Source organism: Dermochelys coriacea, chromosome 9 (genome assembly GCF_009764565.3).
Source record: "Dermochelys coriacea isolate rDerCor1 chromosome 9, rDerCor1.pri.v4, whole genome shotgun sequence".
Taxonomy (NCBI): Eukaryota; Metazoa; Chordata; order Testudines; family Dermochelyidae; genus Dermochelys; species Dermochelys coriacea.
The window spans coordinates 59,772,731-60,017,092 of record NC_050076.1 but is presented as its reverse complement, the minus strand read 5'-3'; the positions used below and the strand labels follow the sequence as shown (position 1 = coordinate 60,017,092).

At 51.1% G+C, this 244,362-nt stretch overlaps 2 protein-coding genes across 3 annotated transcripts; one reads left to right on the top strand and one right to left on the bottom strand.

Annotated features, from left to right (window-relative positions):
* Positions 1–39,661: 39,661 nt before the first annotated feature.
* Positions 39,662–193,156, top strand: LOC119861064 (diacylglycerol kinase eta). Its single transcript, XM_038415530.2, is given in 34 exon segments — positions 39,662–39,840; positions 40,699–40,974; positions 125,659–125,769; positions 130,043–130,123; positions 132,206–132,310; positions 135,767–135,899; positions 136,533–136,639; positions 138,500–138,625; positions 139,381–139,483; positions 149,651–149,813; positions 150,903–150,946; positions 150,949–151,010; positions 151,520–151,567; positions 151,569–151,616; positions 151,619–151,662; positions 152,253–152,287; positions 152,290–152,330; positions 153,344–153,438; positions 154,273–154,372; positions 154,733–154,979; positions 164,710–164,811; positions 166,273–166,372; positions 168,154–168,261; positions 170,467–170,563; positions 171,495–171,602; positions 172,624–172,737; positions 174,087–174,221; positions 174,869–175,035; positions 175,555–175,672; positions 179,154–179,240; positions 182,084–182,203; positions 183,579–183,684; positions 186,141–186,271; positions 188,994–193,156. Coding segments are annotated over 33 exon segments (3,459 nt in total). The 5' UTR covers positions 39,662–39,840; positions 40,699–40,776; the 3' UTR covers positions 189,069–193,156.
* A 10,522-nt stretch (positions 193,157–203,678) lies between these two features.
* On the bottom strand, positions 203,679–222,439 carry CCNB3 (cyclin B3). 2 transcript variants are annotated; one of them, XM_038416373.2, is made up of 12 exons: positions 222,258–222,439; positions 216,483–216,588; positions 215,816–215,899; positions 213,917–214,035; positions 212,454–212,547; positions 211,681–211,779; positions 210,470–210,562; positions 209,613–209,750; positions 207,337–207,492; positions 206,095–206,244; positions 204,994–205,124; positions 203,679–203,976 (listed from the first exon to the last, which is right to left on the bottom strand). In XM_038416373.2, the coding sequence occupies exons 2-12, from the start codon at positions 216,570–216,572 to the stop codon at positions 203,907–203,909; spliced, it is 1,224 nt and encodes a 407-aa protein (XP_038272301.1). In that variant the 5' UTR covers positions 216,573–216,588; positions 222,258–222,439; the 3' UTR covers positions 203,679–203,906. The 2 variants fall into 2 exon arrangements, with proteins under 2 accessions (XP_038272301.1, XP_043348943.1); XM_043493008.1 differs by having other exon boundaries at positions 216,483–216,602; positions 222,258–222,438.
* Between the last annotated feature and the right edge of the window lie 21,923 nt (positions 222,440–244,362).

Below are 244,362 nucleotides of genomic sequence, written 5' to 3'. Positions count from 1 at the left end.
AGCATCCAGCCGGTGGCTCTTATTCTGCCTTTGTCTGAGAGAAATGAAAGAGCTGAAGCAGTAGCACTGGCCCCTGGGCGGGATGGTGGGAGCAGGACTCTGCTGTCTCGCATGACCACAGAACTTTTAGCTCAAGTCCCCAGGCAGAATCTTTACTCTCCAAAGCATCATGCCCATCTGTGGCACAACACCAATCCTGACACACAGCCTGGCCATGCGCAAGGCACAAGGAACCCAACTGCATTCTGATCCCAGGGTGCTTGTATAAAGCCCCCCTTTTTCCTTGTCGAGGGGCTGGCCTTGCTCTGGGGTCCGTGCAAGATGCCTCCCCCCAAAGCCCGAGTAGCTGTGCACAGCATAGCCACGTTGGTTGCTGGAAGTGTAACCCACACACCCCCTGGGTGTGGTGTTCTGTCCCAGCTAGTGGCACTGAGACCACTTATAGAGAGAGAAATTGAGTCTGCTCTACAGCCTTTGCTAACTGCTAGTTGGCTTTTCGCTCAGGGGGTAGAGGCTCATGTACTAAGCTCCAGAGGCCCCAGGTTCGATCCTGCCCGATAACTGGGGTCTGTCGGTGTTACAAAAGCACTGGTCACCCAATGGCAGATTAACCTGTTCTAAAGCATCAAAGCAGCTGCTACGCTGACTGGGCACAAGGTGCATCCCACTCCTGTCAAATCTGCTCTTGGAGACAGCAGCTCAGTAACAGCGACTGGTCTGCTGCGGCAGTGACTAAAGCCCATGTTGCAGCCACTAGATGGCATGCTCTGCCTGAGGCTGGACCCCGCTAGCAACATGAGCAGTGGCCCTTTTCTCTCTGCTACCCAAAGCCTGGCCTTGCCGAGTCCCAGGCTGAGCTGTGCTGGAGGCAGCAGTGGAATTGGTCTCTGGGCAGCTGTCTGTTTGACTGCTGGGTGTCCAGCCAGCCAGGTGCTGCCCCCACAGGCCCTTCCTTTGGAAGCTTTGTGTGGAGCTGAGATCTGTGCGTGAGGCTAGTTTCACCCCTTCTCCCTCTGCATGGTGCAGCCAGCCCTGCTCCTTTCTCTGCTATAAGTTACCCAGAATTAAACAGCCCAGCCTGGCTGTGGGACAAGCCGGAGAGATAGTGGCTGTATGACCATGTCACAGTTCAGGGCAATTGCACCTGTATTCCCCCTGCTAGGCCTGTGAGGGCACCCACACCGGTCTTGCGACTTCCCTGCAGCTGCCTCTCTTGGGCATAGGGTTGCCAACTTTCCAATTTCTTAAAACTGGAGACTACAGCCCCCCTCCCCTGTTCACTTGCTCCTCCCTCTTCCCCCTGGACTCACCAGCCACCTGCAGAGCTGGGGTGGGAGGTGAAGCGGCGCCTGCCCATGAGATGCAGGTAGGAGTCAGCCCTGGCTGAGAAGGGGCTGGCACAGGTTGATGGCCCAGCAGCGCTCCCAGTCCCCACAACCTGGGCCAGGCTGGCAGCAGCATTTGCAGGCAACAATCGTGGGGGGCGGGGGTGTTATCAGTCTGTCTATCTGTCTGGAAAAGCTGGGCTGGGCTGGGGGAAATATGCCCTTCCCTCCCCACGCTGTGTGTTTGAGCTGGAGGTCAGGCTCGCAATGAGCCATATGCCCTGGCCTTAAGGGCGCTGCTCCCCTACCCTCCCAGGCCGGGCTGAGCCCCCATCCAAGTGGCACTGGTGCTGCAAAGTTTCCTCTGTCCCGGGGAGAAGGGCTGCCCTGCATGGGATCCCCAGCTCAGGTTGCAGCTCGGTGCTGATCATGTGTGTCTCAGAGCCCCTGGAGTGGCTTCCCATGAAGATGGGGTGTTTCTGCAGCAGGCGGGGAGGGGCAGAGCTGGGGAGCAGAGAGGATCATGGAAAATAGGACAGGATCCAAACACAATCCCACAGCGTGGATTGGTACCCACCTGGCTCACAGCCGTGCTGCCCCCACTCTCTGCAAGTGCCCCGCTGCGGTCACACACGCTGCAGAGGGCGCTGCCTTGGCCCCCCCATTCTGGTGCCCCTGCGGGCAGTAATTGGAGTTTTGGTGTACAAGTCCCCTTTTGACTGGACTTTCTGGTCAAAAACTGGACATCTGGCAACCGTACTCAGGCTGCAACCTGCATCTCTCTCTCTCCTGAATGGGGGTTTTCCAGGCTGCACAGCTCCCTGCCAACCCAGTGAATTCCCCAGCAAAGTCAGGCTGCCTAAGCCACATGCATTATGTCTCTCCCTGAGACAGTCAACAGTGCATTGCCCCAGGTAAGCTACCACTCTACTCTTGCTAAGCAAGGACAGTTATTGGTAAGGTACAAAGCATCCCAGAGAACCCCACATACATGCTAAGAGCCTTACCAGAGCTCATCCGCCCAGCTCCACTGGGGCTGTCATGCCTTGCAACCCTTCCCTAAGGACTGGGGACCCACTGGCCAAAGGGGCCTGTCCATTTGCTGGATCTAAACAAAGGCACCAAGGCAGTTTGAACTCAGGCTATTTACCCAGAAGTCCTTTCTTTGGCTGTCAAGCTCTGGAGAATCCCATGTGACCCAGCAGGTGTGATCCTGGACAGGTGCTGGTACCTCCGTGGTTACAGCCTGAGTGAATGTGCCTAATCCCCTCTCACTGTTCCTAATTCCTGCAGGGCTGTGGGCCCTCTCCCCCATGGCAGACAGACCTTGGCCACAATGGTACAGAAACTTCTTTCAGTGAGATTTTGCCAGGCTATTGCAGGCAGTTCCCAACTCTGTCACACGTCATAAACAACACTATAGTTTTGCATGCACAGGAGGCAGAGCTAACGACACCAGATGTGCTGCATTTTACCTGTTGCAGCTCCCTCTAACGCAGGGGCATGTTCCATTTGAAATGCCCCTTGTGCCGTGGCTGGCTTGGCATTTGCAGCCGGTGCAGAGAACAGTGATCAGGTCCCACGCAGCTGTACTAAGCCAGCCATCACTCCCCAGGGCAGCCAGGGGCACCAGATGTCCATCCCGGTGAGGCTTAGGCTCCCATGATGATGCTCTTGGCATCAACCAGTGGTTTTCCTCTTGCTTCTCACGCCCAATGCAGGGACATTCGAAATGGGTTGGTAACGGGCACATCCAATGCTAGTGCTTTGTGCAGCAGCCTCCCGTGAGCCAGCAGCCTGCCCTACCCCAGGGCTGTGTAAACCTTACCCCGCAGACCTGCTCACATGGGTCAGGGGAGAAACAATGTGAGCATAATGACAGGTTTCAGAGTAGCAGCCGTGTTAGTCTGTATTCACAAAAAGAAAAGGAGTACTTGTGGCACCTTAGAGACTAACAAATTTATTAGAGCATAAGCTTTCGTGAGCTACAGCTCACTTCATCAGATGCATTTGGTGGTTTGCATCCTCTCTGTGGGACACCTGCAATGCGAGCAACACCCTGCACACCCTGGGGCTGCCTCCTTCAGTGAGCAGATGCTGCAGCAGCTCCCCCTGCTGGTGGCTGCTTCAGCCCTGAGCTCCTCTCCCAGCACTGTGCTTCCTGACTGCCTGAATTGCCAGCCTCTGTCCCTCAGATGCTGCCCTGCTCCCACAAAGCCCCAGCTCAGCCCCCAAACTGCAGGATGCTGCCATTCTCCACAGCCAAAGCTCAACTCTGCCACCCAGTGGCCTGGCCAGGTATAGCTAGGTTGTACCCAGGGTAGCACTTCCCTATGTGCCAAGTTAGCATCCTTGTCCCTCTCTGATGCCTAGCAGCTCTCCAGGTAAAATTCTGCTCTCTCTACCCCCACTTTCCTGCCTCCAAAGGGCCAGGAAATAAAGATGCATGAACTCCCATGTCTACACTACACCCAGGAGAGGGAGCAGGAATCATGCCTTGCTCTACACAGGGTTAGATGGTACAAACTGAGGCCAATGGAGCAGTGCTGATTGACAATAGCTGGGGAGCTTGTCCCAGTGATCCAGTGGAGAGCTGTTGATTTATAGTAGCGGGGGCGCTGGCCCATAGTCCTGCCCAATGACTTCTCTTTCCAGCCAGGGCACCCCGGGCTCCCTGCAGGCTGTAGCTCAGCAGGGAAGTCAGTGAGCTGGAGGCCAAGTGTAATTGTAACCTGCCCCCCAGGGCAGTCCCATGCTATGCTCCTGGCCCAGCTCCCAGGGACAGACTCATGGCACTTTCAGAGGGAGAGAGATTGGACTCTGAAACCAGGTGCCCTAGTAATGCTCATGTGGGGCTGCCTCAACCAAGTGCCCATAGAATCTGCCAGCTGCCACTCGGCGCAGCATGGCATGTCTTGGTGCAGATGGGTAAGTGTCAGCAGCGATGCAGGCACAAACTGGAATGGGGCCTCTGTCAGCAACACACAAATCCACAGGGGCTCTTGAGCCTGGCTAAAGGGGCCACTTGTGGGCATTTCTGGGCATGGGCTCCTTTCCCCCCAGAATGTACCAGAGCATGGACACGTTCTTCCAGAATTCCCCCCCGAGCATGGCTGTTTGCAGCAGTGTTGGTGTATCCCACGGGCAGCAGATGTCACTTGAGCCCCTCATTTCAGCCTCCAGCATTGGCCCACAGCTAGGATTCAAATTGCTGTAGGGGTTGGACACTTGGGATGGCTTCCTCTGCCCAAGTATGTAAGCCAGCCACAGTCAGTGTGTGATGGGTCCATCATCGGCCTGACCCATAGAGTCTGTGTGACAGTGCCCACGGGGGTGTTCTGCAGGTGGAGGCCCTACCCCATGCCAGCTGGCAGCCTCCACCCCCACAAACATGATACAGCTCTGTGGTAACCTAGAATCCTATTTTCGATGCCTCTGACTCAAGGAATATTTCCAACACACCTCTGAACAGCATACTAACCCACAGAGAGTTTCCTACCAAGACTACAAAAAGAAGGATTCTGGATGGACTCCTCCTGAAGGTTGAAACAACAGACTGGCCTTCTACATAGAGTGCTTCCGCCAATGTGCACAGGCTGAAACTGTGGAAAAGCAGCATCACTTGCCCCATAACCTCAGCCGTGCAGAACACAATGCCATCCACAGCCTCAGAAACAACTCTGACATCATAATCAAAAAGGCTAACAAAGGAGGTGCTGTCGTCATCATGAATAGGTCAGAATATGAACAAGAGGCTGCTAGGCAGCTCTCCAACACCACTTTCTACAAGCCATTACCCTCTGATCCCACTGAGGGTTACCAAAAGAAACTACAACATCTGCTCAAGAAACTCCCTGAAAAAGTACAAGAACAAATCCGCACAGACACATCCCTGGAACCCCAACCTGGGGTATTCTATCTGCTACCCAAGATCCATAAACCTGGAAATCCTGGATGCCCTATCATCTCAGGCATTGGCACCCTGACAGCAGGATTGTCCGGCTATGTAGACTTCCTCCTCAGGCCCTACACTACCTGCACTCCCAGCTATGACCACCACTGACTTCCTGAGGAAACTACAATCTATCGGTGATCTTCCTGAAAACACTCTCCTGGCCACTATTGATGTAGAAGCCTCTACACCAACATTCCACACAAAGATGGACTACAAGCCGTCAGGAACAGTATCCTCAATAATGTCATGGCAAACCTGGTGGCTGAACTTTGTGACTTTGTCCTCACCCATAACTATTTCACATTTGGGGACAACGTATACCTTCAAATCAGCGGCATTGCTATGGGTACCCGCATGGCCCCAAAGTATGCCAACATTTTTATGGCTGACTTAGAGCAACGCTTCCTCAGCTCTCGTCCCCTAATGCCCCTACTCTACTTGCACTACATTGATGACATCTTCATCATCTGGACCCATGGAAAAGAAGCCCTTGAGGAATTCCACCATGATTTCAACAATTTCCCTCCCACCATCCACCTCAGCTTGGACCGGTCCACATAAGAGATCCATTTCCTGGACACTAAGGTGCTAAGAAGCGATGGTCACATAAACACCACCCCATACTGGAAACCTACTGACCGCTATTCCTACCTACATTCCTCCAGCTGTCATCCAGATCACACCACACAATCCACTGTCTACAGCCAAGCTCTACGTTACAACCGCATTTGCTCCAACCCCTCAGACAGAGACAAACACCTACAAGATCTCTATCAAGCATTCTTACAACTATAATACCCACCTGTTAAAGTGAAGAAACAGACTGACAGAGCCAGAAGAGTACCCAGAAGTCACCTACTACAGGACAGGCCCAACAAAGAAAATAACAGAACGCCACTAGCCATCACCTTCAGCCCCTAACTAAAACCTCTCCAATGCATCATCAAGGATCTACAACCTATCCTGAAGGATGACCCATCACTCTCACAGATCTTGGGAGACAGGCCAGTCCTTGCTTACAGACAGCCCCCCAACCTGAAGCAAATACTCACGAGCAACCACACACCACACAACAGAACCACTAACCCAGGAACCTATCCTTTCAACAAAGCCCGTTGCCTACTCTGTCCACATATCTATTCAGGGGACACCATCATAGGGCCTAATCACATCAGCTACAATATCAGAGATTCATTCACCTGCACATCTACCAATGTGATATATGCCATCATGTGCCAGCATGCCCCTCTGCCACGTACATTGGTCAAACTGGACAGTCTCTACGTAAAAGAATAAATAGACACAAATCAGACGTCAAGAATTATAACAGTCAAAAACCAGTTGGAGAACACTTCAATATCTCTGGTCACTCGATTACAGACCTAAAAGTGGCAATACTTCAACAAAAAAACTTCAAAAACAGACTCCAAAGAGAGACTGCTGAATTGGAATTAATTTGCAAACTGTATACAATTAACTTAGGCTTGAATAGAGATTGGGAGTGGATGGGTCCTTACATAAATTAAAACTATTTCCCCAAGTTTCTCCCCCCCCTCACTGTTCCTCCGACGTTCTTGTCAACTGCTGGAAATGGCCCACCTTGATTATCACTACAAAAGGTTCCCCCGCCTCCCAGCTCTCCTCCTGGTAATAGCTCACCTTACCTCATCACCCTTGTTACAGTGTGTATGGTAACATCTATTGTTTCATGTTCTCTGTGTATATAAATCTCCCCACTGTATTTTCCACTGAATGCATCCGATGAAGTGAGCTGTAGCTCACGAAAGCTTATGCTCAAATAAATTTGTTAGTCTCTAAGGTGCCACAAGTACTCCTTTTCTTTTTTTGGTCAGTGTGTGGCTGTAGTGTAGGCAGATCCAGAGCATGAATTTCACCCCTGAGCAGGGTCCCACTTATGCCCCGAGAGCTCTTGCTGACTTTCTGAATGGGGTTAATTTCACACACAAGCCAGATGCTTCACACCGCGTGGGCTCTACCAGCCACTGGGTGGCGGTGCTGAGCCTCAGGAAAGAGAAAGGCGTTGCTGGGCATTTCCAGGCCCTTGTGAGCTTGACTGAGTTTTTACTGAAAGCAAATGTGATATTAGTAAATGCGCTGTGAGGAAGGTGTGAGACAGGGCCGGGGCTACGCAAGGGAGCTACACAGATCATCAGCAGGGCGGTGAACTGACAGGGGAAGGCAAAAGATAGGAACACCTGGAAGACAGACATAGGTGGGGGAGGCAGTGAAAATACAGCCCTTAACACCAGCCCCATAGCATGTCCCTCCCTTTCCTCCCACCAGCTCAAAGTGCTTTACAAAGGAGGTTAAGTAGCATAACCTCCATTTCACAGATAGGGAAACTGAGGCACAAAGCAACAAGCTGACTTGCCCAAAGTCACTCAGCAGGCCAGTGGCACAGCTAGGAATAGACCCCAGCTAGGAGGGCATCACAGCTAGGAGCAATTCCCAGCCTCATGCCTCCTGAGTAGATGTCCGCTCCACAGTGCTGGCCCATTGTCATGTAGAACACAAGACGGGCTGTCTCACTCGACACGAGCCCAAGCGAGATCAGTGGGACTCAGCTGTGCCCTAGCTGTGAGGCCGTAGAGCTGGGCCAGAGGCCCATGCTATGCTGAACAAAGAGCCCCTGCCTCCACTCCAGAATAAGTGACCGTGTAAAGGCTGAGGTCAGTGGCTGGATTCACGGCAGCGCGCTGCTGGGCCATAAGCGTGCTGTAGAGCCGAGCTGAGACAAGGCACCAATCTCAATGAGGGAGGCCCACAAGCCAGCATGGAGGTATCCAGCATCTGCCTGTCTGTGCTGGGGTTGGGATGGGACCCGAGGAGCTGCCTGACAGTCTGACAGGTGCTATAGAGTGCCTGGCCATGCCCTGCTCCCAGCACAGCTCCATGCCGCGTGGCTCCTCTGTGACTCAGCGCTGCCATGAAGCTCACATGGTCCATTAAACAGGAGTGCTGGGGCTGGAAGCACTGGGGACTCCATTAGCGAGCACAGTCCCCGAGCCGCAACCTCACTGCAGCGCTGGGACACTGCCCAATGCCTCCATGGCCCATCTAAGATCAGTGTGGTTTGCCATGGAGAAGCAGTTGGCACTGGCCTCTGGCTACGGCTAGCCCCTGCTCCTGGCACTCAAGGCTGCCTGAGGGGGCAGCATCTCTGGCCCCGCCCATGTTGGCTGCAGCACCAATGAGGTGCCAGAGGCACTCAGCACCCCAGGCTAAATGGCCCAGCGAGCTGGGAACCATGGATCCTGTGGGAGGGGCAGACTCTGTGCCCAGTGGGGCTCAGAGCCACTGACCCAGATGGAGGAGTCACTGCCCAAGTGGGCTAGCAGGGCTGATGAGGAGGAGCCATCACCTCTCGGTGGGGCTGGGTGTGATTGCTGTTGCGGGCAGGGGCAGCCCTGATCGGGCCTCAGATGTGGCTGTGGGGCTGACATGGCTCAGTGCTGGATGGGGTCTTTGCCCTGCAGTGGGACTGGGGGAGGAGCTGGCTCTATCTCTCTTGGCCATGCCCTGGCAGGTCTCCTAGCTGGGCACTGCTGAAACCAGTGGGGTAGGATTCAACATGCTGCTTCCCACTCCCACCACATGGGGGTGAGCTTGAGGCACTACGATTGTATCCTGCACAGGCTCTGTGCAGTGCTCTGTCCCCCATCTAGTGGTGGCTGGGCCACACACAGGTTGCTGAGCATTCCTGGCCTGCACAGCAGGCTTTAGCTCAGAGGCTGATGGTGTCAGATCTGATGATCGCAGGTTTGATCCCTGCTGCTGGTGACCCTCCCAGGGTTGCAGCATTACACAGCCATCTCAGCAGTAGTGCAGACCCCCTAGAAGCAGGGGCTGGACAAAGCCACGGCTCTCAGGGCACAGGGCAGGCCTAATGGAGAGCCAGCATCTGCCTTCCACTCCCAGTGCAAAGCCCAGCCCATGTCAGCAGTGCGGGGTGCCAAGGCTCACTCTTCCCAGCTTCCTGCTCATCAGCCATGCAGTTGCAGGGCAGGGCTGCCCCCAAGTCATGCTGATCCCCCACTTGTATCCTGCTGGCTGGGAGAGCTGCCTGTAGGAGCTCTGGGAAGAGAGGTGCTGCTGGCCTCTCACTTAGCAGAGTGTGGGAGCAGAAGGGGTTAATAGGGGACACAGGGAGGGTGGGGAAAGGCCCTGCCCCTTAAAGGGCACCTGCCCTGGCTCCTGTGGGCGCAGAGCTGCTCCCCTGCTGCACCACATGTAGCACCTGTGTGGAGCTGGCCATGAGGAGAAGCCACTAGGGTGGTTGGGAGCAAACAATTCTCCTGCTCTGGCTCCTGAAGCCACTGCCTTCTCTGTGACATCACCATTGTTGCCATGGCAACCAGTGGTGATGTCACACAGCAAGGGACTGGATTTGGGAGGCAGGAAAGCGGGTGTAGTCCTCAGCCATTCTATTTTACCGGTGGGGAAACTGAGGCACAGGACAATGGCTCACCCAATATTCCCCTGGGAGGCAGTGGCAGTGCGATGGCTAGATACTGGACCACCCCCCAGCCCTGCACTGGAGCCTCCTCTCCTTGTTCCTTCCTGCAGGGGAGTCAGGCAGATGCGGGCTATTGGGAACTTTGCAAAGTCCCAGATTTTCCATGCCAGGGGTAACTGGGTCCTTGCCGTCAGGGGAGAGGGTTCACAGGTTATGAATTTGCCAGCAACATTCACAGCCTTGCCACCTCTGTGAATAGTAACTGATCCCACTCACGCTGCCAGGCCTGCAGCACAGGCTGTGGGTACACCGATATATTAAGACTCTGAGCTATTTGATGGTTAAAAATACATTTGTGGAGGTTTAACTAGGGAATGTTGCCATAAATCTTGATCAAGAGACTTTTAACAACCGGCACAAGTCTCCCCTACTCCCCTGTCCCCTTGCTGAAGGGCAGCTTCAGTCTAGCCACAGATCTGTTAGGTCCTGAGCCTGCCCCATTGAAACTAGCTTCCACAATGGGAGCTAGATTGTGCCACAAGAACACTAGCAGTGGCAGAGCAAGCATCCTAGCACAGCTCCCACCAATGCCTCATCCCTGCCCTGGAGGGAGCCCCCCTCTACTCATAGGAAGGGAGCTAATTCAATGACCCATTCAGTCCTCCTCAGTTTCCCTGCTGAGACAGAAAAGAAGGGGGTCAAGTGTGATGGTGTTTTCAGTGCTTCAAAAGGCCAATTTTACAAAGCTGAAAACAATGATCAGCTGGGAGGACATATTTATACAGAAAAATGCAAATGATAATGAGAGACTGTTTAAGAATATTTTAATTAAGTGACCCAAAAGCCACACTCTCAGAATCAAGAAGAAAGGCTAAAAACAATCAACCTGGTTTAGAAAGGAAATGGAAGCAGCTGTAACTACCCCTCTCCACTTCATCCACCTCCCTGATATGTAACAAATAGTAAAAGGGGAAGTTGATGAAAATGAATAGAAATTGGAAGTTCAGTGTTGTAGAGAATTGATAAGGGAAGCAAAAGGACACAAGGAAAACTCTATGGCCAACAGACTTAAGGACAATAAGAAGGAGTTTTTTAAAGTAGGAAGTCCTAGCAATGGTACTGGTCCATTGCTAGATGGAAATGGTAGAATTGTCAATTATAATGCAGAAAAGGCAAAAGTGTTCGATAAATATTTCTATTTTGGGGAAAAAAGCAGGATGAGGTATTACTATATAATATAATGATGATTAAATACTTTCCATATAGAGTGTAACTCAGGTGGATGTTAACTAGCAGCCACTAAGTTAGACATTTTTAAATCAGCAGCTCTAGATAACTTGCCTCCAAGAACTTTCAAAAAGCTGGCTGAGGAGCTCTTAGACTCATTAATGTTTATTTTCAAGGTGTCTTTGAACACCAGGGTCATTCCCAAGGACTACAAGAAAGTTAATGTTGTGCCATTATTTAAAAAGAGTAAACAGGATGAATAAGTAAGAATAGATCTGTCAACCTGACATTGATCCCAGGTGAAATGATAGAATGGCTGATATGGGAGTCAATTAATAATTCATTGTGAATAGTATAATTAAAAACAACCACCATGAAAAATTATTCTTCTTTGAGTGCTGGTCCCTACGTGGATTCCAAACGCAGGTGTGCATGTGCTCCACGTGCTGGAGATGGAACTGTTCATAGATGACCCATGTGTGCATCGTGCATCAGCGACGTGGCATGTCTGAGGCTTTAAGACGTTGCATGGGTCGATGCCGCTCCAGTTCCCTCTTACCGCTGCATGGCCGGAGTCAGAACCCCTGTTCCTTGGTGTTCTTAGCAATCTAAGAGTACTGCAATCAAACCTTTCATAGTATATAGTTTTCTTATCTAATTAATTAGTTGTCCATTATTCACTGTAGTTAGGTTCTCTCCTTGGACTCCCCCTCTTGGGGACTTCTCCTCCCTTCCGGCCCAGGGACTATGCCCTGTCAAGCTGGCTTCAAAAATTGTGCCTTGTGCCCTTGCTCCTTCTCAGTGAGTGATGAGTACACCCATTGCCTGTATTGCCTGGGTAAAGCCCATATAGTTTCCTGCTGTTCCATCTGCTGCTCATTCCCATCACAGACCCGAGCAGGTTGTGAACTTCACCTCTGTAATTTTTTAATAGAGGAGACAATGCACCCGCGTGCACAACCAGACCCGGCTCCACTGGAACCACTGGAGCGGCACCCGTCACCAGTGGTGAGCACCTCACTGGGTCCCTCAAATGTGGCACCAGCGGCACCGTCATATCCACCTAAGCCCCACCGGGCACAAGAAGCACAGGCACGAAGGCAGCTCCCCAGTGGGGACTGCCTCAAAACACAGTCTTCCCTCCCCGGGCCGTGATAGTTAGGTGAGAAGTCATGTGTCACAGCAGAAGGTTCAGCTTCAACTCCGGCCCCAAAGAGAGCGTACCTGGGCACCTCTCCAAACACCGGCGCTCACCACCAACCCCACCTTCTAGCGCCCCAACACCTGGACCTTCTACTTCACTCCCGACACTGTTGACTCCACCAGGACCCTCATGCTTGATGCATCCGGTTCTGCACACTCCAGGCTGTTTATTGCCTCTCACATCGTTGGCAGAGCTTACATTGCCCTTTGTGAGCACCCCACAGTGCTCTGGACCTCCACCCAGCTCCAGACTCCCTTCTCTGGCAGACGAACCTCTTGTCCTCCATCATTCTCTGCTGGCTCCAGTGACAGACGAGCCCCTCTTGCTCGTCGACTGTCCTCCCGCTCGACACCTGGCACCGTCAGTTCCACCAGCGCTGACAGCTCCTCCTTTACTGGATCCTTCAGAGTCTAACTGGTCTTTCCATGTGGACATGGCCCTTTTTCCCGGCCCACCTACAGCTGGACCCTCAACACCAGTTTTACCCTCTGGACTATGGTCCTGCAGCTGACCCATGTTTCCGTACCCATCGGCACCACCAATGCATGGCAATGCATGGCAACCCCTACTCCTGGCTTTACTGGCCCCCATGGGTCCCCCTACCATCATGCAGTATGCATTACTCGCACCACTCATCTGCTGCACAAACTGCCACCCTCCAGGAAGAACCCCTGGATGCTCCATCTCCATCAGCACTGCTGGCCCCGGCCGCACCATCAGAACCACCCACCCCAATAGGCACTTTGTCATCACCAGACTATGCCCTTATGCCACCTTTCCTCTCACCACCAGATGACCTTGCACAGTACAAGTCCCCGCTCCATCACATGGCTACTGCTATCAATGGCCCAGTGCAAGATGTTCAGGTCTCCAGGACCAGTTCCTTCAACCTCCTGGATCCTCTCGTATGGCTTTATCCACCCATGCTGCCATAATACAACTGGCCCAGATGGTGTGGCACACACCAGCATTCTGCTCCCCTTACACCAAAAAGGGCAGAACGACGCTAATTCATTCCCTCAAAGGGCACCAACTTTCTTTTTACCCACCCATCACCTAATTCCCCAGTGGTCAATGCCACCACCGAACGTGTCCCTCAGCAACATTTGAAATCTACCCCCCCCCCCCGACCGTGCAATCAAGAAACTAGACTTGATGGGTCACAAGATTTCTTCATCAGCAGGGTTACAGTTCCACATTGCCAGATACCAGGTTATTCTTGCCAAATACAACTTCCTGTCCTATTCCAAGCTGGCAGACTCCCAAGACTCTCTTTCACCAGACCAACAGCAGGAGTTCCAACGCCTGCTAGACGTGGGGAAAATTTGTAGCCAAGGTTGCGCTCCAGGATGCGGTTGAAGCAGCAGACATTGCATCTTGCTGCTTGGCCTCTGCCACAACTCTTGGCTCCAGTCTAGCAGCTGCCCCAAAGAGATCCAGACGACCCTTGACGCCCTCCCTTTCGATAATAAGAAATTATTCAGTGACAAAACGGACTAGTCCCTTCACTCCCTCAAGGACTCCTGAGCTACCCTCTGTTCCCTGGGCATCTATACTGCAGCCCCCACCTGCCGACAGCAACAGCTATCCTTCTGCCCTCTGACCACTTACCAACTGAACGCCCAGCGACCACCTGACCCACCTCGCCACCGCCCTCACTCCCAGCGACCCCGACAGTCCTCTTCTGCCACCTCTGCTGCCTCCCCCTCTGACTGACCACCCAAACAACCATTTTGACTCTTCCCTTGAGACCCGCAAACTCTCCTTGGCCTTTCCAGTTATGCCACGAGTTGTCTTTGGGGGTCGTCTTGCCCACAACTGGGGCAGAATCACCTCCGACCATTGGGTGCTGGACATCATCCCTCAGGGTACCTTATTACATTTTTTTCCTTCCCTCCTCGCCACTCACCCAAGGGCCACCCTCTGAACCCTTCCCAATACTATCTTCTCCACCACACTCCTCCACAAAGGTGCCATAGAACCTGCTGCATGACGTTACCATGGCTGTGGCCTCTATTCCCCTGATTTCCTCATTCCAAAGAAAGGGGGTGGTCTTCGCTCCATCCTGGACCTCCGCTCCGCTCTCTGAACAAGTTTCCGGATGGCCACCCTCCCCTTCTTCATCTCGTCCCGTCCCCATGTATCTGGATTCACAGCTCTCAAGATGAAAGATGCATACTTTCACATAGACATCCACCCCATTCATCGCAAATTCCTTCACTTCATAGTGGGCAGTGCCCATTATCAGTTCTGTGTTCTTCCCTTCGGAATGGATCCCCCCCTCACGTCTTCATGAAGGTCTTCATGGTTATGGTGGCCCACATGTGCCGACTGGGCCATACCCTTTCCCTTACTGGATGACTGGCTTCTCGTGGCACCCTATTGCTCCCGCCTCCTGGCCACCGTATGGACTCCATGCTCCCTACTCCACAGTTTGAGCATTTACATCAGTGAGGAAAAGTTGATCCTTGTCCCCACCCACATGCTTACTGTTATAGGGGCACACCTGGACTCTCTTGCAGCCCAGGCCTTTCTCCCCAAGGACAGCTTCGCCGCCTTTGCGACGCTCCAGTGCCGTCCAGCACACGCGTCCCTCAGTCCTCTCCCTCCTTGGCCACATGGCGGCCTGCACTGCTGTTATGCCATATGCCCACCTCCATATGTCTTGCCTTCAACACTAGCTCTGCACTGTCTATGATCCGCAGTCAGACCGACTAAACAAACCACTCATCCTCCCTGCTTGTGTGTTAGCTTCCTTTGCCTGGTGGTACACCCCCACCCTTACCACAGATGCTTTCTTTGTGGGCTGGGGCACCCGTCTTGGGACCACATGGCACAAGGCCTTTTGTCACCATGAGAAGCATGGATGCACATCAACATCCTAGAGCTCCGGGCAAGCCGCCTTGCCTGTCAAGCTTCCCTCCACTCCCCCCACGTTCAAATACTGCCAGACAACATGATAACGGTCATAGACATCAACAAGCAAGGCAGTGCTAGGTCCCCTGCTCTTTGTACGGACAACTTTGGAATTGGTGCCTCTGACATGAGATCACCGTATATGTGGTGCACCTCCTAGGCAGACAGACTGAGTCAATCCTTCCCCACAAACCATGCATGTGAGCTCCACCACCCCATGCCCCAGTCCCTCTTTTGTGGGTGTGGCACGCCACGCTGGGATCTCTGTGCAACACCAATAAACTGCAAGCTTTGACTGTTCTACTCCTGAGGGGGCCTGGACCCAGGCTCTCAGGGCAACGCCCTTCTCATTCCCTGGACTTCAGATCTTCTTTACGCCTTCCCGCCACTTCTCCCCGAGGTCCTACGCAAGTTATGCAGGGATCAGGCAACAGTAATCCCATAGCTCCCTCCTGGCCTCACCAATACCGGTACACCGATCTTCTCCTCCTCTCTGCTCACCCCCCAATCCCCTCCCCACCATCCTGGATCTCCTGACACAAGACTACGGCCAACTGCGACACCCCAATCCCATGTCCTCTTCACCTCACAGCCTACTATTTGGTTGGGGATCACGTGTAGACCAGGCCTCCTCTGCGCCCGTCCACAGCATCCTCATTAACAGCAGGTGCCAAGCCACTCTCACGTCTTTTGCCGCTTCACTGCCTGGGCATGCCACCGTCACATCTCAACAGACTCTGTCTCCATTCCTACTCTCCTGGATTACCTCCTCCATCTCTGCCAATTGGGCCTAGTGCACGCCCCTGTCCATGTTCACCTAGCTGCGCTCAGTGCCTTCCTCCCTCCCATGGACGGCTTCTCTGTCTTTCCTCACCCGACCACCTCCCAAATCCTGCAAGGCCTTCTCAATGTTTTTCTCCCTGTACAAAGGCCCACCCTGCCTTGGGATCTCACTTTGGTCCTCTCTGCCCTCACCAAGCACCCTTTCGATCCATCACCTCCGCACACTGTGTCTGTGAACTGGTGGCCATAATGGCAGACACCCCATTTATCATCTTCCGTAAGGACAAAGGACATCTATACCCCAAGTTTCTGCCCAAGATGGCTTCCTCTTTCCATCTCAACCAAAGTATACACCTCCCGGTCTTGGCACTGGCGCTTTTGGAATTGTGTGTCCAGTTCTAGTGTCCACAGTTCAAGAAAGGTGTTGATCAGTTGGAGAGGGATCAGAGAAGATCCATGAGAATGATTAAAGGATTAAAAAATCTGCCTTACAGTGATAGACATAAGGAGCTCAGTCTGCATAGAGAAGACAAGGCTTGATTACAGTCTATACGTACCTATATGGGTGTGATGCTGTATGGAATCTGGGGAACACTTTAGGATATTATGAATACCAATATTTTAAAATGGCAATGTGTTGTGCCAGATATGCCGTGTAAGGTATCTGCAAAAAATGTTATAATTTGCCAGGTATGATAATCTCATTAACGTGTTTGTATCACCTTTGTATTGTAAATTATATGTATGGTATGTCAGTAGTTCCAAACTTGTGATGTGCATCTGGGTGACACTCTGAGACAGATTGGTATTAGCAGTGCCTAGCCTGCCTGATGGCCCATCAAGGGACATCAGCTCTACAATTGACCCATTGAGAGAAGGCAAGGAATACATCTTATGACTCAGCAAGGCATGCAGGGACATGCCTATGGACAGAACTCTCAGGCTTCCAGGCTATGTGCTGGGCAGCTTGTGTCTGGAACAAAGGAAGCGCAGGCCGCATGGCAAAAGACTATAAAAGGCAGCTGCATCTTTTCCATTTTGTCTTCATTCCTGCTTCTTGCCTCTGGAGGAACCTTGCTACAAACGAAGCTCTGAACAAAGGACTGAATGACCCATCCAAGCTGTTGATGTATTCCAGATGAACTTTCAAGCCAGCAAAATCATCAATACTGCTAGGAACCTCATGGACTTTGAATCTTTGTATGTATGTGACTGCTTTATCATTTAACAACTCTCTTCTTGTTTTTTCTTCTTTCTTTATAATAAACCTTTAGTTTTAGATACTACAGGATGGACTGGCAGTGTGGTATTTTGGGTAAGATCCAAACCTATACTGACCTGATAATGTGGCTGATCCTTTGGTGTCGGAAGAACATTTTGTATACTTGAGCAGAGTTTTAAAATAACTTCTCATGGTACTGGACCTAGGTGCTGATTGGGAGCCAGAGAACTGGAATGCAATAAGGGCGCTGTGTGATTTCTTTTTGCTTCTTGATAACCAGTGCGGGGATCGGAAACACAGTCTGTGACTGATTGGGGAGTTTAACTTCAGTGTTACCCACCAGTCTGGGGAGTACCTGCTCTCCCTTTTGCAGTCTGCCCAGATCTTGGCATTTCTAGTGAGGGCTGCCCTGGGCATCCCAGGTCACAATGGGGAACAGAAATTTGATAATAGAGGCCTCTTCAGTCTAGTAGAGGAAGGTCTAACATGATGCAATAGCTGGAAGTTGCTGTTAGACAATTTCAGACTGGAAATAAGGTGTACATTTCTAACAGTGAGAGTAATTAGCCATTGGAGCAATTTACTAGAGGTTGTGGTGGTGCAATCAAGATTGGAAGAATTTCTAAAAGATCTGCTGTAATTCAAACTGGAACCAACCCAGGGCCGTTCTCTGGCCTGTGCTCACTACAGGCCCCTCTGGTTTTGGACTCTGATGACAATTCTTTATTCTTTGTATTCTAGTAGTATGTAGGGGTCCAGCCATGCTCAGTGCCCATTGTTCTGAATGCTGCACACACAAGCCAGGCCTTGCCCCCAAGAGCTATGGTCTAAATAGATGCAACTGATAAAGGGAAACAGGCAGCACCAACCGTCCCAGGGTCACCCTGCAGCAGAGCTGGGGTCAGAGGACTTTACCAACCCTAGCTAAGCAGCTGCACAAATCCCAGGGAAGGCAGGTTAGTGCTGTTAACCTGATATACTTGGAGCTACTGGCTCAAGGAGACTGGCAGGACAAATCCACTGGAGATCCTGATGCCCAGCCCCTGAGCAGACCACACGGCCACTCCCATTCCTAGGAAAGCCTCTTTCTTCAGGGATGGACTTTCTAACTCAGTGTTCTACCCTGGGAGGAGGGTGGATTCAAGGAGCACTGATTGCCCCTTGTTAGCATCACTGATAATTGCATGGCTTTATTGAGTGCCGACAGACTGCTTGGTGCCACGCCGGCCACAGAGGAGCCCCAGGCCTGACCACAAACTGCTGCCCACCCTCAGGAGCTCAGTGAAGCCCTTGCAAGTGAGATCACTGCAATACCACCTCTCACCACTTGAGGGCAGTGAAACACACTCTGTCCAGTCATTCCAGCTGCAGAAACACCAGGCACTGTGCAGCTGGGCAGAGCCTGCTACCCAGGCCTTTGGGGCCAGAAATCCAGCCTGCTCAAGTGACAGGTACTCGCTGACAGAGCAGTGACTGGCTGATCCCCGACGGTCCCATGCTGGCCGCCTCTGCCCTGCCTCCGCGCTGTGCTGGCTGCATCTGGTGCTGCTGCTGAGCTGCACGATGCTTTGCCTGGGGCTAGTGCTAGAGTGTCATTAGCCTGCAAGACTCCTGGGGTCCAGTCCCAGCTCTGACTCATGAGGTGACCTGGGGTACGTCCATAATTCATTTCCTCCCACTTTTTTCAGAGCATCTGCTGCAAGTGGTTGTTACTGAAGTACTTTGGAATTGTTTGGAATTTCAACATTAGCCTTTATTTCTGGAACACTGAAGTCTTTGGCTAGGAGGTGCATCAAATGAGCACTGCAACTGTATGTTATTAGCTTGGGACTCTCTTCACTCTCCTCTAAATTTCTTCTCATCTTGGATACATTTGCAGCATTGTCTGTGACCAAGCTGCGCACTAGACATTCAAATTGTTTTTTACAGTTTGTTATAGCTTTTACTGCTACTTCTTGTAAGTATTCTGCTGTGTGTGCATTTCCTGGTGCATCAATTGTTTCTGTAAGGAAGACATTCCCCTCTTCTGTTGTCACACAAGCACATACAACAGGATCATTGTGGACATTGCTCCACCCATCAACCCTCAGGTTGACAATTTTACCCTCTAGACCTTTTGCACACTGCTCAATTTCTCTTTCCTCCACTTTATCCAGCAATTTGCCTGCAACATCTGCTCTGTTGGGTGGACTGTATCCTGGTCTCAATGACTGGACCATGTTAATGACGTGTGAGTTCTCAATCATATGGAAAGGAGAGTTTGTTGCATAAAAACCAGGCAATTTTTTCATCAATTACCTCTTTTTTGTAATCTGCTGGTTCTTATCACAAATTTATTTATGGTTAAAAAGAAAAGGAGTACTTGTGGCACCTTAGAGACTAACAAATTTATTAGAGCATAAGCTTTCGTGAGCTACAGCTCACTTCATCGGATGCATTTGGTGGAAAAAACAGAGTAGAGATTTATATACACACACACAGAGAACATGAAACAATGGGTTTATCATACACACTGTAAGGAGAGTGATCACTTAAGATAAGCCATCACCAACAGCAGGGGGGGGAAGGAGGAAAACCTTTCATGGTGACAAGCAGGTAGGCTAATTCCAGCAGTTAACAAGAATATCAGAGGAACAGTGGGGGGTGGGGTGGGAGGGAGAAATACCATGGGGAAATAGTTTTACTTTGTGTAATGACTCATCCATTCCCAGTCTCTATTCAAGCCTAAGTTAATTGTATCCAGTTTGCAAATTAATTCCAATTCAGCAGTCTCTCGTTGGAGTCTGTTTTTGAAGCTTTTTAGTTGAAGTATAGCCACTCTTAGGTCTGTGATCGAGTGACCAGAGAGATTGAAGTGTTCTCCAACTGGTTTTTGAATGTTATAATTCTTGACGTCTGATTTGTGTCCATTCATTCTTTTACGTAGAGACTGTCCAGTTTGGCCAATGTACATGGCAGAGGGGCATTGCTGGCACATGATGGCATATATCACATTGGTAGATGCGCAGGTGAAGGAGCCTCTGATAGTGTGGCTGATGTGATTAGGCCCTATGATGGTATCCCCTGAATAGATATGTGGACAGAGTTGGCAACGGGCTTTGTTGCAAGGATAGGTTCCTGGGTTAGTGGTTCTGTTGTGTGGTGTGTGGTTGCTGGTGAGTATTTGCTTCAGATTGGGGGGCTGTCTGTAAGCAAGGACTGGTCTATCTCCCAAGATCTGAGAGAGCGATGGCTCGTCCTTCAGGATAGGTTGTAGATCCTTGATGATGCGTTGGAGGGGTTTTAGTTGGGGGCTGAAGGTGATGGCTAGTGGCGTTCTGTTGTTTTCTTTGTTGGGCCTGTCCTGTAGTAGGTGACTTCTGGGTACTCTTCTGGCTCTGTCAATCTGTTTCTTCACTTCAGCAGGTGGGTACTGTAGTTGTAGGAATGCATGATAGAGATCTTGTAGGTGTTTGTCTCTGTCTGAGGGGTTGGAGCAAATGCGGTTATATCGTAGCGCTTGGCTGTAGACAATGGATCGAGTGGTATGATCTGGATGAAAGCTAGAGGCATGTAGGTAGGAATAGCGGTCAGTAGGTTTCCGATATAGGGTGGTGTTTATGTGACCATCGCTTATTAGCACCGTAGTGTCCAGGAAGTGGATCTCTTGTGTGGACTGGTCCAGGCTGAGGTTGATGGTGGGATGGAAATTGTTGAAATCATGGTGGAATTCCTCAAGAGCTTCTTTTCCATGGGTCCAGATGATGAAGATGTCATCAATGTAGCGCAAGTAGAGTAGGGGCATTAGGGAACGAGAGCTGAGGAAGCGTTGTTCTAAGTCAGCCATAAAAATGTTGGCATACTGTGGGGCCATGCGGGTACCCATCGCAGTGCCGCTGATTTGAAGGTATACATTGTCACCAAATGTGAAATAGTTATGGGTCAGGACAAAGTCACAAAGTTCTGCCACCAGGTTAGCCGTGACAGTATCGGGGATACTGTTCCTGACGGCTTGTAGTCCATCTTTGTGTGGAATATTGGTGTAGACAGACAGCCCCCCAATCTGAAGCAAATACTCACCAGCAACCACACACCACACAACAGAACCACTAACCCAGGAACCTATCCTTGCAACAAAGCCCGTTGCCAACTCTGTCCACATATCTATTCAGGGGATACCATCATAGGGCCTAATCACATCAGCCACACTATCAGAGGCTCCTTCACCTGCGCATCTACCAATGTGATATATGCCATCATGTGCCAGCAATGCCCCTCTGCCATGTACATTGGCCAAACTGGACAGTCTCTACGTAAAAGAATGAATGGACACAAATCAGACGTCAAGAATTATAACATTCAAAAACCAGTTGGAGAACACTTCAATCTCTCTGGTCACTCGATCACAGACCTAAGAGTGGCTATACTTCAACAAAAAAGCTTCAAAAACAGACTCCAACGAGAGACTGCTGAATTGGAATTAATTTGCAAACTGGATACAATTAACTTAGGCTTGAATAGAGACTGGGAATGGATGAGTCATTACACAAAGTAAAACTATTTCCCCATGGTATTTCTCCCTCCCACCCCACCCCCCACTGTTCCTCTGATATTCTTGTTAACTGCTGGAATTAGCCTACCTGCTTGTCACCATGAAAGGTTTTCCTCCTTCCCCCCCTGCTGTTGGTGATGGCTTATCTTAAGTGATCACTCTCCTTACAGTGTGTATGATAAACCCATTGTTTCATGTTCTCTGTGTGTGTGTATATAAATCTCTACTCTGTTTTTTCCACCAAATGCATCCGATGAAGTGAGCTGTAGCTCACGAAAGCTTATGCTCTAATAAATTTGTTAGTCTCTAAGGTGCCACAAGTACTCCTTTTCTTTTTGAGAATACAGACTAACACGGCTGCTACTCTGAAACCTGTTATTTATGGTTGTTTCTGGATGATGGAGATTTTTTTTCTTTTTGCTACAGGTGATATACTGTATTATACATGATGTGACTGAAACACTATCATTGGCAGATAACTCTGAAACTATAGAAAATGATGGTGATCTTGAAGGTGGATAGTCTTCAGAATCCTGTATGTTGAGAATGGATTCTCCTAAACAAAATAAGTCAATGCAGTTATATAATTATTATTACCATAGTGCTAATTTAGTATTACTCATTGCATTCACTAACACACAGTACTACTTTAAAGGTGAAATTGTAAAAGGAAGATCTGCCTATTTCAGCTATTTATTTTTGTATCACAACTGCATCTAAAATGATAGTACCATAGAGTAACAACTATATTTTTTGCTCAAACATGAGAATTCAAGGATAGTCCAGAAGGAAGAGAGGCAGTCCTTAAGAATCATAGAATCATAGAATATCAGGGTTGGAAGGGACCTCAGGAGGTCATCTAGTCAGTCCAGCCCCCTGCTCAAAGCAGGACCAATCCCCAACTAAATCATCCCAGCCAGGGCTTTGTCAAGCCTGATCTTAAAAACTTCTAAGGAAGGAGATTCCACCACCTCCCTAGGTAACGCATTCCAGTGCTTCACCACCCTCCTAGTGAAAAAGTTTTTCCTAATATCCAACCTAAACCTCCCCCACTGCAACTTGAGACCATTACTCCTCCTTCTGTCATCTGCTACCACTGAGAACAGTCTACCTCATCCTCTTTGGAGCCCCCTTTCAGGTAGTTGAAAGCAGCTATCAAATCCCCCCTCATTCTTCTCTTCCACAGACTAAACAATCCCAGTTCCCTCAGCCTCTCCTCATAAGTCATGTGTTCCAGTCCCCTAATCATTTTTGTTGCCCTCCGCTGGACTCTTTCCAATTTTTCCACATCCTTCTTGTAGTGTGGGGCCCAAAACTGGACACAGTACTCCAGATGAGGCCTCACCAATGTCGAATAGAGAGGAACAATCATGTCCCTCGATCTGTTGGCAATGCCCCTACTTATACATCCCAAAATGCCATTGGCCTTCTTGGCAACAAGGGCACACTGTTGACTCACATCCAGCTTCTCGTCCACTGTAACCCCTAGGTCCTTTTCTGCAGAACTGCTGGCTAGCCATTCGGTCCCTAGTCTGTAGCGGTGCATGGGATTCTTCCGTCCTAAGTGCAGGTCTCTGCACTTGTCCTTGTTGAACCTCATCAGATTTCCTTTTGCCCAATCCTCTAATTTGTCTAGGGCCCTCTGTATCCTATCCCTACCCTCCAGCGTATCTACCTCTCCTCCAAGTTTAGTATCATCTGCAAACTTGCTGAGGGTGCAATCCACACCATCCTCACACCAGAAAGAAGTATGAAATAAAAAAGTTACCTACCTGAAGATCCTGCATGTTCAGACATGTTCCTTTCATCATCTTCAATGCAGATTCCTCCTGAGAAGTAACACTTCTCATGATGTTGTTTGATTTGGGCAACAAGGCCTTGCATTTCTTTGTTGCACTGTTTGCATTTTGCATGCATGCCTGTCTTATGCACAGGTAGAGAAACTTTATTTAAAATATTCCCAAACTAGGTCTCTTTTATAGCCCGCTGCCATTATAGGTTTTCCCTTCTAGTGAGAGAATGGTATGGTAGATCTCAAATCAATGAAGGCTACATACAGAAATACCTCAAGACTTCTGGAATATGCTGCTCAAACAGTTTCACTTTTATTTCTACTGCCTGTCCCTTCCTTCTCATATTTATCTCCAGACTTCTTCTCCTTGTCCAGATCTATTCTGCCCCCAAGCATAAGAATAAGAACTTAAGAATGGCCCTACTTGGTCAGACCAAAGGTCCATCTAGCCCACTATCCTGTCTTCCAACAATGGCTAGTGCCAGGTGCCCCAGAGGAATGAACAGAACAGGAAATCATCAAGTGATCCATCCCCTGTCACTCATTCCCAACATCTGGCAAACAGAGGCTAGGGATACCATCCCTGCCCATCCTGACTAATAGCCATTGATAGACCTATCCTCCATGAATTTATCTAGTTCTTTTTTGAACCCTGTTATGGTCTTGGCCTTCACAACATCCTCTGGCGAAGCGTTCCACAGGTTGACTGTGCGTTGTGTGAAGAAATACTTATTTTATTTGTTTTAAACTTGCTGCCTATTAATTTCGTAATTTCATAATTAACAATCTTCTATTCATTGAACTTTTTGAAACTTTGCACTTTTAGAGAGAGGTAAGGGATTGACGCTGTGTACACAAATTTGCAAAGAGACAACAGGGTTGAGGTCTGTTATTTCTCACCTCTATATATTATTTATTTATTTAAAAACATTTTTGCTGTTAACAAGCATGTTATCTCTGGAGACACAAATCCACAGTTTGATAATGGCAAAACTAAGCATCTCTGATGGTATCTTCTAGACTGAGCACTGAGTTCCATTGGGTAGATAGAAAGATTAACCTAAAAAATCTATACAGAAGCTCCTGGAACCCCATAAGATTGGTTCCCTAATCCATGAACTATTGTAACTCATTTACAAACTTTTCTTAAACATTACATGACTATATTGTCTCTTACTATAGAATTAGAATTTATAATCCCTATTCCATGATGAGATATCTTTCAGCTATAATGTATCCTAATTAAAACTATCTTTAGATAGGTTTTTTCCTCAAAAAACATTTTATCAAAAAAATCTGATTTAAATTAAAAAAATCCAATGTTTTTGATTTTTTTTTAAAATGATTGATTTTATCCACCCTGGCAAATAGGGACACAGGCCTCTGCTCCTCTGCCCAGGCCAGCCCTGCTTCTCCCCCCGGCCTCCTCCCTGACTGCAACGCCACCATCCCTGTGGCCTGAGGTTGTGCCTGCCCATGAGGCTGCTGCACCCCTGCACCGCTCTCTGCTCCCGCCCACAGTGCAAGCTCTCTGGGCTGCGCCCTGGCTGGCAGCTGCCACTGCCTGCTACAGCCCAGCTTTCTAGCCTCTTCTCTGGCGGTCTCAGCCTGGAGGTCACAACTCCCCAGCCCTTGCTGTGTTGCTAGCTGGGAGGTGGATCCTGGCTGCATGGTGGTGGTGGGGGGCTCAGCACGGAGGAGGCAGGTCGCGATAGGGAAGGAGCAAGAATCCCTCTCCAGACCATGCGAACTGAGGCTTCTGTAAAGCCTCTGCCTGCCCCTCTGGTGCGATCACACTGCTCTCCCCCACCCCCACCCTAGAGCCAGGCACCAGCCTCTCAGCCCCACAAGTTCAAACCTCAGAACTCTGCTCGCTCCCCCCACATCTCTGGTCTCTTTTCCTCCTGCCTCTGCCTGGCCCAGCCTGTCGTTCCCGGCTCCCCCTCCAACACCTGCTTCCCCTCCCTTTCGCCTGGCAGCAACCTCCGCACAGCCCGCCCAGGCCTCCTCCTACCAGGGCCGTGGGAGCTAGCAACTCCAGTGGGATTTGGGCGTCTAACTCCTTTGGGCACCTGGGCCCCAATTAGCACTGCCCTGCCGCCTGCAATAGCACCCAGGGCTTGGTGGTACGTCTGCATAGACACCCACGGCTGGGTCGGGCCACTGATTCAGGCTCACAGGACTTGGGCTGCGGGGCTGTTTCATTGCAGTGCAGCCATTTGGGACCCTCCCTCCTGGCAGGGTCCTACAGTCAGAGCCAGTCGTGGGAGGGAGAGGAAGGAAAGCTCCATGCTGCCTGGAAAGAGCCATGACCTCTGGAGTGCTGGAGACCATTGTCATCCATCCAGGCACAGCACCAGAGTATGGAGCCCCTGGCAGAACAACTGTCCCCACTTCCTATGGGCGGGAGGGGGCCCCAGATCCCCCAAGGTGTTTTGGCACCTAATTCCCATTGACAACGCTGCTTGCATTGGGAGCCTCTGGCAGAGGTGACTTGTACCTGATCTCTGGAATCCTATGTCAACCCTGTCCCCACAGACTGCCCTGCCTGACACTTGACTCACAGCTCGGAGGCCCCCAGGGTGCCCCTGGCTCAGGCTGTGTGTGACCTGCAGGAGGGGAAGCACCTTGACCTGGCAGGAGACCTGGCTTGTCCCTCTGCTAACCCTGCCCAGGGCACAGCACTGGAGGGAGCTCAGACGGTTCTGTCCTGATTCCTAGTGGCAGGATGATGGACACAGACCTGGCCATGGGAACCCAGCTTTCTGCCAGGCTCCTACTGCTGAGCGCTCACCCTGGGGCTGACTACCATGGCTGCAACCCCTGTCCTGTGTCACAGCCTGTTTCTACCCAGCACCATGTCCCGTCTCTGAGCACCAACGCTGTCAGTGCAGGCATTGAGCCATCGGTGCGGGAGCTACTCCTCCTGAACAACTGATCGGCAGAGAGACCCACCATGCCCACCTGGTAGCCAGCCCCAGGAATGGCACCCACTGATGGGAGAAGGAGCAAGGCTGGGAGCACCATTGTTGTGATCTTGGTCTCCTACAGCTGTGGAGATTAAAAGGCTGAGTGAGAGAGAGCAGATGGTGGCTAGATTACACACAGCAAAGCGAGGAGTAGGGTAACTCTAGCTCAATGGGTGTGCAGAGTAGATATATAAATCAGAGCAATAGAATGGACACATGGAGAGGCTAGCTAGTAGGATCACTTAAACAAGGGCTGTTCTCTCTCTGGGACTGGAGCAGAGGAGAATTAACTATCCCCAGCCCCTCCTCAGCCCCATGCTCAGAGGTGCCATCAGAGCCCTTTCCTCCTTCCCTGCTGCCCTGGAGAATCATTGATCTGGGCCAAGAAATCCCCTGAAACAGATCCCCTCAGCCGCCATCTCCTGACAAGCTGCAAACCTGTCCATGTGCGTCACTGCCTGCCCGAGAGCAGCGTTCAGCCTTTAACCACTTTGTGCCTGTCTCGCTGGCTGGCGTGCGTGTGTCCTTCACACACAGTCATGGGGACATGAGAGGGGTGTTTGCAAACTGGGCCTGGAGTGGCCTGTGAGTGACCAGCCAGGTGTCGACCACAGCAATGACTCTGGCTGTCTGCACACGATGTGGAGGGCTGTGGCATGACGTGCAGAGTGGATAATCTCCCCACACCTTTGATTCGGCTTGCCTCTCTCTCTCCTTTCATTTTCTTCTCCTCTTTCCTTTTCTAGGCTGTCTCTCCTTTGCCCTTGCTTTTCTTTCCTTTTCTTCATTAATCTCATCCTCTTCCCTTGCTCCCAGTCACCACCCTCCCATTCTTTTCTTGTGTTCTCTCTCATCGCCTCCCTCCATCCAGCCAATAGCACAAGCCGACTCCTCTCCTGGGAGGAAAGTCAAAGATACTGGAGCTGCCCTCTCCTTCCCCCCCAACCCTCCTTCCTTCCCTCCCCTCCCCCCGTCATGCCAGTCTCTTGCTGAAGCTTAATATAGCTCGGAGGAAAATTAATTGCAGCACAGGCTTGAAGATTCCCCCAGCCCCAGTGGCAGAAAGGGATCAGAGGTAGCCAGCTCTGCAGCACTGATGATGGCAAGTAGCATCCTGGCTACACATGAGCCCGGCCCCAGCCTGCGGGGCCAGGAGATTCTCCACCATGGACTAGCAGTATGTGGGAAGCCGGCCGTGGCTGAAACCTGTCCCAGCAAGGGACTCCAGAGTTGAGTGAATGCCTCTTTTCTGAATACAAACTTGGAGGCCCAGGCAGAATCCGCTGCTGTCACCTCTTACTCCAGCGGCTCACTGGCTAAGGTAGAAGCTCAGGGAGGATTTCCATTCCAGAGCGCTCGACACACAGCAGCTCTGCACCCAGCTCTGAGAAGCGGCAGCAAAGAATAACATCTGGGAAACTCCCAGGGGAGTTGAGGGAGGCAGAATAGCATCCCCCAAGGGAGTATTCAGCCTGACTGCTAGAGCTAACAGACATGCTCATGTGGAAAGGGCCAAGAGATCTTCATGAGCACCGTGCTGTGAGGGCCCCATTGTGCTAGGCTCTGTCCACAGGCAGTGAGAGACAGTCCCGGCCTCAGAGAGCTTCCACTCTAAATAGTCGGGCCTGGTGAATGGTGGGAGGGGAGAGAGGGGAAGTAATTGATCCAAAGTCTCCTGACTGCCAGACCAGCGCCCTCGCCCCCCGGAGCACTAGCCTTCAAAGGGCAAACTCACATGCTCTTGGGAAAAGTGTCATGTGATCATCACTGACCACAACTAGCCAGTGCCTTGGCTCTGTGTCTTAAGGAGAGACAGCAGCTCCATGTCCCCAGACACCCAGCGGAGCCATGGCTCAGACTCACTCTGAGAGCCACTTCCAGCAGCAGCTGGTTTCAGTCATACACATTAGAGCTAGAAAAGCCCCATTAAAGGTGCCGTGGAATGGGTGCAGGACCCTTCCCCACCTCGCATACCCCAGACTTAGGCAGCAGGGGCTGTCCTTGAAAACAATCGAGCTTGTGTGGCTGCAAAAATAACCTTCCAAATGGGAGTCCATGCTGCACTGTATCCCGGGGCTGTGAGCATCCCCTCTCGATCTTCTGTGTGCAGCTGAGCATGGGAGCGCTGGGGCCAGGGCTCAGCTGCAATCAGCTGACACAACTTGTCCTTGGCTATACTGACCACAAAGCCATGCTCAGCACTGCGGCAGCTAGCTTGAGTGTGCCCAAGCAAACATGACAGAGACAGGCCCGCTTTCACAGCAGCATCTGCTGAAGATCTGGCCCTCAAAGTTGAGGGCAGGGATTCCTCCCTCTGCTATGGTCCTTGTACACTACTGAGCCCCTTCGCAGGCCGGGGAGAACTCCCATGGGGCAGGCACTGGGTAGGACAGCTATAGGCTGGCTTGCAATCGCCTCCTTGGGAACTTGTCTGCTGTCTCCAGTGCTGAGAACAGAGACGGGGATTGGAGGGGTGCCCTGGTGCCTGCGTGGTTGGTGCGGGTTCTGGGGCAGCCCACAGGCCGTCCAAAGGGGAAGCAGTATCAATTACAGTAGGTCCTGGGGCTGTGCTTGATATTGGGTGCAGTACCCCAGAATCAGACGGTCTTCCAGCCACCAATCAACCATAGAGGCTGCACCTGTAGGAGGAGCCAGGGAGCAAGGATTAATTAGTGATGAAGCTCAGCTGGAGAGGAACAGGAGGGGCCTGTATAAAGCCAGGTAGCTGAGCATAGAAGAGGGCTGCAGACACTTGCAGGGTGGGAGAAGGCAATGTAGGAAGTAGCCCAGGAATACAGCAGTAAAGATTAAGGCTGTGCAGACCTGGACTGCTTGTTGTAGGGTCCCTGGGCTGGAACCCAGGGTAGAGGCTGGGTCTGGGTTTCCCTACCAGCCACAGGAGTAGCTTTACTCAGGGGCAGTGAACTGGAAGGCTGCCTGAGATGGCAGTGAGACTGTGGTACACAAACCTCCCAGGAAGGGGAAACCTACAGTGACCTGGCTGAAGGGCCAAGCAACGAAGAGGAAGCAGTTGAGTAGCTGGAGGACTGTGTCCAATTTTGGTCACCAATGTATAGAATGGATGTAGCAAAACTGGAAAGGATTCAGAGGCGAGCAATTAAGATGATCAAAGGGATGGAAAAATTTGAGCCATGTGAGCAAAGGCTGAAGGAACTGGGTATGTTTAGTTTGGAAAAGAGGACATTAAGGGGAGACATGATAGTGGTCTTCAAATATTTGAAAGGTTGATGTAAAAAAGATGGAGAAAAGTTGCTCTCTCCTGCCACAGAGGGCAGGACAAGAGGCAAACTACAGCAGAGCAGATTTAGGCCTGGTTTAAACTGTGTGGGGGGGGATCAATCTAAGTTACGCAACTTCAGCTATGCGAATAACGTAGCTGAAGTCGACGTACTTAGAGCTATTCGCTGCGGTAAGTCAACAGCTGACGCTCTCCCATCAACTCCACCTGTGCCTCTTGCTCTGGTGGAGTACTGGAGTCAACGGGAGAGGGGTTGGCGGTCAATTTATCATGTCTGGACTAGAGGCAATAAATCGACTGCCGCTGGATTGATTGCTGCCCATCGATCCAGCAGGTAACGTATACAAGCTCTTCGATTAAATCTCAGGAGAAATTTCCTACCTGTAAGAACAGTAGGACAGTGGAATAGATGCCTAGGGATGTTGTGGAAACTCCTTCACTGGAGATCTTTCAAAAGGATTCTGGATAGCCATCTAACAGGCAGACCGTGGGCTAAATCTGGACCACCAAAATTCAGCTTTTGAACTGACCATGAAATCTTTTTATTTATTTGTTATTATCATTACTGTTGGGTGTTCTTAATTATTTTCTCTGGAGTCTGGACCTTGACTAGACCTTGACCAAGAAATTTGGACCTTGAGAAAAAACAATTGACTATCCCTGCGTTAGACACAACAAATCCTGCATCTTGGCAGGGGGTTGGACTAGCTGATCCTTGTGGTCCCTTCTAGCCTTATGTTCTCTGAGTCCCGAGAAGGAGTGAGCACTGGCAGGAAGGGGAGTCAGACAGACAGCTAATCCACAGGCAGGTGTAGGTGCCCCAGTGGTGAGTACAGCTTGGGGACATCTCTTCCTAGGAGAAAGTCTACTCAGGCAGAGATTGCTCAGGGCAGCATCTGTTTTGGCCTCAGACCATTCCTGGGGTTCTTCCCTGGATCTTCTGTGGGTGCTAAACTCGCACTAAACATGCTCAGAGCTGCTAGTCTCTTGGTGCCCGAAGCCCTCTCAGTCAACATCCATTGTGACTAGAACCACCCAGTCAGGGGCACTTTGAAATTGGAGCTCAGGCAAACCCCAAGTCTGTAGAACAGGGTGGCCTAGCCCTCGTGTATTAGCCTGTCCCTGCCACATCCCTGTGAGGGGTAGGGTGGAAGCTAGCAGGCAGGAGCTGGCTATGGAGAGCTCTTGAGCGGGGTTGAGGTGAGCCTGGGCACTGGCGCTAACTCTGGTGGTGGGCCCAGACACATGTGGTCTGGTTCCAGGAAGGCAGGCCTGGGGAGGACTGCAGGATCAGCAAGGTACTGAAGAGTGGGGGTTAATTTGGTTTGTAGCTTTGGGGTCTGTTGAGGAGTCTGGGGAGATGCCCTGGGACCTGGTCCTCTGCAAAGAATGGTTTCAGAATGGTAGCCGCATTAGTCTGTATCCGCAAAAAGAAAAGGAGGACTTGTGGCACCTTAGAGACTAACAAATTTATTTGAGCATAAGCTTTCATGAGCATCCGATGAAGTGAGCTGTAGCTTATGCTCAAATATATTTGTTAGTCTCGGAGGTGCCACAAGGTCTCCTTTTCTTTCTGCAAAGAATGTGATTCTGCTGAGTTCTGTTTGGCTTGGCAAGGCTTTACTGCTGGCTTGCTCGCGGGCACTGGGTGCAGAGATGCTGAAGAGGCCAGCTGGGAGAAGCCAGCTGGTATGACAGCTGGACTTGGACACACTGGAAGGGAACAGAAATCTGAAGTCCTCTTGCTGGAAGGCAAGGCCACGGAAGACCCAGGCAGAGGCATACTGTTGCAGGACCAAAGAGGGCAGAGGCGACCAGCAAGAGGTGATGATGACCAAAGGGAAGGCCCGGCAACAGTTGGGTGCCAACTAGTGAGTTGTTTTGGTGCTCTGGGGCTAGCCCTTATAACAGCTGTCTGTCCCATCTGGACAAAGAGCTCTTAAGAACCAGCCCAGCTTCCTTCCCTGCAATAAATCTCATGCATCTGCGCTCCCAAGAAAGGTGCTTCTCTCTTGAACCAAACCATCTAGCAAACCATGGCAATTAGAGACCAACAGGATCTTTCTAGTCCCTCCCCTGCCTGCCAGAGTAGGTTGTTTTCCATAGCATATTCCTCTGGGTTTTATCCAATCCAGTTGTAAATGTCCCATGGGATGTGGCTCCCACCACGGCCCTGGGAGACTATTCCATGGTCTAGTGCAGTGTTTCTCAACCTTTTTGATACCAGGGACCAGCTTGTTGCCTTCCTAGGCTGAATCTGGGAGATCTCAGGGATTGGCACCGGTACACAGACCAATCGTTAAGAAACACTGGTCGCAATGAACTGGCAGCTTGTGTGTGCACTGCTGCCGCCTACTGGCTGGGATCAGAACTGCTCAGTTATGTACCAGATATGCACTGCTAACATCTAAAGGTGATTCTATCTTTACCAAAGCAGTAGGATCCTCAGCACTCAAGGCGGGAGGCTGGGGATTTTGGTACTGTGAAGCGCCCAGCGGCCCCAGTCAGGGACTGAGTTTCTGGGTGGCCTCAGGTTTGTGATGCTATGAATAGATTTGTAACTTTGAAAGGGTTCTTTTCAATTTAAAAATCACATGCTGTCAGCACAGCTGCCCCTCTCTGACTCACCAGAGGTGGGATAGGTAAAAGTGAGCAACTTTTAACAATCCTGTTGCATTTTTCCCATTTCTTCTACCTGTTTCCAATTTGCATTTTTCTCTGTCTGGACAATGGAACACAATGGCATCAGATTCACTTTTGTTTAGGGTCAGTTTCACTCCTAACTTCTCAGTGCTGCAGAGTTGGCTGCTAATAACCTGGGAGAGGGGAGGAGAGGGGATGGCAGTTTCTCTCTGTTCTTTCTGTATTTCCAACTTTAAAACAAAACCCCCAAGAACCCGAGAAATACTGATTTTTGTGGTTCTTAAAGGTTTCACTAATTTCAATCTACATTTGGAGACAGTATCTAGATCCTCCTTCTATAACCATCATAGTAGTATCCAAGTCTCTCTAATTAACAGTTTCTCTTGCATGCATTTAGGATGTGATCCTACAAGCTGCTCCTTTTGGACAGGATCCACCCACACAACAGCTTTCAAGACCCAGGGCATTATTCTGTTACTGATCCGGGGTCTTACATCAAAAACAAATTTTCTTCAATTTCCTTTCTGACTCAGCAGCCCACAGCCTGGCGAGCAGTTGATGGATACAGCAGGACCGAGCTCCTAGTAAACACCAGGGTTGGCAGCTCCACACAGCTGGGATCAACTGCCTTATTGCACCCCCAGATCTGCTTTTAACAAACTGTCTCTTCAGAAGCCTTTCTGGGGTACAATTTGCTGAAGTTCGCAAGGCTCAGTTCCACCTGGTATCTTAGATGGAGCTGCTGGTGTTGGAGCTAGCACAATCAGTGCTGTCTTCTTGGAGCCCTGTTGGAAAGAAAATGGGGATCTCGTTTCCCGTCTTCCCCCAATACATGATCCCTAGGCCATCACCCCAGCAAATCCGACTTCCCATCCTGTTCTCATTTGCTGAGAGTTAGGCACAGCTTGGTTCAAACGCTAGTTCCTGCTGTTCTGGCACCTGTTAGTGGAAGAAATAACTGGCCAGGCTTTGAAAAACAAGGCCTGGGGAATTGCTGATTCTGAAGGCGCTGTCCCCACCTCACTACAGCCTGGGGTACAGGGGAGACTAGAGCTAGGATGACTCACCTTCCAATCAAAGTGCTTTGTAAAGTGACTAGAAATGCTTCTATCAGGCTCTGTGGCTGCAGATCAAATGTGCTCAGCATACAAGTTAGGGTGACCAGATGTCCCAAATTTATAGGGACAGTCCTGATTTGGGGGGCTTTTTCTTATATAGGCACCTATAAACCCCCACCCACGTCCTGATTTTTCACACTTGCCCTCTGGTCACCCTTATACAAGTAAAAGGATGGTTTTGTGAACTACCAGCTCTGCAAATGCCCCCTGTGCTCTGCAAGCAGAGCTGGATTATGTCTGCCTGGTGCATCACCACCAGTAGCAATAACTCTGTGAGCGGAATTAAATTCTTAGCTCCCTCTGTGCAGCAGGGGGTTCCACACTGGTAAATGAGGGTGGGATCTGTATGGGAGCCAGGCAATCAAAAATTTAGGCCTTTGGGTTCAGTAGTCTGCCCAGGGGAACATCTAGATTGAGGCCCTGGATAACAGACGTGTTGATGCACAAACCTGGGGATAATCTGGCTGGTGAATCTTGCCCATATGCTCAGGGTTCAGCTGATCACCATATTTGGGGTTGGGAAGGAATTTTCCTCCAGGGCAGATTGGAAGAGGTCCTGGAGGTTTTTCACCTTCCTCTGTAGCATGGGGCACGGGTAACTTGCTGGAGGATTCTCTGCTGCTTGAAGTCTTTAAACCACAATTTGAGGACTTCAATAGCTCAGACATAGGTGAGAGGTTTATCGCAGGAGTGGGTGGGTGAGATTCTGTGGCCTGAGTTGTGCAGGAGGTTGGCCTAGATCATAATGGTCCCTTCTGACCTTAATATCTATGAATCTATAATCCAGCTGCCTCTCACAGAGCAGTGTTGGCTCTGTGGGCTGACAGAAACATATGGGACAGGTAGGAATAGCTCATTTTGGACACTGAAGTGACCAGGCATGACTTTGAATAGACAGAGGGAGCAGATTCATTCACAAATGCAGTACAATCTGTGGTGGCATAGGACATCAAGCTGTATGTGTGCGTGTGCATGTGTCAAAAGGCCCCCTATGTTACAGTTGCAAAATTCAGCCCCCTTTTACATATGTATCACAATACCGGTTTTAATTCCATGATGACGTGCTCTTTCCACAGGCCCCCTGCCTCATTCAGCAGGGGTTGCTCTTCCTTTTTATCCTCCTCATTCAGTGTGTGGCCCCAGCCCTTATTTACCACCTATTTTTCCAAACCCTTTACTGCCTAAACAACTCTTAATTGCCTTCTGGGTGTTTCTGTGGTGCTCTCATCACAGTGCCTGAATGCTTCACAAATATGAATGAACTTATCTTCACATCACCCCGTGAACTGAGGTGGGGTTAGCCACAGTTTGCACAGGGGGAACTGAGCCACAGAGCAGGTAGAAGGGGGTGTGTGTGTATGAATGTGAATTTTGGGTGCCTAACTTGAGACACCTACAGCCTGGGTTTTTCCCCCAGAGAATTTAGTGTGTGATATGCTCAAAACACAGCTCCCATTGACTCAGCAGGCATCAGGGGTGCACTGCACAACTGGTGTCTCATATTGGGCACCAAGGAAATGAGGAACAGAGTCAGTAATCACCTGTACAAAGTCTGGGTTAAGTGACTTGCCCAGCACCAACTGGGAACTCTGTGCCAGAGGCAGGGCTAGACTCCAGTTCACAAGGCAATGCTTTAACCATGTGACCCTCCTGTCTCTGCCTGCAATACCCTCCCTTAGTCACTGCACAGCTTCCAACTTCTACACTAAATGAAGCAGGGATCCTACACACGACAGCCTCCTTTCCTACCCAGCCATGCTGAATGAGACCGAGTCCTGTGGGGAAAAATACTGTGATTGTGTAATTAATGACTGGAGCAGAATGTCTATCCATAAAAGATCCAAATTAAGGATGCCCGGGAAGCCTTAATTTTAGCACCTCCCAATTTTCCAGGGCTTGACTTTGCAACTTTAATGATGTAATTTGCAGCATGTGAAAGCATATTGATCCCCAGCTTGGGTCAGCTGCAGGGTTTGGCCTTTTTCCTCCTTGGCACAGACCTCTGCTACTTGAGCTAGTAGAGTAACCAACAGTAATAGCAGGCTGAGTATGTGGACCATGCATCAGAGGGGGACAAGACACACTCTTTAGTAGGTTTTACAGACATCTGCTGACAGCAGAGGACTGGAGAGACTCGGGTCTCCTGGGTTCAATTCCAGGTTCTAGAGGGAGTGTGCTCTCATGATGAGAGACTTCTGCCCCAGTCCCTGCACCAAGCCTGTCTGTGTCCCTCTCTTGCCCCCATCTGCTCCTGTCCTCCCTCCCATCCATACTTCTCTACCCCAGATGCCTGCCCTGCCTCTACTCCTATCCAGCTTCTCTGCCCCCAGCTCCTGTCTTCTACCACTTCCCACTTTCTGGCTACTGTTTCCCCCTCTCCCTATGCTTCTCCCAACTCTCAGGCTCCTCTAATCCCCCTTCCCATTCACAGGTGCTGAACCAAACTGTAAACCCTGTATATGATGGAAACTACTTTAAGCCAGAGGGTGCAACAGTACCACTAATTCCAGCACCTGTGTCCCCTTGGCCTCCACTCTCCTCCCTAATGCCTGAGCCCTCTGCATTCAGACTGTGCCCTCCTCCATGCTGCCTGGGTGCCAGCAGGGGGAACACTGAGCGCACAGCTGGCACAGCCTCCCTGCTCACAGATCTGGCACTACAGCTAGAAGGAGCAGCAATTGCAGGGAGAGTCCAGCTCAGCCCCTGGAGGTTGCAGCCCCATGCTCAGTCCCTGCAGGGGACGGTGCATGTGCAGTCCAGTCATATGGAGGAGCCATGAGGGGCTGGAGTGCAGATGCCATCTTCAGAGAATTTAGCTGTTCAACTCTAATAGGTTGTGCAAACTGCAGTTTATCCAAAGGCTCATAACTGGCCAAACTTGGAGAGATTTTACAGGAACTGCAAATGGCAGATCCCTAATACCAGGGCAACCCTCCTACCAATTTCCTGTCCCTGCTCCAAAGCATATGGGCACTGGAATGCCTCTGTGATAAATGAAGTGGGGAGGGGGAGTAGCTCCTTTTTATGGACACCCTGCCAGCCAGTGGCCACAAAATCCCTGTTAGTAGCTATTCTCTACTTGCTTGACCTGTAAAAGGTTAAAGTCCATAGGTAAAAGGAAGGGAGTGGGCACACGGCCATAAAAACCAATGGGAGGGGTAGAACTTTTTAAAATTGGGGAAAAAAAACTTTCCCTTTGTCTGTCTGTTGTTCTCTGGAGAGAGGTGACAGAGCAGAGACTGGGCTAGGACTATGCTGTAAGAAGCTTTAAGCCAGGTAGGAAAAACTATCAAATCATACCTAGAAACTACTTATTTAAAACCCCAGATACGTAAGTAGATCAGGAAATGTCTAGGAAGACACGATTAGGTTTATCTCTTTTATTTCTTTATGGTTTGTGGACTTCTCTGTGCTAACCCACAAATGCTTTTGTTTTGCTTGTAACCATTAAGTTGGACTTCAAGAAAACCATTCTTGATGCTTAATTATTATATTTGATCTTTTTAAATCTAGCAATAGCCTAAGTTCCAGATGTATTTTCTTTCTTTTTGTTTTTAATAAAATTTACCTTTTTAAAGAACATTGGATTTTTGTGTCCATTTGTTATTTAATTAGCTGGGGCAACAGCTGATTTCCTTTGTTTTCTTCCTCAGCTCTTCCCTTGAAGGGGGTGGTGGTGAAAGAGCTTGAGGGTACCCCACAGGGAGGAATTCCCAAGTGCGCCTTCCTGGGTCCCAAGGGGTTTTTTGCATTTGAGTGGTGGCAGCCGTGATGGGTTGGATCACAGAAACCCCCTTGGGGCTGCTAACTGATGTGCCAAGACTACTTCTGCCCCTGCTTTCCCTACCAGCTTGGGACTCCAGAACCCTGTCTTCCTGAGCCAGACATGCCTGTTTTCTCCAAGACAGATCCATGGTCTGAACCACGTGCCCCAAAGCTGCAGATGTAACTGAAAGCAACTTAAGAAGCGTTCCTGTCCTTAACACTCAGATGTCCAACTACCAATGGGATCCAAACCCCAAATAAATCAATTTTATCCTGTATAAAGCTTATACAGGGTAAACTCATAAATAGAGAGGTATGCACAGCTGTTTGCCCCACCCCCACCCCCGGTTTTAATATATACTCTGGGTTAATTAATAAGTAAAACATGATTTTATTAAATACAGAAAGTAGGATTTAAGTGGTTCCAAATAATAGCAGACAGAACAAAGTGAATTACCAAGCAAAATAAAATAAAACACACAAGTCTAAGTCTAGTACAGTAATAAAACTGAATACAGATAAAATCTCACCCTCAGAGATGTTTCAATAAGTTTCTTTCACAGACTGGACACCGTCCTAGACTGGGCACAATCCTTTCCCCGGTTCAGCCCTTGTTTCAGCTCAGGTGGTAGCTAGGGGATTTCTCATGAGGGCTCCCCCTTTGTTCTGTTCCACCCATTTATATATCTTTTGCATAAGGCGGGAATCCTTTGTCCCTCTGAGTTCCCACCCCTCCTTCTCCATGGAAAAGCACCAGGTTAAAGATGGATTCCAGTTCAGGTGACATGATCACATGTCACTGTAAGACTTCATTACTCCCTTGCCAGCCCACAGGTATACAGGAAGACTTACAAATAAAACAGAGCCATCTACAGGTAATTGTCCTGGTTAATGGGAGCCATTAAGATTCCAAACCACCATTAATGGCCCATATTTTGCATTATTACAATAGGCCCTCAGAGTTATAGTTCATATTTCTAGTTTCAGATACAAGAGTGATACATTTATACAAATAGGATGACCACACTCAGTAGATTATAAGCTTTGTAATGATACCTTACAAGAGACCTTTTGCGTGAAGCATATTCCAGTTACATTATATTCATACTCATTAGCATATTTTCATAAAATCATATAGAGTGCAACATCACAGCAGCACCTACCCATCCAAGGTCAGAGAGAAGATGTTTAATACAAACCTGGAGTGGCCAGTATTAATTTTTACAATTTTTGCGGGCCCCCACCTTCTGCATGCGAAGTGCCAGAGTGGGGAATCAGCCTTGACAGTCTCCAAAAAAAAAAAGGCTTTGTCCCTAATCTCCTGTGCAGAAACATGTCAGTCATTTTTGTTGAAACTCTCCAAAAATATTCAGCCTCAGACGTGTGCGGCATGGACAGTTTCAGCCAGAAGGCTTAAAGTTTGGCAAAAGTATCAGTAATTGAAAAAAGGGGCTTACAATGGGAGGTGTCAGACAACCTGAGCAGTAGGTGGTACTACCAGCATCCCCTGTAGGAAACAAATCTACACCTTTGGAACATTAGGAAATGTCAGGACTTGCTTTGAGAGATGCATTTCATTTGGTAACTAACATCCCCCTTCCTGCTTTGGGCCTGCTGGGGGAATTTGGTTCCTTCTCATCAAGGCCCTGCTGCTGGCACAGGACCCAGATCTCCAAGTGCCCCTTGCTGAGCAAGGGCTGCATAAGGTGGGGAACCAGGATGGGGTGGGTAAGTGACATGCCCAAGGTCCCAGGCTCTGGATTGACTTTAGGGTCAGGGAAGATAGAATGATAGAATATCAGGGTTGGAAGGGACCTCAGGAGGCATCTAGTCCAACCCCGGCTCAAAGCAGGACCAATCCCCAACTAAATCAGGGATCCAGGGCAGTGACCCGGTGACACAGCCAGCAATGGAATCTGGAGGCCCGTCAAGACTAATGCACCCGGCCAGGGAAGGGTTCAGTCCAGGAGGCTGAGAACCCTCCTCCTGTCACAAGCAGTAGAGGGACTGGGCCCCAAATATTCCCCCCACCCCCGCACTTCTCTCTGCGGGCCCCCAGGGCTGGGGCCTGCAGTTCCCCTGGGCCCCCGCAGCCTCCCAGCCAGCCGGGCTGTGTGAGCAGGAGCAGCCTTGCGAGCCGCAGACAGCAGGCTCGGGCTTGCGGCGCTGAGGGCAGAGACCGGGCCGGTTCGCACAAGCACACAGCTCCGCAGGGCTGTGGGAGGAGGGGAGGGTGAAGCGCACCCGAGCTCAGCCTGCATCAGGCCGGGGAAGGACGAGCCTCATTGCGCAGCTGGTGCCAGGGGCGGGCGGATCAGGCCCGGGGGGAGCGGCCCCGCGGCTGCAGCGGGCAGGGCAGGGCAGGGCGCGGGGCGGGGGGGGGCCGGGACTGCAGTGCCCGGGCGCCCGAGCTGACAGGCGCGCAGCGCCGGGGGCGGAGGCAGAGAAGCAACATGTGCCGCAGATCGCGGGGCTGCCAGTGAGCTGAGCCCGGCCGCGGAGCGATGCGGCGGGGGAGCCCCGCAGCCCAGCCCGCCCCCGCGGGGCTCGCTAGCGCCGGCTGAGCAGATCCCGCCGTGACCCTCTCTCCTGCCCGCGGAGGCTGAGCTGGTCACAGGCGCTCACGGCGGCAGCAGGGACGCGGGGGGCTGCAGGTAAGTGGCTGCTCCAGCCGGGATGGGGCTGCCTGGCACGGGAGGGACCTCTCCGCCCTGGGGGGCGCTCGGCGCGCCACCTGTCCTGGCCGTGGCGCGGTGCTTTGCATTGGTGTATTCCCACCCCGGCGCGCAGGGACCAGTCCATAAACCCAACCACCTGTTTGGGGCCCGGGTGCCTCCTCCAGCTGGTGGGCCCCTGTCCGTGGCAGAGACAGCCCCAGCCTCCTCTTCTTGGGCTTCATCACCTGCCTCCTTGGCTGCTGGGGAAGAGAGGCTTTCCAGTGAGAATCTCCTCTCCTCCCGCCCTCTCGCCCTCCCCCAGCAAACAGTAACCGGGGCAGGTGAGTGGAGGGGAGCATTTGGGACTGACGGGGTGGGGGATTTGCTGCGGGTCCCCCGAGGATAGGACAGAGTGGTTTTGTTACTGCCAAGGGGTGAGATGCCCTGGCTGGAACTGCACCCAGCAAGCCTTGCAGGCAGCAGCATGAAATAAAAAGCAGACCGAGAAGGAAGCTGGGCTTTGCACAATTGTTGTGATCAGAGGGTGAAAAAAGAGGAAGAGTTTGGGGGGAAAAAAAAAGTTTGACAGCAAAGCAGCTGTTTTGCGTTTTGACATCGAGGGTGAATTTCAGAGGTGAGGAAGTGCCTGAATTTAAAACTACAACCTCCCCAGAGCATCCAGTTACACACCTCCATGTGCTCCCACCCCCACTGGCTAGCCCTCCCCACCCCCCCATGATCTGAATGTCCCACGGGGACATGGGAGGGGGATTCCATGGTGGCAGGGGAGCTCTGCGAACTGGGGCCCAAGTGCTGAGTCTCTCACAGAGCATGTCGCCTTGTCCTTTTTTGAAGGGTTGTAGGAAGTGGAAGAGCCCTGAGCCCATCTGGGATCTGCACCTCAGTCACACGCCTCAGTGAGACGCTCTGGAGATGGCAGAGAAACTGGTCCCTGGGGACTTGTTTTTCAGGAAGGCTAGGGAGTCGGTGTCTTCCCTGGACTCGGACAAGCTGGCCCCAGCCTCCGCTGAAGGAGCTGGCGAGGAATCCTCTGACAGTGAGGGCGAGCAGGAGGGCAGCTCTCACAAGCTCATCAGGAAAGTGTCTACGTCGGGGCAGATGAGGAGCAAGGTAAGGGAGCTGGAGCCCATTGGTGGGGGCTGTGTCTCTGTGCTGTGGTGGGGATGACAGGATGTTTGTGGTGAGACCTCAGGGTGGAGGGAATTGCAGTGGCCAGGCCGTGAGGTGACAGCCAGGTTTATCAGCTCCTCGGCTGGGGGATGTCAGGGCAGCTCTCTTTCAGTCGGCACAGCTGCCTGATGAACACCAGGCAAGGATGTTGCCCAGCACATGTTTGTGTGAACAACAGCTCTTGTGTAACACAGGGCAGAAATGTTCTGCCGGGGCCAGACCCTGGGGAAGCAGCAAAGGAAGCTGCAACTGGGCCCAGTCTGCACCCAGAGTCCAGATGGTGACAGGTGTCTCCCTGCAGATACAGGGGCAGAGTGATGCCAGAACAACACAACTGAGGAGCTAGAGTGGGGTGGGTCATTGCTCCCAGGAAGCCAGGCTAGAGACTGGGGCTGATTCCCTTCTCACAGCTGCGTGAATCAGGAGGCTAGCGGGCTTAGGCGGGTATAAAACTGGTGTCAGGATATTCAGGATCAGTTCTACATCTACATATGTTGGGAAAGGGTGAAAAGGAACCCAGATCCCACCCCAGCTTTAGAGACCCAAGAGCTTTCCCCTTCAGAGGAAGGTGCGAGGTCCCCTGAAGCATCTGGTATTGGCACTAAATTATCTGTGGGTACTTGGCTCCCAGGTTTCATTTCAGCTCAGTGCAAAGATAGGAACATTTGGAAAAATGAAATCTGGGTTTGGATTTCAACACCCATATGATCTGGGGGCGTGAGAATCTGGGGATTTGATTGTCTCCTCAAAGAGCAGGGGTCTGTGATTCAATAAGGTCATTGCTCCTCCTAGCTAAAACTTTCTGTGTCCCAAAAGGAGAATTGGGTGCCTCACCTAGACAGAGAGACAGAGGGATGCGCATATGGGGACGGATAGAGGTGTGCGCATGTGGGGACGGATAGAGGGGTACGCATATGGGGATAGATAGATACCTGGTGGCAGAAATTGTAAGCAAGGATATGTAAACGTGTTCTGTATTCTTATTATTTATTTGTGTTGTTGTGATGCCTGGAGATCCCAACCATACATACATAATCTAACCTCTTGTAGCTCTGGTATATAGGCCATGTTGGATCCCCTATGGGCAGCCTCTCAGATACTTTAGCCCCTCAATTAAATTCTCCATAAACTTGTCCTGATCTCATCTGAGGAGAAAAACCTTCCAGATTTTACATACTGGCTGGTTGTTGTTGCCTGGGATTCAATGAGAGCTTGGGGAACAGAATAGCAATAAATGCCTTTTTGGTAGGACCTACAACAAACAGTGTTGTGAGTTAACCCTGCTGCCTCAGCAGCACAGCCAGTGGTCTGGTGATGCTGCAGCATAAATAGCAAGGGTAGCAATAAAAGTAGTTAGCTCTGTTTGGAACACAGATGAGAACAAAAGACTCCGTGTTGGACAAATGGCAAAAATAAACCAATTAGCAAGAGACATTTTATTTGATTTTTTTAAGAAGATCTTAGAAACAATAGATAAAAAAATCAATTATCAGCCATTTAAAAATTAGCTGATAAATGTTCTTTGAAATCCATCTCCAGACAGCACCCAGAGACAATGATTGTTACTGTAAAAGATTTAGATGTTTGTATGAGTCAAAACACCATCTGCAATTAAACTGGGGAAGAGTAAAAATGACAAGAACTACTAAACTTCATGCTGCAGGGCATAAACCGATTACCAGCTAGGGTGTCAGGAAGGAATTGTCCCTAAGGAATAGCACTGCACAATGCGGTGCATTAGGTTATACTCTGTCCTCCGAAGCATTTGGCAGTGGAGACAGGAGCCTGGGCTCCATGGACCTTTGGTTTGCTCTGGAATGGTAGTTCCTCAATTCTTATTAAAATGTGTTATTGGCAACACCGCTCATCGCAAATTGGCAGATGAGAAATGAAAGACAAGCCATTTCCAGAAGTGCTGCAAAGGGGAAAGCAAACATGGCGGATGTCAGGAAGGTGGGCCTGGAAAAGTGCTCAGGGAAGCAGAACATATTGTCTTGTTTATGTCTAATAGCATTTAAGATTTATCTTCTTTTCTTGCATGTGCATATAAGGTCAGATTCTGCTCTGCTACATCAGTGTAAATCTGGAGTGACTCCATTTAACTAAATAGAGAAACTCATTTTACACCAAATTAACTAAAATCATAATGTGGAAGCCACAGAATATGTCAGAAGAAAAATCAAAACAAGGAAAATTGCTTCATGCTAATGTGGCGCATCTACACTGGAGATTTGCATTGGTATAGCTACATCTCTGCAAAAATCCCTCCTGCTGAGAAGTCTTGAAACTAGCTGGGTCAGTTTCCCATTTGTTTCTAGTCAGTTTCACTCTCTGGTTCCCTGTCCCTAGCATAGACCCCTTGTGTTTGCAATTCCAGCATTGCAGGGAAAAGTTTCAATAATGCCTGTGTGAAAAAGATGGCACGCCCTCTCCCCATTCCCCCCTGTTTTTGGGACATTAACATGAGCCGCACAGGGAAATACTTTGTCATATCTGCCCTTGGTATGTTTTAAAAAAACAGAATCTAAATTTGGAGTTTAGAATGAGTTGTTAATAATGTTCCTGAGGGCTGCCACTCATCCTGAAGCTGGCAGCACTGTCTCCATGCTACCCACATCTTACAATGTTGCCACCTGAAAATGTATTGAGGGCGAGCAAAGTGCCCCCCCAGGATAGTGTGATGCCATCACATAAGTAAGTGAGGTGGCCCCTCTCCTCTGCGCTATGGGGTGGGCAGTGTTGACACTAAACTTTGAAGCAGGATTGTGCCGTTCAATGGAATTCTGTTGCCTGAGTGCTGGAGGAAACGAGGGTATCTAGTGTACTGGATAAGATCAGAGCAGGCTTGGGTGGTGCTCTAACAGGCAGATATTCTGGGCTACTGAGTCAGGAGCTGGGTTCTAGTAGCAGTGATCTCTGCCCAGGTGAACACCATATTGCTCATCTGTGCCACCAGTCTGCTCATCTGGACTGGCATCAGCTCAGCTTTGTGGGTAGCTCAGTCCAGTTCTTTGGGCTAGAGGACAAGCCCAGGTCCATGGGTGGGGGGGCATCTCAATACTGTGATATGGCACCTCCAGTAATGCATTTAATCACAAAGAAGAAAATAAGGCCTGTTGGCACAGGTTCACCGCTCTCTGGCCAGACTGCCTGGAAGGGCACCAGGCCTTGGAGAGGTTAGTGACTGCTCTAAGTACCAGATGATTGCCGCTGGGGGGGGGGACATGCTGTGGGAAGAGTGGTGGAGGATAGCTGGGAGATAGATGTGCATGGGCTACAAGGGCCAGGTTATGGCTGTGAGGAAACTATAGCTGGGACCAGGGGAGCTAAAATACAGCAGATCAAATGTTCTACATAAAATGTTCAGCAAGTGATTGAGAAGGGAGGGTTTTGCACAGGATCTGTCCATTGCCCGCGGGGTGGGGAAGCCATGTGTAATGGGTGTATTTGCTGGAGGGGGTGTCTTCCTAGGCCTTCCATCATGCAGTGTTTTTCAAAGGGACTGAGCCCTGATCAGACAAGCTCTGAGTGAGCCTCTCTGGGCTGTGGAATCAGTGACAGCAGCAGCAAGGCCTATTGTGTTAACATGCACGATTTCCCAGGATGAGTCACTGCTGCAGTCACCCACAATGAAACAAGCTCATTGCATGACCGTGTTGCTTGGCCGGGCTGGGATTCACATATGTCAGCGATAACCGAGTAACATGTGGAGGGCACCACTGAACTAAGTGAGCCTTCCGCTGTGTGTGGGCCGCTCTTCCCCTCCCCCCCCCCCCGCCTTGCACTGGAAGTGGTCATTTGCTCCTATGCAAAGCAGGTGGAGAGCTCTGATACAGGGGCATTTTGACCCACATGGCTTGGGAATAAATGACCATGCACAGCTGGTTGAGGGGGAATCTGTCCCAGGGCTTTTCCCTCTCCCAGTAAGTAGAGAAAAGAGCAGGCTCCCTGAGACACAAGCATCTCCTGGCTCCTTCCCTCCAGGTGCTGGGATGGTGCTGACACTAGTTAGAATAACACAAGCTGGTGATGGAAAACTGTAGTAGTTTGTCCTGAGCCCGCCGGAACAGAGCAGGCGTGCTCCTCCAGACTCTCCTCCAGGGCTCTGTGCAGTCTAGTTATAACTGGGATGCTTTTCCTCAGCCCAGTAGCTCTCTCTCCTAGGGGCTTTTCCTGATGCTCAGTCTAAATCAGGGGTGGGCAAACTGTTTGGCCCAAGGGCCACATCGGGGTGCAAAACTGTATGTACGGAGGGCCGGGTAGGGAAGGCTGTGCCTCCCCAAACAGCCTGGCCCCCACCCCATCCGCCCCCTCCTACTTCCCTGTCCCCTGACTGTTCCTCCCAGAACCTCTGCCCTATCCAACTGCCCCCTGATCCCTGTCCCATCACTGCCCCCCCAACCTCCGCCCCATCCAACCGCTCCCCGTCCCCTGACCGCCCCCCCAGAACCTCCGCCCCATCCAATCGCCCCCTGCTCCCTGTCTCCTGACTGTGCCCCGGGACCCCCTGGCCTCCTTACCATGCCACTCACAGCAGCAAGTCTGGCCGCCGCGCCGCCTGGCCGGAGCCAGACACACTGCCGCGCTGCCCTGCATGAGCATGCAGCCCCGCCACCCAAAGCGCTGCCCTCGCAGCTGTCGGCTGCAGGGGAGGGGGAGCAATGCTGGAGGGGCCAGGGGCTAGCCTCCTGGGCCAGGAGCTCAGGGGCTTGTCCTTTAGCCGGACGTGGCCCATGGGCTGTAGTTTGCCCACCTCTGGTCTAAATGCTGTGTTTAAGAACTGCATCACCGTTGAACTGTCCTCCCCGCGCTGGTGATATGGGGCTCAGGACTGAACAGTACTGTCCTGATTCCCCCACTGCCCTGCCTCTTGAGGCCCCCCGATTCCCTGCTGGCCCGCCCCTTGGGGGCCCCACTATCCTGCTCCTGGTGCAGTCATTTACCTCAGTGGAGAAAGCTGTGATGGCATTAATTCTGGAAATGTTCCATGGGTGAGAAAGCTAAACAACATCAATCGGGCTGGGAAAAAAAGATTTCATTTGCTGATGAGCCGGACAAACTCCCTACAGGGCTCCCTAGTGAGATGGAGGGGCAGAGGGAAAGTTCCAGTTGGGCAGCCATGTATGGCATGGGAATGAGCAAGCATCACTGTAGTGGTGAACTCATGGCCCCCAACACCCTGGCTGGGAAGGGAAGGGCAGGGCACTGGAGCTGGCATTGGCTGCTGTTCACTTGGAATTCCCATGCAGGGCAAGCACGCTGGTGGGTTGGCCCTAACTTTGCCTGACGGCTGGTCTAATCATCTGATGTTTGCTGACGCCTGCATGAAGGAAGTGCCTTATGGATCTCCCTGGCATGCTGCCATGTGGGTAGCTCTGATGCTGCCAGGACAGGCTGGGAACCTCTGCTAATCTGGGTGCATCCTTATGCAGGGAGAGACAGAGTCACCTGCCAGAAGCCCGAGAAAATCAGCAGAGTGTGGGGGTAACTCAGGGGCATCTGCCCCAGGACTGCTCAAGGGCCACGTTGGCCACTTGCTGATTGAGGCTATGGACTGGGGCATCTGCAGATCCCAGCATGCATTGCTGCATACCAGCAGGTGAAGCATTGCATGCTGGGCCCTGTGGCTCCGGGTGTATTAATGAGAGGTCTTGGGCCCATATTCATTATCCTTAAGGGAGTGGGGGCCTTTGCACCTCACCTGTGTGCCGCTCCTGGGGGCTGGTTTGAGCTGTGGCATGGGTTAGTGCAGTGTGATGGCTGTCGACAGCCCCAGCAGCTGGAGATCCAGGAAAGCCCCAACCATCCCCTCCTTCCCGTGACATGCTCCCTGCACCATGGGCTCCTGTGGGAGGTGGCGATGGCTCTTCTTCTCTCAGGACTCCCCCTATGCCCGGGGCATTTCTGTATAACCCCTTTGTGGCAGCTGGAATGACGGTGCCATCACAGCATGTGTCTGAGCTGGAGGGATGGGCCAGAAGGCTATCAGGCTAGTGACTGCAGGGAGCAATCCTGCATCAGCAAGAGGAAGTAGGAGTTAGATCAAGGAGCCTTCTCATATGGTTAGCGCTTGGGTCAAGGGAGTCAAGGTGACCTGGGTTCTAGTCCCAGCTCTGGTTGGAAGTATTGTCTAGTGGTTGGAGCAGGTGACAGGGATTCAGGATTCCTGGGTTCTACCCCCTCACTGACTTGCTGTGTGAAGTTGTGTAAATCATGCTTCAGTTTCCCCATCTATAAAATTGTCATTATCTACCTCTTCCCTCTATAAATTCCATGGTTCTGTTGCAAAGGCAGATATTGTTGCTAATTAGCAGTGAAGGATGAACTGCAAAGAGTTTGAGGTTCAATTCAGAAGAGCAGTTAAAAGCTTGGATGCTAAATCTAAAGGCTCTTGGGTTTGCTGAGCTGGGATCTGAAAACAGGCTCTCCTGAGACTTCCAGTCCCTCCTGCGATGAGCACTGTGAGATCGGGGAGTTTCGGTGCTTCTGTTCCTGGTGCAACCCTCGCCAAGCCGGAGGAGCATGAGAAGTGAATGAAAGCAACACCGTGTAACACTGAATTGAAGACCTCAAGCCAGGCTGAGCGCATGGAGAGTGTCTAGCCCTCCCCTGGCACATATTGAGCACAAATGGGCTGGCATGTCGGAGCTGGATGGCCGGCTGTGCACAAGGCACCCTGCCTAGAGTGTGTGTGGAGAGCTCGCCAGCTGAGACCCAGGCAGTGGAAGCTGCTTGTTAGTAACCTGAGCTCACCCTTTTGTCAATTCCAAGCTGTAAAGTCTCCTCTGACAAGAAACAGCTCCGCTGAGGGAGGGAATGTGTTCTAGTGGTTAGAGCAGGGGCCTGAGAAGCAGAACTCCTGAGCTCTGATAATGACTCAGTGTGCTCAGCTTTGGACAACTCACTTCCCCTCTCCATTCCCCATTGTAAATTGGGGATAACGAATTGGAAAGCTAAACGCCTTCCTGTCCCGAAGGAGCTGGGAGGGGCTTGGGGCAGCGGATGCCTCGTGGAGCCTGTGTGGGACCTTTCCAGCTATTTGTCTTTCTGGAGAGCAGAAGAGGAGGCCAGGTGCGGTGTGAGCAGAGGAGCAATCTTGCTCATAGGCAGAAATGGGCCCAAGCCAGGACTCTCCCAGGAGACACTCCCAAAAGCCCATCCTAGGGAAGTCTGGGTCTGGACCATGTGAGCAGAGGACTCAGTCCCAGTGGCATCCTGCAGATCACATGGATTGGCTCTCTCCAGCATGGCTGAGCGGGGAAGGACAGGAGAAAACTGAGCACCACCCTCAGGGAGCATGGGCACCAGCCGTAAGGGGCTGAAGACAGAATGTTCTGCTGCTGGCACAGGTGGGCCGGCAGGGGGATGCCCATTCAGTGTATCTGTCTCTGGCAGGTGGCCCTGTGGAGCTGTTCACGACACTCTCTCTGCATTTGCTCCCTTGATGAACTGCCTTATTTATCTGGTGCCTGCACCGGTCTTGTAAAGCAGACGCGCCACTGAGCCCCCACCCCATGGTCACAGCCTCCCCATGCCTTTGGTGCCACATCCGCAGGGGGCGTCAGCCCTTTCCTTCAGGCCGGCCCTGTTAATTGGGCGGTCAGAGTAGGTGGTGTTGTCACCCCCAAGCAGAGGAGATCTGGGATTTGCAGCAGCGTCAGGACTGGCAGCCTTGCCCCTGCCCTGCCCCTCACCAGGCTAATGGAGCTCGGGACTGGGGGCGGGGAAGCAGTGCTAGTGGCAGCAGCTCTTGTTGGTGGGGGTGGCAATGCCACTGCACATGAAACATTCCTTGTTCTGAGGCCAGGGAGTCATACTGACCTAGGGATGGCTGAGGGGGGCCACCCCACAGACCCTGCCTGGGCCGGGTGAGGGGGTTCCCATGGGCGATCAGCAAGTGTTAAGCTCTGCTGATGGGCTGGTGGGAGACTGCCAGAACTCAACTCACCTGCCCCTTACTTGGGATGTCAGAGAATCTGATTCCTCATGGGGCTCTGCTGGCTTTACTGGGCTGGTGCATTCACAGCTCTTGTGGCGGAGCGCTTGAAGCTCAGACTGGGAGGGAAGCACAGAGAGGCAGGGCTGGATTAACCTGTTATGGGCCCGGTGCCAAACATATTTGTGGGCCCCCATGGAGGCAGTGGAGCATGGCGTGGGGAGGTCAGTCCCCACAGCGAGGGGCCAGCCAGGGGCATTGGGGCATGGCATGGCAGGGGTGGCCCCGTTCTGCCCAGTTCAGTGCGAGGGCACTATTTACAAACTGGCAATTGCCAGATGCACAGTGGCCTGCCCAGCCCTGTGCTGCCAGCATGCTCCTTCCCCTCAGGGGTAGGCCCATGCTGTGCCACACCCCGCTGCCCAACACCAGAACATCCCTGATTTCCTATGGTCTGAGCCCCCCTGGACCCACTATGCCCAGCACCCCCCCTCACAAATGCACAGCGCCCTGCACAACACCACCTTTGCCCAGCGCCCCTATGCCCACAGCCCCACCACAACTGCCCAGCACCCCCCACAGAACCCCCACTCCCTAGTGCCCCAACACACACATCTTCCCTGCAACCTCATAGCCCAGCACTGCCCCGGAACCTCTCTAGGGTGACCAGACAGCAAGTGTGAAAAATCGGGACGGGGGTGGGGGGTAATAGGAGTCTATATAAGAAAAAGACCCAAAAATCAGGACTATGCCTATAAACTCAGGACAACTGGTCACCCTAAACCTCCCAGAGACCCCACTCCCCACCCCCTGCCTCCCGGCCACACTCACTGGCCCTGCTGGGAGGCGACTAGGCTGGGGGTTGGACTAGATGACCTTCTGGGGTCCCTTCCAACCCTGATATTCTATGATTCTATGATTCTATGACTGTGTCTGCTGGGCTGAGTCAGCAGCACAGCCAGAGCTGGTCCTGGGGCCGGGAATCACTCCAGCCCCGTGGGAGTGGCGTGATCAGCCAGCTGGGCTCTCTCAAGATGCACTTTCCTGCAGGAGCCCAGGCAAGCCCCCCACACTGTCACCCTCCCCCCACACCTGGCTGAGACTGGCCAGGCTTCTGCACCAGTTCCAGGCAGCTCAGCTCTAGGGAGACAGGTGGGGCCCCACAGGTGGTGGGAAGCAGAGACTGCCCAGAGCTGGAGGTGCACTGGGGTCCAGCCAGGAGGCTGAGAGGAGCACAGGAGTGGAGCCAGGGGGCAGAGAGGAGCCCTCGGTCTGAGGAGCAAGTGATGGGCGGCAGGGAGCCAGTGGGCTGGCGGGCTCTCAGGACGCAGTGCAAGTGGAGCAAGCTGGGGCCCCTTCTGAGCATGGGCCCGGTTCCATGGAGCCACTGGTGCCATTGTAAACCAGCACTGCAGGGAGGAATTAACCCTGCCCGACTTGTGCCCTCACTGCCCCTGCCCTGGGAGTTAACCTGGCCTCACTCATCCCCCTGACTGGGAATTAAGGTATGTTCTCTTCTAGGCTGGGACAGGATCAAGTAGCCCTTGGCCATCCATGGCAGGTGTTATGTCCCTAACCAGGGCTCTGGCCATGCAGACTCCAATCACTGCCTCGATGCCACAGCTGGTGGAAATTTCCTGATGGAAGAGTTTATGTCAGAAAATGCTGATTGCACAAAATCGAACAGTTTTTGCGGGATGGGGTCAATTTCAGCTACATTTCTGTGGCAAAATTGTTACCCTGTTTGGTTTGGATAAGGTCGAAGCTCTGCGTATGAACATCCCTGTGTTATGGCCCAGATGATAAAGTGGAGACGAGGTACATCAACCCCACTGAAGTGAAATGGGGCCATCAGGTCATTGATGGAATTCCTTTCCTGGGAAATTTTGCGATTTTGACTTTTTGCTGGGATTTGGGTTGGAGGCAAATTTGGAAATTCTGACAGGTTTCAGAGTAGCAGCCGTGTTAGTCTGTATTCTCAAAAAGAAAAGGAGTACTTGTGCACCTTAGAGACTAACAAATTTATTTGACAGGTTTCAGAGTAGCAGCCGTGTTAGTCTGTATTCGCAAAAAGAAAAGGAGTACTTGTGGCACCTTAGAGACTAACAAATTTATTAGAGCATAAGCTTTCGTGAGCTACAGCTCACTTCATCGATGAAGTGAGCTGTAGCTCACGAAAGCTTATGCTCTAATAAATTTGTTAGTCTCTAAGGTGCCACAAGTACTCCTTTTCTTTTTGCAAATTTATTTGAGCATAAGCTTTCGTGAGCTACAGTTAATGCATCAGTTAATGCATCCAATGAAGTGAGCTGTAGCTCACGAAAGCTTATGCTCAAATAAATTTTTTTAGTCTCTAAGGTGCCACAAGTACTCCTTTTCTTTTTGGAAATTCTGGCGTTTCCTGGGCAAAGGAAATCCTGAGTGTGGAGCAGCTCTAATAGAGTCAGAAATATTATGGGCATTTGACACCTAGCCTGACCGTCCGTACAGCTGCTCTGAGAGGGTTTCGAGCTGGAGCAGAGCCTTTAGAAAGACACCGAGGTTTGATTTAAAGACTCTGATGCAGTGTCTGAGGTGTGCCAGCACTCTTGGGGAGGGTAGGATTATCGAGAGGAAGGGGCTCAGGGCCCTGGGGTTGTGCATGAGTGGGAAGAAGTGCCATAGTACCTGGATGAACAGGGTGGTAAGTGGTTTACAGTGTCATTAAGGGTCAATCCATTTTCCAGTGGACAGGTGTCAGTGTGACAGATCTAATCCCTCCCCGACCAGCCCAGAGCACAATGCAGCATGGCAGGTTCTTAATCGGGAAAGGAGGCTAAGGAAGAAATTGCACCTGTCTGTGGGTAGCATGATCTTCACTGCCTCTCCAGTGCATGCACAGAGCTTGAAATGGGGAAGGGGAGGGAAAGATGTTTAAAAGAAAAGGTTCCTTTGATCTGGTTTGTTTAATCATATCCCGTCTTTGTGGCAGTCTCATGAGAGCACCCAGTGCAGAAGGTGGGAACGCTCTCTGCCCCTCTGGAAAGAGGAGGCCAGGTGCGGTGTGAGCAGAGGAGCAATCTTGCTGAGAGGCAGCAATGGGCCCAAGCCAGAGGACTCTCCCAGGAGACACTCCCAATAGCCCATCCTAGGGAAGTCTGGGTCTGGACCATGTGAGCAGAGGACTCAGTTCCCAGTGGCATCCTGCAGACCACATGGATTGGCTCTCTCCAGCATGGCTGAGCGGGGGAGCACAGGAGAAAACTGAGCACCACCCCCTGCCCCTCAGGGGAAAGGGGAGAGCTGTTGAACCTTTCACAAAGAGAGCTTTTGTCTCAACTGTTGTAGGGTGTTTGAGTTAAATTTGTATTCATAAATATAAACAGGGTGAATAAAACATAAGAATGACTTCCCCTGTCAACTAATCAGTTTTGTCACCACTCTGTGAGTTCTCCCATTGACCCTTGAGTTCTCTAGCAAAAATAGGTCAGAAAAGACCTGAATTTCTAAGGAGAAAACAAGCAGAAAAGCAACCTATTGTAATCTTCATTAAATTTTATTGGGTAAGGAGGAAACCGATCCAGATCTCACCTTTAGTCACAGCATTTAGCACTGGGAACAGCTGCCCACAAAGCTAGGAAAGGCAGTTGTTCCAAGATCTAGTGCAGTTGTTCCCAAATTTGTTCCACCACTTGTGCAGGGAAAGCCCCAGCGGGCCGGGCCGGTTTGTTTACCTACCGCGTCCACAGGTTCGGCCGATCGCGGCTCCCAGTGGCTGCGGTTCACTGCTCCAGGACAATGGGAGCTGCTGGAAGCGGTGCGGGCCGAGGAACGTACTGGCCGCCACTTCCAGCAGCTGCCACTGGCCTGGAGCAGCGAACCGCTGGCACTGGGACCCGCAATCGGCCGAACCTGCGAACGTGGCAGGTAAACAAACCGGCCTGGCCCGCCGGGGCTTTCCCTGCACAAGCAGCGGAACAAGTTTGGGAACCACTGATCTAGCACTTAGGTGAATACGGGGAGCATCAGTCTAATCGCAGGTTGGGTAGGAATTGGGAACCAACCAGGCCTTTAACTCAAATCCTCAAGCAGCTTTCTCTCCCCCGGGGTCTCTGTCTTGAGGAATAGAGATGCTGTTCCACTGCAGGGAATCAGAGGCCTCGTCTACACACGCATGTGACCTGGTGTATTAAACCAGTTTACTTAAACTGGTGCCAGTCCCTGTGTGAGTGCTCTTGTTCTGGTTTAGCTTAAACCTGTTCCTAATTGACTTAACCTCACCTGGAATAAGCCTGGTTTAAACCAACGTGAGTGTCCACATGTGTCAGTTTAACTCAATCGGTTTGAGTGTCCTTTGCTGTCAGTTTAACTCAATTGGTTTGAAATCACCCCTTGAGGAGAACCAGTGCAGTTCTGTATGCAGACAAGCCTGGAGGCTGAGCGCTCAGGTCTTCAACTCACCCACCAGAAGGGCCTGGGACTTTGCTGCGACTCCAGGCCATGGTGCTACCCAGACTCCTTAAATGCACTCTCTTTACCCACAGGGAAACTTCTCATCTGCCTGCCAGCCTGCTTAGGTACTTTTGTGTGCAGTGTTGTCTCTCTGCCTAGGTAGATTTGTGAGCCCTTTATTACAGCAGACTCTGTGCCCCAGGGGGTGGCGTGTGCAGTCTCTATGCTCCTGGGGCACATGTCCAGCATATTGTCCTCTGACATATGGCCCATTACATTTCACGGCTCACAGCATAAGTCCATTGGGGCAGCATGGGGGAAGTTTGCACTGCTGTCGCCCCAGCTATCCCTGGTTCTCTAGTCATGGAGAGGACACCAGCCTCCGGGGGTGTCAGTCTGGCACCAACACTGAAAAAAAGACAAGAAGTGTGTGCATGCGGGTGGGTATGAGTATATGAGCCTGTGAACGTGTGTGTGTGTGAGTATGCCCAGGTGTACATGTGCGAATGTGTGCACAGGAGTGTGAATGTGATGGCATGTGTGTTTGTGTGTGTGTGTGTGAATGTACATGTCTGTGCGTGTGTGCACATTTGTAAAGCAGGTAAAGAAGTGCCATTTAGCATCAGCACCATGTCAGTTCCCATCTCTTCTGAATGCCCAACTGCCTCCAAATTGGGCTCATCCTCCGGCCGGATTCTCACGTGCTCCTATGGCTTGTAATGTCACCACTGCCCTGCTAGGTTGTAACCCAGCTTGTGTCATGTGTCAGTGTAGCTGTATTGGTGTACTACGCTGGCAAAGCATTTCTAGTGTGGCTTGTACTGACATAGCTTATTCCGGTCCCCTGGGTGAAACAAGCTTCACCGGTGAAAGCACAGCTTTGCCAGTGTAACTGTGTCTGCACTAGGGGTGGTGTGGCACACTCCTGTCAGTCAGATCACACCTCTTCACATCCCTGTCTGACACTGCTAAGCTCTGTAGTGTAGACCTGGCCTGTTTCTGAACCTCCCAGGAGTCCCAGATCAGCAGGGGTGGTGTAGAGTGAATACCTGCCTCCTTTGTGGTGTATTTGTGAATCATGAAATCAATAGCTCCATCCCTGGCAGGATATGAGTAGGATGGAAAACGACCCACGGAGTTGACAGTGGTGGCTGAGAATTCAGGTCCCGGTGTGTGGGCAGCACACATTTGCTTTCTCTTACTGCTAATGTCTTTCTACCTGCTTCCATCTGGTGCTTGGCAGCCCAAGTCAGGAAACATGGAGCAAGTCACTGAGAGAAACCTGCTCTAATCTGCTTGCCCACAAGTTAAAGGCTCTAATAGAAAGCAGAGATCTTTCCTTAACCTCTTCCTTAGTCGCCCATTCGAGCAGCCTCACTGCTATCCAGGGGCAGGCAGTGGACTGAAGCCCCTTCTGGGAGTGGTGGAGAGCTGAAAGTGACATAGATGAGCATTAAAGACCATAACCTAGACGATATCAAAGGGCTGCATTGGCCCGGACAATGGGGTCCTTTAAATCTGTTCACTGTCCTTCTGCCAGGGCTGATGAAGCAGAGGCTTGGGGGAAAGCGGGGACTTCCCTTTGGTTTTCCCTTGCTAGAGGGGCCTGACCCCTTGTGATCGGGGGAGTGGGAGCCAGCAGCATCAGTAAAAGCCCTGTGTGTCTGAAGTGGCGCGGAATGGATACTGCCTGCCTGGCCAGCAGCATCCCTCTGGCTGCCTGCCCGGCCTTAATAAGCATTAGCCCAGGTGGAGCCCCCCAGCATATTGCTGCTTGAAAGCTAATCTGTCACACTCTCCAAGATGATGCTCACCAGCTGCCAGGCTTGATGAAGGGCCTCAGCTACCAGCTTCCTTCCCCACTGCCTTAGGTCACTGCTCCCCACTCCGCTCCTGCAGGAGTTCCTCTCCGTAGCCCACCAAGTTCCTGGTGATCAGTGCTGCAGCCGGTACCATGCTTTCCTGTGGCAGCCCAAGGACAAGCTGCATCGGAAAGGGCAGCTGCTAGGATCGCTGGCAGGCGAGTGGAAAGGACTTCGGAGCTCACAGAAAGGGGAAGGGAGGGGTCGGGGGAGAATAGTTGTCTTTCCCCGGTCAATAAGGCAGCAGGAGGACTTGGAATAGCGCCTGGAACTGAGTGGTGGGCTGGGGTTGTATGTGAGGCTGGGTCATCTGATCTTGAGCAGTGATTGCTGCTTGTGCAAAGGAAGATCTCAGCCAGGGTGCTGGCAGGGAGGTGTATCGGGAGGGCTCTGGGCACGCTGTTGGTCTGTAATGTAGCTCAGAATGTTTTGAGGTGGCAAGGGGGGCCTCTAGTGGTACTTCTAGGAATAATACTTCTTAGTACAGGAAGTACTGGTTGGACTACACTGGCTGGAATCCTGTACAGGAAGTTGTGTGTGCCAATGCTGGGAGAAGGGATTTGCTAAATACACATGCGCTGGAAGGATATATCAGGCAGGAGCTGCCTCCCAGGCTCACCTCTGGCTTCTCCCCAAACTTGGGGCATTGAGCAGTTGTTTGTGCTTATGTTTGGCATTGAATGTTTTGCTTGACCCTTAGTCACTGCCTTGGAAGGGTTCTTTGGAGACGTCCATTTAATACCGTCAGCCTTGTTAGCCTGCAGAACTCCCCGCTACACGGTGATACTGAGCCAAACTGCTGATATATCATAAAAGGATTATCTTCCATTGTTGTTTGCAGTGCTGTTGTAGCTGTGTTGGTCCCAGATAGTAGAGAGACAAGGAGGATGAGGTAATGTCTGTTATGGGACCAGCCTCTCTTGGTGAGAGAGTAGCTTGAAAGCTTGTCTATTTCACCAAGAGAAGTTGGTCCACTCCTAGATATTCCCTCGCCCACCTTGTCTCTAGAGAAGGATTAGGCACAGATATGGGAGAACCGCTCAGTGCCTGCAGGACACCCCTAGAACACAAGGATTTTCCTTGCTACAGGGCACGAGCAGGAAGAAATTTCCTCCCATGAGATACGAATAAACAATCAAGAGAGTTTGACACCTCCCAGTGCTTGGTGCTGGCTGTGCCAGGGTGAGGATGCTGCATCAGCTCATTGAGCAGTTCTGCCGTGGCAGCTCCTGCCTTCCTAGAGACCCTTATCAAGGCAAATTGCTCTGGCTAGCCTGTCAGCCATGTCAATGATATTTGTGTCATCTGCTTTAGCACAGGAGCCTTTGTCGCCCTCTAGTGGCTGGTGCACATAAGAGGTTAATGAGTCAGCTGCAGGTGCTAGCTAGGTGGCTTGGGCCTTTTGCTCAAGCAGCAGTGGATTGTGCTCTTAGTGCCTAAGTTCCTTAGTTCAAACCCTGGTGTTGGCCCAGGTGGGGTTGGTTACATTAGCTTGGGGGAAACGTGCAACGGGGTTTTTGTTTTGTTCCCTTCCTTAGCCATAGGGACTCCGTGTTCTCTCCTGTGGAATTCCTCTGAATGCTGCATCTCAGCTACTCTGTTCCATGCCCCAGATTCTGTACTCTCCCTTGAGGGGGAGGAGGGTCTCGCCTGCCCTCCCAGCCCCTGAATACATTCATTTGCAACCCTCCTGCATTCAGCCCAGCGGCATGCCAGGCTCATGGCCCCCCGGGGTGGGGTCTGTCAAGGGGCAGGTTGTGGCTGCTGTACTGTTTTAGCACATTCCCTTTGCTCCTCTGCTGCCAGGCTGATCTGGAACAGCCAGGACAGTTTATCACTGCTGCCACCCCTGGGTAGAGTTCCTCAGAGCATGCCTTACCTGGCTTCACCCCAGGAGCCTGCTGGGACTGGGACCCCAGTGGGGTTTTGCCTGTCTGGTGGGCCTGGGCTCCTGCCTGAAACTGTTCCAGTTTCCTCTATGGCTAAGATGAGGTGACCAGAGCTCATGTGTCAGGGGCTGATCAGGCGCAGGGTCAGCAAGGAAGAATCCCCTCTCCCTCCCCCTCCCCACCCTCAAGCGTTGTACAGTTGGGCACAGAGGGGGGAGCTCTGCTAAAGGGGAGCCAATGGGGGCTAGCGGATGGAGCACTGGACTGAGATTTAGGAGTTCCCCGCACTTCCCAGCTCTACCACTGGCCTACTGGATGACCTTGGGCAAGTCAGATCACTTTCCTGTGCCTCACTTTCACCATCTGTAAGATAGGTGCCGTGATGCTGTCCTGTGTTGTAAAGGGCATTCAGACCTCCTGATGGGCAGTGCCGTACGAGAGCTAAGGAATATTACCAATTAGCAGGAGCAGAGGGTCTATGACATACAGTTGGGCAGTTCTGATTCAGTCCAGTAGAAGACAGTACTATGCACACACAAACTCATGATGCTTTTAAAAGGCAGGGCTCTGACGTTCGCTCCCTCCACTGCACACAGTGGCCAGAGGAACGGAGCTTGGGAAAGGCTGTCATTTCCTTCGTGGGGAGCTAGCTGTTTCTGCTGTCTTCTCCCATGGGTTTTCTGGACATCACGGGAGGGCAAGAGCCAAGGGGCAGCATTAGTGTGCTCCAGTCACTAGTGTGAGGCCTGGGCAGTGGCTGAAATGCTGCTCACCATCCATGCCTGTGGGATCTGGCCCTGGAGGTGCGTGTCCAGGAGCGTCCACTGAGCGCCTGAGAATTCAGGGCCTGGAGAGGCTGCCAGAGCAGGGCTATTGTTTGCTTCCTTGTGCATGGACATTGTTGGTGATGTGCTCTGGAGAAGGGTGGATTTTAGCTCCCAACTGCAGCACAGGATAGAGGGGGAGCAAGGGTCCAGGAGAGGGTTTTTATATAGGTCCCACCAAAATAGAGCTGTCACTGGGTGACTGGGCCCAGTGCAACTGTGAGTGGCCAGCTGCCTACCTATTGGGGTTAAGAGAGCACGTGGGCCATATAAATGGGCTGACTGAGAACAGATAGGGAGGCAGAAAAGGGCAGGTGAGAACTACATGTGAAACCTCTCAAGTTACAGGAAGGCTGGTGCAGAGTCCCCTAGAGGAGCAGAGACAGCTTGGTCAGGAGGCCCATCGCTGTGCTACTGAGGCCAGCTGCATGCGGGCACTGGTGATGGGGCTTTGAGATGCCAAGTCCCATCCCAACAAGGAAGGCCAGCAGGCAGGGCATTGGGGGGCGCTGCCTCCCATCCCGGAGCATGCTCTATGTCAAGAACCTTTGTTAAAGTTTTCAAGGCAGCATGGCCAACTTCAAAACTCTGAAGATTCTTAATAAACTAACAACTCTGATTCTTTGCTGGCTGGTATGTCAGCCTTTAGGCTGCACTCAGGTGATGTTTTCAAGCTTTTCTGTGCTGAGGGGGCTGGGCACTTACTTTTTTAATATCGGAGGGGTAGCCATGTTAGTCTGGATCTGTAAAAGCGTCAGAGTCCTGTGGCACCTTATAGAATAACAGACGTTTTGGAGCATAAGCTTTTGTGGGTGAATACCCACTTCGTCGGATGCATGTAGTGGAAATTTCCAGAGGCAGGTATAAATATGCAAGCAAGAATCAGGCTAGGGATAACGAGGTTAGTTCAATCACGGAGGAAGAGGCCCTCACCTAGCAGTTGAGGTGTGAACACCAAGGGAGGAGAAACTGCTTTTGTAGTTGGCGAGACATTCACAGTCTTTCTTTAATCCTGAGCTGATGGTGTCAAATTTGCAAATTTGCAAATGAAGCTCAGCAGTTTCTCTTTGAAGTCTGGTCCTGAAGTTTTTTTGCTGCAGGATGGCTACCTTTAAATCTGCTCTTGTGTGTCCAGAGAGGTTGAAGTGTTCTCCTACAGGTTTTTGTATATTGCCATTCCTAATACTTGATTTGTGTCCATTTATCCTTTTACGTAGGGACTATGCAGTTTGGCCGATATACATAGCAGAGGGGCATTGCTGGCACATGATGGCGTATATTACATTGGTGGACGTGCAGGTGAATGAACTGGTGATGGTGTGGCTGATCTGGTTAGGTCCTGTGATGGTGTCGCTGGTGTAGCTAGGTGGGCAGAGTTGGCATCGAGGTTTGTTGCATGGATTGGTTCCTGAGTTAGAGTTACTATGGTGCGGTGTGTAGTTGCTGATGAGAATAGGCTTCAGGTTGGCGGGTTGTCTGTGGGCGAGGAATGGCCTGTCTCCTAATGCCTGTGAAAGTGAGGGATCATTGTCCAGGGTGGGTTATAGATCACTGATGGTGTGTTGGAGAGGTTTTAGCTGAGGACTATATGTGATGGCCAGTGGAGTTCTGTTGGTTTCTTTCTTGGGCTTGTCTGGCAGCAGGTGGCTTCTGGGTACACGTCTGGCTCTGTTGATCTGTTTCCTTATTTCCTCGTGTGGGTATCATAGTTTTGAGAATGCTTGGTGAAGATCTTGTAGGTGTTGGTCTCTGTCTGAGGGGTTGGAGCAAATGCAGTTGTACCTCAGCACTTCGCTGTAGACAATGGATCATGTGGTGTGTCCGGGATGGAAGCTGGAGGCATGAAGGTAGGCATAGTGGTCGGTGGGTTTTCGGTATAGGGTGGTGTTAACGTGACTGTCACTTATTTGCATCATGGTGTCTAGGAAGTGGATCTCCTGTGTAGATTGGTCCAGGCTGAGGTTGTTGGAGGGGTGGAAGCTATTGAAATCGTGGTGGAATTCTTCCAGGGTTTCCTTCCCATGGGTCCAGATGATGAAGATGTCATCAATGTAGCATAGGCAGAGAAGGGGCGTGAGTGGATGAGAGCTGAGGAAGCGTTGTTCCAGGTCACCCATAAAAATGTTGTCAAATTGTGGGGCCATGCGGGTGCCCATAGCGCTGTCACTGGTCTGGAGGTATATATTGTTACCAAATTTGAAATAATTGTGCATGAGGATAAAGTCACAGAGCTCAGCAACCAGTTGTGCTGTGGCATCATCAGGGATACTGTTCCTGACAGCTTGTGTTCCATCTGTGTGTGGAATGTTTGTGTAGAGAACCTCTACATCCATGGTGGCTAGGATGGTGTTTTCTGGAAGATCACCAATGCATTGTAGTTTTCTCAGGAAATCAATGGTGTCACAGAGATAGCTGGGAGTGCTGGTGGCATAGGGTCTGAGTAGAGAGTCCACATATCCAGACAGTCCTTCAGTGAGAGTGCCAATGCCTGAGATGATGGGGCGTCCAGGATTTCCGGGTTTGTGGATCTTGGGTAGTAGATAGAATAACCCCGGTTGGGACTCTAAGTGTAAGGGGACTGTTGCCTCCTTACTAACATTCAGTGGGGGTGTTTTAGTTGCTAGCTCCCAGTACTAAAAAGGGGGAAGGGTCGATGGGGAATCAGGACCCTGAGACTGACAGCCCCCAGGAACAATGGGGAGAGGCCAATGATCCAGGTCAGCCTGAATGACAGGGCAAGCAGGTTAATCAGGGAGTCAGGGGGCCAGGGAGGTCCCTTCCTCCGTGAGAGCTGGATTTGCCTGGGTCAGACAGAGTGGGGCCAAGCTAAGGAGAAAGCAGGGGCTCAAGCTGAGCTGGGGAGCAGAGCTGTGCCAGATCCAGAGGGACCAGAAAAGCAGCCCAGAGAGAGCAGACCCTGTCCTGGGAGGAGAGCTGCAGCAACCAGAGCCAGAGGGGCCAGAAAAGCAGCCCAGGAAGCAGGTCAGTGCTGGGAGCAGAGTCACAGAAGCAGCCTACAGAGCAGACCTGTCTTGGGAGCAGAGCTGTAGCAACCAAAGGCAGAGGGGCCAAAGAAGCAGCCCAGGGAGCTGGAAATAGAGGAGCAGCAGTGCTGAGACAGAGTTGTGCAGCTGGGGCTGGAGCAGTCTGGAGCTGGGTGCGGTGAGCAGCCGGGGAGAGCGAGGGGGACCTCGCAGCGGGCCCAGCACAGGGAGACGCCTCAGCCAAGAGGCTCTGCAGGCCAGACTTGGATCGTAACCCCGACTAGGCGGGGGCGACACTGGGAAGAAGGGTCCTACCACTTAGAGCCTGAGAGCGTGTGGCCACCACCAGAGCGAGTGTCCAACCCACAGCAACCCTGCAGCACAGCCAGGGCCTGAGAAGAAGGCCTGGGACTTACAAGGAACAGACTGTGAACTGCCCTGATGTTCCAGAGATACTGTTTGTGATGTTTCCTGCCACAGAGTGGGGTGATGTGTTTCCTTTAACCTTTCCCATTTTTCCTTATTCTTTTTAAAATTAATTGTTGATTAAATAACTTGCATTTGCTTTAACTTGTATGTAATGGTCAGTGGGTCAGAGAAGTGCCCAGTGCAGAGAGAGTACCCCGGAGTGGGGACAGCCTAGCCCCTGTCCTAGGTGACCACAGCAGGGTTGGGGGTCAAGCCCCCCAGGAATCCTGGGCCCAGCCTTGTTGGGGTTACGAGGACTCTGCCAGACAGGAGAGTGGAAGGGGAGTCCTCAAGGGCAGGGAGGCCACTGGGTAAAGGAAGTGGGAGCGAGGTCTCAGATCCTTTTGCTAGCCCACTTCACTGGGGTAGTGCAGAAGCCAGGAAAGTTCCCTACAATAGCGGGACTATTCCCCCACTTACATAAGGGTATGTTGATTTGTTCCTGTGTTAGCGTAGGGAGTGTCCTGAGTAGATGGTGCAGTTTCTTAGTGTATTCCTTAGTGGGATCTGAGTAAAGTGGCCTGTAGAATTTGGTATTGGAGAGTTGTCTGGCAGCCTTCTTTTAGTAGTCAGACCTGTTCATGATAACAACAGCACCTCCTTTATCAGCCTCTTTGATTATAATGTCAGGGTTGTTTCTGATGCTGTGGATGGTATTGCGTTCTGCACGACTTAGGTTATGAGGCAAGCGATGTTGTTTTTCCACAATTTCTCCCTGTGCACGTCGGTGGAAGTATCCTATGTATAGGTCCAGATTGTCATTTCGACCCTCAGGAGGAGTCCATGTGGAGTTCTTCTTCTTGTGCTGTTGGTGGGAGGGTATCTGTGTCAGTGTGCTGTTCAGTGTTATCTAAAACTGTTTTAGATAACTGAAGGTTTTCAGTGTTATCTAAAACCTCAGCTAAAACCTCTCCAACGCATCATCAGTGAACTACAACCCACCCTGGACAACAATCCCTCACTTTCACAGGCCTTGGGAGGCAGGCCAATCCTCGCCCACAGACAACCCGCCAACCTGAAGCATATTCTCACCAGCAACTACACATCGCACCATAGTAACTCTAACTCAGGAACCAATCCATGCAACAAACCTCGATGCCAACTCTGCCCACATAGCTACACCATCAGCGACACCATCACAGGACCTTACCAGATCAGCCACACCATCACCGGTTCATTCACCTGCACGTCCAACAATGTAATATACTCCATCATGTGCCAGCAATGCCCCTCTGTTATGTACATCGGCCAAACTGCACAGTCCCTACGTAAAAGGATAAATGGACACAAATCAGATATTAGGAATGGCAATATACAAAAACCTGTAGGAGAACTCTTCAACTTCCCCGGACACACAAGAGCAGACTTAAAGGTAGCCATCCTGCAGCAAAAAAACTTCAGGACCAGACTTCAAAGAGAAACTGCTGAGCTTCAGTTCATTTGCAAACATCAGCTCAGGATTAAAGAAAGACTGTGACTGGCTCGCCAGCTACAAAAGCAGTTTCTCTTCCCTTGGTGTTCATACCTCAACTGCTAGAAGAGGGCCTCATCCTCCTCGATTGAACTAACCTCATTATCCCTAGCCTGATTCTTGCTTGCATATTTATACCCGCCTCTGGAAATTTCCACTACATGCATCTGACGAAGTGAGTATTCATACACGAAAATTCATGCTCCAATATGTCTGTTAGTCTATAAGGTGCCACAGGACTCTTTGCTACTTTTTTTAATGGCAGCTGAGATTCCAGTGTCGTCCCATGACTCCAGGAGCTAGGGCTTTAAGAAAAATAGCAAATATCTGAGATGCAGGATAACATTATGAGAGTCGGTGATGCTGTATAACAGACGGTTGGCTTTGAAATTAATGTGTCTGTCTGCTTTCTGACTTCCCTAGAGAACATTCCCAGGCTAGATTATAACCATTTAAGTTGGGGCCTGCATTCCAAAGGATGGCCGAGGTGACCTGTCAAAGATTTGTTTTTAAATGGGCCATGTGCCCTTTTGCTGCTTCCTTATGTTGAATAAAAAGGGCCTGCCAGAATTGGGGTGGGGGTTGTCTTGTTTTTTACTTATAGAAATATCAAGAATGGTCTGGCTTTTGCTATCAGACCTCTGGATCTGAGCCTTCACGGCTGAAATTAAAGGTCTTGACTCTTTAACAGAAGCTTTCTTTCTCCAAAGTGTTCAATACTTGCTGAGATAGACAAACTGAAGAGTTTTGCACTGTCTGCCTGACAGTCCCTTCCCTGCTCAGCTACCATATCACTCAGCCTAGCTTTATCTGTGACTCTCTGACCACCTCCAGCTCTGCTCCTGGTTGAGACAGGGCCCAGGTGATAACCACAGTGTGCTCCTACCCAGGGTTAGCTGACATTGGGATGATACCACTGGCAGCTGGTCTCCAGTCCCTGCCATGGGAGCTGCTGCAGTAGGGCAATGGGAGACTTTTTGATCAGTGCCAGTGCGGCTGGGAGCATAGAGCAGGAGTGGGCAAACTTTTTGGGCCGAGAGCCACATCTGGGTGGATAAATTGCATGCAGGGCCATGAATGTAGGGGAACGGGGTTGTGGTGTGGGGGGGATGCGGAGTGCAGGATGGGGCTCAGGGCAGGGGGCTGGGTTGTAGGAGGGGGTGCGGAGTCTGGGAATGGGCTCAGGGCAGGGGTTCGGGGTGCAGGAGGGAGATCAGGTCAGGGGCTTGGGGTGCAGGAGGGGTGCAGGGTGTGGCAGTGGGCTCAGGGCAGGGGGTTGGGGTGCAGGAGGGGTTTGGGGTACGGGTTCTGGCTCAGCGCTGCTTACCTGGAGCAGCTCCAGGGTGGCAGCGGTGCTGCGCCACTAAGGCAGGCTCCCTGCCGGCCCTGCACCGTGCAGATCCTGGAAGGTGGCCAGCACCACGTCCCTGAGGCCCCTGAGGGAGGAGGGGCAGAGGGCTCCGTGTGCTGCCCTCATCTGTGGCTTCTACACCTGAAGCTCCCATTGGCCGGGAACAGGGTACCGCGGCCAGTGGGAGCTTCAGGTATGGAACCCACAGGTGAGGGCAGCGCATGGAGCCCTCTGCCCCCCCACCCCACCCCTAGGGGCCACAGGGATGCGGTGCCAGCTGCTTCTGGGAGCGGCTCGGGGCCCACGGTGCCATGGGGGTGGCAATCCCGCGTGCCAGTACCAAAGCCCTGAGGGGCCGGATCTGGCTCACAGGCAGTAGTTTGCCCAGCCGTGCCACAGAGCCTTCCGTGGCAGACAAGACTGGAATTTTTATCGTAAAAACCCAAGAAGATCCTTTTTTAATAAACAAGCAAAGCAGATCTCCTTTCAGCCCATTTTTCTCCAGCATCAATGGGCATGAGCTTCATGCTTGCCCTTTGCCGATCCCTGCACGATGCAGCATGTGGCAGGATTTGCGGGGAAGAAGGACAAAGCAGGCTGGGGCTGGGGAAGAACTGGGCCTCATCCTCCTGAACTGGGGAGGAATGGGAGTCTGGCTACTAATAGCTAATAGTGCAGTGTGGTGACTAGAGATTTCCTCTGCTTAATGAGCCCATTCCTGACCAACTGTGGCCTGGGCCTGGCAGAGCTGCTGCACCCCCCACATCTGTGCCTTGTAGGAGGAGAGGCGACCCAATTAACTGTCAGAAATCCTCAGGGTGAGGTGGGGGGCCCAATTAAGTGTTCTCCAATTAGTAGCTGCCAGTGCTCCCCCATGGCTGGAGCGGGTAGCTAATTAACAAACATTTAATAGGAGAAGCCCGAAAAGGGAGCTGCACACCTGCCTTTCTCCAGTTGACCATGTTCCAGGCAGTGAGCTGCTTTGCAAGCCAGAGCCTCCCTGCTTGTGCGCTGGGAGGTTAATTGGCATGACAGGAGGGGAGGAGCAGAATCCAGAGTGGCCTATTTCCCAGCCCCCATTTATCACTTGGCGTGTCTACCCTCATGGCAGAGAGCAGAGCCACCCAATGCCCTGGCTTTGAGAGCCACTTGTGTCTGATGGTAGGGCTGTTCTGGGCCCAGGTGGGTGCTGCAGGAGATGGTGATTGCTGGGTACAAGTGGTATGCCCGCTGCAGGGCATGGGCCAATTCATCTCTGTGTAGCTAACTGAATGCTGGGGGTTAGACCAGCGGAGAATATGGCCCATGGGGCTGAGGTGGGTCTTGACTCAGACTGAAGTCCATGGGGCTTGCCCATAGCTTTCTGCATTCTTCGCCTTGCCAGGCAGTATTTTTGTGATTCCTGGAGTGCGACGGGGCTGCTGTGGGCTCTGACGGGGACAGTGTTTGTCCTCTCCCAGTTCTTTCATTCAGGAGTCGTGTGATCACTTAAAAGGGACAGGGAACTGGGAGCCTCATAGGCCAGGGTGGAGTTCAGTCTCTCTATCATTTCTTTTGCCTGTGATTGGCGGACAGCCCTTCCCATTGAGGCAGAGCAGGTCTGCTAGATTGCACGTTTCACAACCCCATGTGGCTCTCATCTTGTGGTGATGTCAGTGGGTGCAGGACTCTAGTGTCTGATTTCAGAGTAGCAGCCGTGTTAGTCTGTATCTGCAAAAAGAAAAGGAGTACTTGTGGCACCTTAGAGACTAACAAATTTATTTGAGCATAAGCTTTCGTGAGCTACAGCTCACTTCATCGGATGCATGCAGTGGAAAATACAGTGGGGAGATTTTATATACACAGAGAACATGAAACAATGGGTGTTACCATACACACTGTAACAAGAGTGATCAGGTAAGGTGAGCTATTACCAGCAGGAGAGAAAAAAAACTTTTTGTAGTGATAATCAAGGTGGGCCATTTCCAGTGGTTGACAAGAATGTGTGAGGAACCGTGTGTGTGTGTGTGGGGGGGAATAAACATGGGGAAATAGTTTTACTTTGTGTAATGACCCATCCACTCCCAGTCTTTATTCAAGCCTAATTTAATGGTGTCCAGTTTGCAAATTAATTCCAATCCAGCAGTCTCTCATTGGAGTCTGTTTTTGAAGTTTTTTGTTGAAGAATTGCCACTTTTAGGTCTGTAATCGAGTGATCAGAGAGACTTAAGTGTTCTCCAACTGGTTTTTGAATGTTATAATTCTTGACATCTGATTTATGTCCATTTATTCTTTTATGTAGAGACTGTCCAGTTTGGCCAATGTATATGGCAGAGGGGCATTGCTGGTACATGATGGCATATATCACATTGGTAGATACGCAGGTGAACGAGCCTCTGATAGTGTGGCTGATGTGATTAGGCCCTATGATGGTGTCCCCTGAATAGATATGTGGACACAGTTGGCAACGGGCTTTGTTGCAAGGATAGGTTCCTAGGTTAGTGTTTTTGGTATGTGGTTGCTGGTGAGTATTTGCTTCAGATTGGGGGGCTGTCTGTAAGCAAGGACTGGTCTGTCTCCCAGAGTCTGTGAGAGCGGGGGATCGTCCTTCAGGATAGGTCCTTGATGATGCACTGGAGAGGTTTTAGTTGGGGGCTGAAGGTAATGGCTTGTGGCGTTCTGTTATTTTCTTTTTTGGGCCTGTCCTGTAGTAGATAACTTCTGGGTATTCTTCTGACTCTGTCAATCTGTTTCTTCACTTCAGCAGGTGGGTATTGTAGTTGTAAGAATGCTTGATAGAGATCTTGTAGGTGTTTGTCTCTGTCTGAGGGGTTGGAGCAAATGCGGTTGTATTGTAGAGCTTGGCTGTAGACAATGGATCATGTGGTGTGGTCTGGATGAAAGCTGGAGGCATGTAGGTAAGTATAGTGGTCAGTAGGTTTCCGGTATAGGGTGGTGTTTATGTGACCATCACCTATTAGCACTGTAGTGTCCAGGAAGTGGATCTTTTGTGTTGACTGGTCCAGGCTGAGGTTGATGGTGGGATGGAAATTGTTGAAATCATGGTGGAATTCCTTAAGGGCTTCTTTTCCATAGGTCCAGATGATGAAGATGTCATCAATGTAGTGCAAGTAGAGTAGGGGCATTAGGGGTGAGAGCTGAGGAAGCGTTGCTGTAAGTCAGCCATAAAAATATTGGCATACTGTGGGGTCATGTGGGTACCCATAGCAGTGCCGCTGATTTGAAGGTATACATTGTCCCCAAATGTGAAATATTTATGGGTGAGGACAAAGTCACAAAGTTCAGCCACTAGGTTTGCCGTGCCATTATCGGGGATACTGTTCCTGACAGCTTGTAGTCCATCTTTGTGTGGAATGTTGGTGTTAAGGGCTTCTACATCCATAGTGGCCAGGATGGTGTTTTCAGGAAGATCAGCGATGGATTGTAGTTTGCTCAGGAAGTCAGTGGTGTCTCGAAGAGTGCTGGTAGTGTAGGGCCTGAGGAGGGAGTCTACATAGCCAGACAATCCTGCTTTCAGGGTGCCAATGCCTGAGATGATGATAGTGACTGAGATATTTTGCTCCCACTGCTTTTCCAGTGGGTCAGCCCTCCACAGCTCTTCAGTATGTTTGCTAGGATAGCACTAAGCAATATCGTGAATAATCAAAACTCAACTGCAGTAGCTAAAACAAGCAAACAAGGCTGATCCCAGGTCACATTAACCTGGCTTTATTTTTGAGCTAAAAGCCTGGGTCCATGAGCCCAGTCCTGGGGGAGGTTCTGATCCAGATCTGAACTTAGCAGTTCTGGCCTACCTCTCTTTAATTTATCGTTGGGTCTGTGACACGCTTGTGAAGTTCATGGGGTCTGCTGGGCATTAGTGTAAAAGACGAAGGTTTTGTTGTATAGACAAGGAACGGGTCAAAGACTCCAGCCTGCAAGTCAGCACCTGAGAGGTGGTCCCAGATTGGTGGGGGTGTATCAGGTGACAAGTCCTAGGTGAGTGGGCCTAGATGAATGATGCTAACTGACTAAATTTGACCAGGCGGGCCTAGGGAAGTGAGGCTGCTCTTGGTTACACAGATGGAGTACACAGATGCCCTGGAGGCAGGCCTGGCTGATCGCTGGGGTAGTTCCCCAGCCGACAGTTCTGCTGGTACTTCCATCCTCCAGGGACTTTGCTCATCCTCAACCCTCCAACTTCAGTTTGTCCAAACTTTGGTGACTTCGCCCCTCCTCTCATCCCCACCAAAACAAGCCCCCCCCGCCCGCCTCCCGGCCCAATTCCCCCCGATGGGGGGAAGGTGAGAGAGTGACTGAGCCACAGACATTGGTCCTGTCACTTAATGCACACTAAAAGGTGCTCAGATCCTGTGGTGATTGTGAGGGAATCGACCAGACCTACCCTGGTTTCCTAGCCATTCCTGGCTCTCTCCAGAAGCCTCCAGGTCTCGTGCCCTATGTGCTCCATAAACATCAGGCTTCTCTCTGCCCTCCACCCCATCTCCCACACCTTCAGATTGCTTCTGCCTTCCAGAATAGCCTCCCTGCTTCTCTGATGTGATCCACTCCTTTTGTGATCTCCTGTACAAGACCTAGCTCTGCTCCCTGGTACCTTGACTCCTACCCTTCCTCCAGCTGCAGAACCATCAAATCCCCTTTCCCGAGTCTCTGTCAATCCCTGCAACTAGTCATTCTGTCTGGCCAGTGCGTACCCGCCCCCTGCATTGCCCCCGTCCTGCCGCCACGCTACATCTACAGATTCTACTTGTAACCCACATCATTTCTTTTTCTTTGCCTCTATGGCCTGTAATAGGTTGTGAACATCATGCTGCGCTGCTTTTGTCCGGGTGGTGCTTTAGGAAACGAAATGGCATTGTGCTAAGTGACAATGCTAGCTGCCATGTTCAGGTGCCTCTCGCTAGAATGAATGGATTCCTGATGGCTTGAAAACCGCGTCCCAGCCCCACCTCCTTATTGCTGCCTTTCATATTATTTACCAAATGCTCATGCACTCCAGGGCCCTGCAATTTCCCTGCTCTGGGAGGCCCATTGTGAGTCTCTTCTTAACAATTGCTCCCAAATTAGCTTCAGGAAAAAAAAGATAAAATTGCACTTTAGCGCTCTTTAAACTAAAAGTAGAAAAATCTCAGTTAAAAGCTCCTTATTATTTGGAGCCCTCATGAGCCAGTTAATCTAGTTTTTATGTCCTGACCTGACTCGCTGGGATGTTTTGCTTTGGTTGCTGCACTGGCCAAACGTTTGTGAAGGCTCTTGTCTACCAGCCAGGGCTCAGAAGATGTCATTGATTAATTTCTTGTGTATCTTGGCCAGTTAGACGATGTGCCCCTCCTGTTGGGTCAGTTTCCATATTGACACTCCTCTGGGACATGCTGTCTTTCCCCTGCAAGGCCTCAGTTTGCCTAATTTTGTGTGTATTGTAGAGCTTGTAAAAAGAGTTGTATGTAGAGAGTGGGCATTGCATTAGCAGAGATGTTACAGCCCAGGGTGTCCTGTGTAGTCACCTAATTCACGGGGAGCTGAAGACCCAATGGGAAATATTGGTCAGTTAGTCTGATCCCACAGGCAGCACCTGCCTGCATGGGAAACGGACAAGCCTGAGATTTCCCTAGGCCGATTCCCACTCACTTCTTGGTGCCATTGTGACTTGTGAGCTTGGACTCCCCTGTCTCTGGGGACCCAGCTTGAGACACTTGATTTTCAGACCCTGCTGAGCACTTGCCCTCTGAAAATCTGGCCTCTTTAGGGGGTTCCGGTTGGGCACCTGAACCCACTGTCACTTGTTTTTCAAAAATCGAAGCCGCATTTTCATTCCCAAAGGAGGCACTACCTCTTCCTTAGACCACAGCTTTGCAGCCTGCATGTGATGAGACTCAGGTCTGCTAATGTGTGTGACAAAAATCAGGCCGTGCTCCTGAGCCCTACAGAGCCAGCCCAGTTACAGGAGAGGGAGCTGGGTTTGATGCATTCTTGGGCAGCAGTCCAATCAGGGACACCTATGCAGCCCAGAGGGCATCACGGGGGCAGCACAGCTGTCACTGAGGTCAGGATATGGGCTGCGTAGTTTTGTTGCTGGTGATAATTTGTGAGATGGAAAGAAGCCAGCTTGGGTCTTGTGTCGCAAAGTGAGTTTGCAGGCCTGGGGTTCAGGTGCCATGAGAGCCTGGCAGGGGTGCAGTATGAGAACCTAGGCAGACACACAGCGAGAAAACAGCTTGCAAACGTTCTGAAGAACTAGCTTGTAACCTAAGCCAATGGACTGTGGAGTCAGTGCAACCTAATGAACACAGGGTCCCACAGAACCTTATCGGGTCTCTTTTCAGAGCAGTGCTGCATTGTAAATCAGGAGCAGGGAAAGCGGCTTTCGATCCCTGCTGTGATCCATGCTCATGACAGTGGGGCTCCAGAACTTACTTCATGGCCTGCCTGGACAGAATGTCCTTCCCCATTCACCCTTCTCGGTAGCCAGTGACATGCCCAGGTGTTTATGCTCCCAGTGAGGGAGGATGGTCTTGTGCTGAGGTAGTGGATGGAGACTGGGATCTGGGTGCGACTTCTGGCTGTGCCGCTGGCTGCCCTTGTGCCCTTGGGGCATGTCTGCACTGGGATAGGGCCTGGGCTTTCAATGAAGCCTAAAACCTTATGGTTTTAAATGCCACTGAGCATCTAGAGTTGCCATACACAGTCATGTTTGATGCCTGGGGTTAACCAGCTCACAGGATTTTAAACACTGCTGGGTGCTATGGGGTGGTTAAAAACAGGGCTCATCTGCCCAGTCTAGACAAACCTTTAACCTCTCTGGGCCTCTGTTCCACACCTTTTAAAGGGGGACAGTGACCCTTTCTTTCTCCCAGCCTGTGTCAGTCTTTTGCTTGTGTAGATGGTGAGCTCCATGTGGCGGGGGCTGTCTCCCCTGTGCCCAGCCCAATGAGGCCTGGCTAGCTACTTGAATGCCAGCAAACGCCTGTAGATATCTGGGGTGAGCAGGGTGGGCAGAGAAGACCTCCCCAGAGCCTGCATTCAGGCAGGTCTATGTCGAGCCCTGCTAGACAAAGCGCCCCCATGTAGTGCAGGATAGGGTAAGGCCAGGTGTCTGTGTCACCACTCACATGCTATGTGGTACTCGGTCAGTGGCTGGGCCATGTATCAGGTTGAGGAGCCTCTTGCAGCCTGGACTGTCAGAGCTCGTCTTCTAGCTCCAGCAATGGAAGGGTGTGGCTTTAGATCCCCAGGTTTGAACCCCCATGTTGACAACTCCCCCAGGGTGCATGTGGTGTTACAAGTGAGTGGTTGTGGGCGGGGCATGGTGGGTAGAGGGGATTTGGTGCCCACTCTGCTCCTCCAGAGCACTGGCAATTCGTGGTTGCCTTGAGTCACAGTGTTGTGGGAGGGGTCTGGGCTGTCGTCAGGTTCCTCAGCACATGACGCAAATCTTCTACCTGCTCTCATCTCTGAACCTGAACAAAGTTGGATCTTAGTGAGCTGCGGGCTGCCCACCCACTGCCGAATCTGGATTACACCCGCTTCCTGCTGAGGAGCTGAGCCGCCAGGGCACAGGGGACCTGAGAACCTTTGGCCGGAGTGCCTCCATCTCGTGCTAGTGGGCAAGTGCCAGGAAATGCTTTGGGGCCTGATCCTTCTGCCATCAAAGTCTGAGGCACAGCTCTCATGGAGCTCAGCAGCTGCAGGATGGGCCCGGCATGTGGGCACACAGCTTAGCTTGCATTGGCGCAGGTTGGTTTGCAATAATGAGGTCTAAGGGGCGGGTCTGGCGGTCCCAAGGTTTGTTATAACCTCAGGACATTGCAATTAGCAGGCAGTCGCAGGGCTTATCCTACAGTAATGGGGCTTATTGTACTGCTGGAAGGTTTGCTGGGCTGCAGTTTATTACGCAGGGGGAAGGTGAAGACTGAAGGAACAAGGCTGGTAATAAATAAGGTTTATTAGGCAGTAGGAACTTGACTGATTTGTGTGGGAGTGGTAATCTTGCTTCTTGGAACTAAGAGTTTCTCTGCAGGAGGAAATTGACCTGCATAGTTATAGAGGAAGAACTATTTAGCTGTAGATATCCCAGCATAAGTCCTCAGATGGGCACCCTGTTCTGGACTAGCAGTGACTTTGAAAGCAGAGTAAGCATTCCAGAATAAAGTCACTTTTATTCCAGCATGGCGTGTCCTGATGGCAAGTTATCCCAACATAGCCAGATCAGCATAGATATGGTCAATTTTACCCATTCCGACGAGCCCTTAGTTTTTTCAGCAGTGCCTAGAGGTCCCAGCTGAGATCCAGGCCGCGTTGGGCTGGGTGCTATGCAAACACATAGTGAGGCAGTCCCAGCCTTGAAGAGACAAAGGGAAGGCTGATGCTCATGCCTGGTCAGGAACCTAATATGGTCAAACCTCTCGACATGCCTCTGGGATGCGGTGCGTGACAAAGCGCCTGAATAAATGACACACAATAACCTTTCATGTAGCAAATGTAATGTAAGGATCTTTCTGGGACTCAGGGGCTGCTGTTCCAGCCAGGAACCATTTTTGACAGTCGAAGTGAGGTGGCCATAGCTATGTGTGGAATGTAGGTAATTTTGGGAGGATCAGGAGTGATGCCCGCCCGTCACAGTGACAGATGTTTCAGTGGGTTGAATGCACCCCTGACCCCACGGGACAGAAAGCTGCTTTCTGGGAGTAACTGGAGGAGACCAAAAATAAAGTGTTTCTTAGCCTCCTGGCAGAAAAGAGAGCCTGCTAACAACTGTCAGCTCTTTGGGGTAGGAACTGGTTCTGTTCCTTATGTACAGCACGCAGCACAATGGAGCCTAGTCTGTGCCTGGGTCTCCCAAAGTCTAACGCAATACAGAGCATCAAGGATTGTTAGTAATTAGTAATAATGTGAACAGCTGCAGCGATTGACTTATCAGTTCCACCCAGGCAATCGGTCCACTTCCAGTCCCTGTGCAAAGACTTGATGTATTTTTTACCTGCGAAACAATCATGTTTTTATTGACTAGATGTAAATCCTGACTTTGTTGGTGAACCTTAAAAGCCCCACGCATTATTAATGTCTTGTTGAGTTAACACAAGTGTCCTCCATGCTCTCACGTCTGAACCTGAACAAAGCTGGATCTTAGCGAGCCACGGGCTGCCGACCTGCTGTTGAATCCAGATCCCAGCCCTCCCTGACAGGGAGCCAAGCCATATCCCAGAATCCTGGGTATGGAGTCTTGGCAGAAAACAAAATATGGTATTGGGGGTCCTGGGTGGAAAAGGGGATAGTTATGGGTCACGGGAGGGACTAAACAGTGACCTGTACAGAACAACCCTGCCAGGATAATGAGAGTAGGTCTGTGCCCCTCTTAGTCCTCTGATTTTATGGGGAAAAGTGGGTGGTTTTGGAATTTCAGGTGGAAAAAAATTGTTTTTGAGATCTAGTTCCTAGATGGAATATATGGTATCACCAAGGGGCTAGACCTCACACATGGGAGGTCATCCCAGGGACTGGTACATAAAACCTTGAACGTCACTTCACCAGTAGGACAGTATATTGCAACTAAGCTAAAGGCAGCTGCATATGGATTGGACAAAGTGCTTCTGATGTCACCATCTCACCACTGAAGAATAACTGCACAATGAAAGTGTACTGTGAAAAATAACTAAAATCGGTTAAACAAAGAACCTTGCACATCCGTGGGGCTCCAGCCTGGAAGGTAATTGTCTGAGAAAGTTGAGAGGCTCTGCAAATGAAGAGCTTGCAATGAAAGTGCCATCTTACGAACAAGTGTAATAAGAGTGGCCAAAGAATAAGTGCATAATGGCAAGAGTGCCTGAATGTCTGGAAGCACAGTGTGGGCAGGGCAGGGGTCCCACTGTGCAAACCTCAAATGAAGGATTATCTCCATTCCAGTAAGAAATTGCACCCGGGCTCTCTGCATTCAGCAGCAATATGGCAATCAACCATGCTAAAGGGGAGCTGGCTTCAATAGGAGCATTGCTGGAAACCTCTAAAGCATTGGTCCCCAAACTTTTTGGCATCCCACCCCGTTTTTAATTTTTGAGAAACCCTCATGCCTCTCCTTTATCATCATCCAACCCCCCTTTTAAAAAATTCAACTAGTAATTTAAAATTAAAAATAAACATAAAAACTTGGTATAAAATTTTGGCGCCAAGCACAATATCAGCTGCTTTCAACAAGCAAGGCTTCACAAGAGTTTCTCCTATTATATGTGCTTTCTTGGCTTTAGTGATGAGCAATGACAGTTGATAAGATGCTTCTACCACTTTGGCCGATGCTTGATTCAAAGCTCCAGTAGTGTCCAGCTTCATGCATTTTAAATTTTGAAGTTTAGCAGCAAAAAACTCTTTTGGTTTGTCTTTCAAAGCGCTGTGGTTCTTTGTCAAATGTTGCTCAAGATGACTAGGACTCAAGGCATCATTGCTGAGAACTGCGTGGCATACTACGCATTGAGGATGATCGATCCTGGTTTTTTCCATGCTTTTTTTCATCTTACTTCCTTTTCTTAATCGCGGCCAGAATATACTAATACAAAAAAATCTATACAAATAATTTTCCTGATTTGTGAATAATAATGGACGCAAGTTAATTTGAGTTATCGCGAATGTTTATTTACTACTACTATTATGTACAGACGCGTGCTGCTCTATATATACCCCACTACCAGTCCAGCAAGTTGCGCGGTGAGTGATGAAGGTAACCACTCCCACGATAGAACAGTCTCGAACACTCTCGCGAGCGTTCTTCCTGTGTGACACTGGGCAAGTCACATAGCCTCCCTGGGCCTCAGTTTCCACCTGTAATGGGCTGTGATGGGGCGTGCCAGGCCTACATGGGCCAAAAGGATTAATGAGACCCCCACCCCACTATACCTGCAATAGGTGTTAAGTGGGAAGAAGAGTGGGACTCAGGTGAGGACTGGCCAGGATGGAGAGCAGCTTGGCTGTTACCAGGAGTGGAGCTGGACTGCTGGCAGACCGAGGCTCCCTGAAAGAAGGCAGAGAGCCCAAGGAAGGTGGGCAGGAAAGCTGGAGAAGGGTGGCCAGCTGCATGGAGAAGGAGGCTGCTGCTGGCTCAGGGTCTGCCCTGCCAGGAGAGCAGAGCGCTCTCCTCCTGCAGCAGAACCAGTGGGGGTAGGAAGTGCTATGAAGCTCTGCAGTGAGCTTGGAGAAGAAGCAGAGAGAGGTGCTGATGCCCTGAGCCTGGGAAAAGGGGTGTGGGAAAGGCCCAACACAGGACAAAGTAGGTTGTGGTCCAGGGTGGCATCCAGGAGTCTCTATAGGCAGGCCCTGGGCAGGAACCAGTTGGGGAAGGGCGAGCCTGGTTTCCCTGGCCAGCCCACTGGGGAAGGTGGAGTGTAAGCGCAGGTAGTAAGGGGTAAGGACGAGTGAGCCTGGAGCTGGATGAAGGCCCAGTGGGAAGGGGATGGGCTGTTGTTCGTTGGACTGTTGGGTTATCCTGAGAGCGATGGGACTGCATGTGACCTGGCTGGAGTGCCAGGATGCAAGGAGAAGCAGATCGCAGCGGGGGCAAGCTGAGCCTGCTATGCTGTGCACTGACACCAGGGGGGTGTGGTGATCAGGGCGGCACACCGATGGGGGGTGGCAGTACTGCCCTAACTCCAAGGGCCGTTGTGAGGAGAAACACACTGAAGACTGTGATGTGCTTTGAGATCTGTTGAGGACAAGTGCAGGGTAAGAGCTGGGGCTTGTTGCTGGTGTCAATGGAACGAGGCTGATCTACCTGGCCTGGGAGAATCTGCATGCCCCTTTCCCCCTGTCTCTGGGAGGGCTCATTCGGGTCCGTTTGTACCAACCCAGTCTCCATGTATCCAGCGACTGCCTCTCCAGTGGCAGCTGTCCATGCCCCCTAGTGCCAGGGCAGCTAACTACAGCCTGCATCTAGGGAAGAGAATGCAGAACGCTTTGCCTCTGTGGGGCGGGGAGAGCGCCGCAGGGCGATGCTGGGCTTGTTCTGCTCAGCAGTGACAGCCATAGGTGACCTGAGCAGGGTTTGTTCAGTTCTGTTTGTCTCCTTGGCTCGGGAGACTGCTCTGCAGTCCTAGTGCTTGCTGTGGTCAGCGTGCTGCCAGCCATTCCAGCAGTGCCCCAGAGAGGTAGGGGAGGAGAGAGGGCTGAATCCTACAGGTCTTGCCCAGCTTCTGCTTCACTTGAGTAGAAAGTCAGTCCCAGTCCCAGGACCTGGCCTGGAATAATTCTCCCCAGTTTTAAATAAGAAAACTCCGACCCGTGGCAGTGGAGCTATTGGCCCCAGTCACAGAGGCCGGTTGGTATCCAAGCTGGGAACAGAGTGTATCAGGCTCTGACTGCCAGCCCAGCTCCATACGCAGGCATCTCGCCAGATCCAGCGCTCCCTGGGCTGCTGTTGGGGCACTTCTGTGGCTCCGTTGCTGTAGTAGCTGAGTTCATCTCCCACACCCTGGGGACGGGTCAGGGCGATTATCTTAACTGACAGCTGGGGAAGCTGACACTCCAAGAGACTAAGGGACTTGCCCGAGGTCATCCAGGCAGTCTGGGGTGGAGCCCAGGGCCCAGGCTGGTGCCCTAACTGCTGGTCATTGCTTCCTCTCTTGCCCTTCAGAACCAGCTTAGCCTATGCTGCAGTATTGCGTATTCACTGGGAGAACCTGGCCCATCCCCACCTCTGAGCTCTTTGGCCCATGAAATGCAGGGGTCCTGGATGTGCTGTTGCCTGCACCCCTCATTAGATAGTGTATGGGGAATTTCTCTTCTCCGTTCTTTAGCTCTGGACTGGTTTGCAAACAGCGTCAGCCCTTCCCCAGCTCTTATCAGCTGCCTCCATTCCTGCCTAACTAACCCCACAGCTATTTCCGGCAGGGCTTTCACCACAGCTGGCGCTTCCTCCACGGGGGGCTGCTGCCCAGCCTTCACCCTCCCTTCTGCTTGCTTCCCTGGTGAGCTCCAGGGATGGTCTATGGGGCTGCTGCTTCTCTCTTTTCCATGGTTGCCTCACCTGCCTATGGACCACTGTAGCTTTCCCAGAGCCTTTGTTAGTATTTGCCTTGGGGCAGGAGCTGTCTTCTTGCTGTCGGTGTGTACAGTGCCTAGTGTGATGGGGCCCTGATTCAGGGTCCCAGGTAGGGACCAAAGCCCCAGCATGCTGGGTGACTATCCACATGCAGAAAGAAGACAGAGTTCATTCAAGGAACTCACAGTCTGCACAGAGAAGAACTGACATGTGGAGACAGACAGAGTGGATGATTCTGAACAGGTAACAAGCAATGGCCTCGGCACACCAGTGGCTTAGTGTTAGAGCTGAATCCAATGGGGGGTTGGGGGCGTTAGTGCACCCAGTTCTGGAGTTTTGATCATTGTACCAACTAGACTGCTCTGCACAGGGGTTAACCTGCAGGGGGGCTGTCTACACTAGCGCTTCCACTGATGCAATAGTGAGAAAGAAGGGAGAACATATCACGAGCCAGGCTGGGAGGGTGGAGCTGTGTTGCTTCAGATCCTTGGTCCCACAGCACGGCTGAGGTGCTGCTACCCACAAGCTGAGACTTCCTGCTGCACAGCGCCAGGCAGCCTCAACAATACAGGGAGCCTGCTCTCCGCACACCAGTCCAGGAGGTGTGGGTGGGGGACCGGGGTTATGGTGGCCTGAAAACTGAAGAGTCATTGCCTGAAAGGAAAGGAATAAATGCTCTTATTCTGGTTTCTCCACCTGGCAACAGAGCCTTGCCTGCCGTGTTTCACAGGTTACAGGGAGGCAGTAGGGAGCTCACCTTGCTAGGATCCTTTTTATCCTGGACATCTGGGGGAGCAGGCTCCTGTGTGCGGGGGACTTGTCTACACTAGAGCAATCAGTGAACTCGAGGTGGTTCACACATTTTTTAAGATTAGCATGGACATTCCCCACACAGTGTTCCAAGGTACAAGTGCCTGTGGTTTTGCCCTAAGCTGTTCCTAAGGAGATGTCTACACTCCAGTGGCACAGCTGCAGCACTGTTTACGCTTTCTCCATTGACAGAAGGGGTTTTCCAGGGATGTAGTTAATGCACTTCCAAGAGGTGGTAACAGTCGATGGAGTTAATACCTCGAGTTAACTGGCAATCACTCTTGCTCTGATTGAGCTAAAAATGGGGCTAGCCACTCTGAATAGGATCCTGTTAACACCATAGGCATGAACTCCGGGCCGCTTGTGCCACCACAGCTACACTGCTATCTGTAGTGCACTAGTTGGATCAGTGCCAGCGTGGGTATGTCTCCTTTTGCTGGAACTTCTACCTCCAGCTTGAAGCGTGGATGTGCCCTCCTAATGAAAATCCCTGTGAGGTCTGTGCTAATCAGTGTTTGATGAAAGCAGAAGTATCATAGACACTGCTCCCACATCGGCTCTCAGTCCTGGCCATTGGTTAAAGCTCCCTTTATCGTTTGCACAGCAGATTTGTTGGAAAACTGCAGATGGTCGTGGGTAGTTTGCAAACAGGAAACGTGTCTCCCCTGGGAATAAAGTTTCCAGGGTGCCCAGACAGGGAATAGAAGCAAGGTGTGATCAAACACGCAGAGCCCACAGCTGACTAGTAGATGCTCCCAGCAAACCACAGGCCAAAATTTGTTTGCTGAAATAAATTGCTAAACAATTGCAATAACACTCTGCTTCAGTGAATTCAGTAACATCAATGCTTCAGCGTATTGTAGAGCATTGGACTGATTCTAGGGTGAAACATAACTTGATTGTGGGGAGATGAGCTGCCATGCATGTCTTCACAGGTGCTTTGTGGGGTGAGGCATGAGAGTCATGTGCTTCGGCCATGAGACTCCCGAGTCTGCCAACTCCCTGGAGTGCATGCTGTGGGGTACTGCTGCAGAGCACGGCTGTGGATTTTCATTAGGAGTGGCGACAGAGAAGGGTTGAATTTTAAGCAGAAATTTGGGGTGTTGGACGAGGCTGGGATGGGGGAGGGGCTCCATGCAGAAGGGTCTGTATGGAAGAAGACACTGAGGCCTGGTCTACATTACAAAGCCAGCACAGTGTATCTACAACGTTCAGGGCTGTGAAAAATATCACGCCCTGTGTGATGTAGTTAAGCCGACCGAAGTCCTGGTGTAGACACTGCTAGGTCAGCAGAAGAATTTTTCTGCCAGCCTGGCTACTGCCTTAGCAATGCTGCTGGGAGAACCCTCCACTGGCTGCAGTAAGTGTCTACACAACAGCAGTGCAGCTGCAGCATTTCTAGTGCAGACACCCCAAGATGAGAGACATATGTGTCATGTGAGATACCCGTAAGCTCCTATAGCACCTTTATCCCCAAGGGTGGAGGGGAGGGGCTGCAGCATGACACCTGCATGGCATGGTAGTTTACTCTGAATGCTTTTCAGATGACATAAAATCCAGCCTGGGGTTGGTGGTGTCTGAGATTTCCCCAGGCGTGAGGGTCTGCACTAGCTGGTGCCCGGCGAGCTGGTGTCTGGCGAGCTGCAGAGAGGGTGGACAAGCACCAGATTTCCATGCCCACTATGACTCAATGGCGGGAGCCACTGCAACCTGGTGGCTGAGGTAGCAGCTTGGCAACAAGGCACTCTCTCCTGTACCCTCCCAGCCCTTTGTCAGCGCACCCGGCACAAGCACAGTCAGACCAACTCAGACTCGGATGTCAGGGCCATTCTGTTCCCTTCATTATCTCCTGACTGGAAGTAAAACCCAGCTGGGCCCTTAGGGTCAGTTGGCCTGTGGGGTCACACATCCATCCGCCTTTGGGTGCTGTCTCCAGAGAAAGCTCTCTTCCCCGTGGCTATTGAGGGGAGGTCAATCCCTCATGCTCCTTCCAGTCTAGCTTTCTGGTTACTCAGGGTTTGCAGGCTTGTGTGTGTGGGGGATAAAGATAGCCCCGTTTCTACCAGCCGGATGTGTGTGAGGTTTGCAAACGCGCTGCCCTCTCTCCACTCACATTTTCCATTATGCAAGCACAGCTCTCTCTCTGGCTGTAAATAGCTGGGCAGTTCACCAGCACTGCATGCGTGCGTATGTGTAGACCTGTGTTGCTGGGTGTATAAAACACATGTGAAGAACTGCCAAGCTAGATCAGAACAATAAGACAGCTAGTCCAGTGTCTTGTCTTTGGTGGCTGGTAGCCAGGTTCAGCTGTTGCAGAGGAAGATGCAAAACACCTTGCAGGAGGCAGTTATGGGAGAACTTCCACTAAAGACTGGGGCTTGTGCGCTGAGACATGGGGGATTATGTCCTTCCAAAGCACTAGTTTTTAAAATCCTTATTACTCTAACTCTGGATGCTTTCGTTATCCCTATAATTATCCAAGCCTCTTTTGAACCTATTCTAAGCTCTTGAGCTGAATTACATCTTGTGGATGTGAGTTCCACAAGCTAATTCTGCATTGTAGGAAAATGTATTTCCTTGGACCAGTTTAAAAAAACATTGTTTGGAAATAGCTCTGATTGCAAATGCTTGGGTCCCTTTGAAGCCCAAATAATGGATTATCTTTGCTTTTGCCATAATTCTCCCTCAAAAAAACGCTGAAATCTGAGCGTGTAAAAATGATCAGTAAAAGGATTCAGCTGTTTCATTCACACACCATATATCCCTGCTTCACTTACTCCCTCCCTATGCAACTAACAGCATCCACCCACTCTAAACTCTGCCCCTTGCTGTCTCCTGAAAGAGTAGGGTAGTGCTGGAGGCATATGCTAGAAATAACCCTCCATTTGTTTAATTAGAACTAAAGATTTCAAAACCAGTTTACTCCCGTGCTGCATTGGCACATGCTACGGCCTTGTGAGTCTTCTGCTATGTTGATTGAGTAGTAAGATGTTTCTTTTATGGTAAAAAAGGGAAAATCTTGTCTTTTGGCCCTTCTAGAATGTGTTCAATAAAGGAGGTGGATTCTCACCTTCATAACCCTGATTTAAAGCTGGAGTTACTCCAATGATTTCAACAGAATGACTCTGGATTTACATCAGTGTAACCGAGTGGAAGTTGCAATGGGTGTGTTACATTTATGGAAAGCAGACCTTGCTGGTTGATGCACTGAGCTGTGCTGTTCAATTAACAGTCATGCTGTTCTTTCACCCTCAACAGATCCTAATGTGCTCTGGGTTCGGGCTGGAGTGGACTGGAAGCAGATCTCTCATCATGTTTATATGTATGTTGCAGCAGTACCTAGGGGGCCCATGGTGCTGGGTGCTGTGTAAATAGAAAGTAAATGGCGACCCCTAAACCAAAGAGCTTGTGGTCTAGCAGACGGGACAGACTAGTTGGCTGAGGCACACAAGTGGGTTGGGCTGGGGGGTTGGCCAGGGCTCACTTCTTACCCAGTTAGGAGCAGTGCTTAGATCTGGCACCTGCCTCGCAGCCATTGGGGGGTACAGATGTCTGCGTGCAGAGGTGAGTTCTGAGGGTGACCTGGAGCAGGCCAAGGTAGAGGCATTATGAGTCTAGAGGGAAGCTCCCACCATGTGTCGGGGCAGTGGGGAAAGCGCGAAGGGCTTGTGGAAAAGTAGGTGTCTGAGGTTGACATTGCTGATGAGGTGAAGGTGGTAGCTGACCAGATGACAGGATACTCCATAGCTCATACTGCAATCTGCTGGTAATCTGTTGTACTTCTGTTTACATGTATTTATGCCAATCATGGGCCTGATCCAAAGGTCACTGAAGTCACTGGGAGTCTCTCTCTTGATTGTGATGAGTTTTGGGTCAGATTTTACAAAGGGACCTAGGCACAGCTGGGTGGGGAGGTATAGAAAAAGTAAAGCAGGATTGTATGGCTGCATCCCTTGATTGTAATCAATTTCCTGGGTAATCGCAGACTCCAATGATTGACATTTGCAGCCTGAACCACTGCCTAATGATGTTTTTTGTTGACTGATTCCCTGGGATTTTTTTGAGGGGTGGGGGAAGGAGAGAGGGATGGTGTTGTATTGATGTATCTTTATATGCAGAATTAATGAGGGAAGAATAGAACTGAATTATAATTTAGAGACAACAAATATTTCGACTGACAGTTGCCAGTAAGGAATTAAAAAGTACAGAGGATCTCTTGACTGGAAAAGGGACACAGATCTTTCTGAAGTTATATTGATTAACTAATATCACAATTCAGAAGGTGAGTCACACTGAGATTAGTGCTGTTAACAAAATAAGTGTGTGGCTAAGGAAGGCAAAATCCCCTTGAAGGATCAACAAGAAAAAGCATACTTCTGTGGAAAAACTTGACTTCGCGTGCAGAGGAGGATGGGTTTGCGGTGAAGGCCCTGGCTGGTACTCAGCAGTTTCAGTAATCAGCTCTTCCACAGACTTCCTTCATGACCTTGGGCAAGTCATTTAATCTCTCTCTGCCACTTATATGACCCTGTTTTACCATGGTAGCTGTGTGCCTCATAATCTTGAATGTTTGTATCTTCCACCCACCCCTCTGAGGGAGGGCAGAGCTATTATCTTGATTTCACAGAAGGGAAACTGAGGCATGGAGAGCCCACATGACTTGTACCTGTCATCCAGGGAGTCTGGGGTGGAGCAGGGAATTGAATGCCAGTCTCCCAAGTCCCATGCTAGTTCCCTGATCACTGAACTACCTTTCTCTCTAGAGGACTCACCCTTCCTTCTCTGAGGAGTTCCCATCTGTAAAATGGAGATGGTAATTCTTCCTTTCTCCCTGCGCCATCTGTTTTAGACTGTAAGCTCTTCCGAGCAGGGGCTGTCAGCCACAATGTAAATGTGAAGTGCCCAGCACAAAGGGGCTTCTGGGTGCTCCCACAAATGACAATTGGCAGTTTTTCTTCCTGGCTCTGTGGTGGCTGCCACAGGGTTGTGCTCGGAGTCCACAGGGATAACTGCCCGCATTTGGGATGTGATATTGATGCTATTACGTTGTTCCAGGACCCCACATCCACTTCCCAAAGCGAATGCCAGTCAGAAAGGCATTCTTGCCCAGGTCAGGTTGCTGGGCCTGGGGGTGAAGGCCAGGAGTAAAGGGTGGCGCTACAGACTAGTGCGCCGAGGCCATTCAGAAAAAAGGGCTAGGCGGCACCATTGTTAAAGGAAGCTAAGAGGATGCGCTTGGTGCTACGCCCTCAAAACAGCCCTGTGCTGGGAGGCATGGGGGTGGGATGGAATGGGGGTGAGGCTCGGGCCGGGGACATTGTTCTATCTCACAGAGGATGTCGCTATATTGACCTGTGGTTTTATTCATATGTGGAATGGAGCCCTGGCCCAGGGCCATCCAGCTGGTGTGCTGCCCTGGGGCTACAGATCCTGTGAGCCTGGGCCCCAAGAAGCTGTGAACCCACAGCAAGGGCTGCCTGCCAGCAGGCTGCCGAGGAGCTGGGCAGGTGTGGCTGGAAGCCAGGCAGGGCTCTGTGAAATGTTTCCATCAATGAATTGGCAAATTTGACCCCCACCACCCAGAATGCTGGTATTTGTGTTAGCCACGCCCTTGCTTTGACATCTCATCTGAGAGATGGCAGCTCTGGGAGCCAGCACCGTACTGGGGCACATGGGAATCACCCCAACATGGCCTGCAAACACCTGGGCCCACTCCTGGGATAGTTCTGACCCAGCCAGGTCCTGTTTGGCTCATGAAATCTGCCCCCGTTGCAGCTGGGCAGGGATAGCAGCCCTAGGAACTGGCTGCATGGTGAACACCCAGTGCTAATCCCATGATTTGGCTGGGAGCCAATCCTGCAGAGCCCTGTGCCTGGCTAACCCTGCCAGTGCCCTGCAGAGCACAGCCACACGAGGCTAGGCAGCGCCATGCTGAAAGGCCGAGCACCCGGGGCTATTTTTAGCTATTCCTCTCTGATCGTATCACACCTCAGTGTTGTTGACTGACTGTTATGAATGACTCGAAGGTGGTGGCTTGTGATCGGCACCAGATAGTTTCGTTCTGAGGTTCACACGCTGTCCTACTTTACTGCTGGCTGAGAGCTGGAGAGCTCTCACATGGGCGCTGTGGAGCACAAAAGAGAAGCTTGGAAAGGCGACCCCTCCTGGCTATTGAGCCTGCTTTTCCTCTGGGCATGAATCCAGGTCACTGGAGAAGTGCGGGGTCAGCTCAGGGGAAAGTCCTGGGAGTGAAAGAAGAGCCAGATCTGATCTACAAGGTGCTGAGGGGGAGGGGCAGAGGGCTAGCCAGGTTTTGGGAGCAGCAAGGCTACACTGGCAAATCTGATGTCCAAGTTCCCCCTCTTTCTCCCTCAGTCTCTTCACCTCAGCTTCAGTGCACACCTGCCCGGTCCTGGGCCCCTCTCTCCTTCCCTTCCCATGAAGCTGCTCCCCTTCTGACTAAACACACCCAACCCCGCTGGCACTAGCACGGGTCACTTGGCTGGGGTGTTCTCCCCTCCCCAGCCTGGGTCTGCCTGGGCTGTTTGGATTGGCAGTGCCTGCCTAGCATGCTGGGGACCCTCTCTTGACTGGCCCTTAGGCTCTGCAGTAATGTAATAAACAGGCCTAAGAATCACACCCTCCCAACCCCATAGCTGCTGTTTGAACATTTTAGGGTCTATTCTGGGGCTCCATTATTGTCCCTTTGTACATGGAGCCTGATTCTCAGCTAAGGTAAATCAGGGCCATCCCACTGAAGTCAGCAGAGATCTGTGGATTCCCACCAGTGGGGCCTCTGCTTCCCATCGAGTCTGGGTCTCCTTTCACCCCTCCCCTTCCCCCAGGGTAATGCAGGCCAGTCTCTCTGCCTATGTCTTCTGCTCTTGTCCTAGCATGGCTCTTGCCTTTTGCTCCTTGCTGTCCTCCTGGCCTGATGCACTGGATGATCCCAGGTCTGCAGTGCAGCGTGCCCGCAGCGAGATGTGGTGTTGTGCTTTGCAGGTGTCTCTCGCTGGGACAGTGAGTACTGAACAATAAATAATAAGCCACCTTTTTTCAAATCAATGGGTTCTGTGTTCCAGTGCTATTAGAAGCAGATGAACAGTGCAAGAGCCAATGTTTTCAGATCTGCTAATCAGGCCTAAATCATCCACTCACTTGGTTGGGCCAGAGGAATTATTAAAGTGGCAGGGTTTGATTAAAACCAGGTTCCTGCTGCTACTCTTTTGGCAGCACCTAGAGGTCCAGCAGAGCTCAGTCCTTGCCCAAAGAGCTCATAGTCAGACAGACAAAGCGTGGGTAGGAAAAGACAGAGAGGCCACCCAGGAGGTCTCCTTATCCCATCAGGGGACGTGTTTATCCAGGGATCCCAGGAGAGGCACCAAGTGTGCCAGGAGAGGGCAGGGTGGGGGGCATAGTCAGCTGCTGGCTCTTCTCTCAGTGAGCTCTTGTCTGGCATGTACTGACTGAGGTGTTGCCTTTCAGATCAGAACTAAACCTGATGCTCTGACTGCTTGTGATCCCTAGTGCCCTTTCTCGAGTCAAGGAGTGTGGGACTGGCCAGAACCTGGTTTGACCATGACATTCTGAGTCCCCAGAGTCCTCCCTGCAGCTTGAATTGGGTACAGTGTTCCTCTTCACCGCCTGATGCTGCCTGTTATGCAGCGCTGCTATGTGCTGCTCCACAGCTGCTGCCTTCCACCCCAGAGGTGGCTGCATTCCAAAGGGGGATGCTGTATAGTGCTTTGGGATCTGGCAGGATGAAAGCTGGAAATGGAGTGCTTGTTATTCTTATGTTACCCATAGCGATGGCGGGAACGCAGGCAGCTTGTGGGGTAGCAGGCTGAAGGGTTGGTGTGCAGGAATGAGGATGCTGGTAAGGAAGGTCATTCTTAGCGCCTGCCCCTGCTGCCACTGGAGTCAATGGCAGGATCAGGCCCTTAGCCTGGGTCTACACTTGCAAGTTGTACCAGCATAGCTATGTCGGCTGGGGTATGAAAATCCAGCCCCCGCCTGACGTAGCTGTGCTGACCTAATCCTCAGTGTAGATGCAGCTACATCAACAGGGTCAAGGAGGTGTAATGCCACTTGGGGGGGTGGTTTCCTACATCGACTGAAAAGCCCCTTTGTCGGATGGCCTGCATCTGCACTCAAGGGCTGCGCTGAGGTAGCTGTGCCAGCAGCATAGGTGCTGTCGTGTAGATGTACCGTAGGCAGGAGTGATTCAATCACATGTACCCCCTGGAATGTCCTCTGATTCGGGCCCCTGACCTCAGCACACAGCCTCCCTCTGCCCTGCCATGCTGTGCTGGTGTGTGGGGGGAGGGAAGGAAGGGGAATGGCTGCAGGGTTCCTCTCTAAGCTGAGCGGGCGGGGTCTTTGAGGGGGCCCAGCTGGAGTGAAAGGGGAGACATCCTGAACCCTGCAGGGTTGTGCTGGTCTCCCCGTAGAGCACACACATTAGAGTGCCAGAGCAAGAGCAGCATGCGTCCTGTGAGCATCGTGGCCTATCCCTGCTGGCCTGGCGCCCGCGCTGCCAGGAGGAGGGGGAGATGTGTGTGAGGAGTGAAAGCTGCTGTACAGGCGCAGGCAGGTAAACACTCGCTCCCCGAGGGATGTGGTGAGGTGGTGTGTGCTCCCCGCCCCCGGGTTCAGACAGCAGATCGAAGACACGATCCGGAAGAGAGAAGTATTTATAGAAACCAGGGCAGGCGAACAAGCAGAGCCCTCAGCCAGTGCCAGGTCAGTGGCGGCCGATGCCTTGTGCTTTCAGGGAAACCTTCTGCTGGCATGTGCCAGCTGGGGCTGACTGATGATTGGGCCACCTCCTGTGCCCACCACAGGTCCACCCAGGGTTGTGCAGGGGCCGCGCCCTGCAAGGAGCACAGGTCAGAGGTTTTAAGCAGAGTCCAGAAGTGCTGCGTGCCCATGTCAGTTACAGTCGGTACATGCAGCTCCCCTAATCCCCCCAAGGATCAGGCCCTTGGGCTCTCCTTCGATCCCCCACTCCCCCAGCAAGGATTGTGGCTTGGAATGAAAAGTGCTGTGCGGAGCCCAAAGAGTTCTGCCAGGAAACGGGAGCTCAGACTCACTTCAGGTCTGACACTGGGGAGACGATCCTGCCTGGGTTTTCAAGGCCGTTGAACTCCTGTGTGCTAGCGCACCAGTGGTAGGTGCGGCCTACGGGCAACATGAACACAGCTGTAGATGACAGCAAGGACGTCAAGTAGGGATCTCTGTGAGAATAATGAGGCCTTGTCTATACCAACTGTACTGCCTTAACCCTACCCGGTATAGCTAACATGTCCAACCCCTGGGTGGATGCAGTTAGAATGGTATGAAGGTGCTTATACTGGTATTGCTGTTCCCCTAAGGGAAGGGGAGTTAGCTCCATTGGGTAAAGCACTGGGCCCACACTAGGGATTGTACTGGTATGTGTAGTTCGGTGAATAATCACCCCCTAACCTACGTGGCCTGGGGAGCCAGGCCCAGCCCACACTGCATGACCAGCTGCTTTCCCAGGGTTGGGGGGGTCTGGATCTGGGGGTTTGGTTTGGCTGGCTGTGGAATTCAGCAGCGGATCTGGGTGCAGACTCTGACGCTGCAGTGGGCACTCTGGGCTCGTCACATTGTGCGGCCTGCAAGCATTTGGTTCCAGGCTCTGAGAGCTCAGGATAGTCTCTAACAGCAGTCTGCACGTATGCTGTGCAGCACCTTGCTCTGCTAACATTGATTTAACCTGCACCCCCTTGGGAAGTAGCTTGGTATTAGTAGCCCTGGTTTCCAGAGGGATAGATCGAGACCCAAAGAGATCCAAGTAAATTGCTGAATGTTATGTTGTGAATCACAGCAGAACTGGGATTAAACCCAGAAGTCCTGATCTGCATCCTGCTTCTCTTTCAGTATCTTGCTGGGCTCTCTCCCTCAGCCTGCAGCGTCCATTTTACTAGCCCAGGAGATGTGCAGCCTGAGTGTATTCATGGTGCAGATCAAGCCCACGTGTGAACAGGACCAGTCTCCTCTCACTGCCTTTCTGACATGCCTCCCCTCAACCTGGAGGGACCATCTGTGGAGCGAGAAGGAGAGAGCGCTCTCTGCGATCTGTCCTACTCTGGGCCTCTCTGGCGCACACCGCAAACCAGGTGGTAGTTAGGAGATGAAGAACTGGACCGAGACCCTCTTTACTCATGTTGCATTGGCCCCACACAGACTTCACAGGGAAAGGTGATTTCCAATCCCTGTGGCAAGTTATCTCATCATGCTGCTGACTTGAAGCCCTTCTGGCATTTGGCCTGGAGTGCCCCGCTTCTGTCTGTGCTACTTTGTCCAGATTGTCAGGCATAGCTAGGCCGCTGGGGTTGGAACAATAGCATCTCTCTGGTAATGTCATGCAGGCAGCCCAGGCTGAGTCCTAACCTCCAGCTAGGTCCAGCTGTGGGTGCCAGTGCTAATGGTGGGGGTGGCTGCTGTTGGATGTGGCTGGAGAATCCAAAGGGTTACAGCAAGAGCAGGGCATTGAATGCGGAGCAGGCTGTGCCTGGGGTGCTGTTAGGTACATGTGCATTTACTGTGCACAAAGGGACTTGTGTTGGAGACAGTGTCGTCTAGTGGGTTGAGCACTGGACTCAGGTGACCTGGGTTCTACTCCTGGCTCTGCAATTGGCTTGCAGGGTAACAATGGGCAAGTCATTTCCTCCAGCTGTGCCTCAGTTTCCCCAATTATAAATGGGGCTACTGATCCTGACTTCCTTTGCAAAGTGCTCTGAGCTCTACTGATGGAAGTGCCACATGAGAGCTAGGGATTATTAGGATTTGCTTAACTCGAGCTCTCCTTGCATGAGTATTAGCCGCACGCTTATTACCATGCTGTGTGTCCCTTCTGTACCAACCACATGCACTCTCAGAACCTTCCCCCAGTCACCAGGGTGCCCTTGGACTACGCCTGCTATGCGTCCAAGCAGGAGACACCCCTTTGTTCTGTCTTGCTGGCTGGCCAGGGAAACTGCTCAGCAAATATGATCAGCTTCTTCTGATGTGTGGAGTTTGTTTTGTTCTTTCGCTCACACATAAACTCCTTGGGGGGAAAAGGATCTTAAAAGCTCCAGGTGTTTTAAGGAAGTTAGCAGGACCAATGGGACCCCAATCGCTTTTCCTAAGGAGGAATCGGAGAAGCTAGAGGGGGATGAGATCTCCATCTCCCAGGGATTGATCCCTCCAGGAGATTTACAGAAGAGCAGGGAGTCCTGACTCCCCAGTCTGCTGCCAAGGGTACTAGGTACGTCTTACACCCAGACCTTTTGAAAGCAGTGTCAGTTACATTCAGAAATATGCTGCCTTGTATTCCTGTCAGGCAGCATGGCACTTGCTTGCTTTTCAATTGCACTGGAGAAAAAGAGGGCATGGCTTTCAGTGAAAGGCGGGGGTGTGGTCAGGACCAAACCCTGCCCTCTATTGGTTGCATTCCAACAGCCGCAGGGTGGGGAAAACAGTCAATTGAGAAGAAGCAAGTTGGAAGCTGCCCAAAGGAGCTGTAAGGTGCCCATTGCATACTGGGCACACAGCAGAGCAGAGCAGAGCAGAGCAGATGTGGATATTGCTGCAAAACTGTGAGTGCCCATGGGAGCTACTCCTGTAGTACTGGAGGTGCTGGGTGGTGTTCTGACGGGTGTTCGGGGGTAGGGAGCCAAGCAGAGGACTCCGTCCTATACGGATGTCTTCATTTTATTGGGCTGCCTTGTCTCTGACACGCAGAGGTCAGTTTTGGAGCTGACGCTTGTGCATGTTCCTCCGTGCTGGCCTGTCTGACTGAATGTGCAGTATTCCTACACTGTGTCTCCAAAGGCATGTGCATTGATAAGAAACTCACCCCAGAGCTTGCAGGCACACGTCTGCAACAGCAATGACACTGCATGTGCAGACCTGTGGTCAGCACCCATCAACACTTACGTCACTGGAATATTTTGCCTCACGCAACCGTGACTTACTAAAATGCTGGTGAATTATGATCTCTCTCCGGCTTCTAGATTACTTTCTCATTAGCCACACACCTTGTGCTTGTGCACTGCCTGTCTACCTGCTTTTGCTGATACCATCAGCTGCTTATGCTCCTGTGTTAAGCATAATAGAAATCTTTAACAACCAAGCTCACTGCTGTAGCTACAGGGGCCTCTGAGTGGGAGAAGGAGCTTTTACAGCATTTTAACGTCTTTAAAAAAGTCTTTTATGATCCGCCTGGGCTCTAGCTCTCGGTGTGAGATTTGTACACATACTGTTATTTCTCTCCCATCCAAATGGTCATCATATTGCCCCCTGCCATGCACAAAGTATAGACATCCCATTACACACTGAGATCAGTGAACACAATGGGCTGAGGCAAAGAGGTGAGTTACTGAGAAATCAGCTGAAGAATCCCCTAGCCTTGCAAATCTCCACAGGGCCTGAGCCCAGAAGATAGAACCTTGTATACCTTGGGGTACATGGTCTGTGCTGCAAGAGACATCCAGGAGGACAGACCTATATGTGGCCTCCTCCTGCAGTCCCTTGAGCCAGCTGGTCTGAAATGAACAAGTGTTTATCATAGCCACAGTCCTTTGTGCTTCTCTGGCATCCTCCCTCTGAGGAGCTCTGCCTGCATTGCAGACTTTAACACACTGGGCACAAGAAGCTTGTTTAAGGTCACACAAGTAGTTGGGGGCAGCGCTGGGCATTGAATCTAGGAGTCCTGGCCACCAGCCTCCTGCTCTAATCACAAGACCATTCTCCAGTGAGCCTGGGGGAACTTTGAATGATTGCCTCCATATTCATTGCTTGTAACTCCCTCTTAGGGCTTGCTAATGAAAACCAATCCACACCTGCTGCTCTGAGCGGCTAGAGGGTGCTATTGCTCCTCACGTAACCTTTGAACTTGGTGAATTGGACGGTTCAGGCAGGACTTCCCCTTTCCCACCCCCCAAATACTCTGTAACAGAAATAGCTCTCTCTGAACGTGTGGTCAGGGCAGCTGGCTGACAGAATTCTCTGTGGTGCTGGATTACAGGCCTCTGGAACCTTCAGGAAAGCAGAAGTGGCCAGGGAGCATTCATTGTGCAGAAGGAAGTTTCACTTCTGTTGGGTCCAAACAGAAAGTGAAGGAGGCGACTTGCTTTGTCACGATGCACATTGATTTTCGGATCAGTCCCTTCGAACATCCAGGGTGGGGCTGGGGGCGTGGACGGAGCAGTGTGTCACGGGAGATAGTACTGCTGCTGCATGGGCTCCACCCACTCTGTGGGTGCCTGGAGACATGGCCTCAAGCACCTAGGCAAGTCTAAATGCAGCCAGGAGGGGGTGCTGGTGACCAGTCGTGATGCTCTGGAGCAGATCCTCTCCCTCTAGGAACCTTGTTCCTGTACTTGTTTTCTAGGCACGCTTTGCATGGCTCCCAACTATGGGGTATGGAATTGGATTGCCTTACAGAGCCCTCAGAGAGCTGAGTGCCACATGGGGCAAGGAGGACACTGCTGCTACCTAGGAGAAATATTGACACTGATGTGCACGCTCACAGACTGTCCTTCAGGGTGGGAGCAGCCTTACACTGGCAGCGGACTCAGATGGGGCTGCCTTGGGGAAGGGGAGACAGCTGGTCACCTAGGCAGTTAGTGGATTGGATCCCATTCACCCAGGGAATGGGGGCTTTATCAAACTCATCCGTCCCATCAATCTGTCTGCACAGAATGGACCAGCCCCTCCCAAATCCCCCATTCCAGCACGTGCTGAGTCTGGTGTCAGACCTGGGACTGGTTCTCTGGGGGCTTGCTCCAAAGACCTGGTCTGCGGATGTGGCAGGAGATCCCTCCAGGGCAGGGCAGCGGCATCCATGGCAGGCTTTGACGCAGTGTGGAAATGAAGCCAGCTGGAGAATCAAGCGAGTACTCCCATAGACGGTGATGGCAAAGCCTACACCGGGGCTGCTGCACTGGGGCATGGTGACTGTGGAAGCTGCATCCAGCCAAGTGGGGTTTAGCCGCATGTAGCGATTCCTCAGCTGCCTGCAAGGCGCTGCATGGTGGTTGCAGACAGGCAGCATTGTTAGGTAGCCACCTGATGGTGACAACGTACTCTTCTTGGCTTGGCTGGACTAGCAATGTGAGTATGTCCTTGCACAGCCGGGTCACTGCAGCCACACTGCTATTTTTAGCCATTCTACAGTCACACCTCCGATTGCAGTGTAGACACACCCTAGGTATCAGGGACCAAAGGAAATTGGAATGAATCTGTAGGCTCAGACAGCAGAGTCACCAGTAACGCACATGCAGCAATGACAAGAGATCTCAAGGCCTCCCACACCAAAACCTCAGGCCCCCTGTTCCTTGAGTTAAACGACAACCTCTGTTTGCTGCTAGTGGTCTAGGGTTTAGAACTACTCCGGTCTTGTCTGCATAGGAATGTCTTTTCGGTATAAATCACGGTATGAATTTAAACCGATGTAGTATATATCACCTCTAGGGATACTTGTTCTGGTATCGGCGTGGCCTGTTTTCGGCTTAGCTTGTATCACTTGGGGAGGGGTTTTAACTAGGGCTGTCGATTAATTGCAGTTAACTCATGCAATTAACTCAAAAAAAATTAATCGTGATTAAAAAAATTAATTGCAATTAATTCCACTGTTAAACAATAGAATACCAATTGAAATTTATTAAATATGTTTGGATGTTTTTCTTCATTTTCAAATATATCGATTTCAGTTACAACACAGAATACAATGTATACAGTGCTCACTTTACATTATTTTTGATTACAAATATTTGTGCTGTAAAAATGATAAACAAAAGAAATAGTATTTTTTCAAGTCACCTCATATAAGTACTGTAGTGCAATCTCTTGATCATTAAAGTGCAACTTAGAAATGTAAGGTTTTTTGTTCCATAACTGAACTCAAACAAAACAATGTTGTCGGGCAGTCTGGCGGTCAAGCTGCCTGGAGTGCCTGGACCCCAAGGACCCAGCTGGTTTGGCAGTCGAGCAGCCTGGGGAGATGGACAGCAGGAGATTGAGGACATTGGGCGCTGGTTGGCCAGCTGCTTAGCACCATATAGCTAGGGGAGCTGGGGAGTGGGGAGCAGGGGAACCAGCCAGCTGGCTACCTGGCACCCTGGGGAGCTGAGGACTTAGGGAATGAGATGAGTGGGTGAGTGTGACATTCCCCTCTGGTGTTTTCTGGACCAGTGATCTATTAGGCCACTCCAGTCCTCGACTCTAGGAGCCAGCCTTACCCTGCTCTGCTGTGAGAACCCCCACTCCTGGGCTGTTCACGCACAGCCTCTAGCATGTAAGCTGCTCCCAGCTACATGCAAGTGAATGACACTAGCGAATATCTCCGGTTGCCCACTGGACATTGCAAGCTTATATAAATTAGTCAGTTTAACAAAGAAATTGATATGTACCAGGCTTGTTATCCCAAGGGGAGTCTCTGACACACTTCAAACCAAATGCACTGCTTCAGGTAGAATAAACAGATTTATTAACTATAAAGGTAGATTTTAAATGATTATAAGTCAAAGCATAACACCTCAGAATGGTTACCAAAATAAAATAAAATATAAGCATGCAGTCTAAACTCTCAACCCTATTAGACTGGGCAGCAACTAGATTAAGCAGTTTTTCTCACCCCACTGGATATTGCAGTCCTTAGTATACAGATTTGTTTTTTAAACTGGGGCCAATCTTCTGTGTTGGAGTCTTTCTTCTTCTCAGTGCTTGGCTGCTTGCAGCGAAGGTGGGAGCAGGAGAAGGGCCCAGCATGTATCCACTCTATCTGTTTTATATTCTCGGTCCATGTGCTTGTAGAACTCAAGTCCAGGCATGTCTGTGGGGCATTGCTGAGTCTCTCTCAGCAAGGTTGAGCAATTCCCCTGGTGGGGACACATGTAAGTGAGTCATTGTATTGTAGCTCCCTGCTGGACAATGACTGTTGATGGGCTGTTTCACACCCCACCTGGGCGTTGGTTACTTTCCTTGCTGTTGCCTCTGGGGACCTAATATCTGGCCGATTCCCCCAATTTACAGCATTTTTTAGCATGTTACAGCAACCATACTACACAATTCTCGTAACTTCATATGCATTAATGATACACATATATGGATAGAGAAATGACTTTCAGCAGATCATAACCTTTCCCCGATACCTTACAAGGCATGCTTTATGTGTAAGACCACGATTACATGAAAATGAGGAATATGGGAGTTACAGCCCACTCCCCAAGGTATAGAATGTCACAGTGAGTCTGCAGGAAACCAGGCAGGTTTCCCTAAAACACTTTGGTGGAACGCTTCAATTTAACCAAATCGGAATTTTTTGGTGTGAAAACTGTTCTCTTGGAGAAGTTCTGAGCAGCTCTGTTTAGAAGTCATGGGAGGAGGCTCTTTCCTCTGTGTCAGTAGTGACGGATGCCCCCACCTGGGGTGCTGAGCTGCTTGGGTGCCTACTTTGAAATGAACCATAAAACAAAGCAGGCCTGGCCACTCTTGTAAGGAAAGATCCATGGGCCCTGTTGTTAGCACAGAGGTTATAGATGATGTATTCTGGCCACCTTCCAACTCACCTAACCGCGTTTTCTCTGAAGTTTCAATTAGGTACAGTATCCGCCTTCACTTCCTGTCCGAAACTGTGATGTAGCTTTGCTGTTAAGTGGTTGCTGTGTTCCACCCCAGAGGTGGCTGTGTCCAATTACCTTGGCAGATCTCTGACCTTTCTCACAGGGGGATTATGAGTCTTCTAATGCGGCTCTGCTGTGAAGGAAGGACTGTGTAGAACAGGCACACAGCAGATCTGTCCTGCGTGTGTGTGTCAGGCTTTTTACTCTTCCTAGCCCCAAATAGACAAATCAGCTGTAGGAGAGGGAGTTGAAGTCACCGGGAGAATTGGTCACTAAATTCCAGTTGCTTGGCCAGCCCAGGAGATGAATAGCAGCAAATCTTTTGGAGCTGTTGTTTCGGACTGTCTGCAGACTCAGCTAGGTAGCACTACATCTGAAGATTATCTTTGCAACCATAGGGGGTGGAGATGTAGCGCTTTTTTGCTCTCAGCGACAGCAGTGAAGCCTCGTGGATTGCCGTGGATTACTCCTGATTTACACACGTGTAATGGAAAGCAGAAGATTTTTAGACAAAGAGCTTAGATTCTGCGACAACTGGGAAATAAATTGTGAGTCTGTGGTTGTGAAATTGCGTTAATACAGAGGGCCCTGCCCCCAGTCTGAGTTTTATAGATTCTGAGTAAAACTACCCTTTAATTTGCTGCAGTTGATACAGGATTTGCTCATGCTTGGATCAAAATGGTTTCAAAGTGCCACCTATTGTTCATTAATACAGATGGGCCTTTAGTTGATTGATGGCTGTTTTTCTCCCACTACTGAGGTGAATGGAGGGTTCACACCTAGACTAAGATTCATCAGGCCAGTGAATCTGCATGGTGTAAGGAGTGGTTGACTCAGATTCTCTGCCCACTCTTATTGGAGCATGTCTCACTCCCCAGCTTGTGTTTCCCTTCCTCCCAAGATCTATTTTTATCTTTGCTAAGCACACAAACCAAGTCCACCTGCAGCTTCCCTGACTCACTTCCTCATTCACCTGCATGACAGGAAAGGCAGGAACTGCTCATTTGCATGTAGCCATGCTGTTGGCCCATTGATACTTTGGTTTGAGCTGGGGGCTTCCCTGGGCTGGGATTGTAAGTGCAGCTTCCTGGGGCTCCAATTTGCACCTTGTCCTGCCTTTGACTCACTTGCTCAGAAACCATGAATTGCGAGGCAGACCCAGTCCTGGGAATGTAGCTGCGTGGAGGAGGAGAGCAGCGTTGGCTGACGGCACCAAAGAGCAAGGTTTGGATATTGGTATAATGTCACCATCTGACATGGACAAATTAGAGAGGTGAATATTTATGTCTGTCTCTCTTATACACATACACATACAGCTCCCAGATACACACATACACTCACTCTTTCTCACTCATTTTCACACTCACAGCTCCCCATCCCAGGTACAAAACACACACACACAGAGCTTCTCGGTATGTATGTGTACACACACACACAGAATTCCGTGGTATGTATGTGCACACACACACACCTCCCAGCGTATGTACGCGCACACACACACATACACCCCTCCCCGGGTATGTATGCGCACAAACACATGCACCTCACTGGTGTGTACGTGTGCATGCATACACACACCCACACAAACAGAGCTCCCAGGTTCACACACTCTTTCTCACACATACACACGACTCCGATACCCCATCTTCCTTTCCTACATCTCCATGCATCATTCCCACAGATCCCACTAACATAGGCACCCCGATGTATGCTAGACCCCAGACATACAGGTTCACCACTCACAAATACACTCCTATGGCCACACAGGAGCATGGCGGTCCCTTCTTTCTGTTTCTCACCTATATTTCCACAGGCATGCAGAGACTGTGCAGAGACTATATTTAGCTCCATCTTGGAGCTGAAATGTGCATTCCTCCGGAGGGTATCTGTGCAGAAGGGCTGAGAGAAATCTCTTCCACTGCCAGCCACACCGGGATGGGGGAATGGGGAGTGTGTGCCTTCTGCATATTCTGCATGTCCCTCAGATTTCCCTGGGGGAGCCGATCCAGGGCATATGCCTTTGGTACTAATGAGTGGCCGTTAGTTTCTCAAGCATTAACACAGACCTTTGGAATAGCCATGGTGGAGCATGGCTGGAGACATCTGGACCATTGACCAATGCAGAAGCCTGATGTAAAACCCTGCATTGCACATTATTCTGCATTGCGCTCTGCCTCCTGCTGGCAATCAGCTCACCATTTCAGGCAGGAGTGCTTGCCCTTTAAATGTTGTGTAGGTTATAGACTAGAGCCTGACTCTACTGACCTGCCTTGCAAGACTGGGAGGGTGTTGAGAAAAGGCCTTTCTTTCTTCCAGCAAGAGATCTGTGAGCTGGGGCATCACCTCCCAAGGGAAGTGGTGGAAGCTTCAGTCTCTTGAGTCACTTAAAACCAGGACTAGCCAAGGCTCTGGAGAGTAGCTTGTAGAGACAGTCCAGCCCTGGTCCTTGAGTGAATCAGATGGTGATAATAGCATTTATATTGTGCTTTTAATTTTCGATAGTGTAATCCTCACAGCAGTTCTGTGGGCAAGTGAAGTATCTTTGAGTACATGACTGGTTGCCCGGTGAGGCTGCTTCCATCTCTAACATCTGTGATGCTAGGACAGTAAATGTAGCAGTTGCCAGTCTGATATAGTGATCCACATCTTTCCCCCCTCTGCTAACATTTAAGGGTAGGGGAATAGGTTGGCAAAAAAAAGTCAAATTCCCATGATAATGTTGACAGCTATATAGCCAAATAAGCCTACTTAGTGTACATATGTGGCCATGCGTGTTTGTGCAGGAGGCAGTGGGTGTGTGAATGCACATATGTGGGCATGCGTGTCCGGGCAGGGAGGCAATAGGTGTGTAAATGTACGTATGTGGGTATGTATGTTTGTGCAGGAGATAGTGAGTGGGTGAATGCACATATGTGGTATGTGTGTCTGGGCAGGGAGGCAATGGCTGTGAATGCATGTATGTGGGATGGATGTCTGGGCAGGGAAGTGATGTGTGTGTGTGTGTGTGTGTGTGTGTGTGTGTGTGTGTGTGTGTGTGTGTGTGAATGCATGTATGTGGCACAGGGGTCTAGGTGGGAGGAGATGTGTGTATATCCAGAGCCAGGCTTATGGACATGTGCGCTAACAATAACACATGCTGCTTTCTTGCCCAGGTCCCTCTCCAGGGCTGAAGAGCTGAGGCTGGGAGCTGCCAGTAACAGATGCCCAGCTGCTCTTACGAGGGTGTTAGAGGAAGTTCAAGCCATGCCCTGGAGTAGCCATTTCTTCCATTCTCATTGCCCACTGGGGCACTAACCCTCCCCCACATTCATAAAAGGCAAACGACTGATTTGTTTGTTTCCCCTGCGTTTTGCAGAGCAACTTCACATTGTTGGCTCAGTCCTCAGCTATGGCTTTGCAGAGCTCCCAGCAGCAGAGCGTGGCAGCAAGTGGTAACGATTTCTGCAAGCCGCCTCTCTGACACTGGCCCTGGTCAGGGGCTGAACCAGTGCCCGGCACAGCCCAGGAGCTATTCTAACTTGTGCAGTCTGTAATACTCCACAAGTGGATAGGACTGCGTGGGAGCACAGCCCACACCATGTGGGAGGAGCCGGCCGAGGAGTACTGATATGGAGCTGGCTCTGCCTTGAGGGCAGCTTTACGGTCACTGACCCCATTCTGGTGGCACAAAAGGAGGTGACTGCAGGGCAGGAGCTGTTTTAAACACCAGGTTTAGGTTTGAATTTTTAAAAATATCGAGGTTTTCATCTTGCAGAGAAGCTTCAAGGGGCGGGGGAGGGTGCTCCAGCCAGCAGGATTTCTCTATTCCCAGTGTTCCCTGGCTGAATCAACCCCCATTCACCAAGCCATAACAGTGCCGACTAAGGGGTCAAAAGTCAGTGCCATGCTCTCATTGCCCGTTTGTGCAAAGAGGCAAATTGAGCCGCAGTCACTTCCTGGAAGGGACTTTTTGGCCAAAGGAAATTTTTCTGACTGGGAAGCTGTTTGGATGGGACTGAGGCTGCACTGTCTGTGCCGCCAATTGAATGTGTCTTGAGCCATCTCTCCATGGAGACCTGCCAACCAAAGTAAGGATCTGAGTCTGTCATTGCTTCGTTAATGCTGATATGACTCAAGGAGTGCAGCTGACTCACTATAGGAGTGTTGGAAATACACCTACAAGCACTGGTAACTGAATGACTAGCAAGTCTGAAGGACTATATGGTATTTGCAAGGCTCTGTTGCTAAAATGATTAGATGCTTGATGTGTAGATTGCATGTCAAAGCAAAGGGAGACGGGGAGGTGGTGGGTCTGTAGGATGCTGAACAAGATAACGATATAAATAATAGTGATGGCTTTGCACTTCTAGGGTCTCCCATTCATGGGTTCAAAGCACTTCCCAAAGGGGGGTAAGTGCTATTATCCCCATTTAGTGACTGAGGCCCGTAGGTGACTTCCCCAAGGTCCCACAGCAAGTCGGGGCAGGGATTGGAAAAGAACCCAGGAGTCTGGAGGCTCAGCCCCTTGCTTTAATTAGAACACTGAAAAATGCCACCACTCCATGTTGTATCTGCAAAATGTGCCACCTCTTGAGATATATGAACTCAGGTTTAAGCAGGCAATTGGAAATGCAAATTTTGTTTAAATGTGTTTGGTTGCACTGATAAATACCCATTTGCATGTGTAGTTATTCTGAGAACATCATATGGCCATCAAAGGTCAGATTCCTTGATACTCGGGATATTTTGCGCTGCTCTGATGATCAAAGAAGCAGTTCACCAGATTTAACTGGGCAGCTAAACTGGTTTATGGCTGTTTTGCACTGCAGAAGCGAATCAGTGAAGGTGGTTCCCAGTTTTATTTCTTATGTCTGATTTGTATTACTGTAGCGTATTTGTATTACTGTAGAAGCCTCAGTTGTGGCCCTGGACCCCCCTGTGCTAGGTGCCATACAAACACAGGACAAACAGATGGTCACTGTCCCGGAGAGTATACAGTTTTGAAAATCTCACCCTTCCCGTCCAGCAAGGCTGTGCAGGATGATGGCTGCGTTTCCATCACCGTTTAGGTTGTTAACCGCTTTGTTGCCTCCAATGCCTGGCACATCAGGTGAAGAACGCTGGAGCCATGGTGGCATGTAGGGTTGCCAACTTTCTAATTGCACAAAACCGAACACCATTGCCCTGCCCTTTCTCCGCCCTTCCCCCGAGGCCCTACCTCTGCCCCACCCCTTATCTGAGGCCCTGCCCCCACTCATTACAACCTCCCTCCATCCGTCGCTCCCTCTCCCCCACCCTCACTTACTTTCACTGGGCTGGGGCAGGGGATTGGGGTGCAGGAGGGGGTGAGGGTTTCAGATGGGGGGTGTGAGCTCTGGGGTGGGGCTGGGGATGAGATGTTTGGGGTGCAGGAGGGGGCTCTGGGCTGGGGCTGAGAGGTTTGGAGTGTGGGAGGGGACTGAGGGCTGGGGCAAGGGGTTGGTGGGGCAGGAGGGGTTGCGGGTTCCAGGAGGGAGTTTGGGTGTGGGAAGGAGCTTAGGGCTGGGGCAGGGGCAGGGGATTGGGGTGCAGGAGGTGCAGGCTCTGGGAGGGAGTTTGGGTGCGGGAAGGGGTTTCAACCCCTGAGGAAGGGGTTTCAAGGTGTGGGCTCCGGCTGGGTGGCACTTACCTCAGGCAGATCCCTGTCGGCGTTGCAGTGGGGCTAAGACAGGCTCTCTGCCAGCCCTGGCTCCGCGTTGCTCCTGGAAGTGGCTAGCATGTGGCCCCTAGGCGGAGGTGCGGTCAGGTGGCTCTGCGCAGTGCATGCTACCCGTACTCATAGTCGCCACCCTCACAGCTCCCATTGGCTGCAGTGCCTAGTCTTTGGGAGCTGCAGAGCCAGCACCCGAGGCGGGGCTGGATTGCGACGATTCCCAGGCCGCCCCTGTGCCTAGGGGCCACAGGGACATGCTGGCCATTTCTGGGAGCTGTGCGGAGCCAGGTCAGGTGGGGAGCCTGCCTTATCCCTGGTGCACCACCGCCTGGACTTTTAGTGGCCCGGTCAGCAGTGCTGACAGGAGCCGCGAGGGTCCCTTTTCGACTGGGCTTTCTGATCAAAAACCAGATGCCTGGCAAGCCTAGTGGCATGTGGGGGCCCGTGGACTGCAGGGTAGTGAAGGGCCAGTGGTGGAGTGGTCAGCACAGCAGTGCCCAAAAAACAACCTAAGGAAGCCCTAAAATTTGGCCCTTTGAGTGCAGGAGAGCACAGAACAGGTCAGCTGCAACGTTTTAGTTCTTGCGAATTCAACCAACAAGCCATTTCTATTCATCCATCAGGACAGATACAGGTCAAAGCAAAGATTAAAGATTTAATAGCTAATCTGTCTCCAGCATTTATAATGTGCCCAGCACCTTGGGCACATTATCTTGGAGCTGATTGTGTGTGTGTGTGCATTATCTTGGAGCTGAGTGTGTGTAAGAGAAACTGCTGTGTTCGGGCCCTGCTGGGTCAGTAGGTGTCTGCATGTGAAGTCCCTAATATAAAAGCTGGTGAGCCTCAGAATGGACCCACCCACCCTTTGACAGCAGTCCCCTCTGTGGCCTCTAGGAACACAGCTCCATTGTGTCGCTGCTTAGGTGTGGCACAAGAGTTACAGTAAATAGCCCTCTGGCACCATGCTGAAAGTCTAGTAGCAAGGCACCTGCCCTCTGTGCTTGGAGACACAGCTTGAACCTCTGGGCGTGGACTCTGCAGGTGGGACAGCTGTCAGGGAGCTCCCGATTTTTATAGCCCCCTGTCCCCCCCACCTTCACTTTGTTCTCTCCTGGGAAGGCTGCTGGCGCCCCTGCTCAGACTGCAGAAGGGCTTGGCTTAGGGCCAGCAGGTTTCATCACGCAGTCACAGACTTTCCTTGGCAGGAGGACACGGGAGCTGTGCAGGCACTTCTAAAGGAACACATTGCTTCTCTGAGAAGGCAGCCTCAGCCCTCCTCTGTCCTAGGGAATTTGCCCTGGTTACAGCTACTGGCATAACTGCAGAGTTGCAACAGACCGTGCACATAGGCAAAGCCAGTTGTAAGCAGGAGGACTGCTCCATCAGTGCGGTCTAGTAGCTAAAGCACTGGACGGGGAATCAAAGATATGGATTCTAGTCCTCTTGTTGGGTGACCTCAGGTGAGTCACTTCCCCTCTCCGTGCCTCAGTTTCCTCATCCGTAAAATCAGGATAATGATGCTGATCTGTTTTGTAAAGCACTTGGAGATTGATTGATGACAAGAGCCACGTAAGATCTAGGTGTTATCGCAGGGGGGATGTGCCCCAAGGCTGAAATCAAGGCAAATCACCCATGGAATAAAGGCAGAAGGAAGCTGCATTAGCTAGTGGCCAGTACAAAGAGACTGGGTTTCTAGGAAACCTCATCTAATCTCTGCCAATAGCTTGTCCTGGCACTTTGGGTAAGTCATTTGCCTTCTCTGTGCCTTAGTTTCCCTACCTATAGTACTGGCCTAGCTTTGTAAAGTGCTTTGAGAGTGGCGAGGTGAGGCTCTATCAGTGGTACTGTTCATATGAAAATTAGTACAAGTGGCTGAGCAGTGACTTCCAAACGCACCTCCAATGGGTTTTGATTTATTTCAGAAATAAAATACTGTTTCCTCCCCGCCCCGCATTAAAACAATCATGGGGCCAAATTCCTTCCTAAGCAAGAATGCAGAGGTGACTTCAGAGTTTTCTTGGTCGAGCTGGTTGCAGATTTTCCAACGGAACATTTTTTCTATGGAAAAATGCCATTTTGTTCACCTTGAAACTTTCCACAGGAAAGGCTGATTTAGATGAAATTTTTTTCGGAGAAAACATCCAGAACAGAATGGTTTTGATTTTGTTTGCTTTTCATTTTTTTTATATTCCATTATACATTATAAAATAGCGAAAAGTCAAAATCGAAATGAAATGTTCTAACTGACCCAAAACTAAATATTTTTGAAAATGGCATTTCATGGGAAGTTTTGAAATCTTTGATTTTGTTCTGACTTGGAACTGAAACAAATTTAAAAACTGTAAAATTTCCAGAGACACTGGAAATTCCAGTTCCTTCCCATCTTGGTTCCTAGGATGCTTTGCTTGGGAGGTGGGGGTTCAGCATCCGCAAATCCTCAGAGACCCATGTGGAAGGGTACATTGGAAGCAAGGACCATACACAGAAATCCTCTACAGGCTGGTTATGGGACCCTCCTCTAGCCCCTGGGCTGTGCATCTCCATGAGACTGGCACTGCTAGGCTGCAGCTAACTGGTGCTTTCCACAGCACTGGAAGTCACCAGAAGTTAACAGCACCTCAGACTCCATAGAGCTAAAGCCCTGCTTGCAAGGGGAGAAGGGAGTACATTATGGAGCTGGAATCCCCTCTCCCCCTGCCCTGCTGAGGTGCAGGCTCCCCTCCCTTCTGAGTGCTAATGCAGAAGGGTGCAAGGCCCTGGGTAGATTACGTGCAATGGCCATACCCAACTCCTCCCAGATATTTGGGGGCTGAAGGTTGTGCCATGCATCCCCCAAAAGGTATTTTCTCCAGCTTTGTAGCTAGGGTCTGGATTTGACCTGTTAACTCAACCTGCTGAGTCAGTAATGTCCCTGGGCAGGTGATATATAAACAGATGGGCCAGGGTTTTTTAGATTTGTTAGGATTTCTATGATTCCCAAAGACAAACCTTAGGAGTTAGTAATGGGAAAGACCTGTCAGGCCTCCCAGCCCATCTCCCAGGCCCATGTAGGACTGTTCCCTCCAGCACAGCACAGTTCCTAGAGTATTTGTCCAGCCAGGTGTTTTAAACCCCAAGCAATGGGGTTTTCACAGCCTACAGCTGCCAACAATCCCCCTAGCTTTAGGGACTCCCATCATACGTCCAGGCGTGCCCCCGTGCTGGAAGTCGGGGTAGTGCTGCTCATGCTGTGCTTAAAGCACTGGAGGAATTCTCCCCCAGCTATCGGCTAACTGTTCACAGCCCTGTATGCTGCTGCAGTTGCGCATAGGTGAGGGGAGAATTTTACCCTCTGAATCTCTGGATCTCACTCACCATTTGGAAGTTTTTCCTGCTGTTCAGCATATATTTTCTGTGGTTGGTTTCATCCCATGAGTAGCTCTGAGCAACCACTGAAGGGAAGCATTTATGCTGACTGAGCTTTTTTTTACTCGAGTCCTTGAGTCTTGCAGCCTATCCATCAATAGGCGTCTGAATTGCCAGGTTGAGCTTTTAATTTCTCCCTCCCTCCTGCTGCCTCAGGTTGCTTCCTAGTCTGGAATCCTGCTGTTTTGAATTTGATCTCTGGTGTGACACCACTGCAGTCAATGGCAATGCACCAGGTGTGGGGATGGATGGTCCAGTTTGTTAGTGGCGTCTGCCATGCTTTCGCCCTTGGGACCTGTGATGGGTCACAGCAGGATGCGTGACCTTGTCCATGTCTGTGTAATGTCACCATGGAGCCCTGGGCAAGGTGCCAGAAATCAGGGTGGATCACTTGGTTTCACTGCTGCTCTCCAGCGAGAGAACTGCGGTCAAATGGCTGCAGCTGCCCTTCAAGAGGCGCTGCCTGTTTTACATGACACTTAAAGAATAAACAAGGAAGAAACCAGCTAGAAATTCAGTGTTTGCTTCCTTGTGTTTGAGGCTGTTTGAGATTGAATTTAGTGCCAGACAGACAGCTCTGGAGATGGAAGGCCACAAAGCAGGAAGAGCAGGAGCATCATCAGGACCAATACCTTGCCAAAATACTGCCGCCCTGACCCAGGGGGGAGATTTAGTTTCTATGCATCTGATGTCCTGAGTTGCTGAGCACCTGCTGCTGCCATAGGTGTGGGTTAGAGCCACGAATACTCAGAACCTCTGAGACTCAGTGCTCTGCTTACTCTTTGCCTCTCTGCTGAGGCTGTCAACAGATTATTGCCATAGCAACTCCCATGATGCACCACTTTGGTTCATCCCAGAGGAGTCGGTGGTGCAACGTGGGAGATGTAGTCCTGCCAAAGAGGCCAGCCCATAAAGGAGAACGGGGACATGAGGTGGATGCAGATTAAAGTCCATCTGACTCCAGACAAAATGTTTTGATTTGGTTCCCCAAACAGAAATGTTTCACTTTGGATCAACCCAACCCCACATAAAACCTTCTGTTTAGATTTTCCTGAGGGAAAACCAAAAAATTTTGGCAAAATTTACATTTTCCTAAGGAAGATCTTGATTTTTGTGGAAATTGCATTTTCTACTAGAAAAGGACATTTCAATGGAAAAGTCCCAACTAGCTGTGTCAGTGACACTGCTCCACTGAGGAAATGGACCGAGATTCCATCCCCACCCCACCTCATTTCACATTGGCCACTAACAAGCCAATACTCTGCTATAACATTTGATCATTCCAGGGACAGATTTTCAAAAGAGCTCCATTCTCAAGGTGACACTCATTGCCAGATTTTTAGAAGGGCTCAATCCGAGAGGCCCTCCATCTGCGAGGAGGTTGTGTCCCTTGGGGATTAGCTTTGATGATGATGAGCACATTGAGTGCATGTTGGGTGCTGAGTAGTTCTGAAAATGTGGCCCCGATTGTGGGCGCAGATGCTGCAAACTCTGTCCTTGATGACATGGGCTGGGGCGTGACACCCCTCTTTGGGGAGGCTTACCCGTTGACCCTGCCCCTTCTGCTCATGGCCCCATGTGTCCAGAGGAACGCCGAGCCCTTCCTTCCCACTGGAGGAGTCCTGGCCCTCCCACCCCATCCACCCTGAGCCACCGGCCGACTGGCCTCAGCTACACCGGCCGGCCCCAGTGCAGGGCTGAGCCGCTGGCCCCAGTGCAGGGCTGCTGGCCTGACCCCTGGTCAGGCCCGAGCCTCCGCCAGCTTCAGGGGAGATGGGGAGGGAATGGGACCTCGGAGTGGAGCATGGGCAGGGCCACTGAGTTAGGGAAGGCTTAGCCTGCCCTGGCCTTTGATACCTGCTGTCCGTGCTCGTTGACTGGGCAGGATACACCCAGCAGCCCATAGAGGCAAAGGGCTTCTGATCCCATTCTCACATGGGCTGTCTAGCGGCAGGGTCTTTAGCCATCTGTACTCTACAGGCGCTACAGTGGCACAGTTATACCACTGTAGTGCCATGGTGTAGACCAGGGGTCTCCAACCTTTTAACGCTCAAGATCACTTTTTGAATTTAAGGACAACCCAGAATCTACCCCGCCCCTTCCCCAAAGCCCCGTCCTGCTCATTCCATTCCCTCCCCCACCCCGTTACTCTCTCTCCCTCACTCACTTTCACTGGGCTGGGGTAGGAGGTTGGGGTTCGGGAGGGGGTGCGGGCTCTGGGCTGGGGCTGAGGGGTTTGCAATATGGGAGGGGACTCTGGGCTGAGTCTGGGGCAGGGTGCTGGGGTGCAGGAGGGGTGAGGGGTGCAAGTTCTGGGAGGGAGTTTGGGTGCAGGAAAGGGCTCTGGGCTGGGGCAGAGTGTTGGGGTGCAGGAGGGGGTACAGGTGCTGGCTCTGGGAGGGGGCTTAGGGCTGGGCCTTGGGGTGCAGGAGGGGGTATTGGGTGCTGGCTCCGGGAGGGGGCTCAGGGCTAGGGGTTTAGGTGCGGCCTCCTGCCGGGCAGCACTTACCTGCAGCGGCTCCTGGTTGGCAGTGAAGTGTGGCTGCCGCTAAAGCAGGCTCCCTACTTACCCTGGCCCCACGCCACTCTCGGAAGGGTCCAATGTGTCCCTGCGGCGGGGAGCACGTGACTCCATGTGCTGCCCCCCCTCTGTAAGCACCACCCCTGCAGCTCCCATTGGCCACAGCTCCCCGTTCCTGGCCAATGGGAGCTGCAGGGGCAGTGCTTACAGCATGCGAAGGGAGACCCCTGTCCCCGCTCTCCCGGAACCGTGTGGCTGCGCTGGCAGCTTCCGGGAGTGGCATGGGGCCGGGGTAGGCAGGGAGCCTGCCTTAGCAGTAGCCATGCTGCACCACCAACCGGGAGCCGCCAGAGATTGGGATCGACTGGGAGTTCCTCTGGGATCGCCCTGTCGATCGTGATCGACCGGTTTGTGACCACTGGTGTAGACACTTCCTACTGCGGTGGAAGGGATGTTTCCGTTGTTGTAGGTAATCTGCCTCCCTTAGTGACAGTAGCTAGGTCACTGGAAGCATTCTTCCATCGATGTACAATCTACATTTTAAGTGTAAATCAGGCCTGTGACAGACTTGCAATATCTTGGACAAACTTTATGGAATTAAGTTAAACCTTATTGAATTAGATTTAATACCTTTGGGGCCCATTCTATTAAAAATGCAACCATGTATGTTATTGTGGAATTGTGTGTAACTTCTCTAGGAGGAGGGGGCTGCTAATATCATTCCTCCAGTCATCAGGCCCCTGGAGAGGTTCGCATCTGCTCGTTCAAACTGGATTCTCCAGAGACCGAAAGACAAAGAAAGGATTTTTCGATAAATACCCTGCTTTTAAACTGGCTCTGGACCTTCTTCCTGGTCCAGCAAACAGACAGGATCCTTGCTCCATGGATGGACGCAATCCTTAGGGGAGGGTTAGAAGGACTTAGGGGCCCCAGAACTTTGGGTGCTTGTTCTGAGCTGAAGTTGTGCTGATGTTGAAACCACAAGGAAGCTCTTTGGGTCCGGTGTCGGACTGCTCCTCCCAGAGCCCATGTTAGGATGGGGAGATTTTTGGCAAGCTTGGTAGAGGGCATGTAGGTTGTTTCATTGTATCTAACTTGTTTTCTCTGTAGTGCTTTTACCTTAAGAATAAAGCAGGCTTACATAGGAAGAGCTGTGTGGTGTTTATAACTGTGGGCATTCAGGCTGGTAACTGCCTCTGAGGAGAAAGTAAGGCTGTCTCTGCTGGGGAGAACACAGTGAAGGCAGGGCACGGTGCACCTGGAAATATGTTGGTCGGAAGGGAGTGAGACGTGGGTCTCTACCCAAGAGAGGGCATGGCCCAGGAGCCTGAAGCGGAGGTGCTTGCTGGATCATAGGGGGGAATATGAGTTTGGTTGTCCTGCCCTGTGACAAGGCCTTTTTTCTGGTAAGGTAACAACCTGCTGTGTAAGCGCTTTCCACTGTGTTCTCCTCACTGGCCTCTGCTGACATGTGTTGCTGTTAAGGACATTAGGCCAGACTTGCTACAGGGCGGAAGACAGTGAAACCCCGCTGAGGTCATTGGCCTTGCAGTGGCTTCTGTAGGGGTGAACTTGACAGAATGGGGTTTGTGACTGAGGCCCCAGCAGGAACAATTCTTCAAAGAGGAGGCGAATTAGTGTGCTTACAAATCCCTCTGTTGTGTGGGAATTGATGGGATGGGGAGTTTGGGCTAGGTTGTTCAGGGACATTATGGTGGGGATGTCATTCCCCTAAGGAAAAGGAGTACTTGTGGCACCTTAGAGACTAACAAATTTATTAGGGCATAAGTCATTCCCCTAAGGGACATTGGCTGTGCATTACTCCTCTGCTAACAACCCAGTTTCCAGTTCAGCTCCCAGAGCTCAGGGAAGGAGGTCCCTCTCCTCTCCTTGCCCTGAGAATCACTGAGGCAAACCCCGGCCCGCTCTTGATTTAGCAGCATCTGTTTTAGAGAGGGAACTTCTGCTTCCTGGTTCTAAAATAACTGTCCACTGCTCCCTCCGACTCAGCCCTCCACCTTCTTCCTGCCAGTGTTCTCAGCGTCATCTGGGGTTTTAAGCTGCTGCGTGCAGGATGTTATGACACATCACAGACAGGGGAGTCCTCCAGCACCTATTCCTCCTGGCCCCCCGTCCCACCATTGCATCCTGGGAAGTTTCAAGGAGGAGGTCAGGCTTGTCTGGGGGTTGTTCTTTCATCCCTGGTGCAGATGGAGAGTGAGGGTTCAAGGAGTGAGTGGGGAGACTGGAGGAGGTTCAGTCCCCCTGAGTACTTAGAACTAAATCAAACAAAGCAGGGAAATGTCTCTCTCAGTTGAATCACTGTCTTTGTGAGATGAACCTGACCCTTGGAGTAAGGGGAGAGGTGTTAATGGCCGCACAAATGCAGTCTGCAATAGCCCTCATCCTTAATAATGAGGTATTGTCCATGAAGACCATGTCCAAGCATGCAGTGCTTCATCTTGATCCGCACAGTATTGCACAGTGAGATCTGCAGGCTCCACTGTGGTATCAAAGGGCACTTGCGATGCAGTCAGATCCATTATTTGTGTTGCGGGAGCACTTAGAAGCCCCAGTTCAGAGTTGGAGCCCTGCTATGACAGGCACTCTGTGCTTTGCAGATTAGGGTCAGCCATTATGGTCTAGGCAAGCTGTCATTGCGGCCTTCGACCGGACTGGGAAAAATTTAGGCATTCCTAGTGCAAGAAAAAATGAAACCCGGGTACAGTTCTGCAATCTGGGGATTCTGAGATCAGACTCACTTTCATCTTGAAAGCTCTAAGTCTTGTTCACACTCTGATTGTCAGTTTGAAACAGAACATTAAGCTGCTGTATGCAGCACTGGAAGAGCATTCTATATCCTGACATGTAAAGGGGCACTCGCGGCTAAGTCCTGGAGCCTGGAAAGGGTTCCCTAGTGAAGAAGATATCTCTTTGGGACACGGTAATCTTTGCATCACTACTTAGATTACTAGATTTCAGGCCAGGTGAGACCGTCTGTTCTCGACTGATCTCTTGTACAGCATGGGCCAGAGAATCTGCTGATTTCATAATGCAAATGTCATCATGTCAGATTGCAGTGACTTTGTCCGGGAAGACAAAGTGTTGCAAGAGATGTCCTGTGTCATGTTAGTGTGTCACTCTTCAGTGAGGTACCTACAGCAGGAGTTCTCAGGAGGGAGAGAATGTGAAAATAGTGGTGTGTGGCTCTTTAAAGTGCTCCCTCGAGTGCTGACATTCTCATCAATTAAGATCTGTCAAACATCAGCATGAGCTGCAACCAGGCCAGCAAAATGCCATCGCCCTGCTGCTCCTGTTAAAGCCATACACTGTGCACCACTTCTTGAACACCAGTCATTTACGCAGTAGTAATTAATCCTCACTAAATATGTATTTAATTATTTACTGCTATCTGACATAATTACTGTCCTGGTTAATTGAAGGCAAGAATTGCATAGGGTTGTTATTGCATCTGATTAAATACCAATCAAATATCAGTGGGTGACAATAGCCATTCTGTACACTTCTGCAACCCCTTTAATCTGCTGAGTGCTTTGCAAACACTGATTAATGAAACCTCACAAACACTGCTGTGCAGTAGGTAAATACTGTTAGACTACACTCAGTGGATCTCAAACTGTGGGTCAGGATCCCAAAGTTGATCATGACCCCATTTTAATGGGGTTGCCAGGACTGGCTTAGGCTTTCTGGGGTCCAGGGTTGAAGCCGAAGCCCGGAGCCAAGCTGAAGCCCAAAGCCCACTGCATGGGGCTGAAGCCCCTGGGCTCAGGCTTCAGTCCCCCTTCCTGGGGTCGTCTTCTATTTTTTGTTGTTAGAAGGAGGTTGCGAGGCAATGAAGTTTGAGAACCCCTGGACTATGTTGTTCTTGGAGGGAAGTGCGGTCTAGTGGCCTGGGGACAAGTGTGGGTGCCGGGAACTCCTGATTTCCATCCCTGGTTCAGGATTTTACTCCTCTCCGTTGGCTGATTACATTTCACCACGCCATGCCTCCATTTTCTGATCTGGAAATGGAGATGATAATCTCAGCACTTTGAAGCTGGGATCGTGGGCCAGTATTTGCTTAATGTTTCCTTATGGCTCCCTCTACACCCGCCTACTCTGGTCTGTTGCATCCAGCGCTGGTCGCATGTCTTATTCTTAGGCTCTCTGGGGCAGGGACTATTTTTTTGTGTTATTTTGTGTGTTTGTACATCAGCTAGTGCAGTGGAACCATAGGCATGACTGGGATACCAACATAAATAATAATCTCCCCATTTTAAAGGGCTGAATGCCCACCCAGCATCCAGGATTCATCAGCACTGAGCAGGAGTGAGTGGCTTGCTCTGGAAGAGGGTGATGTCTCCAGTAGAGAGCAAGCTCCCTGTCTTGGGAGAGGGCACATAGGCATGTCTACACTGCAATTAAACACCTGTGGCTGTCCCCTGAATCAGGCTCATGGGGCCTGGGTTAATTGCGGTGGAGATGTTTGAGCCTGGGCTGCAGCCCAAGCTCTGAGACCCTTGTCCTTCTCGGAGTCCCACTGAGTGTTGTTGGAGCTAGATGCAGAGTATTTGCATCTACCTCTTCCAGAACAACCCAGGAGTATGGGAGTCACATGCTGCACACTCAGCTGTTCCAGTCAGCGAAAGGGCTAGTGGGTGGAATAATGTCCATAGATATCCTGGAAGGGAGCACGAGAAAATTCCCTTTAGTTGTGTTTCCTTTAGTTGGGCTGAGCCGCATGGTATGACCCCCGACTCAACTAATAGGAACTTGAATGGCCATACTGAACAGACAGGTCCATCTAGTCGGTTTCTTGTCTTTGACAATGGCCAATGTAGATGCTTCAGAGAACCTTCATAATTTACCTCCTAGTGCATTACTGCGCTGTAGATGAAAATGCCTTTCTGACCCTACTAGATGATCAGCTGTACCGTGAAGCATCAAGATCAAAAGCCCCGGTAATTGTCCCCGGGAAATTGTAATCGCAGCTGCTGTTCCTATTTATATAAGATGATAAAAAGAGTCTGTAGACCTTGAATCAGATGATTGCCTGAGCAATATCCTGCAGCAGTAAGTTCCACAGATTAATTACAGGTTTAATTGAAGATCTGATTCTAATCGGAGACAAATAATGCTGAACTAAACCCCCCCGGTCCTCCAGCTGCTGAGACAAGACAGATCATGCTCCACATCAGTGACTTCCTTTTCTGAACTAAATGTACCTCAGCAAATTAATTTCAAAGGCCATTGGAGCCTCCTAATTGACAATAGAGACAGGAGTTCTTATCTATAAAGGCCCTTGGAGAAGCTTGAAGCTTTTGATGAGAAGTGTTACCTCAGGAAAAAATGAGAGGTTTGGGGTGCAGGAGGGTGCTCCGGGCTGGGATCGAGGGGTTTGGAGAGTGGGAGAGGGATCAGGGCTGGGGCAGGGGATTGGGGTGTGGGGAGAGGCTCAGGGATGCAGGCTCCGAGCAGTGCTTACCTCAAGTGGCTCCCGGAAGCTGTGGCATGTCCCTCTCCAGCTCCTATGCGGAGGCGCGGCCAGGCGTTTCTGCACGCTGCCCCATTCGCAGGCATCCCTTTGTAGCTTCCATTGCAGTGCCGGAGGGGGTCATTGGAGTACATAGGCACCGAAGCAGGGCCATGCCGCAGCTTCCAGGAGCTGCGTGGTGCAGCCCGCAACCCAGTACACCAGCTGGAGCACCAGAGCAGCCCCCAACCCAGCGCCCTGGCCCGAGCGCTGGAGTGGGACTGAGCCACATGGTGCGGCCCTGACCCTGCGCCCCGGCTGAAGCGGGGCTGAGCTGCGTGGTGTGGCTCACCGCCTTGGCCTGAGCGCTGGAGCTGGGCTGAGCTACGTGGTATGGCCCACGACCCTGCTCCCCAGCTGGAGCTTGCGGGCCGGCTTAAAACGGCTCGCGGGCCATAGTTTGCCCACCCCTGTGCTAGCTCCTGAAGAGAGAGAGTGCCTTGGCTTCTGGTCAGGCCCTTGCTAGGAAGGGGTAGTGTTGGCCTCTCTTGCCAGGTCCCTCCACTCAGCCTGGCCATGGAGAATGAGGAGGGGCAACACAGCCAGGTGCCAGGCAAACAGCAGCAGCATTCAAAGGGCAGCCAGGAAAAACTGCCTGAGCTATGCCCAGGCTCCCACAGTATCAGGTGTTCTAAGAACATTGTACTGGAGGAGGGTTTCGTTTCATCCAAACAGCTTGAGGATCCTCGGGGCTGCGTCTCTGCTGAGAGCACAGACAGTGGCCTTGTGGAGCTCTGCACCTGGGGCTCAATATCCTTGTCATGCCTGCCTCAGAGCTGCTGCTGGGAGTCAGCTTCTTCTCCAGCAGGACGGCATCGCTCAGCATCCCTTGTCTGCTCAGCACGGGTCAGGTTTCCAAAGCCCTTAGCCCTCACGCAGGAGCCCAAGGGCAGGTCCACACTGCGAAATTGCATTGCAGCCGCACTACTGTAACGCTTCTGTTGAAGATGCTCTAAGCCGATGGGAGATGATAACTCTGTCTCTGCGAGAGGCTGTAGCTATGTCTTCGGGAGATGGGGGGTATAACTTTTTAGTTATACCAAAATGGGTGTGTAGCAGAGACCTGGCCTTAGTGACATGGCCAGAATTACCCCAGGCAGGCTCTCAAAGTGAGCTGGTGCTGGATGCTGAGCCCTTTCGAACATCTGGCCACATCATTCAGATGCCTGTGTGGGCACTGAGCCCGTCAGTTCCTGACTCCAACCGACTCAACGTGGTGTTCAGCATTGGAAGGCTCTTCAGTAGGAAGCCCGCCTTTCCTGCCCATGTGACTCTCAGGCCTGCCCTGCCCCCAGCCACCCCTCCCCAGTCCCTCACGAGATTGGCATAAAAACCAGGAGATTTACAACAGTGAAGTTCTGGGTTCTCTTCACTTGGCCTCTGGTGTTGGAAGGTTTGGGGATCACGTTCCCAGGAGAACACGCAACTTGACTTTTCTTTGTAAATGGAAGCTGAAATTCTCCAGGAAGAACCTGGTTCAGCAGCTGGGCCTGAAGGAAAACACTGCATACCAAAAGGACTGAAGGTAAAAAATCCATTACAATCTACATACCACACAGACTATGCTGACAGCTTGTGCCACACACCCTCAAGGAAACTGCGGAACCACCTGATTAACATCCTCTACAGCAAACAGGGAAAGAATAAGAATGAGCTCTCAAAACTGGATACTCTCATAAAGAACCAACCTTCCACACAAACTTCCTCGTGGCTGGACTTGTAAATGGCGTGTCTAGTTTTTGTAAAGTCCAGCCACGAGGAAGTTTGTGTGGAAGGTTGGTTCTTTATGAGAGTATCCAGTTTTGAGAGCTCATTCTTAATCTTTCCCTGTTTGCTGTAGAGGATGTTGATCAGGTGGTTCCGCAGTTTCCTTGAGAGTGTGTGGCACAAGCTGTCAGCATAGTCTGTGTGGTATGTAGATTGTAATGGATTTTTACCTTCAGTCCTTTCGGTATGATGTCCATCTGTTTGCATTTGGAGAGGAAGATGATGTCTGTCTGTATCTGTGCGAGTTTTTTCATGAAGTTGACAGATTTCCACTCTATACAGCTAAATTCAGTGCCTTGCATAATCACAGGTTTCAGAGTAGCAGCCGTGTTAGTCTGTATTCGCAAAAAGAAAAGGAGTACTTGTGGCACCTTAGAGACTAACAAATTTATTAGAGCATAAGCTTTCGTGAGCTACAGCTCACTTCATCGGATGCATTTGGTGGAAAAAACAGAGGAGAGATTTATATACACACACACAGAGAACATGAAACAATGGGTTTATCATACACACTGTAAGGAGAGTGATCACTTAAGATAAGCCATCACCAACAGCAGGGGGGGGAAGGAGGAAAACCTTTCATGGTGACAAGCAGGTAGGCTAATTCCAGCAGTTAACAAGAATATCAGAGGAACAGTGGGGGGTGGGGTGGGAGGGAGAAATACCATGGGGAAATAGTTTTACTTTGTGTAATGACTCATCCATTCCCAGTCTCTATTCAAGCCTAAAAGAAAAGGAGTACTTGTGGCACCTTAGAGACTAACAAATTTATTAGAGCATAAGCTTTCGTGAGCTACAGCTCACTTCATCGGATGCATCCGATGAAGTGAGCTGTAGCTCACGAAAGCTTATGCTTTAATAAATTTGTTAGTCTCTAAGGTGCCACAAGTACTCCTTTTCTTTTTGCGAATACAGACTAACACGGCTGCTACTCTGAAACCTATTCAAGCCTAAGTTAATTGTATCCAGTTTGCAAATTAATTCCAATTCAGCAGTCTCTCGTTGGAGTCTGTTTTTGAAGCTTTTTTGTTGAAGTATAGCCACTCTTAGGTCTGTGATCGAGTGACCAGAGAGATTGAAGTGTTCTCCAACTGGTTTTTGAATGTTATAATTCTTGACGTCTGACTTGTGTCCATTCATTCTTTTACGTAGAGACTGTCCAGTTTGGCCAATGTACATGGCAGAGGGGCATTGCTGGCACATGATGGCATATATCACATTGGTAGATGCGCAGGTGAACGAGCCTCTGATAGTGTGGCTGATGTGATTAGGCCCTATGATGGTATCCCCTGAATAGATATGTGGACAGAGTTGGCAACGGGCTTTGTTGCAAGGATAGGTTCCTGGGTTAGTGGTTCTGTTGTGTGGTGTGTGGTTGCTGGTGAGTATTTGCTTCAGATTGGGGGGCTGTCTGTAAGCAAGGACTGGTCTGTCTCCCAAGATCTGAGAGAGCGATGGCTCGTCCTTCAGGATAGGTTGTAGATCCTTGATGATGCGTTGGAGAGGTTTTAGTTGGGGGCTGAAGGTGATGGCTAGTGGCGTTCTGTTGTTTTCTTTGTTGGGCCTGTCCTGTAGTAGGTGACTTCTGGGTACTCTTCTGGCTCTGTCAATCTGTTTCTTCACTTCAGCAGGTGGGTATTGTAGTTGTAGGAATGCATGATAGAGATCTTGTAGGTGTTTGTCTCTGTCTGAGGGGTTGGAGCAAATGCGGTTATATCGTAGCGCTTGGCTGTAGACAATGGATCGAGTGGTATGATCTGGATGAAAGCTAGAGGCATGTAGGTAGGAATAGCGGTCATCATGAATAGGTCGGAGTATGAACAAGAGGCTACTAGGCAGCTCTCCAACACCACTTTCTACAAGCCATTACCCTCTGATCCCACTGAGAGTTACCAAAAGAAACTACAGCATTTGCTCAAGAAACTCCCTGAAAAAGCACAAGAACAAATCCGCACAGACACACCCCTGGAGCCCCGACCTGGGGTATTCTATCTGCTACCCAAGATCCATAAACCTGGAAATCCTGGACGCCCCATCATCTCAGGCATTGGCACCCTGACAGCAGGATTGTCTGCCTATGTAGACTCCCTCCTCAGGCACTTCGTTACCAGCACTCCCAGCTATCTTCGAGACACCACCGATTTCCTGAGGAAACTACAGTCCATTGGTGATCTTCCTAAAAACACCATCCTAGCCACTATGGATGTAGAAGCCCTCTACACCAACATTCCACACAAAGATGGACTACAAGCCGTCAGGAACAGTATCCCCGATACTGTCACAGCTAACCTGGTGGCAGAACTTTGTGACTTTGTCCTGACCCATAACTATTTCACATTTGGTGACAATGTATACCTTCAAATCAGCGGCACTGCGATGGGTACCCGCATGGCCCCACAGTATGCCAACATTTTTATGGCTGACTTAGAACAACGCTTCCTCAGCTCTCGTCCCCTAATGCCCCTACTCTACTTGCGCTACATTGATGACATCTTCATCATCTGGACCCATGGAAAAGAAGCTCTTGAGGAATTCCACCATGATTTCAACAATTTCCATCCCACCATCAACCTCAGCCTGGACCAGTCCACACAAGAGATCCACTTCCTGGACACTACGGTGCTAATAAGCGATGGTCACATAAACACCACCCTATATCGGAAACCTACTGACCGCTATTCCTACCTACATGCCTCTAGCTTTCATCCAGATCATACCACTCGATCCATTGTCTACAGCCAAGCGCTACGATATAACCACATTTGCTCCAACTCCTCAGACAGAGACAAACACCTACAAGATCTCTATCATGCATTCCTACAACTACAATACCCACCTGCTGAAGTGAAGAAACAGATTGACAGAGCCAGAAGAGTACCCAGAAGTCACCTACTACAGGACAGGCCCAACAAAGAAAACAACAGAACGCCACTAGCCATCACCTTCAGCCCCCAACTAAAACCTCTCCAACGCATCATCAAGGATCTACAACCTATCCTGAAGGACGAGCCATCGCTCTCTCAGATCTTGGGAGATAGACCAGTCCTTGCTTACAGACAGCCCCCCAATCTGAAGCAAATACTCACCAGCAACCACACACCACACAACAGAACCACTAACCCAGGAACCTATCCTTGCAACAAAGCCCGTTGCCAACTCTGTCCACATATCTATTCAGGGGATACCATCATAGGGCCTAATCACATCAGCCACACTATCAGAGGCTCGTTCACCTGCGCATCTACCAATGTGATATATGCCATCATGTGCCAGCAATGCCCCTCTGCCATGTACATTGGCCAAACTGGACAGTGTCTTCGTAAAAGAATGAATGGACACAAATCAGACGTCAAGAATTATAACATTCAAAAACCAGTTGGAGAACACTTCAATCTCTCTGGTCACTCGATCACAGACCTATGAGTGGCTATACTTCAACAAAAAAGCTTCAAAAACAGACTCCAAGGAGAGACTGCTGAATTGGAATTAATTTGCAAACTGGATACAATTAACTTAGGCTTGAATAGAGACTGGGAATGGATGAGTCATTACACAAAGTAAAACTATTTCCCCATGGTATTTCTCCCCCCCACCCCACCCCCCACTGTTCCTCTGATATTCTTGTTAACTGCTGGAATTAGCCTACCTGCTTGTCACCATGGAAGGTTTTCCTCCTTCCCCCCCCTGCTGTGGGTGATGGCTTATCTTAAGTGATCACTCTCCTTACAGTGTGTATGATAAACCCATTGTTTCATGTTCTCTGTGTGTGTGTATATAAATCTCTCCTCTGTTTTTTCCACCAAATGCATCCGATGAAGTGAGCTGTAGCTCACGAAAGCTTATGCTCTAATAAATTTGTTAGTCTCTAAGGTGCCACAAGTACTCCTTTTCTTTTTGCAAATACAGACTAACACGGCTGCTACTCTGAAAACTGAGTAGTGTGAGATTCACGATGACCTCACCAGAGCTGGCAATGGGGAATTGAACTATCTGAATGTTTCCCTCACTCATCACTGCACCCCACAGAGCAGGTGATTGCACCAGTGAAAAGGGAGGCAGATGCTGCTGTTAAGATGAGACAAGATTGCTGCTTCTTTCTACCCCATGCACCCCCTCCTTCTGGTACTGGAGGCCAGATTTAATTCTCTGCTAGCGCTTCTGTCTGAGTGAATCATATTCCGCTGCAATGAACGGGGAGGGCAGGGCAGGGCCATTATTTTAATAGGTCATCAGACTGGAGCAGATAACGGGAAGGCTGATAAGCCCAGAGAGCCGTGGGCTATTGATTAGTCCACTATTGCTTGCACCTTTTAAGGTGCAAATGAAGGAACAAGCAATGCCAGCCAGTCTAGATGCTTCAGCAAAGGGGAGATGTTAGCATTGCTCTGATTAGTGCAGCTGCTTCGCTAGAAAGAAGGAACCTGTTTTTAGCCTCCTGATATAAACAGAAGTACAATGTTAATAACTGCCTGGCACATCAGGAAATAAGAGCAAAGAAAGCAAGAGTCTTTGGAAAGCTCTCATCGTGAGGGCTCTTTGTTTAAAGGGGCAGTATACCCAGTCACTTGCAGTGGTTAGTTTTGTTGTTTGTCACCTTGCAGCCTCTTAGAAGCTCAAAAGTGACGTTTCCCATCCTCCACTTCTGCTCTTACCTTTTTTTCAGAGATAATTTCCCTCTGTTATTCCTTAAAAGCAAGATGCAGGGATAAAATGGCTAATGACCCCAGCTAATAAAGGCTCATAACAGAAAGAAATGCAAAGTGTGTGTGTTTCCTCTTCCCTCCTCCCCCTCAAAAAAATCTCAGATACTTCCCGGTTTGATGAAAACATCCCAGAGGCAGTGTTTCCCACTCTTTAAATGTTTGATGCTTTTTTCTAAAGCCCCTGGTCCTGGAATCCTGTGTGGGATTTTTTTCAATTGAAAGTTTCTGGTCCTCCTGGTTACAGAGAAAAGCTTGAAAACATGATCCAGGTGCTCCTTAAAGTCTCAAAAAGCAAATAAAAAGAACACAATGTATATTATTTTACAAATCTCATGATTTTATGGCAATCTCCTGATTTTGGGGCCTGACTCATTGTTTTGGAGCCTTTGCTGAGCCTGTTGACAATACATGCAGCTGCATGGCTCTCCTCGTACCTGTGTTCTCACACAATGCTGTATCCTGAGATGTCTTTAACCTGAAGGATTGCACAGAGCAGAAAACAATAATAATAATAAAACCATGTTGAAACTTATTTATGTGGTGAATACCCTCATGCATAACCTGATTAATTGGAGCATTCAGCATCTAAACCAGGGCTTCACTGAGAGGTTTTGCAGCTTCCCTGTTGGAGAACATGATACAAATTGTTTGCTTATTTTATATTCCTGTTGTCATATGCATGGTCCATATGGGCAGCACAGCTCTGGGGATATTTTTGAGTGTTATCTTGTGCACCCTCTACTGACCAAATGGCAACTCTGTTCAGTAGTGGAATAAGAGCATTTGCAGAGTCCCCTTGAAACAGGAGCTACGTGGATATCAATTCCTTTTTAGCGAACCAGAAGTTTGAATTTTCTGTGGTGTTTCGAATCCTGGGGAGGTTTGCCCTGCTTTCCCCACCTGGCAGCACATTTTAGTACTGCCCCTTCACAAAGGGTCCTCTTAAAACAGATTTAAACTGCAAGTTTCCTTATTTATGTTTTGGAAAGGATAGCAGGGCTGGTGCCTGCCCGAGAAAGAACAAAGGTAAGGTGTTATAGCAAACTTGGAGACAGCTGAGAGGCAAAGCACAACTGCAATGTTACCTGGAAAAACCTGATCCTCACTCCACCTCTTTGCAAACTTGGTGTCTTGGGCTAAGTCCACAGCCCCAACCTGGGCATCTAGTGTGCCTAGAGCTGATGAAGGGGTTCTGGTTTTCTTGAGGCATTGCCGTGAAATCTAGGCACCAGAGGGTGAAACTTTTACTACTCATAGGCAGCTCTTTGCATTCAACATTATGGTCGTATGTTTGTCATATGGAACACTTTAATTTACGAGCACCCAGCATTTGCCATGCAGAGGGCCAACTTCCTGGGAGCCTGTGGGCTGCATTTTATCTGGATAAAAGTTTACATAAATGTTTCACTAAAGAGAAAAATTTACCTGACCCTAATGAATGCTGGGATTTGACTATTTCTTGGCAGGCAGGTAGCGATCGCTTGTTCGCTTCATTCTGCAATAATGAAAACCGGCAGTTGATGGGTTTTGTCCTCATCCAAAGTCATGGGGGGAAGGGGGAACTGCAAATGGTTTTATGGAATAGGAGGATTAAGTGACCTCCAAACCAGAGCACCTCAGGCTGTGACCCTATGCAAAGGACATGTGCCTGGCCTCATTTAGCGCTCACTCCATCTATGATGGAGACCTCCCTCACAACCCCTCCTGTGATCCTCCTCCCACAGACAGCTTCTTTGCTGTCTGTTATACCCCCTGTGTGGCCTGGGACAAGGAGGTGCAGCTGAAGTTTGGTGTTCCAAGTGGGCTTTGCAAGTGGGCAATATGAAGAAATGCAGAGTTAGAGCAGCTCGTCCATCTTTGCTGTGGGCCATTAGCACTGGTGTCAGATGGGATCCTGGATGCTGTCAGGAATGGTGCTCTGCCTGGGGGGCTGGGTGCCATTGGTGTGACTGGGGCTGGGACCCTGGAACAGCAGGACACAGTGCTGTTCCAAAGACTAAGGCCCATGATGCCATGTCAATCTGTTGGTGCTGGTGCCACATCGATTAGGTGTAGCTGAAGAATCTGTGTTGTGCAATATCAGCCTGGTATAGTTACAGGTGTGTACTGTGCCATGTTGATCCTGTGTACTTATGAAATCTGCATGAAACTAATTTGATTGTATCCAGGAAAAAAAGATAGTATTGGTATTTTTGGTTTTGTTTGGTGGTGGTGAGGAGTTGGAGGGAGGGGAGGGTTAATTTTCCCCCACTTGTTGAATTTGTGTGTCATTCTGAGCTATTCACCTTCATTCGTATGAAGATGTTTGGTACTTTGGACATTTGTCTCTCACTGCAATGTGTGAGTGGAAATGGAAAGCATTCCAAAAAGCTACACGAGGTGCGAAGAGAGGGTAAAGGTCCGAGCTCTGCCTGTTAGCAAGCTATCCAATTGTCCGGAGTCGTTGGTGACTGGGGAGTGGAAACAAGCCCGTGAATGTACTGAAGGAGTAAAAATCAATCATTCTTCAATCTAGATCAAATACAAACACTGTCAAGAGTCGTTAAGCAACAAGATAGAAAGGGGTTCATGTGCATGATACAGAAAATTGGCTCCTTCAGCTTCTTGGAGATCAATTGTGTCATGGAATGAAATTGCCTATTGAGGCATTGGAGAAGAACACTGATGATCCTGTAAGTCGGTGCTACTCAAAGTGGTGGTCTGCAGACCGGTGCTGGTCTGCGAGCCATCGGCTGCCGATCTGTGCACATATTGGAAAAAAAAATTGCCGGGCCCCCACATCAGATAGCTTGAGAAGCACTGTTGTAAGTGACACATTTTAATTGCCGTTGTCCTCATCCAAATGTAGCCACAATGATAAACTGGAATCCCTGTGCTAGGCCTTCAACAGCATCTTCATTCAGGAGCTGGCTCTCTTGCTCTTGTTACGTAACAGGTTCAACCTAAACTCATGTCAGCAGGTTAAGAGCATCCACACATAGAGTCAAATCAATTTAGCTAAATCAGTTCAACCTCCCTTTAGTGAAACTGTGTAATTCTGTACACAGGCCAGCCCATAGGCTTTGATACCAAACCAGGGCCCAGGTCAATTGGGCAGGGCAGTAACTGTGGCATGCAGACAGAGGAAGGGGTCTCCAGAGCATATTCAGAGCGTTATTGCCTAGTCATTGCTCCATGGTGGCAGGCAGCAATCTTTGCTTGGCTGCCATGCTCCACCCACTTCTAAATCCATCTGCACAGAAGGGAGAATAGCAGCAGCCCAGCGGAAGCAGGGTCCAGTGCTGTGGATAGCCCATACAAGGGAATCAACGTCTCCTTATGTTCCTCTTGCTCCCCGACATGGCATGGTGCACCATTGAGCCCTTGTTGAGTGGTGATTGTACCACTAAAAAGATCAAGACAAAAACCTGAGACTAAAGTTGTGACCTTCTTTTGCATTAATGCCCCCTTTGGTGTCACAGAAAATGAGCAATGTAATGAAGTGTTTTGAAGGACTTTGCTCTAAATATACTCCTCCAGACCAGACAGATTTAAACTCCCAGACTCAGATGCTGCAAATGAAGAAAAAAAGGGGAAAAACTGAAAGAAGCACTAAGAGGATCAGCATGTTCATGCAAGATGACTGATCAGACATAAGAAATGACCCGATAATAGTATCCATTCAGGGAAAAATGCATTGCTGCTAAATGCTGATTGTACAGCTGAAAATAAACATGCCCTATATTGTGTCTAGGTTACTGAAGAGAGCATCCCAAAATGCAGAATATCGTATGAGAGGATCTCTGCTATTTTGCTCAGAGAAAATAAAATGAAAGAGATGAGAGACCTTCACAGAAGCAAACAACTCCAGCATTTGCTTTCTGTGCAATGAGCACACTGTTGAAACCTTTTTGAAGAAAGAAGTAGCACCTTACATAGCACATGGGGGAAGTTCAAAATGTTTTCCACCCTGCCGTCAGCCTCCTGGTTGATTGACTGATACCATAGGATTGATAGCCTGGCTTCCCAAAGACACTCAGTGGATTGTGTCTCTGCATTTTCATCCAAGTGCCATAAGGATGCTGCTGTTTGCGCTGAGCAGGAGGCCTTTGTTTGAAACACAACAAACATTTCACACAACAAGGGACTGTACAGAGATTCTAAACTTTTACAAAAGCAATTTCAGGAGTTTGCAGAGGGCTTGGCTGATCACAGGCTGCTAGTACAGCTGCAGTCTCAGTGGAAATCTGATTTGATATAGTTAACAGCAAAGAACTGGAACTATGCAAGAGCAAATAAAATAAATGATTCACCGAAGGAATGGAACTTTTCCATTACTGAGCCAACATGATTGATCTCAAATACAGAAGTCATGGGCTGAGCTCCATACAAGAAGAGGTAGGTGTGATGTAATTCTGAGTTCCTTCCTTCTCTTCTAGGTTGATATAATAAAAGTTATTACTCTCCCCCTCCCTCTCTGATAGCCTGGGACCAGCACAGCTCCAACAGCACTACAAACAACAATGGAAGATCTCGGTATCTAGGGTGGATAGTGGGTAGGTCTGACTAGTTAATAGATTGGAGGCTTGATTCTTGTGTTTTACTGTCAGACCAGCCCCCTCTGCATTGTGGACATTGGTTGCCTTTTTGTTTCTGAGGAGTAAATGGGCTTATGAAGTGACTTGCAGCAAGTAGGTGCCTTTGCCTTCATTTCACAAAACCTTTGTGCTTTCAGAGGGAAAAAGGTGGTTTTCTTTGGGCTGCAGAAAATGACAGCAAGCCTAGTATTGTCCCACAGTGGGTCTCTAGCTCTGGTATTATCTGGCCCCCCTTACCAGTGCCCCTCCATCTCCATTGTGTTATCCTCATACCCTGGTGGAGGCAGAGCAGGGCCACTCTCCCCATTGCACAGCTGGAATTAGGCCCAGAAAGACCTGTCCACGGTCACAGGTCACACACGGAGGCTGTGGCAGAGCAGGGAATTTAATCCAAGTCTCCTGGGTCCCAAGCTAGTACCCTAAGCACTGGGCCATCCTGCCTCTCTAAGGGGCTCTGTGGGGTCTGTTCTGTATGTAGGGTTGCCTACTTTCTAATAGCACAAAACAGAACACCTCTTCCCCCGCTCGCTCCACCCCCCTCCCTCTGTCGCTTGCTCTCTCCCACTCTCACCAGGCTGGGGCAGGAGCTTGGGGTGAAGGAGGGGGGATGAGGACTCGGCTGGGAATGTGGGCTTGGGCGTGGGGCGAGGATGAGGGGTTAGTGGTGTTGGAGGGGGCTGAGGGATGGGGCAGGGGATTGGGGTGCAGGGTGCGAGGTCCGGGAGGGAGTTTGGGTGCGGGAGGGGACTCCAGGCTGGGGCAGGGGGTAGGCATGTAGGAGGGGGCTCAGGACCAGGGCATGGGGCTGGGGTGGGATGGGTGCAGGGTCCCGGCGGCACTTGTGCGGCTCCCAGGAAGCAGCTGCCAGGTCCCTGCAGCCCCTAGGCACATGGACGGCCAGGAAGGCTCCACAGTGCTGCCCTAGTGCCCGCAGGCTCCACCCCCACAGTTCCCATTGGCTGTGGTTCCCGGCCAATGGGAGCTGCAGAGCCGGCACTCGGGGTGGGGGCAACGTGTGGAGTCTCCCTGGCTGCCCATGTGCCTAGGAGTTGCAAGGACCTGGCAGCTGCTTCCAGGAGATGCGCTCCGTTAGGGCAGGCAGGGAGCCATGGGCCCCCACTGTGCCGCCAACCGGACATTTAATGGCCCAGTTGGCAGTGCTGACTGGAGCCCCCAAGGTACCTTTTCGGCCGGGCATTCCAGTCGAAAACTGGATTCCTGGCAACCCTATCTGTATCACGCTCTGCACTGCTCCACACTAGTCTCGTGTCATTATGGGGCTTGGATTCTACCCGTTCCAATCTAGATGTGTGTAGGACTCCGTTAGCCTTGTGTAAGTACAGAGGTCCTGATTCAGGAAAGCCCTTAAGCACATGCTTGAGTCCATTCATTTCCAGGAATGCATTTAAACGTGGGCTTAGCATGGGCTTTCCTGACTCAGGACCAGACCCAGGACTGTACCAGCTATGAGGACTAACAGAGTATGTAGCATGTTGGCCCAGTTTGCCTCTGGGCTTTGCATGCTGCCAGGCCAAGCATGGAGCAGAAAAAAGAGGGTCCTGATTGTCTCTTTTTTGACACCCGTGTCATCCCGTTGTCTTCCCAGCTTTATTCCTGCTTTACCCTGGAGGGAGGAAGATGGGAACTGGGCTCAATGGGTTTAGTCATGCAAATCTAACAGACAGACTGAAAGCTCAGGGCGTGTGTGAAAGAAATGAGTCCCTCCCTGGGGAAATGGAAAACCTTAACATTGGTCTTCTTCTCAGGGGAGGGTGATCTTTAAGGCTGAGATAATTAACCATTGGAACAATTTACTGAGGGTCATGGGGGATTTGCCCTGGCTGACAACTTTTCAATCCTGACTGAAAATTGGTCTAAAAGCTCTGCTCCAGGAATCATTGTGGGGCAGTTCTCTGGCCTGTGTAATACAGGGGGGTCCAACTGGATGATCACAATGGGCCCTTCTGGCCTTGGAATCTGTAGATCAGTGATTGACAAGTGGGTCTACAAAGTGGGTCTCAGCCACAGAGTGCCTTGGGTGTCTCTGCTTTTGTCTGCATGGTTGTTTATCCTGGCATGAATGGCGCAGTTAACTAACTGAATCCTTAATGTCCCAATGCATTTAAAAACACACGTAATTCAAGCCTCCTCTGTATGTGGGACCACCTGTCCTCCCACCCGGCCTCTCCCTGCTGTATCCAAAGAGCATTTTCTGTTACTGAAAGTGGTTTGCATCAAAGATGAAGGGTTGAATAATCTTCCTGTGTGGTCCTCCACTTTGCCAGACCCATACTCCCTGCACTGGCCTCCTCCATGCCAAAACCAGAGGGCCACACAGATATATTCTCTGTCTCAGGAAGGTGCCCCCTTCCTGAGCCCATGCACTTGGCTCAGGTTGGGTTTGAAGGTTTCTGAAATGTGCTGTCTCTTTAAGATCCCAGATCATTAAATGTGCCAGATCCTCAGCTGGTGGAAATTTTTGTAAACCCAGTGACCTTGATTGTGCTACACTGAGTTACGCCATGCCCCGTATGTGGGCATGAACTGACAGATCACTGCCCTCTTTAGTATGTTACCCCTTCTCCCTGCTACACTGTGTGCTTTTATGGCTGCATCTCATGGATTTGCTGGCTCGTGCCAGGCTCTGCTTTGGAACAGTCTGTACATGGCCCAGGCCCTGGCATGCAAGGGGTTAAGGCCTTGGATTCCTTTGGCCAGCCGTGGGTTGGGGTGTGAAGGCTCATTGGGTTCCTGTGGCTCTCTTTGCAGAAGAGCGTGAAGGAGGGGCTGTTACTGAAGCAGACGAGCTCCTTCCAGAGGTGGAAGAGGCGATACTTTAAGCTGCGGGGCCGGACACTGTATTATGCCAAGGACTGCAAGGTAGGATAAACCCAGCAGCCCCTGGGCATTGGGGAAGCTCTGAGAGGAGGCTCCCTTAGGCCCCAGGGCATTGCCAGTGTGATGGCTGCCATGGCTCATGCCCCGGGGATTCAGCAGGAGACTTGTGGAGCTCTAAGCATGAGCTGCTACAGCTTGAGCTAAAGCTGTCTAGCCAGTGCGGCAGCAGACTTGCCCCCAACGGATGGGGCACGGAGGGGCTGTCACACATTCGGTCTCTCATCCCCCCACAGGCCGCTGGGGCTTGGCCTTCCCCTTTGCCTTCCCTTTGTCCCCACGGCATTGGACCTGGGTCTGCTCCATTTACCTGGGATGTCCAGCAGCCTAACCTGGGGGCTCTCCTCTCCTCCAGCCTTGGGAGCTAGTGCTACCCTGACTATCCAATCAGGGCAACCCTGTCTGAGCTAATAAACCAGTGAACTTGGGTATTCCTCTTCCCCCGGCATGCACGCACACACATGCTTGCAGATATACGCACCTGAGTGAGCCAGCTCCTGAAACGGACAGCTGGCTCATTAGTTGGTTTGCTCTGTCTTCAGACCCCAGCACTCTGGGTTATTACTACACATTGCCAGAATGCAGTCCCCATTGGCAGAGCCCCGCAAGGTAGCCAGCCCCTGCCAGGAATGCTGGGTCCCATCTCAGGAACAGGCAATCACTCGCCAACCCATTGGAGAGGAGCATGCGGCACACCAAGCAAGCAGTGATTTCCTGACCTCTCTAGTGCCCAGGAGGGGTCTCCCCTGGACAGAGAAGATGGCTCCGAAAGACAGAGGATTCAGAGAGGGGAAGGAGCATTCCCTGTAGTGTGTCCTCCAGGACTTTGCTCAGTCTTGCTTGTAAGGAGGGGGAGTTTCACAAGGCCTAACTCTGATCCCAGTTGAGTCAATGAGAGCAGAGTTCGGCTGATGGGAAGGCCCAGTTCCTCATGGATTTCCATAGGACTTAGGCACTTCAATAACTTTGAGGATCTGGGTATTTGAGAAGCCCACCCTAAATATCTTCAGCAAGAGGCCTCCCAGCATGTCCTCTGCGAGTCTGGATGGTGACTGGCTTCGCCCTTTCTCTCTGCTAGGGAATGTTATTGACGCCCAGATTGGCCTGCTGTAAATCATAGCGCTGGGAGGGACCTTGAGAGAGCATCAGGTACAGCGCCCTGCGCTGAGGCAGGACCCAGTAACCTAGACCAGCCCTGACAAGTGTTTGTCCAACCTGGTCTTAAAAACCTCCAATGATGGGGACCACAACTTCCCTTGGATGCCTGTTCCAGAGCTTAAATGTCTTTGGAGTTAGAAATCTTTTCCTAATATCTAATCTAAATCTCCCTTGCTGCAGATTAAGTTGATTACTTCTTGTCCTACCTTCAGTGAATGTGGAGAATAATGGATCACCATCCTCTTTAGAACAGCCCTGAATGTATTTGAACACTGTGATCAGTCCCCACTTCAGTCTTCTGTTCTTAAGACTGAGCATGCCCAGGCTTTCCTCAGAGGGCAGGTTTTGAAAACTTTTATCATTTTTGTTGCTCCCCTCTCCAATTTGTCCACATCTTTCTTAAAGTGTGGCACCCAGAACTAGATGCAGTTCTCCAGCTGAGGCCTCTCCAGTGCCGAGTAGAATGGGACAGTTTCCTCCCGTGTCCTTTAGACAAGACTCCTGTTAATACACCCCAGAATGATATTAGCCTTTTTTTTTTTTCAACTGCACCACATTGTTGACTCATATTCAATTCAATCCATTCTAACCCCCAGATTCTTTTCACCAGTATTGCCACCTAGATAGTTTTCCCCATTTGTAGTTGTGCATTTTACTTTTATTCTTTCTTATGTGTAGTACTTTGCACTTGTCTTTATCAAATTTCATCCTGATGATTTCAGACCAATTCTCCCATTTGCCAAGGTAGTTTTGAATTCTAATCCTGTTCTCCAAGGTGCTTGCAACCCCCCCCCCCCAACTTGGTGTCATCTGCAAATCTTATAAGCATACCCTCTGTTCCGTTATCCAACATATTAGTGAAAATATTCAATAGTACCAGACCCAGTACAGACCCTTATGGAACTCCACTAGATACACCCTCCCAATGTGACAGCAAACCACCGATAATTTTCAACCAGTCTTGCTCCCACCTTTTTGTAATTTCAGCTAAATCACATTTCCCTCGTTTGCTAATGAGAATGTTGTGGGACTGTGTCAAAAGCCTTACTGAAAAAAAGAAAGAAAATTAGGTTGGTTTGGCATGATTTGTTCTTGACAAATCCATGGTGGCTATTCCTTATAACCCTATTATCCTCCTGGTGCTTACAAACTGATTGTTTAATCATTTGTTCCAGTATCTTTCCTGCTATCAAAGTTAGGCTGACTGGTCTATAATTCCCTGGGTCCTCTTTGTTCCTCATTTTAAAGACAGGTTCTATATTTTCTCTTCTCCAGTCCTTTTAGACCTCACCTGTCCTCCAGGAGTTTTCAAAGATAATTGCTAATGGTTCTGAAATTGCCTCAGCTAATTCCTTAAGCACCCTAGGATGAATTTAATCAGGCCCTGCTTATTTGAATACATCTAACTTAGCTAAATTTTCTGTAACATATTTTGGCTTGTGTTTCTTCTCCCTTGCTAATATTAATTGTGTTAAGTATCTGGTCACAATCAACCTTTTTAGTGATGACTGAAGCAAAATAGGCATTAAACACCTCAGCTTTCTTGAGTTATTAGCTCCCCTTCACTGCTAAATAAAGGACCTGAACTTTTCTCTGTCTTTCTCTTGCTCCTAATATATTTAAAGAACCTCTTCTTATTGCCTTTTATGTCCCTTGCTAAGTGTAACTCATTTTGTGCCTTAGCCTTTCTGATTTTGTCCCTATAAGCTTGCCCTATTCTCTTGTACTCATCTTTAGCAATTTGTCCATGCTTACACTTTTTGTAGGATTCCTTTTTATGTTCGTGTCACTAAAGAGCTCCTGATGGCCTCTGACCATATTGGCCTCTTACTATTCTTCCTATCTTTCCTTTGTACCAGGATAGTTTGCTGTTGCGCCTTTAATAATGTCTCTCTGAGAAACTGCCAGCTCTCCTGAACTCCCTTTTCCCTTAAATTTTCTTCCCATGGGACCTCACCTATCACTTCTCTGAGTTTTAGTCTGCTTCTGTGAAGTCTGTCATCCTTATTCTGCTGCCCCTTACTCTGTGATCTAAAGACCAACAGCCCCAAGGAAGGGTAAGCTTTATCATCATCTGGATTTTACTGATCAGACCAGTTTAGTGTCATTGATGGATGGCATTCCCTCATGCCAACCTGCTTTTCCAGATGGTGAATAAATGCTTAGGGAATCTGTCCCTGTCCCATCCCCCGTAGGCCACTCCAGGACCCTCTGCCCTCTTGAGGAACATCCATTCACTAGACTCCCTGGTTCCAATTGCTTTGACCAGGTTTGAATCCATTGCCTTTCCCATGGGCTACTTATGTTCCTTCACAGAGTCTCACGTGGGTCCTCACCCAAAGGAAGGTCAAGGAAATTGTGTCCACCAGGTCACGGTAACCTAATAGTTAATTAATATTCCCTGAGCTCTGCTTGGACACAGAGCGGCTCGCTTTCTGGAGTTGTGCTGGCTGAGCTCCAGCAGGCTATATGGTCCAAAATGGCCAGTTGTTTTGGGTGCCTGGTTCTGTAGGTGCCCCCATCAGGGTGGCTAGGTATCAAGGCACTGCCACTGGCCGGCCACTCTTGGAAATGTGGTCCACCGTACTGGCCTGCCCGGGTAGAAGTTTCCCTTATATAGACTCCACAGCCCAAATGCAGGCCAGGTATAGGCCAGTGTGATCCCACTTTCACCAGGCCTGGTCTGGCCCTCCTGCAGCTTGAGTAGAAGCAGAACAAGTAGCCCCTTGAAGCATCCTGCAGCCCCGTGCACACTAGCCCCTCATGAGCCAACCCTTCCCCCTTTTTGGAGGTAGGACAGATTGCCACCCAGCCAGATCTCCCCCTCCGGCAGTGGGAGCAAAGGCAGGGACAGCCTTGCAGCCTGAGCCTGCTCTTCTGCCTGCTTTGGGGGTCCCATGGATCATCAGGCAAGCCCTTCTCCCTCCATCAGTGCCCAAGGTGCTAAGGTGAAGCAAGTCTCCCCGGCCTATGGGCTCAGGATCTCCCTCCACTGCCTGGGCAAAGCTAGGCTCCATGGGTTCAGTTACTGGGCTGAAGGCTGAGGCTGTCTCATTGCTGGTGTCTCTACTATATCACCCTTTCCCTCATGCCTCCCCAGTCATTGATTTTCGATGAAGTGGACCTGTCCGACGCCAGCGTGGCAGAGACCAGCACCAAGAACATTAACAACAGCTTCACGGTAAGGGACAGTACCTCACACACTGCACTGCAGTAGTCCTGGTCCAGCACCCATTGAAGTCATTCGCCTTGGCTTCAGTGGGCTTTGCATCATGATCTGCCTGTTGTTATCCTTGTGTGTCGAGGATGGGGGAGGGAGCCGAGTAGGGCTGCTGCCCATCCACAACAGCCTTTCCCCCACTACTTGCAGAAAGAGCAACCCATTGGAGCGAGCAGGTGGGGGCTTGGAACCAGGGTCTACAGGCAGCCCCTCTATTGGCTCCCCGCTCCCCTGAGTTCCCTGTGCGGCTGCAGCTGCCCAGCAGGCTATCAACTGCCGGCAGTTCAGCTGTCCCTCCCCCACACTGCCATGTGCTGCTCCTGCCCTCTGCCTTGGAGCTGCACCTGGGAGCCTCCTGCTTGCTGTGTGTGTGGCGGGGCGGGGAGGAAGCAGGGGGCTAATGTCAGAGTGTCCCCCTTCCCCCTGCTCCTGCCCCTTGCTTACCCCATTTCCATAGAGCGGTGGGGGAGGGACACAACAGGGCTCAGGATGGAGGGACCTTGCTGGCAGCAGCTGCTGTCTCAACTTGCTGATCTACTTAAAAAGGCAATGTACTAAGAGTGGAGTCAACGTACTTAAAGGGGAAATGCGAATCTCTCTCTCACACACACAGGGTGTGTGTCTCTGTCTCTGTCTGCCATGCTGTCTCCCCTCCCTCCATTTGTGATGCCTTGTAGAGTGTGAGGCTACATTAACAACAAAATGTTAACCCTTGAGGGCTCAGCTGTTCTAGTTCATCATTTAGCAGTAAGGCATTCCCTGGGAAATATCCCACCCTGACTTCACCACCTCAACCAAGCTTCACAATCATCATTGCTGTGTACAGTATTAAATTGTTTAAAACTTATACTCTGTGTGTGTGTGTGTGTGTGTGTGTGTGTGTGTGTGTATATGTATATATATATATATATATATATATGTCTTTTTTCTGGTGAAAAAAATTTCCCTGGAACCTAACCCCCCTATTTACATTAATTCTTGTGGGGAAATTAGATTCGCTTAACATCATTTCCCTTAAAGTTGCATTTTTCAGGAACATAACTACAACATTAAGTGAGGAGTTACTGTACTTTTCTATAGCAGATGTCCAACAGCGCTTCCTGCTAGGAGAGGCAGGAACCAAAGTAGTTGTGAGCCTCCAGACAGCTAGTGCTCCATTAGTGCTGTGTTTTGGGGGAAATCCAGCTCTATGGACTTTGGTACGATGTGTGTGGTGCTAAAGCTGTGGGCTGCCCCTCTGCACAAGGGTGAATTTCACATACAGGGACTGCTGCTGGAGTAGCCCTGAGCTTCCTATGACAAATGCACTCACTCTGGTCTCCACAGAGGCCTTTGCTGGACTCCAAGGCCTTCCCTCCCACCCTTTTCCCTTTAGCAGCTCCTGGACCATTTCCCAGTACACACAGCTCCAGTGGAGGCTGTTGCAAGCCTGCTTCGGACCACTGGCCATGCTCACCCTTGCTGTAACTCCACGGGAATCAACAGAGTTGCATGGGAGGGGAATTTACCCATTGCTTCTGCTCTAGTGTGCACACCAAGGACCCAGTCCTGTACACACTGAAGTCAATGAGAGCTTTGTTGCTGACTTCATTGGGAATAGGATTGGGCCCCAGAGACCCCTCTAGCTGGCCAGTAACATACATGTAATTGTCTCCAGTTGGGCACAAAACTCCAGACTGGGACTGGACTGTGTTAACTGAGGAGGGCTGGATCAGCCTCTTGTGGGGGGCTGCTACCTTTGGATTCCCTAGGAAATGGGGGCGGGGGAGAATGTGGAGCTTGGCTTGAGTGCCCCCCTGGAATAGAGTGTGGGCACCGTGCTTCTTGCCGCCTGGAATGAGTAGAGAAACTCTGATCTCCCGAGCGCCTTCAGTAGCCCTGCATGGTGTGAGTGGTGGCAGCACGCTCGCCTCTGCGTCTTGTAACCATTCCGACAGTGCAATCTATGAGCAGTCTGGATTTCTTCTTCTGCACTAGCTGTGGGCTGCCCAGCAGCCTCCGTTCTCTTTGCAGCTGGCTTAGCAGGGCAGTTTTCTTCTGTAGGTGATCACACCGTTCCGAAAACTCATCCTGTGTGCCGAGAACCGGAAGGAGATGGAAGACTGGATCAGTGCCTTGAAATCCGTGCAGAAGTGGGAAATCAATGAGGTAAGAGAGGCACACACGCTGGTTGGGAGTCCCCAGGTGGTAAGCCAATGACAGGGCGTGTTAGTAAAACTATCCTGGACACAGGGAAACAGTGAGATCATAGCAATATTCATCTAAGGGATGGCATTCTCCCTGTTCGTAGGGAGAGTGTCAGGAGACACAGGGTTTACAGTGCTCGTCATGCTGTGCATCAATGGGGTAGCTAGCTGTGACCTTGTGAACACTGTGTGTGTGTGTGTGTGTGTGTGTGTGTGTGTGTGTGTGTGTGTGTGTGTGTGAGAGAGAGAGAGAACAGTTGGATGTGAACTCTGCCTTTTACTATTATTATTTACTAAGTGTAATACAGTAGCACCCAGGAGCCCCAGCCATGGAATAAGACCCCAAAGCACTAGGTGCTATACAAACAGAGAACAAAAAGACAGCCTCTGTCCCAAAGAGCTTAAATCCTCTTTGATGGTGAAATGCTGTCAGTTGTATTGTGTGTCTTTGGAATGGTTGCTTTCCCTGAACTGGCAGTGCAGGAGCAGATTTTCTCTCTTTGACGTCACAATGGACCAGACCCTCACCTGGTGTCAATTGGTGCAGCTCTGTTAAAATCAGTGGAGCTGTCTGTTTACGCCAGTTGAGGAACTGGCTCCTTAAGTATTAATTAATGACTGGCCAAACCAATTTGTCCCCCTTTTCTTTGGAGACTTGCTGGTGTTTTACTAATTTACGAGGATAAACCCCCTGGGCTGACGTCAGATCCGGTGTAACTGTTTAGCGTGTTGAGTAGAGCTCATTCATTTAATTACAGAAAGCTCCTGACATTTGCTGGGACAGAGGCTATGAAATGGCTCAGTGGGATTGGTCAGTGCGGGAGCAGATGCTGGGTGGAAGGGGAACGGTAGCACAGGATTTGTTATCCTAGCAGAACTGCGTGTAGAGTGAGTGCTGGGCTAACAGGGCTAGAGAACATGAGATCTGACTTGAACAAAGCCATAAGTGCATAGTGGTGGCACCTCTAAGGAACCAGTTTTTCAGGCATAAACGTCCCAGCAGAACTGCTCATGTGGCAAGTTTCGGTTTTCAGGGTCCTTGAATGTAACTCTTACCCGCCAGCCTCACAGTATCGTATTTGTCTTGCTCAGGGCTTAAACAATCACACACGTGCATGTCCTTCCACCCTGCCTGGTTGCCATTAGCACAGCCATGGCATGACCCCTCGCCAGTTGCTCCCCCGACTTCTGCCAGCTACTCATTCATTATCCCTGTGACGTGGGGTTTTCAAATTGGGACGAGAAGACTGGGAGCTTCAGAGGAGCCAGAGGCAATTAGGCTCCCAAATGCCATTGAATTCTCTCTTAAAAAGTTATATTCTTATTATAGCTGCAATACCCATAATGGCCCAACTCCTCAAAGGTATTCAGGTGCCTAACTCCCATTGACCTTTGAGGATCTGGGCCAAGGAGTGCAGCATGTAGGACAGAGCCAGCTTAGCAGCCAGTGATGCCAGATGAGGAACTACTTGGAGAGAATGCTAAGGCTGCCAGGGGTCAGGAAATGCCAATATTAAGTTTGCTTGTGTAACTTGACTGCTTCCCCCTTGTGTGTACACATTGTGCTGCAGTCTTTAGCAACGTGCTCACAACTGGGTTTCCACAAGACTCCTGGCCTCACATGTTGAGCCAGATGGAAAGTGCCCAGAGAGTGAGGCCGCTGGGAATAGTGCTCTTCAGCCTCACCAAGCCATTGGCGGACCGCACCTTGGGTCTGCCCAAGTGGCGCAGAGTGAGAGAGGGATGCATTAGTCCCTGCCTTATTCCCTGACCCCCCTGCCTTATGTGCTGCCCACTGTCCAGCTTGCCTGCCGAGGTCCCATGATACACTCACTGCTAGCCCTGCCTCATTCACTGAGTGCTGTTCAGCCTGTGCACATTGGCTACACTGTGTTTAGGCTTTATGGCGATGCCCTGGGGTGAGGGGCAGTAATGCCCCACATTCACACCCCAGTTGCAGGCATCCAGTACTTGCTCCTCCCACTGCAGAGGTGGGTGAAGACTGGGGTGGGGTGAGTGGGGGACAGGTATAGGAATGGATGGAGATTTGGCTCCCATATGGAACACATCAGCCAGCAGAGCTGACCATGTTGCCTCCCAGAGCTGGGACTAGAGGCCAGGAGTCCCAAGTCCCGTGCTTTAGCCACCGAACACACCAGGCCCTCCCTGACCACACAGAGCTCTGTGCAAACACTGCTGTTCCAGAGAAGCTGCTGTGGATTTGGTTGGGTCACAGCGATCTCCTCTCTGGACAGTGAGAGCGCAGCCCATCAGTAACAATGTAGTGAGCAATCTCGGGCACACCACAGGTTGGATCCCACCTCAGGCAGCACCTAGGACCCATGGGAGCTTCGGTGGGTTAAGGAGAGTGCGGGTCTCTCGCCCCTTTGCTAATCAGGTGCTGGAGAAAGTTTCAGTACAAAGGTACAGAACAGAACCCTTCAATCCCATTTCGAATGGGAGGAAGTCTAGCACCTTGGGGCAGAGGGGAAAGGGACCAGGGGGAGGAGAAAAGATGTAGGGGGAGGGAAGAGGAATCTTGGTTACAAAGGGGGGTATAAGAGGGCTAAAGACCAAGGACTAAACTCATCCCTGAGGTACCTGCGCTGAGCCCAGAGCTCAGTTGTATCCATCTGGAACAGGCAGAGCCTGGCCCATAGAGACTAGTGGAGAATTGTTTTAAAAGGGGAGCTGTGATGTGATCTTCCAGCTACTATCATTGCTGCCTCATCATGAAGAAGAGACGTTGGCTGAAACATGCCTTAAGTGTCAGTTCAAAAGAATAATCAGGAATTCTGCTGGGCGCTGCTGTTTGGCGAGTTCATGCTGACTAGGACACGGTCCCATCTGAATGCACAAGCAATTGAGGCTTTCATAACGGCTGCATGACTGTGCTAGTGAATGGAGTGGCAGTGAAGCACCTCCATCTTCATGGCTGGTGCATGATGTGTCTGCTGATATTGGCAAGGAGAATGTCCATTGTGGGGAGTGGGCTCCAGAGCTGGGGCACCTACCCACTTGAATTGAGCCAAGGATCCCGACTCATTTCATGTAGGCCTCCAAGCAGTCGTCTGATGGTAAACGTGGTCAGGCCTTCCAGCAGACTGGCTGGCATTTGATGCAATGACCTAAAAGTGGAAGTCTCCATATCCCTGGAGCCAGCCTGGTGGGATATTCCCTAGCTGGGCAAATCTGGCCTTATGCCATCTTCTTTGCTCCCATGTTGTTTCCTCTCTACCATTTTGGAGGCTGGCAGGGCAGGCACAGGGCACAAGGAGTTGCATGGGCCATTGAGAGCCGGGAGTCCTGGAGCCTTGTTACATTTCAGAAAGTCCCCAGTTGCTCTGGGATTTGTTGCCTGCTCCCGCTGTCTTTCCAACTCACACTAAACACACCTCAATTCTCTTTGTCATTCCAGGCCACGCAGTTCAATATGGAGCATTTCTCTGGGATGCATAACTGGTACGCCTGCTCCCATGCCCGACCCACCTTCTGCAACGTGTGCCGCGAGGCCCTGTCAGGGGTCACCTCCCATGGCCTCTCCTGTGAAGGTACCGACTCATCGGCCCCCGGCTCTGCAGCCATGAACAGATAGTGGGGCTGACCCTGGGTGGGATTAGTAGGGAATGCTTGCCAAAGCCTAGCTGAGCTGGCCACAGGATGCATCTCCTGGCTGCTCATCTGGTGGGCACAGAAATTGCTTAAGACAAGCCATATGCTAAATAGGAAAGAGAGAAGGGGAAATGGAAGGCAGAAGATAGGGGTTTGGGGAGAAAGATTGGGGCTAGAAGGGATATGGATGGGGAAAATGTAAGGATCAGACCGGAGTCCCTCTAGCCCAGTGTCCTGTCTCTGATGCACTAGTACCAGGTGCATGACCCCTGCAGAATACAGCCAATGGTACATGGTGCAAGGAGCTCTGGTCCAAAGGACTGTGATGGGATGGATGCTGGTGCCCATACTAGGGGGAAGGCACCTGTGCACATGTGTTGGTTGCTATGGGCTTCATTCAGCACTGCGGCAGCCAAGGGGTGTTTGTTCTCCGTGGGAGCAGGGTCAGGCCCATGGACCAAGCGTTGGTGTCCATCTGGGGGATTCTGGAGCAGGGAGGACTGTGTGGTGTGGGGAAGCTGTCCCTGCCGCCTTCCCATTCCTGCAGGCTTTTCCATCTCTCTTGCTACTAGTTTGCAAGTTCAAAGCCCACAAGCGTTGTGCTGTGAGAGCCATCAACAACTGTAAGTGGACCACGCTGGCCTCCATAGGAAGTGATATCATTGAGGATGAAGAGGGGGTAAGCACTTCCTTCCCTCTCCCTCCCCTGCCAAGAAGGGCACTGCCCTCACACACCCCCGGGCCAGCCACCAAACCAGTCAACCCCTCCTAAGCAAGGGTGCCAATGGCTTTAGCTCCGGACCTCCTTGTGTAAAGGAAGCTGTAGGCTAAATGGGTCTGCTCTGTTATATGGATGTGAATCAGGAGTAGCACCATGGAGTTAGTGCACTTTGTCCAGACTTACCACCACATACATGAGAGCCCAATCTGATCCAGGATCGGGAGCGAATTCCTCTGGAGGAGTTAGAACAACTGCACTTAGAACCACCCCGGGACAGTCCTGCATGGGCCCCACCAGTGGGTGGATGAGATGCTCTGGTGCCCCTCCATTGCCAATTCTATTGCCATAGCCTGTCTCCAAGCAACATCCCCACTGCCTGCTTTGCCTGAGCAAGGATGTGGCCCAGGGATCCTCTCTCTCGTCTCTGTGCTAGGGGCGTGAACCCCCCGAGCTGCCCCTGCTGTGAGGGCGCCCCTTCTTCCAGGCCCATGCTGAGACCTTGGCTGAGTCAGGCCCTGGAGGCGAATGGGGAGGCTGTTTGGGATGAGGCCATGCTCCCATGCTGGCCTAGGGTAGAAGAGGTACCCATGACTTTCTGCTGTGGCAGTGGAGGTCCTTGGAGAACCCCTGGATGCTGCTTTCCCTTAGTCAGTGCTAGAGAGCTATTCAGTGGGAAGACTCTATCTCTGAGTCATTACATTGAATGGGAAACTCTCCGGTGTCCTGGCCTTGATGCCTTAAGGTGACAGCCAGTATAGGTGAGCAGCAGTTTAAAAGCAACAGCATGCTGTGCTGAAGGCTCTTGGAGAGGAGTCTGTGCATCGTGAGCCAGGCTGGACATCTTTCAACATGCAAGTGGCCAGGGCCTGGGAGATGGCTCAAGTGCATGACATGGCTGCAGGGTGTTGTCATCCTCTGCCCAGCTCTCCCTGCTGTTTAACCGTGAGCAGAGTGGATGTAAAATGCTGCCAGATCCAAACTGCTCAGTGACTCACCCACTTTGCCACAAGCACCGCTGACTCCGCAGCCTGTGCAGGTGCCAGGGGTGAGGCGGGTACGGACTGGAGATGGTGCACTGCGATGCCCAGAGGAGGGGCTGACTCAGATGCTGCTGCTGCTGATTATAACTCGCTGTAGAACAGGGAGCAGGGTGGGGGGGCATCTAGAGAGGTCCCAGCCCTCTCCAGTATGCTGGAGCTGGCACTCCTCTGTGACTGGCCACAGGAGGGTGCTGATGCTCTTCAGAGTGCGTAGTGTGACGTCTTTTCCAGAGGCTTGCTGGGCAGAGGGATGGGAGTCTGAGGGGCTTTGAAAACCCAGCTTCCCCTCCCCCCCCCCCCCCGAATCGAGGCAGTGTAGACAGCTGGGCCAGGCAAGTTAGGTTGGTTAGACACCATTACATAGACAGCTGATTTGCTGGTATGGTTAGGTGCTTTGGCATCTTAGTCGCTAGAATTACCCTCAGAAACAGTGGCTGCTGGAAGATGGGTGGACAATGAAAGCCAAGCTGAAATGGACGAATAGGCAGCCTCCCGCCATGCCCAACACAACTGGTTTCACAGGCTCTGCTGGATACTGAGGGGGCATTTGCATGCACTAGCATGCAGCTTTTATGCAGCACTTTAATCTGCAGATCTCAAAGCACTTTCCACTGGAGGCCAGTATGATCATCCCCAGTGGGGAAACTGAGGCATGGAGCTTTGGCATGACTTGACCAAGATCCTGCAGCATGCCAGTGGTAGAGCTGAGAACAGAATGTGTCTGTAACCAGGCTGTAAGCCAGGTAATTGACCTGTTCCTCTGTCCTCCTCTCTTCAGGTAGCCATGCCCCATCAGTGGCTAGAGGGAAACCTGCCTGTGAGCGCTCGGTGTGCCGTGTGCGACAGGACCTGTGGCAGTGTACGGCGGCTGCAGGACTGGAGGTGCCTCTGGTGCAAGGCCATTGTAAGATCCTCTCCCTCCAACCCCCTTCTTTATTCTGTTCTCTCAGACCATGTCAATCGCCGTGGTATCTGAGCGCCTTGGCCTCCTCTATTATTTCTCTGGATCAGATATGGATATTGTACATCTTCCATGCCATAACAACGACTGTGGAGGCAGACACATAGCTCTGCCTGTGGTGGGGCTCTGTGGTCACAGTGTGTTTGAAGCCCTTCTCAAACACAGCTACGTGGCAGCACCGCTGTAGCACCCACACCCAGCACAGTTAAAGGTGTGTTACAAAGCCATGCCTGTGGCTTCCGAAGGGTGTTATCCACTGCAAAAAAAACCTGCCCACTTTGCTCAGGGAAACAGGCAATGGAGCTGGAAAGCCACTGCTTCCACCCAGAACAGTAATGGACATGGAAAGATCTCCAGCCACACGAGCTGCACCTGGATCCAGATTCCAACCCCCCAGGAATGGGGGTGTTGGGCTCTAGAGGCTGACTCCAGCCCATTTTCTCATGCTTTCCACAGACACTAACTGATGGAGCCTCACACCTTTCTGTGCAGTAGATGAGCATTATTGTCCCCACTGCTACCAGTGGGGAAACAGAGAAGGATTGTCATTTGCCCAAGATCACACAACAGGGCAGGAGCAGAGCTGGGAAGAGACCTATGTCTTCTGGCTCCCAGCCTCCTGCTCTCACTGCTAGACTAAGTTCCCACCCTTTCGGCCAGTAAGCTCATGCTGTCTCCTGCTGCTTTGTCCGCCCTAGGTTCACAGCGCCTGCAAAGAGCTCTTTGGGAAGAAGTGCCCCCTGGGGCAGTACAAGGTCTCCATAATCCCGCCAACTGCCCTGAACAGCATCGACTCGGACGGTGAGTGCCGGAGCCAAGGACTGCTGGCTGCTAGTCAGTCTTGGGAGAGCCGGCAGGGGGACAAAGGAATGCACTTCCTTTGAGCTGGATTAGAGTGTCCTGAATGGCTGGAACTGAGTCTCTGAGACCTTGTGGCTCTCGGGTATTCCAGCTCTTCTGCGCTAGCCCAGCCACAGGGGCATTGGTGGAGACACCCATAGATCAGGCCCACTGAGCTTGTTCGTCTTTCCGGGAGGTACAGTACAGCTGATCCAGAGGACTACAGACTGGGCCCTGTTGCAGCTTGTTGAGGCTCTGACATTGCTGGCAGAAATCCACCCCACGCTGCCCTGCTGCTTCAGGAGACACAGGGAAGGAGCTGGCACTCTCCAGGATGTATTGGCTGCCATGTAGGAGCCCCGGAGGCCTCATGGGGAGCTGTACTGTGGCTGACCTCTCAATCCACTTATCCAGGCACTTGCAGCTCCTGCTTCCCTGCAGGTGGAGCCACGATCACTTCCTGAGCAGGGAAAATGCCTTTGAATGGCTAAGAAGTGGAAAAGATCAATGCAGGCAGCTCGCTGCGTGGTTCATACTGGGAACCACCTCTCCATCCTCCCCAGCCCCATCCCTTACCTGCATCCCCTGCTGTGTTATCTATAGCACAGCCTACCAGAGTCCAGTCCAGAGCCGTAACTAGGTATTTTAGCGCCCAGGGTGAGCAAGCATATTGGCCCCCCAGAGGTGATGTTGGGGCAGGGCCTGTGGGATCATGTCCCATCCAGATTTCTGCCTTTCATTTAGCACAGAGTTTTTCAAACTGGGGGCACCTCCTGCCAGCAGCCGGTGGATCGGAAGTTGGTGGGAGCCCCTTGGGCTCCTGGCTCTCCACACTATGGGAACCAGGGTGCTGGCTGGCTGCCCAGCAGCCCTCCCTGCCTTGCTCCCCAAGCCAAGCCACCTCTACACGGCCAGGTGCTCCCCAGGCAGAGCGGGTGGCACAGCTCCAGGCTGCACCCCTGACATGCTCTTGGCTCTCCCTTGAAGGAGCCTGGCGCCAGCTGACGATACTCCATGGAGCCAGCCCCTGTCCATGGAGCCCAGCTGCCAGCAATGAGCAAGTGCCTCGGGAAGCATCTCATGGCAGTGCCCCACAGTTTGAAAATCTCTGAACTAAATGGAAGGCAAAAATCAGGGGAGCACGTGATCCTGCATGTCCCCCACATTGCCATTTTTCTGCCCCCACGGCTCTGCACCCTGGGCGGCTGCCCTGCTCACCCTGCCCTGGTTACAGCCCTGCTCTGGTCCTTGGGCAGCCTGTCATCTATGGCCCTTTTTATCTGGCAGATGGAGTCCTGATTTCTGCCTCTGCCCTGCCAGGGGACCAGCTGCTCCATGTAGCTACTGGGAGGGTCTCCCCTTGTGGTCACAGAGGCAAGGCAAGGTGGGAAACTCCAGGCTGCCTTCCTGGGTTCATGGCTACTGCGTGGGATCTGTCCTCTGCAGGATCTAGGCACCAGATCCTCTCCCCTTCTGGCTGCTCTGGGAGAAGCACCGTCTAATCTTTGTGCTGCAACTTTGGGAGGGAGTTCCCTCATTGTGCATACAGCATGGCAGAGCATGGCGGGTGTGGTAGTGTTGTGACTGAGACTCATGATTTGAAAGCCCCTGTCAGGGTGAGAGAATGCTTTGTGAGTGTAATAACGGGGGCACACTGTTACTAGTGCTTTGAGATCCTCGGATGGAAGGCACCATAGACGGGTAAAGATGGGCAACTGTCGACCTGCTGGATACAGATGTACCTGTAAGAGATCTAGTCAGTTGCTTGATGAATCTGTGTATGGCTGACAAACCCAATTTGAGAGCAACCCAGCATTACAAATTTCACAGATCCATGTGTTGTCAAAGTTGGAATCCAAAATTAGTCCCTCGCATGAACAGAAATAACTTTGACTGAGCGTTGCGCCTGGCACAGAATGCAGGCCCAGAGCAGCAGTGGGAAAGGAACAGGGCCATGGTGGTAGTGGGGAAGAGAGGCTAGCACTGGGTTTGAATTGAGATGGAGAGGAGAATGGGGGAGAGCATTCCAGGCAGTGGCTGCAGAGGAGAAGGCTCTTGCAGCAACGTTAGTGAGCATGGAGGGGATCCTGGGATGAGGTGGAAGGGAGGTTAGAGCAGCAGTGTCTAGGTGGTTGGGTGGGAAGGTTGCCCTACCAAGGGGTTTCTGCTGTAACTGGGGTGCCAGGCTGGGAGAGGTGGAAAACCCTGTGCTAGGGCCTGCTGACAGCCCCTCGGTCTGGGCCAAAGTTTTCAAAAGAAGCCAAGGTCTGTTTTCAGAAGGGAGCCATCAAGGCTCAGCCTCATCGAATGCCAATGGGATTTAGGGGCCTCCAGCATTTCTGGGACTGGGACTCAGGCACCTAAGTCACTGGCATCATTTTGATGACACTTGCTAGGTCTTGGACTGAGGAGACATTATCCCCATCTGGGCATTGCTGCCATCCCCAAATCAGCCCAGAAGATTCAGCGGCTGTTTAAATCCAGGTTGCCCAGTCTCCTTGTAGCTGAGACAAGCCACTCCCGCTCCCATCTGTAGCATCCCTTCATGCTCTCACTTCCAAGAATCTGCCCTCCAGAGCCTTCACTTGGCTGTGAGCATTGACTCTGTCCTCTGTTCCCTCCAACCCTTGATCCTTTTACCGTCCCAGCTGCTTTTCTCCTGGCCTGCTCCGATTCCCTGGTAGCCACCTGTAGAGGACAACTCCCATGCACAGTCTTCCCCCGGCCCCTGGCTATAGGCTTTGCTTCAGCCATGGTCTATTGGGGTCAGCCTAGGGGTGGGACGCGACAGGGTGCTGCTCACACAGCGCCACTATCCCAGAGTGACTGGGTGTTTCTGCTAGATTGATCAGCGATGTAAGAGTTTCTGTGGAATTCCCATCATTGGGCTTCTGGATCAGTACACTTGCTGCTCTGCTCTTGGCTCTATGCTGAGCCACAGCTCCTGCTGTGCACTGAAGTCAATAGGGCGATGCTGATTTATGGCTGCTGCGGCTTCTCTGGTGATTCAGTCTGTCTGTCTGCAAACTCAGGCGGACAGCAGTGCATTGTTTCAGACTCGGGTCCCTCGCTGCAGACAGAACCCTCTCCGAGTGAATGTTCCGGTTCTGCAAACGCTGCTGGGGCTAGCTGAGAAGTACCTAACAGCGCTGACTCCAACCCCGGGATCCAGCCAGTGCTGTGTAAATGTTGCTGTAATGGAGTTACTCCTGATTTACACTGGTGTGGGAGGAGAACTGGGCTCTGCATCACTCCTGTGTTTCATCTCATTTCCCCTTTTAAGCATCCTAAGATTGCACTTGTCTTTGGAATGATATCTCTGCATTGGACACTGCCTAGTGATTGTTTATCAGCCACCACCTGAGGTCTTTTTTTCTTTCTCTCAGGCTGGCCCTAATTGCTCCCTCCACTCCTGTGTTTGTGGCTTTTCTTCTTTGTCTAGCACCCTGGACTTGTGCTCATTTTTATTCCTATCACTCACCCAGGCAGGTTGAGTCTGTGCAGACAGTGACTTCTGAAATATTCACCATGTTCCCTCTAGAATCATAGAATTATAGAATATCAGGGTTGGAAAGGACCTCAGGAGGTCATCCAACCCCCTGCTCAAAGCAGGACCAATCCCCAACTCTAGTTCTCTCTCATCTGATGGTCTGATCAATGTAGTTTCCATCCCTTCGTCCAGGTTGCTGAGAAATCTTTGGACAGGGTTGGAGCTGATAATGAACCCTGAGGGCAGCCCGTGGACATAGCTTCCAGTCAGAACTGGCCCCTGGCCCCACTGCCATCTGTTCTGTAGCATCTCAGTGTCATCCTAACTCGCCTTGCTTCATCCAGCGGCATGGGGTCAAATGCCTTTCCCAAATCCTGGGCATAGAATCTACGCTGTATTTGCCTTATCTATTTCTGCACAGCAGTTACCTTGTCCGAGAATGAGATTAGATTAGTTTGATATAATGGGCTGGGCTCTGATTTAGAAAACTCTTCTTCCTTTTCTGTACAGCATCGATTTCCCCAACTCTGTCCCGGCAAACATGTCTGCTTATCCATCCCTGGAACCTAGGCTCTCTGGTTTCCTAGCTCTGCTTTAGTGCCAGTTTCCCAGGAGCAATGGGATGGGAGTGATAACGGCTTGCAGAGTTTGTAGCCAAATTCTCTAATACTTTCAGGAGGCTTCCATCTGGCTCGAGCTGAACTAAATATGTTCTCCTCCTCCAGATATTTGCTTGCTTGGTTTTTAATGATTTTGCTGCTACTGTCATCTGGTGGCTCATCTGCCTCTCTCATTACTCACTGGGACACTGTCAGAGTAACAATCAGACATTTAAAAAAAACATGGCTGTGCTACTAATAATCTACCTCTCTCCAGTCTCTCTCCCACCTTCTCCCCCATGCTGTCTCCTGTCCTTGAGAAATGGTGGCAGGGCTCTCCTTAACATCCCCTGTGTGGGGAGGGGAAAAGCATTGTGCAAATACCTGTCTCTTGCCTGCCTGAGACTGCTGGAGCAGAAGTCTTTTTCAGCACCTCTGTCGGGGTTGGGTTTAACTCCTGCACAGCTTGGACAATGATACTGGCTCACTCAGTTTCACTGCCAGGGTCTCATGGGCCAAGTCACAGCTGTGGTGTTTGGATTACAAGGCCCAAGGTCTCCTTTCTCCTCTTTCCTAGAGCATCAAACACACATTGCCACCTCGTTGCATCATTGCTCTCTGCCTTCCCCAGGGGCTCTCCTGAATTCTTTCTTCATGGCTCTTCTTGCTGAAACTTGGGATGGCCCATGGATACTTTCTTCCCCTCTATCACTTTCATATGTCTTTCCTTCCCCTCTGGGGACTGCAGGTTTCTCCTTCCGCCTCAGCCCTTACTCGCCCCGACTGCAGGTGCCTGTGTCTCTTTTCAGGGCCTTGTAGGTGGTTTCATTTGTCCTGTGCCCTCTGAGTGTCTGCCTGGGACTGCCCCTCTGAACCGAGTCCTCTCACCAAACAGGGCACCAAACTGGCATTCCACAAAGACTAAACCTTCCTCCTTCTTCCTCATCTCCAGCTGTACTTGGCACTGTGCCACCTAGCTCCCAGTTTATGGAGGTCTCTGTGAGGTCAGGACTTTCTCTCCAACCCCTTACCAGAACCTATGGTGGATCCAATTAGATTTCAAATATCACAGCGAGATTTCTCTTCCTGCTTCTCCACACCCTACAATTTTCTGGATGGTTCAGATAAGCTGGCTTTTTCGCTTGCAACCTACACTCTGACTCAGCATCTCCCGGTGGTTTGATTCTCACATCAGATTAATTTGTTCTCTGGATGTAGCAGATGCTTAGCAATGCCTGGGGAAGGCAGGAGGGACAAGGTGGGTAGAGTTGACAAGCTCAGAAATGTGACAGGAGAGCTACAGAGACTTGATTTCTCAGGAGCGCATTCTGGGCAAGCTGCAGACGCTTTCTTGAATGTGGCTATTATTCAAAGGTACTTGGGTGAAATCTCATGGGAATTCTTGCCTGCATCTCTGGCTCTCTGAGGGTCTCCACCAATTATTGGTGAGGGACGTGTGCTTGTCTGTTCTGAGCTGTCACTCATTTTCATGCATTATTTGGGGTTGCCAACTTGTAATATTTTAAAGCCGAACACTCATAACAGGAGTTCTGGAACCTTTCTTGCCCCGCCTCTTCCCCCTGAGGCACCACCCTTGCCCCTCCTCTTCCCCTCAAGGCCCTGCCCTGCATTCGCTCCTCTTCCCCCCCCTTCCCTCTCTGTCACTTGCTGCTTTTCCCCTCTCTCCCCCACCTCCCCGCTGCCTGGGTCGGGAGGGACTCTTGTATGGAGCTGGGGCTGGGAGCTGCAGCTGCCCGACGCAGGTAGGTGGTGGCCCCAGCTTAGTAGGGGCTGGCTTGGGTGATGACCCAGCTCCTCCCCCACCCGCAGTAACCGGACTTTCTGTGCACAGTCAGTTCACCTGACTGGACACTGTCAGATCCCCTTTTTGACCAGACTTTCTGGTTGAAAACTGGGCACCTGGCAACCCTAGCATTCTTTCATATATTCCAAGGCCAGAAGGGAGCACTATGACCATCAAGTCAGATCTCCTGGATAGCACAGGCCAGAGAACTTTCTGTTCCTGTTTGAACAAAAGCACATCTTTTAGAAAAACTTCCAATCTTGATTTAAAAACGGCTAGTGATGGAGAATCCACCATGACCCTTGGCAATTTGTTCCAATGATTAATCTCCCTGACTGTTAAAAATGTATGCCTAGTTCCATTCTGAATTTGTCTAGCTTGAACTTCCAGCCATTGGATCTTGTTATACCTTCGTCTGCTAGACTGAAGAATCTATTATCTATTTTTTGTTCTCCATGTAAGTACTTATAAACCATGATCAAGTCAGCCCTTAGCCTTCTCTTTGTTAAATATATTGAGCATATTTTCCAATCCTTTAGTCATTCTCGTGGCTCTTCTCTGAACTCAGTCCAATTTATCACCATCCTTCTTGGATTGCAGACACCAGAACAGGACACAATATTCCTGCAGTGATGCCTAATACAGAGGTAAAATCACCTCTCTTCTCCTACTCACAATCCCCCTGTTTATACATGGAAAGATTACTCCTGGGGGAATTCTTTGCCACTGCGTATGTGCAGAATTTATGTCCCCCACAGATTTCTTTGCTTCCCTGCAGAAAAATGACTTTCTGACTCTCATATGACCCTTCCCAGCAATATGTTTTGGGTGCCCAGGGCAGCTGGCAGAGAGGTAAATAACTGTGGGGCAGAGGGCAGGACTGGGGAAGATCCGGCTGGTGGCTCCTACCCTGCGCCAGGCTCAGCTACTAGTCCCGGCTCGGCTGGGGAGGATGGGACTTCCTCTTCCCCTGCATGGCATCCGGAGCCGTGTCAGACATCCACCCAGATTTCTCACCCCGGCTGTAAGAAGCTCTGCAAACTCCCGCTCCCTGCTGCCTCGCTTCCTGCACCCATTGCTCCTCAGCTGCAGGGGGAGAGGTCACTGTACAGGCAGCTGGTCCCCCATCCATCCACCTCTGTGCATCCAGACCCTCTCATACTCAGACCCGCACACCGAACCTCGCCCCCCCGACCCCTCACCCGGAACCCCCCCGACAAACCCCACTCTCCCTTCACCTGGACCATCCCAGTGAGTAAACAGCACTTGGATCCCCATCCTACCAAGCCCCAACTAGCTGCACCTGGATCCCCATCCCATCGCACCCCTCTGCCGATTTCTATCCTCTTCACATGCAGACCTCCCTGCTGCTGAGTCCCAACCACCTTCACCTGGACCCTCCTGCAGAGTCCCATTACCGTTGCACCCAGAACCCCCCAACAAGCCCCTGTGCACCCAGAACCCCCTCGCACCCAGATCCCCCCCCAGAACCCTCTCAACCCACACCTGGATCCGCCCACACTAAGCCCCTCCACCCAAGGTTCCTGTCTTGCTGAGCCTCCCTGCCCACACCTGGTGCACACATGGAGGGGCAGGACCCTGGAGGGTTTCTGGGGCAGGCTCGGTCCTTGTGCTGTGTCAGGGTTGGGTGCAGCCTCACCGCTGAGTCCGTGTTCTGGGGTGGGGGGGAGCTTCACAGTGATCTCCCACCTCTGTACAGCCAGTGGCCTGTGCTCCCTAATGCCATGCTGGAGCCTCCACATTTATTTGACAAATGAAATTTTCAGAATTTTGCAGAATTTTAAAATATTGTGCGCAGAATTTTTAATTTTTTGGCACAGAATGCCCTCAGGAGTAAAAGATCATACAGCCTTTTTGGCTACAGCATGACACTTGGCACTCATGTCCAGCTGGTTATCCAGTATGACCTCCAAGTCTTTTTCAAAGTAGCTGTTTCCCAGAATAGAACCCCCATCCTGTAAGTATGGCGCATTCTTTGTTCTTAGATGGGTGACTTTACATTTGGATGTATTGAAATGAATATTGTTTGGTTGTGCCCAAATTACCAACTGACCGCATGGTTTGGACCATGCCATCTCATGGTGCCTTAGATCCAGTCATCATAACTGGTGGAAACAATGCTTCTTGGAAAGTCACCATAGCTAGTAATTGAGGTATTCTTATCTCCTGGTGATGTAGAACCCAGAGCTATGTGGGCCCAGGACTGGAATAGTGCAAGGGCATAGGTTGCACCGGCAGCAGCAGAGTTGTATGGGGAGCCCAGGGCTGGAGTAGGATGTGGGACTGTGGGTTGGGATTGATGTGCATTGGTAGAGTGATGGGAAAACCTACACAGCTGGCTCCCTCCCGCTAGCTAGTGGTGACAGACCCATATCTATCTCGCCCAGAAGACATGCACAGTTACTGGATGTGAATCTGCATAGTCACAAAGCTGTGCTCCAGAGCTGGCAAAGGAAGCCCCCTCCCTTTCTGGAAACAGCGCTGGGCAGAGCAGAGAGCGAAGCTGACAGCCCTTCCCAGCAGCGTGCATCACACTGGGCACTGTGCGGCACTCCAGCACGCCCTGCGCAGAATGCAGAACTGGGCCTCTCATGAGAAGAGCAGCAAAAGAAAGTGATTCCATGGCCAAGTGCAGCGGAGGCGGCTGTGGGCTCCGGGCCAGCTATTGATCCCTCTCTGTAGTGGTGCCAGCCCTGATCCATTAGCAGATTTCATTGCCAATTTAATTTCTTTAAAAGTGTTGCACTGACTGTAAATCCTTTGTGGGCTCCCAGATTGTTCATCTGGTGTTTCCTTAACAGTCAGTGCTTTGCTCAGCTAATGCTATGCACCCTCTGCTGAGCCCTGACTGCCTCGCAGCAAAAACCCCACCAGGGATTTGCTCCTGCCTGCAGAAAACAAGGGCTGTTTTCCAGCCACACACCTGGCAGCCTTTCCTGATTTCCACACTCCATCCCCAGATCCCACCCTTGGTCAGACTGCTTCTACTTGTGCCTTCTGCAGCATGGCCCCGATTCAGGACAGCACTTATACACATGCTTAAAGTTAACTGTATCTACTTAAAGTTGACTGCAATGGGTTTTAAGCTTGTGCTTAACAATGAGCATGTTTTAAAGCCTGTCAAGGCTAAATTCCCACTCTGGCACTTTGAGCGCAGAAGGTGGGGCCCACAAGAATTTTAAAAATTAATACTTGCCACTGGCTGGCTGGGTGTCCATAAAAGGGGCTTACCCCCCCCTTCATTTATCACAATGCCCTTCCTGAATAGGGATGCTTCCTGAATCAGACCTAAGGGCCAAGCACGCATGCATTGCCAGGGCCAGACCTTAATAAGGTGGGCAGTGTATCTGGGGAAGAACATGGTGTACATCCAAGAGTGGAGTAAGTGTCGTTAAGAAGGAGTGCTGATCCTATTTCCATTAGAGACAGTGGCAACAATGTCAGCCCCAGAATGCACTAGGAAAGAATTAACAGCAGTTTTTCTGTGTGTCCCTATTTCTGTGGCACTTCCCCCCATAGTATCCAGATGTCACATATGTCAAGGGGTTAACAGAGGTTTCCCCATATGGTTCATCTCCAGCTCCATCCCGGGCACTGCTGCTATGGCGGCCAATCTCCCTTCCCATCCTTCGTTGTTAGACACTGGGGCAGCAGCCAGTGGCTCTGAATGGGATCCGCTGCACACACGCGGCACCTGCCCACAATGAGTCCAGCTGTGAAAAGTGGGTGTGGGGCCGCGTTGCACATGGAAGCTGCGTTTCTCTAATCGAGTCTGGGGCCAGAGACTTTGGTTTTGACCTCCCCGAGCCAAAAGATGGGGTTATTAGTAGCATTCATTGTGTACATTCCTGCATGTCACAACGGGGCTGAGGCTGGGATCTGCCAGGTACTTCAGCCAAAAACCTTCCCAAGTTGTTGCCCTGAAAGGCCAAGTGAAGGCACTTCTCTACACCCCCTCCCCCGGCCCTATTGCAAAGCAGCTCTTTGTAGTACTTCCCTGGCCGCCATTGCCACAGGCTCTAAACCCCTCACAATCTCTATACTCACACCCTCTGGGGCAGGGCAGCACTGTTGTCCCCATTGCACAGGTGGGATGGAGGCCCAGAGGCTAAGTGACTTACCCAGGGTTACATAGGCAGTTGGTCGCAGAGCAGGGACTTGGATTCAACCCCAGGCTATTGCACTGCTCACTGGGGCACTCGGCTTTTCCTCAGGCTTCTGGAAGGCCACCTGCCCCTCGTCCTGCTCCAGCCCGCTGCTGGCCTTCGTCAACTCCAAGAGCGGTGACAACCAGGGTGTGAAGTTCTTGCGCAAGTTCAAGCAGTTCCTCAACCCGGCGCAAGTCTTTGATCTGATGAACGGGGGCCCTCATCTTGGGTAAGCGACAGCGCCCTCTGGCGCCCAGCCCTCTCCCTGCGCTCACGCCCACAGTGGCCCCCTGCTGCCCGGCTCCTCCCTGTGCTCCCGCCCATGGTGCCTCCTGCTGCCCAGCCTCTCCCTGTGGTCACATCCACGTCGCCCCCTGCTGCCTGGCCCCCTCCCTGCACTCACACCCATAGAAACCCCATGCCGCCCAGCCCACTCCACAGTGCTCCCTGCTGCCCGATGGCATCCCCTGCCACCTGGCCAATTTTCTGCACTCATGCCCACAGCGACCCCTGCTGCCTGACGACATCCCCTGCCACCCGGCCAATTTCCTACGCTCATGCCACAGTGCCCCCTGAGCCCCATCCACTCCCTACGCTTGCTCCTGCGGTGCCCTGCAGCCTGGCCCCCTCTATGCGCTCACACAACAGTGCTAGGCCTCATACCCCATGAGACAATGCGTCCCTTCCTTCCCTTTGTTCTTTGATCTACCTGGGGTCAGGGAAAACGAGGAAGCTGCTCAGATGCCTAGAGACACACAGGCTCCATCCACCCAGCCAGGAGCACCCCATATGACCCTGTAGCTGGGAGGGCCTCATAAAGATGGGCCAAACTGAAATCTCAGCAGCTCCCAGCTGCTCTGTAAAGGGCTGACTGGGGCTCTAGCCCTTAATGCTCTGAACATAGATGAGGCTGGGCTGTTTGGATTGGGCCTGTCTACATGGTGATAAACCCGGAGCACGAATCCCAGAGCCTGGGTCAATGCCTCAGGCTGGCCAGGCTCCAAAGAACCACTGCAGATGTCCGTACACTGAGATCCTCCCCCGTGGGCTCTCAGCCCAGCTCCAGCCTGAGCCCAAGCACCTATCCTGCAATTTTTTATCCTCACAGGCCTAGCCCCGCAAGCCCGAGTTCACTTGACCTGGGCCAGCCATGGGTCTAGACCGTACCCTGACTGTTACCCGTAGCTTGAGTGAGCTCTGCTGTCCTCAGGGGGAGGGAAAAGGCCGGGGCCTTCCTTGGAGGGAGCTGAGCTGAGGCCGTATCTGGGACCCCTTTTAGCCCTGACTCCTGCCTCCTCTTTGTGTGTCCCTTGCCCAGCCTGCGGCTCTTCCAGAAGTTCTCCACCTTCCGGATCCTGGTCTGTGGGGAGATGGCAGCGTGGGCTGGGTTCTCTCCGAAATCGATGCGCTAGGATTGCACAAGCAAGTGAGGAGGAGTCTGTCTGCTGCCTCCCCCATCTCAGTATCTCTGAGGGCTGCCCCCGCCCCCTGGGTCTTGGCAGTAGTGAAAGCTGGCTTGGGGGTGTGTGCTAAGCCCTGACAACCAGGAGCTTGCTTTCCAGAACTATCGCACAATGGCAGCGCTGGTGGGGCTGGTATGGGCTAGATGTGTGTCACCAGGGTCAGACGTGCACGTGCCAGGTGTGCTCTGGGTTTGTTTGGGTAGGGCCTGCAAGCGCATTCTAGCAATGTCCCGAAGTGCAGCTGTGCCCAGTCGCAGGACACCCCCAGTGACCCCTCCTTCTGAGTGTCACTGTACTAATCAGAGTGTGAGCTGAAGATCCTGCCCACGCCATCAGAGAGATCCCCAGGTGTGGAGAGGATCCTGCGTGTCCAAAGGATGGGTCCTGGACACGGCACCTCATTCCCATAGCTTTGGCTGGGCTCTCGATTGGGGGCTGCCCCGTGCTCACAATTCTTTCCTTACTGTGGCAGTGCCAGCTTGGTGTCCTGCCGCTGGGGAACGGGCATGACCTGGCGCGGGGTACTGGGCGGGGGCAGTCTCTGTGATGATGATACCCAGCTGGCTGCTAAGTCCTGAGGAAGCTGGAGCGGGCCAGCACCAAAGATGCGGACAGGTGAGCAGGGGCATGCCTGTGGGCTGGGCAGACCTCACTCCCTGCTCTGGGCCAGGAAGGGGGCTTCACTCTCAGGATCCCGACTCGGTTAAGAGCACCACTCAGTCCAGGGCGCTCCCTGGGAAGGGCTTTGAGGGCCAGGCGTCAGCCTGAGTCTGCATCGTGCGCCTGCATTTGCAGCCACATCTCCCAGGCAGCAGGTTGTCCCAGAGCCACCTACTGCAGGGTGTCTTCCTCTGTGCCTGGCCACTCTCGGAGACTGGACACTGGTCTATTCTGGGCTGCCAGTCCCAGTGGGTTGACCTTTCCCACTCCTTTCGGACACCAGGGCCTGGCCAGGACTGAGACGAGAGCCACCTCCCTGCCCCTGACTGCGGTTGCCATCTCCTGTTGCCTTGGCTTTCTCAATGCCACACTCTGCGTCCTATGGGGGGGCCCATCTCCCTGCGATCCCTGCCCCACCATGGCCCAGTGCCTGCCTTCATTCAAAGGGGCCCGCCCTGGTTTTCCGGGCAGGGCTGGCCGCCAGGCCATGGCTTGGCAAAGGCTGGGCCCTGGCAACAAGCATCTTGTCTTTGCCTTCTCTCCAGGTGGAGCGTCCTGACCTATGAGGCGCCCAAGCAGTCGCCCCTGCCATCAAAGAGGAGGAGAATGGGGATTCCTGTATCCCAGGTACAGCTGCTCTGTTGCCTATCCAGCGTGGGGGGTGGGGCTGGAGTGGCAGCATAGCCCAGATGAGTTGGGGGCTTACAGAGGCCTGCGACTGCGGATGAGTGTCCAGGCTGGCTCTGTGGCACAGTCTATGCAAGGGGGGGCGGGGCAAGAGAAACAGTGTGTCCTAGTGGATAGATCAGTGCACTGCACTGGGAGTCTAGCAGACCTGAGTTTAATTTCTGTCTCTGGCTGCTGGGTGACCTTCCCCTCTCTGCGCCTCAATTTCCCTTTCCTCCATCTGGTCTCGGTAGCCTGTCAGCTCTTCAGACAGTCTGGTACTGGAACCTGTGCAGCGCCATGTGTGCAGTGTGAGCACAGGGTCCTGATTTCCAGCACTTCCTGCCGTTTGTTTGCGGCAGGCTCTGGCACTCATGCTGCCACTGCCCCAAGGGTGTGTGTGAACGAAAGCAGGCTTTGTAATTGCACACTAGAGCATGCCCTTACGGCTGCCATATAATAGCCTGCACCCCGATCCTCTATCCTCCCGCAGCCTGTCCACCTGAGGAGCTCTAAGCATTTCACAGTCTTGAAGCAACGAAGCTTCACAATCCCACCGCGCATGCAGCTGCTCCCCTAAAAGAGGTAGTTGGAAATCTGGGCTATCCGCACCCCACTTAGTCCCGTTGCAGGGGAGCTGATCTTTGGTGCAGTTCTGAATGCCAACAGAAGAGGAAATGGTGGATTGGCAGGTTCCAGGTGTCCCCAGGCATTCAGAGAATCAGAGTGGAGCAGAATGGGGAAACTGAGGCACAGAGTGGGGCTGTGACTTGCTCAGGGTCACACAGCGAGGTCAGAGAGTACAGCCTGACTCCCAGTCCGGTGCTTTAGCAGTGGGCCGTGCTCCTCTGCAGCTGCAGGGGCTTGCACAGCCCTGCAGTTTCTAGCGTGGCCGCCCAAAGGATCCAGGGAGGGCACCGGGAGTGCTGCTGCGTTGCTCAGAAAGTGCCCTTGTTCCCTCCATGTCCCGCAGGCCCAGATCTCTCACTACGCTGACTCTGTGGCCTTCCACCTGGCCAAGATCCTGGAATCCGACAAGCACTCGGTTGTGATTTCTTCTGCAAAGTAAGGGGGCTTTGGCTGATGAAGGTCACCCCAATCAGAGCAGCTCCCATGCATGCTGTGGGCAGGCCAAGAGTGGCAGGGGATCAGGCATGCACCTCCCCAGGTGCCCTCTGCCCATCCCCAGGCCAGTGAGCATGGACAGTAGCAGGCCAAGCTTCCCCCATCCTGCTGGCCTGCCGGAGCCCGGTCTGGTGGGCTTACTCCGAGGGCTACGAGGGAGCTGGGGGTCTGTAGCTCATCCCGCCCCTCGGCCTCTGCTGGCAGTGCCAATGGGGCAGAACTGTGCCAATGAGGGGTAGTTTTGTGATGTGGCTGGTGGGTCTTGAAATCAATGCAAGTGAGACGCCGAGTACCTCTGAGGATCAGGGCCAGGGAGCTTGTATTGAGGCCCCCAAATCATTGCACACAGGGCTCCAAGCAGCCTTCAGCCGCTAGTGCCTTTGGCTCCGTGCTGGGCCCAAATGGTGAAGGGCATCACAGCCCATCCCATGGCTCTGAGCCACGCAATCCTGGACAGCTGCAGTTTGCATCAGCAAGAGGTACGTCCCAGGGGCCCGGCCAGAGTATGATTGGCTGCCTGGCTGTGGGTGATATCAGGGCGCTGGGCTCTCACCAGCACAAAATGCTGCTGTGCTTGCTGCAGGGCGGCACAGCTGGGCCCAGAGGTGGGGGCCTCTCTTGTGGGGCCGCAGAGTGCCCTTTGCTGGCTAATGGAGGAGCAGCATTCTAGGGGCACTGTGCCTGGCTGTGTGGGGAGGGGTGTGGGAAGGAGCCGCAGCACAAGAGTTCCTGTCTCACCCGGACTCTGCCCCCGGATGCTGCTCTCTCTGGCAGGTTCCTGTGCGGAACGGTGAACAACTTTGTGGCCGAAGTTGGCAAGGCCTATGAGAGGGCCATCGAGAACAAGCAGGAGGCTGACACCATGGCTCGGAAGGTAAGTTCTGGCGGGGCATTGCCTGGCGGAGATGCTTGTTGTGCCACTGGTGCCCCCCTGTAGCAGACAGTCAGTGTTGCGGGCAGCTGCAGTCTTGGCAATCGCTGGATTTAAGCCTTTGGATTCTCCATGGGGTTCACAGCATGGATTAACCCATTGCCTGGGACCGCCTCAGAATGCCCTGCCAAAGAGAGGATGTTCCCATCAGCCATGCCATGGAGCAGCAGCCATGTGCTGTGCCATGCTAGCTGTGACCCACCAATGCCCTCCCCTGGGACCAGCCTGTGGCTGAGTGCCAGCGAACGCCCTGGCCTTACCACGGTCCATGCCCCTGGCATGACTAACTTTTCTCTCTTGCAGTGTGCGATGCTGAACGAGAAGCTGGACTCCCTGGTGCGGGAGCTGAACGATGAATCACAGGCGATCGTTGTCCCCGAGGGGAGCACGCAGACTGCCCCACCTGGTGCCGAGGCCAAGGAGAGCAGCAGGGGAGGCAGCTTCAACCCAAGGCCTGTGCCCAGGATCTTCAAATCCAAGGAGCAGCTAATGCTGAGAGCCAACAGCCTCAAGAAGGCCCTCAGGCAGATCATCGAGCAGGCAGAGAAAGGTAAGGAGCCCGGGCGAGGCAGGAAGGGACTGCAGTGTCAGGGGTCAGCTAGACTCAAGGTCTCCGCAAGGTCCCTTTCACATTCAAGGTCCAAGGTCCATTTCACATTCCATGGTTGGCCCCCTTCTGCAGCGGCTCTGCTGGGAGGATCAGTCCTCCACTGTCATGCGGACACTACTTGCTGCAAAGCTCAGTACTTTATCAGCTCCTCGCTGGCCTCCAGGGCAGTGGGAATGCCAGGGGCCAAGGACCCGGTGTCCAGGCACGGTACAGAGACCCCCCTCCAGGCACTTGCTGGTCCCTAACAGATACATTGACTAGCAGCATGGCACAGCATGGCACAGTGCGTAGACCAGGGGCTGGGAGCCATGTGCCAATCCTGATCCTGCCGGTGACCTGGGAAAGGCAAGGCAAAGCCCCCATTTGTCACTGATTCTGAGTCCTTTCGTTCTGAGGAGCCCAGCTGGAGAGACCTAGGACCTGGCTCACCATGATGCTAGGTTCACCCAAAGGGAGTTCTTCAAGTGCTAGCTCATGTCAATTCCATTCTAGGTGTGCGCGTCCACATGTGCGGTTGTTGGAGATTTTTGCCTTAGCGGAACCCATAGGGCTGGCTGTGTTGCCCCCTGGAGTGTTGCGCTCATGCCGCAGTATATCAGGCACCGCCAACCCTACGCCCTCTCAGTTCCTTCTTACTGCCTGTGATGGTCAGTCAAGCGCCTTTCCTGCTTAGCAAGAGCTAGCGGTTTCTCCTTTTGAACTTTGAACCTTAGTGCCTTTGTACATAGTTTGCATATAGTAGTGTTAAGTAGTTATTAAGTGTTAGTTAGTTAATAGTTAGGGTCCCAGTGGGGACTTTGCCCCAGGCAGGGCATGCCCAGGTTTAAGCCCTGCTCGGATTGCAGCTGGTCTATGCCTGTGAGTGACCCCCATAGCAGCTTCCTTAAGTACTTGGGGGAGCCACACATAAAGAAGCGATGCCAGATCTGCAAAAACTTTTGGTCCCACATCCAGAAACAGCGGGATATCCACCTCAGTACTCTCCAGATGGAGTCTGCTCTCTGCCTGTCTTCCGAGCCATCCAGGCAGGTCGCACTGAGCGCCTCAGCCCCTGTGTGCAGCGCACCACTGGCTCCTCCCGGCACTGTTTGCCATCGCCAGTGACGAAGAAGAAGGCCAACAAGAGTTCCCCGGCACCAAACAAGAAGCCCAGTGGTCACCTTCCAAGGGACCCGGGCCTGCCCACCAGGCTACTGTGGAGCCATGCGATCGTGCCTCCCCGGTTGAGGCTCCCAGCCCCCTTAAAGGTCCGCCACCAACTCCTGGGAGTGATATGGGACCCATACCTCTGCCTGCACTGTCATCATCGCAGGCTCCCCAGGCACAGAGAGAGCACAGGTCTCCACCTGCTCTGAGGATGATCCTCCCCTGCAGGACCCGGCTAAGGTTCCCCAAGAGGGCAAGCCCACCGTTAAGACCCCTCAGGGAATAGGGGAACACCACCGGTTGCCAGACAGAAGACATCGATCTTCTCTGCTGCACTGAGAATCCAGGGGCAGGTCCGAGTCGCATTGTCAGTCACCCAGGCTGGCATCCAGATTCCCTTGGCGCTACTCATTGGCACAGGGTTGACACTTCCCCGACTATTCCTGGCACTGCTCACTCTCTCGCTGGTCATCCTCCAGGTGTTGGTCCTGATTGCTGGCACGGTGGGAATATTCTCCGTCTTGGCACCGCTCTCCTTGGCACTGGTACCACTCTCCCCAGTACAGTCACCAGTCAGTTACACCAGGTCACCGGTCACCAGTAGTCATGACCAGTAAACAAACGCAGACATCAATGGCTCTTCGCTGGTAGCTGGAAGGTGGTTCCTCTGGTACAGAAGTCCAGTTCAGCCCATCGCCCAGGTCCCATCAGCGTGATTGGGTACCAGAATCCGCTACCTTGGCTACGGCACCGCAGTGGCAGCACGGCCAGTGGCCAACGTAGTGGCTGTATTGGAGTGTGTGGGGCATACTGGCTATAACAATGCCCCCTTCCAAGGTGGCCATGTCGAAGCATTGGTCGGCAGCCCCACTGGGCCCGGTACCGGAATCCCGTTCTGAGGTTGGGGCGGAGGAACCTGTGCCCACCCCTAAGCCTTCTTTTCCGACTGTGGTCAAGACCCCAGCACCTCAATCAGTGGTTCAGTCTTCCTCGTTGTCTCTGGACAAGGGGGTCGCCGGACCTTCCAGAGCTAGCTCACTGGATGACTTCAGGGAGCATCAAGCCCTAACTCTGGCGCGTGGCCGAGAACTTGGGGCTTGAGGTGCAGGAGATGGCGGAATATGAGAGGACACCCTCTTCAATGTCCTCTTGGCCTCTATGCTCACCCGCGTTGCCCTGCCCATACATGACAGGATCCTCAAGATCTCCAAGACCCTGTGGCAGACCCCCTCCTCCATCTGTGCCGTCTCGAAATGGGCAGAGAAAAAGTACTTTGTGCTGGCCAAACATTTCAAATACCTTTATACCCACCCACCCCCGGGTTTGCTGGTTGTGTCTGTGGCCAACGAGAAGGATAGACAGGTCCCCACCTCCTCCACTCCCAAAGACAAAGAGGCCAAAAAACTTGATTTATTTGGGAGAAAAATGTATTGAACCCCCAGCCTGCAATTCCGGGTGGCAAACAATCAGGCCCTTCTGGTCCGGTACAATTTAATCTCCAGGATAGTCTTAAGAAGTTCCAGGAATCCCTCCCTCAGGGTCTGGCCCAGGAGTTGGGCATGCTGGTGGAGAAGGGCACAGCAGCAGCCACATGTTCCCTGCAGAAGGCATGGGACATGGCGGATTCAGCGGCAAGGGTGGTTGCATCGGCAGTGGTCGTGCAATGTAGTTCCTGGCTCTAGACTGCAGGCCTCTCCCAGGAGATGAAAGCCTCAGTCCACGATCTCCCTTTTGACGGAGTTGGTCTGTTCTCCAATTAAATGGATGCCAGGCTGCATTGGTTGAACGACACCAGGACTACCCTTCACTCATTGGGCATGCACATGCCTCAATCAGCCAGGAAGCCCTTCCAGCCATCGCTGCCGCCAAGGCCCTGGCAGTCTTGTCAGGGACCTACGAGGAGAAGGGACACTGGTTTTAGTCATTGTCTCCTTTCTTCCTTCCGTTCACCAGGCCAGCCTGGGCCGCCAAACACCCAGGGAGACAGAAGCAATCATTCTGAGGGACGAGAGTGACGCCCCAGTCAGCCAACTGGATCCTACCCGCCTTTCCTTGACTGCCTTTTCCCCTACCGCTCAGCCTGGTTGCAGGTTACATCAGACTGCTGGGGCCAGGACATAGTGCCTTGGGGCTATATTCTGCAATTCTTGGCCGCCCCTCCTCTGCCACTTTCCCCTCCCTCTTCAGGAACTTTTCTCACGAGCAACTCCTCATTTAGGAGGTTGAGAAGCTCCTGGGCTTGGGGGCTATAGAGGAAGTTCCTCAGGACATGGAAGGAAGAGGATTCTATTCACGTTATTTCCTAATCCCGAAGGCCAAAGGGGGCCTCAGACCTATCCTAGATCTGCGTGGCCTCAACAAGTCTCTCAAGAAGTTGAAGTTCCGCATGGCTAATGTAGTGTCCATCTTTAAAAAAGGGAAGAAGGAGGATCTGGGAACTACAGGCCAGTCAGCCTCACCTCAGTCCCTGGAAAAATCATGGAGCAGGTCCTCAAGGAATCAATTCTGAAGCACTTAGAGGAGAGGAAAGTGATCTGGAACAGTCAGCCTGGATTCACCAAGGTCAAGTCATGCCTGACTAATCTAATTGCCTTCTATGACGAGATAACTGGCTCTGTGGATGAGGGGAAAGCAGTGGACATGTTGTTCCTTGACTTTAGCAAAGCTTTTGACACAGTCTCCCACAGTATTCTTGCCAGCAAGTTAAAGAAGTATGGGCTGGATGAATGGACTATAAGGTGAATAGAAAGTTGGCTAGATTGTCGGGCTCAAAGGGTAGTGATCAATGGCTCCATGTCTAGTTGGCAGCTGGTATAAAGTGGAGTGCCCCAAGGGTTGGTCCTTGGGCCGGTTTTGTTCAATATCTTCATAAATGATCTGAAGGATGGTGGGGATTGCACCCTCAGCAAGTTTGCAGATGACACTAAACTGGGAGGAGAGGCTGGAGGGTAGGGATAGGATACAAAGGGCCCTAGACAAATTAGAGGATTGGGCCAAAAGAAATCTGATGAGGTTCAACAAGGACAAGTGCAGAGTCCTGCACTTAGGACGGAAGAATCCCATGCACTGCTACAGACTAGGGACTGAATGGCTAGGCAGCAGTTCTGCAGAAAACGACCTAGGGTTACAGTGGAGGAGAATGTGGATATGAGTCAACAGTGTGCCCTTGTTGCCAAGAAGGCCAATGGCATTTTGTGATGTATAAGTAGGGGCATTGCCAGCAGATCGAGGGACGTGATCGTTCCCCACTATTTGACATTGGTGAGGCCTCATCTGGAGTACTGTGTCCAGTTTTGGACTCCACACTAGAAGAAAGATGTGGAAAAATTGGAAAACGTCCAGCAGAGGGCAACAAAAATGATTAGGGGACTGGAACACATGACTTATGAGGGGAGGCTGAGGGAACTGGGATTGTTTAGTTTGCAGAAGAGAAGAATGAGGGGGGATTTGATAGCTGTTTTCACCTACCTGAAAGGGGGTTCCAAAGAGGATGGATCTAGACTGTTCTCAGTGGTAGCAGATGACAGAACAAGGAGTAATGGTCTCAAGTTGCAGTGGGGGAGGTTTAGGTTGGATATTAGGAAAAACTTTTTCACTAGGAGGGTGGTGAAACACTGGACTGCGTTACCTAGGGAGGTGGTGGAATCTCCTTCCTTAGAAGTTTTTAAGGTCAGGCTTGACAAAGCCCTGGCTGGGATGATTTAGTTGGGGATTGGTCCTGCTTTGAGCACGGGCTTGGACTAGATGACCTCCTGAGGTCCCTTCCAACCCTGATATTCTATGATTCTGTGGTCTCCCTGGCCTCTATCATCCCTTCCCTGGATCCAGGGGACTGATACGCTGCTTTTGACTTAAAGGACGCTTACTTTCATGTCTCCATATTCCCGGGACACAGGCATTTCATGAATTTCATAATGGCCAGGCGTCACTTCCAGTTCACAGCGCTACCCTTTGGCCTCCAGGGTGTTCAGGAAATGCGTGGCACTGGTATTCGCTTACCTGAGACATCAAAGGGTCCAGATCTTCCCATATCTCAATAACTGGCTCATCAAGGGCAGGTCTCCAGAGCAGGTGCAACGGAGCCTCGATCTGGTGCAGTCTATCTGCAAAGATCTGGGCCTGTTGATAAACACAGAGAAGTCCATGTTAACACTGGTTCAACGCATAATGTTTATTGGAGTGATTCTCAACTCCACATGGGCCAGGGTCTTCCTTCTGGAAGCTTGTTTTCAGACCATGTTGGACTTGATCACCCACATAAAGAGCCATCTGCTCACCACGGCCCTCACGTGCCTGCAATTGATAGGCCACGTGGCCGCATGCATATATGGTCAGCCATGCTCGACTTCATCAGCAGCCTCTGCAAAGGTGGCTGGCCTTGGTTTATATCCCCAGCAGACACACCTTGGACCGAGTGATCACAGTGCTGAGTCATGTCCTCTCGTCCCTGAATTGGTGGCTGAATCCCGAGTCGGTGCTGCAGGGGGTTCCCTTCATGACCCCGTCTCCAACGTTCACCCTGGTCTTGGACGCGTTAGATCTGGGCTGGGGAGACCACCTGTGTGAGCTCAATACCCAGGGCTGCTGGCTACAAAATGATCTAGCCCTTCATATCAACATCAGAGTGCTCAGAGCTGTTTGCCTGGCCTGCCAGGTGTTTTTGCCCCACCTGAAGGGCAGGGTGGTACAGGCTCTGATGGACAATACAGCCACGATGTATTATATCAACAGGCAGGGGGATGCCAGGTCTTTGGCCCTTTGTCAGGAGGCGCTCAGCCTCTGGGACTTCTGTGTGCAGTGCGACATTCATTTGGTGGCTGCCCACCTGCTTAGAACCAAGAACGTTTTGGCGGATTGCCTCTGCAGGACTTTGTCTTGCCACAAATGGTCGCTCCATCCAGAGGTGGTCAGCCTCATCTTTCACATGTGGGGGACTCCCTAGGTGGACCTGTTTTGTGTCCAGACAGAACAGGAAGTGCCACGTGTTCTGTTCTCTGCAGGGCAAGGACAAGGGCTCCCTGTCAGACACCTTCCTGATCCCGTGGTTGGGAGCGCTGATATACGCCTTCCCACCAGTACCATCGATCCACAAGATCCTGCTAAAGGTGAAGCAATACAACGCGTCTGTTATCCTCATAGCCCCAGCGTGGCCTTGTCAGCACTAGTTCGGCATGCTGCTGAGTCTTTTGGCAGCCACCCTGTTGCAGCTACCTCTTCAGACGGATCTGCTGTCCCAGAACCACGGCAACTTGCTGCACCCAAACCTGGCATTGCTGCACTTGGGAGCTTGGCTGCTGCTCGGCTGAGTATGGATGAGCAGGAGTGCTCTGCTAGTATCCAACAGGTCTTGCTGGGAAGCAGGAAACCCTCCACCAGGACTACCTATGTGGCAAAGTGGAAGTGGTTCACGTGTTGGTCCTCGGACCGGCACATTCCTGCTAATACCCGCAGCAAGACATCCTGGGCTATTTACTTTACTGTAAGCTCCCAGGCCTGTTGCTATCTTCCATCCACCTGGGAACCGTTTTGGCGTTCCTCCATTTCAAGGCTGGTCAGTCTTCGCCCATCCCATGACGGTGTGGTTCCTGAAATGTCTGGAGTGTCTTTACCTGCATGTTTGGGACCCGTTTCTCCCTTGGGACCTGAATCTTGTGCTGTTGAGGCTCATGGGTCACCCCTTCAAACCTCTGGCTTCCTGCTGTCTTCTTCTTCTCTCCTGGAAGGTCGTCTTCTTGGTCACTATAACTTCGGCCTGCAGGGTGTCCAAGTTCAGGGCACTCACGTCGGAGCTGCCATATAAGGTCTTCTGTAAGGACGAAGGCCAGCTGCATCTGCACCCAGCCTTTCTGCCCAAGGCTGCCTCCCAGTTCCACACTGGTCAAGATATTTACTTACCAGTCCTTTGTCCAAAGCCTCATAAGACGGTTGACAAGCGCAGGCTGCATACCCTGGATGTCAGATGGGCGCTGGCCTCCTACTGTGATAGAACAAGGCCGTTCCGTAAATCAATGTGGTTGTTTGTTGCTGTTGCTGCCAGAATGAAAGGTTGCCCAGTGTCTGCCCAGAGAATCTCGTCTTCGATCACAGCCTGCATCTGCTACTGCTATGAGTTGGCAAAGATGCCCCTGCTGGTGATCATGATGGCTCATTCGACTAGGGTGCAGGCGTCATCAGCAGCCTTCCTGGCACAAGTGCCAATCCAAGAGATCTGTTGAGCTACCACCTGGTCATTCGTCCACATGTTTGCATCACACTACGCGCTGACCCAGCAGGCTCGAAATGATGCTAGGTTTGGGAGAGCTGTGCTACAAGCTGCAAGACCGTGAGCCCACCTCTGTTGATTCTGCTTGTGAGTCACCTAGAATGGAATAGACATTCCAAGCACTCCAAGCAAGCACTTGAAGAAGAAAAAATGGTTACCTACATTTGTAACTGTTGTTCTTCGAGATGTTGCTCATGTCCATTCCATTACCCGCCCTCCTGCCCCCTGTCGGGGTTGTCGGCCAGAAGGAACTGAGAGGGTGTAGGGTTGGCAGCGCCTGATATACAGACGCATGAGTGCAGCACTCCAGGGGGCACCAAAGCCGGCCCTACGGGTATTGCTAAGGCAAAAATCTTTGACTGCGCATGTGGGCACGCACACACCTATTATGGAATGGACATGAGCAACACATCTTGAAGAACAACAGTTACGAAAGGTAGGTAACTGGTTTTTTTTTTTTTAATGCTCAGCACTTCTAAAAATCAAGCCAGATGTGGCCAGGCAGGACGCCCAAAACAGAGTCACCTCAGAGCATGGCCCCTGCTGATCATTGGCCTGGACTCTCTGTGCCTCAGTTTCCCTCTCCGTGAATTGGGACACTGAGTCACCAGAGTGAATCACTCAGAGGTGACTCTAATAAAAGCCAGGGAGCACCCTGGTGGCTAATCCAGGAGCAGCATCCCTGGATGCCAGGGCCATTGTTCCTGGCTGGTGGATCACAGGTCCTGGCACCTGGGGTTCAGGAAGGAGCCCAAAGAGCAGGGGTCCCCATCTCCTGGATGGTTCTGTCTGCCCAGTGAACTTCTCATCATGCTGAGCATACGCTGGACTGCCTGGGACTTTGGGAGTAGAAACACCTACAAGGGTCAGACCCATCAGCAGTGAGCTGGGGAGGCATCGGGTGTATCCAGGTGCTGGCTGGGCATCCCTAGGGTATGTCCACACAGCAATGTAAGCCTGGGCTCAAGTCTAACCCCCCCTTGCGTCCACGCTAACCTAGGTGCTAAGCTAGGGCATGGACTGCAGGGCTGGAGGTTCCGAGCCCGTGTTAAGCTGGGACCTAGTGTCCGAGCCCTGTTGCTTTCCTGTGCACATGGCCCCGGCTTGACTCGGGTCCCAGAAGACCTCCGGATCTACCCCAGAGTTCCTGGCAGCAGAGGAGCCACGCTGCAGGCAGCCAGCACAGATGCTGGAAGCACCATTACTGCCTGGCCAAGTCTGCTCCCCTTGCCTGCTCCGGCTCCTCCTCGCTGCTGTGCCGAGCTTGCTTGGAGCAGGGAGCAAAGCTGACTGGTGGGAGGCAGCTCCTGGGTGCCAGCCGGGAGCCCTACTGCTTCCTCTCCCTGCAGGGCAGCCGCTTAGTCCTGCTCTGCTCTCTGTCCCTTCCCCGCAGGCCTCCCTGCCCTCCCTGGGGCAGTGTTTGCAGGTACGACCGGGCTGCATGCACTGTCAGGTGGGAGAGTGTGAGCCAGCTCCAAAACTTCCCCACAGCCTCCCAGGGATCCCTTATCCCTGCTGCCAGTGTGCGGCAGGGGCAGGGCTAAGGGATCCCAAGGGTGCTGGAGCACCCTGCACCCCAAGCCATGGGGATGCCCTTCACCGCTCTGCAGCCGGCAGCAGCCAGGCTGGGGATGTGTGTTCTTCCTCGGACACTTCCATTCAAAACAAACAGACAACAATAAATAAAAACCAGCCCAAGAAAAACCCCGTTATTGACCAGCCCATGATGCAGTCTGGCAGCCTTGGAGCTGGGTGCCCTAGTTACCTTTAGAACAGGGGCCTGCCCTGGGTATTTTCCTGCCCATGTGACTCAGCCTAATGGGAAACCCAGTTCTCAGGTTAGGGGCAGTTCAGAATAAAGCCTTCTCACACTATTGTGTGCTCCCGGGACAGTTACCACAGGAGTCATTATGTGTTTTTGAGTCCCATCAATATCATGTCACAGTTGGGAAATAGGCAGGCAGTAGAGATTTCCCACAGTGCACCATGTTCCTAGGGTTAGAGTTTTGACAGGGTGGGAGGCACTAGGAACTCTGGGATATGGTTACTTTGACTTGGGTCTGTGCACTTGGGTGCCAGAGCCCTAGACTTGAGCATGGGTCAGCAAATCCTTAACTTAGGGTTAAAATGCAGTGTAGATGCTCCAGCCCAGGGTTCCCTGACATGAATCGGCTGACTCGAGTCCCATGAACCCTGGGCTGACACTGCTGTCATACCCCTAGAGTTGGCTTTACATTGCATGCCTTGCCTATTCCCATGTAGCTGTGGATGAGCAGAACAAGCAGACTCAAGCCTATCGGAGCATCACGGCTTCCGGCAAGAAGGACAGCTTGGAAGAGTTCAGCAAAGAGACTGAAATCCTTGGTAAGGCTCCGGCTGGTTCATGCAGCCCACTCCCCGTTCAGGATCATGGACTCTTCCACATCACTTGTTATTTAAAGTGATCGGAGAAACTGGAACCAAGGCAGGACTGGGAGTGGCAAATACAGATTAAAGGGGCCCCGTTTTCCAAAGTGGAGGCCCCCCAGCTACATACTACAGTGCATCTGTGACTGTGAGAAGGACTCCTGGTTCCTGTTGTGTAACTGGCCGGGGGAATCAGTCTTGGGCTCACCTTTGCTACCTGCACAGTGCTTGGAGCAATCTAAACACCAGTCTCAGAGCACAGCAGACAGGCCAAACCAGGATGAGCCTGGAGATTTCCAGCCATCAGAATGCTAGGGCTATGTGTGACGTGAGTGTGCCGTGGGATTGCACACGTCGTCTGCCCAAGCTATGCCCGTGCCCACCATTGCGTGGCTCAGAGCTGGTGATGTTTGGACAGTCAGGCCTTGGCAGTGTGGGCACTGACAGGAGGCTGCAGAGGGATCCCGGCCTGGGCGTTCCAAAGGAAATTGACCAGCCGTGTGCAGGGGGCTGTGGAGGCTCTGACAGACTGGCAGGCCATGTCCATAGGCGGCAAGTTATATGGGCCCGTGGTGCCCATGCTCCACCAATATTCAGGAATGTGGGCCCGGGGTCCCAGCTGCCTGCCCCGCACCTGTCCCCACTTGTGGCCCCAGCCTCGGCCCCCTTAACCCTGTCCATCTAGCTCCTTCCAGAGACATGGCCCTGCTCCTGTGGGGTGGGGGGGGGCAGGCCTTGGACCTGTTCTGGGCACCACCAAAAATTATACAAACCTGGCAGCCATGGCCGTGTCCTGCAGGGACCATAGCAGAGGAGTCCAACTCTCTGGAATGGGGCAGGGATGTGGGTCCCCACCTTGAGCCGTCAGTGTGTGTGTTGGAAATCAATAATACCTGGGGCTCCCCCTGCTGGCAGGAAAGCAGTAGGAGCCTGATCCAAAGCTGATTGAGGTCAATGGAAGGGCTTCTGTTGACTGAGGGCCTGATCCAAAGCCCATTTAAGTGGCTAACAAACCCCCCATGCCCTGACCCCCAGTGGTAGGGAAGGAGTGCAGTGTGTATTGCACCCTCCATTATCAAAGCAGGGTGAGAAGGGAGAATTGAGTGCAGATAATCAGGAGACAAAATATCCAGGCTCTTTGCAAGGGATTTACAAATCATGTCATCTGACCTGCCCATAATCCGGGTGTGTAGGGCCATACCTAGCACTCACCCCTAGGGGCATGTCCCATTTAAAGTGGCAGCGTGCAAAGTGCTTAGGAGAGTGCCCCACTGGGGTCCTCTCTGCACTCAGCAGTAAAGGGGCCTCTTAGTGCGGTGTTGGGGGCTCAGAAAGGCAGACTGGGGTAGGATGCAGGATATACGCTTGTTAAGGGCAGGGGCGCTGCTGGGTACTAAAGAGCAACTCCCCTTTGTCCAGGTTCCCGGCGGGGTACAGTAACCTCCACTACGTCGTCTATCCTCCTGGATAGACCTGACAGCTTCAGCACAGTCCATTTCACCGAGGATCCCAACACCATGTGAGTACGTGCTCTGGGCAAAGTTAATCCCCAGCTCATGTCCAGCCTCCGATGCTGCCCCCTGGGACATAGGGTAGGGCTCTTATTCCCATTTGACACAGGAGAACTGAGGTCCAGGTAAGGAAATGACTTGCCAAAAACTGCAAAGGACACATGGCTTCTCTTTTATCAACACTTGACCTTAACCTCAGTCTCAATCATTATCAGCCTTTCACCAGCCAGTTTTCCTCCTCTTTCCCGGAGAGTCTCATCTATGGCTCTCTTCATTCTGATTGGCTGACAAGAGGGGTTTTTGTTGCAGTGGAATTTTCTGTTCTCACGCATGGGGGCGGTTCTCTCCACACAGCGAAAAGGAAGGTGAAGGGGGCTGCTCGCAGTCTCTGGTTTGAGAGCATCCTGTTCCTTGAGGGTCCAGGTGTGTCTCCCCTAGTACCGCTAATTGACACTTGGCCACGTCCTCCTCACCATGACCCACGACTTTGTCATCACCAGGGCTGGGTGACAGCCATGTGCTCTACCTGTGCAAGCCAACTAGTGCAGAATGCAGCAACCAGCCAGCTTGGTGGAGTGCATCATCCGCGCTTCAGGCGCTGTGGCCGTTGCTGGAGCTGTAGGTATATAATACCTTCAAGCTGGGATCTGCATAGGCGCATCAGAGTTATGCAGTGAGCTCCCCTGTGGGGGTAAAAATTGATTATCTGTTAGCTGGAATTGATCAATTTTAGAGATTCTGGATTTAATTAAAAAAAAGAAAAGGAGTACTTGTGGCACCTTAGAGACTAACAAATTTATTCGAGCATAAGCTTTCGTGAGCTACAGCTCACTTCATCGGATGCTGTAGCTCACGAAAGCTTATGCTCGAATAAATTTGTCTCTAAGGTGCCACAAGTACTCCTTTTCTTTTTGCGAATACAGACTAACACGGCTGCTACTCTGAAATCTGGATTTAATTAAAATCAAAACATTTAGACATGTCTGTCTGACTATTACTGCAATGACTGAATGCTGTCCCCGCAGTACAGATTGGTGAAAGAAGAGTCCTCAGCACAGCCTGCCTAATTCTTCTCACTTTAACCTCACAAGATATTATCTGGAATCTGCTCCTTCACCTATCCTTGTTAAATCAATGACTGAATTAAAAAGCCAGGGTCTGATTCTCCTCTGGCACTGGTGTAAATCTGGAGTCCCTCCACTGAAGCTTATGGAATTACATCCGTGGAAAATTGGCATAAATGAAAGCAGAATCAGCCCCTGGCTGTTTAAGATCAGTAAATTATCTGTGAGTCGTCAGCCAACAATCTGTCTGGCTAAGGCACGTCTGGTTGGTATCATTAAGCAATGCCAGGCGAGCAGACAGTATCTTTTGCGGAGATGGTAACAGATTGTGGCGTGGGTAGCTGAAGGTTTGTCTGGCTTTCCCCACTTGAGAAATGTAATAATGGCTGGCCTGGGGCATGCTATTATTATTTTGCAATGGGGTTATTACACACAGTAATGTCAACCCTTTGTGTTTAATGGGGACTAGAAACTTGGCTATGACATCACTGACAGCCAATGAGACATGGCTGTGACATCACTGACAGCCAATCACAAAGCTCCAATTGTCGCTGGTCTTCTAAAACCCCCTTCAAAACCCAAAATAAATCTCAAGGACTCTCATACGGATGTTTCAATAGTGGGGCTGATATTTTCATTCTGCTGCCATTTCCCGGTTCCACCCCCATGATCACTGATGCATTGTTCTGTGTCCAAACCTCTCCTTCCCCATCTGCTGCTTTCAGACAATTCTCCGAAAGATGCGTCATGAATAACTACTTCGGCATAGGCCTGGATGCCAAAATCTCTCTGGAATTCAACAACAAACGGGACGAGCACCCCAAAAAGTGCAGGTAGGCAAAAGGCCCCCCTACCTTCCTAAATGGAGATTGCCTCAGCTAGGGAGGTCAGAAGTCCTTGATTGCTGAGTTCCCATTTCATGAGGGAGTCATCTATAAAGACACCCTCTGCCCCAGGACATGCAACTCCAGGGACCTGACGGGGGGGCTGTCTTTGGCCAGGCCTACACAAGGCTATACCAGTGCAAAGCACTCCTAATGTGGATACAGCTTATACTGGCCAAGCTGTGCTTGCACCAGCATACCTTATTCCAGCCGCCCCGAGTAAAACCAGTGACACCAGGACAAGCATATGTGGCCAGTCTAGCTGTGTCTACACCAGAGGCTTGTGCCGGCAAGTTACATCGGTCAGACCACACCTCTTCACGCCTGACTGACAGCCATGCAGGCAGAAGTCTGTAGTGTAGACAGAGCCTAAGTGATCTGCTATTGGGCTGAGCTTCAGGCTGCTCCTTATCTGTTATGAAGCCTCCACTGCTCTGACATGAGTCCATGTGTCTGATTAGCTGAAGGTGCCTATGGTGACTGACTTGAACGGAGATGCAGCCACATGGCAATAATAACAGCTGTTTAACAAGAGCCATGAACCAATGCCCTTCATCCCAGCATCTTCTAATACTCTGCAAACATTTGTTAATTAGGCTCCCGGACATTAATCTTTGTGAGGTGGGTAATTATAATTATCCCATTTTACAAAGGCCAGTGGGAACCAGCAGAAGTCTCGCAAAATCAGATCCTATATATGTAGAGTAAACATACAACAATCAGGAATTTCTAGCATCTCAGAGGGTCGTGGCAAGAACATGTAAACCTCTGGAGAGGAGCTCAGCTCACCGGACATCCTGAGATGGAATTGAATCCTGCTACTCAATTACCTTGAATGGCATGTCTAGCAGGAAGGGTGTAGCAGAAAAAGAAGGGATGAAATGATGGCTGAATAACAATACTACCTAAGAGTTATACAGTGCTTTTTAGCTAGAGTTTTCTTTACGAAGGAGGCAGTGCTATTATCCCTATTCAACACATGGGGAAACTGAGGCACAGAATGAGAAAGCAACTTACCCAAGGTCACTTAACAGACCAGTGGTAGGAATAGAGCACAAGTCTTTTGAGTCCCAATCTAGTGTCCTATTCACTAGGCCACACTGCCTTCCTGGATAAAGAGGGCTGTAGAACATTGCCTTATGGAGGGAGACTCAACAGAGTGGCACTATTTCATTTGGAGAGGAGACCAGTAGCAGCTCTAAAAAATGCTGAGTGATGCAGCGAATCAGGCGTCCCTGTTTATTTTTTCTCCTACTCAAAGAGACATTCAGTGAAACTAAAAGGTAACACATTAAAAACTGATAAAAAGAAATATTTTTACATAAGACATAATTAACCTGTGGAACTTGCTGCCACTGGATATCATGAAGGCAAAGCCACACTCAGAGCCGATAAATGTGTAATCCTTCCACAGAATAAATCAGCTTTCAATCGCCCTTTCCCATTTGAAACTAGCGCAAACTATCAGCAAGAATGCAACATGCATGTGACAATTAAACACGCAAATCTCAGTTTTGCCTGTGGTACTGTTAGGTTTCCAGTTACTTAGCAGGATTCAGTAAAAGGATCAGACATTGCTGTGGAGAATGAGAACATAGACAGTTACATTGGATGGGGTTTTACACCAAGGGCTACAAACCCTCCTGTTTCAGGACATCAACCAGTCCTTGACTGGAGGGGAAGCAGCTTCCCCTGTGGGCAGGTTATTCCTGGCCACTATCAGGTTCTTGCACTTTTCTTTGAAGCAGCTAATGAGAAACAGAATATGGGACTTGATTGTCAGATCCGGTCCTGTAATGTCTGTGTTGCCTGTTATGCTATGCATGTCATTAGGTTAATCTCTTTCTCTGTTTTCTAATTTGCATATTTAAAAGTCATTCTCATTGCACTGCTGTAACGCGGCTTTGGCCCATTGCGCTAGTGGCGACCAGGGCTTGGAGTTGTCTGCAGGACTGGTTTAACATAGATCCATGAGTTTCAGGACCATTGTGATCATGTCCTCTGTAACTCAGCCCAGAGACCCTCAGCCAGTGACTTCCACATCCCGCCCAGGACTTCTGGCTGAGCTAGAGCATCTGTGTTAGACAGGTGCCCAGGCTGGATTTAAAGCACCTGCTCAGAGCTGTGCGTTTCTCTCCCCTTGCCCCACTACAGCAGTCGCACCAAGAACATGATGTGGTATGGAGTGCTGGGGACCAAGGAACTTCTGCAGAGGACCTACAAGAACCTGGAGCAGCGAGTCCAGCTGGAGGTAATCAGAGGTGCTGGCCTGGCCTGGGGGCCATAAATCACTGTGGGGAGCGTAGGAGCAGGAGCTTGTGTGCTCAGCTAAGTGAAGATGTGCGGGTTCCTGGATAAATCCCTGTTCTCTGCCAGGCATTGGGGTTTAGGTGCTGAGATACAGTAGGAATGGGGGCCACAGATAGAGCTAGAAGCTAGGCTACCAGGCCACAGCAATGCTCATTTCTCAGGCCCCCGGCCTTAGTGCCAGTCTCTTCTCCTGCTTTGTGTTTGCTTGTGTCATGGAAACCACTTCCTTTGCAAGATGGAGCCAAGCAGAGGCACTGGAGTCCTAGTGCAAGCAGGTTACTGAAAGCCCAAGCAGATATTCATAGGAAAGCCAGGGGACTCTCCAGTTGTGTCTGTGCTGGAGGGGTGTGTGCATAGATTTCTCACCATTGCTCACCCCGGCACAGCATCACCTGGTGGTTGCGAAACAGGGGGAGCCTTAGTGTAGACAAGGCTTCTGCATTTCATTTTAAACCCAAGTATCCTGATCCTGCTTGGGTTGGATCGGACCATGGGTTTGCCTTGGTAATGAGGCACAATGGGGGGATCAGCACAGGGCCTGAGTGAGTTCAGGCTGGTGATTCTCTGGGTTTTTCCTGTTTTCTGTTGTGGGGGACAGGGGCTGAATGTTAAAGTGTGGTCAGGGCCTTGAAACAGCGGTGATGCTCCAATGGACAGTGGCTTCTGCAAACCAGCCTCATAATGTCACTGCCCAGAATCCCTGACTTCCTTGAATTCTCTTAGGCCTGGGCTATGTTTCATAGCAAAATGCGGGAAGTTGCTGGTGTTCCTGCCTGACGCCTGCTTTGCGGCAGATCTGAGGGTGCAGCTGGGCTGGGAGGTGGTGCCTGGCACACACTGAAGATCTCAGCCTGCCTTGTCTTCTCTTTCAGTGTGACGGGGTGACCATCTCCTTGCCCAGTTTGCAGGGGATTGCCGTGCTCAACATCCCCAGCTATGCTGGTGGCATCAACTTCTGGGGCGGCACAAAGGAAGATAATGTGAGTGCTGGCTGTGGGGCGGGGTTGGAGGCTTCTTTGGCTAATGGTGCTCATGGTAAATCTGAAGGTGAAATGCCTCAATGCAGCTGTAACAAGAGACCTGGTATCCATTTAGGGACAAAAGAATTGCCAGACAGATCTGCCCTGGGTCCACTTGGTCTGGTCTCCAACCTCCCGTCAGATGGATCAGCCCAGGGCCCATCTAGCTGAGGCCCTGATTCTGACAGAAGTGTGTACATGGGTGGTTTTGAGGAAAGGTGAGGAGTCTTTCTCATTGGGAGGCACTGTTGTCTAGTAGCTAGAGCAGAGAGAGCTGGGGAGTCAGGAGGCCTGCAGTCTATGCCTGACTCCACTACTGACTCCTTGTGGCCTTAGGGTTCACGTCCCCTTGCAGTGCCTTGGTTTCTCTATCTGTGAAGTGGAGCTACTCCCTTTGCGAAGGGCTAGAGCAGTGTAGAGCTCTGTTTTCATGTGCACACCCCAAGCTCATTGTGCTGCAGTGCACAGCCCTGACCTCCAGGGGTCGTTGTGGCCAAATACCTGAGGTTGCAAGGACCTGTGTGAGGAGGCCGAGCCCTTAGGGGATCCTCGGGCCAGGTCTGTATGCCCCACTCCCGCTCCGCCTGTGGGTGGCTGTGTGGGTAGCTCTGGTCAGTGGCAGCTTCCCCTGGGGTTTCCTGCCAGGGCCTCCCTCCACTCCTCCCTTCTTGTCTCAGCAATTGGACCACCTCCCACCCGGACTCCGCTGTCATTACCCTGCCACTCCATCCTCTTGGGTCAGCTGGAGAGTCCCTAGAAATGGAGCTTAGCCTCGTATAGACAGACAGACACACACAGAGGTGTATAGACAGACAGACACACACAGAGATCCCAGGCAGACAGACATGCACACAGCTGTGTAGACAGACAGACAGAGAGCCCCAGGCGGACAGACAGACACGCAGCTATATAGAGAGCCCCAGACCGTGGTGAAGAGGGGTCCAGGGCGGTGGCTGTCATGGGGCTTTGCTGTTCCCTGCAGAACTTTGGGGCGCCCTCTTTCGACGATAAGAAGCTGGAGGTGGTTGCTGTGTTTGGCAGTATCCAGATGGCCATGTCGCGAGTGATCAACCTACAGCATCACCGCATCGCCCAGGTAAAGCAGCGCACCACAGGAGATCAGCTAACCCTTGGCTGGGCTCACCTGGCTAGGCCCCAGGTGGCTGGAAGCCCAGAAGGGACCTGTCTGCAGGGTCCAACGCCCCCATTGCTGCCTCCCTCCCATGGAGCCCACGGAGGTTGGGGAGGGAGCACCCTGGGTGGAAGAGCCTGCTGGAGGTCAGGCAAGGGCAGGTGTGGGAGTCAGGCTCCTGACCTGTGAGGAGGGAAAGGGGGGTCTCCAGTAGGGCTGGTGGGCAGGAAGAGCTTCCTGCTGATATGGGCAGTGAAGGCTCTAAGCTGGAGGTGGCAGCTTATTTGTTGGGGGGAAATCTGCTCCTGAGGCCCCTCATGGTGGGGTGGGGGTTGAAAGCAAGCTCTCCCACACCTCACCCTTCCATGGCGGTACCTGTCCCGCAGAGCTGGGCCCGACTGCCAACACTGGCCATCGCGATCTGGCACGTGGGGTTGCAGCGCCACTCAGGTTTGGCCCAGCCACCCATTCACAGGGACTGTGCCATCGTGTGTCAGGTTGCAGCGCTGCTAACTCGTATTCCATAGGTTTGGGGGGCTGGGGACAAACTGCCCCTTTCATCCCATGCCCCCCGATCGGCCCTCTGTATCTCACTGGGGCTGTCCCATGCCCCATGAATGTGCAGTACCCCTGCCAGCGCGGAGCGGTGAGTTCTGCTCTGGGAGCATGGCACACCCACGTTGCACAGGGCATCAGGTGAGCCAGAACTGATGCCCTGCGAGTGGTGTGTCTGGGTAGGCCGTGTGCTGATGGAGAAGTACAGAGTGGGTATGCCTATGGTACAGCTCTGCGGCAGCTAGAGGTGGGATTCCCAGCTCAGGCAAAGGGACACATGTCAGCTCTGCTTGAGCTGATGCTTGATGATAGCAGCATGGCTGTGGCAGCATGGGCAAGCGCTCAGGTTCGCTACCGAGCATGTACCCAGGGCTTGGGAGGGATTGGACTCCAGTGGCTAGCTTGAGCCGGGCTGGCTATGCGGCTAGTTCAAGTGGAGCTAATCTGTAGCCAGTGACACAAGCTAGGAATCAGGCCTCTCAGCAGGGTCTGCAATCTGGATGCACTGGTGCCTCTGGCAGAACCCAGCTACTGGGCCAGGAGATGTGGCTCTGCCAGGAGAGCAGAGTGCCAGCTGGCAGGAGACATGGCTTTGCCAGCATGTCCTGGCATCACAGACAACACTTCCCTGGCATCAAGCCATGGCAGAGCTGCGATTTCTGGGAAAGTTTCTTTAACTCAGGCTGTGTGAAGCCCTGGGACCATGTACGCTGCCTTGCTGTTTGGTGCCAGCATCCTTTCCTGTGCTTGTCTGGCAGTGTCGGATGGTGAAGATCACAATCCGGGGAGACGAGGGCGTCCCAGTGCAGGTGGATGGAGAAGCTTGGATACAGCCTCCTGGGATCATCAAAATCCAACACAAGAACCGAGCCCAGATGCTAACAAGAGACAGGGTATGACTTGCCAGCTGCCCTTGTACTCGGGAAGAGGTGCCCAGGGTAGCTGCTGCTAGCATGCAGCCATTCTACCTGGTGCTGGACCTCATCAGCTCTCATGAGCTAAACAGGGCTGGTCCTGTCCCATAGCTGGGTGGGGAACTCAGATGTGGTGCTGCTGAGTCAGTCAGAAGAGCCCTCTGCTCTGAGCTTGCACTGGGCCAATGCCTGTGTGGTGCTATCTGGATGCTTTGCTGGTGGAGGTGCCATCTTCAGATGAAGCTTGACTGGCTGGGCTTGTTAAAGATCCCAAAGCTCTTCCACCAAAGAACTGGGTGGTTAATGAGATTCCAGTGCAGGTAACTACATAGAGTTGCTGTTAAACATCTGTCCCATTCCACCCCAGAGGTGGCTGCATTTCAGCAGTGAGCAGTGATTGATGCATGCCAGTATTTGGGGTTCTTGGGGATGACATGGCAGCTGCCATTGTCCTCTCCTAAAGCTGCTGCACTGAGCTCAGAGCCAAGGGATGCCCTAGTGTGTCAGTGTGGGGTGGCAGGGGCTGTGCAGGGGTGAATGCCAGATGCCTGGTAGTGTCTATGGAGGCAGTGCAGTGTCAGACACCCCCAGCCCCATGTTAGCAGGGTTGCCTTGTCTCTCTGCAGGCCTTTGAAAGCACCCTGAAGTCGTGGGAGGACAAGCAGAAGGGTGAGGGCTACCGAGCCCTGGCGCGGCCCCGCCTCAACTCCCAGCAGTCCATGGAATACCTGACCGACGAGGAGTATGGCCAGATGCAGCAGACGGCTCATGCTGCGGAAACCCTCATCACCAGGTGAGCTGCGGTGCCCGTGGGACAAGGCAGGGGAGCAGGCCCATCTGGAGCTGGCTGGGGTTAGGAGGAAGTACCTCATGCTACTCAGTGGTGCCCCCTGTGGGTGGTGAAGGAGCAATGCAGAGAGGAGTCGTGTTCTTCCCAGCTCTTGGGGTGATAGCTGTGCAATGGCGTGGGGGTGGAGGGGTTCTTGGGGATGCAGATGATCTCCGCTGAGCTGGGAGTGATGTTGTTCTGGGGGCCCTGCTCTCCCAGCCTGGATCCAATCCCACGCATCCAAGAGAGGTGGTAGATTGAGAGGGAACCATCACTCCAGGGGGGCTCAGAGTCCTGAATCCCTAGGGTAGCCCTGCAAGTGTCTGTGCATGGATGCACCAGTGGGACGGACAGGGACTCCTTCCCAGGGATCCCCTCTCTGCACATGGATCCTGGCCCATGGGCCAGACTTCCTGTTCCCCAGGTTAGAAGCCAAGGGAAGCTGTGAATTCCCATCAGCTCCCTTCCTTTGTTTTCCTGCAGGATCCGCGAGGCAGCCACAACCCACAAAGCCATGGAACAGGAGCTGGCCCATGCCGTGAACGCCTGCTCCCTGGCCCTGAATGAGGCCCTTCCCAACAAGAGCAGCAGCGGGCCTGAGGTAAGGGTCACAGCCTGCCTGGTGTCACATCCGGGGGAGTGAGAAGGCAGGGGATGAGCACGTGGGGGCAATCCAAAGAAGAGGGTGATAGGAGGGAGGGCGGTGGAGAGAGACAGAAGATTGATTAAGGGGGAAGCCAAAGGCTAAATGGAGCCAATAAATAAATAGAAGAAGGAGCTAAGCCAGCTATAAATAGACCAGGCGAGCCAGAGACTGAGCTACAGGCAGAATACAAATGCATGAGGCTGCCTGGCTGCATGAAATGTCAGCACCCATCCCCGCATCCCACCTGAAATCCACTTCTCTCTGTCTCCACCTATCCAAACATGCTATGGGGGAAGCCCTGCTCCAAGCCCTGGGTGATGGGGTCATGTGGGTTTCCGTTACGGAGCTTTGCAGGTTTGTGTTGATCAGAGATCGAAGCTTATAAGGCCAGAAGGGACCACTGTGATCATCTAGTCTCACCTCCTGCATAGCGCTGGCCTGAGGACTGCCCTGAATTAATCCCATTTGAATTAGAGTAGATAGTTTAGAAAAATGTCCAGTTGTGATTTAAAAATTGCCAGTGCTGGAGAATCCACCACGACCCTGGTAAGTCATTTCCATGGTTAATTCCCCTCACTGTTAGAAATTTACACCTTATTTCTTGTCTGAATGTGTCTAGCTTCAATTTCCACCCATTGGATCTTGTTAGACCTGTGTAAGCCTTGGCTGCTCTTGGTGACAAACCTGATGTTTGTTTCCAAAACTCAAAATTTTGTGAAAAACCGACAGTGAATCATGTTTACAGTGTTGCAGTAGCCGTGTTGGTCCCAGGATATTACTGAGACGAGATGAATGAGGTAATATCTTTTATTGGTCCAACTTCTGTTGGTGAGAGAGGCAGCTTTTCAAGCCACACCGAGCTCTTAGTGGGAAAGGTACTGCAAGAATCACTGCTAAATGCAGACCAGGACAGACCAGCACAAAGCGGCACCAGACCCCGCCAGAACAACAGATGCAAAACCTGCAAACATATCTCCACTGCTACAATGATCAACACCCCCACAACACCCCTTTCAAGATCCATGGGTCCTACATGGGGCTATTACATGTGGTGGTCCTCATCCAGTGCACTAACTGCCTCAACAACAACTGTGTGGATGAAATCAGACAATCATGACGCTCTCGAATGAACTCACATAGGAAAATGATAAAAGACAAAAATACCCTGTTTATTGTGAGTGAGCACAATTCTGATAAGGCGATCACTCGCTATCTGACCTATCAGGCCACATCCTCAAAGGAAACCTGCACAACACGTTCAACAGATGAGCCTGGGATCTTAAATTCATTACTCTGCTAGACACCAAAAATCATGGACTGACCAGAGACCCTGGATTTATGGCTTATCACAACAATCTATAACCCACTGACCCCTTTTTTTGTATTATGATGACAGAGGTGCTAACGGGCCGCTTTACCTTGAATCGTCCCTTATAATATGTGCTAACTACTTATGCTAAAAACGATCTGTCCCACCATGCATTTAGCTGTGATGCTCAGAGAACCTTTCCCAGACCCGAAGAAGAGCTCAGTGGAGCTCAAAGGCTTGTCTCTCTCACCAGCAGAAGTTGGACTAATAGAAGATATTACCTCATCCACCCTGACAACTTAATCAGAAAGTCATTATCTGTCAGGGGCCTGGGGAATGTATTAGATGAAAGTTTCTGGACAGTTCTAACCCTGAAAGGTGCCTGCACAGTGTGTGTGTGCATGGGTGCTCCTACCCTATATACTGGCTAATGGCCCTGTCTCACCACTGCCCCTTGTTGGATGAACTGGGGCCTGTTTGAGTGTTTGCACCACCTCCTATAGATACCAGCCATGCCTGGCAAGGCTCTGTACAGCACCTGGCGCAGCGATCAATGTTCTGTACATGCTGCCGCACTCACTGAGTGATGCAGTATGATGATAGAGGCAGGCTCCGGTGCCAGAGCAGGGCCTGCTTTCCCCTTCCTGGGTAGCAGTGTCTGCTCAGCAGTGTCTGTGATGGTGTATGGGTTTTCACTAGGAGTTGGTGCTGGCTCTGAATGTGCTCAGACACAACGCACGCTGATCTTGCCCACTAAGGCCTTGGACCCGACAATAAGCTCCTTTGCTTCTGCTGCCCAACTGTCTTGTTCTGGGCAGATGTAGTTTTTTTGTCCCAGAAGATGGTACAGGTCCAAGGCCATGGAAGATGACATGGTCCCAGCCTAAGTTCCCTCAAAGCTGCACGGCCACACAGCAAGCTATAAAGAGCCACACAAGTGGGGAGAGGTGCCCCTCCCCTGGCCCCAGGCTCCTGCAGTGAGAGAGGGCTGGGGGCAGTCCTCTCTTCCTGTTGCAGCTCCCAGGGCAGTCTGCACCCCAAACCTCTCATCCCTGGTCCCACCCCAGAGCCTGCACCCCCAGCCGGAGCTCTCAACCCCTCCCTGCACCCAAACCCCCTGCCTCAGCCCTGAGCCTCCTCCCACACTCTGAACCTCTCAGCCCCACCCCCACGAAACATCACCTCCATATTGGTACACATAACAGAATTCATTCTGCACATGGATGTAAAAAATTAGAGGGAACATTGGTCCCAGCCCCCAGTCCCCTGCATACGCGCTGACTCCGTGGGTGCTCTGGGGCTGGAGCACCCATTGGAAAAAATTGGTGGGTGCTCTGCACCCACCAGCAGCCAAGTTCCCCACCCCAGCTCACCTCACCTCTGCCTCCGCCTCCTCCCCTGAGCATGCCATGGTCCCCTGCTTCTCCTCCCAACACTTGCTTGCTTGAAACAGCTGTTTCACGGCTTAACAAGCTCTAGGAGGAGGAACGGGAACGTGGCATGCTCTGCGGAGGAGGCAGGGAAGAGGCGGGGCCAGGGTGGGGATTTGGAAAGGGATTGGAATGGGGGGTGGGGCAGGGGTGGAGTTGGGGCGGGGCAGAGCGAGGGATCGAGCACCTACTGGCGCCAGCAGAAGTCGGTGCCTATGGTCCCCTGAAGGCTTTAAATGCTAGGTCAGAGCCCAGGGTGAATGTGAAGCATGCAGTGGGCTCAGGAGGCAGGCTGCTATGTGGAGAACAAGCTGGCATCTCTGGCTTGCCTCGGCTGATGATCTAAGGCAAGGGGAGGTATGGAAATACAGGCCTGAATTGATGAGAACTTGGGCCTCAGCCAAGAGGGCATGAGGGGGCAGCAAAGTCTGCGGTTTCCTACTGCTTCCTGGCAGTGCTCCAAGTCTTTGTCCTGCTCCACTGAGGGCGCTAGGGTAGGGGAAAGGACCGTGACATGGTGTAACCAGACTTGCAGAACCCAGCAGCGTCCCAAAGCATCTCGGCCAACCAGGAAGGGGCAGCATACTGACTGCATTGTCCCATCAGGCCCTGGTCCCTTAGCACCGTTTGTCCCCATGTGCCTGCTTACTAACATTGCTTCTCTCTCTCCTCTTTCTTTGCACTGATCTCCTCTCAGTTTCTAAGCAGAAATGCAGCCGTGGATGTGTCAGTTAGCGTGAAAGCCCTTTACACTGAAACCAGAGCTTTTCTGGAAGGAAAACTGGTGAGTGCATGGCTGGGGAGGAGCCAACGCCCTATGGTGCTTAGTCTACTCTGCTCCAGACTGCGGCGGGGGGTGGGGGATGGTTTGTGAGATTCCCTTGCATGAACCCCCCTTGCATTCAGCATTGAGATCAAAGCTGTAGCAAATGGCAGAACATGCTCCAAGCTTCATGCTGCAGGACAGAGAAGGGGGCTACTTCCCGTGGAAGCTCTGGCAGGGACTGAAGGATGTGGTTAGGGGCAGGGTGGTGGGGAAGCTGCGGGGGGAGGGGAGGCAGGACAGAGCATGAGGGGAAGGCATGGGGAAGCCAAGGAGAGAAGAGAATGTAATGTGAGGTGTTGAGCTGAGGCCCTGGGGGTGACAAGACTACCCGAGTTCACATTAGATCACAAAAGTAGCAGTACTTTGACTGGTTCCTCCCTCAAACCAAGCTCTGCCCTCCTGATGCCAAAATGAAATGCCTCAGTAAACTGTGCTGAACTTCATAACATGATCATCGTCCCTCTCCTTGCTTCCGTGCTTTATTCAGCAGCAAAATGGGTGGGTAGTCTTCATTAGGGCCCAGAGTTAATAGATCGCCAAGACAAACAGAGCTATTAGCTAATAGAGCTCTTGTTTCAGACTGTCTGCAGTCTCAGGCAGACCTCACTGGATCAGTTACTCTTGGTGCGTGATTTGAAGGTTTTTTTTTTTGGTAATCGTTGTAGCGGATTTAATTTATTTTTTTAAAGCCAGCTCAGCTTTTGGAGAGGTGGGCAGCAGCCCCTCCTGCAAAGCACCCTCTTCCTGACATGCCATGAGCAAGCTGGTGTGACCATCTGTCATCCTAGGGTTCAAGGGCCATTAGATGTGTGAAGCAGGGAGGGGACCAGCCCCACTGCCGTGGGCTAAAGCTGGGTGCTGACCAGCCCAGTGTTAATGGCAGAGTAAAGGAGGACATCACACTGATGTCAGCCAGCATCGCTGCCACTCTAACGAGGGCTGCCAGCTTGGTATTCTGTAGGGAGAGGTGTGGGTGACACAAATGCTGTGCCACTCTCCATGCCTGGAGCTGACTAAATGAGACAGTTGTTTCCCAAGCAGGTGGATGGGCCCACTGTTTCTCCCTGTTCCTCTGAACCCTGAACCAGGCTGTGCTGTGTGCCACCTCCTAGCAGCACCTGTTCCCCTGCATGCCAACTCTGTGTGCCACGCTGCTCCCAGGCGCCCTGCACCACACAGGAACCCAGCCAGATATGGCGTCAGAGGTGCAGCCGGAGCTGTTTCCTTCAGCTCTCCCTGACTGTGGGGGGGAGTGTGTGAAGAGGGGAGAATGGCTTTAACAGGACAGTAAAATCCCCCTCACCCCACCCCACCCCCAGAAGCTCCACTGGGAGTGCAGCTCTTTCCCTTGTTCCATTTCCATACAAACTAACCAGAAGATGGAACTTCCATCATGCGCTCCCTCCTCTCTCAGTTCTGTTTAAAGTGGCAATGAGCTTGTTGCGCCAGTGATCAAAACTTGTCCTTGATGTCCCCACTTCTTGGCATAGGCAGGGGTTCAGTTATCCCTGAGCTAAGCAGCATTCCCAGTGCATTCCAGGCTGCTGCAAAAGGGCAATTCTCGGTGGCTTTGAAGACAGCTACCAACAGGCCTCTTCCACGCCACCTGGCACCATGACACCATACCCCCAACGCTGGCCCTGAGGCAGTTAGTTAGCCCCATGGCGGTCACATGCTGGCCCTCTGTTCAATTCATTGTCAGATCCTGATACTCAACTGTGAACTGAACTCTGCATGAATGCCCAGGGTTTCAGGACACTGCTGGAAAGACCCCAGCTGTGCCGTGGACCATGAATTTGGAACAGCCAAAGCAGAGCTGGGTCCTGAAAGATCTTTGCCAGGTTTTATGCCAGATTCATTCTGTGAACAGGATGCTCATTCCCAGTTGGCTTTCATAAAGCTGGGCAGGGAATGGCAGCAGGGTTTGGACCTGGGAAGTTCAGCCCCACAAGCACAGACTTCAGCCTTTGGAGCTGAAAGAGTCAGTCTGCTAGCTGGTAGCAGTAGCAGGCTGGCTTCCTCTGTGAGCTCAAGCTACTAGAAGGGAACATGACACCCACTGTTCTTGGGTGGATCATGCTTGTTCTTTACTTTAGCACCAAGTTTTAGTAAAATATTTCAGACACAGAGCCCCCTCTCTTAATGAACTCTGGGCATGATGAGAATGGAGACAATTTAACACCCAGTTTTGCTCTGCCTTTCTGCATTTCTGATCTTAGGTTAGTTGATTGGTGTCATTTGGGTTTAGTTGGTGTCACTGCAGGGCTCTCATGTACCCAGTTGTAATTGCAGGAGTAGCCAATCAAAATACTGCTGTCATTGGAGATTTTGTTTCTAAAGTGAACGCTCCCAGGGAGCTTAGGTTCTGTAAAGGTGAAGTCCTGGCCTCGCTGACATCAGAGGAAGTTCTGCGACTGACTTCAACAGAGCCAGGAGTTTGCCCTGGGTTTTACAAAACCTAAATTTGGGGCCTTGACCCTGTCCCTTAACCCAGGTGCCCTCCTGTCCCAGCAACGGGGGCTGTTTGAGAGATGGGGGAATGATGGGAATGGACAGCCAAACAATCGGTAACTAGCAGAGGCTGGTATCAATCTCAACAGTGAAACCCAAAGGGGAATGGGCAGACTTCCTCCCCGGAGCTCATCCTTGTGGTTACCTGAGCTCCAGTCCCAAAGCGGATGGAGCCGTAAGGCAGGTCAGTGCATCGTCCCTGCCCGTCCTCTCCAGCGGTACCCACGGCGCGCGCTCGCACGATGAGCTCTGCACGGGGCGCTCATGGCTCTCTCCCCCAATCCCTGCAGCAGCTGGACTCCCCGCAGCAAGAGGAGGGGCTGCAGAGAGCCCTGAACACCATCAGCCAGGAGCTCCAGAGGCTGCCCGACATCCACTGGCTGGCGCCCATCATCAACTCTGCCGAGGAGGTGAGTGTATGAGGCCATTCGGGGGCAGTTTGGTCGGGTCATTCCTCCTCCTCCCCATGCTGGCAGGAGCCCACCTGATGCCATTGCAGCCAGGGAGTGAGAGTCAGTGAGGCAGCCTGGCCTAGTGACCGGAGCGGGGGAGCTGAGTTCTCTTTGGGTGACCCTTGGCAAGTACCCTGTTAACGAGACTTCACTGGGCCCTTCGCAGCCCAGCCCCTCCCATCCCACTGAGCTGGCTTTGCGTTAGACTGGACCATCCCCTCCCCCATCCCTTCATATACATCCATCCTGAGCCCTGTGCTTCTGCAGGGGGCTTAGCACCCAGAGCCCTGAGAATCAATAAACCATTGCAAATAAAATGGGACTTGGGCCTCCAGACTCTTGCATGAGTCTCCCAAGAGACTGCAAGATCTGTGTCTGCCTTCCTCCTTCTCCCTGCCTCCCCCTCCCTCCTCTGCTGTCCTCACTCTGGCCCTGACCCTGCAGTCAGACCTGCCCCGGCAGACCTTGCATGGGTCCTACTAGAGTCCTGAGCCTCCTCATGGGCTTGATTGCAGGATCAGGGCCTTAGATTATTATCTCTTCACGGCAGGGGCCCGGTCTGAATAAGATCCCCATCTGTACGGTGCACTGGGAGTCTCAGCTGTGCATGTGTCAGATGTTGCTGTGACGATGGGGCCTGCTCGGGGGGGGCAGGGGTTATTGGGGAATCTGGAATACTTGGAGCACTCCGTGTCTCTGGGAGGCCCAGAGCGGAGAATCAGGGCTGGCGGGGGATGGGCGGTGCACATTCTGTGAGCAGATGAAGAACCAGCACTGGATTTCTCCATCCGGTAGTGCAGCTAAACGTTCAAGTGACTCCCATTGACTTCAGTGGCACTTGCTCATGTGCAGCAGCTGCCTTTATCGGGCCTGTTCTGCTCTCTCCTGGTGACTCTTCTGGTGCCCTTCTTGTGGCTGTGTTCTTGGGGGCACAGGCCATCCAAGAGGAAGGTTTATCATTCAAGGGAGCCCAGCAAGTCTTACACCAGCCCTGCTGACCTCATTAAAACTGGGTTGCGACCTACTTTGGGGTCCTGACCCACAGTTTGAGAACCGCTGTTCTAACCCCATTCGGTGGTAAAAACGTCTGTGTCCTGACTAGACTACACCCTCCACAGACGCTAGGACTGGTGGATCTGGGCTGGCTTGAATCGCATCGGCCAGTGCTGGGGATGCCAGGGCAGAGCTTGGATAGAACCCAGGTATGGTTAAGCACTGGCCCGTGCTGCTGGCAGGGAGAGGTGGGCATCTGAGGAAGGCATGGAGTGGCACAGATGAAACGCATGGCTTGTGAACTTAACCCGTTATCCTCTCTGCCGGCCTCGGGCACCAGGAGAGCGCCGAGAGCAGCAGCAAGAGCAGCCTGAAGCTATGGATCAACATTCCCAAGCCCAAGAAGGACAAGTTTCAGAAGCTGAAATCTAACAGCATGGTCCCAGGTAAACCTCTCCTGAGCAGTGAGCTAGACAGGCAAAGCAGCCTCCACCTCCCAAGCACTAGGGAATATCCTGGATCTGCCATGCTACCAACCAGGCACACCCCCGCAGGCAGAATAAATCCATACCATGGTGTTGTGCCGCTGGAGGGCACTTAGACAAGGTGAGCAGGGCGGGCTGCAAACCTGTCTAGAGCAGCGCTGCAGGACTGCCTGCCCATCTGCCCGCCAGGCTGGCTCTAATTGCAGCCAGGCACTGAACCATGCCGAGAATGGAGTGACTGGCACAGGGCAGGGGGCACAGCTTGCTGGGTTGTCAGCTCAAAGCTCCTCTCTGAGAGGAGGGAGTTGTAAAAATGGAATTTAGAAAGAAATGTACCTAATGGGAGGATTTTCCAAAGTGTCTAGGGGATTTAGGAGTGTGTCCCGTTGACTTGCAGTGGGACTTGTGGTCTGAACCCTCTCAGACGTGTTTGACTGTCCTCCCGCATTGGCACCAGTTTTGCAAACAGACCCGGTGCTGAGTCTCCCAGCCACGGCTGCCTCGCTTGCCCGAGTCTGGCCCTCAGCCCTGCTCCATGTCCCAGCCTCCTGGTGCTGGCAGCAGAATCCCCTCAGCAAGTCCCAGGCATGGAGAGTTCAGGGCATCCTCCTGGTGCCTTGGTTCCTTATCTAGAGCAAAGGCTGGTGGTCGGTGCACAGGCTCGGGAGTCTGTTTTCACCTCAGCTCTGTCACACTCGCTCTGTGACCCTGAGCCCATCAGTAAATGGGCTCCCTGGGGGCATGGGCTAGACTAGACAATGTTGTGGTACTCTTAGATCTAGCGCTAGTGCGTTACTCCCATGCCCGCTCAGGGAGCCTCCCTGTGCCCCCTGGCCATCCGCGTGCAGGCTGGCTTTCAGGCTATATCCTGTTCTTCTGTCTCCCAGGGAGTTTGCAGGGCTGCAGCAGCTGTAAAGGGAATGGAGAACCCTAGCCTCAGGGCTTTTGAAACAAGCTACAAATGTCCCTAGCCTCTGTTTGCCAGAAGCTGGGAATGGGTGACAGCGGATGGATCACTTGATAACTGCCCTTTTTTATTCATTCCCTCTGAAGCACCTGGCATTGGCCTCTGTTGGAAAACAGGATACTGGGCTAGATGGATCTTTGGTCTGACCCAGTATGGCAGTTCTTATGCCAGTGTTTTGTGTGGAAATGTCTCTGGAGTACTGGGGCCATGAAGGGGAGTGTATGGGGCAGGGCCTCCTGGGGCCTTGGAGTGGATCATATGGGCAAGGGGCTCTGCCTCCTGACCCCTGGGAGGGGAGTGTAAGGGGTGAGCAACTCCGCTCCTGAGACCAGTGCTTGGCCTCTGTTCTCACCACACAGCTTGGTGTCTTGAAGAGATCAGAGTCCCCCACTGTGCACTGACGTGGGGCCCTGGGGGCACAGCAGCTCTGTGCTGCATGGCTCTGGTACTGCGCCTTCTTCCCTATCAGGGGCACGTGAGCAGGGCGCTCCTAAATTGCAGCTGGCAGATTCGGTTTTGCTTTTCATTCCTGCGGGCCAGGGGATCGGTTTGACCATTGGCATCCTGTTGGGCCACGTGCATCGTTCAGGCTAGCGCTTGTCCCAGCCGTTGTGTGAGCCGCGCGCTGCTCATGATGGACATGAAAACTGGGCCATGCACACATGGGCTGAACTCGTGACTGAAAAACACATCGGAGAAAGGACGCCTGTGTTAGGCTTTAGCTCTCCCCAGGCGCTAGAGCACATTTCTAAGCCACTGAGAATGGGGAGGCCCGCTCTAGCATTCCTGATGTTTTGCAGGGAAAGCAGGTGGGGGAAACCCCTTTTCTGGGCATGAGTGGAACCTTTCACAGCCCACTGGCCTTTTTCCCTCTCACTCGGCACTGCACATGATAGACTCACTGCAATGGGTCTGTGCCCCTGCTGGGCTAAGGCATCCCTTTGCAGATGCCTCGCTCTCCGTGCAGCATGTTAGGTTGATGCTCTCAGAAAGAACTGTGAGCCATACTGAAACAGCTATCGTGGGTCATATGACCTCCAGGACCAAATCTGCACCCTCCAGGTCACCTACCACCTTGATCCCAGCTCTTGTGCTGCTGTCCATGTAGGAAATAGAGATGGGCCGGGTTGTGAGACCCTGGGTTGTCTTGGAAATAGTCCCTGTGCTAGGGAGGTGAGGGAGCAGAAATCATTGGGATTCTGGCAGGGCTCCTCTCCTGAGCAGAGCTGCCTAGAACAGATCCTAGCTGTAGCAAGGGAGTGTTTCCATCTGGGGGTGCAGGTGGCGCCCGAGCCTCAGGCATGCGACCCTGCCATGCTGGAATGCTGCTGCCTGCGCTCTCACCCTGCCTGGCTTTGTGCTTCCCTGTGTGTGCGCGTGTTGCTTTCGGCTGCACCTCTGTCCACTTTTCACTGCTGAGTCGATCGTCTTTGCTTTCCCTTTTTGCTAGTGGAGAAATGGGGCGCTGAGGAGGTGGCAGCCTGGCTGGACACGCTTGGCTTAGGGGAATACAAAGACATTTTTTTCCACCATGACATCCAGGGCTCAGAGCTGATCCTGCTGGAGAGAAGAGACTTGAAGGTACTCGCATGACTTGCTTTTCTGACTGCGGCAGCGTGGCTCTCTCCACCAGTGCCCCATTGAGCTGCATGGGCACAGTTATGTGCAGAATGCTGCCCGATTGGTGCAGCCTGGCTCCTGGCAGAACACCATGAACGATTGTAAGCCAGCTTGGAATTGCATTGGCAGGGCTGCGTTGGCATGTTAGCCCCTCACCTGGAACCCAGTCATTGGCATGGCACTTGAATGGCATCGGCGGGGCTGCACTTGCATGCTGCACCTGCCCTATGAGTCAGTGTATTTGCATTTTGCTGCGGGTGGTGCCACGCTGTCAGAATACGGGCTCCTCGAGAACCAGGGGAGTCATGGTGTTGCTGCACGGCCCTCGCTTCCCGCAGCCAGGAGGTGGGATGGTGACTCCCAGCCAAGGACTCCATAGCACAAGCCAAACGTCCATTCATCTCCTCCATTCACCTGGCCCAGGTGATCAATGAAACACCCGAGTGAAGGTGGGGCTTGGGAATGGGATCCAGCGCCTACCACCCCCAGGACACAGGGTCACCCTCATTCCTAGGAAGCCAGGTGAAATGAACTGGGAGGAGGTTTGGGGTGGGGAGTGGGGGAATTCCCTACTGAGCAGGTGTCCCTCTCATATCTGGTAGCAGTAGGTCTCTTCCTGGCAGACAGGCCCAGAGCTGTATTGGGCTGTGGAAACCGCACCCTGCTCTGAAGGAGCAGCTGTGCCATTAGCCTGGAATCATTTCTCTAGGCTACTGAAAACAGCTGTTCCTCCAATTAATAAACTGAGGGCCAAATCCACACCGGTGCTTGGCGCCTGCCTGCCGTTGATTCACATGGACATTAGAGCCTGGATAACTTGAAGAGTTATTTTTTTTAATTGTTGAAATATCACATTTTTTGTGGAAAATTTTGTCAAAATCCATCTGATTTCATAAAAATTTGTTTAGCTAAAACAGCATTTTCCGATGGAAAACATCCAACTACAATTTTTCAACCAGCCCAGCCCTGTTCCCCCAACCAGCCCTGTCTGCCCAGTACACATGCCCTGCCCCACTCCCCCATCCTGCCAGTCTCCTGTCTGCCCAGTATACACACCCTGCCCCATTCCTACCAGCCCCCTGCCTGCCCCAGTTCACACATCATGTTCCAGTCTCCTGACCAGTCTGCCACCTGCCTGCCCAGTACACACTCCCGGCCCTGCTCCTCCGAGCTGCTGCCCCCTCAGCCTGCCTGGTTCAAATACCTTACCTCACTCCCCTGACCAACCTCCCTCCTGCCTCCCTGGTACACAAGCCCTGCCCAGCTCCCCCAACCAGCCTGCCCTCTGCCAGCCCCGTAACCACGCCCTGTCCCACTCGCCTGCCCGTTTCACATGCCCTGCCTCTCTCCCCCAACCAGCCTGTCCCATCTGCCTGGTACACATTAGTTTGCCCCATTCCCCAACCAGCCTGCCCGGTTCACTCACCCTGCCCCACTCCCCTGATCTGCCAGCCCCCTGCCTGCCTGGTACACATCATGCCCTGCCCCACTCCCCTGACCAACCTGCCACCTGCTTGCCAGTACACAGGCCCTGACCCACTACCAGCTCCCCAGACCAGCCTGCCCCCTGTCTGCCCAGTACACAGTCCCTGCCCCACTCCCCCATCCTGCCAGCCCCCTGCCTGCCTGGTTCACATGCCCCACTCACCTGAGCAGCCTGCCACCTGCTTGCCCAGTACACAGGCCCTGCCCCACTACCCCTGCCTACCTGGTACACACACCCTACCCCACTCCCCGATCCTGCCAGCCTCCTGCCTGCCCAGTTCACACCCCCTGCACCACTCCCCTGACCAGCCTGTCCCCTGCCTACCTGGTACACATGCCCTGCCCCACTCCCCTGATTGGCCTGCCACCTGCCTACCCAGTACACAGGCCCTGCCCCGCAATCCTGCCTGCTTGGTACACACACCCCGCCCCATTCCCCCATTCTGTCAGCCTCCTGCCTGCCCAGTACACACATGCTGCCCTGCTCCCTTGACTTGCTGCCCCCTCAGCCTGCACAGTTTACAAGTCTTGCCCTACCCCACTGGGGGAGGTGGCTACGGCATGCCTTTGGATTCTCTATTCCAGTGTCTCCTCCCCGACCCGCAGCCAGGGTGGGCTGTGGATCAGGCCTCAAAGCCTTCTTTGGTGCCTCCCCCCCCCGGGCTCCCCTCCCCTGTGGGCAGCCCCAGACCCCAACTGGTGAATGGAAAGCAGTGGGTCCCAGCGCGGGGTACCATCCAGCTGCTGCTGCCAGCCTGGTAGGCGGGATATGCCATCTTTGGGCGCAGGGCCCACCCTTAGCCAGCCACCTGGCCCAGGAGAGTCTCAGATACGCCAGCCTCCTGGCTGGATTGCACTCGCACTTTGCCTGTGGTGAGAGCTGCTTCCTGTGAGGGGCTGGGTTCCGACTGAGGGGCAAGCAGATGGTTGGCTAGAAATCCAGCGGGGCTTTCAAGCCAGTGTTTTCCTGGCTGCATTTGCTAATGTGCTGCTGTGCTTCACATGCCACTGAGCCCTAGAACTTGATCCTGCGCACGCCGCCTAGACTGCCAAGGGAGGCTGGGGTGCAAGTATTGCAGGACTGGAGCCTGAGTTCATCAGTAATAAAAATGTCCCTAACCTTGTGATTCAGAGATGCTTTGTGTATTTGTCAGATGCGTGTTTATTCAACTCACACTTTCTCCTCTCTTTTGTTCAGGATCTGGGGATAACAAAGGTGGGCCATATGAAGAGGATTCTCCAGGGAATTAAAGTCATCAGCAGCCATCCCTAGCAAAGCATATAAAGGAAAAAGAATTGCGGCCAGTGACCGTGATGAGGAATCTTAATTCTGGATGGGCCCTCTAGAACCTGAAATCTAGAAGAGGCACTCTAGAACGCTAGCAACTTCACAATCATTCTAGAACGCTAAACACCTAGGCATCTGTTCTCAAGCATGTTTGTTCCTGATGCAGATCCCATCAGCAAACGGCTCAGAATAGGAGGCTGTGGAATCCTTACACTATAACATTTCTCATTACCACTCTCAAGCGTGCCCCTGAAGAGTTTACATTTCCATGTTTGCCAAAGATTGTTGGTCTGTGCGTCTTTGCCCTTGATTGCCCTTGTGGTTTTGGTTTCTGTGTTGATGGTTTCAGGTCAGCAGTTCATTTCCGTAAGTACCTGTGAGCTAGAAGGAAGGACCAAGCTGTATGTGTGCTGCTGGGGTTGCCAGGTTTCCATAGCAGCTGAGTCACATTTAGTTGGTTACTTTCAGGCTTCAATGTGAAGGAGACGGAGTCACGTGAGAGCAGGCAGCCAGCAGCAAGTGGTGAGGTGCAAGCAAACTCCATGAAATGGCCAGATCTGTGAGACTACGGTGCCAGCTGGGACCCATCCGAGGCAGAACACTTGACAGCGTCAAAGGCTATGAGTTCTCATGTCCCACCTTCAGGGAGGGACAGTGCCTCTTTGACAAGCTATGGCGAAACAGGCACTAGGGCATGCCTAACCGGCACCATGGCTTTTCTAGTCTTCATTTCAAAGCTGTGATACGTTTGGGCTCGTGGCAGCGTTTTCTGTCCTTGAAGGGTACAGTGCATGCTGGGCCACCTTTCCCGCCCGCGTCTCATCCAAAGGCCGCTCAGAGCAGCGTCTGTGTATATTGCTTTAGTTTGCCAGTTTCCTGCCTATGGAATGTAGCTGGTTCCTCCAGCAGTACTGTGGCATATTGGGTTGTCTGCTGAGACAACTGGATACCCTGTCCTGGTCCACCGGCCCTCATTCCTCTTGGCTTGGTTGTTTTGAGCCAGAGGTGATGGAGCGCTCTTTAGCCTCACGGCACTACATGGGTAGCATGTTGGTTCCCTCCTCTGAATACCAAATCTCTTGGGTTCCAGAACCAGAAACTCATTGTAGGCCACCCTGACTCCCATTGATCCTAAGGGCACATTAGCCTCATGAGCCCCACCTGAGATCAGGCCTCCCACTGTCCATCCCACCCAAAGGCAGCTCACGTTCCCTGCCACCATTCAGTGCCATTCAAGAGGCTTCTGCGAAGTAAAAATGGGGAACTCAAGGCTCCTCCTAGCCTGGAGCAGAGGAGGGGACTCCTTCCGGGCATCGAGGGGGACCAGCTTATGCAGGCTTGAGAACCTTCTGACATTTCAATATGGCAGCTTTGGAAGTTGTAATAGTGAAATACACCACAAAAAAACCAACAACAACCCAACCTCCCACCCCGCTCCACTGTTGTTCAGCCATAAAATTATTTAAACTCTGTAAATAGTTTCAGAGAAAACATATTTATTGCAGTGAGATATAAACCTGTAATTTATTCTGTCCTGGATTGAACTGGACTAGGTTGGTGCAGCAGGTACTCCAGCCTCTGACAATGACCAGCTACCACTGCTCCTCTGGTAGTCGGAGGCCTCTGATCTCTTCCTCGCGGTTTGATGTTAATTTGGAAAAATTGCCCTGCTCAATGTAATAAAGAGTCACCTCCCAGCTTCATTGCCCCAGAACAGTGATACAAAAGGAAGAGGCAATCATGAAGGTGGGAGGAAATTTGATTTTGAAAACATCTCCTTGAAATATTGAAAAACTGGTAAAAAAAGTTTCCCACCCCTTGTGATTAGTCTAATCAGCTCTATAATTGACCCATCCCCTGGCCTTTGTGAGGAGCCAGCGTTAAACCCTCCCACACACTGGAAAAGGTGAGAAATCACTTAAACTCAAGTCCAAAATTTCAAGGAACTGCCCATTGTGGATGTCCGATGTGAGCTGCCTGGAGATTGATTATTCCAGAGGGGCTAATCGCTCACACCTTCTGCTGATGCCTGCCGGCATGGCAGGGCCCAGCATTTGTGAGAATCCAACTCAGGGTGCTTCCTGTTAGACACCCAAAAGGAGTGGCCACTTTTGAAGAGGTGAGCGTTCCCATTACACTGAGACACACACACATGACACTGGTCCTGCAGTAATGGGGCTGGGAGGAAATCTTATGCTTTAAGCTTTGTCCTAAAGTTCCTACAGCTTCAGGGGATGAAACCCGGTCCTTAAGAGCTGTGTTTTGCTCTACAGCAATATTGCCGCTGGCCCACGGATAGCACTAACAGGGCAGCCTCAATGCAAAAAGGTGTTTCCTTCCGAATAGCAGCTGGGCCCACCTGGGGCTGCACTTCACTCACTGGTGCCATGTTCTGCTTAAAAGTGCCACTGTGGCTGCAGGCCAAGCACTGGTGAAGCAGCGGGAGAAGGCCAGAGCAGTATGGACTGACCTGGGATACCCACCACTACCATGGCCTTTGCATATCACTCCATGGAGGAGCCAGGAACCAGCCACCCTCCAGCAAATCTGCTGTTAGGACAAAGCAGTAAACACAGCAGCCATGGACTCTTGTGCAATGGACCCAAGTGGGGAGGGGAGCTGTGCGTTAACACGGGATGACAGTGCAATGAATCACTTATGAATGTATTGTAATATCACTGCCTGGACCAGCCCTGATCCCCGCAGAGAGAGAGTTATAGGGTCTGGCCTTGGCGATTATCTTGTGGAGGTTGGAGTCGTACCTCCATCACCCACCTTTGTCCTGCTGTGTGTGCCCCAGATAGAGCAATGCACCCAGGAGGCTGGGGCAGGTATCTAGGGTAACAGCCTGCCTGTGCTCGCTGCAGGCTGGGTGGGGAAGTGCTGAACTCTCATACGCTAACCTGTGAGCCAGTGGGTGGTGTGTATAGTGACTGTGAATGTCGGGATGGGGTGGGGGGAGGGTGTACATGGCGGTGGGGGCGGGTGTTTAAATGACCATTTCCCCAGAAGTAGCTGCTGCCCTATATAGTCTCCATAGCATGGGCTGGGCTAGGCTGGGCCCAGGGGGGAGGGGTAAGAGCCCTGGGATGAGAAAGGCCAGAACGGTTAGGCTACTGCAATGCTCCCTCTGGTCACCACATAATGCAGGAGGAGGAGGGTTAGACGCTGCCCTTTACCCTTCATGCATCCCCAGGGACAGGGTGTCTCCCTCGGCTTGGTCCAAACTGAGCATAAATCACCATTAGGCTGACCTGGCACCATTCATCTCCTTCCTGAACTCCCCAAGAAGCAGGGCTGTAATGGGAGCACTGCCCCACATGCTGCTGTTCCTGCAGTGATAAGTCCCTGCAGAGCTCAGGTCTGAGCCCACGCCTTCAAGACTGCTAAGCAGGGGACACCTAATGGCATCACTGCCCAGGAACAGGGTTTAGCCCCGAGGCCAGGAGCGAGAAGAACTTGTCCTAGCCTCCTCAGTTTGCACCAAATTTAGACAGACAAGAAAGTGGGCTCCGCTCTGATCTCTGGCCTCAGCCAGTGGCCTGTACAGCTGATGGGGGCCGCTGCCGTGGGAGGCTGGAGCCAGAAGCAGCCTGTTTATATTAACAAGACATTTATGTGTGCAGGTAACTGAATTGGCCAGGTGCTGGCAGCAACAGCTCCTGCCCTACCGTAAATTAAGTCATGGCAGGGAGAGGCTTCAGTGCAATGAGACCTGAGACCTAGGCCAAAAGCAGCCAGCCACATGCACTGTTAGAGGTGTTTGTGAAATCATCTGTGGCCTTACGCTACTGTCCAGTGGTGCAGGGTGGGGCAGGTACTAGCTGATCAGAAACAGAGTACTGGGAAGCAAGAGTGGAGGCAGCAGTAGGTGAGAAGATTGGAGACCCTTCCCCCCCACCATCCAAAAAAACAAAAACCCTGCCCTTGAGTTTTGCTTGACTGTGTCTTCGCCTATTTGTTATGGGCAGGCTGAAGGCAGGAATGGAAGGAGGCAGTAGGCCAGCTACACCCAGCCTACAGAGTTTGGGATGGGGAGTTTGCTAAATGTAAAAGATTAAAAATGATGGAACCATTTGCGGGTGGTTTTACTGGTGCGGCTTGGACTAGTTGAGGGGACAGGCTGGATTCCAGGTGTGATGGGTTGGATCACAGAAAACCCCTTTTGGGACTTGCACCTGATGTGCTGAGACTACCTCAGAGCCTGTTTCCCGTGCCAGCTTGGGACTTCAGTCCCCTGGCTGCTTTGAGCCAGACACACTTGCTTGCTGCAAACCCAGACCGAGGTCTGAACCACGTCCCCCAAAAGCTACAGGCTTAACTGAAAACCGCTTAAGAAGTGCTCCTGTCTCCTGCACTCAGATACCCAACTCCCAATGGGATCCAAACCCCAAATAAGTCCCTTTTACCCTGTATAAAGCTTATACAGGATAAACTCATAAATTGTTTGCCCTCTATAATGCTGATCAAGAGATATGCACAGCTATTTGCCCCCTCCTGCAAATTAATATTCCGATAAGTAAGAAGTGATTTTATTAAATACAAAAACTAGGATTTCATAGAATATCAGGGTTGGAAGGGACCTCAAGAGGTCATCTAGTCCAATCCCCTGCTCAAAGCAGGACCAATCCCCAATTTTTGCACCAGATCCCTAAATGGCCCCCTCAAGGATTAAACTTACAACCCTAGGTTCAGCAGGCCAATGCTCAAACCACTAAGCTATCCCTCCTCCCATAAGTTGTCCCAAGTAATAACAGACAGAACAAAGTGAATTACCAAGCAAAATAGAATAAAACATGCAAGTCTAAGCCTAGTACAGTAAGAAAACTGATTACAGATTAAATGTCACCCTCAGAGATGTTCAATAAACTGCTTTCACAGACCGGATACCTTCCTAGTCTGGGCACAATCCTTTCCCCTGGTACAGCCCTTGTTCCAGCTCATGTGGTAGCTAGGGGATTTCTCATGACTGCAGCCCCCTTTGCTCTGTTCAACCCCCTTATAGAAAACATCTTTTGCACAAGGGGGGAATCCTTTGTCCCTCTCTGCATTTGCACCCCTCCTTTCTGAATGGAAAAATACCAGGTTAAAGATGGATTCTAGTTCAGGTGACATGATCACATATCACTGTAAGACTTCATTACCCACTTGCCAGCCCACAGGTATACAGGAAGACTTGCAAAGAAACAGAGCCACTTACAGTCAATTGTCCTGGTTAACGGGAGACATCAAAATTCCAAGCCACCATCAACAGCCCACACTTTACATAATTACAATGTGACCTCAGAGTTATATTTCATATTTCTAGTTTCAGATACAAGAATAAAACATACATACAAATAGGATGAACACACTCAGTAGATTATAAGCTTTGTAATGATCTCTCAGACGAGACCTTTTGCATGAAGCATATTCCAATTACATTCATTATATAATTTTATGAAAATATGCTAGAGTGCAGTGTCATACCAGGGGGAGCAGAGAAATGTCATTTCAGCTTTCAAGTGAGCCACTCAGATGGCCAACCCCAGCCCTTAAAACTCAAGCTAGGCCCCCAAAGAGTTTTGTGCCTAAAACTCACAAAATCTTGGTACAATAAATGTTGGGGGTCATTTGGTGCCTGGGTCTTTCAGGGGTCACAGTTTCAAGCTTCTCCCCAGCCCTGATGGCTAGATGCTCACCTTGAAAATGAATAGCTGTGATTCCCTTGATCCCCTGACTCCAGGTGATGGGGCTTTAAGAAAAAAATCACAGCAATTGTGGCTATTAATGATTATGGTAGTAGCTAGGAGACCTAGTCACAGAGGAGGACGATGTGGGGTTAGCTGCTGTGTATACACACACACAAAACACAGAAAGATGTATTAGGGCTACCATAGGGGAGGGGGGCTATTGTCCCTCTGGATAGAGAAGTGTGAGAGGGGAGGCAACTGGTAATGTTAGAGACCAGTTTACCTCAACCTGAGTAACTCCCTGCCCAGCACATGCAAGAGAGCCAGGGCCTGACCAGCAGCCCCTGGACTAACAGCATTGCTCTGTTTCATACACGTGAGCTAAAAAGAACAGCTTCCCACGTATTCCCCATCCCCCCTGTAGCACCCCACCCCTGGCATTGTGCTGGGAAGCTGCCCGCTGATGTGCTGTTCAGGCCTTGGAGGAACAGCCTAAGTCCAGCCCCACTGGATGGGGGTGGGGGCTGCCCAGCATTGCACACCATCAGGCTGACTGTAGTTACCACAGCCTTTATGGTAGGGAGCATTGGGGTGTTTGCATCATTGCCAACCCAAAACACTACAATGGGAGGGGCTGGTTGAGGGCCCCAGTTCTGCCCCTCCTAATGCTTCCAACCATGGTCTAGTTGAGAAACAATTCCAGCCCAGAGTGAGCCAGATTCCATTTTACTCCATAACTCTGTCTCCCCCAGCCCACAGGCAGAGCCAGGCTGGCTGCAGATAGTCACAGTGGGAGGGAGCTGGGTTCCCAGTGCCCCGAGCATTGACAAATCTGCAGCCTTAGCAAGCCCTCTGTGGGTTACTCACATGCAGCACTAGGCTGAGAAACAGGCAGGTTGTGTTGGGTGCTATGGGGCAGCAGGGATGGAGCTGGGTGGGAGCAGCATTCACCCTGCAACAGCTCACATGGTGTTGCAAGGTGTTGTCATGTGCTCATTCCCCACTCGGCCCTGTGCAGAGCTTTTTTGAAAATCCCATCCAGGGCCTGCATCAGCTGTACCCCACTGGCAGTGAGAGCGATTGGGCAGATTACATAGCTCTGCAGCCACACCCGAGGAGATACACCATCCCTGCAATGGTTTCTGTAAGGAGCTGGTCCCCAGTGTGTGGCTCTCAGAAGAGTAGTGATTGGCTGGCAGTCAGTGAGGGGAAGTCAATAGGTGGACCATGGGACAAATCCATACCACCACAACAGCTGCTGCAGCACAGGGGCCAACAAACAGAGCTGTAAACAGGGGAGTTTGAGTAGGAGTTTGCCAGGGCAAGACTAGGAGAACCAGGCAGAGGAACAGACAGGCTAGTGAAGGGAGCGTGTGATGTTCTGGCAGTGGTGTGGTGCTCATTGGGGGTTTGTTTTGCTGTGGGTGGTGGTGTTTTAGGTTGGTTTATGTTTCCTGGACTAACAAGACTTAGGTGGGAAGGCTATGACAGATACAGAGCACCAGTGGTAGTGACCCAAGCAGTGAAAGACAGTGAAGATGACTGGATGTGGAAGCTGCGGTATGTACAGAATCCTGCAAGGGGTACCTGAAAAGAAAGTTTCATCTGCATGAAATGATGCCTAATGGAAGAAAAGATCTGAGGAGCAGAGATACAGGTGGAAACTCTGGTTAAGTTTAGAAGAGGGGGAGGGAAGGGTCAAGCAGATGATGGAGCAAAGACATGAGGAAGCTGAAGGGAAAAGCTCAGACTTACAGATGGAAGCAGGACCAAAGAACTCTGAGGGGAGACTGATGCATCCGATGAAGTGAGCTGTAGCTCACGAAAGCTTATGCTCAAATAAATTTGTTAGTCTCTAAGGTGCCACAAGTCCTCCTTTTCTTTTTGAGTGAGCAAAGTGGAAGCACGTGACTAAGAGAACCAGGCAGAGGAAAAGACAGGCTAGTAGAGGAGAAAGAGCTCAGGAACAGGTTTGCAGAGCTGGAAAATGAAGAAGGGACACAGCAGGTGGTCACTGAAGGTGGGAGGGCAAGGAAGAAGAGAAGAGCAGCTTGTTCTATAGGAAGAGTCAATGGAGATTACACCAAATATGAGCCACAGGAGGATACGGGATTGGTTGCAGAGGATTGCAAGGGAGAATAGGAATCAAGAGGACTTGCAGCCAGAGGGAACGGGATAGACCGGAGAATCGCACCATCACCAGGAAAAGGCAGGTCTACATGATTGGGGACTCCTTACTGATAAGAATAGACAGGTCTATCACCAAAGCTGATCCAGAGAAAAGAAGAGTGTGCTATCTGCTGGGCGCTAAAATATAGCATGTGGACCTGAGGCTGAAGAGGATTCTAATGGGAGCAGGAAAGAATCCACTGATTGTCCTTCATGTGGGAACAAATGATATGGCTAGATTCTCGCTGGAACGCATCAAGGGAGACTATGCCAGGCTGGGGAAGACGCTTAAGGAAATCGAGGCTCAGGTGATCTTCAGTGGGATTCTGCCTGTGCCTAGGGAAGGGCAACAAAAGGTGTGACAAGATGATGATGATCAACAGCTGGCTCAGGCAGTGGTGCTATAAGTAGGGCTTTGGGATGTATGGCCACTGGGAGGCATTCATGGACAGAGGACTGTTCTCTCAGGATGGACTTCACCTGAGTAGGGAGGGAAATAGACTTCTAGGATGGAGGCTGGCACAACTGATTAAGAGAGCTTTAAACTAGGAATTTGGGGGAGATGCTCAGGTAATCTCCATGGCGGATTTTAACATTTAGAGGGAAGAAAACGAAGTAAGAAAGGATACAGCCGTGGGTAGGAGAATGGATAGAAGGAGGAAGGGCAGTTTGGATACCAGTCTAATAGGTTAAAAAAAAAAAAGTACTTGTGGCACCTTAGAGACTAAAATCGGATGCATTCTGATGAAGTGAGCTGTAGCTCACGAAAGCTTATGCTCAAATAAATTTGTTAGTCTCTAAGGTGCCACAAGTTCTCCTTTTCTTTTTGTGAATACAGACTAACACGGCTGCTACTCTAAAACCAGTCTAATAGGTGATACTGGCGGTAGAATGTCTGTGTGTAAATTGAGTAAAGAATGTGAGTGAAGCCAAACAGCAAAAATTAAGATGTTTGTACACCAATGCGAGGAGCCTAGGTAACAAAATGGAGGAACTAGAGCTACTAGTACAGGAAGTGAAACCAGATATTATAGGGATAACAGAAACATGGTGGAATAGTAGTCATGACTGGAGTACAGGTATGGAAGGGTATGTGGTGTTTAGGAAAGACAGAAATAAAGGCAAAGGTGGTGGAGTAGTATTGTATATCAATGATGAGGTAGACTGTAAAGAAATAAGAAGTGATGGAAAGGATAAGAGTTTGTCTGGGCAAAAATCACATTGGGGAAGAAAGCTACTAGATCCTCCCCTGGGATAGTGCTTGGGGTGTGCTATAGACCACCGGGATCCGATGTGGATATGGATAGAGCCCTCTAATGTTTTTAATGAAGTAAATACTAATGGGAATTGTGTGATCATGGGAGACTTTAACTTCCCAGATATAGACTGGAGGACAAGTGCTAGTAATAATAATAGGGCTCAGATTTTCCTGGATGCGATAGCTGATGGATTCCTTCACCAAGTAGTTGCTGAACTAACAAAAGGGGATGCCATTTTAGATTTGGTTTTGGTGAGCAGTGAAGACCTCATAGAAGAAATGGTTGAAAGGGACTACCTTGGTTCGAGCGGTCATGAGCTAATTCAATTTAAACTAAATGGAAGGATAAACAAAAATAGATCTGTGACTAGGGTTTTTAAATTTCAAAAGGGCTAACTTTAAAAAATTAAGGAAATTAGTTAAAGAAGTGGATTGGACTGAAGAACTTGTGGATCTAAAGGTGGAGGAGGCCTGGAATTACTTCAAATCAAAGTTTCAGAAGCCTGAATCCCAAGAAAGGGGAAAAAATTCATAGGCAGGAGTTGTAGACCAAGCTGGATGAGCAAGCATCTCAGAGAGGTGATTAAGAAAAAGCAGAAAGCACACAAGGAGTGGAAGATGGGAGGGATCAGCAAGGAAAGCTACCTTATTGAGGTCAGAACACGTAGGGATAAAGTGAGAAAGGCCAAAAGCCATGAAGAGTTGGACCTTGCAAAGTGAATTAAAACCAATAGTAAAAAGGTTCTATAGCCACATAAATAAGAAGAAAACAAAGAGAAGAAGTATGACCGCTAAACACTGAGGGTGGAGTGGAGGTTAAGGATTATCTAGGCATGGTCCAATATCAAAACAAATACTTTGCCTCAATCTTTAACGAGGAACTTAGGGATAATGGTAGGATGACAAATGGGAATGAGGATATGGAGGTAGATATTACCAGGAGGTAGATATTACCACATCCGAAGTAGAAGCCAAACTCGAACAGCTTAATGGGACTAAATCGGGGGGCTCAGATAATCTTCATCCAAGAATATTAAAGGAACTGGCACATGAAATTGCAAGCCCATAGCAAGAATTTTTAATTAATCTGTAAACTCAGGGATTGTACTGTATGACTGAAGAATTGCTAACATAGTTCCTATTTTTAAGAAAGAGGAAAAAAAAGTGAACCAGGTAACTACAGGCCTGTTAGTTTGACATCTGTAGTATGCATGGTCTTGGAAAAAAATTTGAAGGAGAAAGTAGTTAAGGACATTGAGGTCAATGGTAATTGGGACAAAACACAATATGGTTTTAGAAAAGGTAGATTATGCCAAACCAACCTGATCTCCTTCTTTGAGAAAACAAATTTTTTAGACAAAGGAAAGGCAGTGGATCTAATTTACCTCGATTTCAGTAAGGCATTTGATACGGTTCCACATGGGGAATTAGTTAAATTGGAAAAGATGGGGTGGATATGAAAACTGAAAGGTGGATAAGGAACTGGTTAAAGGGGAGACTACAATGGGTCATACTGAAAGGTGAACTGTCAGGCTGGAGGGAGGTTACTAATGGAGTTCCTCAGGGATCGGGGACCAATCTTTTTATTACTGACCTTGGCACAAAAAGTGGGAGTGTGCTAATAAAGTTTGAAGATGAGGCAAAGCTGGGAGGTATTACCAATACAGATAAGGACCGGGATATCATACAGGAAGATCTGGATGACCTTGTAAACTGGAGTAATAGTAATAGGATGAAAATTAATAGTGAAAAGTGCAAGGTCATGCATTTAGGGATTAACAACAAGAATTTTTGTTATAAACTGGGGACTCATCACTTGGAAGTAACAGAGAGGAGAAGAACCTCGGAATATTGGTTGATCACAGGATGACTATGAGCTGGCAATGTGATATGGCCAATGAAAAAGCTAACAGTCTTGGGATGCATCAGGCGAGGTACTTCCAGTAGAGATAAGGAGGTGTTAGTAACATTATACAAGGCACTGGTGAGACCTCATCTGGAATACTGTGTGCAGTTCTGGTCTCCCATGTTTAAGGATGAATTCAAACTGGAACAGGTACAGAGAAGGATGATCACTAGGATGATCCGAGGAATGGAAACCTGTCTTATGAAAGGAGACTCAAAGAGCTTGGCTTGTTTAGCCTAACCAAAAGAAGGCTGAGGGGAAGATATGATTGCTCTCTATAAATATATCAGAGATATAAATACCAGAGAGGGAGAGGAATTATTTAAGCTCAGTACCAATGTGGACACAAGAACAAATGGATATAACCTGGCCATCAGGAAGTTTAGACTTGAAATTAGACAAAGGTTTCTAACCATCAAAGGAGTGAAGTTCTGGAACAGCCTTCCAAGGGGAGCAGTGGGGGCAAAAGACATATCTGGCTTCAAGACTAAGCTTGATAAGTTTATGGAGGGGTATGATGAGATGGGATAGCCTAATTTTGGCAATTAATTGATCTTTGAGTATTAGCAGTAAATATGCCCAATGGCTTGTGATGTGAGGTTAGATGTGGTGGGATCCAAGTTATTACAGAGAATTCTTTCCTGGGTGTCTGGCTGGTGAGTCTTGCCCACATGCTCAGGGTTTAGCTGATCGCCATATTTGGGGACAGGAATGAATTTTCCTCCAAGGCAGATTGGCAGAGGCCCTGGGGGTTTTTAACCTTCCTCTACAGCATGGGGCACAGGTCACTTGCTGGAGGATTTTCTGCACTTTGAAGTCTTTAAACCACGATTTGAGGACTTCAATAGCTCAGACAGGTTAGGGGTTCATTACAGGAGTGGGTGGGTGAGATTCTATGGCCTGCGTTGTGTAGGAGGTCAGACTAGACGATCATAATGGTCCCTTCTGACCTTAAAGTCTATGACTCTACATGTTTTTGAATGGACCCCAAAAATCTTTATTATTTTCTTCTCTGGAGTCTGGACTCTGGCTAGATCTTGACCAAGAAATTGGATCTTGACAAAAACATTGAATACACCAGCAGTCAGCACTGCCCATGATGCTCTAAAGGGACAGGCAGAGGTTGTGAGGGTGATTCCCATCCCAGGACATTCATTTTAGGTGACAAATCTGAGGAATTGTCCCAGATTGAAGCGTCATTACAGGAGGTTTTGGAACAAATAGAAATTTAGAAATAAGAAGTCACCAGGACCAACTGGTATTCACTCAAGAGTTCTGCAGGCACTCAAATATGAAACTGCAGAACTACTAACTGTGGTTTGCAACCTATCACCTAAATCAGCCTCTAACACATGATGAGGATAGCTAATATGATGCCATATTTTAGAAAAGGGCCCACAGGTGACACAGTACAGTACAGGCTAGTAAGTAACTACAGGACCAGGCAAATTGGCTGAAACTATAGTAAAGAGTGGAATTATGAGGCACATGGATTAATACAATATGGTGGGGAAGAGTCAACCCAGCTTTTGTAAAGGAAACTCATGCCACTATTAGAATTCTTTGAGGGTGTCAGGAAACAGAGACAAGGGTGATCTACTGGCTATAGCGTACTTGGAGTTTCAGAAAGCCTTTGACAAGGTCTCTTACCAAAGACACTTGAGCTAAGTAAGCAGTCATGGGATAAGAGGGAAGCTCCTCTCATCAACTGGTTAAAAGATACAAAGGGTAGGACTAAATTGTCAGTTTTCAGAGTGGCAAGAGGTAAATAGCAGGGTCCCCCAAGGATCTGTATCAGGACTTGTGCTGTTCAACATATTCATAAATGATTTGGAAAAGGGGGCAAATAGTAAGGTGGCAAAGCTTGCAGATATAAAATTACTCAAGATATCCAAAGCTGACGGCAAAGAATTACAAAGGGATTTCACAAAACTGAGTGACTGGGCAAAAAAAATGGCAGCTGAAATTCAGTGTTGATAAGTGTAGAGTAATGCACATTGGAAAACATAATCCAAACTATCCATACAAAATGATGGGGTCTAAATTAGCTGTTACCATTCAAGAAAGATCTTGGAGTCATCATGGGTAGCTCTCTGAAATCTTGTGCTCAATGTGCAGCAGCAAACAAACAAACAAAAGCTAAACAGCATGTTAGGAACCATTAGGAAAAGGATAAATATAGAAAATATAATGCCATTACATAAATCCATGGTATGCTCACACCTTGCATACTGGGTGCAGTTCTGGTCACCCCACCTCAAAAAACCCCAAGATATTTTAGAATTGGGAAAAAGTGCAGAGAGGGGCAACAAAAAGGATCAGGGGTATGGAACAGCTTCCGTATGAGGAGAGATCAAAAAGACTGGGACTGTTCATCTTCGAAAAGAGATGAATAGTGGGGGGATATGAGAGAGGTCTATAAAATCATGACCGGTATGGAGACAGTGAATAAGGAAGCGCTAGGGGTCACCTGATGAAATTAATAGGCCCCAGGTTTAAAAACAAACAAAAGGAAGTATTTCTTCACAGAACCACACAGTCAACCTGTGGAACTCGCCACCAGGGGATGTTGTGAAGGCCAGAAGTATAAATGAGTTCAAAAAAAAAAAAACAAAAAAAAAAACAAACTAGATAAGTTCATGGAGGATACATCCATCAATGGCTATTAGCCAAGACAGACGCCATGCTCTGGTGTCCCTAAGCCTCTGACTGCTAGAAGCTGGGACTGGATGACAGGGTATGGATCGCTCAAGAACTGCACTGTTCATTCCCTTTGAAGCACCTGGCATTGGCCACTGTTGGAAAACTGGATACTGAGCTAGATGGACCATTTGTCTGACCCAGTATGCCTTTATGCTTAGGTGTGCTTTTGCCTAAAATCAAATGGCCCCATTTCTCATGTGCCACAGTAACTCCACAATGATTTAATGCCATGGGGTTTTTTTCCTTACTTCCCCTGTGATCTGAGCATCAAGCTGGCTTCTTCATCCATAATGATTCTGGAGGCCAAATTCAGGCACCTGCGGAACCTCCCAGGGTTTTCAGGAGTATCTCAGCATCCATTGGACTCACTGATACTGGCACAAGGAGGAAGAGTCATTTTAAGACTCTCTCCTAGTTTGCAGGGTTGCCATTCAGCACACAGCTTGCAAAGTGCTACCATCTAGCGCCCACTGATGCCATGTGGCAATCACAGGTACATCCAGATAGCTCGGAACCAGCGGTTGGGATACAAGACCCAGCCAGAAAGAAGTCATCTATTGGCGCTTCAGATGCAGGAAGCAGGGTCAGGAAGAACCCCACTGTGGCTGTAAGTTCCTGAGGTTGTGCAGCAAAGACTAGCACAATAGACAAGAGGAGGCCAGGTGCTACCCCAGCAAACCTCAAAGAAACAACCCTGCTAACCCTCCCCCAGCACACCACTCAGCTGTGTGACCGTGGGCCACACATCACCTCTCCCAGCCTTTGGCCTGTATTTCCTCTGCAAGTTCCTTGGGGGCAGGGAGCATCTTGCCAGGTATCTGTACAGCAAGGGGCCCTGACCTCACGCCACTGCTGGGCTGGGAATACTAAACAGACTGCCAGGCGGGACAGATACACAATATTTTATTGACTTGTTTTCCATGTGTTTAGTCCCCCAACAACGCTTCCTACATCTTTTCCCCCCTTTAACATAAAAAAAAAAAAACTATGTACAGACCCGTCTGGGCCAAGGGAGCGAATCTCTATGTACAGGATATTACACACGGGCCGGGCACCCCTCCTAGCCAGGGCAGGGCTGCCAGCCCTCAGGAGGGCTGTTCACCCCATCTCCTGGGCTAGCTCTTCAGAGCCACCTCCAACTTCAGCATATCCATGGGAGCACTCTTGGCCACTTCGAAGAAGACTCTGAAAAGGTGACATGGGCCTGTTAGTGCGGCACACCCGGCAGAGGCACACAGCACAGGACAGGGTACGGGGGCTCCAGCCAACCTGAGGGAAGTCTGCTGGGGCACTGGGCCCCAGCCAAATGACTGTGGTCATTAGCAAAGGATTCCTTTCTCCAAAGAGTTCATTAAGTATTGGCATTAAATCAGCATGAGGTGCTCAGTCGAGCAACCCCACCCCCATGCCCTGTCCCTGTCAGCGCGTCTCCAGTCACCATGGAGTCCTTCTGGGCACATGGGACCCGAGCTCCTAGCGTACAAGCCTTCCAGGCCCATGGGACCCGAGCTCCTAGCGTACAAGCCTTCCAGGCCCCTTTTACACAGAGCAAAGGGCAAATTTCTCTCTCTTTACAGGTCCTCTCCCTTTCAGGTGCTACCCCTGCCCCTCCTCCAGCAGAGGCCTGCGGCATACGTTCCAGGCCAGGGTGGCCCATGGCTCCAGTGTGCAGGGCAGTTTTGCTGGCTCTGCCCCTGCAGCAGCCACAGTCCAGGGAGGACCCCTTAGAGCACTGACAGATTGTGGAATGCAGGTAGGCCTTTAGCTGTAGTACAGAGAGCTCCTGCTGGGCCAGCCTCTGCCAGACTGCAGCTAGCCAGCCCAGGTGGCTCAGTTGCTCCCCCACCCTCGATGCAGCAGGCCCAGGCTGTCAGAAGCCACAGTTAGCTCTAAAAAGAGACAAAGTTCAGAGCGACTGGGGGCAGCCAACCCTTGCGGTTCTGCAGATCAACGTTCTTTTGCAGAGCGCTGGCCAGAGGTCAGACAAGGTGATCACAATGGTCCCTTGGAAGCCGACACTGCACTGGGGCCAAAGCAGCAGGGCATTGAGATCAGGCAACAGCTTTACAGCTCCTGCCCCAGGCTGCCCAGGCAGGTGACATGCCCAGTGCAGCGCCCCCTGCTGACCAGTGGAAGAACTCTCCTGGCCCCCAGCCCATCAGATGCACCACAAACACACCGCCGCAAGGAGAGTCCACTCACCGGTGGGAGTACTTCGTGCGCACTGCCTTTAACTTGTCATCATGCTGGTAGGTCAGCAGGAAGTTCAGCCTCTTCACCAGCAGATGGAGCTCATGAGAGCTGTATCCGCTGTAATACTCCAGCGTGGGGCTCTGCAATGTGTTACAGAGACTCAGAGCCTGGTCCAGCGCCATTGCTGATACACCCCACACTGCTTCTTCCAGGACACTGAGATAGATCTGACCCCTGGGATGCCCTGACCCTATAACAGCTGCTTGGCCAGACTCCAGTGGAGACAGGACATGGATCAGTGGTCTAATTTACATAACAGCTGAGTTTGCCTTCTCATGGTGGAGAGAAAGGAGCAGAGACAGGCCCAGTCAGGTTCCCACCCAGAGTCAAAGCAATGGCCTCTGTGCATGTGGCCATCTACAAACAGGGACACTGTGGCCAAAGGAGGGAGTAGCCAAGCACCAGAGTCAGCTGCCAGGCAGAAAGCATTGGACAAGAATGTCACATCCTTCTCCCCTTGCCTATCGGGCCAGCTATGGAGGATGAGAAGGTAGCGCAAACCCCACTCCTGAGGCTGCCGAGGGCCCGGCTGGGAGAGTACGGTGAGCTACCCCCTTCTTTAACTCCCCCTGAAGGTACCAAGGCCTGCCCAGTACAGCTGCCCCTACCCCAGGCTCTGCACCCTCTGGAAGGGGGGAGCTGGAGAGCAGGTGTGGGACTCAACAGGGTCAGGAACTTGGGCCCCACAGGCTCACATGTAGCTAGCTATTAGAGGCAGGACCAAAGGAGAAGTGGAAGGGGTGGGGCTTCCCTGCCCATCCAGGATTGAAGGGGCATCAGTAGCTCAAGGCTGTGGGATCCCTGCAGACTGCAGGATCTGGGACCAGCCCTCCTGCAGCCACGTTCCCAGTGGCTCCAGGACAGCATCCACACCTAGGAACAGAGACTAGCGACTTGTCCCTGGGGGAAACTAGCAATGTCGTCTGGCTGGAGAGCCAGCAACAGCAGCCAAAGGGGAAGCCATTCCGGGCAGCTTCCTGCCCCTTGGGGCCAGTGGAGCTAATCTGGACAGCCTGGTATGGGGAAGGGCCAGGAGGGCAGGGCACTCACCCATCCGCCAAGGCTCTTCATCTTAAGCGCCAGGAGTAGGCAGCTTGCGGCCAGCTTGGAGGCGCTCTCCTGGACGTAGTCGTACTCCGGCAAGGTCATCTCACAGATGAAGCGGGCCAGGGTCAGTGTCTCCATGCTGGCGTGAGCGCACTGGGACCGTGGGAGGGGAAGGAGCTGCGGTGAGACCTCCCTGCTAAGCACTTGGTGAAGGGGAGATGCCTCCCCTAGGTGCCCCCAGAGCCAGGGCGGGCATGGTCATGGGGGAGCACACTGTCTGCACTGGAGAGCCCTGCTCAACGCTGGCTGCATGGGAGAGGCAGGTGGTCCCACACAGCAGATAACTGCCAGCTCACTGCAGTAAGGGCCCCGTTGGTGCTCAGCACGGGGATGAGGAAGGGGGATGGGTTCAGGGTACCCTGGAACACAGGCACCCCGTGACCCAAGGGGAGAGTCACTGAGTGAGCCAGCCTGGCTGCCTGGCCAGGTCACTTAAGCCAAACAGCTGAGACTGGACCAACTGTCTGGCTCCCCATGCCAGGCCAAGCCAGATCCAGACCTCTCCATGGAGGAGCCTCTGGCATCCAGGCCTGGACGCCTGCTCGTCTCCCACCCTGAGTGCCAAATGCTCCGGTCCCTTCTGGAGCTCACAGCCAAGCCAGCACTTGATTCCCCTCCCTGGACGGAAGAGAGCTTCCTGCTGTGGGTGTGTCGGGCAGAGCAGGGGGCACCACTAGGCAGGGGAGCCAGCCAGCACTTCCACATGACTGAGATGGCCAGGCCTGCATGGACCAAAAAGCAAACAGATGGCGGAGAAAGAGACATTGCTGCTCCTGGCATGGCACAGGACATCCCACTCTGCTCCCCTCAGTGCCCCGAGCCAGGACTTTCCTCCAGGACATTGCGGGGCGAAAAGGGATGGCAGGTTTTGGCAGGAGCGATAGGATCCGGGGGATGGAGAGAAGGGAGAGAGCTTGTTTGCTGGTTACAGCCCCTCAGACGAGCTAGCATTTTCCTTCCGGCAAAGGAGCAGCCTTTGCTGTCCCCTGGGCGCCACCCCCTCATAGGCACGATGCTGACAGCATGAATGAGAGCACTTTATGCCTATGTTGTGCTCATTTCCCCACCAGCAGCGCAATGTGCTTGTGACACCTGGCTGGTTGGGGAGCGTGTCATCAAGGTTACCTGCCAGCCTCTAGCTGTGACCACCCACATCCCCTGCTAGGGGCAGAAATGAGGCCCCACCTTGGCAAACCTCCGCAGAAAGCGATACGGGATGGGAATGTTGATGTCGAACTTCAGCGTGCGGAGGATACTCATCTCCATGGCAATCAGCTCCTCCCTCTTGTAGGCGTCATCACAGATGTAGAGGAAATCGTCCACACATGGGGGGCAGCGCTCCTAAAGGGGAACAGCCACAAGAACGCTCAGCCCCACCTACACCTAGGCTGCCCCAGTCCCTAGGGGGCGCTGTGCTGAGCTGCCTGGCGAGGGCTAAACTAAAACCCTGACCCCCTCAGGGTGAGATTTTCAGAAGCACCTAGGTGAACTTGGAGCACGAATCCCATTCACTTTCAGTGGACTTGGCTCCCAATCCCTTTATCCACTTTTTGGAAGATTTCCCTTCTGGCTCTCTAAAAACACACTGGTTTCAGAGTAGCAGCCGTGTTAGTCTGTATTCGCAAAAAGAAAAGGAGTACTTGTGGCACCTTAGAGACTAACAAATTTATTAGAGCATAAGCTTTCGTGAGCTACAGCTCACTTCATCGGATGCTTATGCTCTAATAAATTTGCTCTAATAAATTTGTTAGTCTCTAAGGTGCCACAAGTACTCCTTTTCTTTTATTTAAAAACACACTGGCACTTTCTGAGATGTGAACCCTGGTGTTCCGGCTGGAGTTCAACTTGGATGAGGCCATGCTGCCCCCCCAAGGGACATCCCTGCAGTCACAAATGGGATAACACCTCTCCAGAACTGCTCTGTATTGCTGCTTTTGAACAGCCACCACTGTTCCAGAGGTGACTGCATTTCAGTGGTAGGCCAAATGATCATTGCAGGTGGCACCAAGTATTGATGCACATTGAAGATGGGGCAAGCCGATGCAGAATGCTTCACTTTCATCTAAGTTTTCCATAGGAAACATTTTCAGAAAAAATTCAAAATCAAAAGATTTTATTTGGGAAATGCTGTTGCAGTGCCTCATGGGAGTTCAGGTGCCTCATGCTTCTGTTCTCCTCTATAGGGTGGGCTCGACATCTTGCAAGATGCCCCAAAGTTTCCCCTCTTAGAAAGGGGAGGCAGTGCATCATGGGAGATGTAGTCCAACCAGGGAGCTAGACCATAGCAGAAAATCCAGCAGGAGACAACCCACCAACAATTCCCACAAGGCACTGCAGCAGATTTGGATAAATCAATCAAGATTTTGATAGGGGTAGGGCTGGTCAAAAATTTCCCAGTCTCCCCACCTGGGTAACTTGCCCAGACTTTCACCTTTCAGGCTGGGGATTTCTACTATAATACCAAGGTGGTGATGATGGGAAGGGGGGTGGGGGGGGGGAGAACATCTCTCCGGCTTGGTTTGATTTTTGGCTACAGAATAGGATGTGGATGGTGTCCCAAGAAACTGCCAGTTACTGGAACAGCTAGGCTCCATTCCCAAGCACAGTGCATTGGAATGCTTTAACCAGCATTTGTGGGATCAAAAAGCACATCAGCCCTGTCACCAATGGCAGCATTCTCTCCCTGGGACTCCCCCCCCCCACTTCCTGTTTCCTCCTTCAGCTAGGAAATTAAACATAAAAACTCAAGTTAATCCTGCGTCATGGCTCCAACGCTCTCAAGTCAGGCGTAACATTATTGCCGCCATGCTACGGAGCAATCCATGCAGCCCTTCCTCCCTTGTTAAGGTTAGTTGCTCAGTGGTGGCTATCGCAGCACACTCAGTCCATAGGATGTGTGCCAAGGTCCAAATTCATGGGGCAGCTTTAGCATTAGGATGTGCACCAAGGTCCAAATTCATGGAGCAGCTTTAGCATTTGGAATGTTCCAACTGCCTGATCTTTCCCTCTTTGCTGGTACAGCCCCGTTCACACCAGCACACGCTCTCAGGGATTTGTGTTAAAGGTGAGATGCTAACCAGTAGGATCTGTCTAAGGGCTAACTAGGACCCAAGGGGTGAATTCCAGCCCACTACTCCCTTGATCCCAGCCTGCCCACCCCCTCATGGCTATTCCGGCACTGGGGCCTTTCGAGCAGCAACAGCCAATTGTTGTACCGTGGCCTTAGCCACACGAGCTGAGTGGGGGGCTATGATGTGACTGCACGGCATGCTCCATGTGTGTTCCCCTCTGAGCCTGGCATGAAGGGCCCATTAGCCATGTTTGGAAGGGATCTGGAGCCAAGGTTACCCAGCCACACAGTGTGTTCCAAGGGGCAGGCCACAGGGATGTGTTACCCTCTGCCTACAAGCCAGGCTGCCCCCGACACCCCGCAGGGTCTGCCCAGGCCAGAGCTGGGTCACCTCAAACTTGGAAGCGATGAGGATGGCCGTGGAACCGATGAGCTGCAGCTTGTCCCTCATGCTCACCACCTCCACCAGGTAGTGATCCACCAGCTTCACCGCCAGGTACAGCGTCTCATGGTTCAGCTCAAAGTTCTCCTGGGGGAGAGACAGATGGAATGGCACATGCCAGCCAGTGTGACTGACACTGGGTGCAGGCACTCAGGGTTTGCTACGTTCCCAAGCTGCCCTCTGCAGCCGAGCGCCCCATGCAACAGACTCAGGGCAGGGGGCAACAGTGCCCCTCACTGCTCTGCTCCCAAGACTTGCCCTCATGCAGTCTGGGACTTGTTTTAGAAGCCAGGGGAAAATGCTTCCCATTCCCAGCCCAGGGGTGAAGGTCGCGTCTGCTACTTTGCCCCAGGCTGCCCACCCCAAGTGCTCCACTTGTCTGACTCACCAGGCTGTTCCTCCTCTCTCCAGACTCCAGGACTGGCTCCTGACATACGTACAGAGGAGAGTCAGGGCCAGCGTCTCCACGAGGTAACCGGCCCCTCCCAATGACTGTGTGGAAACACGGTAAGCGGCTTCCTCCCCCTGGCCTGCAGCTCCCTTTCTGCAATCCCTTCTCCACTCACAGCCCTTTCACCCCCGTCACAAGCTAGGTTCACGGCTGCGTGCAGCCGAGCCATGTCGGGGTAGGGGGGAGGGATTTCTCTCCTCCACGTGGCTCCTGCTCAAGCCCACAGGGGAAGGAGGGCTGGTCTGCCCCACCTCTAGCTGGGTGGGGTTTGTGTTACAAACAGACACTGTGCACACACTGGCGCTCTCCTGGCAACTCATACTCTCCCTCCCCCCAAAGGAACCCAGGTGCGCACCTGGACCTCCACCATCCAGTCCACCAGAATGGCTCTCATGTCCCTGCTGATGTCGTACTGCTTCTCCATGTAGTTTGGGAGCAAGAACTTCTCCTGCCAAGGGAGCCGCAGAGAGGCTGTTAGTGAATGAAGCCCACCTACTGCAGTATGTGGGTAGGGGCCTGGAGAGGCCGAGTCCATGGCCCTGCCCTCCTGCAGGCAGGCTGCTAAGCCCTCTCCATGGCACCATAGCCAGGAGCTGCCACTGTCATGGCAGGGCCTCCCTGGGACAGGCCCTAGGCACCACTGTTGACATAGGAGCGTCCCACCCCCTGTCCAAGCCCAGTTTTGTCTCTGCAATGGCCCCAACTCTCGTGATGGGCTGGATGTCAGAGCCTAGCTGATCCTACCCCACGCTGCTCATCCCTCCTGGGGCCAGCCAGCCCTGCTACATCAAGGAAAGGGGCACCCATGGCCCCCAGCAGGGATTAGTGGCTGGAGGGACAGTTGCTGCCAGAAGGTGCCATCCGCACAGACAGTGCTGCAAGGAGAGCAGCAGTAACTGGGCTTTACCATGCAAAGGTGAGCTAGGAGCCCAGCCTGCTTGCCCCGCTGGGCCAGCGAGCAGTACGGCCAGAGGGGAAATGGCCACAATGGCCTGCCCAGGGTTTCTCAGGGAAATTCACTGCCATGGACAGAGTGGCAGTCAGCCAAGTGGAACCAATCACCCTGCCCAGGACTAGCCAGCCTCCTGCCAGGAGAGCCCTGAGCTCTAGGGAGGCTGCATGGAGCGGGCAGGGGGAAACAGAGAGCTGTATGCAACAGGTTGCCTGGAGCTAGTTTGCCCTTTTGGAAAGAGTGAAAGGCTGAGCCAAGCCAGCCAGGACATGAGTCAAGGGCTTTTGGAAATCAAGCTTTATGCTTCAAATGCTAAGGCACAACCCGCCTGCCCTCCCAATGCACCAGCCCCCCATCTGCAATGCCCTGAAATGTGGAAGACAAATGCATTGGAGGGGGCTGCACTCTCTTCTCTGGAGACAATGGGACTTTCAGACCCTAGGGGCCTCAGCCTGGCATTCTAGCTCCTTCCTGTGCCTGATGCCCGCTGGAGCCAGCCTGGCATCCCCAGGGCATCGAGCCAGCGAGCTCTGAGAGGCTGGGCCAGTCCAGCAGAGGAAGAAGGAGAGAAGGGCAAAGCTGAGATCCCTGTGCCCTCCCCAAGCACCACACACCTCTCTCTCCTTCATGTAATGGAAGATCTCCTTGGCGTACTCGGCGCTGGCATAAGCGTCTCCCAGCTGCTCCTTGTCAATGTCCTCAATGACAGGCGCCTGCAGGGAAGGAGAGAGGGCTGGGGGATAGCTCTGGTGTCCCAGAGGTATCTCGAGAGATGAGTCCCGTGTGCTTGTGACAACGAGGCAGTAAGACCGATGGCTGGTCAGGCACTGGGCTGCCGGCCCCAGACTGCTTTGCCAACGCACCTCTCAGCTAGCAGAGGAGCGTCCACAGCTATGTGGGAACCCCGGCCTGGAACACAGCAGGCGCTGCATGCCCTGTCACTGCACTTTGTCCTGCTCTGCAACACCTCTCGTGCTGCTCTCCCAGCTCACCTGGCGGGACTTTTCTGGAGCAGTTTGCCTATGTGGCCTGCAGGGAGCAGACCTGCCCCCACACAGCGTTCAGGGGAAATTAGCCCCCAGATCCCATCTGTGTAGCCCTGCAGCTGGGGAGGGGGCAAGGTGTGGCTTGGCTTCACGCACGCAGACGGACAGGGTCCGAGGCTCAGTCCCCCTACAGGGTGAGCAGTTGAGGCAGCAATTGCAGGCAGTGTTCCGGTATCCCCAGGAAGAGGTGAACAAGCGCCCTCTGGGACAGGGTGAGGCGTGGACACTTGCCTCCTTTGAGGAATGCAATGCCAGAATACCAACTGAGCCCCATGTGCTGCTCACGCCTATTGCCCTCCCAGGGGCCACTAGGTTGGCAGTGGACACCCAATTCCACTGACCTGCATGGGTGCTGGCTCCTCCAGCACTGGGTCATTCTTGGGAACCAGTTTGGGCTCAGCAGACGCCTCAGCCGGGGGCGTTTTCCTTGTTGCCCTAACAGAAGCAGTCAAGAGTGGGTCAGACACTGCAAGAGGCCAGGCTCAGGGGCAGCCTGGGGAGTCTCTGGCTCTAGATCTCAGGAAGGGATTGGGGGGTGTTGGTCATCCAGTGCCCCAGGAAACGCCAGATCACATCAGACCAGGGTCCAGGAGCCCTGGATCCCCTCTCCAATAGCACCCTGTAATAGCTGATTCAGAGGCAAGGCAAGAAACCCCCCAAGTGAACAAAGACACCTGCCCATGAGGGAAATGTCTTCCCTGTCCATGACTGGCTGATACCCTGAAGCAGAAGGCATTACAGCCCTGTCAATATTTTATCTTGTCTATCACCACCATGAAGGTTCCCGTTATCCACATCAACACCCAAACTTTCCTTGAATTCCCACTAAGCTTTTGGCCTATATTAGATCTTGTGACAGAGTTCCACAGGCCACTGTATGTAAAAGGCATTTTCCTTTAGCAGTTTTGTATGGAATGGCTTTCAATTCCATTGAAATCCCCTTGTCCTTGTGTTAGGATGACAAGGATCTCCCATCTGTCCCCTCCGTACCATTCCCTTCGTACATCCGCCTCACATCCCCTAGTATTAGTCTCCTCTCCAAGGCACACAATTCCCATCTCTCATCCTACGAGTTTTTCCAGGACCCTGAATCTTCTCATCAAGGAGACACACCCATGTGTCTGCCATCTCCTTTCAGACAGGGTGATAACTGCCCAGCATCCATGGGCAGAATGCCCCATCGGTATATAATGGCATTAGACTATTTTCCACATAGCGACATCCCTTCCTTCCACATCCCAGCTTATTTGCCTTTAGCTGCAGCTACATCCCTTAGGATTTCCCTCTCTCCTGTGCATCAGTCAGCCAGGATGGAGGGATGTTCCTCTACCCCCCATTTTACACTGGGGGGACTGGCCTGGCCTGGCCTGCAGCTTCTCCCACTGCATTTTCTCAACTATCCTCCTAGTTCCCCTCTGGAGGGGAGCTCGCCATGTCCGCAGAGCCTGCCAACAGGCTGAGCACATTCCCAATGGCAAAAGCCTCTTCGAGGACACCTCACCCTCCCAGCTGGCAAAGGGTCCTGCCATTAGAGGCCCCAGCTCCACCAAGAGACCCTGAGAGCTAAGAAGCATTGACACAGAGACATTAAGCCTTTGGAGACTGACCCTCTGCCAGAGGATCCCCTTGGGCTGCAGCCTGGAAAGTGACAGCACTGTGAGAGCCAGTAATGGTGCTAGCCACAGGGACAGCGGCTCCAATAACAGGGTAAATACGCATCCATCAGAGCGAGGACCCCAGCTCAGCTGCAAGGGATGGGCGGCGCTGGGGCTGCATCAGGGCTGACTCACAGAGCGTTACTCACTTTTTCAAGTTGATCTCATTGTTCTTCAAGACCCCCAGAGCAGCTGTGCCTTTCTGCACCTTCCTGGGACCTGCCTTCGTGGCATCCTTCTTCCTCAGGCCAGCCTGGTTCTTGTGAGCCTGGCAGATGAGAGGGCAATGCTGGGAACACAGCACGACACACAGAGGGGCAGCCTGGCCAGGCTCCCCAGCATCGCACCACTCAGATGAGCCTGCCCATGGCAGTGGGTGCCAGGAGCTCTGTAAAGCTTCACTTAGCAACAAACATTGGGGGAACATATGACAATCAGACAAACACCGAGGGGGGATTCAGGAAGGCACTGTGCCAGGAGAGCTCAGCACACTCTGGCTAGGCAGGAGCACCAGGAACTGGGGTTAAGCAAAATGGGGTTTTTACAGTGCTGTGGAACCCTGATTTCCCAGACTCCTGATCAACCAGTTTTGGGTCTTGCAATGACTGGAGGTCTGCTCCCATGACTCCAAGTAGGAGAAGGAGACAGAAGGAGAACTCCCATCTTTAGGACCTGAAGGTCTGGGATGCTGAAGCTAAAGTCCTTGGCAGCTGTACTTGCTGAGGCCCCCTGGGACTGGATGAGCATGGACAAGAACCTTGTTATCCAATGCCCTGACTCTAAAGAGGCCTGTGGGGATCAAATATGGGTTTTAGTGTTTAGAGCCTGAACTCTCTCCGCAGATCAGAGATCAGCACAAGTCACCACAGCGATACAACATGTTAATCTCTGGGAACTTTCAGCAACGGAAAGTGGAAATATTGGAAACTTAATAAAATCTCCCATACAATCATGGCACAAGAACATAGGAATGGCCATCCTAGGTCAGACCAATGGCCCATCTAGCTGATAGTGGCAAGTGCCAGGTGCTTCAGAGGGAGTGAACAGAACAGGGCAATGTATCAAGTGATCCACCTCCTGTTGTCCAGTCCCAGATTCTGGCAGTCAGAGGCTTAAGGCCACCCAGAACATGAGGTTGCATCCCTGACCATCTTGGCTAATAGCCATTGATGGACCTATATTCTGTGAACTTATTTTTCTTTTTTAGCCTTCACAACATCCCCCGACAAGGAGTTCCACAGATTGACTGTGCATCGTGGGAAGAAATACTTCCTTTTGTTTGTTGCATATTAATTTCATTGGGTGAGCCCTGGCTCTTGTGTTACATGAAGGGGTAAATAACACTTTCTTTTTCACTTTCTCCACACCAGTCATGATTTCATCGACCTCTATCACATCCCCCCTCGGTTGTCTCTTTTCCAAGCTGAAAAATCCATCTTGTAACCCAGGTGGCTTCCAGCAGGGATGGAAATCCAATCTTTGCACTCTGAGGGGTGACCAGCTCCCTCAGTGGCAGGAAGTTCAGTCACAATGCTCCTTAAGCAGTACACTGCAACATGCACTGTCTAGAAGGACCCCTGGGAAGGTGTAGGAGCACGCCCAATATAGGGCAGCCAATGAAAGGAGCTAGTCCCTCCGAAACAAACAGCTTTGCTGCCTGGTTTGCCTGCAGACTATTGATAGTTGTGAAGTTTCACTGGATGTTGATCCCGCCAGTCTTAGCAGGGAAAATATTTTAAGGTTAACATCAGCATGGTCTAGTGGTTAGAACACAGGGCTGGGATGCAGAAGAAGAGTTTGTTCCCAGATCAGAGTGTAAGGACTAATATATGGGAGCATGGTCTTTATATCAGAGCAGTGGGCTAGGCATCAGGACCCCTAGTCTCCCACCCCCCCATTCCATGCATGAGTCAGCACCATACAAGACCAGACAACAGGATGGGGGGACACAAGGTAGAAATGAAACATTCAGCTCAGAGAGGAACCCTGCCCATCCAGCTCCCCCACAAGCTTCCTCCCCAGTCCCTGCAGCAGTGCTGTGTCCTTACGTTAGTGAGGTCTCCGAAGGCAGACCTCTTCTTGGGTGCCCCCTGGGGTGAGGACGGGGACCTCTTTGCTTGACAGCTCTCCTCCTAGAGCAAAGAGCAGATCATTGAGATGGCATGCTGGACCCAACCTCACCAAGCGTGGGCTCCTCTGCCACCCTTCCCTTGGCAGCCATGTCCAGAGCAAGGGACATGGCACCAAAGATACCAGCTTTCGGAACAAAGCAGTCGAGGTGGGTCTGGAAGCGTCACGTATTCTCACAGCTCCAGCTGCAATAGGTGTCTTCCCCACAATGCCACAGTAGCAGAGTGATGTATCAGCCTCACCAAACCCGGTTAAGGGGGGGAAGTGAGGGCAGGCTAGACCCCAGCTTACAGATAGGGTTTGAGGCTGCGTGACTTGCCCAAAGAGCAACAGGCCAAGCTGCAGCTCTGTAGGGGCCAGCTCAGAGCTTTAAAGCATTAACACGACTGAAGTGCTGGGACCAATCTTGGCCCAAATCTTAGAAGAGGGAGAAGCCACCTTTCCCTGTGGCCTCCAAACTCCAGGGACCAGCCTGCACCTTTACCAGCGAAGGCCCCATTGCAACCCTGAAGCGAGCGATCCATATGTATCCACAGCCCCAGCTCCCAGCGGGGCAGGAGGAAATTACTAGCCCCACAGACTCACCTTCTCAGGTCTGGCATTTTCCACTGCTCCTGCTTTGCCAGGCCGGAGCTGTTTACTGCCCGTGGTTTTGGAGTTGCGTGGCACTGGCATCTTCTCCCGTCAGCCTCTGCCCAAGCACACAGAGATGAGAGATGCCCCAAAAACGCTGACTAATGATCTCAATGCACTTTACAGACTCAAGGCCTCAGCCTCCCTCATGAGGCAGGCAAACAGCCTTCATCCGCACCTCACAGATGGGGAAACTGAGGCATGGGGAGGGGAAAGGATTTGCCCAAGGGCACCCAGTGAGCAGCATTAGGAGACATGGGTTTATTTTCTATCCATACTCCCCTCTGTTATCATCCAGACCACAGAGCAGTGACTGCAAACCTCTGCCCCTGCCCCAAGGACTTTAGCAGCAGCTCAGACACAACCTTTAATACATGCAAACTCCTCACAGGCAGAGAATTGCCCTTTGAGATCAAACAGAATCCACCACCTCCCACAGCTCTCAGTGCCTCCCGACCCCCCCAGCCTCATCCCTCACAGTCTGGTTTTTCAGGTGCTACTGGAGCCACCGTTGCTTCTTCAGGCCAACGCCACCTCTCTCCACAGTTTTCAGTCCAAGGGACCTTGGGTTGTGGCCACCCCCATTCCATTACCTTCTGATTGGGGAGCAATGCAACAAGAACCACCCTATTGTCATGGGGAAAAGGCAATGGGATGAAACAGCTTCTGCAGGATCCTTTTAGAGCAACGGTTGCCCTGCCATGGTTCCATGGCAGCATTTCCCTGGGCCCCTGCACTGGTGTGAAACTGCTTTGAGGAAGGCGAGTGGCACAGAAGTGGAGCTAGTCTGGGGGCCTTCTCATGTGAGGCGGGGAAGAACCACTGCTAGGGCTTAGGAGCCTGCAAGCCAGGGTGAGCATACTCCCTATTTAACTCTTCGAATACCACTGGGGTCTTATGGAAATAACTGGGAGCATTCTGAAGACTGGGAAGGAGGCCAGGGCCTTTGTCCATGGGGTAGCAGGAGTGCTGAGGCAACAGGAAGGATGCTGGCAGGTGGGTTTGGTTGTCGGGGGTGGTGGGTGGGAAAGGTTGGGGCTTTCAGCAGCAGTTTGCAGGCAAGTCTACCCATCCGGAGCTTTGGAGGTGCTGAAGAAGATGCAGGCATTAGGGAGGTAACAGAGGAGGGGAGCATGCCAAAAAAAATCCTTGGACACACTCATGTACCCCTGCAGACCCTAATCTGCAGCACTGCAGAGACCCAGCCACTTCTCCCTCAGGGTTGGCTGGCTGCTGAGGGAACGTGATGAATGGAACACAAGCAGGCCAGTGCAAACCTGGTGACAAGCTGTCCAGCAGAAGATCCAGATCTAAAACTCACTGTAGGACCTTTGCTCCCTGGCCCCCAAAATAGGATATTTAGTTACAATTCAGATAGAATTCAGTCTATCCCGCTCTGCTTCTTCCTCCCTCCCATCACTCTGCCAGGGGGCTGGCAGTTAGGGCCCAGCTGGAAGTGAGGTTGCACCGAAGTAATGGCATGCGAGGTAGGACTGGGAGAAAGCAGATATTATTAATGTGCCTAAAGAGCATCCAAGATCAGGGCTCCATTGTGCTAGGTGCCATATAAACAGAACAGCAGAAGGTCCATGCTCCAAAGAGCTTATAATCTATGCAGGGGGAAGGGATAGAACACACCAGCTGAGTGAATCATGTGATGGCAACAAATAGCATGTTAGTCCCATGATTAAATGGAAAGAAAAGGGAAGGTGAGGAGGGTGCAGGGGACAGGGCAGGGGAGAAGATGGTTAGAGTGGTAGTGTGGGGAGAAGGGGAGATGAAGAGACTGAGGAAGAGGGTTGGAGCAGTAGTCCAATCAGAACTCCAGAAAGGTCTCTGGATGTCTGAAGGTCCCTGCCTTGGCTGCTTCTGCAGCTGCTCCTATCAGCTGGAGTATCTGGCTAGTTCCTCTCTGCAGTTTGCACCCCCTCCTCTGGGAAACAGAGACCCCATTGGCTTGCATTCTGGGAAGCTAGAGCAGCCCATCTTCACCTGTCTTCCAGTCAGTGTGATGCAGAGGAGATCTGCTCACGCTAGGGAGCCAGACAAAATCACCCCAGCATGTTGAGGGCCTAATGTGTTCAGTGCCTTTGGCAGTGCCAATCCCAACACTTGGTGTAGCTCCAAGGAACACAAACCAACAGACCAGGGCAGGGATAGCTCACGCCTACAGGAGCTGAAAAGCCTCTTGTTCAAATCTGGAGACCTAAGCCATGACGACAACCCAGCCTAGAATGACTTTCCAGACAAGCTCCCACCAGCTCTGCTGTTCTCCCATATACAGCCCAGACCGCACCCAGTCACTACAGAGAGCACTAGGCTGTAACAGTTTCCATTGACTCCAGTGGCTACTGTGACATCACCCCTTCACAAATGAACCCTGATATGTAGGTCCCCCTTCCTGCTCAGAAGCCATTTTCAGAGAGCATGTTACAAAGCATTTCCCAGCAAATATATACCGGCCAATACCCAGCTCTTAATTTTCAGCCATAAATCACACAGCCAGGAAGGGAGCATCATTACCACCATTTTAGAGATGGAGAAATGGAGTCACAAGGCTGTGAACTGACTTGCCTGAGGTCACCCAGCAATCCTATGGCAGAGCTGGGACTAGAATCCATGTCTCCTGGGTGCTCTATCCACTAGGCCTCACTGCCTTAAGAGAGGGGAAGACAGGAGGGCAAAGCAACTGTCTCTATGGCTTTGGAGCTGGATCATCAGCCCTGGAGACTGATTGGCCTCTGTTTACTCACAGAACAGGTACAGATGGGCACCAGCATGGCAAGCTACCCACTCACAATGCCCCAGCCAATGCACTTCAACCTTGACATAGAATAGGCCTCATTAGTGTCAATGGATATGGATTGTGAGTGGGCCCCCCACCTCACTAGGAGCTGGACAGAGACACGCTCCCTCCACCCAGGCACGAGACAAGAACAATTTTGACACTGCAGCTAGATCTCAAGCAGTTGTAACGAGCCCATCCCCACAACAGCTGAGCACCTGCCTGCCAGGCTGGATGTGAACTAGCAACCTAGACGTGAAAGGCTCCATAGTCCGGGTCCAGGTCTGTAGCTATTTGCATGTTTGTTTTTGCATTAAGTGGCCGGTCTGAGCCACCTAAGGGCAGAAGTCACCTTCAGATTGACAGAGCCAGAGAGTACCCAGAAGTCACCTACTACAGGACTGGCCCAACAAAGAAAATAACGGGCTGAAGGTGACGGCTAGTGGCGTTCTGTTATTTTATAGAGATCTTGTAGGTGTTTGTCAAGATCTCTATCAAGCATTCTTACAACTACAGTAGCCAATGCTGAAGTGAAGAAACAGATTGACAGAGCCAGAAGAGTACCCAGAAGTCACCTGCTACAGGACACGCCCAATAAAGAAAATAACAGAACGCCACTAGCCATCACCTTCAGCCCCTAACTAAACCTCTCCAATGCATCATCAAGGATCTACAACCTATCCTGAAGGACGACCATCACTCTCACAGATCTTGGGAGACAGGCCAGTCCTTGCTTAAAGACAGCCCCCCAACCTGAAGCAAATACTCACCAGCAACCATACACCACAGAACAGAACCACTAACCCAGGAACCTATCCTTGCAACAAAACCCGTTGCCAACTGTGTCCACATATCTATTCGGGGACACCATCATAGGGCCTAATCACATCAGCCACACTATCAGAGGCTCGTTCACCTGCGCATCTACCAATGTGATATCCACCACCATGTGCCAGCAATGCCCCTCTGCCATGTACATTGGTCAAACTGGACAGTCTACATAAAAAATTAAAATGGACACAAATCAGACGTCAAGAATTATAACATTCAAAAACCAGTCAGAGAATAATTCAATTTCTTTGGTCACTTGATTACAGACCTAAAAGTGGCAATTCTTCAACAAAAAAACTTCAAAAACAGACTCCAATGAGAGACTGCTGAATTGGAATTAGTTTTCCAACTGGATACAATTAACTTAGGCTTGAATAGAAACTGGGAGTGGATGGGTCATTTAGATTCATAGATACTAAGGTCAGAAGGGACCATTCTGATCATCTAGTCCGACCTCCTGCACAGCGCAGGCCACAGAATCTCACCCACCCACTCCTATGAAAAACCTCACCCATGTCTGAGCTATTGAAGTCCTTAAATCATGGTTCAAAGACTTCAAGGAGCAGAGAAGCCTCCCTCCAGTCAACCATGCCCCATGCTACAGAGGAAGGCGAAAAACCTCCAGGGCCTCTCCAATCTGCCCTGGAGGAAAATTCCTTCCCGACCCCAAATATGGCAATCAGCTAAACCCTGAGCATATGGGCAAGATTCACCAGCCAGATACCCAGGAAAGAATTTTCTATAGTAACTCAGATCCCATCCATCTAATATCCCATCTCAGGGGATTTGGCCTATTTACCCTGAATATTTAAAGATCAATTACTTACCAAAATCCCATTATCCCATCATACCATCTCCTCCATAAACTTATCGAGTAGAATCTTAAAGCCAGATAGCCTTCCAAGGGAAGCAGTGGGGGCGAAAGATCTATTCCAAAACTTCACTCCTCTGATGGTTAAAAACCTTCGTCTGATTTCAAGTCTAAACTTCCTGGTGGCCAGTTTATACCCATTTGTTCTTGTGTCCACATTGGTGCTGAGCTGAAATAATTCCTCTCCCTCTCCTGTATTTATCCCTTTGATATATTTATAGAGAGCAAGCATATCTCCCCTCAACCTTCTTTTAGTTAGGCTAAACAAGCCAAGCTCCTTAAGTCTCCTTTCATAAGACAAGTTTTCCATTCCTAGTAGCCCTTCTCTGTACCTGCTCCAGTTTGTAGCAGTTGCTTTTAACAAAGTAAAACTATTTCCCCATGTTTATCCCCCCACCCCGAATGTTCTTGTCAACTGCTGGAAATGGCCCACTTTGATTACCACTACAAAAGGTCCGTCCCCTTCCTCCCCCCCCCCCCCAATAGCTCACTTAGAGTGATCACTCTGGTTACAGTGTGTATGGTAACACCCATTGTTTCATGTTCTCTGTGTATATAAATCTCCGCACTGTATTTTCCACTGAATGCATCTGATGCAGTGAGCTGTAGCTCACGAAAGCTTATGCTCTAATAAATTTGTTAGTCTCTAAGGTGCCACAAGTCCTCCTTTTCTTTTTGCAAATACAGACTAACACGGCTGCTACTCTGAAACCTGTCATTATGGATAAAACCATCCAATCAGAGGAGAGCCAGCCAGGGTTAGTGCAGCACCCAGCAAGGGGAATGAGGCCAGTACAAATCTCGTGACCATGCAACTGCCCCCAGCCACAAGAGATTTGAATTTGCACCTTCTCCTGGAGTCACTGAACTTTGGCACAGGGTAAAGGAATCTGGCGCACGCGGGCGCACACAATCTAATCAACCCTGAAGCCTTATAAACTGCTCTTTCCCCGCAGCACGGCTCGGTGTCAGCCCACCGCGGACTGCAGGCCCTGGGAGGGAGGAATCAGCAGCTGCCGAAGCTCCCTGCCAACCCCACAGCGATTTCGCAGGCGACGCTCGGGCAGCGGCAAGCCGAGGGGAAGCGCAGGCCGCAGGAAGGACAAGGGCAAGTCTGTCCGGGCCACATGCCGGAGGGAAGGCGCAACGCGGGCTGCGTTGACGCCGGACGAGGGACGCTGGCGCCCCGGGCAGTGCGGGGCAGCGGGGGGGAAGGGGACCCGCCAGGCCCGGAGCTCACCTGGCCTCTCAGCGCCCGGCCCCGATCCCGGCCTGATCCGGCCTCCGCCCAAGAGCTACGGCTGCTGCTGCTGCTGCTGCTGCACAATGTAGATTTGAAAACTGCGGCCCTGGCAGGAGGCAGCTTGCGATTGGCCAGTCGACAGCCAATCAGTGAGCCAGGTTGAATGCGGTTGCTAAGGGCGGTGCTCAGCGTTTTAAAAATTGGCTCCCTCAGCCAATGGGAGAAATGGCTTCTCGGCCGGCGGGCGGGCCAAGAAACACGGGGGACGTGATCTCCCCTATCCGCCATTTTCATTGGCTGGGCGCTCTCCAAGTGGCGCGTCTTGTTTTAAATTGACCTTAAAGAGCCAGTCAGCGAGGAAAGTGTGAGCAGCTGCTAGAGCAGGGCGAGACTGGGCTGGGATTGCCCCAGCCAGAGCCTGTCCCCCCCCCCACCAGGGAGGGCCCCGCCTTGCTCCACCTCCCGCTCGCACTCAGCCACTGTGGCAGAGGGACTGCAAAGCGTGGAGGGGGGCGGAGTAACTCATCCCTCAGGTTTCAGAGCAGCAGCCCTGTTAGTCTGTATCTGCAAAAAGAAAAGGGGGACTTGTGGCACCTTAGAGACTAACACATTTATTCAAGCATAAGCTTTCGTGAGCTGCAGCTCACTTCATCGGATGCATTTGGTGGAAAATACAGTGGGGAGATTGATATACACTGAGAACATGAAACAATGGGTGTTACCATACACACTGTAACCAGAGTGATCACTTAAGGTGAGCTATTACCAGCGGGTGGGGGGGCGAAACCTTTTGTAGTGATAATCAAGGTGGGCCATTTCCAGCAGTTGACAAGAATGAGGAACGTGGGGGCGGGGGAATAAACATGGGGAAATAGTTTTACTTTGTGTAATGACCCATCCACTCCCAGTCTCTATTCAAGCCTAAGTTAATTGTATCCAGTTTGTAAATTAATTGCAATTCAGCAGTCTCTCGTTGGAGTCTCTATGTAAAAGAATAAATGGACACAAATCAGACATCAAGAATTATAACATTCAAAAACCAGTCGGAGAACACTTTAATCTCTCTGGTCACTCGATTACAGACCTAAAAGTGGCAATACTTCAACAAAAAAAACTTCAGAAACAGACTACAGTGAGAGACTGCTGAATTGGAATTAATTTGCAAACTGGACACAAATAACTTAGGCTTGAATAGAGACTGGGAGTGGATGGGTCGTTACACAAAGTAAAACTATTTCCCCATGTTTATTCCCCCGCCCCCGCGTTCCTCATTCTTGTCAACTGCTGGAAATGGCCCACCTTGATTATCACTACAAAAGGTTTTGCCCCGCCACCGGCTGGTAATAGCTCACCTTAAGTGATCACTCTCGTTACAGTGAGTATGGTAACACCCATTGTTTCATGTTCTCTGTGTATATAAAATATAAAATTATTTCAGTTCCTTCAGAACTCTTAGGTGAATACCATCTGGTTCTGGTGACTTATTACTGTTTAGTTTATCAATTTGTTCCAAAACCTCCTCTAATGACACCTCAATCTGGGACAGTTCCTCAGATTTGTCACCTAAAAAGAATGACTCAGATTTGGGAATCTCCCTCACATCCTCAGCCATGAAGACCAATGCAAAGAATTCATTTAGTTTCTCCGCAATGGCCTTATTGTCTTTGAGTGCTTCTTTAGCATCTCGATTATCCAGTGCCCCCACTAGTTGTTTAGCAGGCTTCCTGCTTCTGATGTACTTACATTTTTTTCTGCTATTACTTTTGAGTCTTTGGCTAGCTGTTCTTCAAACTCTTTTATGACCTTCCTAATTATATTTTTACACTTCATTTGCAAGAGTTTTGCTCCTTTCTATTTTTCTCACTAGGATTTATCTTCCACTTTTTAAATGATGCCTTTTTTCCTCTCACTGCTTCTTTTACTTTATAGTTCAGCCACAGTGGCACTTCTATGGTTCTCTTTTTTTTAATTTGGGGTAGACATTTAAGTTAAGCATCTATTATGGTGTCTTTAAAAAGTTTCCATGCAGCTTGCAGGGATTTCACTTTTGGTGCTATACCTTTTAATTTCTGTTTCACTAACCTCCTCATTTTTGTGTAGTTCCCCTTTCTGAAATTAAATACTACCGTGGTGGGCTGCTGTGGTGTTTTCTCTGCCATAGGGATGTTAAATTTAATTTATATTATGGTCATTTTTACCAAGTAGTTCAGCTATATTCACCTCTTGGACCAGACCGTGTGCTCCACTTAGGACTAAATCAAGAATTGCCTCTCCTCTTGTGTGTTCAAGGACTGGCTGGTCCAAGAAGCAGTCATTTAAGATATCACGAAACTTTATCTCTGCATCCCATCCTGAGATGATATGTACCCAGTCAATATGGGGATAGTTGAAATCCCCCTTTTTTTATTTTAATAGCCTCTCTAATCTCCCTGAGCATTTCCCAGTCACAATCCCCATCCGGGTCAGGTGGTCGGTAATATATCCCTACTTCTATATTCTTATTATTAGAGCATGGAATTACTATCCATAGAGATTCTATGGTACAGTTTGGTTCATTTAAGATTTTTACTTCATTTGATTGTACGCTTTCTTTCACGTATAGTGCCACTCCCCCACCAGCACAACCTATTCTGTCCTTCCGATATATTTTGTACCCTGGTATTACTGTGTTCCATTAATTATCCTCATTCCACTGAGTTTCTCTGATGCCTATTATATCAATATCCCCATCTAATATGAGGCACTCTAGTTCACCCATCTTATTATTTAGATTTCTAGTATTGGTATATAAGCACTTTAAAAACTTGTCACTTTTTAGCAGTCTGCTATCACATGATGTAAATGAATGGGACTTTTTTTCATTTGACTCTCTCTCATCAGATCCTACCTGTATTTTATCATCTTCCATCCTCTCCTCCTTATTGGGACATAGAGTATGTCCATTAATAGATCCTCCCCTAAGGGATGTCTCTGTCCAAACCACATGCTCCTCTGCACCTTTCAGCTTTCCCCCGGTGCTTAGTTTTAAAACTGCTCTACGACCTTTTTAATTTTAAGTGCCAGCAATCTGATTCTATTTTGGTTTGGATGGAGCCCATCCTTCCTGTATAGGCTCCCCCTTTCCCCAAAATTTCCCCAGTTCCTAATAAATCTAAACCCCTCCTCCCTACACCATCGTTTCATCCATACATTAAGACCCTGCAGTTCTGCCTGTCTAACTGGCTCTGCACATGGAACTGGAAGCATTTCAGAGAATGCTACCATGGAGGTCCTGGACTCCAATCTCTTACCTAGCAGCCTAAATTTGGCCTCCAGGACCTCTCTCCTATCCCTCCCTATGTCATTGGTACCTACATGTATCACGACCATTGGATCCTCCCCAGAACTACACATAAGTCTATCTAGATGTTTCTAGAGATCCGCAACTTTCGCACCAGGCGGGCAACTCACCATGCAATCATTCTGGTCATTGCAAACTCAGGTATCTATGTTTCTAATGATCAAAATGCCTATTACTAATACCTGTCTCTTCCTAATGGCTGGAGTTCCCTCCCCCAGAGAGGTATCCTCAGGGCAAGAGGATACCACAACATCATCTGGAAGGAGGGTCCCAACTATGACATCATTTCCCTCTGCTCCAGTTGGATGTTCTCCTGTTCTCCTGAGACTTTCATCCTCCTCAACAGCACAGGGGCTGTCAGACTGGAGGTGGGAACATTCTACTGTGTCCCGGAAAGTCTCATCTGTGTATCTCTCTGTCTCCTTTAGCTCTTCCAGTTCAGCCACCCTGGTCCCGTACACAGTCTCTGAGGGCCAGGAGCTCCTTGCACCAAATGCACACATATGTCATAGGGCTGGTAATCTTATATGCTGCATTGAGTGCAATAAACCGGATAGCTCCACGCTGTTGCTGGACTTCTGCCTGCATTATCTTTTTACTCTTGAAGTTAGTTCCCTTGTTGAAGTTTTATTTTTATCAGAGGGTGGTTTTGGCTTTAAGTTTAAATAATAAATAAATTCTAGCCCCCCTCACATTCCCCCCCTGAAAACATTACAAGGAGTCTGGTGGCACCTTAAAGACCAACAGATTTATTTGGGCATAAGCTTTTGTGAGTAAAAAACCCACTTCTTCAGATGGCTTTTTTACCCCCGAAAGCTTATACACAAATAAATCTGTTAGTCTTTAAGGTGCCACCGGACTCCTTGTTGTTTTTGTGCACACAGACTAGCACTGCTACCCCTGATACACTACTCCCTCCCTGTAAACTCCCTTGTAAAACTCCCCTGTTAGCACCTCCTCTGGTCGCTTATGAGCAGGCTTTTTAAAGTCCTGGTCTTCCCGAGTAGCCCTGCCCCCTGGTTAAGGGTTGATGGGTGCTAAAGGGCTTAGGGGTCAAAGCCTCGTTAAGAAGCTCTCAGCTCTCAGCCTTGCTTAGCAGGCAACTAGGCTCAGCACACACACGGTCAGCACATGGTCCCCCAAACAAACAGATCACACGGTATGTTTCAGTCAAGCAGCAAGCACGCCACAAACACACACTACAGAGAACAAACTCACCCCAAGGGTCACATAATTGGTCCTCCTTCACCAGGAGAAGTCCCTCGCAAAACTCCTGTTAGCTGCTCCTATTCGCTAGCTTGATCAGGCCCTAATGATGGTGCAGCAACTCCCTGAAGTGAGAGTAAGGGATGGAACAAACCAAATAACCGACTACTGGAGAAGTCTAGGAAACAGCTTCTCATCCACGTTGGGATGGGGAACACAGGGAGGGGCAGGGAAGATGGTGTCAAAGATTTCAGAGATTAGTAGTAATTTTAAAAGAATCCTGGTCAAAGATATTTTTCTGAAATCATATTAGTACCAAGCAGAACTGGCTGAAAAAACAGGAGTTTGTTATTTATTTGCCCAGCATCTCTGCTCCATGCACTGCGGAAGGAAGCTGCAGCTGGGCCGCTCTAGCATAGACACTTCCTACACTGACAGCATGGGTTTTTCCGTTGCTCTAATTAACCCACCTCTCCAAGAGGCGGGAGCCAGGTCGACAAAATAATTCTTCCATTGACCTTGCCGTGTCTACACCAGAGCTGGGTTGACCTAAATTTGTTGCTCAGGGTGCAACAGTTTTTCACAGCCCTGAGCAAGGCAGTTAGATTAATCTAATTTTTAAGGGTAGACCAAGCCTGAGTCTCCAGGGAAACCCACAGAGGGGGCTGGGGCAGGATTGGCTTTGGAGAGTGAAGAGTGAGGCCAGAGAAACAGGTGTCATCTCTCCAATCCCAAGCAGAAAGGCTTGAAGCTGCATTGCCTTATCCATGGTCCCCTACACATCTGACCCCCTTCAGAGGTTCCCAGAGGAGAACACTCTGACGTTGTGGTTCAAATGGAGCCATGCTGCCATTGAAGAGAGAAGGTACAAAGGGCCATAAAGTTGGCACAAGGTTTATAAATAAACTTCTGCCAGTTACATCAAGGAAGATTCCACAAGGGGATCCTCCAGGAGATCTCCCTGTACCCCCCCACCCCCGGTTTGCCATTTGCCCAGCTCCTTCCATCTCCCTTCCCCCGTCCCAGCTCTGTCTGTGGATATCTCCACTGGAGGGAATGGGCTAGGTCAACGGATTTAAAGTTAGTATAGTCAGATATTACAGCAATGTTTGTTGATAAGCAGACAGCGCTTGCTCTGAAGCCAGGGACGGACAAGATGAAAGTGTGGTACTCTCCATCCAAAATTAGTTTCTGGCTAACATCTCTCACTTCCGCATTAAGTGTGATAGCACCAATGGCCATTTCACATAGCACAAGCAAGTGGACCAGTGTCTTTGCACTGTGATAGTTTCTAACGGTTATCTAAACCTTAGATTCCCTTCACTCTCCTCCATTTGCAGGAGTCTCACCTCTGCAAAAAGCTATTATTGGAACTTGTTTGGCTTCCCGAGGGTGTGCTGTTCTTTCTGCTGTTGTCACCATTTTCCAGTGTTGCCAAGCAGAAGAGAGAGATTATATTGCATACATTGAGTATATTGCCCTCCTATAGTCTTTCCCCTACACCAGGAGCTCTCTTGCTATTTACAGAGCCTCGGTTTACACATACCGTTTCTTCTGTGACTTTACCCCACCACCACGGAAGGCTCTTATCATGGCCAACATCCTTCCCTCTGGAGAGAGGGGGAGAGGAGGACTCTCTGGAGCCCAGCACCTCACCTCCTGGGATCAGAGGAGTCCCTGTGCAGGGACACAGTGCACTCCCTCCTCATCCCTCGGGGTGACCACAGTACTTCACGGCACTCTACAGACATGGCGTTGAACGTACACAGATCCAAAGAGCAGCGCTGAGGCTGTACTGAAGGTGATGCCCAGTGTGGCAGGATTCCACACAGCAGACAGTCAGCTCCACTTCCCTTAATTTTGGATGGAAATAATCTAAACGGAGTGTCTGGATCAGAACCCCGAAGGTAGTGGGAGCTGTTGCATGTGCACCGTTGCTCAGGGCCTCACTTGGATTGATTAACATTCCATTAGGCTTTGCTAACGGACATACACAGTTGTCATCCCAGGCCCGACAGTCCTGCTGTCTGTACTTTCCCTGCGTTGGAGTTCTGGGATAGACTTTTAACAATTTTCTAGGTAGAGTTTGGGTCCTAACTAGTCATTTGCTGAATAATTTAAAATGCGTAGAACAGCAGCGTCTCCATTCTTAGGCTATTTATCCTCCCAGAGCCCTTGTGCAGCATCTCCAAACCTTTCACATTCTATGGTTTATACAGCAGGTTGATTCACACTGATGCTCCATGACTTCCTTTTTGTTTTAAATCAGGGAGAAACTTGTGGAGAAGATTCAAGGCCTCCGTTTATTTTATATCATTTCTTTCTTCTCCCTTCCTAATCATTGCTGCTTTCTGCTGGATGAAGGTGGAAGGTAGAATCATGGATTTTCTGAAAAATCACTTGATGAGAGAGATTATCCGTGTTATAGCCAGGCATGGCAGAATTCAATTGTGACGTTCCCCTCTGGTATTATCTGGATCTGCTAGGCCTCTCCGATCTTTGACTCTGGGAGCCAGCCTTACCCTGCTCTGCTGTAAGAACCCCCACTCCTGGGCTGTTCACGCATAGCGTCTAGCATGTAAACTGCTCCCAGCACGTGAGTGAGCACTTTTGGCCAGCCACTGCTTGGATTGTGCAACCGAATGACACTAGCCAATATCTCCAGTCCCAGACACAAACCTAGGAATCTCCGTCTTGCAGTGTCCAGTTATTCCCGCTGGATGCTGCAAGCTTATACAAGTTTGTCAGTGTAACAAAGAAATTGATATGTACCAGGCTTGTTATCCCAGTGGGAGCCTCTGATACACTACAATCCAAACACACTGCTTCAGATAGAATAAACAAACAGATTTATTAACTATAAAGGTAGATTTAAGTGATTATAAGTCAAAGCATTACAAGTCAGATTTGGTTAAATGAAATAAAAGCAAAATGCATTCTAAGCTGATCTGAACATTTTCAATGTCCTTAAAAACTTAGATTGGGATCGGCAACCTTTCAGAAGTGTTGTGCCGAGTCTTCATTTATTCACTCTAATTTAAGGTTTCGCGTGCCAGTAATACATTTTAACGTTTTTAGAAGGTCTCTTTCTATAAGTCTATAATATATAACTAAACTATTGTTGTATGTAAAGTAAATAACATTTTTAAAATGTTTAAGAAGCTTCATTTAAAATTAAATGAAAATGCAGATCTTATCAGTTTAGTATGATCGTTGCCCTTGCTTTCCTTGCTGAGTTTTCCAATGTCTAGCACGTATTTGGATACTTTAAGCTGCACACAGGTTTCTGAAAAAAGAAAAAGGAGTACTTGTGGCACCTTAGAGACCAACAAATTTATTTGAGCATAAGCTTTCGTGAGCTACAGCTCACTTCATCGGATGCAGCGAGCTGTAGCTCACGAAAGCTTATGCTCAAATAAATTTGTTAGTCTCTAAGGTGCCACAAGTACTCCTTTTCTTTTTGCGAATACAGACTAACACGGCTGCTACGCTGAAACCTGTCACAGGCTTCTGAGTGATCAGTTGTTAACTGGCTCTGAGAGGGACAGAGGACAGATTTCATATGTGAAAAATACCTGTTCACAAAGGAATATGGATCAAAATGCTCAAAGCATTGCAAACACAATTTTCTTCAAACAAGTTAAATTTCACTAGCAGGGATGTCCAGCAGGTCAGAATAGAGGCCCCATGATCTCTCTCGAGCTTCAAATGCACTCCGCAGATCTCCAAACTTTGATGTCCACAATTCTGAGCTTTTTTTATTGAATGAGCTGCATTTTGAAATCTTCAACACCCATCCACTGAAATACAGACAAATCCAAGTTGCTTTCGTTGAACCTTTCAGGTTTAATTAGAAAAGAAAGCATTGGGCCAAATCATTGGAAATCTTGAAATCTGTCAGAAAATTCTGATTCCAGTTCTTGCAGTACATTCTAATCTCATCAAATGCAGTGCACTGTTCCACGTGGCGTGATAGTGATGTAAGCAGCAAATCAGGACTTAAAAATATCCCAGTACAGTGGAGCTGGAACAATTTTTAAGGGGGGGTGCTGAGCTGTGTCCCCTCTTGCCCTTGTCTGCACCCCTCACTGCCCCAGGCTGGGGCCAGTGCACCAGAGTTGGGGGCGGCTGCAGAGCCCTGGGCCGGCAGCCGGGACCCCAGGCTGGCAGCAGAGCCCCCCAGACAAGTGGCCGGGACCCGGGGCTGAGTGGGGCTGGTGGACAGAACCCCGGCTGCCAGGGGGCCGGCGGCCAGTACCCCAGGCCAGCAGTGGAGCCCCCGGGACCGGTGGCCAGGACCCAGGCAGTGTGAGTGCCACTAAAAATCAGCTTGTGTGCCGCCTTTGGCATGCGTGCCACACGTTGCCTACCCCGACTTAGATGCTTATCACCACTGGCTGGCTGGTTACTTTTCAGTCAGGCTCTCTCCTTTGATCAGCGCTTCAGTTGCTTGGTGGTGGTGGTGTCTGTAGATGTAGGTGGAAGAGAGAGAGCATGGCAAAATGTCTCTCCCTTTTATCATGTCCTCTCTTTCCTCTTGGCTTTGCCCTGATCCTCCCCTTCAGAGTCAGGTGAGCATTACCTCATCGCAGTCCCAATCTGCCCAAAGGAATGGGGTGACTCCCTCGAGAGTCTAACAGATTCTTTTGTTGCTGCCTAAGCCAGTGTCCATTGTTCTTGTGAGCTGGGTTTGTCCCATCCATGCCCTGACGAGGTGTGAACTGCCTCTCTGTTTTTGGAGAGTTTTTGCATGGGCTTGCTTTAAGCCATGAGGATACATTTTCAGGCTCATAACTATATACATGAAATTATAACTTACAACCTTACTATAACCTTACTATAACAATTACTATAACATCACTATAACAACCATGCTCAGTGCATTATGAGCTTTCCAAAGACACCCAGCATAACAAACTTTGCATTGGATACCACACAATCATTTTAGAAAGATGAACATCGGGGTGTAGGGTGTTCCCCCGAGGTACAGAGCATCACATCGTTTATTTTTTATAATTTCAATGGACCAATGCTGACCAATATTGATATTTATTTTTAAGCATTTGTATTTTTATGAATGGAAATGTTCACTGTTGTTCAAAATTATGGACTTTAAGCATTTTTAAACTTTTTATTGATTTCAGTTTTCCCAGTTGTTGGAAATTATGAGGGGGCAATAATTATTTAATGATGGCAGACACCGAGATTCAAAAAGTTAAAGATTTAGAACTGTTAAAACACAAATTGTCAAAATGTACAAGGTACATATTCTTAAATCAAACTCTAATGAAAGCAGCATTTTTCTTATTTTGCCTCTCTGTAAATTTCTATTATAATCATCAAGGGAAATAGGTTTTCATGGGCTTATGTGTGTATGGAGAAATTGACATTTACTGATAAAATCTAATCCTTCCAAGCCTAGCTAGATCCAAGGGACTGAATTAATCCTGGTAAACACTCTGGCTACAGGTGTGGGGAAAGCTGATATGCAGAGCTATACAATAAAAATAAAGTCAAACACAGAAGGATGCTGAGGGTTTCATTATAGAAACAAAACTGAGAACTTCTGGCTCACCGAATTCAATTTTTTTTTTAAAATCAAAAGTGCCAGTTTAGTAGGACACCGCCTCCCCCCTCCTCCCCCCAATGTGATTGAAAACCACTGTACCTGCCTTGGAACACAGGCATGATGGATTTATCTCTCTCTCAACAGGTCATTCTGTAAAGTTCACACTGCTTGTGATCATTCTCATCGACATGAAAATTGTAACTCTGCCTGTGGCAATAACGCTCTCTGGGTGTCAGCAAAAACTGAATCAACCAAAGGCCAAAATTTGTAAGTCAACAAAAGCACAGCAGAAATAACAATTGTGTTCCCGTTTCTTTCTTTACTTAAATGTCTTTGCTGAACTATTCATCTCATCTTCTCCTGCAGTATGTGAAGCTAGCCCAGCCCACCTCTCCAAACCTTTTGAGGTTTAACTCGTTAATACTTGATATGTAAATAATTGAAAGTAATCAGACTGTCAGAGGTGCCACACAGGCATGCCATCCTCATGGCTGGAAGTGGTATAAGCAGTTCTGCCTCAGTTTCCCCAGTGTCTTCTTTGGTCCACTCTGGTCACAGGAGTGAGCTGGCCCTCCAGCCAAGCCACATATCACAGTCCAACCCCTTCCAGGGCCCCAGAGTCCTTCACTTAAAGTCCAACAGAAAATAGCAAAACAACCAAACCTTCAGCCCAGCTGGATTCAGTTGTTAGCCTTCCCAGCTGCAAACAGTCCCAACATGGATCCAACTTCCTGGATTCCAACCTCTCCACCCATGGGTTGGTATGCTGTCCCCTCCACACTGCCCTGGATTCAGGCAGGTTTCAGTCCCTGATCAGCTCCTGTCTTCAGCGAGGCTCCTTGCTTACTACAGGATAGCCTCAGCTTCCTCACCAGCCCCCCACTGCTGCATTTCCTTCCACTTAAGGCCAACCCTGCACAGGTGGCGTATGGTGGGGCTGAATGGCCCCAAGGCCTTAAAAGTGGAGGACCCCATTACCAGGGTGAAGTGGCCAATGATAGCCATGTTCCAAGTTTGCAGGATTTTACTCTGAATCTCATTATATATTGTATGTGTGTGTTGCGGGGGGGGGGAGTGTTCTGAAAAGCCCTAGCTGCTGGAATCCTCTGTGAGAATCTCAGCTTTGATTTTTTTTAAAGTAAATTTCTACTCCTCATGGTTTCAGAGGAAAGCTTGAAAACATGACCCGAGTGAACCCTGAAGTCTCAAAACCCAAACTATTAATTTGTAAAAGTCTCAAGATATTTTTAAGTCAGTCTAATTTTTTGGGAAGAGGCTTTTGGATTTTGGAACACCTGAGGGTGACAATACTGAATATGTAATTGAGTGATGATTAGATTTGCTTTTTTGTTATTTGCACTCAAGTGTAAGGAGACTGATGGTCTCAGCCTGCTCTCAGTGAAGTCAGAGGCAAAACTCCTCTTGAATTCAAAGGTACAGAAAGCCATAAGGCTGTGTTGCCATCTAATGGTACAAAGTTAGGCTCTGCTGTAGTTTGCTGTTGAACAAAGGTCAGATGCAGAATTGGGTCTGACTCCCTAGCCTATTACACTCCCACATGAGGCTGATGTTTCAAACAGGAGTGTTTTATTAAAACTTGTGAGAATCAAGCATAATTTACAAAGTTCACTACTCGAGTGTTCCTAAGAGGGGGAAACCAATGCTGCAGCCACTCCCTGCTCATCAAAGCTGTGTGCTGATCTCTTACACAATTTCCCTGCCTTAATGACACAGCGCAGTGAAAGTATAACCCTGGGATTCCAACTGGTTCTGTTAAACTGACACTTTTTATAGGTGAATGTACACACACACACACACACAGAGGCATTATTCCTTTGGAGTACCACATCAGAAGCCAGTACAGCAGCACATTTGTGATTCATTTTAGTTATTAGCAGGATATTGGGGTGAAACTGACCCTTCCATGTACACCTGTGTTCTACAGATAACCACTAAACTTCATCCCCCTGCAGGGCTGCTAGTGTTGCACATTTCCCTTCCACTTAAAATTAACCCCCACGCCTGCGTAGCAAGTCAGAAGAAATGGAGATATAAAACACATCATAATCAGTGTTTTAATTCCATTTTATCAAAATTGGCAAATAACCTGTAAAGACAAAAATAAAACCACAACCCCATGCTCCTTGGCTTTTAGCAGGTTGCCAGATTGTGACTGGTTCAGCCCCGCTGATCAGCTGTGCTGTAACTTGCGTGTCTTCCATTCTTCTGGTGAAAGAGATCTGTGTTCAGTTCGGTGAATTCTGCACTCATTGCCACTTGAACACCCCCCATGGAAAGAAAGCAGGAGAGGCTCCTCACAGCTACAAAGCTCTGCTGGGTTTCTTACAATGTGGGAGAGGGGTTCCCATTCCTCTGAAGGAATTGGGAGTCAGGCCAAGCCTCAAATAGTGAAGATCTGGTAGACGTGCCAAGGCATAGGGAAATCCGTGTGGAGGTCCTGTGCTTCGGAGCCCTTCTGCCACCTCCCCAGCGCTCTATTCTTTGGCTGAGCAGCTCCAGTGTCAGATCACGATTGCTCCAATCAGCTCACTGAGGTGTAAAAACAACAGCTTAAACCTGCAGAAGTGGCTGGTCAGTCTGAGCGTCTCAGGTTTCTGGATGCTCAACATGAGAAACCCTAAGGGCTTGATTTTCAGAGGGTGCATCTCAGCACTTGTCAACAGTAGGATTGCCAACTTTCTACTCACACAAAACTGAACACCCTTGCCACGCCCCTACTCTGAGGCCTGCCCCTTCTTGAAGTCCCCCCTCCACTCACTCCATCCCCCCTCCCTCTGTTGCTCGCTGTCCCCATCCTCACTCTCTCGTTCATTTTCACTGGGTAGGCTCGAAGAGTTGGGTTGCGGGAGGGGATGAGAGTTCCAGCTGGGGGTGCAGGCTCTGAGGTGAGCCAGGGATGAGAGGTTTGGGGTGCAGAAGGGGGCTCTGGGATGAGGCATTGAGTTGGGGTGTGGGAGGGGGTATGGGCTCTGGGCTGGAGGTGTGGGTTCCTGGGTGGGGCCAGAAATGAAAGGTTTGGCGGGTGGGGGGGGATCAAGGCTAGGGCAGGGGTTGGGGAATGGGAGGGTGAGGGCTCCAGCTGGGGGTGCAGGCTCTGGGGTGGGGCTAGGGATGAGGGGTTTGGGATGTAGGAGGTGCTCTGGGCTGGGGATGAGGGGTTCAGAGGGCAGGAGGAGATGAGAGCTCTGGCTAGTGGTGCAGTCTCTGGGGTGGGGCTAGGGATGAGGAGTTTGGGGTACAGAGGGTGCTCTGGGCTGAGACCAAGGGATTCAGAGGGCAGGAGGAGGATCAGGGCTGGGGCAGTGAATTGGAGCCCGGGAAAGGGTGGGGGTCAGAGGTGAAGGAGGAGGAATAGCTCAGTGGTTTGAGCATTGGCCTGCTAAACCCAGGGTTCTGAGTTCAATCCTTGAGGGGGCCATTTAGGGATCTGGGGCAAAAATTGGGGATTGGTCCTGCTTTGAGCAGAGGATTGGACTAAATAACCTCCTGAGGTCCCTTCCAACCTTGATATTCTATGATTCTATGACTCCAGATGGTGCTTACCTCAGGCAGCTCCCAGAAGCAGCAGCATGCCCCCCTTCCGGCTCCTATGTGGAGGTGTGGCCAGGCAGCTCTACGTGCTGCCCCATCTGCAGGCATCGCTCCTGCAGTTGCCATTGGCTATGGTTCCCAGCCAATGGGGGCTGCGGAGCTAGCACTTGGGGCAGGGGCAGCACGTGGAGCCCCCTGGCTGACCCTACACCTAGGAGCCGGAGGAGGGACATGATGCTGCTTCCGGGAACTGCGTGGAGCCAGGGCCTTGCTGTGTCGCTGACTGCACTTTTAACAGTCCAGTCAGCAGTGCTAACCGGAATCGCCAAGGTCCCTTTTCAACTGGGCATTCTGGTCGAAAACCAGACATTTGGCAACCCTAGTCGACAGTCAGACCCCTCTATCATGGTTCAGATTGGGCACTAAGAGAGGAAGGAACTGCATTCACTAGTTACTCCTGAAAACTTAGGCCAGCATTTACTTGCCAACGTCCTGAAAAGCAGGGCCAACGTGGGCTTGGCTGTTCTGTCCAGGCTCTGCCAATGAACAGCTGGGCATGGCTGTCTGGTCACAGCGTCCAACTAAACGAAGCTGCACTCCCTTGTGACACACCGTTATACACAAACTAGTGACACTCCTTCATCACACGCAGTCAATTCTCCCCCCAGGTTTCCCAGCAACATTGGTAAACTCCCTCCCCACTTGATTTTTTCTTTGTAGGGGAAAGGGACTCAGAACTGTGAATTGTGCTCTTTGACTCTCAAGCCAATCAGAATTTATATGGAATAAATCAGGCATCCTTAGAGTTTTTAGGTGTTTCTAGTCTCTATGGGCTAGATTGAGACTCAGCTGTAAACCCTGTACCTGGAGTGGGACATGACTGCACTGCTTTCAGCATCACAGCTCCTCCTCTGGTTTCCCTTTGCTGCTGCGTCTCAGGGATGTAACCTCCCTGGCATCCCAAAGAGGCAGCTGACATCCCGCCGGCTGACACATTGGGGGGGCAGCTGATGCTCTGCCTGTCAATCGCTGTTCTCTGATCCTGTACCCAAGCTGTGCTGTGATTTTACACCCCTTGTCCCTGCCGTGGTTAGGGGAGAGCCAAGTGCAATCTGGCTCCAGGTACATTTGTGGGGGTAAAATGAAGGGGAAAAAATCAAATATAATAGTTTCTCTGATGCTTCTTTTCTCCAGTGAGAGAGGCTGCCAGCTTCATGCCAATCTGACTGTCAGCATTGTTAGCACAGTGCTTGTGCCTGTTGCAGCTTCTCTGGCAGTATTTGGACGGTATGAGTAATCATATTTCCCTGTTTGCTCTTACTCTAACCACCTTTCTATTTGTACTAATGAGTGTAAAGCTCCCAACCCCTCTGCGAGCTGGATAAGTATCATTAGCATTTTACAAAAGGGGAAGCTGGGACATGGTGAGCTTAAGTGACTTGCCCAAGGTCAAAAAAAGAGTCAGAGGCAGGGTTTGAATTAGAACCCAGGTGTTTCTGACTCTCTTGCCAGTGTTCAGACCATCACTAGTAAAACACATCTCCCTTAACCAGGGAACCGTTGTCTTGGAGGAGGGGGGCATGAGATGGCCTGAGAGAAAGTCATCTTCCTACCCCCGAGTCCTTTCAGTCCTTTTTAACTGGGATCCTCTGGCCATAGGCACATAGCAGAACAGGCCAGTGACAGATATCCTGTCTCTGACAGTAGTGATTGCTGGATGCTTCAAAGCAGGATCTCCCCTGACCTCTGAATAATCCCATTCAATGGGGAAATATCTTTGTGACCTCAGACAGTGATCAGTTTATTCCCTGTGCATGAAGACTGACTCCCCTTGGTACATATTCTGTCTCTGACTCGGGGGTAAATGAGGAGTACCTCTCAGATCAATGAGAGTTGCACACGTATATCTCCCAAATTTCTGAGGCCCCTAGTTTCCCAATTTTCCTGGTTCTGCATATTCCCAAAGAACAATATCGTGTGGCCTGTATGTGAATGTTAGCACATTTACCCACCAGTCCTTGTTCTTGAGAGCCTTTGGATTTCATTGGTACTGCTCCCTGAAGGAAGGCAATTGCAAAAGCTTCTATTCATTCCAGGACCACAGAGTAATGAATCACTGACCTTACAGATCACTGCAAGAGATGGCAGAGACCCAAAGGACAGGGGAGATGACTGAGCACTGAGGAGAATGAGGTACAGTAGGTTGTTGTTTAAAGGCTTTTCGTTAGATCCTACCTATGGCTTTTTGCTTGAAAACATCCTTGGAATTGAGTTCCCAGAATTATTATGACATTGTTTGAACTACTATAGCATCTAGAGACACCTGCCAGGCTAGCCACCATTGTTTTAGGCACTCTCCATGTAGCATGTGCCAGTCCCTGCCCCAAAGACCTTACCCTGAGCAGCATAGAATGCTTGTAACAGAAGCCTATCCTCACCTTAGCAGTGTACACAATGTGTAGATGCTACTGATAAGATCATTACAAACATATTAGCTCACCCCCTGCTGGCCATTGTCAGCTGGCAATTTGCTACATATTTGAGCAAGGAAAAGTGCTCAAGGCTTTAGCAGACAACTTCCCTTTCCTTACAATAGCCTGTAGTTTATAGATTTGACAAGAACCATGTACAGGCAGCATAGAAAGCAGCTGCCGCCAGCCCAGAAATACAGGTTCCTCAGGGAACACTTTGATTGGGTACACTAGGCGCCAATCACACTACAAATAACAATGTGTCATTTACCTTATTTTACAAGATGGGGGGAAATGAGGGAGGTAAAGGAATTTGCCCAAGAACATAGGTCTGTGGCAGAACTGTGACTAGAACACAAGTCTCCTGGCTCCAAGTCCAGTGCACTGTGCTAGATTTTGGGCTCTTGAAAATTCTCTCATGCCTCAAAACACCCAAAAGGCCCCCCAAATATGTGCTGTAACATCCATCTGTGTTAAGGACGAGCAGCTTTATTCAGGGGCTTTTCAGTTGCAGGTTCGGCTATCCGAGTTAGATGACAATGGAAGAGCAGAGCCAAAGGTAAGAACAAACAGTCAATGTAACCAGATTTTATGTCTGACTTGAGAAAGGCTCAAAATCAAATTCTAGCTATGCTAGAGTCTTCTAGAGCTTTTTTGGCCAATAGGTCTGATTTGTTTGTTTTACAAATATATTGAGCAATGTAGTAAAGTGTTATTCCAAATCAGACTTACTGAACAATGACAATCTTGGGAAAGAAAAAGCTTAATTAAAGATATTTTGCCAGTAGAGAGATGGTTCTGTACCGGTACAAAACAAGAATACATGCAATAGAACATAGGAATTGCCAGACTGGATCAGAGCCACAGTCTATCTAATCCAGGATCCTGTCTTCAACAGTGGTCAAAACTGGATGCTTCAGAGGAAGGTGTGATCACCCGGCAGTGATGAGATGTGAGATAATCTGTGCCCTACATGAGGTCTCATCCTGGTCATTAGTACTTAGAAATTGGCTTGAACCCTGAGCATGAGGTGTAATATCCTTTCCCATTATTTAGGATCACACTGGATATCCACATCCATTTCCAATGCCTCTTCGAATCTTGTTAAGTTCTTGGCCTCAACAACTGCCTCTGTCAAGAAGTTCCACAGTTGGATCACATGCTGTGTGAAAAAGTAATTCCTTCTTAGAAGTTCTAAATGTTTCCTTCTTTCTACAGCAGAATCTATGTTCACTCCAGGACCCTCCTGTTACCCGTGCTGAGAAAGACACTTGTTTTATCACACACAAAAGCTAGGTTCAGATGCTCAAATCAATTTGTTAGTCTCAAAGGTGCCACAAGTACTCCTTTTCTTTTTAGGTTCAGAAGATGCCAAGGTTGCAAAGTCATGCTCTCAAAAGTCAGGAAATGCCAGAATTAAAGTCCCCCAGTCTTGTGCATCTGTGTCCCCATCAGAATCCCAATCTCCCCCTGTAGGCTCCAGATCCAATTGCAGTCTCCCCACACCTCTTCCTCAGCTCCTTCGCCCTGGCTCCTTGCCCGAGTCTCTCTGCCTAGTCTGTCCCAGTTCTCCCTTCTCCTCCTGGCTCCTCATCAGATCTGTCTTCCTTCCCCCCCCCCCGGTTCCCCTACCAGTTTCCCACTCCCCACCCTCCAATCCCAGCCCCAATTTCTCTCCACTCCACAAGCCACCACTCTGTCCTTCAGCAGTCCTAGGCAGTCTTCCCATTCACTACCTTAGGTGCCACTCCCTCAGTGGTTGGTAGAGGACCCCACTTTTCTGGGAGGGAGTTTGGGTGCGGGGTCTGGGCTGGGGCAGGTGATTGGGGTGCGTCAGTTACCTTGGGTGGCTCCTGAAAATGACCCGCACCGCTCTCTGGCAGCAGCTCCTAGGCGGGAGGGCTGGAGAGGTCTCCACATACCGCTACTCACAGGCCTTGACCCTGCAGCTTCCATTCGCTGCAGTTGGCAGAATTGGCGCTTGGGGCAGGTTGCAATGCATGGAGACACGCCCCCACAGGGGCCACAGGGACATGCCGGCCACTTCTGGAAGCGGAGCAGGCAGGCAGGAAGCCACCTTAGCCCCGTGGCGCTGCCAGTGGTGGCGGTGGGGCCCTTTTAAATCGCCTGGGGGCGGCAGGTGGGGCCGGTGGGGACTCTCCGGGGGAGGCACACTGGGGCGGCAGGCAGGGGCAAGGGAAAGACCTGGCCCTGAACTTTGGTGGAGGCGGAGACAGTCCCCCGTGCTCTCATATTGGGCCTATACAACTCGCCGCCCCTGGTTCTGCATAGGCATGACATAGAGGCAAAGTTTCTTCCCTTATTGAAATTTTTCCTTTTCTAGCATTTCAAGAAAAGTACAAAAGCAAACAAAAGCCCAGTGCAACAAATGAGACATTTAAGGGCACACTACCCTCGTTCTGTCAGTGTTGTGCGTCCTCATCAAGAGCGCTTCCACAGACTGAAGAGGAGCAGTGATGGGGACTGAGAGACAGGACTTTCAGCTCCACACAGGTCCCAACCAGGAGCCCAGCTGTCCCCTGGGGCTTCTTGCCTCTGCTCTCCCTGGGAGAAGCTGCCTGGGGCTTCCGATGGGGAGATCCGTACCCAGAGTTCGTTTGGCTGCCGAACTTCCAGCAGAGAGCAGGGAGGCAGGACCCTGGAGGCAGCAGGGCTCCCAGCAGGGAGTGGGGAGCCCTGGCAGCAGCCCAAGCTGGGAGCCTTGGTTGCAGCCCAGCTTGGAGTGAAGACTGAGCAGCAGCCTGGCTTGGGAGCTGGCTTTCTTGTCAATTTCACAGTTCAGCAGAGCCATGAAATTGACAAGAATGATAGTCAACTGCCAATGTAAGGGGTAGACACTGCACCACCCTAACTACACCGACATAAGCCCTACATGTCTTATTGAGGTGGTTTTATTACATTGGCGTAAAAGGGGAGTTACATCGGCAGAAGGAGCATTTCAGGGTGTACACCTCCACTGTTTTGTAAACAAGAGCAGACTTTTGTCAACAAAACTGTATAGTGTAGATGAGGCCTTAAAGCAGGGGTCCCCAACCTGGTGCCCGCGGGTGCCATGGCGTCTACCGGGGCATTGTTGTGCGCCCGCAGGACACCCTGCCACCGAAATGCTGCCGAGAAGCGTTGCTGTTTCTCGGCGGCATTTCGGCAGTGACGCTTCTTTCAATGACGCAACATTTCGGCTGCAGGGTGTCGGGCACCCGCCACAGTCTTCTGGGAATAGCAATATGCTATTCCCACAAGAAAGCTTGGGGACCACTGCCTTAGAGAAAGATTTGTCCTTTGTGTGGTATCCTGACAGATCCATGGTTATTATCAAGTCAAATCCTTCACTGCCCTAGAAGCAGTGACTTTCCTGTGTCTTTCGGAGCATCAAGATGGATATAAGCCAGGGATTCTCAAACTTCATTGTACTGCAACCCCCCTCTGACAACAATCACTACACAACTAGAGGAATGGGGACTGACGCCTGAGCCCGCCAAAGCCAAAACCTGAGCCCTACTGCTCCAGTCAAAGGGCTTCAGCCACAAGTGGGAGGCCTATAACCTGAGCCACACCACCCAGAGCTGAAACCCTCGTACTTCGGCCCTGGGGCTCAGGCTTTGGCCCGAGGACCCAGCAAATCTAATGCCAACCCTGGCGACCCCATTAAAATGGATTGCAACTCACTTTGGGGTCCCGATCCACAGTCTGAGAACCGCTGATCTAAGCAATCCATCCCTGAGCCCAGCAGATCTCTGCTACAGAGAGATCCCAAGACAGACAAGTAGAGTTGGACTCTCAAACCGTGGTTGCATATTTTACTGTAATCAATGGCACCTAGAGCAGCAAGAGTGGCAGAATCAGGCCCACAATGAGCAAATGAAATGAGGGCAGAGGCAGCTATGGCGAGAGTTTAGGAAGGCATCCAGACTGGAGTCCCAAAAGAACCGCAGGTCTGTGCTCCTTCTCTGATTTCTTGCTGGAATTTTGAAGGGAGGGAGGGGAAGTTTGCTAGGAAGGTGTAGCATATAAGAATTGGGTCATATCCCTTTAAAAAGTTTGTGAGCCTTCTAGTGGCCCCCATGGGCTAAGTTTCAGAAGCCACTTGGACCCTGCCAGACCAGTAGGGTATATAAGTAACTAGGCCTGGCATGTTGTGTATGTGTAGTACATGGGGTGATTTGCACTTCACTATGCCCAGGTGGCTCCTTTATACCACGTATGTCAGGCGAAGAGCAAAAGATAACAGGAGGAAAGCATGGACTCTTCATCAGAAGGAATTAAATCAGAGCAGGAACCCAAGTGCCTCTCTCCAGCTGCCCAGTGTCCTGTCCTTCCGCACACCCAGTACAAATACTCCTTGCGATTCTGGGCTTCAAGCATCCTTATCTGGTTACCAAGAGGTGAGGTAGAAAGTAAGGGGAGAAAGGCTGAGAGGAATTCTTGAGGACAATCACTCCTATATGCTACAATAATTGCCCTTAATGCTGCATTATCACCTCTGTAAGTGTCAGCAGTTTGGACCCAAACTGCTCAGTTCTTATTTTTATAACTAAAAATACTGTTTAGTTCTTCATGTAATTATTAGTAAAATTAGAGGTTCATGTATTGTATGAACTCTGTTTCCTAAACCTCCAGGAAGAAATCCCAGCCGGTGATGACCTGACCTGAACCAGGCTGGCCAACACCGTCTGTGATTTGGGGGGCATGTGACAAATGAAGTGGGGGGATAGCTCCCTTTTATGGACACCCATCCAGCCAGTAGCTATAAAATCCCTCTTAGTAGCTGTTCTCTAATTGCTCTACCTGTAAAGGGTTAAAAAGTTTCACTTCTATGGATCGGTAAAAGGAAGTGAGTGGGCACCTGGCCAAAAGAGCCAACGGGAATGCTAGAACTTTTTAAAATTAAAACAAGACTCCCCTTTTGTCTGTCTGTCGTTGTTCTTGGGGACAGGCAGACAGGGAGCAGTTTTGCTGTGAAAAGCTTTAGGCAGATATGAAAAATTATCAGTATCATACCTAAAAACTACTCATCTAAAATTCCAAATATGTAAGTAGATCAGGAAATGTTTCAGATGATGTGATTAGGTTTATCCCTTTTATTTATTCATGGCTTGTGGATTCCTCTGTGCTAACCACAGGTGCTTTTGGTTTGCTTGTAACCTTTAAGCTGGACCTCAAAAGAGCTTTTCTTGATGCTTAATCCTTGTAACTGTTTTTTTAATCTAGAAAAAGCCTAAGTTCCAAATTTATTTTCTTTTTTTTTAATTAATAAAATTTATCTTTTTTAAGAACAAAATTGGATTTTTGTGTCCTAAGAGGTTTGTGCACATGTTGTTTAATTAGCTGGTGGCAACAGCTGATTTCCTTTCTTTTTCTTCTCAGCTCTTTCCCAGATGGGGGGTGGTGGTGGTAAAAGGGCTTATTGGTATCCCAAAGAAAGAAATTCCCAAGTGCACCTTCTTGAGTTCTCAAGGGGGTTTTCCATTTGGGTGGTGGCAGCATCTACCAATCCAGGGTCAGAGAAAAGCTGTAACCTTGGGAGTTTAATACCAGGCTGGAGTGGCAAGTGTTAATTTTTAGAGTCCTTGCGGGCTCCCACCTTCTGCACTCGAAGTGCCAGAATGGGGAATCAGCCTTGACATGGTGGCAGAGCGATGGGATCATTTTGAACCAGAGGGCAGCAAGGGTCTCAGGATTTTAAAAGGGCACATTTTTCCTTTTGGCAGCCTGCAAAGCCAGGGAGGTTTTTTTTCCTTTCTTGCCAGAATGGGGAATCAGCCTTGACCACCTCTGTAAGCAGTCAGCAATTTGGATCCAATAACAATAGGAGGAGGATTCGTAGGATGTCCCTGTAACTGTGACCTTGTAGGTACTGCCTGAGGAGAGAGAATATCTTGAAATTCTGGAGGACTAAACAATAGGAAACAAAACAAGCAGAAACTGTAAAGCAATGAAAACAGA

What these genes read in the sequence shown, in the direction of transcription:
- CCNB3 (XM_038416373.2), bottom strand. Translation starts at nt 216,572, where the DNA reads ATGCCAGTGCCACGCAACTCCAAAACCACGGGCAGTAAACAGCTCCGG. An exon ending in TGAAGAGCCTTGGCGGATGG is followed by an intron (nt 205,125 to 206,094) that starts GTGAGTGCCCTG and finishes AACACATTGCAG; the next exon opens with AGCCCCACGCTGGAGTATTA. An exon ending in CGCACGAAGTACTCCCACCG is followed by an intron (nt 203,977 to 204,993) that starts GTGAGTGGACTC and finishes TCACCTTTTCAG; the next exon opens with AGTCTTCTTCGAAGTGGCCA.